This window comes from Ambystoma mexicanum, chromosome 11 (assembly GCF_040938575.1).
Source record: "Ambystoma mexicanum isolate Mex_15411 chromosome 11, UKY_AmexF1_1, whole genome shotgun sequence".
Lineage (NCBI taxonomy): Eukaryota > Metazoa > Chordata > Amphibia > Caudata > Ambystomatidae > Ambystoma > Ambystoma mexicanum.
In genome coordinates this window covers 1,088,864,201-1,089,152,558 of record NC_090934.1, presented here as the reverse complement: position 1 = coordinate 1,089,152,558, position 288,358 = coordinate 1,088,864,201, and the positions used below count along the sequence as shown (strand labels likewise).

The following is a 288,358-nucleotide window of genomic DNA, read 5'->3' as shown; positions in this document are numbered from 1 at the left end:
GTAAATCCGCAGAGGTCTGACTTGCGCAAATCGGCCCAGAATTTCTTACCCAGAAACCCCAGCAAAGTCTGAAAGGTGGCAAAAAGAAAAACAATTTCCTCACATTTCACTCAGCTCACCCACCGAAACACGCCACCAACAACACATGGCTTACCTTCCCGCGTTTCCACAGGTGTCCCGATAAAAACGGTACCTCACATGTGTGGGTGTACCTACCTGGGCGCAAAGGGAAAAAGCCTTAAACACGGCTAACCCCAAGTCTTTTCCGACAGCTGAATTTCAGGATTTTTTCAGAAGCGCATACCATACAGATATGGGCCTAGTGTGTCCAAGCCACCAAGGAAAACAGGGAACCCCATGCATTTCCCAAAAGAGGACACCCGTGGGAATCCACAGAGGTCTGACTAGCGCAAATCGGCACAGAATTTATTACCCAGAAACCCTGTTAAAGTCCAAAATGTGGCAGAAAAAACCAATTTTCGCACATTTCACTAAGCTCACCCACTGAAACACGCCGCCAACAACACATGGCCTACCTTCCCGCATTCCCACACATGTTCTGACAAAAAACGGTACCTCACATGTGTGGGTGCAGCTACCTGGGCGTCAACCGGAAAGCCTAAAACATGGCTAACACCAAATCTTTTCCAACAGCTGAATTTCAGGATTTTTTGAGAAGCGCATACCATACATATATGGGCCTAAGGTGTCCAAGACACCAAGGAAAACAGGGAACCCATGCATTTCCAAAAAGGGGACACCCGTGGGAATCCGCAGAGGTCTGACTTGCGCAAATCGGCCCAGAACGTATTACTCAGAAACCCTGGCAAAGTCCGAAATGTGGCAAAAAACACCCAATTTCCGCACATTTCACTCTGCTCACCCACCGAAACACACTGCCAACAACACATGGCGTACCTTCTCGCATTTCCACATGTGTCCTGACAAAAACGGTACCTCACATGTGTGGGTGCAGCTACCTGGGCACCAAGGGGAAAGCCTAAAACACAGCTAACCCCAAGTCTTTTCCGACAGCTGAATTTCACGATTTCTTTAGAAGCGCACACCATACAGATATTGGCCTAGGGTGTCCAAGCCACCAAGGAAAACAGGGAAACCAATGCATTTCTGAAAAGAGGACACCTGTGGGAATCCACAGAGGTCTGACATGTGTAAATCAGCCCAGAATTTATTAGCCAGAAACTCTGGCAAAGTCCGAAATGTGGCCAAAAATACCCAATTTCCGCAAATTTCACTCAGCTCACCCACCGAAACACACCGCCAACAACTCATGGCCTACCTTCCCGTGTTCCCACTCATGTCCCGATGAAAACGGTACCTCACATGTGTGGGTACAGCTACCTAGGCACCAAGGGGAAAGCCTAAAACACGGCTAACCCCAAGTCTTTTCCGACAGCTGAATTTCAGGATTTTTTGAGAAGCGCACACCATACAGATATGGGCCTATGGTGTCCAAGACACCAAGGAACACAGGGAACCCATCCATTTCCGAAAAGAGGACACCCGTGGGAATCCGCAGAGGTCTGTCTTGCGCAAATCGGCCCAGAATGTATTACCCAGAACCCTGGCAAAGTCCGAAATGTGGCAAAAAATACCCAATTTCTGCACATTTCACTCTGCTCACCCACCGAAACATGCTGCCAACAACACATGGCCTACCTTCTCGCGTTCCCACACGTGTCCTGACAAAAATGGTACCTCACATGTGTGGGTGCAGCTACCAAGCCTAAAACACGGCTAACCCCAAGTCTTTTCCGACAGCTGAATTTCAGGATTGTTTGAGAAGCGCACACCATACAGATATGGGCATAGGGTGTTCAAGCTACCAAGGAAAACAGGGAACCCCATGCATTTCTGAAAAGAAGACACCCGTGGGAATCCAAAGATGTCTGACTTGCGTAAATCTCCCCAGAATGTATTACCCACAAGCCCCGCCAAAGACTCACATGGGAGAAAGTGCCCAAGGCCATGGACATTACTGCCGACTTTGCTGGAGCTCTGGCTGGCCTGCGTTACAGCTTCTCCCCACCAGGGAATCCCTGCAGTGTGCCAATACCTCCCTGAAGGGAAAAGCTGTAATGCAGCCCAGCCGCAACTCCATGACGGTTGGAGGTGATGTCCCCGGCCTTGGACATCCATGTATGAACATCCATGTACCATGTGGGTGTACCGTTCCCCAAGCACAGCGGCAGCTCAAGGGAGCCATGGCAGGATCCCCATTCCTCCTCAGAGGTGTCATCTGTAACATAGCACAGCCAGAGGTGTAGCCTGGGCTTGCAGATGGACAACCCACATGGGAGACATCCGCTCCCAGGGAAACACCAATGTTCTGCTGGCATGGGGGGAAATTTGTGGCCTGCCCCTGCAATTGTGTCCCAGCCCACCAAAATATCTGCCCAGACGGCCCATTCCCACCCACACAACCAACAATCTGCCCCAGTCTCACCCACCCCACAGACAGTGGGCCATAACCATAGAATAATAAAAAACAGTACTCACAGAACGTTGCAGCTGCTCACGTAGAAAAAGCTGTAAATGAAACAAAAAACATGTGTTACCTACGGTCACCCCAGCAAAACAGAATCTACACTCATAGTTCCAATCATGACCCCCTTGCAAGCCATCCCTGTTGGTCTACTGAACCTCACCCCCAGTGAAAACCAATTTGCCCCTTCCTACGGGCAGAAATCTGCCTCCAGGGAGGGCTGCATGAGGTGCCCCCCCACACTCCATATGGGGAGGGGGGAGAAGCCCACCCCAAAATGTCAGACAGGCCCCCCAATGGATGGGACAGTAGGGTTTGGGCACCCTGGTGGCAGATTGGCACACCAATGTGCCTATCTGTGCCAAGGGAAGTGTGGTAAACAAAGAAAAAAACTGAAAGTGGTAGGCTGCATTTTAGGGGGGGCTGAAGGACACCCTAAGCTGCAGATAAGGGGGGGCCTCTCATACAATCCTCCCTGGGGTCAGGTGTCCCTTCCTAGGAGCAGATATCTGCCCTTAGGGGGGGCTGCATGACATGGCCCCCACTCCATTTTGGGTGGGGGAGCAGAGGGCCACCACCCCTTCCCATTACAAAATTCGACGGGACTTTGGGGTGCCCCAGAGCCCACCCTAAAATGTTGTCTACCATTTTCACTTTTCTGCTTTGTTTACCCAACTCTCCTTGGTGCAGATGGGCACAATAGTGCGCCATTCTGCCCCCAGGGTGCCCTAAACCTACTGCCCCACCCATTGGGAGCCTGTCCGACATTATGTGATTGACCTCTCCCCCCTCACTCCAAATGGGCGGGGGGCACCTCATGCAGGCCTCCCTGGGCCTCCTATGAATGGCTGTGTGAGGTACACCCCCCTCCATTTGGGGTGGGGGGGAGAGGGCCACCAGAAAATGTGGGACAGGCCCCCCAGTGGGTGGGGAAGTAAGGTTAGGCACCCTGGGGGTAGATTGGCACACCAATGGGCCCATCTGCGCCAAGGGAAGTTTGGCAAACAAAGAAAAAAACTGAAAATGGTAGGCTGCACTTTAGGGGGGCTGAGGGACACCTTAAACCGCCCGGGGAATTTTGAAATGTAAAGGGGGGTGCACCTCTCCATCTCCACCCCAAATGGAGGGGCAGGCCATCTTATGCAGCGATCACAGGGGGCAGATAAGGCGGGGGGCCTGTCATGCACTCCTCCCTGGGGTTAGGTGTCCCTTCCTAGGAGCAGATATCTGCCCCAGGGAGGGCTGCACAACATGGCCTCCACTCCATTTTGGGTGGGGGGCAGAGGGCCAACACTCCTTCCCATTACAAATTCGACGGCACTTTGGGGTGCCCCACAGCCCCCCTAAAATGCTGTCTACCATTTCACTTTTTTGATTTGTTCACCCAACTCCCCTTGGTGCAGATGCGCACAATAGTGTGCCATTCTGCCCCCGGGGTGCCCTAAAGCTACTATCCCACCCATTGGGGGGCCTGTCTAACATTTTTTGGTGGCTCTCTCCACCCTCACCCCAAATGGGTGGGGGGGGCACCTCATGCAGGCCTCCTTGGGCCTTCGACGAACAGCTGTGTGAGGTACACCCCCCTCCATTTGGGGTGGGGGGGGAGAGGGCCACCAAAAAATGTTGGACAGGCCCCCCAGTGGCTGGGGCAGTAAGGTTTGAGCATTCTGGGGGCAGATTGGCACATCAATGTGCCCATCTGCACCAAGGGAAGTTTGGTAAACAAAGAAAAACATTGAAAATGGTACACTACAGTTTACGGGGGCTGAGGGACACCCTAAACCTCTGGGGAATTTTCCAATGTAAAGGAGGGTGGCCCTCTCCCCCCCACACCAAATGAAAGGGGGGCCATGTCAATCAGCCCTCACTGGGGGCGGGTAAGAGGGGGCATCTCATGCAGCCCTCCCTGGGGTCAGATGCCCCTTCCAAGGAGCAGATAACTGCCCTCAGGGAGGGCTGCATACCAGGGCCCCCAGTCCATTTTGGGTGGGGGGAGGGACACTCCCTTTCCATAAAAACAATTCCCTGGTTGTCGAGTGGTGGGGTACTCCCCCCAACACCATCCATGTTTTTCCATTATTATTTTTTCTAAGGCCCATTCCCTAGGGGCAGATGGGCATCCATCTGCCCCATGGGGCCCAAAACTCCAAGCCCCATCCTTTGGGGGGCCTGCCCATACTTTGCTGGTGCCCCCCCTCCAATTGGATGGGGGCACCTTATGTACTCTTGCCTGGGGGCACAAATCTGCCCAAGCTTTAAGCGAACTAAGTTAGAGACTTTTGGGTGTGGGGGAGGAAAAGCGGCCCTGGCACAGAGTCACTTAAATTACAAAAGCGAGAAAAAGAGGATCCAAACTGGAACCCTTGCGTCCCCTGCACACCTTTAAATTGCGTCAAAGAGATGCCTAAATAACAATTCTAAAAGAGTCATTCACAATATGCAATCGGAATATTCAATTGTAAAGCAGATCTAGCAAATTAATGTAATACAATCCATAGTTTAGGTATAAAAAACAAGTATTGTTTAATCCAAAAGCAAATAGCAGAGAAGGTAGTAGCATTGCTAGCCACGGATCGAATGCTCTGCGCCCGATCTGTGCCCAGCAATGCTGTCACATAAGGTGTCTTTGGAAAGGTGAGTGTCTCCACTTTCCAACGACACCTGCCTCGATCTCCGGCTTGAAATACAGCCGAAGATCGAGGAAGAGCAAGGTGGAGACTGACCTTGGCTTTTCACTGCGGCAACCGAAAATGGCTGCCACTGTGAAAATACTCTCAGTTTCATGTCGGCGTGCGTTACGCACGCCGATGCGAAACTGAAGGTAATCCAGCCCCCGGGCAGTGAGGGGGGACCTCCCCCTCACATAACTCGGTGGTTGAATTACAGTTTTGTGTGATCCCTGCTTTGCAGGGATCACACAAAACAATGGGCCTCATTACGACTCAGGCAGTAAGGGGTTTACGGCGGCGTAAACAGCGCCGACCCTTACCGCCTGATTCCGAGGTCCCTTAGCGCCATGGAGGTTTTAACACCTGCTTTTAGCAGCTGTTAAAATCCATGGCGCTAAGGGACCTTGATGTTAATTAGGCCACCGTAATTTACGGTGGCGTAAGTAACGCCTTCCCCACTCCCATTATGCCCTATGGGGCAAAAATGGGAATGGGGAAGGGTAAATGGGGATTGGGGACTTACCGCCCCGCCAACCTCGGAATGGGGCGGTTAGTCCGCCAACCACCATGGCGTAAACATAGTTTACGCCATGGTGGTAAAGGTACGACCCAGGCGGTAACTTACCGCCTGGGTCGTAATGAGGCCCAATGTTCCTAAAAGGACAAGCTATCTCGTCCTTGGCAACTTGGAGGTAATTGCTTGGTTTAAATCAGGTTGCATGTTTTAAATCAGAGAGTTAGGAGGCAGGTATAATTAGAACTAGTCAGGTCTTGGAGTTTAGGTGTACAGGAGTAGTGAAGTTAATACTGGATTGTTATGTACATGCAGGATTTCTCTTTGCTACCTTTCCCTTATCTGTCCATGCATTTTCCCTAATCCCTCTTTCCCCCTATTGGCTCATATGGTTACCTGTGTTTTTAATATCCAGGTGCCCGTGCCAACCATGGTGGGAGGGTTGATCTATTCAGCTTCTGTGGTTCAGGAGAGGGGGTCGATACCCTTTTTTCGCTTTGAGTTTTTGGCAATTAGCATCAACTGATTTGCCTTAAAATGTAGTTCTTAAAAATATATCCATACATGGAAAGATCTGAAAAATTAGGGTACTTGGCATGTTGATAGATTTACAGAGTTTTGAACATGCCAAGCACACTTGTCAATTTGGGATGACAAAGCTTTCTCCGCCACAGCTTTCCTAAATCACACCCCTCATTTGCTTATCATATGTGTGATGTCATTTGCCCTCTAAGTAGACCAGTTTGTATTACAAATGGGCTTTTTCTACTTATTCCTGGAGGTAAGCTACTGCTGAACTCTTGCAAGAAACATCCAAGCAGAAAGGCCCCAAATCTTGCATTGGAGACAGGGACCAGGAGACATAGAAGCTGACTGGGTCCCCTTGAAGGAGCCAGAGGGGACTATCCTGGACTGACACCATTGCTGTCCCAGGGGTGCCCTGATATTCCCCGATGTCCATTACAAGGCCTCTCCTGTAAGTAAAACTGGTTTGAGTCACCTTTGACTGAATTTCTTTTTCTCTTTTTTAGGTCAAAATGCGGGGGGGACCACCTGAACCCCCCTTCCTATTCCCTTACCCCAATCTATATATATATATTTAATTAAACTTGACTGAATTTTGACCCAAAAAAATCAAAATAATTAGGTCAAAAGTAAAAGGTCAAATGTTTTTTGACCAAGTATGCTAATATCGTAAAACTATCCCAAAAGCAATAGATTATGTAGGCCCTGCATTTTCAAGCATTGTTTTAGTTATTTCCTTATAGAAAAATATCCTGTTTGTCTGTGTAGATCCTTAGCATATTTAATTAAAGTGAATCAATTAATTCCCCTATAGAAATCATGGGATGTGTTTTGTTGGCATTGGAAACTTACAAGCTCTTCCCAGTGTGGTTTGAGCCGGTATAGACATAAATATTTGCCAAAAAAAGTATCCCCAAACCCTGTTTCCACGTGAGTGTGCAGGGTGCAAAATGAAATTGCCCCTTTGTTCCCATTGTGCTCTGAACAAAACCACAAAGCCCTGCCTGTTCTTTTTAGGTGTGGCAAAATAAATGTTCCCATTGCTTTTCTTTCCCTTGTATTGCATCTGTCATAATAATTCAAAAAAACAATTTTTCCCCTTGAATCCCTATTTCCAAAGAGTGCATTTCATCAGAATCCCAAAATGATTTTCCCATTGTGTTCCCACCCTCTGCCACTTGCCTTCAATTCCGAGGGGCCAAGTCTTATTGATATTTGGAGGGTGGGGGTCGCTGGGAGAAAAGTATTATCACCAAACCAGCAATCACTGTGTCTTCAATTGTTCTTTTTCTGTATTGGTGGGTGATTTGAAAAGAAAGCTGTGGGAAATTGTGACTGCATATCTCAGTATTATCTCTGTGTTGGTTCCATCACGGAAGTCTAGTTTGTTCTTGTGTTGCAACGGCATTCATGGCTGATGTTAATCTGTCAAATTTGGTTTAAATAAATTAATAAATCTATATTCTTACTACACATCAGCCTGCTTCCTAGTCCATTGTGGTACCGGGTATTTGTTGGGGTTGGGTGCGAGACGGGTTGTAGGACTTACCAAAGTGAACCTTAACAAACAAATAGGACTTTATTGTGCGCCACATACATTGGGGGGAAAGGAACTCCCTGAGTGTAGAGTGACCACCTAATGAACCGCGACAAAACTGGGGGCTTATGCTGTGATTGGTAGAGACTTTCCACTCATGACAGTGCAGTAGCAGCAGGCTATTCATTTAGGTGTAATTGCATTTCAGTGGATGAAATGTTGTGTTGCATTGTGAAGGCACCATTCAGACCTGTACCCTGGGTTTCAGAGTGGTGTGTAGATAAAACAGTGTTGATTTGAGTTGTCATTGTGAGTAAGGACTAGGCAGGAAAAGGGTTGAGATTTTGCCTTTGCATAGAGAGCATATTAAGTGCAAAACACATTTCAGAATGAGCACCGTAGACATCAATATCCAAATTGTTTATTAAAGGTGAATGGGCAGAACAGGAGAATGAAATGTGGCAAGCTAGAATGATGCAGGAGGTTATCTCTGCAAATGTTGATATGTGGCAGGATAATGCGCTTTTACATCAGGCCCTGACAGACTTTGATATGACACAGACCAGCAGAGATGAGCAAATTAAAATGGCTTAGCTCACAGAATATATGTACTTCCAAATGATGATCATGGAAGAAAGATACCAGGATAGTGTAGCCTCTGTGCAAAACCAGCCTGTGCTTTTGGATCAAGCACAGAGAGAGTTGAAACAATTAGAGGAAAATGTGCAACAGGGCCGAAATTCAGAGTTGAAATTAGAAGACATTATTCAGCAGCTAAAAGATGAGTTAGTGACACAACAGAAAGCGAATTTAGAGCGTGAGGCTCAATTTTCTGCACTGAAAGAGGAGTATCAAGAAGGTGTTGAAAACCTGAGAGCGAGTCAATGCAAATTAAGTGAGCAGGTTGTTCACAATAGAGCCTGCTTAGAGGACATTTTCGCATTTCAAATGTAGATAAAACAACTGAAAGATGAAAATAGCCAGTTGATCAGTAGGGATGTCAATTCCCAAGGGGAATTTGACCAGATGTGCCAAAGTCTGAACACTCTGAAACAACAGAGGACAGTTCAGGGAAGAGAATAGCAAATTGTGTCAGGAGAAAAGTGCCCTGTGTCAGGAAGTGTGTCAGTTAAGGATGGACATGGAGAAAATTAAGTTATGTTCTCAGGAAATGACTGACACGAGTATAGAAAATGAAAAAGTAATGGAACATATGAGGCAAGCAGAATTTGACATAGAGCAGGAAACACAGGCCAAACGTGCACAAAGGGAGGAGATTAGTCTCCTGCAGAAGAAGAGGTCTGAATATGCCCAGACAATACAAACCTCGCAGAAGGAACATTAGTCCCTTTGTGAGCAGAACAAGGGACTCAGTGACCAAGTATTGGCACAAAATAAAGTGCTAGAAGCCAAGAGATAGGGGCTGAGAAAAACAAATCTGAGAGATTGGAAAATGAAATAGCCCAATACAAACAGGCTTTGAGACCCCCTCCCTCCCAGTTAGAGTGTGGAAAGGCACCCTTCGCTCACGGATTGATGACTTCTTTACCAGGGACCTCAAGCCAACTCACCACCTTATATGCGCAGGATGCTGCTAACTTCATGCCTGCCAGTTTTCAAGAACAGGGAAACATGAGGCAGCAGGCATCAACCAGGCCTAGTCCAACTGATGCGGAAGGCCAGTCTTTAACAAATATTGACTCGTATTCATCTCTACACAGATTTAAAAATACCCTAGCAGGTACTTCTGACCAGGAGGGCTCCTATGATGAGAAGTTTAGGGAGTTAGACTAGCAGAAACTGATGTTATAAAAGGGACCACTTTGTCCGCTTTGCCAACAGAAAAGAACCAGAGTCCGGACCTCAAAAGAGTATTCTAAAAACTTTCCTACCTTCAGGGAGGTGGGAGGAATTCTCCACCATACCCACAAGAAGGGATGAGGAAGATGAGTACTCCCCTGTGCGAAAAGGGGAGTACAGGGAAAGTGGCTCTGAGAGCCCACAGCACCACATGGGAGTAGAGACCAGACCTTCTGGGAAGGATTCCCAGTTTCATAGAGGTAGGGAGCACCTAGACAACAAGGATTGGACCACCAATAGTAGCAGCTCTGAGTCCGAAGGCGTTGTTAAGGATTTTAAAGATGCGGCACACTCCAGACCAGGACTGTTTCTACTGGCCGGGGATGCAGGGCACAATTAAAACGCTTTTAATTTTATTGCATTCAGGTTCAATCTTTGAGAAGGCAGCCAACCGTCTCACACGACCTGAACGTACACCCCGTGTCGCAATGGACCATGAACCAGGCCGGTGTGTAATAATGAAATATTTATTTATTTTAATTTTGAATAAAAATCAAACACATTCAATATAGGGCAGCAATCACCAGGGTGGTGATCATTACACAGTAAAATGATAGAATACACTTAGTTTAACCTTCTAACATAAGTTACACAATTCACAAAGGAATGAAAGCAAGATTACTTTTCGGCTAGTATTTTCAGATAGAACCACAGTTAGGCATTCCCCCTGCAATACTCCCCAAACCCCTGGTAACCAAGTTTGGTGTGGGTGGAGCGAGGCAGCAAGAGGACAGGTATACTAGTCAAAAATCGGAATGAGAATCCAACTTACCACACCTGAATGGGAGGCTAAAATCGGATTGAGCTGCCTTGAAAAATGAGCAAAATGGCACTCGGAATTACTGAATGGTGATTTTACAGGTGTGGTTGAACGGATAAGACAAGAATGTGTGTGGCTATACTAAAGAGACAAGAAAACGTACGAGCTACAAGTCAGTGTTCTAAACAACAGGCATACAGTTTAGAAAATCGTCTTTGGAAGGAAAAAAAACAGTGCAGCGAGAATCACACGTGGCAAAATTGCAATTGCTTCGTTTGACGGGTTTAAATGGCAAAACGGCTTGGAAAATGAGCTAAACAGACAGAATCGAAAATTGGTTTTGATGATGAAGGACAAAGGCACATAACAGGTATGATACTAAAGTGAATGAATGACTCTGGATGGGTGACAGTATGGGATTCTTTGTAGGAACAGTAATCAGATTTTATAATGAAAGCAGTTACCCGGGCAAAAACAGTTTTAAGAGGAAAACGACAAGTTCTACTGAGACTATATTGGCTAGATTATCAAAGAAGAACGCTGCCCACAAAAAGGTTAATTGACAATTTTAACCCATTCACGCAGTGTGCCTCTTTATATGGGAATTAATTAATTTATTCCAAATAGTACTAAGGACTTATACAACGGACTGAAATGATTTGGAAAGAAGGGCGCTAACACATGGAGAATAATACGGATTTACCTAAGAACAGGGTCTACAGAGGATTCTGACAATTTAAGAATTTACTAGGGTATTCATAGGATTTCTATGGGATTGGACATAATACAAAGTAAAAGAGCAATGTGTGCAGCTTTTTGGTTACTGGGGAAGGGCCATACTTACAAAGAGCACTTGAATGAGGTAGTTTGGACAGCCATCTGGGTCTTTGGACAGCAACACAGGGGTCTGGTCACTGCGCAGCGGCGGCTCTCCTGTAGGGACTCAGCGAGGCAAATGGGGTCTGGTCCAGTGGACAGCGGGTGCATCAGCTGGGCAAAGCAGGTCTGGTCACGGGATAATCCCAAAAAGGGTTCAGCAGCCTTTCCCCCTTTCTCCCTGAATTATTGGGAGTTTAGTAGGGTTTAATTCTGGATAGTGGTTCTCCCTGGATAGGAGGTACTACATGGATCAGTATCAGCTACCCCTGGCCTGGCACTGGAATCTGGAATCTTGCAGGATGAATGTGGAATGTCTGGATCTCTGCATGTTGCAGGTTGGAATTTTTGGATGCTAGATTTTTTTGAATGTCCTAAATTATGAATGTCTTCTCCTTAAATAGGCCGGATGACACCAGAGGATTTCTACTATGTGGGCAGAACTAAGCTGGACATACCTCTAAGATCGGATAGGTCACCCTGAGGAGGTTGCCGCCTCCCTGTAAGTAGATTGGACTGGAGGAAGTGATTCCGTTTTAGTGTGTGTGTTCTTATGAGGTGCTTTGTTATACCATAGTTACATTTGTCAAAATCAGTTATGAAACTAAACCCTCATATTTATAAAGTCACCCTTATAAATATGAGATAGGCAAATACCATATTTCACATGGAGCATACTATTCCAAACCCCAAATTTATACGATGCTGTTTAGACCTTCTGGCAATCTTTTGCAATTTCTATGGCGAATATTTCCCCTAAAAATCTACAAATGGGTACACTGAAGCTTATCAATGTCGGATATAATTGCATTTAGGTTTCATAACCGTGTCATGTACACTTTTTCCAGAAATGTCACTTCACTGCTGTGCGCGTCACCCACATGCTAGAAGGATCCACATTGCCTTATGTTCATGCCGCAAAAAGTACATTCAAGCTGTCAAAGTTTTATATTACTGCTTCTTTAGATTACTGAAATAAATGTCTTTATATGAAAAGTCTTTTAAATCATATGGCCCGGCTTTGTTCCCAAAAGTGGGCAGACCTTTCAAAGCCCCAGCCAAATGTCATGCTCCGGTCAGCTTTGCCCAGAAGTTGCTTTGACTACCCTTTGATCCTAGGCAGTTGAAGCTGAGGAGAGGTGTCAGAGGAATTTACACTTCACTGACAGGGCTGTCCGTTGTTCCAAGCTGCAGCAATGCTGCTCAGTCTGACCACCCTAAAAATTTGCGGTAAAACTTACCATATGGCCAATACCTCCACATCAGAAGAAACTGGTCTGACCTCAGTGATTTCGTCGAACACGCTGCAGACCTAGATGCTAGGCTAGCAGCACGTGGATACCCTCACAGTATCATTACACAATCCAAAAAACGAGCCAGGTGTTATAACAGAGAAGCTCTTCTATCGGGAAAAGAAAACACCATTGCTAAAGAACCCAGAACTACCTGTGTGATTACACATGGCATGCCTGCCTCCCAGATTCACAAACTTATATCTAAACACTGGGCCTTGACTAGACTCATTTTACCGAATTAGCCTCTCCCCCGTTTTGCCTACAAACGGGCCAAAAACCTTAGAGACCAGCTGGTTCACTCTAGATTCGCTAACCTGCTCCAAGATTAGGACTGTAAAATTTACAAACAACAGTGGGCCATTTCCCCTGTGGGATCTGTACCTCCTGTAAATTTACTAGAAAAATCAAAGACTTCCAAATCAATGAACGGGTGTGGACCCTTCGTAGCCTCATGAATTGCAAATCCAAGCAGGCTATCTATGTTATCGAATGTCTGTGTGGCCTGCGGTATGTGGGCCAGACACAAAGACCTGTCCATGCAAGAATATGTGAACATAGGTCAAGAATCCGGTGTAAGAACCTGACAGCACCCCTGGTTTCACATTATATAGAAGCTCAACACACAGCAGATGACATGCTGTGTTGGATCGTCAACACCATTGGAAGCTCTGCTAATATCACAAGTAGCCTCCTGCAAAAAGAAGCGTGGTGGGTTCACCGCATAGCCACTTTCCATCATGGTCTCAATGAGGAATGCATTTGGCCTATGTAAAACCAATCCATCTAATTCACAAAATCTATTATTCCCCCATTACTGGCTATGATTAGTCCTAGAGATGCAACCAGCATGTCAGACTAGTAGGGACATGACGCCACTGCACCTCTCCGTAACAGACTCTTCAGCCGAATTTAAACTTTTTGCCTTTCTTAGCTGGCTTTTCTGGTCCACCTTTGCTTGCACTGGTATTCTGCATATGCATATGCTTTAAAACTAAGACATCCAGCATTCCTTGCAGAAGTGAACAGCTGTTCTGGTCCACCGGTTCTTGCACTAGTATTTTACACTTTGCAGAACGTCCCATCCTATCACGGGACACCTCTGAGCAACGGCTTCCACTATTACTCTGCCCAGGCATATGCTTTGGACTACGACATCCAGCATTCCTTGCACGAGGTCCCACCTCACCACAGGATTTTTCTGAGTAATGTCCTGTCTCCCCTACAGACGCTGATCTGTTTCTTCCTTCTTTTTCTACACCTTTTGATTTCATGATTTGGTTACGGCATGACAAGAGTTCGGAGCTGAATGCTCCCCTGTCTTCGGATTAGATGCTCAATCCATTACCATGTTGACACCTCAAGCCAGGCTTCGGTGCACCAAACCCATATGCTTCTACTGAAGCTTACTCTCACCTTAGAAATGATGATCTTTGATCCCTTTCCATTTTTTAGCCCCGTTTAAAGACACAATGGGGATTCTGCAACTAGCCCCTGTCTATGTGGGCAAGAAACTAGCGTTTATTTTACTTTGTAATCCTTATGTTTGGACTCCACCTCCCCTCACACACCCCCTCTGGTCAACCAGTATTTGGTACAGACTGCCTGGGCTAGTGGAGAGGTTGCCACAGCAACGGTCCAAGCTTCACTCACAGCGCGGACCTAGGGACGCATAAGGACGCCCAGCACTCACAGACGAGCAACATCTGACTCTCGTGCTTTGTTCCGTTTCATCTCTTTTCGCTTCCAACAGCTACTCTGGCACATTATTGGTTAGCACCAGGAAGGTAAGCATGAGTCTTGACTAATGCAACTTAGTATGCCCCTTTCTATTAATTGCCACCATGTTATGGAGTTTCTTGCGCCTGTTATTCACAGGACTGGGACAGATCCTTTATAGAATGGAGCCTTCAATGCTTCCACACCCTCCTTACCTCCACGAGGAAGTGAGATTAGACTGCTATCCCACAAAACAGGGACACCACTAACAGGAAAGTAGGCGCCCCTGTTTTATACGTATATGCACTTTAAAAAAAAAACTTGCATCTCTCAGCATGCTGACAACAGTCTTGCACTATTTGCGCATTGCATATGGAATATATGCAAACTAGATATGGTGAAGGTTGGTGCAAGACTCCAAACACAGGGGTGCCTTTATAAAATGATTCTCCAGTATACCTCACTGCCACATGTGGTCCTGATCGGGCCATTAGCTATATTGGTTTTAGCCAGGTACAGGTGAATGGCAAACATGGACCCAGTTTCTCACTCAGGGTTCTTTTTGATTTGCTTTTCCAGATCCTTTCCAAATCTATCACATTTGCTGTACAATCCAGAACCTGTGGGTCACAGATTAGTAGGACCGGAATTTGGTTTTACCGCCAAAGGACTCCAACTTTACCAAGCATCCAAATTTGGACTCAAGAACTGGTAATGATTTTAATTCTTCCATCTTTTTTTCTCTTACTGTCATGTTGGACCACTCACCGAAAGGACTATTTATATTGCATTCAAAATTATTTTTAGCAATCCAATTACCCGCGATGCGGAAGTGCTTCTGAGAATGGTCTCTCATCTGATCACCACATGCGACCCTGTACTACGTAAAAGAGGTCACACGCTTCTCCTATCCCTGTATAAACAACAGGGTGAGTACCCCGTGGACTTTCTTTTGTTTCCAATTTTAAGCAGTCTATTTGTTTTTGGATTGTGGTTTTTAAGGAAAACAGAGTGTTGGTATTCTACATAGAACACTGATACACATATGTATCTCCTTTCTGCCTCCCTCCTATCTAGGGACAAGAGGTTCCTTCACCCTGAGGAATGCTGACTATTGAAGCTGCCAAAATTGGCAAAGCCGAAACATGTTCCTAGTGCTCATTCACCAAACTTTGGACTGTATTCCAAAAGTATTTTTTGTGTAGCATGGTGCAACTTCAATTAGATTTACAAGTATACACATTGGCAGTTTGGCAGATCAATAGGCATTTCGATATATTGAACATGTCCGAAATTTAGTATAAGTGCTTATACTTTATCAGGTTAATATAAAATATTACCCTGATTTTTTGCTTTAAACCGTAGGAACATTTCCACTATGCAAATCATATAACTTTGTTTGATGATTGTTAAGATTATGTAATTCATGTGTTTCTTTTTGTGAATCAAGTGTTCCATAAACTTTGTTTCTGAATGTTTTATCTTTCACTGGTTCTATCTTGTTTCTATTGCCCTATTTAGAATCAGTTCAATATATATGTACTTTTCAATATATCTATTTACTCACAAAATCACTTGTTTCCTTTATGTTTCAATTCAGATTAACCTTGATGCATGAATTTGTTCTCTGGTTCCAGTTCAATTGTTTGTATTAATAATAAATACTGATTAATGTGTAGTGAACTCTCGCTGTGTTGTTCCTATAGTGACTCTTTTGAGCACAGACCAGGTCCTGTCTCTAAATACATTGAATAATAACAATTAAATGAACATGGTTTTATATGTGGATTTCTCCTTTGTAAGTTAACCAGTCAGACGAAGTCGCCACTTCCCACACCTCTGGGCCTTTCATGTGGTAAAGGAGCATCCTTTCCCATGGGCTGGAAAATTAGACATGCCTGCCTTTGCAAAGACTGGTTTGACAGCAATTTGTGGGCCTAGCCATGATGTTGAAGTTCTTTTTGTGGGAAAAATAAACCACACAGAGTACAATTTACTTATATTTTGGCAGCTTTTCTTCCCAACATATAAAGTTTTGTTTCAGGGCATGTTACAGTATTATTTCCATTGAGGTTGTACAACATCAACTCACTGATTTGCAGAGCAGTGCAACATGGGTTCATTTTACTTTCCCCGGTCATTTACAAATTAGATTTTCCTCGCATCTTTATTCTGAACATTTCCATAGCTCTGGTCAATTTCTAATACATTGTAATCTGTTCAAAACAAGGGTACTTTGAAACTGACATAGGCAAAGGGAGAGAGAGAGAGAGAGAGAGAGAGAGAGAGAGAGAGAGAGAGAGCTTCTTGTGAAGAGTTTTGCCTGTGTTACTTTGTTGCAAGAGTAAACGTTTGCCCTACAGCCTGAAACTAATTTCTCTGCTCTTTCACAGATTCTACTTGACACACAATGCCTTTCAGGAAGAAATGGGCCTCCTTTGATGCTGTTCATCCTCAAGATAGATGGGCAGGAATGTGTTTTACTGGAACCAAACTGTGTAATGTTGAAAAGATGGAAATAGCACCAGTGCAAAATCATTTTAAATGCAGAACATGTTCTCTTTCAGTCTTGGCTTGGCAGCCTAGCAGTGTCCAGCCAGGATGCCTTTGAATTATTTTCTTTTTGGTGCACATGAAGAAAATAACAGCAGCCATTCTTGGGGCGTTCTATGTTCCATCTCACCCCATATGTGCTCAGCAGAGACAGCGCAGCCATTATTTTTGTAACTGCTGAAAATGCAGTTTGGTGGTGCAAGGGAGTTCTGATGGGCTGGTAAATGTACCCCACAGAATCCCCCCTGCTTTTCCAGGATATCTTGTTGTGGGAGAGTAGAGCAAAGTGGGGTTCATCTAGTGGAGTTCTTCTTTCATTGGGGAGCGGCACGCCAAGATCTTCCTTCTGTCTTTCATTGGAGAGTGTGGAGCGACACGCCCAGATCTTTCTTGTGCCTTTCATTGGAGAGAGTGGAGCGACACCCCCTTTCCTTCCTTCCCTTTCCAGATCCCCAGAGAGGTCCTCATCCCTCTAGGAGGGAATGGAATTTGTACTCTAATAGGAGATAGATAAAGACAGGTTTTAGAATCTTTCACTGACTGTCTTCCCGGAAGGTTGACATCAGTGGAACAGGGCATACAGGTATCATTATCAATGCACTTGAACAATATCAGGCAACAAATTACTTAACAAGGCAAAAACAGGATTGAACTTTTACACCATAGTTTCATTACATATGTTGCAAAAACACTGAAGAAAAGTACTCCCTATTAGATAGATATACCAATGGACATACCTATTCCCTTCTGCTTTTTCTTTTTCTTACTTGTTATTCTCCAGTTGTCTCCTCTAATTGACTTTCCTTGGGCCCCTCTATAATCTGCAAAGTGTGTCTGGGATGACAACTCTTTTACTGATTAATGTGGGCCCATTTCTCTTCTTACAGCTATCCTTTGGGGATGCGGATTCTGTAGGCGACAGGTGAAATTTTGTCTACAATTTCAAAGGGACCGCGCCTGGAAGGGAGGAATTTCTGCTCCTTAGTCTGGTTCCTCTGAAAATTGTTCAAGTAGACTCTGTCGCCTACTTGGTATTCCATTTTGGCTGTTTTTAAATCATATTGCTTTTTCACCCCCTACGCCAATTTCTCCAGATTTCGCTGAGCGTACGCAAAAGCATGCTGAAGGTGTTTTCTTAGATTCTCAACATATTCATGTGTTGTGGAGTCGTTTATCAGTGTCTGCTCATGTTCTGTAGAGCAGATGCTGAGGTAACACCAATTTTTGTCCAGTCATTAGCTCAAATGGAGACATTTTGGTCGCAGAAGATGGTGTAGATCTGATTGCCATCAGGGCAAGCGGTAACTGGATGTCCTAACTCGGCCCAGCATCTGCCACAAACTTTTTTAGAATGATCCCAATTGTTTTATTGTATCTCTCATATCCCTCACTAGAGGATGGCGGTATGCCATATGAAGTTTCCTTTTTACCCCAAGTATCTCCCACATCTTTGTCATCAATTTGCTTGTGAAGTGTTTTTCCCGGTCTGACTCAATCCTTTGGGGTTGGCCAAAACAAGAGAAGATGTGGTTGATCATCAGGACAGCTGCTGCTTCTGCCTTGCAATTTGGGGCTGGGAGACATTCCACCCATTTGGTAAACACGCATGTTACTGTTAACCTGTACTTGTTCCCCCTAGAGAAGCAAATCACGGCCCGATGAAATCTACTTGTAAATCTGACCAATGCAATGTCATTCCCCTCTTCTGGAGGGGAGCTTGGTGTGTGAGTGAACTTGGCTGAAATTGTGCACACACAAGACACCCCTTCAAATATTGGTCGAGGTCCTGTCCCATATGTGGCCAGTATGCAACCTCGCGCAAGATTTCTAGAGTAGTATGAAACCCCCGATGACCGGCTGTGGCTGCGTCATGGGCGTGTTTTAGCATCAGGCTTTGGAATAAGGTAGGTACCCTGAGGTCCCCTTTCCCAATGTAATCGGTTTCCGTCAAAGGAATGTTCTCAGGGTCCTCATTGTGTTGGTAAAATTTCCCAATAATCGGATCCCCTTTTTGTGCCATGATTAAATCGGCTTCTGGGTGCTCCTTACTCCACTGGGCAGTTGAGAGTTCCTTGTGAGCATTTTGTCTGGGACCTGGTGAAAGCAGTGACCTGGATTTCCTCCAACATGGACTCGATCTCAAGGAAATCCTCCTGGACGGCTCCGGTTTTGGCCAACTGATCAGCCGAGTTGTTTCCAGTTTTGCCTGGCCCCTCTATTTGGGAATTAATATTAATCTTTTTCCAATAGATGGTCATCCCATTAGAGGTGACCAGATCATCAATATTTTGTATTAGCTTGCCATGTTTAAGTGGTTTGATCAGATGCTCCACAAACGCGTTCCGGACATAATCTGAATCAGTGATTATCACCAGTTCATGGAGTCGGTGTTGCACGGCAGTGAGGATGGCCTAGTGAACTGCCATTAACTTCGCCACCTGACTACTGCGGGGACCGATTTTGTACCCAGCGGAGGGTTTCTGGGGCATCATTCCCAACGCCGTCCACCAGTTCTTTCCCCCCCCGTTGTTGTCAACATGGTAGAAGCACCCGTCCACATAAACTGTGGACATCCCCTCGCACTTGTCTTCTTCATAGACTTTGTGCTGGGAATTCAGGTACCCCTCCATGTTGTCCTGGTTTTTGAGACTTTCGTCCTCGAGACAGTTTTCTCTGGCCACAATCATGTAAGTCAGTCAGACCTTGCGCGAGGGGACTCTTCTTGTTTTGGCCATATCTAACCTACACAGGAAAGCCTTGCATGGACAGAATCCAGGAGGTAATTCTGGAATTACTTACATTTTCTGGCCGGATTCTGTCACTTAGGAGGTATTGCAAAGGCTGGTGGGGAGTCTTTACTATGATGTGCTGCCCCTGCATGAATGGACGATAATTTTTCAATGCCCACGCCTTTGCCAGGAGTGCCTTCTCACAGTCGTTGAATTTTGCCTCTACAGAGGATAAAGTCTTGTTTACATAGGGGATGACTTTATTGAACTTGTCATGCTTTTGATATAATACTGCTGTCAAGCATGTATTCGAGAACCCTGTCTCCAAGAAGAACTCCTTGTTTTTGGCATGGTAAGATAGACAAGGCGCTTGTGAGAGACTTCTTTTGAGTTGCTTTACTGCCTCGGCTTGTTCTGGACCCCACTCCTACTTGACCCCACCCTTCAACAGATGAACCAGGGGTCTTGTGACCTCTGCGTAATTCTCAATGAACTTCCTACTGTAATTTTTTTTTTGTATGTAATCAGAAAAGATTTTTACAAAAGAAAACTGAAGAAGAAGAGAGAAGAGAGAGAAAAAACATAAGTTTATTAACTCTTTGATTCGTCTCCTTGTTGTTGTAACTGTTTCACAGTAAATACAGGAGGTCCAAGACTGCTTCATTGAAAACGTTTTATGGAAGCATCTCTTTGACGATGCATTGCATGATGTTTACTGATGCTAGTAGCCATGAAGTTCTATCTCCTCCTATCAGTTTTTGCCAGCAAACCTCCTCATCCATTAGAACAAAGTAAGATAAGGTGCCGTTTAGGTATTTAAAATGGATCTCTCATGCAGCCAGGCAGACTAGAAGCAGATGACGAATAGTTTCTTTCTCTGTTGAAGATCTACAAAGACGGCAGGTGTTCATGTGAGATAGAGCTCTAACAGCCAATATTTCATTTGTTTCCAGTAGGTTCAAGCAAATTCTCATGAAGAAATTGTGCGTCTATCTATTTGGGAATAATTTAATGTAATTTTGGAGGACCTCTGATTTTTTTAAGTTAAGAGGCAAATGTGTTGTAAGTTTATTTTTACTGGCCAATTCTAGTGTCGTTATCCAGTCCAGTTCTCTGATTTTTTTTAGAACTTTTACAGGATTGGTTGTAAATTCTTCTTCACTGCTCTCAACAGAGAGTAGCAAGGCGACATTTGTTGATTTCCATTTAATCAGCATGGTACTGGTGAAGGCTGACAGTTCACAATTTATCAGTCTATAGACATATGGACTGTCCTTTAGTATGCATTTCTATATAGCATTAAGCTACTACAGTAAACTGATGTCTTTAGTGACGAGAGACTCAGTTCTCGTCTAATCGTTACTATAGATGTCGACTTAGGGAGGCCGAGGACCGATCTCCAAAAGGTTGCTTCCAGTTTGGGCCATAGATCCGGAGGAATGTTGGGCATGGCATCTGCGCCATAAGTTAAAGAAGGTATGACCTTTTTTTTGTAAAATTCTCTTGCTGGAATAGTGGAAAATAGACCATATTTAATCTTGAATGCCTTACCCTGGGCTGCAAGCTTCTTTGTTTTTTCAAAAAGGGCTCCTTGCATAGCTTTATCCTTCCCAGAGCTATCCAGAGTCACCCCTAGGTACTTGAACTCGCTCACTCTTTCTACTATGGCAGTTCCCAATTGAAGCAAGATCTTTTCGTTCTTTGTAATAGTTTTTTCTATTATCATAATTTTTGTTTTCCCTTCATTGATGTCTAGGATGTTATCTGCCATGTAGGACTGTAGGTTGTTCAATTGGTGTTGGAGGCCAATTGGAGTGAGATCCAGAAGGATCAAGTCGCCTGCATATAGCAGGCGGCTGATCTTTTCCCCACCGATTTTAGATGGAAATGAGCGTATGTTCTTTTCAGCTTCTTGGAAGTCGCCTAAGTATGCCCAGAACAGAGCCGGAGCCAGAGGACAGCCCTGTTTCACTCCTCTCGCTGTTATGATCTCCGCTGAAAGAGCCCCTTGTTGGTTTAAGCGAACTCGTATTGTGGTGTTCGAGTACAGGGCTCTGATTGGGTTCAGGATTTCATTAGGGCACTTCCAGGCAATACGTTTCGACCATAGTCTAGATCGATCCACTCTGTCGAAAGCATGGGTTAGGTCGATGAAGGCTACGAAAATTCTTGGTCTGCTTTCTAAGACCTTGCTTTTTAAGGTGCTCAAGCTCAGAATATTCGCATTCGTGCCCATGTTCTTTTTAAATCCCGTTTGAAGATGGTCTTGGCACAGAGCTTTATTTGCCCAACCTGTGAAGTGGTATAACAGAAGGGAGCCCAATACTTTGCCTATTGGATCCAATAGGGCAATTGGGCTGTAGTTTGCTGGGTTGGCTCTGTTCTCCTTTTTGTGGATGGGAACAACATTTGCTGTATTCCATGACGGCGGGATAGATCTTAAGTCGGCACCACGGGCAAAGATCTTAATTAGCAGTGATGACAAGGCTTCCAGATGGGTTTTCAGATCTAAGTTGATTATACCATCTGGTCCTGGGGTGCGTGAGATTTTTAATTTCTTTATTAGGTCAAAAGTATCTGTTTTAGAATCCAACCAAATCCATGGAGAATCAGGCCTCCTATTCTCTTGTTCAGAGTTGTTTGGTTGTTGAAAGAGATGCTTGAAGTACTTCTCCCATGTCACTTCCCCTATACCATTTTGTTGAGAAGGTAAAACTCTTGATGATGTTGAGTGTAGTAAGGACCAAAAGTCTTTGGCACGATTGCCGTTGATGGCTTTAAGGATATTTTCGGCATCTTGTGGGTATAACACTGCTTGATAGGACCGTATCCATGCTTTATAGGATCTTGTGACCTCAGTGATGACTTTTAAGGCTGCTGACGGTTCAGGTTTTTTTGCATGTCTCTTGATCTTATGTACTTCATGTCTTTTATCTGTCACCAACTTATGAAAAACGTGTTTGGTTTGGGGATTTACTGACGTCTTCTTCCCAGGTGGAACTTTGTAGGTAGTTAATAGAGGGGTATAGTCGACCTGTACTCGACTTTCACTACTTGCCAACACACTGTAATTAGCTGTCACAGCTCTGATAGCAGCCTCCGTCATTTTCAATCTTGTTCCTTGGTTATTTAACTCAAGCTCAGAAGTCATTATCTCATATGATGGCGTTGTTGAGAACCAGGATGTCCGCGGGAGGTTGTGGTCACTTGCAGCTGTCCTGACCACATCAAAGCCAGATGTTAGTTGTAATAACGGGCGTGTCAGAAAACTGTGGTCAATCGTTGAATGGGATCCTGCTTGTTCCCAGGAAGGTATTCGATTGGCATCTGGGAAGATCGCGTCGAGGTGAAAAAAGTCTCTTGATTTCATTAATTTCATCCATTTCATGGCACGTTGTTCTGCAGGTGTTCTCTTGCCAATCATTTCATTTTCTTTTTTTTGACAGCTGATATTTAAATCGCCACATAAAAGGATGCGATCGGCCTGATAGGTCACTTGGATTGAGTCAATTTCGGACTCTATCATTTCCAAAAATGTTGCTGGTTCAATTGAAGCAGGGTTCCAGTAGGTGTTGATGATTATAAGGACCTTTGTCCTATTATCTTTTTTTTGGCACTAACTGAGATCCAATCCAATTTTACCACTAGCAGTGATTGATTTTCCTTAAGTCTTTGGACGAGTGTAATGCCACTACCATTAGGAATGGCCGTCAATAGGCCCGAGGTGGGGTGCCCTGCAACGCCTTTTTTTGCCGGTGCTACGGCAATTTCATAACCATCCAGGGAAGGGCTTTATAAGAGCCATGTTTCCTGGCGGCATATGATGTCATAGTCTCCTAGCTGTATATCCCCTGGAATCATTAGATGCAAAAATCCACGAGTGTTCCATGATCACATCCTGATTAAATGTTGGTTGATTGGCGATAGAGTATCATTGCCCAAGGTGTGCTCTTGTATCGTGGATGGCTATCTTTGTTGTTGAAGTGTCAAGGCTTTTGGGAGCCAAGACCACATGGCCTGAAGTGAGAGGCCTGATTCCACTCTGGTTGTTGTTGGATGGATGCTGTTTTGCACGCTTCTTAGAAGTTTAGGGGATGACCCCTTTTTTGAAACCTCAATTTGATTTCTCTGCTTCGGTATCTCTTCTTGAACGACTTTCATGGTTGAACTAAATTCGTTTTTGTCGGCAGCACTAAGGGACCTTGAGGATACCTTGGCGTTTGGTGCAGAAGGCCTTTGAAGGTCATCTAAAGCAAGGTTTGATCTACCAGATTGAGGATTTGGAGGGATCTTATTCGATCTGCACTGACCCAATGGGTTCTCTTTGGACCTATTATACCGTAAATGTATTTTCAAGAGTTTTTCCCTTTCTCTTGGTCTGGTTCATCTGGATTTTCTGGTTGAATCGGTTAGGTTGTACCCCATTATCAGCAGATCTTCAATCGCTGCTCTCAGAGGTTATTCACAGTGGACGACATGATGTATAGGTGGCTAATAGCCTATTGGCGATAATGACTAGGTCTAGGATTTTCAGATCCGATGTCTTTAGCGAGCGCAGTTTGGGAATGTGGTGGAACAATTCCATCACCGCTCCTCTGTTGAGAGTAAGCTAGTCACGGTTACCAGGAAACTGTTCCAAATTGAATATCCATCTAGTTTGCATCTCGTTGCAGGATTTTCTATGATAAACGTCCGTTCTTGACTTATAGTGAAAGGTTTTAGGCGCCTTTTCTTGTCCTGATTCATGGTTACGTTTAGGTCGCTCTACTGCTGAGAATGTTTGGTCGGATCTCGAAGGCCTATTATAGTCGGTCACTACAGAGTGGTTTCTAGCAGTGTTTGACTTTCCTGACACTTCCTTTCGGGAGATGCCTGGAAATTCAGATGAATTGGTTGACAGATGTTTCCAAGGTTCAATCTTTTTATTGTGTGTCTTCGTTAAGTGGAGTCTCTTTTCCTCCAAAGTATGAAAAAGAGGCTCTATTGGTCTTGAATCGTCTATGCTGGGCAGTAAGGATTGGATAACCGTATTTCCCGTTTTGGATGTTACATTAGGCTATGTGTTGAGTGATGTTCATCATCTCTTCATTGTCAAGAAAATCTTGAGTTGATCTAGGTGACCAGGTATTTGTGTCTTTAGCCTTAGTTTCGGTTTCTACTGGTTCTTTTGAAGTAGTTCTTAGTATAACTTCAGTCGTTGGCACTTTTAAAAGAAGTGGAGATGACATTGTTTTACATTTTGGTAGTCCCTGTTGTTGGAATATGAGTTCTAGAGGTGGATTTACACATCTTGGTTTCATTCCAGTCATATGGTTAGCAGACGGGCGATTTGCAGTGGCTGAGAACGGAGTAGTTGTGAGATCAATGAAGGGTAAAGTTTGTGTACCTACTGTCTTAAAGATTTTTCCAGCATTGGGTAGGCCTCTTAGGGTCGATGAACCTTCTTGTAAGTTGGAGGTCAAGAGAAGATGTTGGCCTGCAGAAGTATAAGGAAGCTTTGTCTTTGATTTGACAGCCATGACATACCCTTCTAAAAAGATGAGTTTGCTTAGCGTCATTGCTTGGATCGATGTATGGTCCTTGAGGGAGTCACTGATTGACTCATATAGTTTAGTGAAAGGAGTAAGAGCAACGGTTATTGCCGACATTAGTGTACACATGTCCGGTTTTTTCGATGACGTTTCTCTAGAAGGAGTAGAGTTTTGGAGTATGGGTCTGGCCGTCGATGATAAAGATGGCCGGGAGAGTATTGATGCTCTCCTTGGATGAACTATTCTGTTAGGCGAGTCTGTTGGAAATCTTTCAGGTGGACTGCACTGGGTAAGGTTCTGACGTGATAATTCATTCGGTTAAGTAAGAGATTATTTCTGGGGGTGTTTTTCTCAGAAGTGTTTCTCTTTCATGGAAGCTGATGGTCGATACCAGAGCCTTCCTGGCTTTCATCGTTGAGCTCTTTTGTCAGGTCTAGGTTGAGATCTATTGGTTGCTCAACAAAATCGTGTTGATTTCTTAAAGCAGAGAGGGATCAGGGATTTTTTTTCCATGACCCCCATTTCTTTTAGGTTATGCATCTCAAGTATGTTTCCTGGGCTCTTTGACTTGTGGGCCCTGGTATTGTTCGACTGCGAGTTATCGTCGTTTGAGATTCTTAGTTCGTGTTGAATGAGGTGGCTTTCGTCCTCGTGAGGGCTTGGTGTTTCTATTTTCAAGCTTTCCAGGATACATTGAGCCCCTGACTCTTTCGTTATCTTGGGAGATATTGAAAGGTTCAAGGAAAAATGGCTCAAAGCTGTTTCATTCTTCGCGGGTGAGGAAGCCGTCGTTGGAGGAGCAAAGGCTGGCGGTATTTCGCCACTGAACTGGTATCTAGGCCTTGCTATGGACAAGTTTGATGGATCCAGCCTTTGTTGCGTGCAATGATTGAGCTTTCGAGGGGCTATGGCAAGTTTGTGCTGTTTGCATGGTGGCGTACTCTCTTTGACTGCTTCCAACATTTCAGCCTCTGTGAGTTCTTGAGAACTGTCTTGAATAACTTTCAAGTGTTTGGCAAAAAAATCTGATAAAATTTTGAGTGGTGGAACTGTTTTTTCCCCACTTTTTTGGTGCAGTGGTACTTCCAGAGTGACCTCTGTGATTACTAGAGTGCTTGATGCCCAGTTGGGCTGGGCGAGGGAAACTGGGGTCTGCACAAAGGCGAGGGGGGCCGGCATTATTGTAATGGGCAGATCTTTGTGGGGACAATTTGATATGAGTTTATGATCCGAAATCTGGACGTTTTTACTGTCAATTAGCCCTGATTTACAATGTATTGAGGGAGTGTTGCCGTTCAAATAACTGTCTGCCTCCGGGGAACAGGGCCTTCAATATTCAGGTCTGATTGAAGTCACCAGACCTGTCGCAGAGATGGTGGAACAACAGGGAGTTTCCAGTACCTGGTGTAGGTCCGCTGAATGTTCCTGCCGGAGGCGAGAGCTTCTAAGGCGACGTCCAGCATCTTCTTCCAATGTAGGTACAGGAGTGAGTGGGAGGGCCGTTTTAGCAATCTTTGTAGTCTTGCCTGTCATGACTGCAAGACTGCCACTCTCTGCCACTCTGCGTCCACTCCACGGACTGAATGAGCCTTTGTAGGTTCAAGGCACACCTCCAGGCACACCTCCAGGCATACCTCCTCTGTGATAGCAAGGGACAACAGACTCTGAGTAGCAGGTAGCATGACTGCCACTCTCCACCACTCCACGTCCGCTCCGCAGACTGAATGAGCCTTTGTAGGTTCAAGGCACACCTCCAGGCACACCTCCAGGCACGCCTCCTCTGTGGTAGCAAGGGACAACAGACTCTGGGTAGCAGATAGCAAGACTGCCACTCTCCGCCACTCTGTGTCCAATCCGCGGACTGAAAGAGCCTTTGTAGGTTCAAGGCACACCTCCAGGCACACCTCCAGGCATGCCTCATCTGTGATAGCAAGGGACAACAGACTCTGGGTAGCAGGTAGCAAGACTGCCACTCTCCGCCACTCCTACTGTAACTAGTCAGTCCAAGAAGGCTTCTTAGCTCACGCAGAGTTGTGGGGTCTTTCAGTTTTAGTAGTGCTTCCACTTTCATCGCCACGGGGCAGAGACTCTCAGTGTTTATTTCAAGTCCCAAGAAGTTGACACGTGTCCTGCGCCACTGTGCCTTCTGGAAGGACAGTTTTGCTCTGGCAAACCTCATCTGGGTCAGAACATAGCTGATTTCCACTATGTGTTCCTCCACAGTTGAGCTTTTAATCAGGACATCATCTGATGTATCCGAAGAGAGATTGGGTCCATGTGTACTGCTGCCCCCCGAAGGTAAAGGCCAGCTTGTAGTGGTCCTCCCTACGCATGGGCACAGTCCAGTATCCATTTGTCAGGTCAATGGCGGGGTACACCTTTGACCCCTGGATCTGGGCCAGCCCTTGGTCAATATAGGGAAGAGGCCATCGGGACATGTGGACCCATTTGTTCAGTTCCCTAAGGTCTGCGCAAAGTCTCCATTGGCCATTTGGTTTTAAAATCTCCAGCACCGGATTATTAAAGGTGCTGTGGACTGGACGAATTATCCTAGGGGACTCTAGGTTTTTGATAATTTCTGTCAGGGACTCCATAGATGCGAGAGGCAAGCGGTATTGCTTCACAAACACAGGAGTCATCCAAGGGTCTGTGGGAATTGAGGCAGTATGTATCTCGGTACGATCACAGTCATACGAGTCCACAGCAAAGATATCTTGAAAATCTAAGAATACCTGTTTCAACTTTTGCTTTTGCTCCTCAGTCTCACAGGCATCAGCGAGGTTGACCCAATCTTCAACCATATGCCTGAAGCCTGGAAAGACTTCGGGTTTCCCTATCTCAGTGGCCTCCTCCAGCACGGTGGAGAGGTCTCTGGTTAAGGTGTTGACCTAGACAGAGGGTTTCAGGTAGGAGAGGCTGTCATTCTGGACCTGGAAACCACCTCATCCTTCCTTGTGTCACAGATCACCTCTTCCCCCCGTAAGGGCAGGAAGAGTACACCAGCAAATTCCCCCCCCTGCTGGGTGAATATCCTATCTGTGGCGGTATGTCATCGTCATTGTCATAGCAGTAATTGGGGATTGGTCCTATCAGTTCATTTCCTAGATCCATGGAAACATGCTGGTCAGCAACCACCATTCCAATAATGGCGCCTGCGCCCAGAGTGATACTCCTAAGGTTACTGTTATCCACCACTATTGGAATGGTGTTGTGTAAAACATTGACTAATGGTGTTGGGTTTAACCACAACCCCTGATTTTGGAGATGGGCATTGAGGTGAACATATCCATCTGGATTTTGCAGTTTCTGCCTCTTTTAATTTTTAAGTCAATTGGATATTGTCGGGTCTGTCCTAGGATGGTGACCTAATCTCCAATTTGAACTTCATCCACATACGGCAGCAATTGAGCTGACTAAAATGCCTTTTCAGAATCATCAAAGCCCATGGTATTGCCCTCTAGTTGGGACCAGGCCTTGTAATTTATAAGGTCCACATTAATTGCAAACCGATTGAGAATGTCACTGTCTAAATAGAATGCAGCAGGGACATCTTTCACGACCCATCAATTATGTTCTATGCTTTTATCGCCTATGGACATTTTGAGCATACACCTGCTAGGCAGGAGATGTTTGGAATTGGGAGTTTCAAGGCCCATTTCCACTTATCAATCAATTTAAATGCGGGAATGGTTGGATCATTTGGGAGTTTCCTGAACATGGCTTCGCTGATGAAGCTCTTTCCGTTGTTCATGCTCACTTAGGCGAAAAGTTCAGCTAAGCTTTGAGCTGGTTTTTCATAACTTTTGACTATAGAATTTGGATTTTCAGATTGTGAATTGATATACAATTTCAAAGTATTTCCTTCCAGTGTGGAATGCAACTTGAAACTGGAAGGAAGGTTGATTTTCAGGAATGGAGAGGAGTTCCCATCACCAGTTTGTTGTCCTACAGAAATTACTGTAATGTCAGGGATTTGATTAGTCTGGCAATTAAAGTCAATTTGATCAGATTTTTGTTCAACCATGTGCCATTCAAACTAACATGGTTGACACTTTGTTTTAATTTTATTGGTCGGTTAGTCTGAGTCCAGAGGACCTTATTTACACAGTCTATCAGTGGAGACAACCTCCGGAGGAGGTCATTACCTAGTAGACATTGGGTCCCTTCTGGAGTCACGACTATCACTGGGTGCTTCACCTTATGTCACCCCATTTTAATTTCCAGATCTGTAGTCCCCTTGACAGGAATTTCATTCCTGCCAAAGTTCTGGAGTTGTCCAGGAAGAGGAGTAAGAGGCATCTGGTGTCTGTCCTCCCTTCTTGAATTTAGCTGCTCAAAGGCCCTTTTTGACAGAGAGTGGCTTGGGATCCAGTGTCCACCAGTGCTGAAAATACACATTGCCCTTGCACTCTGACTGGGGCGTAGAATCTGCCTTCTTTCTCCTCCAACGGGCAAAGGTAATGGGCATTTTGGGCAAGCTATGTGTTTAATTTCTTTATTTTGGACTCCGATACTGTGGAATTTTGGACAGTTTTCTGTGCCGGAGTCTGGGAATCTGTAACAATATTTTGGCATTCGGAAATAGGTGGGATTTCGGAATCCCCTTTTTCCCTTGGCTCTGTGCTGCCCCCTTTCACTTGGTGACAGTCATTAGAACCAGTTTGAGGGGATATTTTGTTCTCTGGATGACAAGTCTGGGGTTCAGGGATGGGCGATTCTGAATCAGTCCCCACACCTACCCAGTCTAAGTTCTGGTCTCTTGGGACCCATTTTTCTTTGGGGGGAATTCCCCGTCCCTGAAGGAGAAGATTTTCTTCACAGAATCCTCCAGGGATTCTTCCACTTTAAACTGGAGGACACTGACTTCCTCCTCAAAATGTTTTTATTTATTTTATTTCTGGGTTTCTCTTACCCACACTCTGTTCCCTGGGTTGCAGATTTTCGGGGACAAGAGATTTTAGTTCCGATTCCGATGTGTCCAGGGGATTTTTACGGGTGAGGAAGGAAGCGTCCTCTAGGGCTTTACACCCCCCTTCATCCCGTGCCTCCTCCTCTGGAACCGGTGGGTTGTCGGGGTTCTTTCCCTGTCATTGTTCTGGGTTGCTAGACCATTGGTTTGAGGGGTTCTGGGCCGCCATGTTCATCTGAGGGTTCTGCTGAGCCCTCAACATGTGATTCAGGTACTGAGTGAGGTTCTGGACCTGACGCTCCAGTTGGGACACCCGCTCTGGCTGGTACGGGGGTCTTTGCTCAAACCTAGGTTGTTCTCGGGAAGGGTACCTATCCCGTCTCCCGGAGTACCCTGGGTATTGCATATTCCTTTGGTACCCTCCACCCTTAGCCTCCCCCGGATTGGGTGGTCTGGATTCCTGAAAGCGGAGAGAAAATGGAAGGTTGTCCTGCAGGTTGGGGTTTGGAAGGTACCGGGGGAAGATACTTCACCCAGGATTTGGAGGATTACTCCCCTCCTGAGGGAAGTTAAGAGGGAAGTTTCCTAGAGCAGTTCTCACCTGGTTAGATCCCCCCTTGAGCTAGGGGAGTCCATACATACCCCAAGATACGTCTATTGCCCTTATACCATGGACTTATATAATTAGCAGGGTTAGATGTCACACTGGTGGGGTTACCTACTGACTGCCACCTTCTGTCGATTGATCAGAAGGCCTCCTTTGCCTCTGATTGGGCTGGTTTTGGAAGGTGTGTTTTTAGGCCCCCTCCATTTCTAGGTCCAAAATGGGGGCAACCTTCATCTCCGCCCCCTTAGCAGCAGCGGGTGTGTTGATTGGTTTGGGGTTTTATGTTTGATTTTTGGTTTCTGCAGGTTTATGGACCTCATAGATCTGGGTAGCCAGATCTATTACCCAGTCCAGAGTCCTGTTGTCGTGAAAATCCCTTGCCAGCTGGGTCAATATATATTTTGGGAGTGCATAAAAATAGGTGGTTATGAATTCTCTACTATTCGTGCGCACCCGCTTGGTAGTTTGTGCGAAGGCTCGTTATAGTTCCTGCACAAATTCTCTTGGGGCCTGATCCTCTCCACAATGCAGATTGTAGGATGCTTTGCGAGCCTCCTGGGGGTTTCTGCTGGCAGAAAAGTACTTCAAGCTGGCCACCTTATAGGTGGACCACCTTGTATGGTTCTGGTCTTCCAGCCCTGCAAAGAAGCTGGAGTACTCCAGAGAGAACGTCCATTTTGCATAGTCTATGCAATTCTGGCTATTTTTGATGTTAAAAGCGTCCATCATTTGTTTATATAGCTCCAGATGCTCCCAGACAGAATATTTTGCATTTTTGTGATATAGGGTTTTAAATTCCTAATAGCCTTAATCTGCCTAATGGGGTCTTTCACCAGAGCTCTCTTTTGCTTATTGGCATTCTTTTGCCACTTCACCTGAGTCCATTCACCCTCAGACTCAGAGCTGCTACTGTTTGAGGTCCTCTCATTATCTTCTAGGTGCTCCCAGCTTCTTTAGCTTGTGAATGGTTCGCAGAATGGTGGGGCCTACTTTCTTCTCCCCTGTTTGTTGTACCTTGGGCTCTCTGGGTCACTACCTCTGGACTTCCTCTTTCGCACAGGAGAGTGGTCTTCTGACTCTTCTCTGCTTCCAGGGTTAGTGGAGAATCCCCCCACTGCCCTGATTGGGTGGAGGCTTTTAGAATGCTCTTTTGGGGCCTCAATACACACTCTTTTTGTTCTGAAAAGCAAACCAAATGGTCCCTTTCTAGATAATGCTTCTGCAGGTCTATCTCCCTGAGTTTCTTCTCATAGGAGGCTTCCTGGTCAGAGGCATCAGCCATAATATTTTTGAATCTGTACAGGGAAGCCTGCCCATCAGACTCTGATGGGCGCTGACCTGTCAGCTCAATCATGCTAGGCCTATTTAAATCTGACTGCCTCACAATTTCTAGCTCATATGAACCTGTAAATGTGAAGTGAGCAGTGTCTCGGGTATATGAGGGGGTCAATGGGTTTGAGGCCCTTAGTATAGAGGGCATCACACTGTGATCAAGGGCGGCCTTTTCCCTCTATAGTTGTTCAGGGTCCGTCAAGTTTTTATTTAATCTTGCACACTCTTTTTCTAACCTCCCAAGTTTCTCTTTCTCAGCCCCTACCTCTTGATAGTAGACAAAGGTCTGAGCCTTTTGCTCTGCTATCAGGGCTTGACTGGCCTCTATTACCTTTTCTTGTGCCTCTACCTGGCTCTGGAGTCCCCTGTTCTCATCACAGAGGGCCTCATAGTCTTTTTGTGCAGCCAGTATGGCCTTCGAAATTGTTTGTTGCAGGAGATGAGTCTCCTTTCTCTGCATATTTTGAGCCTCTACCCCTGCTCTAACTCAAGTTCCATTTGTCTCCTATGTCCCATTAATTTTTTGTACTCTTCATTTATGTCAGTCAGTCCTTGAAGGTCTGACTCTCTTTTCTCCAGATCCGTTTTTAATTTGCACACTTCCTGGTGTAGGGCATCTTTTTCCTGATACAGGTTGCCAACCTGTTCAGTCAGGTCATCCCTTTGTTGCCTTATGGTGCCTAACCTCTGGTGCTCTTCATCAAATTGTGATTGAAAGTGGAGTTCTTTAATAATCAATATATTACTTTCCTCTTCCAATTCTTTGATTTGATTTTGTAACATGGTTATTTGTTCTGAGCAGGGCCTGTTATATTTTAGTTGTTGATTCAGTTTCTGCTGACTCTTTCAGAGAGTTACTCTTTTCCTGACACTCCACTTTTAATGCATCTAATTTGGCCTCCTGCTCTGAATTGTGTTTGTTGTTATAGAGCAAAGTCCTCTTTTAACTGTTTGATGTAGTTTTCAAATTCTGCCCCAGTATCTTGGCTTTTTCAATTTCTCTTCTACTAGTTGTAATTCAAATTCAGTCTGCGTTTTGTTTAAGAGACCAGACTGGTTTCGTGCAAGGGTTCTATTTTCTTCATATTTTTCCTCCATAACTCCCATATGGAGATGTATGTAGGCTGTGAGTTGGACCATTTTAATATGTTCCTCTTTAATGCTTGGAGTCATGTACAACTCACTTAAGGCTTGATGTAACAGGCCATGGACCTGCCACACATCCATGTTCATGGAGGTGACCTGTAACATCATTTCTACTAGCCAGGCCCCCTCATCTTGCTCTGCCCATTCCCCTCTAATGAATAGTTTGTGCAGAAGGTGCTGCCTGGCCATGTTTATCTCTGCTGTGGTCATTATGAAGAGTGTTCTTTCTTTATTACATTATTTATATAAGGGTAACCTGTATTCTGTTGCTTTCTGTCTAGTTCAGGGTTGATTTGACTTTATTTTTACACACAGGCCTGATACTTAGAGTCTACGTTTTGGGATGGCACTTTTACAGTGTAAAACAGCTTTTTAACCTCACAATGTATCACTACCTTGAAGGTTAGCCTGCTGTGTTAAGCTGTCAAGGGTGGAAATACTTATCTCAATCCCGGCAAACACTTTAGAAAATCGACTTTGGAAGGGGAAAAAACAGTGCAGCAAAAATCACATGTGGCAAAATTGCAATTGCTTCATTTCATGGGTTTAAAATAGCAAAACGACTTGGAAAATGAGCTAAACAGACAGAATTGAAAATCGGTTTTGCTGATGAAGGACAAAGGCACATAACAGGTATGATACTAAAGTGAAAAGATGACTCTAGATGGGTGACAGTATGGGATTTTTTGTAGGAACAGTAATCAGATTTTATAATGAAAGCAGTTACCCGGGCAAAATCAGTTTTAATAGGAAAATGACAAGTTCTATTGAGACTATATTTTAGTGGCTAGATTATCAAAGAAGAACGCTGCCCATGAAAAAGGACCCATTCAAGCCGTGTGCCTGCTTTATATGGGAATTAATTAATTTATTCCAAATAGAACTAAGGACTTAAACAACGGACTGAAATTATTTGGAAAGAATGGCGCTAACACATGGAGATTTATACAAATTTTCCTAACGACAGGATACACAGAGGATTCAGACAATTTAAGCATTTACTAGGGTATTTATAGGAGTTCTATGGGACTGGACATAATACAAGGTAACACAGCAATGGGTGCAGATTTTTGGTTACTGGGGAAGGGTGATACTTGCAAAGAGCACTCGAATGGGGTAGTTTGGACAGTCAGCCAGGTCTTTGGACAGTGAGACAGGGGTCTGGTCACTGCGCAGCGGCAGTTCTCCTCTTGGGACTCAGTGAGGCAACCGGGGTCTGGTCTCAGTGGACAGCAGGGTGCACCAGCTGGGCAAAGCGGGTAGCTGGACAAAGCAGATCTGGTCACGGGATAATCCCAAAAAGGGTTCAGCAGCCTTTCCCCCTTTCTCCCTGATTTATTGGGATTTTAGTACGGTTTAATTCTGGATAGTGGTTCTGCCTGGATAGGAGGTACTGCATGGATCAGTATCAGCTACCCCTGGCCTGGCACTGGAATCTGGAATCTTGCAGGATGAATGTTGAATGTCTGGATCTCTGGATGTTGCAGGTTGAATTTTTGGATGCTGGATTTTTTTGAATGGCCTGAATTATGAATGTTTCTTCCTTATATAGGCCGGATGACATCAGAGGATTTTTACTATGTGGGCAGAACTAAGCTGTACATACCTCTAAGATCAGATAGGTCAGCCTGAGGAGGTTGCCGCCTCCCTGTTAGCAGATTGGACTGGAGGAAGTGACTCAGTTTTAGTGTGTGTGTTTTTATGAGGTGCTTTGTTATACCATAGTTACCTTTGCCAAAATCAGTTATGAAACAAAACCCTCATATTTATAAATGTCACCCTTATAAAAATTAGATAGGCAAATACCATATTTCACATGGAGCATACTATTCCAAACCCCACGTTTATACGATGCTGTTTAGTCCTTCTGGCAATCTTTCACAATTTCTATGGCGAATATTTTCGCTAAAAATCTAAAAATGGGTACACTGAAGCTTATCAATGTCGGACATATTTGCATTTAAGTTTCATAACCGTGTCATGTACGCTTTTTCCAGAAATTTCACTTTACTGCCGTTTGCATCCCACACATGCTAGAAGGATCCACATTTTCTTATCTTCATGGCGCAAAAATTACATTCAAGCTGTCATGTTTTATATTACTGCTTCTTTAGACTACTGAAATAAATGTCTTTATATGAAAACTCTTTTCAATCATATGGGCCGGCTTTGGTCTCAAAAGTGGGCAGTCCTTTCAAACCCCCAGCCAAATGCCATGCACTGGTCAGCTTTGCCCAGAGGTTGCTATGACTACCCTTTGATTCTAGGCAGTTGAAGGTGAGGAGAGGTGTCAGAGGAATTCACACTTCAGTGACAGGGCTGTCCATTGTCCCAAGCTTCAGCAATGCCGCTCAGTCTGACGAGGTCACCACTTCCTACACCTCTGGGCCTTTCATGTGGTAAAGGAGCATTCTTTCCCATGAGGCTGGCACATTATAAGTACTTGCCTTTGCAAAGACAGGTTTGACAGCAATTTTCAGTCCTAGCCATGATATTGAAGTTCTTCTTGTAGGAAAAATAAACTACACAGAGTACAATTTACTCATATTTTGGCAGATTTTCTTCCCAACATATATAGTTTTGTTTCAGGGAGGTAACAATATTATTTCCATTGAGCTTGTACAACATCAACTCACTGCTTTGCAGAGCAGTGCAACATGGGTTCATTTTACTTTCCCTGGTCATTTACAAATGCGATTTTCCTCGCATCTTTATTCTGAACATTTCCATAGCTCTGGTCAATTTCTAATACACAGGAATCTGTTCAAAACAAGGGTTCTTTGAAACTGACATACACAAATGGAGAGAGAGAGCTTCTTGTGAAGAGTTTTGCCTGTGTTACTTTGTTGCAAGAGTAAACGCTTGCTGTACAGCCTGAAACTAATTTCTCTGCTCTTTCACAAATTCTACTTGACATACAAGCCTTTCAGGGAGGAATGACCCTCTTTTGATGGTGTTCATCCTGAAGATAGATGGGCAGGAATGTGTTTTACTGGAACCAAACTGTGTAATGTTTAAAAGATGGAAATACCACCAGTGCAAAAGCATTTTAAACGCAGAACATTTTCTCTTTCAGTTGGAAGCCTTGGGCTTGGCAGCCTAGGAGTGCTGAGCCAGGTTGCCTTTGAATTCTTTCTTTTTGGTACACATGAAGAAAATAACTGCAGCCATTCTCGGGTGTTATATGTTCCATCCCGCCCCATATGTGCTCAGCAGAGACAGTACAGCCATTCTTCTTGTAACTGCTGGAAATGCAGTTTGGATGGGACAGGGGAGTTCTGCTGGGCTGGTAAATGTACCCCACAGTGTGTGGACTCAGGTGCAGCAGAAAAGGAAGTCTGCCAAACAGAAGAGTGGTCTTGTGAAAGACCCAATTCGGCAAATAAAGGCCATAAAGAGTATTATGACTCCCTACCACACGAATGCCAAATACTCAGTATGGGAGCACCTACAACTTTATGGCCAAATGATGATGTCATTTGGTATCAAGAATGATAAAAATTCCATGGATTTTGTCAAATGGACATTCTCCCCGGAATACTCCAGCTTCTTTGCAGGGCTGGAGGACAGAGAACACCAAAGATGGTCCACCAATAAGGCGACTACCCTAAAGCATTTTCCTGTTCACAGGAACCCTCAGGAGCCCTGCAAGGTGGCCTACAACCTGCAGTGTGGGGAGGACAAGCACCTAGAGAGTTTGTGCAAGAGCAGAAGTGACATATGCACGAAGTCTAGGTGGGTAAACACCAATAGCCGGGAATTCATTAATACTTACTTCCATGCACTCCCGAAATACATTATGACCCAACTGGTAAGGGAATTCTATGAGCGTAGGACCCTGGATTGTGTGATACAACTGGCCACCTGAATTTATGAAGTACAAAAGCCCTCTGAAAACGAAAATAATCCTAAAAACACCAAACCATCAAACTCCATGCTGCTGCAAAGGTGGCAGAGGTGACAAATAGCCCCATACTGGACTTGAAAATGGGGGGCTTAAGAATACACCTCCCGCTAAAATTAATAAGTGGAATGAGAGGCAGATGAGACCCTCTGCTACAATCTAATTGGGTGATTGCCAGGCAGGGTATCTGACCAACGCTCCATCTGACACTGCCACCTATATTAGCCCTAGATACAAGGGTAACAGACCCATTTTGGGATATGTATGCACTCCACTGGCACAAGAGGGGCACAAGGGGGGGGGGCAATCAGGTAAGTACTGCCCCAGGAAACCTCCCTCAAAACTTCCCTCAGAATTTTCCTCAGGAGGCAAGAAATACTCCACCCCCCTACCTAGGTTTCTTTCCCAGATACCCTTCAAACCCCAATTTCCAGAACAATTCCCCTCTCTCCCCGCTTTCAGGACAATAAATTTCCGAAAACAGGGAGACGGGAGACCAAGGATGGAGGGTTATCAGAAAAACTCTCAATACCCAAGCTACTCTGAGAGAAGGGACAGCTACCCTTTCCGGGAGCAGCAAAGGTATCAATCCAGACCCCCTACGTATCAGAAGGGATATTTCAACTGGAGCACCAGATCCAACATTTAACACAAGACATGGGTCACATGATGAGGGCTCAGCAGAGCCCTCAAATGGAAATTGCTGTCCAGAACAGCTTGACACCCGGGTCTGGTGTCCTGGAGCAATGACGGGAAGAAACCTCTGACAGCCAACACGTTCCAGAGGAGGAGGTCTGGGGGACTGGTGATACAAAGCCCTAGAGGAAGCTTCCTTTCTCACCAGAACAAAACCCCTGGTAAACCTCTGAACTTGAACACACATCTTCTACCCCTGAATACTTGGAACCTAAGGAACAGATGGTAAGTAGGAGAAATCCTGAGCCAAAGAGAACCCTCTTTGTGGAGGAAAGCTGCATCGTCCCATTCGAAGGGGAAGAATCCCTGGAGGATTCAGGGAAGAAATTCTTCTCTTTCAGGGATGCAGGGATCCAAGGAGGAATGGGTCCGAAAAGACCCTAACATAGACTGGTGGGGCTGGGAGTTGGAGTTTGAGTTGTGAATTTTAAGGATGATTTGGGTATCGTCAGCGTAGTTGTAGCATAAGATGTTGTGGCGGATGATCCCAGGAAGGGTGGACATATAGAGGTTGAATAGGAGAGCAGATAGACATGTGTCTTGCGATACTCCAGTATTAACCGAGTGAGCAGTTGAGACAAAAGGGGAGAGGAAGGTTATTTGTTTCCTGTTGCTGAGGAAGGAGGTGATCCACTTGAGAGCGGTGTCACGGATTCCAAGGGAATGGAGACGGTGAAGGAGGATTGAGTGGTTAATCGTGTCAAAGGCTGCAGAGAGGTTGAGGAGAATTAGTGCTACACATCCTTCAGAGTCTGCAGTGATCTTGAGATCGTCCCAGATTGAGGTCAGAGTGGTTTGGGTTCCATGTCATGGCATGAAGCCTGATTGTGCGGGGTCGAGGAGGTTGTTGGATTCAACAAAGGAGTTTAGTTGGGAGTATTCTGTCCAGTCAATGAATTTTGCAAGGAATCTGGTGTTCAAGATGGTTCTGTAGTTTTTGAGGTCAAGGGGGTCGAGGGAAGGTTTTTCAAGAAGAGGCTTGTCAAGAAACTCATCTCTGGAGATCGATCTGAATGAGTCGAAGGTGGGTGAATTAGGGGTTGGGGCAGGGGTAGGTGGGGGGGTTGTTGTATTGGTTGGTTGTTGGGGGAGAGGAGGGACAGTTTGTTAAGGGAGATCGTCCTGTCAAGAGCGGTGGTGTAGAAGTTTAGGGAGAGGGAGTCGCAGAGTGATTGAGATAGGGCAGAATGGGTAAAGGTGCAAGTGGGTTTGATGAATTCAGATTTGATTCTATGGAGTTCTTTGCTGCAGTTTCCACAGATGAGAATTTGATTGCTGTAATAGGCTTTTTTGTCTGTCCGGATTTCAGCTTTGTAGTTGTGAAGGTGCAAGGCGAAAGTGGATCTGCTCAGATCGGTTTTTGATGCTCGCCATTTGCGTTCCAGAGATTTATTTTGTTTTTTGCCGTTCCTCAGTTCGGGCGTGAACTATTTGAGAAATGGTCCATTGCGTGAGTAAGTGGGGCAGAAGGGGGTGAGAGGAATTAGTGATTAATTGAGCCAAGAGTCGAAGGAGTCGATGGTTAAGGATCCATCTGGAAGGTGCATTGTAGGGGATCTAAGACGTAGGGCTTCGGCAAGGTCAGGAAGGATCTTTACTTTGTTCCAGCATTTAAGGTCATGGGGGGAGTACAGGGGAGTCTAGGGGGAAGGCAGGGGGAGAGGATGGCGAAAGGATGACAAAGTGGTCGGACCAGATGAGTGGTGTGGGGGGAGGGGAATAGATGAATCCGGTCAAGGGATCTGAAGCTGGCATCTAGGGTGTGCCCTGAAGAGTGGGTTGGACCATTCATATGAAGGGAGAGGTTGAGCGCATCAAGACTGTCAACCAGTGGATAGGTCATGGGGTTGGTGGGAATGTTTAACCAGATATTGAAGTCTCCTAGGAGAGTCAGAGAGGGGTTGTGTACTTGAATGGTGGCTACAGAGTCACAGAGGTTGTTTGGGAAATGTCTGTCGTAACCAGGTGGTTTGTAGATGAGTAGGTAGATGTGGGTGAAAGTTAGGGGATAACAAAAAAGAGGCATGATCTAATGCAAACAGTCTCTGATTGGTACCTATACTGTTTTTTTAGGTACTTGTTATATATTGCAAGATGATGTATAGATGAGGGACAGATCTCTCACTGTCCCTTTTAGATAGGTGGTACACCACCGTTCTTCCTAGGGAGAGCTTGCCTTGACAGGGTCAGGGTGTGCTTCCAACTAGGGACAGTTTCTATCTGTGTGTCTCATAGACATTAGTTGGGTGAGTTTGACTCACCATGATACATACTCCTGTACCTGTTCTTTTATGATACAACTGTTGAATTTAACAGGAGGAATGTAATAACTGGATATTTTAGTGCTTTTGTGCAAAATCTTCTTTACAGATTCCCGGACTCCGACACAGAAAAATGTCCAAGATCACACAGTGTCAGAGTTCAATATACAAAAATTAACTGCCAAGCTGGCACAAAATGTCTTTTCTTTGTTTTATGCCTCCGTCAAGGTACAGGGTCAATATGCATTATCAGCGCTGGTGGATACTGGTTCCCAAGCCACCCTCCTGTCCAAAAAGGCCTTTGACCAAATGAATTCAGGAAGGGGGAAGAGTCACCAAATTCCCCTCACACCTCTTCCTGGACAACTCCAAAACTTTGATGGAAATTATATTTCCGTCGAAGGGACTGCGGATCTGGAGATCAAAATTGGGCAACATGGGGTAAAACACCCAGTTATAGTCATCACTCCAAGGGCACACATTGTCTACTGGGGAATGACCTCCTTCAGATTGATTGACTGTGTGAACAAGATCCTCTGGACTCAGACTAACGGGCCAATCAAATTAAAACAAAGTACAAATTATGTGAGTTTAAATGGTACATGCCACATGATTGAACAACGGTCCGACAAAATAAAGGTCCACTTTAGGAACAATCAAGTCCCAGACATCACTGTCATCTCTGTAGGAGAAGAAAATGGTGATGGGAACCCTTCTACATTTTTGAAAATCAACCTCCCTCCCAGTTTTAAGTGGCATTCCACACTGGAAGGAAATACTCTGAAATTGTATACCAATCCCCAATCTACAGAAAACCCAAATACCATGATAAAAGATGATTAAAATCAAGCTCAATGTTTGACCGACATCCAGATAAAGGGTGAACAGCTGTTTCTCCACATTCAGGTAAATGAAGGGATGAGCCTATTCTCGCCAGATTATGCCTGAATAACTGACGAAGCCTCATCAGCGAAGCACTATTCAAGAAACCCCCAAAAGATCGGACCATTTCCAAGTTTAAGTTGATTGATAAGTGGGAAATGGTCCTGGAAACTACAAATTCCAAACATCTCCTGCCTAACACGTGCATACTTAAGGTTTCAATTGGCGACAAAAGCATAGAGCATAATTGTTGGGTTGTGAGAGATGCCCCCTCCACCTTTTCCTTAGGCAGTGACATTCTCAAATGATTCGCAATTAATTTGGACCTAATTAATTACAAAGCCTGGTCCCGACTGGGGTTTATCCCCATGGGCTTTGACAGCACTGAGAAAAAATGTCAGTCAGTTCAATTACTGCCATATGCATTTGAGGTTCAAATGGGACAAGAGGTAACCATCCCAGGACAGGTACGACAATTTACAATTCCCCTAAAACTTAAGTGAGGACAGAACCTCAAAAACAAGGATACATTTAAATTATCACCTCCAACAGCTAGGTTTGTATTTACTGCGGCACCGCTAGTTGACTTAGAACATGACACCATATGAAAATTGGTGGATAACAGCGACCCTAGAAGTATCACATTGGGCGCAGACACCTTTATTGGAATGGGGGTTGATGCCCAACATTATTCTATTGACTTAGGTAAAGATCATTGGACCAATTCCAAATAACTGTTACAATTTTGATGACGATATCCCTCCGGAAAAGATTTTCACACAGCAAGGGGGGAATTTCTTGGTGTACTCTTCATGCCCTTATGGGTGTGGAAGAGGTGACCTGTGACATCAGGAAGGATGAGGTGGTATTTCATGTCAACAGTGACTACCTCCCATCCTTGAAACCTCAGATCCAGGCCAACACCATGACAAGAAATCTCTCCAACCAACTGGAGGATACCACTGAAATTGCCAAACCCAAAGTCTTTCCAGGCTTTAAGCAGATGGTCAAAGAACTAATCAATCTTGTTGATGCCTGCGAGACTGAGGAGCAAAAGCAGAAGCTGAAACAGGTGTTTTGGGATTTTCAGGACATCTTTGCCATGGATTTGTACGACTGTGGATGCACAGAGATACATTCAACCTTCGTACCTACGGACCCTGAGATGGCTCCAGTGTTTGTGAAGCAATACTGGTTGCCTCTCGCGTCTATGGAGTCACTCACGGAGATTATTAAAAATGTAGAATCCCGTGGGATAATTTGTCCAGTCCACAGTACCTATAACAACCCCGTACTGGGGATACTCAAACGCAATGGCCAATGGAGACTTTGTGCAGACCTTAGGGAGTTAAATAAATGGGTCCACATGTCAAGATGGCCCCTTCCCTACATCGAACAGGGACTGGTCCAAATCCAAGGGTGAAAGGTGTATACCGCCATTGACCTGACCAATGGTTACTGGACAGTACACGTGAGTAGGGAAGATCAATACAAGCTTGCTTTTAGCTTCGGGGGGAAGCAGTACACATGGACCCAAACCCCCATTGGATACATAAACTCAGATAACAAATGTAATATTTTCCTACATAAGGCCATGCCGACTTGGGCAAAAGGGGAAACCTAGCCTATGTAGATAATGTCTTAATCAAGAGCTCAACTGTGGAGGAACACATAGCTGACATACGCTATGTTCTGACCCAGTTGCAGAAAGCCAGTGTGAAACTGTCCTTTCAGAAGGCACAGTGGTGTAAGACCCGTGTGAACTTCTTAGGGCATGAAATCACCCTTGAGGGTCTCCGTCCCAGGCAAATAAGGTGGAAGCATTATTGAAATTGAAAGACCCTACTACTCTGCGTGAACTAAGAAGCCTTCTTGGACTCACTAATTATAGGAGAAAGTTCATTGAAGACTATGAAGAGGTCACAGAGCCCTTGGTTAATTCATTAAAGGCTGGGGTCATGTGGGAGAGGGGTCCAGAACAATCTGAGGCAGTAAAACAACTAAAGAGAAGCATTTTTCAAGCGCCTTGTTTGGCTTAGCCCATAAAGAATAAGGAATTCTTCTTGGAGATGGGGTTCTCAAATATTTGCTTAATGGCAGTATTATACCAAAAGCATGACAAGATTAACTAAATAATCTCATACGCGAGCAAGACTTTGTCCTCTGTGAAGAAAAAATTCAACAATTGCGAAAAGGCTCTGCTGGCAATGGTGTGGGAATTGAAGAATTACTGCCCGTTCATCCAGGAGGAGCACATAATTGTCAAGACTCCTCACCAGCCCTCGCAATATCTCCAAAGTGACCGAATCTGAACAGGGAATGTGAGTAATTCCAGAATTACTTCCTGGATTCTGTCCATCCAAGGCTTTCCTGTGGAGGTCAGATATGTCCAAAACAAGAAGAGTCCCCTAGCGCAAGGTTTGTCTGACTTGCATGACTGTGCTCAAGAAAAATATCTTGAGAACGAAGGTCTAAAGACCAAAGACAATATGGAGGCATACCTGACTTTCTATGAGGAAGACATGTGCCAGGGGATACCCACAGTTTACATGGATGGGTGCGCCTACCATGTTGATAATCACGGGGAAAAAGAAATAGTTGCTGGAATTGGGAATGCTGGATGAATGATGTTGCAGAGCCCTCTGCTGGGTACAAAATAGGTCACCGAAGTAGTCAGGTAACAGAGTTGATGGCGGTACATCAAGCCATCCCCACTGCCATGCAACACCAGCCCAAACAACTGGTCATAATCACTGATTTAGATTATGTCAGGAAAGGGTTCATGGAGCACCTGATTAATTGGAAAAATCGAGGCATGCTGTGTGCAAATAACAAACCACTCAAGCACAGGAAATTAATCCAAGCAATTTATGATCTGGTCACCTCTAATGAGATGACCATCTACTGGAAAAAGATCAGAGGTCACTCCAAAATAGAAGGACCAGACAAAACTGGAAATGACTTGGCTGACCAGTTGACCAAAACCAGAACCATCCACTGGGATCTCATAGAAACCAAATCCCTGTTGGGGGAAATCCAGGTCGCTGCTGTCACCAGGTCCCAAACACATGCCCAAAATGAACTCTCAACTGCCCAGTGGAGTAAAGAAACCTCAGATGCTTATTTGATTACAGCACAAAAAGAGGACCCGATTATTGGGAAATGTTATCAATATATTGAAGACCCCATGAATTTTCCACTGACAGGATGCAATTATATCGGCAAAGAGGATCTCTGGTCTTTGATGAAGTTTTCCAAAATGTTCCAAATCCAAGACGGTTTGTTGGTATGGAGATCCATATCTGGATGTGACCAGTGGGTGGTACCTACCTCATTCCGAAGTCTGATGTTAAGTCATGCCTATTATGCAGCCACTGTCGGTCATAGGTTTTTTTTGCAACCTTAGAAATCTTGTGAGAGGTTGCATACTGGCCACACATGGGTCAGGACCTCAACCTATACTTAAAAGGGTATCTTGTGTGTGCTCGGTTTCACACTGAGCTCCCCTACAGAATAGGGGAATGACACTGCCTTGGTTGGATTTGCAAGACAATTTCATCGTGCCAGTGATTCGGTCCTCTAGAAGAAACAAGTACATGTTGACCGTGACATGCTTGTTTACCAAGTGGGTGGAATGTCTTCCGGACCCAAATTGCAAGGCAGAGACAGCTGCCGCCCTACCAATCAATCACATGTTCTCTTCTTTCAGCCTTTGCCAAAAGATTGAGTCGGAAAGAGGAAGTAATTTTACCAGTGAGGTGATCAAAGATGTGGGAGATTCTAGGGGTAAAGGTAAAACTCCACATTGCCTACCACCCAGCCTCGAGCAGGGGAGTTGGGAGGTACAATAAAATGATTATGGGCATCTTGAAGAAGTTTGTGGAAGACTCTGGACCTAGTTGGGCACCTGATTACCGGTTGTCCTGATGATGATCAGGTGTACATTATCTTCTGCAACAAAAATTTCTCAATTTGAGCTCATGATTGGACGGAAAAATGGTGCTACCTCAGCATCTGCTCTACAGAACTCAAGAGCAGACCCTGACCAACGACTCATGAGTACATTGAACATTTACGAAAACACTTTCAGCACGCTTTTGCTGAAGCTCAGCGAAATTCAGAAAGGTCGGCAGAGGGGATGAAAACCCACAATGACTTAAAGACCACCAAGAAAGAGTACAAAGTAGGAGACAGGGTCCACCTGTACAATTTCCAAAGGAACCAGACCAAAGAGCGGAAGTTCCTCCCATCTTGGGGCGGTGCTTTCGAAACTGTCGATAAAATCTCACCTGTCGCCTATAAGAGCTGCATCCCTAAAGGAGAACAGACGGAAATGGGAACACAGATGAAGAAAGTCACTCATTTACAGGGAGTAAAACAACTTACACTTATCAGGAATGTACCAAAAGCAATGATCATGTGTGAAGTTGTTTACATCAAGTGAAAAGTAATGTGTAACTTGTTGTTTTGTTGTCAATGTGCATGTTGATCATACCGGGGAAAATAGTACTGTATGAAATACTTAACCTATTGTTTATTCTCGGCATATTAAATAACTCCTTACCTGTACAGGCCGGAGGAGGAGCTATCGGAAAGGGGGCATCCAGGACCAAAACCCAAAATCCAAAAAGAGTGGAGTGCAGACCACAGCACCACTCCTTCAGGATGGAGAAAAGAGCAGACATGCTCTAACGGAGATTCCTGGAATGAACCCAGGTCACAAGGAAACAGAAGCCCCCATCCCACCTTGCTCTTCTCTCTGTCTCACTGGAATCAAAGACCCATGAGGGTGTGTGTGTGGGGTGAACTATAGCCCCTGAATGCCAGAAATAAAGAGACCAGAGTGATTTCTATTCTATAGAATTTTTATTAAGCGCTGACTCACCTGCAGGTCTCAGGGCGCTAACAGACAATACAAACATAGAACATCGGGATAGCAGTGGAGAAACCATAGGATATGTGTCTGAGACCAGGAGAAGAAAGAGGGGGCAGGTTTAGATTCCTCTGCCACCAAATAAATGAGTCTTTAGTGCTTTTTTGAACTGAGCAAGCGAGGGAAGCTGCCTGGTGGATAAGGGTAGGTCATTCCAAACCCCTGGACCCCAAGCATTGAGGCTCAGGTCTCCAAACGTCTTCGGTTTAAAGTATGGCTGCAGGAGTTGCTTCTTGTTGTTACACTGCAGGGTCTGCCTGCAAAGTCATCTTATGATCCGTGATTTAAGGTAGCTAGGGGCGCTACCTGCAAGGCATGTAAAGACCAAGCAAGAAGCTTTAAAGCAGATCCGTTGCTGAACCGGCAGCCAGTGTAGTTTCCTCTGGGCATCCGAGATATGGTCTCTGAGTCTGATGCTGCATACAGCTCTAACAGCCTCATTCTGGATAACTTGCAGTTTTTTTTACGTTTGCTTGTGTGGTACCAACCAGGAGCCCATTACAGCAATCAGGAGCCCATTACAGTAATCAAGCCTGGAGTTAATGGTCGCAGAGGCTAACAGAGACATATTTCCTTCTGTCAAGTATGACTAGATCTGCCATAACAGCTGAGTCGTGTAAGTACAATTGGAGGTTAGGTAAGAAACATGTTTGTTAAAATCAAGATGGCAATCAAAGACCACTCCCAGGGTTTTAACCTGACTGGAGACCTGAATTCTCCACTCGGAAAGGCCTCATATTGAGGGCCCAGTGACTTAAGTTTAACTGAACTGCTGATAATTAAGATCTCACTCTTCTTATCATTTAATGCCATAGAGTGTTTTTTCCATGCTGTACAGGAGGGCACAGCGACCTCTAACGGGCCCATGGGATCAGAGCTCACCCTCAAGTACTTTAAGACGAGATAGCTGCACCTTGAGGAGGATGGGGTGCAGGATTTTCTTACTCCAACACCAATCAATAAGGACAACTCAATGGTTTGGCAAAGGGAAGTCAGTTTAGTAACAAGTACAAAAAACGGGGAAACATTAGGAAATCATCAGTGATGCGATCTCCCGTCTCGCTTCAACTTCCACAATCTTCATTCAAACAGCAATTTTTATAGGCAATATTTGTCATCATTGTCGGGTAACACTCGAAAGTTTGTCATGCAAGTCTATTGGTTGGAAAAGGTAACTTAAGTATAGGTACGATAACTGTATATGGTAACAGAGTGTGAGGATTGGATAACTCTTATCGGGTGGGTGTCTACGCCCCTCCCTCTACATCACTCGTGCTAGACGTCACTACAAGTACGACGTCTCATTGGTTCTACTAGCTATAGGACCCTAGATTACTTGGTCCATTGTGATTGGGTCGGTTACACCCCTAGGCATAAATCTCCACTTTAATTAGCAGCTTGCAGAATGGTTACCCAGATGCGGCATGGCCCAAGATTCACCCTGCTTCCCTTCCATCAATCAGTACTTTAGGGCTATGTGTCAATTAGTTGGCTGAGGATGCCTGTAGCTTCTTATCAGGAAAAGTTATGGCATCCTCTGGTTTTGGGTGACATCAGATATTGGTACCTCTTCGCACTTGGCTGGTCACGTGTCAGTACAGCGTGACACTGCTTCATTTTCCATCTATTTCCGTATTTGATTCTCTCTTCAGCCTCGCCACCTGCCTGGGCCTCCTTATCTCGACCTTCACGCCAGGCTGCTATGCTCTTAAGTTTCGATTCTTTGGAGTTGCCGCTCTCCTCTCTTCCTTGGGTTGACCTTGAATACCTAGGCATGAGCTACTTCTTGCTAAGTTTCGATTCCGCTCTTTTGTCTGGCTTTGTGCTGGTATATGAATCCCGGCCTGTTTGGCCCCTACAATCCTGGGCTTAATTCTGCTTTCATGTAATGTGGACTGCACTTATATAATGTGCTTCACTGAGGTAGATATATATATATAATTGGTGCTTGCCACTCTATTCTTCTACTAAGCATAGCAAGCCGTACTGTTATCTTAGCTTCTTGCGTTACAAGCCTATGTACAGGCGTGAGCTGGTTGCATATTTACATCCTGGTTGTTTGGTTATTGGCACTTCAACATGTATTTCTCTTCTGATGGGCACTGGGCAGAGCCCCAGTGTGGCTCTCTGTTGATTTATTTGTTCCTCATACGTCACATATCTCGGTGAGTATGTTCCTGGTATTTCAAAATTGGTGGCTGGACTGCAGGCCATATCTGGGACCTCCTCTACACTCCCCTCTCTGGTCGGTTCATTGACCACTTCTGCTTCCTCCTTTGTATTCACCTTACTTTGTTCTTCTGTATTCATTTCTTCTTCATCTTCTGGGTTTATACATGATGGTGCGAAGGAGTGTCTCTTTGGAGTCCACATTTTTATCACTCCTTTCAAACTTCCTGCTGTTTTTACATGTTCATCTTTGTTCCAGGTCATTAGCTGGCATTGTCCATTTGGGCTACAATAAATCCATTTTCCTTCGTACTTTCTTTGTTTCCTGGGATACACAAACTGTGTTCCTTCTGGTGCAAATTCGCTGGCCTTCACAAAGTTTCTTATTTCTTCATCAGTCAGGTCTCTGGGCTTCCAATCTGGTTTGACATTGATCATGATCTTCATCCCAATGGCTTTCTTCGCAGTTTTCTGGCATTGTGAGATATTTATTTTGATAACACAGAATCCTAATAGTATCATCAGTAGCAGTGCTCCCAGGAACTTGAATATGTCTGCCATCCATTATGGGACCCATGAGAAAAGTGTTCCAAAACAGCTGTCATCATTAACTTCGTCAATTTCATCGATCATCTGGTTCTGTAGCTTCGTTAGCATCTCTAGGACTTCTGTCAAGGTTCCATTTTCTTCATCATGAGAAGGTATAAATGTGCAACATGATTCTCCGATTTTTGCACAAACTCCTCCATCGATCGCTGTGATCATGTCAAGCACATATCTGTTCTGTAGAGTCATCAGTCGGATTGCTCTTAACTCTTCCTTGTTTGCGTTGAATCCTTTTATTGTCGAGTTGATGGTTTGCAATAATTCCCGTGTAGTGATTTGCAACCACTTAGTATTTGCTCTTGGCGTGATGATCGTTGTGAACACAGATGAGGTGTGCTCATACGGGACTGATTTGGCAGAAAAGTAATTTTTTTTATCTTTTCTTTCGGGATACCAGCTCCACAGATCTCCTTTTCCTCAGGTGAGCATCTGCCTTTTGGAAATTGTCAATATTCAGGTCAATTTTTGGGATCACTAGTGCAGGAACGTGGATGTTCACTATTGTGCATATGCCTCCCCAGTTTTTTGGCAGTCTTATGTATGCTTTGGATCTACACGCCCAGTAATGATCCATAATTACTGTGGTTCCATGCGTCATTCCTGGAGCCTCCAAAATTCGTCCACAGTTCTGATTCTCTCCCATCTTCCTCGTGCCATTGTTCCTGAAGCGCAATTTTGGGCTTTCCAGTGGCACTATCTGCAGGGGTCCTGCTCTGTTTTCAACCCATGTCAGTAATCTTGTGGGTTTCCGCCATAGAGGTTTGCACAACCTCTGTGAGTTCTCTATTGCTTCTTTATAGACTCCAAAGACCATCCATGCTCGGCAGATCACCACTCCTTCTTCCCATCCGTTTGGTGAAAGCACTGTTCCCCAAATCTGCATTTGGCCTCTGTTCTACCAATTTTTTGCCTCTTCTTGAGTTTTTCCTTGGACATTCAGCTTTGGGTTCACTTCCCATCTGATTGCTGTTCCTTTAACTCCAGGCTTCTCGTACCTGATCACATGATTCCTTGTGTGGGCTCTGTTTCTCGTCTTAATGTCCTGTATATAATCGTCTTCATCGGGGTAATTTGTCTCAGTTGCCCATATCAATGAGGCATCCCTTCCCATGAACTGTCCTCTGGTGTTGCTCATTGCTACGTGTGAAAGACAGTGTGCTGTCGGGACATACATTTCTACAGCCATGAAGATCTTGGATTTCCCCATGCTGTACGGTAGGAGTGCACAAACGAAGCATTCTCTTTCTGATTAACTTCTTCCGACTTCCTTCATGTGTTGGTACAAAATGGTGTTTCCTAGATGTGCTGTGCTGTCCAGGTAGTCATTCAGTTCACTGTTATCTTCATGCAGGCCCCTTTTGATCCTTAGTGTCTTCTTGAAGTTTGCTATAACTACATCTCTAACCGCCTCTGTGTGACTTTTCTTTGCTGGAGGACTCTCAGGCATTCTGGTTGATGGAGCAGGTTTCTTTATCTGCATCGATGTGGTAGGTGGAGGTTTTGTAATTCTCTCCTTCTCTTCTTTCATTCTTTTCCTGCCCTCTATAAGTGCCTTTGTTAGCCTCCAGCATGTCATCGGCCCAGTGTATGGCTACATCGTGGGCCTGGTACTTGTTCCTTGTGTGACTGTCAGTACAGTCTCTGCGGTTTTATTTTTCAGTTCCTCATGACGTTTCTTCACTCTAGCTGTAAATGGGAATAAATGATCTATTAACATATGAGTCTTTGCAGTGAATTCTCCTAAAGCCGCTTCTGTATATTTAAAGGCTTGTGTTAAGTCTTCTTTCGTTGGCTTTTCTCTTGATTCTTCTCGGTTTCTCTCATTATTTTCTGGGGCTAATTGTTCGGTAGGCAGTCTCATGCTCTTGATTGCCTTCGCTTGAGGTTCTGTGGCCATTGACACATGCCCTGGTTTGTGTGCATTCAGTGTGTGGGTGCGTGTAGTTGTCAGTGCTTAGTTTTTATTCATTCCGTGCTGACCCTGTCTCCAGCTCTTCTCTTCATTCGTTACCTCAAGTGTGTATGTGTCACTGTTAATTACATTCCTTTTCAGTTCATTTACTTTACCATCAGATTTTCTCAGGACTGGAATAACTATATAGGGTCTGGGTGCTTTTGTGGGACTCGTGCGTACATCATCAGGTGGGTGCACTGAAATTGGAACGCTTCATGCACCAAGAAAAAATGCAGCTCTGATTGTTAATGACAGCAAAGTAATGATAAACACAATGCATAGATACATGATGGTACGGTACGTGAGGCGGCAGCATTTCCTTCTGGAGAAGCGAGGGCAGCCCTCTGCTTGTGGGAGGTCCCGCTCATAACAAAAGGTCAATGTTTATTCTTTTCCACCAATTCACTTGTTCTCGAAAAGTTTGTGTCATAAAGTGTCTGGTGCTTCACAAGTGTGACTATCTCGTGTGGCGTAAAATGATGGTCGGAGCCTGGTTGGTTCAGAAGAGCATACAATGCCAGTGGAAGGCGTGCAACCATCCCCTCTTTAGAGTAAGCTTCAACTTGGCTATCCTTTTTTTTAACAAGACATTGAGCCTCTCAAAGATACCATTACCTTCTGGATGATACGCCAACAAGAACTTATGCTTTATACCAAGCAACAAGCTTATATGTTCAAAAACTGCATTTACAAAATGAGCCCCATTGTCTGATCTCATCACCTCACACACACCCCATCTAGAGAACCCTTCTCTCACTAGAAATTTGGCTACACTGGTAGAGTCTCGGTATGTACATGGACCTGCTTCTATCCATCTAGAGAATGGACACACCACTACAATTAAGTCCCTGTACCCGTTACACACTTGAATCATGTCGACGTAGTCGATATGTAAGTGCTGAAAAGGCCCATTTGGCTGGGGGATGTCTCCTCTCCCTACTTTTAATGTGTGCCCAGCAGTGAATTGCTGGCAGATTGTGCAGTTCACCAAAAAGAATGCAACATGCTCTGCTAAATTCAGTATAAACCAGTCTTCTGCAAGCGTTGCTGCTAAATGTTCCTTTGACATATATGAGGTAATGCAATTGCTCCAATGCTATTTTTGGCAGGGCTACAGGCATTACTGGTTTACCAGTGCTGTCTTGCCACCACAATCCATCAGAGGGGTTTAAAGAACACCCTTGACGTTTCCACAGGTTCTTTTCGTCCTGCAGTGCCTCCCCTTGAAGCTCCATTAGTTGTGTCTGCCCCATATTACTATAGGCTTCGGGTGTGGTTCGTGCCACCATCATTCTCTCATGGGTACATGTCACTTCCACTTCCATGATTGTCTCGCTTTTGGATGCCATACGCTTGGCTTCCGTGTCTGCTGCATGGTTTCCGCGTGACACGAAATCTGCCCCTTTGGTGTGGGTGGCGCATTTCACGACTGCTATCCTCACTGGGAGCTGTAGTGCCTTAATCAGCCTGTCCAATAAGGCTGCATGCTGCACTGGCGTGCTGTCCGCTCAGAGGTAGCCCCTCCTTTTCCAGCGCGCTAGTCCTGCGTGCACTGTGGACATTACATACACAGAGTCACTGTACACTGTAACTTCCTGGTTTACGTGATTCTCAATGGCGAGTATCAACGCCAATAATTCTGCAGCCTGTGCCGAATAATGCAATGGTATTTGTGCACTGACAAGCACTTGGAATTCTCTGTTTGCTATGTGTTTTGTAATGGCAACGCCTGTATATCTTTGTCCGTCTTCTTGCTTGATTCTTGAAGAGCCGTCAATGAAAACGATCATCTCTTCTCCCGCCAGGGCATTTTCTCTCACCCTGGGGATTTCATCATAGAATTCTTCATAGTTGGCACAGTCATGTATCGGCTCTCCTTCAGTGACTGGCTCTGCTAAGAATGTAGCTGGGTTCACTGTTTCACATCAAACTATTTTGATCGATGGATTAGATATGATCACTTCATATGCAGAGGCTCTCTGAGACGTCAACGTGCCTTTAGGTTTCTCTAAAATAGCGAACAGTGAATGTTCGACGTATAACGCCATGGAACATCCCATCACAATAGTGGTTGCCTTTTCTATGGCGAACGCTGCGGCAGCTAAACTTTGTTCGCATGGGAAGTGGCCTCTCATTACTGGGGCCAGGATCTCACTGTAGTATGCCAGGGGCTTGTATCCCAATGAAGTTTTTTGAGCGAGCACTGCCGTCATAATGTTGCTATCTGTGTGCGAAAACAGGTAGAATTCCTCTGCATAATTAGGAATTCCGAGAACTAGAGCTGTACAAATCGCTCTCTTGAGTTCAGCAAACCCTTTTTCCATTGCCCCAGACCATTCAATCTTTTCCTTTGTCACCTGGGCTTTCTTTAGAGCCTGAAGCAAAGGCCTGGTGTATGAGCTGTAATCGAAGACCCATGCTCTAACATAGTTACACAGGCCTAGAAAGATCTGCATTTGATTTATCGTGTGTGGCTTAGCCGTGTTCAATATGGCTTCAGCCCTTATTGGGGTCACCGTCTTGCCTTCATGTGAGATCAACTGGCCTATGTATAGCACCTCTTGTTGACAATACTGCTACAAAGGTTATACGGTTGACATTTCCTTGTCAACCGTATAACCTTTCTCAGCCAGTGTAGTCAATAGCCGAATAGAATCGCGTCTGCATTGTTCTTCTGTTGAGGTGCAGATCAGGATGTCGTCCACATATTGCAAGACAACACTTTCTAATGCAATGTTGCTTAGGTCCATCTGTAGGAGTCTATTGAAAATGGACGGGGACTCACAGTAACCCTTTGGCAACCTCATGCTTTTCAGACACATTTGTCTGAAAGTGAATGACGTCAGATCTTGAGAGTCACGGTGCAACGGGATTGAGAAAAGGGCATTTTTTAAGTCAATCACCGTAAAATATTTTGCCTCAGTGGGTATATTACATAAGATTGTAGATGGATTAGGGACTAGAGGGAACTCGGCCTCAACAATATTGTTTAATGCTCTTAAATCTTGAATTAAATGCCAAGACCCTCCCTTTGATTTCTTGACAGGATAAATCACTGTATTACATGGTGACTCTAACGTCACCAAGATGCCCTGGTACATCATGGTGGAAATTGTCTTTGCGATCCCCTCATATGCCTCTCTGGACATGGGATACTGTCACGCTCTTGGTAAAATTGCTCCTGGTTTCAGTTTAATTTTCACTTCCACCACTCCCTTCAGGAGGCCTACGTCATATGGTCCTGTAGTCCATTCTGAGACAGGCACCTGGGCCATGTCGTCATCAAAGTATTCCGAACGTATCAGTGCCAACATCATTTTCTGAGGCACTTCTCTTTTGATAATTTTTACCCAAAATATGAGACTCACTCCCACCCTTGTCTCTTCTGCATCTGGTTGTTCTTCAAACAGATTGTCATCGGTGACGTCAGTCACTCAAAACCCTGCTTCAATGGCGATAATTGTGCACCATTGTCTGCCTTCATCATCGCAGCCTTCAACCAATACTATTTTCCCTCGCACAGCTGCGGTATGTATCATTAAGGGAAATACTTGTCCCTCCTCTTCATGCATAGGTATTCTTGGTCTGAATAAATATTCAGCGGGGGTTATCATGGTCCTATCTGCAAGGCCTGGCAATTTTGCCATGAGCACATGCATGCCATATTCAAAGACCTCTGGCTCTAGAGGTACGGCCCTCATGGCTATGTGTCCTGAGTATGCCCTGATCATTTTGCACACGTTTGAATAATGCATTCCTGGAGTGGAGCATACTATGCCCTCCCCCGTGAACGATATTGTCATATTCAATTTTGTCATTAAGTCTCGACCCAAAATGTTTACCGGGGTCTGACGTAAATATAATAAAGGTACATTCATCTCGCACTCTCCTACAGAGACTGGGAGTGTGTCTGTAAAGGTAACTCGACTGTGAGTTCCTCTACAACTCTGAGTATCTATGGCCTCGCCGGATAAGAAAAACTTGCCTTCAAGTATACACGAGCATGTTGCACCCGTGTCAACTAAGAAGGAATAATCTTTAACCCCTATGACTACATTCACCCTAGGTTACCTATTAGGGTCTGGAGTCACTGATAGGATAGAGCACATCAGGGTTCCCAGTGAGCTGTTCTAGTTCATATATAAGTTCGGTCCACTGTACACGTGCAGATTCCCTCCATTCCCTGGGCTGCCTCCCCTTCCAGAGTTTGTGCCCTGAGACGATTGCAGTGGTACCTGTTGAAATTGCCCTTGAGGCAAATTCCCCATGTTCGGGGTTTGAACCCCTTTTTGTGCACCCTGCTGCATGCCTGGTGCTAACTGCTGCACTGTGTGGTTTTGCGCATTGCTCTGTTGTGAGATCGCAGGTGGATTCGCCTTGCCTGGTCCCATTCCTTGCTATTCTGCCACACTTCTTGACTTCTGCATGTGCGCGCCAAATGCCCCGTCATTCCACACAGCCAACATACTGACGGTGGTCGGATTATTTGTCTGTTTGACATATCTGGGTTGCCCATTTGCACGTTTTGAAAGCCTCCTTGATTACTCTGGAAACCTCCTTGATTACTTTGCCATCCTCTTCCTCTAAATCCCCTTCCCCTCCGGTACAGTCCTACGTTACCCTGGTTGTTCTGCTGTGGGTTAGCCACCTGTTGTGAGCTCTGTTCAGCTGGGATAGTTAGCATGGCTCCTTTGAGAGCATACTTTGATAATTTCTTTTGCACCAGCTTTGCTTCCTCGCCCTTTCGTGTTGCCTCCTTTTTCCGATTCTTTTCTTGCGACAATCTACAGTAATGTGCAATAGTTAACTGTATTTCAGCCCAAGGTTTAGCCTCAATCCCTACCAATTTCTTGAGCTGTTTCTGCACTGGTTCTGGCAACCCTTGGCACAATATGTGGTAAAACACCGGTATAGATTTCATCATTCGAGCACCCACTCGTCTTGGAAATTCTGGATATAAATCAACGGATCTTCTGACTCCTTCATTTTGCGAGTCATTATAGCTCCCATATCGGAAGTGTCTGGGTACAGCACTCGTAGGGCTTTCCATACTGCTGCTCTGCAATTATTAAATGGTGCTCCGTCATGAGCAGTGTTAATTATGGTTACCCCAGGGTACCCTGCCTGTGTCCACACATCGTCTGCTCTCTCACCAAGCATGGCGCTCAGGAGACCTTTAATGTCCCCTATTGCGAGCATGACATCCCCTGTCATTTTTTCTAACTCGTGTATCCACTTCCCAGCTCTCGATGTCAGCATTGGAAGCTTATTTTTAAGGTTTTCGCAATCCATGTGTGGCCATGGAATATATTGCTGTCTTGCTCCGCCCTTTTCTAGCAGCAGGAATTGGAATGCGCAGCCTTCTTTCTCTTTCCCCATAACTCTTCTGTCTATCGCTGGGGTAATATTCCTGCATCGCCGTCTGCCTGGCAATGTCCTCAACCTGTCTACATAGGTGGGTGCTGACACCCCCCTCTGACCATGGGGTGTTCCGTCATGCCAGTCCCACTGTGTGGCAGACTCTGATGTCCTAGGTGCAGACTCACTAGCAACCGACCATCTTACCCCCTTGTCCCTTGGGAGACGCTTTTCGCGCTGTCTCCCTTCTTCATTTGTCTCGCGCTCCATTTCCTCTTCAGAGTTGGACATTGATTGTTCCCAATTCACACAACTCCTTGTGTAATCATCATTTTTACTGATTTCTAGTCTGTCCAGGGACAGTCTCCTGCTCCCATTCCTTCGGTGATATCCTCAGTGTCATACAGCTGAGTGGTCTCCAAGCACTTGTCTTCCCTTTCCCCTTGGGGTATTTGTTCTAACTCCATTTAGTCATATATCTTATCAATCGTTTCCCTGATGCTTCTGGTGTCGAAGTCATCTTCAATATTTTACCCGTTCATGCCTGGTACTGAGTCATACGCAGGGAAGAATTCTTCAATGTCTTCCCACTCTACAACAGGATTGGGTTTTTAACTTCCCTCTCCAGATATTCGAGATTGCGTGCCCTCTGTCTACGCTTACATTCTATGACATCATCACATTCTTTGCACTTCCTCGCCTCTTCTCTAACTTTATCTTCTTCCATTCTCCTTTCATTTCTACATTCATTTTCCCTTCGAACTTCCTCATCCCTTCGTCTCCTTATCTTGTCACATACTCTTGGCTCTTCTGCTAAACCTTGCTGTTTCTGTCTGTCCAAGGCATAGAATGCTCTCTGTTTGCGATCAAGCTATTTCTCTTGCTCTTCGTGATATAGATGTTCACTCCTCAGTCTATCTTTCCATCTTATCCTCTCATCCCTTGACTCCTTGTCTTTCTCCTTTCTCTGCGCCTCATCTAACCTCTCTATAGGTCTCACATAATCACTTCCTTTTCCAACGAGTTTCAACAATATCTGTCCTCCCATCCATTCGTCTTTTGCAAATGCTACCTCATCAGTTCTGTTTTCACCTTCTTTCCATTTCTTTTCCTCTCTCTCCTTATCGCGAGATGCACTAATCTGTGCCTGATCCTTCCTCTCATCATCGCGTCTCTCTTTGTCCCTCGGGACTGCGGAGGTAAGAATGTGGTCCTGATCCAGTTCCCTCGGTTTTCGTCACTACTGTAAGTAGGTGACTCATATGCGGGTTTGCTGTACCCTGTGGCTGCTTTAAGCTCCCTTAATGGGTAGAGTCCCTCAGGCTTACTTCCCTCGGTTTCTGTTTCAGGCGGGGCAGGTGGCGCAGTAGGCGTCTCACCCTCCTCCGTGCATACGTTTAATATCCAGTCTGCAGGTGGCTCTTCCTCCTTCCCCTGTTCGAACATTTTCCAAAGTTCTACAACAGCGAGGCGTTTCTTTAGTTTTTTCCCTGTATGTGTGGCATGCAAGTAAATCGTCATGTGTTGTAAGACGGCTTTAGATAAAGACCCATTTTGTGGCCACGTCATAAACATCTTATGGGCAAGCCCTTAACCCACTCTGTGCTATATTTCTTAAGCTTGAGTGCATGTTTCGGCAGTTGCTTTCATAAGTGTGCTAATGGAGCAATTTCTTTCATGCTTAAATCTGTTCTACTTTCCTCTTAAACACCACTTTTCAATGCTTCCATGCAATTTTAACACTTGTCAATAATATGAGCGAGCACCAAACACTGCAACTTCCAATCCAATTCTTTTCCTGCCAAAACTTTTTTGTCACCAATTTACTCAAGAAAACAATCCATGTGCAATTCCCCCTCAACTATAGAATCACGTAAAAACCCTATTTGATTTCAACCAATACAAGACAAAATGTCTTACATGTGGCATACAACAGAACAGATACAACAGACATTTGACGGACTAGACAGACACCGGCTGGACACAAATATCTCTGCCTTCTGATTAATACCCCGATATGGAGTTTAAACAAACTCCTTTTACGACGTCTTTAAACGTGGTCATAGCCTAGTCATCCCCTATTATGTTGGCTCTGAGTTCACATTTCTTCTGACCGCTATATTAAAGTGCAGGAACAAGGCGAATCCTCTCTCTCCTCAGGTGTCCGTCCTGGAATCCTCTCTCTTCTCAGGTGTCTACCCCGGTATTCTTTAATATATCTCAGGTGTCCACCCTGGTATTCTTTACTATCTCAGATGTCCACGCTGGTATTCTTTACTATCTCAGGTGACCACCCAGGTATTCTTTACTATCTCAATTATTCTCGAGTCATTATCCCCTTATATATATATACAGTATTCTCTACTTCTGACTATTTTGTTTATTCCACCTCCCTCCGTTACCTTGTCCCTTACTTGTTCTAATGCCTATGACATTTGCCAAAGCATTTACTTTTTTCTTTCACTCACCGCTTGCGTGATTCCACTCTGGATCCTCGGGATCACTGCCTCCGTTACCGCCTTCTTTAGTCTTTCGTCTGTTCCACTGCCCGTAGGAATGGAAGGTTTTCTGTTTATAAAACGGGTTACTTCAGACCCACGGCAGATTTTAGATAGATTTATACTATCATTGTCCACGGGAAGCTTCACAGTCTACTCGACCAAATGGCGAAGGACTTGTGATATTGCCGAAGACCTAGAGTTACTTTGTGTCGATGGTCAATAGGTGTTTTATTTTAATCAATAATCGATGGTCATAACCATCCTCTGCTACCAAGTGTACAGGAGGGCGGAGGGACCTCTGACGGGCCCATGGGATCAGAACTCACCCTCAAGTACTTTAAGACGAGATAGCTGCACCTTGAGGAGGATGGGGTGCAGGATTCTCTTACTCCAACACCAATCAATAAGGACAACTCAATGGTTTGGCAAAGGGAAGTCAGTTTAATGACAAGTACAAAAAACGGGGAAACATTAGGAAATCATCAGTGATGCGATCGCCCGTCTCGCTTCAACTTCCACAATCATCATTCAAACAGCAATTTTTATAGGCAATATTCGTCATCGTTGACGTGTAACACTTGAAAGTTGTAATGCAAGTCTATTGGTTGGAAAAGGTAACTTAAGTATAGGTACTATAACTGTATATGGTAACAGAGTGTGATGATTGAATAACTCTTATCGGGTGGGCTTCTACGCCCCTCCCTCTACATCACTCATGCTAGACATCACTATAAGTATGACATCTCATTGGTTCTACTAGCTGTAGGACCCTAGATTACTTGGTCCATTGTGATTGGGTCGGTTACACTCCTAGGCATAAATTTCCACTTTAATTAGCAGCTTGCAGAATGGTTACCCAGATGCGGCATGGCCCAAGATTCACCCTGCCTCCCTTCCAACAAAAAGTACTTTAGTGCTATGTGTCAATTAGTTGGCTGAGGATGGCCTCGAAACTGTAGCTTCTTATCAGGAAAAGTTATGGCATCATCTGGTTTTGGGTGACATCAGATGTTGGTACCTCTTCGCGCTTGGCTCAGTACACTGTGAAGCTGCTTCATTTTCCATCTATTTGCGTATTTGATTCTCTCTTCGGCCTTGCCACCTGCCTGGACCTATCTCGACCTTCACGGCAGGCTGCTATGCTCTTACGTTTCAATTCTTCGGAGTTGCCACTCTCCTCCCTTCCTTGGGTTGACCTCGAATTCCTAGGCATGAGCTACTTCTTGCTAAGTTTTGATTCCGCTCTTTCGTCTGGCTTTGTGCTGGTATATGAATCCTGGCCTGTTTGGCCCCTACAATCCTGGGCTTAATTCTGCTTTCATGTAAATTGGACTGCACTTATATAATGTGCTTCATTGAGGTAGATATAGATATATATATATATGTATATAGTTGGCGCTTGCCCCTCTATTCTTCTACTAAACATAGCAAGCCGTACTGTTATCTTAGCTTCTTGCGTTACAAGCCTATGTACAAGCATTGGTTGCATATTTACATCCTGCTTCATGGTTGTGTTTCTTTATATTTTGACATTGTCTTAACTTCTATGTCTGTGATGTCTTTATTCATGGTGTTTCATCTTAGTGTGTTATCTTTTGGTTGTTGTTTGTTCATCTCTGCGTCTGCCCGGGCCCTTGTGACGTCACCATTCGCCTTCAACTAAGGCCCTTTGGGTCTCTTCTGGGACTGTCTGAAAGTAGTCTTCATGTCATGTCAGCTGTTGGCACGGTTGTCTCAATGGGTACCGTGCTACTCATGATTGTCTGGTTATTGGCACTTCAACAGGTATTTCTCTTTGGATGGGCACTGGGCAGAGCCCCAGTGCGGCTCTCTGTTGATTTATTTTCTCCTCATATGTCACATATCTCGGCAAGTATGTTCCTGGTATTTCAAAATGGGTGGCTGGAGTGCAGGCCTTATCTGGGACCTCCACTACAATCCAATCTTTGATGGTATCAAAAACCCTGCTGATCAGTCGTGAATCTGCGTCATAGGAGCCAGACAGTCCCAGAATGATCTGGGTGTCGTTAGAGTAATTTGAATATTTGATACCCATGCTGTCCAAAAGATCAAAAAGAGTCTTTGAATAGATATTGTACAGCAGTGGAGACATGCTAGACCCCTGTGGAACACCACAACAGAGGAGGGCCTCTTGAGACTTGAAGTCCCCAAGGCTACTTTAGCTCTCCTTGGTCCCAGAAAAGATCTAAACCAGTCAGCAGCTGACTTGGAACACTTCCCAACCTCAGTTAGCCCATCCGCCTGTCTGTCATGATCTACCAGATCAAAGGCGGCGAACAGGTCTAACAGGAGCAACATAGACAAGCTACCCTGGTCAACAATTTCAGCAAGTGCAGATCTAATTTTCACCAAGGCTTTTTCTGTTCTATAATTTTTCCTAAAGCCAGACTGGCCATTGGACAGAAGGTCCAATTTTGGGAAGTCCCTTTGAAGTATAAGGCCAGGACAGAAATGGTGAGGCCTATTGAACTAAAGACAAGCCTAAATCCCAAAGGAAAGAAAGTGGGCTTGAATATTAATGGTGCGAAGATATACGCAATGCATTTCAGCAAGAAAAAGAAAGACATGTGGCTGACAATACTGTTTTACTAAACCCATGGAGCGCTGCACGTTTACTTAAAGAGATAGATAGAAGTGTGTACATTATCTTCAATGTAATACCAGATTGTGCTCCAGTCATCTAGAGTGAAACCAAGCTTATTGCAATTATAAGAAATAAAAGTACTTAATTTTCCCTTCATCCAAATGACAGTATGCAGAGAGAAGTGCCTACTTGACTTTCAGAGTTTGAACATGGTTTTCTCATATAACTGCCATATACATATGGACAATCCAGAAATGATATTCATGTATTTTGCAACTGTGAGATTAAAGAAGTACATTACACCTGGATATAAGGCCAAGGTGCCTTATAAAATGTCATGTCAAATGTATTGTGTGTGAATTTAAAAGCCACTGCTTGCAGAATTTCACATGCAGCTGGTCATTTCTCCTAAAGATGAAACTTAACCTTCAAGACCTTTCCACTGCTGATCCTGGAGAGGGAGGTCTGGTTGTCAAGCATCCATCAGGGCCATTGCTTAAAAATATAGAAAGAAATACACTGCCTAGATTTACACCGCAGTGGAAAGTGGATACAGATAAGGTCCTGTCTGTTCTTTCTGCAGAAGTGACGTTGAGTTCACAATTCCCATAAAATGTCCATTAGAGTTGCAGCCAGGGCCATTACAGGTCATGAAGGGAGAGGCAAAGATAAACATGAGTCAGCCTATGGCTGATGCCATGCTTAAGGGGACATGAAACTGAAAGTGAATAAATAAAAACACTGGAGTTGTGTTAATAGGAAAATACATATTATTGCATAAAAAAGGCAGCGTTTGTGCCATAATGGTCATTTCAGGCTTTTATTAAAGGTGACAGTAACCCCCTTTGAACCATTCTAAAACGATTTTGTCTGATAAACATAACTAAAGTTATTAATGGAAATTTGAGTCACGCCTACCCTTGATTCTGAGAGATTTGAATGTTGGTGTGAGAGTGAAGGATTAAATTAGCATGGGAACTATGGAGTGGCATATTTTTCATTGCTACAGCTCCTGAGTAAACAAGGAAAACCTGTATCTCCGCATATGAAGGGCATGCCGACTTCAGATTAGCATCATCTGATTTTCCTTAAAATGTAGTTCTTAAAAAAAATCCATACATGGAAAGATTTGAAAAATTAGGACACTTGCCATGTTGATAGATTTTCAGAGTTTTGAACATGCCAAGCCCACATGAAGCTCTCTCCTCCCACAGGTTTCCAAACTCACACCCCTCATCTCCTTGTCTTATTAGCACACAGGTGGGAGGTGGGTAGAGAAAACCAACCAATCCCTTTTGCGGGAATCATGACAAGTGGGTGATGTCATTTGCCCTATAAGTAGACTAGTTTGCAGTAGAGCTGGGCTTTTTCCACTTATTCTGGGAGGTAACCTACCGCTTAACTCTTGTGAGCAACATCCAAGCAGAGAAGCCCCAAATCTTGCATTGGAGACAGGGACCAAGAGACATAGAAATTGACTGGGAGCCCTTGGAGGAGCCAGAGGGGACTATCCTGTATGGACACCATTGCGGTCCCAGAGCTGCTTTGCTGTTCCCTGATGCCCATTACAAGGCCTCTCCTGCAGGTAAAACTATCCCAGAGGCCATAGAGTGTGTAGGCCTTGCATTTTCAAGCATGTTTTAGTTATAAATATCCTGTTTGTCTGTGTAGATCCTTAGCATATTTAATTAAAGTAAATCAATTAATTCCCCTATAGAAATCACGGGATGTGTTTTGTGGCATTCGAAACAAACAAGCTGTTCCCAGTGTGTTTTGAGCCAGTATAGACATAAAGATTTGCCAAAATAAGTAATCCCAAATCTCTGTTTTCACATGAGCGTGCAGGGTGCAAAACAAAATTGCACCTTTACTCCCATTGTGCTCTGACCAAAACCACAAAGCCCTGCCTGTTCTTTTTAGGTGTGGCAAAATGAATGTTCCCATTCCTTTTCTTTCCTTCATATTGCATCTGTGGTAATAAGTTAAAAAAAAAATACGATTTTGCCCTTTGAATCCCTTTTTCCAAAGAGTGCATTTTATCAGAATCCCAAAACGATTTTCCCATTGTGTTCCCACCCTCGCCACTGGCCTTCAATTCAGAGGGGCCAAGTCTATTTGATGTTTGGAGGGTGGGAGTCGCTGGGAGAAAAGTATTATCACCAAATCAGCAGTCACTGTGTAGCTTGAATTTTTCCTTTTCTGTAGTGGTGTGTGATTTGAAAAGAAAGCTGTAGGAAATTGTGACTGCATACCTCAGTATTATCTCTGTGTCTGTGCCATTACGGAAGTCAGTTGTGTTCTTGTGTTGCCAAGGCATTGGTGGCTGATGTTCGTCTGTCAAATTTGGTTTAAATAAATTAATAAATCTATATTCTTACTACACACTGGTCTGGTTCCTAGTCTGTTGTGGCACTGGGTATTTGTTGCAGCTGGGTGCGAGACGGGTTGGACGCCTTACCAAAGGCGAACTTTAACACACGAATAGTGCTTTATTGCGTGCCACATTTATTGTGGGGGGGAGCTCCCTGAGTGTAGTGTGACTGCGTAATAAACTGTGACAGTGTGATGCTTTGAGTGTAATTAATTGGGGAGTGTGAGGGTCTGAGCAGAGTTAGTGGGTGAGTGCAAGGCTCTGAGTGGAGTTGGTGGGGAAGTGTGAGGCTCTGAGCATAGTTAGTGAAGAGCATGGGTCTATAAGCAGAGTTAGGGACAGAGTACGAGGCTCTGAGTGGAGTTAGTGGGGGAGTATGGGGCTCAGAGCAGAGTTAGTGGTGGAGTGCGAGACTCTGAACTGAGTCAGTGGGGAAGTGCAAGGCTCTAAGTGGAGTTAGTGGGGAGTGCGGGTCTCTGAGCATAGTTAGTGGGGATTGCGGGTCTCTGAGTGGAGTTAGTGCGAAGTGCAGATCTCAGTGGAGTTAGTGGGGTAGTGCGGGGCTCTGAGCAGAGTTTGTGGGGAGTGCGGGTCTCAGAGTGGAGTTAGTGGGGGAGTGCGAGGCTCTGAGCAGAGTTAGTGGGGGAGTGCAGGGCTCTGAGCAGAGTTTGTGGGGAGTGCGGGTCTCTGAGCGGAGTTAGTGGGGGAGTGTGAGGCTCTGAGCAGAGTTAGTGGGGGAGTGCGGGGCTCTGAGCAGAGTTTGTGGGGAGTGCGTGTCTCTGAGCGGAGTTAGTGGGGGCGTGGAAGGCCCAGAGAGAGGAAGTGGGCAGTGCGGGTCTCAGAGCGGAGTTAGTGGGGAGTGCGAGGCTCTGCGCAGAGTTACAGAGTTAGTGGGTGGAGTGCAAGGCTCTGGGCAGAGTAAGTGTGGAGTGTGAGGCTTTGAGCACAGTTAGTGGGTAAGTGTGAGGCTGTGAGTGGAGTTAGTGGTGTAGTGCAGGGTTTTGAGCAGAGTTAGTAGGGGAGTGTGGGGCTCTTAGTGGAGTTAGTGGGGAGGGCGCGTCTCTGAGCGGAGTTAGTGGCAGAGTGTGGGTCTCTGAGCAGAGTTTTGTGGGAGAATGTGGGGCTTTGAGCAGTGCTAGTGGGGAAGTGCAGGGCTCTGAGTGGAGTTATCAGAGAATGTGAGGCTGTCAGTGGAGTTAGTGGGGAGTGTGGGTCTCTGAGTGGCATTAGTGGGGGAGTGTGGGGCTCTGAGCAGAGATAGTGGGGGAGTGTGGGGCTTTGAGTGAAGTTAGTGGGGGTGTGAGCCCTGAGCGGAGTTAGTGGGGGATGCAGGTCTCTGAGCAGAGTTAGTGGGGGAGTGCAGGGTTCTGAGCGGATTTAATTGGGGAGTGCAAGGCTCTGAGAAGAGTTAGTCGGGAAGTGTGGGGCTCTGAGTGGAGTCAGTGGGGAAATGCGAGGCTCTGAGCGGAGTTAGTGGTGGAGTGGAGGGCTCTGAGCAGATTTAGTGGGGGAGTGCAACGCTGTGAGCAGTTATTGGGGAGTGCGAGTCTCTGAGTGGAGTTAGTGGGGGAGTGCTAAGTTCTGAGTGAAGTTAGTGGGGAGTGCAGGTCTCTGAGCAGAGTTAGTGGGGCATGCGAGGCTCTGAGCGGAGGTCCTGGAGAATGCGGGTCTCTGAGTGGAGTTAGTGGGAAGTGCAGGTCTCTGAGCGGAGTTAGTGGGGTAGTGTGGGGGCTGGCTCTGAGCATAATTAGTGGGGGAGTGCGAGGCTCTGAGAAGTATTAGTGAGGAGTGCGAGGTTCTGAGCACAGTTGTTGGGATAGTGCAGGGCTCTGAGCAGAGTTAGTGGGTGCGTACAAGGCTCTGAGCAGTTATTGGGGGTGCAGATAGCTAAGCGGAGTTAGTGGGGGAGTGCAGGGCTCTGGGCAAAGTTAGTGGGGGAATGCAAGGCTCTGAGTGGAGTTCGTGGGGAGTGTGGGTCTCTGAGCTGAGTTAGTGGGGGAGTACGAGACCCTGAGGGGAGTTAGTGGGGAGTGCGGGTCTCTCGGCGGAGTTAGTGGGGGAGTGCAATGCTCTGAGCAGAGTTAGTGGGGAATGCGGGCCTTGGAACGCAGTTAGTGAGGGAGTGCAAGGCTCTGAACGGAGTTAGTGGGGGAGTGCAGGGCAATGAGCAGACTTCGTGTGGGAATGCGACACTGTGAGTGGAGCTAGTGGGGAGAAAGGGTCTCAGCAGAGTTAGTGGGGGTGAGTGCAAGGCTCTGAGAGGAGTAACAGGCTTTGAGCGCAGTTAGCGGGGAAGTGCGAGGTTTTTAGTGTGTGGGGGTCTGAGCGAAGTTAGTGTTGGAGTGCTTGGCTCTGAGAGGAGTTACTGGGGGTGCTAGGCTCTGGACGGAGTTAGTGGGGAGTGCGGGTCTCTGGGCGGACTTGGTGGGGGAGTGCGAGTCTCTGAACAGAGTTAGTGGGGAGTGTTGGTCTCTGAGCGGAGTTATTGGGGGGGTGCGGGGCTCTGAGAGCGGAGTTAATGTGGGATTGCGAGGCTCTGAGCGGAGTTAATGGGTTTGTGGGGCTCTGAGCGGAGTTAGTGGGGGTGCGGGTCTTTGAGCGGAGTTAGTGGGGAGTGCAAGGCTCTAAGCGGAGTTAGTGGCGGAGTGCGGGTCTCTGAACAGAGTTAGTGGGGAGTGTTGGTCTCTGCGCAGAGTTATTGGGGGGGGTGCGGGGCTCTGAGCAGAGTGGGTTGGGGAGTGTGGGTCTCCGAGCGGAGTAAATGTGGGATTGCGAGGCTCTGAGCGGAGTTAATGGGTTTGTGGGGCTCTGAGCGGGGCTAGTGGGGGTGCGGGTCTTTGAGCGGAGTTAGTGGCTAGTGCGGGGCTCTGAGCGGAGTTAGAGGGGGAGTGCGGGGCTCTGAGCAGAGTGAGCGGGGGATAGCGGGGCTGTGGAGAATGCATTGTGTGGGCTATGCATGGGATCTTGGGCGGTGATGTGTGACGTAACTCAAATGCTTACAAATAGGTTTCGTGAAAATAAAGGAAGGTAAATTCAAGTGACGCAGGCGCGTAAAGAAGAGGCGCGAGTGAGCCTGTGGGGGGACGGTCAGACACCGCCACTCGCACCCAGACTTTCCCAATGCCCCTGACTAGGCTGGGTTCCTCTTGCTAAATTAATGCTCGAAAACGCAGTCCAGTAATGATAATAGTGCACGCCACACGAAGAGGTGGGGACTTAGAAGACAATGAGGCAAATACAGACATGTTATATTATGGGTGATGGGAATTATCATGCATTAATGTGCATTGCAAAGTGAGATCGAACATGCAGACGCACGCCCATGGCGGTCACTGGGCTGAAGTGGCAATACACATGCTGTAGCTGGGTGCTGATTGCTAATCACAAGGCAGGAATGGGTCGTGTAAATAGTGCAATGAAAGCGGTGCTGTGGGTGGTTACACGTCCTTACACGTGTCCCGCCCAGGGATCAGGGCCTGCGCCTGACACGTCCAGGGGAGAGGGCAGCCCCCTCTTTTGTGCACATTATCCCTGTCTTTAGCGGATTGTGTCTAATTAAGTTCTCGGGTTGCCCCCAGGCGCAGGTAACCTAACCTGATTACAGCGCCTCTCACTTCCGAGAGACTGCGCCTAACGCCAAGGCGCTAATTCTTCCCCAAGGTGTGCGTGCAAATCCTCTGACAGGAGCGCAGCCGGGGTTTTTGGTAATTAGGGAGCTTACGCGGACAGCTCTGTGCTCTGAGACTCTGCCCCGGCCCCACCGCCCCTTCCGTGTAAATGCCTCCGGCTCGTCTAAACAGGCCTTTCGGGGGCAGTGGCCGGGGTGCCCCGTCCAAATGAGCCTTTTACAGGTACCGGTCTTATACATACGAGCCTGATTCTGCCCCAGCCCCATCGGCCTGAAGTAGGAACAGACTCTGCCCCGGCCCATCCTGCCTTTCAGTGGCCCGGCATACTACCTGATGAGCGCTGTGCCAACTCTACTGTCCAGAGCGTTACCCAATCTTTCAATAGAGTCACTGTTGTGACATTTGACGCTCGGCCCTTGCCAACTCAGCTACCCATGAGCACATCCTTACTGGCCCTTTTCAAGGTATCGACGCTACTGTGCCTGCCCACGCCTCAGCTCCAGCAGCCCTCCAGAGCGACTATAGTCTGGCATTTCAGCTACCGCACACCAGCACTGCCAGTCCGTGGGAGCTGCCGGCATCCGTGAACGTGGACCCTTTTGGCATTCGCCCACTACATGGCTTGGGCAGCGCTTTGAAAACATGCTTGCTTTATTTATTTCGAATAGTGCTGCGTGCTACCTAATCGGAGTCGAGGCGCTAAACAGTCTATACGATTACATCGGAAATATATTTTTTAAAAACTGTTGCTAGGGGAGTGCTGGGGGGGGGGCTCTAGCCCCGGGTCTTTTGGTTGTAACCCCGGATATAAGCGCAGGGGCTACCACAGGCTAGGCTACACCCGAGTCCCACAACAGTAGCGCAGCCCCGGATCTTTTCCAGACCTGGCAACGCCCCTTGTGGCCACACTTTCCCGTCGCCTTTTTTCAGTCTGTTCACCGCAAAGTTGAAGCCGTGTGTGCGGCTTTACACAACGTTAACGCCCGTGGTTAGCCGCCGCGATACATTAATAAAAAAGCGGCAGGCTCCTCGCTGTAAGAGTTGTGAAGTTTGTGTCCACTAGGTGTGTCTGTTTGGTGTGTAGTTTCCTGGTAGACCCCGCCGTCCTGTGTGAAGTTGGAGGCACGTTTGTGAGGCGGCCGGTGACGGGGGGTGTGATGGGCGCACGGCGGGTGTGAAGTGCTGAGGGGTTTATGCTAATAGGGGATGGGCCGGCCCGGCTCCTCCCTGCCCCATCCGGGGGTCCGGGAGGGAGGGGAGTGGGTCCAACACCTGCCTATATACCGGGGGCAGGAGAAGTCTCACTAGACGCAGAGCTTTCAGGAGAAGCGGCCGCACTCACAGCCAGCTCTCCACGCCCGGCCAGAGATCACTGCACGCGGCACCCCTTCACTGCACCCCGCCGGACGTCCTTGCTCCCCAAAGCACTGCACACCGCACCGCACTACTGCACTTACAAAACACCTGTCTTACCCCCGTACCACCGCGCTCTGCGCCCGCCAGCTCCGCACAACGCAGTCCGTCGGTGGCCACGAGTCCGCGCCGCTGCGCCTTCACCCCATGACCTCCAGCAAGATCGAGATGCCCGGGGAGGTGAAGCCGGACCCCGCGGCTCTCATGGCCTCCCTGCACCTGCTGCCCTCCCCGGCAGCCAACCTGGAGATCCGGCACACCAAGGTAAGGGGTCCGGCGGTGGGTCTTGGGGGAATGGGGGTGGGGGGAGTCTAATTGCATGGGACGATATGATATGGCATTTATAACGCGCCTATACACCAGTCTTTCAAGCTCGAACAAGTTGCATAGCGTGCACCATCGCTGAATACTGCACCACTCTCTCCCCGACTGAACACAATCCATGTCTCGCACAGGGTCGCCGGCCTACCTACACCAAATCTCCGACCTGCACTCCTAATGTCCGGCCGAAACCATCTCCTACACTAACTGCCACCGCAGACTGCACCATCGCTGAATACTGCACCACTCTCCTAGCCTGTCACCGCTCCCCGACTGCACACAGGGTCGCCGGCCTACCTACACCAAATCTCCGACCTGCACTCCCAATGTCCGGCCGAAACCATCTCCTACACTAACTGCCACCGCAGACTGCACCATCGCTGAATACTGCACCACTCTCCTAGCCTGTCACCGCTCCCCGACTGCACACAGGGTCGCCGGCCTACCTACACCAAATCTCCGACCTGCACTCCTAATGTCCGGCCGAAACCATCTCCTACAGTAACTGCCACCGCAGACTGCACCATCGCTGAATACTGCCCCACTCTCCTAGCCTGTCACCGCTCCCCGACTGCACACAGGGTCGCCGGCCTACCTACACCAAATCTCCGACCTGCACTCCTAATGTCCGGCCGAAACCATCTCCTACAGTAACTGCCACCGCAGACTGCACCATCGCTGAATACTGCACCACTCTCCTAGCCTGTCACCGCTCCCCGACTGCACACAATCCATGTCTCGCACAGGGTCGCCGGCCTACCTACACCAAATCTCCGACCTGCACTCCTAATGTCCGGCCGAAACCATCTCCTACACTATCTGCCACCGCACACTGCACCATCTCTGACTACTACACCACTCTCCTAGCCTGCCACCGCTCCCCGACTGCACACAATCCATGTCTCGCACAGGGTCGCCGGCCTACCTACACCAAATCTCCGACCTGCACTCCTAATGTCCGGCCGAAACCATCTCCTACACTATCTGCCACCGCACACTGCACCATCTCTGACTACTACACCACTCTCCTAGCCTGTCGCCTCTCCCCGGTCTGCACACTATCCATGTCTCGCACGGGGTCCCCTGCCTAACGACAAGATCTCCGACCTGCACCTAATGCCGGGCCTGAACCATCTCCTACACTACCTTGCCACCGCAGACTACACCAGCCCGTCCAGTCTGCACCTGTTCCGCACCCTGCGCCGACTCCCCGTGCTGCGGCAAATCCTCACCCTGCACTCACGGCCCAGGCGGCGCTCTCTTCCTGGGGCTGCCCTCTCTCTCTCCCCCTAGACTCGCTCAGGTGAGCGCCGCTGGTTCGCCATGGCGGGGGCTGGCACCGCCCGCGCACTCCGCGGGGGCTGGTCCCACCCGCAGGGCGGCAGCGGTGCTTTCTAGCTGTTCCTGGAACACATTCAAATGATTGCACTGGTTCACGTGAAACCTGGGGGCACCGAAGTGGGGGGTGTATGTCAGGCGTACCCTGAAACATATACGTCTCGTTCGTTCCCTTCCAATCTGCCCTTCAGGCCGACATTGGCGAGGCTGCAGTACCTGAAATAAAATGTGTGTGACCCTAACTTTTTGAATTAACCACGGTTTACCCCAAATAACACCCACATTCTATTTATCCCCTTACAAACCTGAGTCGCCCGCTGATTATCTAAAACCCCGTTAAAGCTGCGTGTCACCCCCACATTACACACAAGCCAATAGCAGGTGCTGCCCCCAGGCCGGTCTAATCCCTTTAATATTACACAACAGCCCCCAATCCCCTTTATGCAAGATGGCACCGTCAACGAAATCCACCCGCCATTTGGAGCCCCTTTACTTCCAGACCCCGGGTCTTCGCGATGTGGTGCGGGCCGTGCTGTGGGGCATTAGGGAGTACGGGGGATGCCACCCGCTCCGAGCATGGCTGGTGCTGTGATGTGACTTGCAATAGCCTGAAATAAATGGTACCCGGGTTCTTGCGCGATGTTATCCCATTGTTGGCACGCGCGAATGGTCCATGGTGGTGCCCTGCACGGCTAACACGTTCAAAACATGTCATGTTATACGTTTTATAAATGCATAAAAACGATGTAATAGATATCACGAAGCACAGCTAGAAATGTCCGTGGCGTGTCAGCGTGTTACGCCTTGTTCGTGTGTGTTCGCCTGGCCTGCCACAGAGGGCTTTCCATTCACCACTTTGGGGGTGTTCTTAAGGGCCGTTGCGGAACAACCGATCTCGATTGCATTATTTCTATTTCTGCATTCAAAACGTCATTATTTCATGTAGCGCCTTGCGCCGCTTCGTGGCGCAGTCCTTTCGCGCAGAGAGGCTCGGAACGAATGCCAAGCCCCGCGTAATGCAACTTTTCGAGGTTTCTATGCAGGGCTAGCTTCCTTGTGCTCAGACAGGGAAGGCGCGTAGGGTAAAGGGCAGGACGGCTGCACTATCCATTGGCGCGATTGGCCGATTGCAGAATCATCGTCACAACGAATATTCGTTCTGCGATTTCCCCGCCATTGGAATTCGTAACGCTGACCATGCCGGACCGCTGCTCATTTCGAAGAAGGAATTATCTGTACGAAAGTGTATGTGGTGGTCGCGGACCCCAACATTCGGGGCATATGGCGACGCGGGGCACTTGCACGCCGGGAGCTACAGAGAGTGGCTCGAGCTGCTCATTAAGTGGGGGTGTTGTGTGGCCGGGTTGGGGTTCCTGGTGGAGAGTTTCCGAGTGACAAAGTGTGCAGTAGGCGATTCGCAGGAGGGCGGTGGAAGCATTCATTATCCAGGCATCGATCGGTGTTGCTGTAAAACACCCACTTACAATGTCGTTAAAGGGGGACAGTAACACACAGCGCTACGAGGCCAAACCAATGACACATGAGCGCTTTAAAATGTTATAAAACAGGACATGTGTTTAAAATAAAATCGTATTATATAGCCACTAGATAGAAAACGGAATAGTAGTTTTGCTTATTTCCCGTGTCCATCACCCAGGAGAAATCCTAGTAGCAAGCTGCGGGTTCCAATGTGCCATGCATTTGAACAGGGGTAGCAGCAAACGAGTTGAACATGAGATGGAGCACACGGTAATGCACAGCTCTGGTGTTTTTAGTTTTGGCTCTTGGTGTGCGCCGGCTCTCCATGCTCCGCGCATGGCTGTGGTGTTCAGTGACTCGGCCCAGAAGAGTTCTGGCGCGAGAGCTCGTTTTAAACCGATCACCCCTCGGGGAGCAGTTTATGAGAAATACCTCTCTCCAGCGAGAGATACATTGTGTCCAAGACCTACAATGACGTCTAGCAGATGTCTTATTTCTAGGACTCGGAGCGTCCCAGCGAAGCAGCTGGCGCACGAGTGGACGGTGTAGTATCACGTTATCCCCCACAACTGATTTGGGGCAGTGGGCTGCACAACGTTTACCGCAGCTCTCGCTGCCACAGCGTGTGCGGTGTGAACTGTGTGTTAGATCCTAGGGCGAGCATGCATCTGCGTAGGGCGTTAATCGCAGCGCCCATTGCCACAGTGTGTGCACGGGGAGAACATGCATAGCTATGCATAGCTAAGTAGAGCGTTTATCGCAGCGCCCACTGCCACAGTGTGTGCACGGGGAGAACATGCATAGCTATGCATAGCTAAGTAGAGCGTTTATCGCAGCGCCCACTGCCACAGTGTGTGCACGGGGAGAACATGCATAGCTATGCATAGCTAAGTAGAGCGTTTATCGCAGCGCCCACTGCCACAGTGTGTGCACGGGGAGAACATGCATAGCTATGCATAGCTAAGTAGAGCGTTTATCGCAGCGCCCACTGCCACAGTGAACATGCATAGCTATGCATAGCTAAGTAGAGCGTTTATCGCAGCGCCCACTGCCACAGTGTGTGCACTGCGTGTTACAGGGAGAACATGCATAGCTACGCAGAGCGTTTATACTGCCACAGTGTCTGCACTGCGTGTTACAGGGAGAACATGCATAGATACGCAGAGCGTTTATACTGCCACAGTGTCTGCACTGCGTGTTACAGGGAGAACATGCATAGATACGCAGAGCGTTTATACTGCCACAGTGTCTGCACTGCGTGTTACAGGGAGAACATGCATAGCTACGCAGAGCGTTTATACTGCCACAGTGTCTGCACTGCGTGTTACAGGGAGAACATGCATAGCTACGCAGAGCGTTTATACTGCCACAGTGTGTGCACTGCGTGTTGCAGGGAGAACATGCTTAGCTACGTAGAGCGTTTATGGCAGCACCCACTGCCACAGTTTGTGCATGGTGTGTTAAAGGGTGAGCATGCATATCTGCGTAGAGCTTTTATGGCAGTGTCCTCTGCTACAGTGTATGCAGTGCACACTGTGTGTTAAAGGGTGAGCATGCATATCTGCGTAGATCGTTTATCGCATCGCCCAATGCCACAGTGTGTGCAGTGTGCACGGTGTGTTAAAGGGTGAGCATGCATATCTGCATAGAGTTTTTATGGCGGTGTCCTCTACCCCAGTGTATGCAGTGTGCACTGTGTGTTAAAGGGTGAGCATGCATATCTGCATAGAGCGTGTATTGCATCGCCCAATGCCACAGTGTGTGCAGTGTGAACTGTATGTTAAAGGGTGAGTATGCATATCTGCGCAGAGCTTGTATAGCAGTTTCCTCTGCCACAGTGAATGCAGCGTGCACTGTGTGTTAAAGGGTGAGCATGCATATCTGCATAGAGCGTGTATTGCATCGCCCAATGCCACAGTGTGTGCAGTGTGAACTGTATGTTAAAGGGTGAGAATGCATATCTGCGTAGAGCTTTTATGGCAGTGTCCTCTGCTACAGTGTATGCAGTGCACACTGTGTGTTAAAGGGTGAGCATGCATATCTGCGTAGATCGTTTATCGCAGCACCCACTGCCACAGTTTGTGCATGGTGTGTTAAAGGGTGAGCATGCATATCTGCGTAGAGCTTTTATGGCAGTGTCCTCTGCTACAGTGTATGCAGTGCACACTGTGTTAAAGGGTGAGCATGCATATCTGCGTAGATCGTTTATCGCATCGCCCAATGCCACAGTGTGTGCAGTGTGCACGGTGTGTTAAAGGGTGAGCATGCATATCTGCATAGAGTTTTTATGGCGGTGTCCTCTACCCCAGTGTATGCAGTGTGCACTGTGTGTTAAAGAGTGAGCATGCATATCTGCATAGAGCGTGTATTGCATCGCCCAATGCCACAGTGTGTGCAGTGTGAACTGTATGTTAAAGGGTGAGTATGCATATCTGCGCAGAGCTTTTATAGCAGTTTCCTCTGCCACAGTGAATGCAGCGTGGACTGTGTGTTAAAGGGTGAGTATGCATATCTGCATAGATCGTTTATCGCATCGCCCAATGCCACAGTGTGTGCAGTGTGCACTGTGTGTTACAACTTTTATGGCAATTTCCTCTGCCACAGTGAATGCAGTGTGCACTGTGTGTTAAAGGGTGAGTATGCATATCTGCGTAGAGTTTTTATGGCAGTGTTCTCTACCTCAGTGTATGCAGTGTGCACCATGTGTTGAGCTCAGTGCCCACTCAAACTATGTTACCTGGGGTGATAGGCACTTCTCCCGTGCAGGGCCTAGAGTGTGGAATGCCTTACCATACAAACTCTGCAAAGCAAAATCCCTGCTGGAGTTCAGGAAAAAATTGAAAACACATCTTTTGATTTAAAATGTAGCAGCCTATGTCGCTTATTTTCCTTACTGATTCATCACCGGCGCGCAGATGCAAGCCCCCCGGCTCCTTATGGATATGCGCTATACACATTTTCAAATACATGCAAAAGGAGCACTGTCTGTTAAAGGGTGAGCATGCATATCTGCATAGAGCGTTTATCGCATCGCCCGATGCCACAGTGTGTCCAGTGTGCGCTGTGTGTTAAAGGGTAAGCATGCATATCTGCGTAGAGTGTTTATCGCAGCGCTCACTGCCACGGTGTGTGTACTGTGTGTTAAAGGGTGAGCATGCATATAAGCGTAGAGCGTTTACCGCAGCGCCCACGGCCACGGTGTGTGCAGTGTGCACTGTGTGTTAAAGGGTGAGCATGCATATAAGCGTAGAGCGTTTATCGCAGCGCCCACTGCCACGGTGTGTGCAGTGTGCACTGTGTGTTAAAGGGTGAGCATGCATATCTGCGTAGAGCGTTTACCGCAGCGCCCAGGGCCACAGTGTGTGCAGTGTGCACTGTGTGTTAAAGGGTGAGCATGCATATCTGCAGAGAGCGTTTACCGCAGCGCCCAGGGCCACAGTGTGTGCAGTGTGCACTGTGTGTTAAAGGGTGAGCATGCATATCTGCGTAGAGAGTTTACCACAGCGCCCTCGGCCACAGTGCGTGCAGTGTGCACTGTGTGTTAAAGGGCGAGCATGCATATAAGCGTAGAGCGTTTACCGCAGCGCCCAGGGCCCCAGTGTGTGCAGTGTGCACTCTGTGTTAAAGGGCGAGCATGCATATTTGCGCAGAGCGTTTACCGCAGCACCCACGGCCACAGTGTGTGTAGTGTGCACTGTGTCTTAAAGGGTGAGCATGCATATCTGCGTAGAGCGTTTACCGCATCGCCCAGGGCCGCAGTGTGTGCAGTGTGCACTGTGTGTTAAAGGGCGAGCATGCATATCTGCGTAGAGCGTTTACCGCCGTGCCCACGGCCCCAGTGTGTGCAGTGTGCACTGTGTGTTAAAGGGCGAGCATGCATATCTGCGCAGAGCGTTAACCGCAGCGCCCAGGGCCACAGTGTGTGCAGTGTGCACTGTGTGTTAAAGGGTGAGCATGCATATCTGCGTAGAGCGTTTACCGCATCGCCCAGGGCCACAGTGTGTGCAGTGTGCACTGTGTGTTAAAGGGCGAGCATGCATATCTGCGTAGAGCGTTTACCGCCGTGCCCACGGCCCCAGTGTGTGCAGTGTGCACTGTGTGTTAAAGGGCGAGCATGCATATCTGCGCAGAGCGTTAACCGCAGCGCCCAGGGCCACAGTGTGTGCAGTGTGCACTGTGTGTTAAAGGGAGAGCATGCATATCTGCGTAGAGCGTTTACCGCAGCGCCCACGGCCCCAGTGTGTGCAGTGTGCACTGTGTGTTAAAGGGCGAGCATGCATATCTGCGTAGAGCGTTTACCGCAGCGCCCACGGCCCCAGTGTGTGCAGTGTGCACTGTGTGTTAAAGGGCGAGCATGCATATCTGCGCAGAGCGTTTACCGCAGCGCCCACGGCCACAGTGTGTGTAGTGTGCACTGTGTGTTAAAGGGTGAGCATGCATATCTGCGTAGAGCGTTTACCGCAGCGCCCAGGGCCACAGTGTGTGCAGTGTGCACTGTGTGTTAAAGGGCGAGCATGCATATCTGCGTAGAGCGTTTACCGCAGTGCCCACGGCCCCAGTGTGTGCAGTGTGCACTGTGTGTTAAAGGGCAAGCATGCATATTTGCGCAGAGCGTTTACCGCAGCGCCCAGGGCCACAGTGTGTGCAGTGTGCACTGTGTGTTAAAGGGCGAGCATGCATATTTACACAGAGCGCAAGATGTCGGCATTTGAAGTTAGCATTTTCACGTGATTTATTTTGGGTATGTATTGAGGGCAGGCCCAGCTCTAGGAAGCGGCAGAGGTTACAGCCTTACATGAGATGGTGAAACAGGGAACAGTCCTTACAACACAGCCTTCAGTGCCGGCATACCATGTAAGGTAGGCACGAATTAGTTAACACTTCGGTTTGTATCATACTTGTACATTTCTTATTGCAAGTACCGTGCTTTACAAGAAGCGCAATCTGGAAAGCGTGTTCGTGCCCTTTTCAAACGGAACCTTTTTTCTCTGTCTGGGAAAGGTCGCCCAGATCTGTTGATGGTACAGCGCGAATATTTCAGATTTGCTCGGGCAATCAGTCGCGCATTACGATCTTGAACCCCGGCGGCGAGACTCCATTTTGAATCTGCACTCAGGTTGAACCGTCCCCACGCGCAATTAACCTTCCTCTAAGAGGTATCTGGCCCATTAAGGCGGAATATCCCAGGCCCCCTCTTCAAGGCCTGGGTGGGAGGCGGCGAGGAAATTAGCTTCATGATTCATTTCTGGATAAAAGCTGTGCACGGGCTGAAGGTCGGGGCAACTTTGCAGAGCTGGACGCCGTCCAGCGGCGCCGTCACTTCCCGCATTGATAATTCGCGACACTGGCCGTCTTGGCTCATGGCATCTGTCTTCCCTTCCGCGGTTGCAGAAATGGCTTCAACGTGAAGATCACCTTCAGCCGGTAAGATAGCTCAGTGGGTTCAGCGCTCGCTGCTGCGATCTGAGCGCAAGGCCAACTCAGCCTTTCATCCTTCCGAGGTCGATAAATGAGTACCAATTTCGGTTGGGTGACATTGTATGTAAATATGTGCTCTGTAAAGCGCTTTGGATTAAGTCACTGTATAAATAACACATCATTATCACATATTCTTGTCAGCAGATCATGGCTCTTAAAGCTTTCATTTGACTCAGTATTCATTATGGATTATCTTTCACTCTGCGACTTGCACATTATAGTGCCTTTATTTCCCCCACCCCACGGTTTTGGGTTGGTTTCATCATGCACATGCCTTTTGGCTCACTCGTCATTCACTTTGTTGCCCCATAACCGCCAGAATTGCCCCGGCACAAGTGATTCTCCATCCTCAACAGACCATGGGCAGTTGTGCTTCTTGTCTCAGCTCCACTGGTATGTCTTTCAGAACTGCAAGCCATGTTCGCACTTTGTTCTCTCTCAGTATCCCACCGACAGCTCTGCCTTCTCTCCGCGGACACTGTCAGGCGTGTGGCTTCTCTCTGACGCTCCTTCTGTGCAATTCCAGCCACCGGCATCTCCACACTCTCTCTCTCTCTCTCCACAGATGCTGGTGGGTATTTCGGCTTCTCACTTCTGTGTCTGCAGCTCCTGCTACACTTCTCCGATCATCGAGGCTCCCCCTCTGGTGTAACTTCTCGTGGCCGCCTGACCCTGGATTCTAGAGTTCCCTGGGGTCGTGTACCCGCATCCTGGCTCTCCTGCGGGACCACCCACAGATGACTCCTCACATTCAGGACTCCCTGCTGGTCACTTGATTCTGGGTTTCCTTCCTTCTTAAACACCTGCAACCACTTGACAGGTTGCAGGTGTGTGTCCCAAGTAGGAATTGCCTGTTGGTAATTAGCAAAGCAGTAGGTACATGCCTGAACTTCACAATACTCTGCAGCTCTCTTCCTCTTCTCAGTACTACCCTGGTGAAATGATTCACTATTGTTCACTACTCTTAGTTGCCTCTTCCGTCCAAGTACCATAGTGGATTGAATGATGGACAATGTGGGGAGAACATTTGTATTACTCTAGGAGATGCTTTACATCTGCAACCAAGCCCATACCTTTCAGAAGACTGTTCAGGATTAACATTGCCATCTCCTTAAGATCCAGAGCCAGCTTTAAGAAAGCGCAAGTGTGTGTTTTAGGCAGCTAGTGGGTAGGAATAACCAAACAGACTAGCATTGCCATTGGTGGTCAATGGATGGATAAGAGGCCAAACATAACCCACAGGCTTTGTGTCCTTTCCTACATTCCTTCCGTCTCTTACTTTCACTTCCCATGCCAATAGCTTTGGCCCTTAGGCACTGCTTACTGCACCACCTAATGGTCAAAACTAAACAGTGCCGATTCAAAAAATAAAAACATCACTTTTACCTGCTTTAGATCTGCAATGTACTCTTAAGTAAAATGCACCCTTCATCTCTCTGGCCATGCTTAACTCATGGACTAACTACCCAGACGTATGTTCTTAGGTGGGTTCTTTGGCTGGTGTTATAAGAAAGTGCCCCGCGAGTAGGCATAGCACATGCATCCAGAGAAGCCGTCACTGGCTCTGTCCTTCAAGGCTCTTACCCCAGCTCACAAAGGCCTCTCTGGACCTGCTCCTCTCCATCAGCCGCTACTCCCCCCAGGAGAGTTCTGCATCTCACTATTCCCTGTTCCAAGTGGGGAAGACCCATGGGGAGTTTTGCTGGGCAAATTCTCTTCCCAGTGGATTTTCGCCCCATCAGTACATTCTGGATTGTATTTTTATTGATATTTATATATTTTTGCCAAAGCGCTGAACTTAAAATGGAACAGTACAAACAATTTGTGCATTGACGTTGGAACAAGGTATGCAGGTACAATGCTAGGAGTCAGACAGAAGTGGGGAAGACCCCGTGGGGAGGTTTCGTGGCCAAATTCTCCTCCCAGTCGATCTTCGCCCCATCAGTCAATTGCTGACTTGCTGCTGCAAAGGCAGAAGAGCCCTGATTTTTGTAGGCCTGTCTCACTGAAATCCATCTCTTGGTTGCCCATTGGGTTGTTAGTGTTTTACCAACACTACGGATAGATAGAGCACAAACCTAGTGAGTGAACAACAGAGCGCAGTATGGCTCAAGTTCAGGGTACACGCGGGTGGGCAGAGTCCACTCATTTTTTTCAGAGGGCGGACTCCGCCCCCCACGATATTTTAGAGGCAGTGTTTAAAATGAGAAACATTTGACTGTCTTTTTGGAATTTGAGTGATGCCGACTTGAGGACTAGAACCGCAGTTACGAGGTTCGCAGGCCGGGCACTTCACCATAACCTGATGGAAAACAACTAACAACTAAAAGTGCTATGCCACATTTCAGGACTGCAGGTTCCAGGGAAAACATCTGTATTGATTCTTGGAGTTTAAAACATGCAGACCGTGCAACGTTTTCAAAACACTTGGAAGAAAATATCCGCTCTTGGTTTTTTGTTTGTGTTGATTTTATGAAAGGCAAATGCCATTCGTCCCGGGTCAATTTGTATGGTTATGCAAAGCCAATTGAATGAGATTAGCATATCTCTGCATATTTTACATCGATATGCTAATTTCTGTTGACGTCACAAACCATTGCATACATTAATGAGTCCCCCTACCTTTATTTTAGGATTTGTCCCCTGGAGACAGAACAAATAAAAATCGAGAGCTTATGTAGGCATTGTGTGCACAAGTTAGGTAGGATGCTGGATGCTCTCCCACCATTAAATGTACATGAGGGACATCCCTGTAACTAGTCCCAAGTGGCCAGCAACATTTTCACAAATCTAGCCCATCCACAAGTCACTTTTTCTACTGTGCACTGCACACCAATACAGGCTGTTACTAAGAGCCCTCATGGTCCTTAGTCAGCTATCCAGATGTGTTGGTGTCAACGCCCATTTTCCCCAAACAGGCATAGTCAGTGGGGAAGGGTGATGGGATTTGTAGTCCACACCACCTGGAAGACCGCATAACGAGCAACCAGCGAAGCATGAATTTGCAGGGATCTGCACAGAGTGGGCAACGTGTACACTCATACATTTGGATTCAATTTCAAACCAAGATCTAGAGGGCTTGATTCATGGAATTGGGGCAGAAATCACACAGAGGCACTTCTCCGAGAAGGACACTGCCAAGCATGCACACAGAAAGAGAAATGCGCGGCACGGGAATTCATGGAATAGACCGTGCAAGGTTACTGTATTCGCAGGTTGCACCCAGACCACCCCCGACACTCCCACACGCAAAGCATGAGAAGCATGAACAGCTACCTTTGCACGCTTGCCCAGCCTTGAAACCACGTACCCTTCAAACAGTGCTTGGGGTCCCCAGTAAGCAGGCCTGCGACTCGGGAAGCATGCGCAGGGTACCCCGTAACTGTATCCGGCACCCCGAAAACATGCATATGGAAAATCGTAACTCGGCTGTAACTCGGGACATGTGTGTGAAAACCCATGTAAAACGTCCCCGCACCCTGCTACACATCTTACACTTACCCCCTACGTTACATCGGAACCCTGATTGAGTACACGCAGCCAAAAATCTGACACACGATCCCATCTGCGTGCTGAAAATCCCATGCACAATGTACTTATGCCAGCCTTCGGATTGCGGATATTATGAAGGACTGCGTGGCCATTTCCCAGCCCAGATGTTGCACGATTGATTCCATGAATACGTCTCTTGCCGGGCAATAGTGTGCGTGCAAGGGACTGCCTGCAGCCGTCCCTCGGAACGCCCATTTCTTTTCAAATAATTCCCCATTTCTGGTGTTCCGCCACCTTTCCCATCCCTCTGGGCAGGCCACACCCACCCACTGCTCGGAGTCTCGCGCAAGGCACACGACGGCTCGCACAGACGAACCAGGCCAGCACGAAAACCGAGCAAGTCCAGCAAAAGTAAAGCGCATTCGATTCCATGAATCGACGAACAGGGAGTTGCGCGCGATTTCGCGCGCATGTCTCTATTTTTCTCTATAAAATATTCCACGAATCACCCCCTTAATCTTTGGAGTTTTCTGAGGGGATTATAAATAAGCACACTTTGCTCCCTCTGGCATCAGGAGGGAATTGCTGATGCAGGCCCAGGGACTCAGGGGAGCACTTCGGAAGATCAGAGTGTAGATCCGTGGATCGACCAAAACATTAATCAAGACTGGGTCTGCTTTTTCCTCCTGAACCTATATCCCCCTCTCTCCATGTCCCTCCAAGTGTACCCGCAATACTGTGTCCTTCTATTTGTATCTATATTTCTCTGTCCCACCCAGTGCTGGAAATGGAAATGATTAACTGTGGGATCCCCTCAGCCATAGGCAAAGTAGAGCTGGCGGAAGTGGGGGGTCGGGGGCGTGGTTAGGGAGGAAGGGGTTGTAAGTTAGGGGTAGGGGGAACTCAGGAGGTTTTACACAGCCCTCTGCCATAAACATTCCTGTAAAGTTGCAAGCAAATGACAAAAGGTGCACATCTTTACAAAGCTGTATTTGAATGTTTTCTGCCGAGTATAATCCTGACAGGAATATTCACAAGAGTCCTAACTAGACGTTCCAACACTCTAGTGGGTAAATTACTCGACTTTGGTCCTGATGATCCATCCTGGGAACAAAAACAGATTCATTAAGTTAATGTGCACAATTATTTTCCCGGATACGAGACCAGGGAGGAATCCGGTCAATAAGCAGCACTGGTTCTACCACTGTGTCCCCTTGTTGTACAGCACCACCTTGTTGCACAGCGAAGCTTGCATGACATGAAACCCAGGTTACAGAGCACGGCCATTCAAACAAGACCTCGGCCCCTCTCCAGGACACCTCTCCATTCTGACCTGTAGATAAGGTTCATTGATGGCTCTGTGTGGGTCCTATCCAGTTGTAAACAGAAGGATGCTTCGAGAGGAGTATCAGAGGTGTTCCCTGAACCCTTTGTGCTCCAACAGCCATTTAAATGATCAAACAATAACGATACCCTGTTTGGATACAGCACCTCTAGCTGGATTCCCCCTGCTTCCAAGCACTGTATAAAAAGGGGTTGTTATTACCTAATGTACTGGTGCTCCGTTTATTGACCTCGACTGGATGACGGACTGAGCTAGCCCTGACGGGATGTAAACCAGGGATTGCACCGATCTCTGAAGTGAGCGTTAGACTGACTGAGCTATCTTACTTACATCTAAGGGCAGGAAGACCATTTCAAAGAACACAGTCTCCCAAAACATTTATTAGGTTTGGGGTTCCTTCTCACCAAGCAGAATATAATATGGGGAAACATGCATTATTGACTTGGAATTAGCAGACAATCCATGTAGCACCTAGAAAGGTTTAATGATGCTACAGCTGGAGCGCTATCTACAGTCGCCACGTAGTCCCTTGTTATTTGGGATACTGCTTAAAGCATCCATACATATGCACCTGCACACATGAAAGATCACATCAAAGATCAGATGCCACCGTGCACCACACGTGACGCAATTTGCACATCCACCCTTTTGGCTATGACCAGGTGCCGTGTGTATTAGTGTCTTGATGCAGTTCTGCAGCTGGTGTCCTATTTTTTTTTTATAAAAGGGACACTTTATTGCAATGCATTGGGGAAACCCCTCTTGCCCCCTTCAGTGCCCCTCTCTGCATTCCCGCCCCCCTTCTTTGTACAGCGCTCTGCTGCTAGTTGGCTGGGATCGCACTGTATAAATCCCATACATTCAGTGCTGCAGATACAGTGTTGAAGTGGGAGCATTTTAGCCCCTATTTTTTTTTTATTGGGATTAAAATGATTTTTGGGGAGTAACAAAAGAAGTCCCACTGCTAATGGGAGCATTTTATAAGCAAGTAAAAATGTTTTAACTGCAAAAGCAAATGTGTTTGTAATACATATGTCTTTGCGCCTGGTTACTCATGTGCATTGAAAGGTACAGACTCACCTCCTCCGAGCAGGCAGCGATACGTGCGCTACTGCTCCAAGCATATCCCTCGCTGAAAGCAGGGGCACAGCACCGGAAGTGTATCTTTCCTATCCTTTGCTAGGGATATTTGTACTTTTGGGGAGTATTAACCCATTTTTAAGGAGTAAAGTGGCTGGCACGACGCCAGATACATGCATTGCATTGCCCAGCCACTTAATAAGTTCCCCACTGGGACTTGAGTGCTTCCTAAGGGAATCGGGGTGTAAAAACGTGCCCCAGCGCTCTGTAAGCTGAGGGGCAACCTGAGCTCTTTTCCGGGCGGAAGGACACTGCCCACCTAATTGACTTGACACGCTAGAATACACCTTTTGAGCAATATCGAGGCCCCGTTTACTCGCGCCGAACAAATAAACGAAGGGTTGAGCTGCATAAGCTGTGCTGCTCGCTTGCAAATTGCTTTCAGCCTCGGCTTCTGGCACGGAGGCTTCTGGGCTCTTTGAAATGACTCTGGCGCAGAAGCCAGCTTCCCCCCCCCCACCCCCCCGAGCTTCGTTGAGGTGGATGGGGTTACTATTTTTTGCAAGTAGTGTCTGTGCTGAGTGCCAACTATTTTTCTACAGACCGCCTGCACCGAGTCTCCAGATCTTGGCATTATACATGACCACGGGCACAGATTGGCACAGCTCTAGAACAGTGACACTCAGCACTGTATTGGGGCTCTGTATGCACCCAGCCAACCCTGCTCTTGCAGTAAAGTAAGGCAAAGGAAATGGACAGCATGAGGAGCGCGGCCATTAGAGGTAGCACCGGGTCCAGTGGGAACATATATATCTATAGTGGATCCCACCCTCATTTTATAGTTTCCTTGTGCCTGTCCAGTTACGCAGCCTATGGGATTGGGCGTTGGAGGGTGTCCGGGCTGCCCCAGCCTCCCACTCGAGTGGCGAGGGCCTCGGCACAGGACCTCTGATGCTTCTTCTGTTTGATGCAGCTGTCTGAGCCAGGCTTTTATTCAGCCGAGTGAAGCAAACGCTGAATGCACACCCGCCTTAGTGATGTGTCACTGCACCCGACTTTTCCATCTTTCTAGCATTGCGATTTTCTGTTCTGTGCCTAACTTGATTGCCTCTGCTGTCAGTTTAATGGAAAGAGTCCCAGATGTCTGCGGCTTGACAGCTCAGTACTTGTTTTGATGTACTGTATTTATTTGAAGTGTGTGCCCTTTTGTGTTAAGAGCTTTGATGACTAATATCAATTGTAATATTATGGACTAGGTTGCTGTCCTTAGATTTGCAGTTGGATTTAACGAATGCCAGTCGCAGGCATGCTGCAGTTTCTCAAAGCACAGCATATGAGTGCTACATAAAGCTCAACAACAAAGAAACAATATCTTTGTAATATAGGCAAGAGAGACAGTAAATGTTTTCTGTGGGTCAATGTGGGATTCATGGGGAGCTCAAAATTGTATATTCTTGGCCCCGCATGCATTCTTCCATCCAAAATCCCTTTGGTATAGCCCCCGACCCCACTTCTCATGCCTCTTAATGCTTGGATTATTTACCCGTAATCTTCATTATTCATAGTCCTACTCTTCCTCGTCCCCGTACTAACCTTTGTGTGCGTTCCGTGCTCATGGGAACTCCTTTTTTCTTCATGTTGACCTTCTCTGGTCGCTCCCCTCTCAGGAGGTATAACTTCCTACTCACCCACCACACAGCAGTAAATCCAAAGCCAATCCATGGGCACCTGCCACCCATGGGTGGGAGGGAAAGGAAGTCGGTACTGGGATGAGGAATAATAGGACTAGGAGTAATGAAGATTACCCGTAAGTAATTACCTTCACGTAACTTTTCCTCTTTTCACTCGGTCTGGGTGGCTAGCTAAGGAGTTAAATACTCACTTCTGAAATGGGGCACGCATGCGCATCACAAGTTCAAATGCCGCAGCAGGGTCAAGCCAGGCCATCTTCCTGCCACGGTCGATGCATTGAATACCATTACATTGGGTAACGAGGCGCTGAGGAATATCTTGACCTTATATTCCCGGCATATGCACGAACACTCCTCACGGAGTTCAGGACTGGCACCCTTAAAGTTGCCAAGTTCACCTGCGGTTGGAAGCATCATGACTCCGAAATATGGCCGCTATTTGATTCCGGTGCGGAAACGATCTTGCGCGTTTTATTATTCTGTGACTCATTTAAAGACCCGAGAAGACTGTATCTGCTACCATCATTTAAGAAGGCTCGTGCGAATCGAATAGCAGAAGCCTTGCCTCTGTGTCAATCAACTGGAAATACTAATGATGTAGGTTGTGTGTGGCTGGGTTCATATATCGAGCATGGGTCCGTAGGAATTGCTTGATCAGGCGTTTGAAGGAAGGCTGATCAACAGAATACGATCTCTTTTTATTCATTTTTAACTAGCTATATTTTACTGCATTTTGGTAATGGTTTGTCTCTTTACAACATTTTACAATAGCATATGAATTGAATATTTTAATGAGATTTAAATGTTTATGGTTTCCACCTATTAACTATGCATCAGCTGTACTCAATCGTGTTGTAATATATGTGTGTATGCTAAGGACATTTCTGTCGAATAAAGCATTATGAACTGAAAATTGGGTAACAGTAACCCGGGTTGTTTCAGTGCTTAGAAATGGGAGCAATCAGCATGAGGCGCTATGTCAGAATGCAAACTACTATTAAGTGCCCCCTTCTGATTGAGAACAGTTGCAGTTGGCTTTTCCACGTACTCCCCTTCCAGAGTCTAGTAGCAGTAAAACCGAAATAACAATATTTAACTTTAGTCCAGCCTCTTAAGTGTTTCATCATTGTTTAATGGATGCAATTGGTGACAGGCCGCCCCCGATAGCAGTTGAAGGTGGCCTTGCATTAACCTTCACAGATGTATGTGCCTGCAGCAGGCTGGCAAGGCGAGGAGTTATTGGGCTCTGAGTAGTAATGAATCTGCCACGGCTTGACGCTACACGCAGATAGGGGTTAACATAGTCCTGGATATACATATCTCCTCTTAAAGTCTGATTCCTGGATATACATATCTCCCATTAAAGTCTGATTCCGGGATATACATATCTCCCCTTAAAGTCTGATTCCGGGATATACAAATCGCCCATTAGAGTTTGATTCCTGGATATACATATCTCCCCTTAAAGTCTGATTCCGGGATATACAAATCGCCCATTAGAGTCTGATTCCTGGATATACATATCGCCCATTAGAGTCTGATTCAGGGATATACATATCACCCACTAAAGTCTGATTTCTGGATATACATATCTCCCGTTAAAGTCTGATTCTGGGATATACATATCTCCCCTTAAAGTCTGATTCCGGGATATACAAATCGCCCATTAGAGTCTGATTCCTGGATATACATAACGCCCATTAGAGTCTGATTCCGGGATATACATATCACCCACTAAAGTCTGATTTCTGGATGTACATATCTCCCGATAAAGTCTGGTTCTGGGATATACATATATCCCCTTAAAGTCTGATTCCGGGATAAACAAATCACCCATTAAAGTCTGATACTTGGATATACATATCTCCCATTAAAGTCTGATTCCGGGATATACATATCGGCCATTAAAATCTGATTCCTGGATATACATATCTCCCAAGTCTGTGAGGGGTAATTTAGTGATTAGATGCATGTAAACTGGGCCTTGGAACAAGATATTTTTAGGCAAAAAAGTTTCAAGCAATTAATTTCCAATTTTAAATCTATAAAAAGAGCGTTTTCAGTTATAATATATTAGGAATGGATTTATCATCAGAAACTTCTCATGTATTGTCCTCTGGCACCTAGCTGTAAATAAAAAGTTACAGGCTTAGGAAATAGCATATTTGCGTAGCGTTCCCCAAGTATTCAGCCAAAGTGGATTACAATATCGAAGATTTGTTTTGTTTTTTTAAATTTAAGATTCCCGTACCTTCTTATCACATTTGATAAAATAATGTTTTTTTATTTCTTTTTTTAAGCTCATGGCTTTTTAAAATTCTATTTCAACAGCAAGTACGTAATTAAGGTACTGATTCACAAATCAGTTACTATGAGCAACTCTGATGTACTCCCAGTGAGGGCTATTCAGTTCACAAACACGTTACTCCTGACTTATTTCAAGTAAATCAAAGTTATGAGTAACTTTGAAGATACTCAGGGTAACAGCTTTGTGAATTCCATATCCCGAACCAGGAGTAAGCTAAGGGAAAGTCAAGATTTACTTGTAGTAAATTCTTTGTGAATTGAACAGCCTCCTCCAGCAGTAAGCCACGGATAAGTCTGAGTTACTCATAGCAGTTTTTTGTCAATATAATAGTACTCTCCAGGGGTAAATCATTGGCACAACAGAGTTACTCATAGTAACTGCTTTGTGAATTAAATAGCCCCGCTCCAGGAGTAAGTCAAGAGAATGTTAAAGCTACTTATACTAACCTCTCTGTGAATTGAATAGCCCTCTCCCAGATTAAGTCAAAGGAAGGTCAGATGTATTCCTAGTAAATGCTTGATGAACTGAATAGACTCCTTCAGGAGTAAGTCATGGGTAAACCAGTGTTACTCATAGTCAAATCTTTGTGAATTTAACATCCTCCACCAGGTGTAAGCCACCGATAAGTCAGAGCTACTTATAGCGACTCCTTTGTCAATAGAATAGTACTCTTGAGGAGTAAGTCATTGGCATGAGAGAGTTACTCATAGTAACTTCTTTGTGAATTGAGCAGCCCCTCTCCAGGAGTAAATTATGGGTATGACAGAACTTCTCACAGTAACTTCTCTGTGAATTGAATAGCCCTCTCCCAGGGAACGCCAAGGGTAAGTCATATGTACTCATAGTAAATTCTTGATGAACAAAATAGACCTCTTCAGGAGTAAGTGTTGGGTCTGAGTTACTCATAATGAACTGAATAGTCGCCTCCAAGAGTAAGTCAAAGATAAGTCAGAGTTACCCGCAATACATTCTTGATGAATTGAGGGGCCCTCTTCAGAGGTAACTTATAGTTACTCATATTAACGTTTTTGTGAATCGAATAGTCCCATCCAGTAGTAAGTCAAGGGTACATCTGAGTTACTCATAGTAACGTCATTGTGAATCAAACAGCCCCTCTCCAGTAGTAAGTCAAGGGCATGTCAGGGTTACTCATAGAAAATTCTTCACAAATTGAATAGCCGTCTACAGAAGTAACTCAGAGTTACTCATAGTAACTACTTTGTGACTCCGTCCCTGAAACTAGAGCATAATATATCACCAACAAGAAAGGCTTGAGGATTGACAGCATTCGTTTTTTGGCTTTTTTTATTACCAACTTTATTTAGATTCCAAGAGCATAATCATAGACATGTATACAGTAAAGAATAATAACAGGCAGTAGTGTAGACCATGTCTTCCCCTTTTTCAAAACCAGTTTATAGAGTCTGTTTGCTCACAGGTTTTAACTGTTATTTGACTTTTTATGGGCTAATATAGACTGGACTTTTTTGGAAAAGGCCAAATATCAGATTTTTGGAGGAACATCCTCTAGGCAGGGGTTGGAAGCCGAGCATGATGCTTCTCTATGGAGAACATTTTTTTTATAGATCCATAGATCTTATCCCAATCAGATTCAACATATTGGTTTTAATTTAGGAGTTTTTGTAAGTATTGTTAAAATGGGTATGGTTCAATGTCTAGTTTAATTCACTGACTAATTCGTTTTTTGAGCAACGCTCGCCCCATCTGCTAAGAGGCAATTATTCCATATTATGAAAAGTAATACAAACAAATCAAGAACAATGAAGGCGACCATTTTGATCCTAATATCCCTACAACTTTGAATGGGCAAGCATCACTTTCATGGCGCCAGTCATGGACTAAACCATCTCTCCTCACTGATCTTCACATCATGCTGGGCAAGACGGGGTTTGGGCTCAGGAAAAAGATGTGAGGCTCTGACAGAAGCAAGGTGGGATGACCCACTTCTAGGGCGCGCGCAAGCCCCAATGAAGGAGCTCCTTAGCCATCCCAGGCTATTTATTTGAAAGGGAAAGTGGAAAGGAGGTTGGCATTGGCGGGTCCTCTCTGGCCAGTCAGGAAGATTTGGGGGTCGTTATTAGTGTGGGGGAAGAGGAAATGGAATCCACTCGCTGCCCACAATTCTTATATCAAAGGTTGGTCCAGGCTTTGCATTAGCTTTAACCCTTCGGATGCCCTTGGGATATAAATATGTCCTCATTTCCATAGGAAAGCATTTAAGACCTGGCAGTGAAATGACACCATTATAATTCAGTAAGAAGAAGCCTCCCTTTAAGACATTACCGGTTCTCCAGAGAACCTCCAAACCCATTACAATTAGCTGCTATGATGTGCGATCGATAGCCACACGTGCTTTGTGTTAGAAAAGTTAGCGCTGAATGCCGAAACAGTGCTCCTTAAAGCAATTGGGGCCCTTATTTCTGAGGAATACGCCATACGATATATATTATTGTTTAACCCCCTTAAGCCCATGCCCACTGGCCCCACCCCCAGAGCCTGAACACAGACCGCTCATTTTGACGATGTTTGAGATTTTTTCAAGAAAAAGATACCATTTCTTTAAAGAAGCTTTTCATTGCATTGCTCTGAATGTTTTTCAAGCAGTGCTAACTAAGCACATTGAAAAGCCCTCTTGAAAAACATGAGCATCTTCTGCGACTTCCGTTGGCGGAGAGGAAGCTCAGGCCTTGCCTTTGTCCTGGTTGATTTTGCAGTGGTTATGTCCGCATGCGGTGGAGTACCAGCAGACGCCAAGAGACCACAAAAAGGGCACATGCGGCGCTATGCAAAACCACATAACCTACCGATAGTGCTATTAGGAAAGAATTGTGACTTGGCCATCTTGCGGGCATCAGGATCAAACGTAGGAAGGGAATGGGTTTGGGCATAGCCACCCCATCCCCTTTCAGACCTTGAAGCATCCCTCCAACCTCCCAAGCCGTCAATTGGTTATTGACTGGTGCCCCACGAGGAGGTCTCCACTCTGCCCTACCGCCACCATCCTCGCACTCGGCACTAAAAGTTGTCTTTACATAAGCTATTTCCGATTTAGATATTATTAGATCTCTCCGCGGCCTTTGATTTGATAAACCATGAACGCCTTCTAACCTTTCTGAAAGATCCTTGCCAATGTTCCAAGGATTGGTGACCTGGGTCCACTCTTTCCTCTCAAATTGAGAGTCAAGAATACAGTGGGAACCAGCATTTTCTTCCTCTGCCCCCATCAACTGTGGTGTGCCTCAGGGCGCTTCTATCTCACCTGTACTTTTCAATCTCTACATTAGGCCGCTCTGTATGCTTCTTGACGACTCAGGTGCATTTTTTACATACTATTCCGATGACACCCAAATAGTCATAGAACTCAGTGGTGATCACGCCAAAGACTCGACCACCTTGTCCAACATCTACTGCCAAATCGAAAACTGGATGTCAGAGAACAGGTTGTGTCTGAACGGAAGTAAGACAGAGCTTCTGATCTTCGGCTCCCAACAGACCCGGGATAAACTTAGCCCAGAGTGTAGTAGTTTCCAAATAAGAGACAATTAAATTAAAATCCAAAAAAAGGTTCAGCTCGAGGCATCCTTAAATGCAGACACTCAAGTAAAATACATAAACCAAACTTGCAACTACCCCCTACGTCTACTGAAGACTATTCACCCCTATATTACGGAGAAGAACCGTGCCATTATCGCCCGAGCTACCAGCTTGACCAGACTGGATTATTGTAACTCGCTATTATGTGGAGCCTCAAACTCCAACCTCAAGAAATGCCAGATAATTCAAAACGATGCCGTCCGTATTGTTAAAAACATTCCCACAAGAACCCTCATATCAGATGACAGAAGAAAACTTCACTGGTTACCCATACAGGAATCATGGTTCATCGTTAGCTCTTTGGCCCAACTCCGGAATATCTCACACCATTGGTACCCTTGTACCAGCCCACTAGAACCTTTCACTCTTCCACCCAAGGACAAATTCAGGGCCCAAAAGCCAAACGCACAAAAGGCTTAGGCAGATTTTTTCCCATCAAAGCAGCTTCATTTTGGAACACGCTGCCACTTGCACTCAGACTTGAAACTGATATAAAATCATCCAGGAAATCACTGAAAACGTTCTATTCAAGTGAATTGTGCCCCTACTCAGTTAATTTCCTAGGCATCTGCGTCCTGTCTCTGTGTGTTCCGTCTATTTGTCTTATTGTTTGCGCCCCGATGCCCTTTGGCTACCAGCGCACTACAAATAGATAAATAAATACAAATGTATCATTGCAGCATAGCTGCCATTGGGTCCCTTGTCAGGTGTGACATCTTCAGGTAGTCCTGTCTTTTCACCTTGTATGCTCGGGCTTGTAGTTTCATTTTTTCCTTTTGAAATATAGGCCCACAGGCAGCACTGGCCGTAAGCATCATGCTTGACACGGGGCCCCTCTACCGTAATGGTTTAGGGTGCAGTGGATGTTATGAGCAAAACAAGCATTGGCAATACCAGCAGTTTTGTCTTTTGTGTAGGCATGGGAAAGGCATTTGCCAGGCACTGCCACGTTGGCATTAACTGGCCATTGAAGGTAGCAGCAGAAAAATTGTACGAGTACTGGGAACCTATGATAGCAGTGCCTGGCATATGCCTAATACATATACACAAGACACAACTGTTGGCTTTGTCAATGCGTGTTTTTAACAGGACTTCAATGAAGTACACCCATAGTGCTCATAAATCGAGTGGCTGGAGGCAGAACTTGATAAGACATTTGGAGCCCCAATTAAGTCATTAAGGGTCTGATTCACAGAGCATTTTTCAATGGGATTACACGATTATAAAGTGTTTCCGTGAATCAGGCAGAAGACTGCTTTGAAAAAACAATGGCCCTCACTTCGAGCACAATGTTTGGTGGTAAGGCTTGATAAAGCTAGCTCAAAGCGATACCAGGATGATGTGCTTTGTGGGGGAGGTGGGAAGGGCCACAGGAAATAGCATGGCCATTGACAGTGGGTGGGTAAATAACCAAACAACACCTATAAGCCATTTGTCCCTCCTCATATGCCATTTCTCCCCAGCTGTACTCTAATACAATAGTTTCGGTTTATAGGTGGCGCTTCCACCTAACAGCCAGAGTGAAGAAATACGGTAAACTGAAGCCTGAGCCGAAACATGAAAAGTTACCTGAATTTTGATCTCGAGAGCTACTTCTCGGCCAACTTCCTCTTCAAAAAAGGTGACAGAGGTTTAGGCATACGAATGCATCGAAGCCTGTCAATCAAGGTTTGTGACAGTGGTGCAAGTTTGATAGGAGGGTGATCTCACTGTCGTCTATGTGCAGAATGTGGCTGGTGGGCGGGGGTTGGGGGGCGATTCCAAGAAATTAAAGAGCATCCTAGTGAGGATGAGATGAGATGCAAGGAGGATGGCAGAGAGTTGGATAGGATGGCACAGTGCCTCTTAAAGGAAAGAATGAACAGAATACATGTGGCTTCAACCTGTTCGCTGTTCCCAAATGTGGAATGTTTTGTTTTGTATTTACTATGTTTTTTTTCTGTAAGTATACTTTGGTGCACAGCGACCCTCTGCCTTTGGGCTGAAGGGTGGGGTATATACGATTTTAAATAAATAAATAGAAGTGTTTTTTCCTGTTTTTTGTAACCCGGGATAACACTGATAGTGTTCACTAAACACAACCGAATGTTCCAATCACAAGGATCTGGCACTGCGTCACACTTATGCTCATTTATGAGGGTGAAACACATATATCTGTCTTGGGTTAATAAAGCTATGCATGAAATAGTGCTGCCATATAAGACAAAAACAATTTTTTGGAGCAAAAATGCAAAATTGTCAGCTAATGTGCATACCCACAATGCATTGCTGAAATTGAGAGGAAGTTCCAGGGATGGCTACTGCATGACACTGTGGCATGTGTAACATATTAGGTGAATTGGCCTATACTACTTGCCATTGCATTGGATAAAAAAAAAATCATGAATGTCACTTCTACTGAAATGTAAGTCTCTTGCTTGGTGCGCATGGCAGCGGACAGGCACAGGTCACCTGGGTTTGACACTGGCCTTTTGAGGGCTGCCTTGGAGATAGGGTCTCCCTTCATCAACATTGAGGATATTCCACCCCTTTCTGTGCCCCAATAGAACCAATGGCACAAGTAGGTGGACCCCTTTAAGGGAATGCAGGAGCAATGGTCCTGCAGAGATCTGTAGACCCTGCACACCTGGCTCCCCTTGCACTGGTTCAGAAAACGCTCTTACTTCTGCAAGGTCGAGGAATCCAAGGGGCAGTAAACCAGCCCGAAGTCCCACGTCCAAAATGGGGAGCCTCCATCAGAGCAGAGACCCACTACCCAAAGCTTAAATCAGTACCCTAAAAAGGAAGAGGGAGTTAGAAACTCTAGGATGGTGGATGTATTCCTGAGGCTGCGGCCCAGCGACTTTGGGGACCCACCCAGGACCAGAGAACTACAGCTCCCAAGAACCTCATACCAAGTCTACACGAGAAGCCCCTTTCTCCAATGAGAGGCTGGAAGGCGGACCAATGCCCTCTATGAATCTGAGGCCTCAATCAGTGTGGGAATTAGTAGGAAGTCTGGCGGCAGGAGTGTGAAAGGTGGTGGAAGGAGTTTTGAGGATGCGACACAAGAGGAAGAACTGGGAGGCCAGAGCGGGAGAAGGACTTGGTGGAGATTGTTGAGGGTAAAGATGAGGAAGCAGAAGTTACATTGGAGGAAGGTTGGGAAAGAGCATGGGAGGGTTCAATAGAATTCAAGAAGGAGGCGGCTGGTGGTAAAGATATAACCGAGGAGACTGGAGATTTGTTGCTTTTGTTGGAGAAGGTAGAAATTGATTGGAAATGGTTGTTGGAGAAGAGATATAGTAGATTATGGGATAGGATGAGAGGTTAGAAAGAAGAGATCAAGGTGGTAGGGGGAGAGATCAAGGTGGCGTTGAGGAGTCACAAGGAGGAGAGATCAAGGTGGTGGAGGAGAAGTGTCACAAGCAGCTTCTAGGAGGGTACTAAGAAGGTGTTTGGAGAAGAGAGTATGGATGGTAAAGAGAAGGGGTTCTTATCATTTTTTATTATTACATATTTTAATAACGCAGTGTATCATGGGAGCAACATAGCACTGAATAGGTTATAATGCAAAGGATTGATGGCTAGAATTGAACAAGTCATCAAGTACACATTAGTAATAGTTAATTACAGTGCACTATACCAAGGGTTGTATGCACAAGATATCTAGAATCTAAGTTGTTGGTAGAACGAGTTATTTTCTAAACTGAAAGAGACTAGGCCAGTCCCGATTGCCAATGGGATAGAGTTCAAGAGGACCGGCGCGTAGCATGAGAAGGACTGGTTCCTGGTTTTCTCATTCCAAGACAGTCTAGTTTCTAGTCTGTGATGGTCTTACTGCGAGACCATGGGTCACCCAATGCTTTCAGGGTTAGGAGCAGTGGAGAATCAAAAGGAGGTTAAAGAAGGCGAGAAAAAAAGAGATGGAGGCGGGGATTACTATGGTGGTCTTTGGAGAGGACAATGAGGAGGTTGTGGAAGAGAGTTATACGGTTGACCTCACTAAAGAAATCCAGTATAGGCAGGAGAAGGGCGAGGTTTAGAGGAGCGAAGGGAAGACAGAGGCTGGGGTAGGAGGAGGTGTAGGAAGAGACGAATAGCGGCTGAGGAAAAAGGAGCTTGAAGAGTGATAGAAAGAGTTTGCGAGGGACCTGAAAAGAGGAATAGAATGAGGAGGGCTTCAGGAGGTAGTTGGGGGAGTGTGATAAAATGACTCCCGCTCTGTCGTTTTCAGGCCCCCACTTAAATCTGTGTGACTGGAATGCGTGGGGGGAATTCTGAAGTGTAAGGCTCCTTGTGAAGGGAACCAATCAGAAGCAGACACAACCAGATAAGCCTTCCCAGCAGTGAATCCTTGGGCGGCCACACTATTCCAAAAGCCTCATTCTCTTCCTATGCCTGGAGAAGTCATTTGAAAATGACGAAAGCTTGCAAATAAATGACTTTGTTAGCCTAACTAAGGTATCATCTTGTCTTTTTTGGAGCAACACTTTTTATTTATATATACATATATAAACATATTTACTTGGGATCGATCGTCTTGCAAGCGAATCAAAAGATTGCAACAAAGGAGGAAAGTTTCCAAATGGTTATGTTACTGGGTTTTATAAGGCTCTCAGAAGCCATGTGCATGGTTTCTTGGTTCTAAGAGAGAGGGTGAGTGAGTTAGGAAAGGGGGAGCTTGTGCATTGATGGCTGTAGTTCAGAACTGCCTGGGTAATGTGTGCGGGACAGCTGCTATGTGGTTTATGCTGAGAGAGTTTGTGGCAGCTGTGTCCAGAGAGGAGCTGTGTGTTCCCACCGAGGGTGCATTGGAAGGGGCTGTGGTATGTTAGCTGGTGGTAGAGATGTGGCTTCCTGATGTTTGATGTCTATTGGAAGGGGTAGGCAATAGCCCAGTGTGTGGGGTAGCCCATTTGGTGCGTGAATAATGTGTTGGCCTGAGCAGGTTGGTGCAGGGAGTGATACGTGAAGAACCCAATGGTTACTCCAAGAATCCTTCCATTTAGCAATTTCCTGGTCATGGTGCCCCTCCGGTGGTGCAATTGTGAGCATTCCTAAGTCATCCAGGAAGTGGACAATGTCCGTCCCCTGCTCCTTACCCTGCTTCCAGAGAGTGAGGCCTATTGAGGTTTATTGCGCTGAACTGGCAATCGGTTCGTTGTTTGATTTCCAACTGCATTCCTAATGGCTATTTACCGTTTTAGGTTTTGGCTACGCTACCTAGTCTAGCGAAAACCGTTGCTATGGCAAACATATATGAACACAGTTCTCATCTTGTATGTTTTTTCGGCATTGTAATCTTCTTAACGGTGAGGATGCTTTGGGCTGCCTCTGTAGCGAACGTAATGGAAAGTAACCCAGGTGTCCAAGGATTAACATACCAGTATTTGTTTTGCTCTACTCTTTTGTTTGGAGTGTGCGCCTGTTTTGTGTCAAGTACTTCTTTAATTGTTTTGACTTGTAAACATATGACCTTCACTGCTGTTCTTTAGCCTGGAATGACATCCAGGGCCATCACGAGAGGGGAGCAGGGAGGGGGGGCAAACTGCCCCGGGCCTCACGCTGTCATTTGACATCTATTGGGGCATTTGAGGCTGCGCTTGACATAGGACAGGCAAGACCTATTGACTTTACCTCGCGCTTTGGGCCTGATTGTTTTAGAATGGCGCGATCCCATTGGAAAACGCTCTGTGACTCAGGCCCTCGGTCTTGGGATGCTATGAGCACCAGGCTGCATCCTATTCCAGAATGCTGGGGGGGGGGGGGTTCCCCTCCTCGGCTACTCTAGGTTCGTTTGTTTTGTGAAGCTTGGATTGGCGCAGATGTAAGATGCGGTGTAAAATGCGGGAGGAGGGAGCTCTGGGGAAGCTTGGAGCTCGGCAGGTCAGAGGCCAGGGGGTCTGGCGCTCCTCACGTCACGTCAAGCCCAGGCCTTGCTGGGAAGATCTCCAGCATGGCAGGGCAGTGGCACCGCCTGTGATTTATCAGGCTGGAGAGAGCGGGGCCTCCCCCGAGCCGCTCTGACATTCCTGCATTTCTTTTCCTTCTCCCTGTTGTTCTAAGCTGATTTCTCCTTCGGGAATTCCAAGTAATTCTGAACCATTCCAAATGCATTTCATAGGATGATACTAAAGCTAATGAAATACCAGCGAGTTTAGACCTGAGAGTGGCAATAACATAAAATGGCGCCACCTCGTGGCAAGAGAAATATCTATGCAAAACTAAAAGCAATGGAAGCTTTAGAACTGGCTAGTATATTGATTGTGAGCCCTGAACTCGTGTTTATGCTGGTTGTTAGCTGCTGGTGTAGTTTATTGTATAATCCTTGATACACCTGTATTGTTAAACTATGTTATGATGAATGTTTGATTTTCTTTTGTCATGATATGTTATGGATTAATAATATCCTCAATAAAAGGGAATTGAACAAAATGGCTTGTGAAGTTCCTTTTGAACTCACTGGACCACCTGGGCGAGTGACTTGCCACCTGGCAGCGTGGCCACTGAAGAAGGCTACCAGGGTTGGACTGGGAACCAAAAGAGGCCCTGGAAATAATTTTAGAAGTGGCTTCATATTACATATTTGGATCAAGCCCAACCCTTTTCCTATGAGAACATTTGGAAATACATACACAAGAGAAGCCCCGGGTCTAGAGGTCTCCCAGGAAATCTCCAGGGTTCCCTGTAGGCCAGACCACCCCTGAAGGTGACTTTCTAAGGAAGGAGACGTACGGTTGCAGTCAGTGAGGCCCCGGGTGTAGAGGTCTCCCAGGAAATCTCCAGGGTTCCCTGTAGGCCAGTCCACCCCTGAAGGTGACTTTCTAAGGAAGGAGACGTACGGTTGCAGTCAGTGAGGCCCCGGGTATAGAGGTCTCCCAGGAAATCTCCAGGGTTCCCTGTAGGCCAGTCCACCCCTGAAGGTGACTTTCTAAGGAAGGAGACGTAAGGTTGCAGTCAGTGGAGTAACTTTCCAGGAAATGTTAGGGGGGGCATGACATCTGAAGAAAAGGTGCCACAGCCAAATGAATGGGGACAAAATGGTGTGCCATGAAAGTTGTGGGGGTGGGGGGGCACAAATACCCCTGTCCGCCCCAAAATTACGTCCATGGTTGCAGCGCTTTATTTTTTTCGGTCCAGCCATGCCAAGTTGCAATGAGCTGAGTTGCAGTCTCGCAGCAAGCACGGAACCACTAACGTGGTGGCCACAACCTTTGCTGTATTGTGTAAGATTCTGCTGCTAACCGCTCACTCTTAGCCCATACTTACAAATACCCTGTTTGGCTGTGTTCAGAATCGCGGCAGGGGCTGCACCGCCCATAGACTTCCGTGGGCACTCGGCCACTGAAACCAAAAACACATGGTATTCGGCCACATTCGAGTCACAGCGGTTGACAGCCATGCCTTATCCGACACCCACCAAACTCTAGAGTAGCACCCAATCCAGACTTGCCCGCCTCTAGACGTCAAGCATCCTGCAGCGAAAGCACCTAGACCAGTGGTCTGAAACCTTTGGCTCTCCAGATGTTTTGGACTACACCTCCCATCAGCCCCAGCCTGTCTAGTCAATGGTGAGGAATCATGGGAACCATAGTTTGAAATATCTGTCGTGCCAATGGTTACAGTGACGTGCCCTGGATAACCTTATATGCAGGGGAAGGGCTCTGGCTGGCCGAGTACCAACATTCATCAGAATACCAACACATACAACACCTGCAGGGAGGCAGCAGTAAACAGAAGGCTGTCCCGGACAGAATATATAACAGCAACCTCTGCTCTTCTCCCATTAACACACCCCGAACCCCTCCTCGTTTACTTACAGGACTCGAAGTGCAAAGAGAACTTGTCAAATGTTAAAGGCAATGATATAGAAAGACGAAGTAACAACATATTCTTAGGGTTATCGTATAGCGCTTGGCACCGGCTCGGGCCTCTTCGAAGTGTCGAAAGACATGAGATTTGGAAGGAGAAGTAGGAGAGAAGGAATAATGGGGAAAAGGGGCAGGAGAGACATGATGACAAATCAGGGGCTGGCAGCAGAAAGGGACAGTGTCTGGCAGTAAGATAGATGCCAGAGGAAAAGGGAGAGGAGCAGTGGAAAAGATAGACCCCACATGTACCTCTTTTAGAGAGGGAACATCTCGTGGGTCACCTTATTTCTAGGCCTGATAGTCCCATTCTGTACTGGGAGGATAGCTCAGGGGTAATAAGCTAACCCTGCAACATGGTTCCAGCCCCAATTGAGTGCTGAGAAGCTGGTGGAGACTGGCATGAAGCACTATAAAAATCACCAATAATAATAATAATCATGTAATGGTTGCTTTATAATTTGAGACACCATATTTCGGTCCAGGTTTGGGGTTGCAATGTCACATTGAAGCTCAGAAGAGAGAGACCATTTCACAACGTTTGGATCTTCCCTACTTTATTCTTTTCAAATGGGCACTTGTGGCCGATATGATATCAACCATGATGATGATCTCAGTTTTGGGCCTGGCAGACACTCCCCCACTGCACTGTGTTGCAGAAAACATGGTTTGTGCTGAAGATGCTAGTTTGTTATTGCTGGCAGAAAAATCACTGGATGCGACATTTCTGTTTTTTTATTTTTTTCACAAAAAGGGGCTATCTCTTGTGCTCCCCTTAAACTTGACTGCCAGCTCTCTGAATGCTGTCTACCCAGAGCGGCCTGCATCCCTTAAATAGATGCCTGGGAGGTGTGAAAACTGGTGGTGGGCAGAGCAACTGAGTGGCAGACCCTGGACAAGTGACTAGCAGAATACTCAGTGCTGCCTGCCAGGTGCTGGCGTGGAGCTCTAAAGTAAATGCTTGAAAGGCATGAAAACTGGTGGTGTGCGGAGCAACTGAGTGGCAGGCCCTGGCCAAGTAACCAGCAGCCTACGAAATGCTGTCTGCCTGGAGCCCTTAAGAAGATGCTTGAAAGGCGCGAAAACTGGGTGTGGGTGGGGCCACTGAGTCGCAGATCCTGGTTACGTTAGCAGGAGCCTACTCAAAGCTGTCTGCCAGGAGGGAGCCCGGGCCCTTAAGTAGAGGCCTCAATACTGTCAACCTGGAGCTGGCCTGGAGCCCTTCAACAGATGCCTGCAAAGCGCCAAAACTGGCATGCGGTGGAGTAAATGAGAGGCGGGCCTGGTATCATCTGTTCCTTTTACCACCTACCCCCATGCAAGGGTAAAACAGAATCCAGTCCTGTACGCTGGATTCCATCTCCTATTCCTGCCAGAAGCCAAAGCTGTGTGCACACATCTTTACATAGTCAGTCTACCAAAAGAAGGGCGCCTATTATGTCACTCTGCTCTTAGCCTGTGCCCAACCATCTCTGTAGTAGTTTCAAAGTACCCAATCCTTGTCCTTGGCGTATTGGTACCCCCACCCTTAGTTAGCCAGACCTTAGTCTGCAGGTGGTGTGTGAGCAAGTGAGAGACTGCAAGAGAGGGTAAGTTGGGGAGACTCAGTAAGGTAACTTGGCAAGAGGAAACTGCTTTTGTGTTAGGATGCAAGTGGGTTAGTCCATCTTGTGGGGATTGTCTTATGAAGAAGGTTGGCCAAGAGATGTGTGTGTTGAGTTAGCATAAGCACTTGGTGTCTAAGGCAGTTTGAGAGAATTATAAATGAAAGCTCAAGTATTGTTGCGTGTGTGAGATTCTGGTGGACGTGTTCGGCCATCATATCCTCATCAAAAGGCAGTGCCACTTGAAATGTGACGATGCCAGTTGAAGCCGGACATCCCTCAGAGATGTTGGCAGGACTGAAAAGCTTTTTCTATGCATCTGCCAAGGGTGACACCGGCCGGGGGGCACTAACAGACACCATTTGGTCCTAAACATGTCAAAATCTGGTCACTTTCTTAGGGAAGCAAGTGCTAAAATGTCCATTCTCCCTGAGCGTGATTAAAAGCTTGCACTGTCCCTGGATGTTTAAAATCACAAACACTGAGTGTTTGTTGTTTGTTTAATTTTAGTGTTTTGTCGTGTGCATGCACCTTGACACAAGGCTACTTCACGGTGCATCGAGTCAGCTGGTTGTATGGGCACAGATTGTAACATGCAATGAAAAGTTCCTGTAATTGATCACACTTACTTTTCTCATCTGCATTTCAAACAATAGACATTCCTCAAGCCACCCCCCTCCCCCCCAAGAGCACACAACAAGGAATTAGTAAGGTTTTTGGAAACCACACATAGAAAAAGGGTCTGAGGTTAAAATGGTTCCTAATGGTGACCGGTCCCTTACCTCCAAAACTAGAAGCACTTACGCTCTAGCACCTGTTGGGAGTGCACAGCCAATCAGGTGGGAGAGAACACAGGCTGAATTCACTGGCACGAGCCAATGTTCTCTCACACTGTGTCTGTTGGCACCCTATCCGCTGCGCCGCCCCTCGCTTGCCCTCGCCCTCCCTCACCTGCCAGAACCTGTCTTCCGAAATGTCCCCCCTCCTCACCACAGTTCCGCTCCCTCAAGGCCCCATCCATATTGCTGAGATGGAAAATGAATAGCGGCCCCATACCTAGCCCCCTTTCCCACCTCGCACGCACCCAGCTTCTGCTGGCCGAATATTTTCTATGACGCGCCACAGTGCACAGCATGCGATTGCGGTCACTAATGGCGATAATGCCCGGGACAGTGGGCTGACCCTGAGGCAAGAGCACTGCCGTCCGTGTTGGGAGATCTTCGCTTCATGCTGGCCACTAAAATGGCGGGTGGGCCCTTAACGGTAGGGCTTGCCCACCCTCCCGAATACTATAACCTCTGTAGTAAGCCTGTGACTGGCGGGCATCAATGCTTTCCATTGGAAATTAGGAGGAATGTATACATCCTGGTGGTTCATTACAAGTTGCCATTTACCTGTACCCAAAGACTCGTCCATAACATGTTGAAGCGATTCTGTGAGTTTGAAGTGCACTTTCTCCTGTTTCTCTCGGGTTACAAAGTAGAAATCACAACGGCAGTGAGTGTTTGTATAATGCTGTGTTCACCAATACTGTCGTCACGTTTATGAAACTCCAGCCTTAAAGAGCAATGCAGTCCATTTTATGGGGGGCATAATATAATCTCCTTTTGATCTTTCATTTGTCTGCATTACACTTGGACCTTTGAATGTAGTTAGTGTTCATGTGGTGTGCTCTACGATGACGCATAAATGGGGGTTACATAGGAGGTTTATCCTGCCACTCCATTGAGAAATTGTATTATAAACAAGAGTACATAGTTTCACTGCATATCACGAACAGCAGGGTCTCTCTGTGCTTACATAGTAGGTGTCAATGTTACATAACGTAACAGTCTGCCTTTACCTAGCCCAAAAAAGCTGAAAGGCTGATTGCAATATGCTGGGGGGAAGAAAACCCTTTCAGGTTACACAGAGGCGTAGCCAGGATTACTTAGCAAATGGGGCCTGAAGCTAATGTATTTTGGCCCACCACACTGCCAAAAATATGTGTAAATGCCCACACAGCGGTGCTGAGTGGGCATTTGCAGATGTAGGGTGGGCGTGGGCCTTGCCCCCCCCAGGCCCTACCCTGTCTCCGCCTCCCAAACTTTGCCTGTGTAACATGGGATAATGTAGTGAATCTTAGCCCCTCTCCTGGCACAGCCATGGCGTTCCTACCAAACAGGGGCAGTTTTATGTCTGTGAGGTTGTGACTGCTTTTTTTGGGGGGCACCTGGAGGTTCATTTCCACTAGCCATTGGCGAGCAGGAGTGGAGTGGGAAACCTGGATTTCATTTTTAAACGGCCCCACATTATGCTGTGCGAGCGAAAATAGCATCGTAACTGTGTGCGCTGCATGCAGCAATGTAAACAATTCTGAGCGCTGCCAGAAAAGAGGCGCGTGGTGCAGAGGCCCACTGGGAATGCTCCAGACTTCCCAGGCGTGCAGTGCACCACTGGTGGTGAGTAAGAAATGGTGCTGCACTGAGACTGCAAGTGACCTTTTATGCCGGGCTACTAGCTTGCAATTGGAAATGCCTTCCCCTGAGTTATAATGTATTAGTGGGTGTCGTGTACCTTTGGCCATTTGCATGGTGCTGATGTGATGAGTTGGGTTAGTAAGGGCAAAGGGAGCAGTGCAAGACTGCTTTGCTGTTGCGTTGCTGCGTGCAGATCGTAAGGCACCGGCTTCTGTGTGCAAGGTAGACACCTCTGTATTTTTGGCCGGTGGAGGTCCATTGGGACGTGGTCTGAGTGTACCGCGAGGTGAAACGCATGTGGTGTATCTGGTTGAAGTCTGTTGCAGTATGTTTGAGTGTCGTAGTCCTGTGGGTTAGTGTCGGCGCCCCGGGAGTGGCGGGCTGTCCTCTCGATGCACATCTGTCCTGTTTTTAGATGATGCTAACCGGCCATAGGTGCTGGGTGGGTTTCTGTGGTGTGCCTAGAATCACACAGCTTGCTCGAGCAGTTAGATGGGGACTCGAGCAGCTAGCTGATCCATTAGCAATGAATACACCCGCTTTCCCCCTTACACTGCCATTCAGGGGAGTTGCTAGGTCTGGAAAAGACCCGGGACTAAGCTGATGTCGGAACTGTTGGGACTGGGAGCTAGCTAGTCTTGGCCGTAGCTCCTGAGATTTTATCCGGGGCTACAACCAAAAGATCAGGGGCTATAGCCCCCTTATCCCCCCCTAGCAACGCCCCTGCTGCCATTCACACGTGTTTATACTGAGCTGCCCTAAAGCATTAACTGCTCATATTTTCTATTAAAATGAGTCACCTTACACCTTTTTTAGGCCTTGTGCCACCTGGACATCTTTTGTACCCCCTGGGTTAGATGGCCCTCGAGTTGAAGATCGCTTTACCTAACATACTCCCCCTCTCACCACTGCTCCTCCTTTCTTCCACAGACCTTGCTCTTGCTCAGCCCGGGGGTGGGGGAATACTATGGGAACGTGTTAAGCTTCAGCGCTGCAGGCGTACGACGGCGCTGAAGGGCGCAGTACGGTTCCCCGTGTATGCAGTGGCGTCGCAAGGAATCAAATTTAGGAGGGGCACAGAGGGGGGCAAAGACAAAAGTAGGGGGGCACAGACAAAAGTAGGTGGAGAACATGGTCCCTGCTCGTTTTAGGTGGGGGGCCCCAAGAGGGGGCACATGGTTTTACAGGGGGGCCCCACCCCCCGGGGCACAGGGTTTTCCACAGGGGGGCCCCACCCCCCGTCCCCCCCAGTCCCCCACCTAGCGACACCACTGCGTGTATGCACTAGGAACAAGGTCTTAAAAAACTAGAACAATGAATTTTGAAATGAAAAATTAGACTCCAAGAGTGGAGGGAAGCATTCCATATAAACAGGAAGAGATGGCTGGTATGTTCAACACCCACCAGACTTGGGTGGGGCCCCAACAAATGACAAAAGGGCATTAGAAAGAGAGGCCGATTTTTTCAGAATGGGCAGCATTTGATAAATAACTGGCAAAGAGCATGCTAGCTAGCTCTGCTGTAATCTCTTGATTAAAAAAAAACATTTTTAAAATGAGGTGGGGAAAATAAGTACACATTCAACAATCAAGTTAGGAACATCTCCCTATAAAGAGTTAATACCTGAGGCTGATCAAGGCATGCAACCTCCTCCCTTCCCTTAACGCCCCCTCCCCCCCAGCCCCCTCTTCCCATAACTAAGCACCATCCTAAACGAAGGCTCAGGCACTTCACGGCCGAATTGCACTCTGAATTCTCGGCGCGAAGGGGCAATTCTCGCGACCGTTCACATAAACCACACACCCCATAAACTAATTACTACACAAACCCCACTTCACGCCCAGGGAAGCAAAACATTTGGACAACGTGTTTTACATTTTGCCAATAAACGGCGCCCCGCTGCTCTGCAAGCAAACACGACATGGCCCGCTCCCTGGGGGGCACCCCCAGCCCCATCCGCACTGGTGTGTTTCAATTTGCAAATCCCCAGCCTTGATCCTCGCAAGACATGGGGGGTCGAGGGCCACGGCTGGCCGATGGAACATTTGGCCACAGATCGGCCAATATCTGTTTACAGAACAGCCCCCACTTGATTGCCACTCGGACCCAGGGGGTAGGTAGGCTAGACCCCATCTGTGTTTCCCCCTGCAATCAACATCCGCCCCAAATCCTCCACTCTCTCGTCTACATCTCTCGCCTCCATTTGAAACCAGAAGTTTTCTTCACGGTTTAAGTGTACTAACCGGGTGAATTGCTCATATGACCTTTATCTAGCGCCTAACAGCCACTGTGATGGCCTCGAAGCGTCGCGGTGTGCCTGGGAATCTGTAGACCCGGCTGCAGATAGGAAATGCACTCGCTGTGCCGCACCTCCAGTTCTCTTATTTATGCCAGTATATTGTATCGGGGTTTAACACAAGGACGGGAAGGGCGTAGAAGAAATGCAGCGCCTTACTATAAGGCAGGAGAGAGCAGGAGCATTCCCGGCAGGGGCTGGGGGCGAACAGCATGTTTATGGGAGTGCAACTGTATGCTGGGGCAGAGAAGAGACTGGCCCTCCTTCTCAAAAACAATGTAGATGTGCTGTCCAGTTAATAACGGAGCATCCCACCGTAATCAATACGTTTTAAATCTCCTTTTACATTGTTTGTGAGCATAGCAGTGGGAACAGGAAAGTATATTTTCTCCCACTCATGCTTATGTTCTATACTTACGCTAAGTGTTCTATTAGCACCCGGGGCGGGGGAAGCCAGCCAATCAGGTGGCTAGGAACGTGGGCTTGAACCGCTGATGCAAGCCTGCGTTCCAGCCAGGCTGAAAGGCGGCTCTGCCCCCCCTCCATCTTCCCCTCACTCTCCTCCCTCTTTTTTTTAACCCTTCCCACCTCCCCACCCACCTTATTTCGGCAGTGGCTCCTTCTTCCTGGCCCCAGCTGGCCGCCATGGAAAGGGAAGAGGGGCTCCGTATGGGGCCCCGCCTTCCCTTTTCCATGGCGGCCATATTTTTAAAGAATTTTCCTTCATTCAATGGGAAGTTCGCAGCATCCCATTGAATGAAGGAAAATCCTTTTTTTTAGCACCCCGCGTTACCGCGTTGGCAACCTGTGGTAATATTGCCTTAAGCACCCGTTCCAAGGGTTGGAACAGGGGTTAATGGCAGGGAGCCCTTTATCCCCCCTTGCTTCGCTTGGACCGATAACTTGGGCTGCTGGACCGTTAACCCCTGTCCCAGCCCTTGCAACGGGGGCTTAACGCCATATTAATGCCAATGCTATTGGACTTGTTTGCCTCAGTAGAAGGTGGGCCAGTCTCTTCTCTGTCCCCTCACCCTAGATAGGTGCCTCATCGCCTCCATCTAGGGTTAGTCCATGTCTAGGGCGCGACGGTTACGCATGGTTGGAGGGTCATTCGGCGTGTTAAAAAAAACATTTAAATTACCTAAGTAAGCGCCTGTCCTTTGTCTGTGTTCAATATTTGTGAGTTTGTAGATGGTCCGGTTGTCCCATTTATGTCCTCTTGTGCATTAAGTTGCCTGACCTTTCCAGGAATTGGGGCCTCTGTCCCCCACGTTTTTTAATTAAATGTAAACACCCCGTTCCTGGTTTTAGGGACAGACAGCGTGACCACTGAAACATTCCCTGATCGACTGCAGGGAGAGATTCAGCAGAACAATTTAACATTATGCAAGTTGCGTCATTTTCCATTATCACTTAAGCCAGATCTCTGACATCTGTGGGATGGGCTCGAGCCGACAAGCTTTCAGGTAACAGCCACACGTATTAACGGATTGCGCCACAGAGACATATCAAGCCAGGCCTTTAATAGCAGTCACAGCTAAGGCTTGTTTTTGACATACTTACCTTAACAGCCAAATGTGTACAATGCATACCCAGGAACATTGCCAGGAAATAGAAATGATTTACTACGGGACTGCCGGATCTGGGGGTCATTTATGTTTCCGGACAGTCCTACCTTTATGTTTGCACCAGGTCCCCTTTATTTGTTGAAAATCTGGCCAACCTATCCATAGCTAAGTGCAGGGCGGTGCTTGAGTTGCCAGCTCTCCACCTGGACACCATATGCAGGGGGGCTTTTCGCTGCATACACTGACGTGGGGAATATTTACTTTCTAGTGTGCTCATAGCCCAGACACATTTCCCTAATCATCTTATTTTCGGCCTTATATTTTATAAGAAATGTCATGAAAAGCAAAACGTTGCTTATATTTAAAGATCTTTTATTTATTCTTTTTGTTGACTGATGTTTGTGCCTCATATAGAATAGTTATGCAGTGATATATACAGCGTAAACCAGGCCGCTGTTTCCGTGGTTGCGCTGCACAGGTGACAGCAAAAGTAATGACAATTTGTACAGGTATGGGGTAGAGTTCTGTTCAGGCGTCCTTCAGTGGGCGACAGTGAGACTATGGTGGCGATAAACCTATAAATGAGGATCCAATATCACATGATGAGCAGAGTTGAGCGTTCACGGGTGGTGGAGAGCAGTGGAAGATGGCCGCATAGAGAACTGGATGAAGCGAGAGCACTTTAGCATTCGACACTTGAGAGTTATGGAGACTGCTAGACAGGCCAGGGTTCTGGTCTAATTCTGCGGCTGGGACATGTTTTGGTGCCTGAGAAGTAAAGCTCCTCCTGGGGAACCAGCAGGCCAAATCACTATATCGTGAGGAGACGAGTGAGCGCATCGAGATCGAAAAACGTATCCCGAGGAGTAGGATCACTTCCCGGGCTGTTGCTCTGGTCTAGGGACAGAACAGAGAAAAGTAGAATGGCTCACAATTCCTGGATGCACTCCGTTTCACTGGTCAGGCGTAGTTTAGGTGACACCTAACCAAATAGCACCAAGGACTGGAGGCCACCTGGGATGATTTCTTGACTGGACATAGAGAGAGGGTGTGATATGATATGACATGGTACGTCATTTATAACACGCCTGCACACAAGTGTTTCTAGGCGTTTCTAGGTGCGAGGACGAGATAAGAGGATGGCCATTTTCCAATATTTAAAGTGCCAGTAAGTAGTTGCCCATGATTTTAGTATTTCAAATAACAGAGCGGGTGTAAATTTATCTGTTTACAGGACTGAAGGAGTGTGCATTTGCTCCATTAATGTCTGCTGTTACCATCTGGCCCACTGCCACATCTCCCGTGTCTAAAATACAAGTGTTCTCCACACACTTGGGGATAAACAACAAACAATTCTGAACAAAAATGTCTACTCTCTAAGGGAAATCCTACGAAACACAAGAAAACCAGATCTTCGAAACAACTCTAGGAGGGCAGCTGTTTAAATGATATAGTTTAGAGGGGCGACATGTGCTTTTGCACAGTGGGAATACTGCGTTAGCCAGATGCAAAATAGCGTTTCTTTAAAAGGCAGAAAAAAACAGCTGTCATGCAGTGATAATACTTTACTTAGCCTAAAGCAGGGGTCTACAATATGTGGCTCTCCAGATACGGTGGGCTAGAATTCCCATGAATGATCCCTCGCCATTCACTATGTCGGCTAGGGCTGATACAATTGGTAGTCCAAAATATAGGTGCCAAAGGTTGCAGACCCGTGGTGCAAAGCATGGTCTCCTGGGTGCTGGCTTTGAGGCTCCCAAAGGGAAAGAGGGATAACAGAGATTGCCTCTCAGAGGTCTAGAAATGGCAGGGTTAGCATTCTATGTATCCATGTATTTAGTTAGGTGCCTTGCAAAAGGCCTGTATGACACCTTGCAGCCACCGTAGTACGGTCAGCAAGTGGATGAGTAATCCTCCCGTCTCGCCTGGGGCTGGGTGAGGTTTTGCTTTCAGGATCGCCATTCTGATGTGTCTGGTCTTCAGGGAGGCGGGAGCATGTCAGAGCTCGTTTGTGCCCCATCCCTTTTGGAGGGGTGCCACCCCAACAGTGGCATGGTGGATGTCGAATGCCTCATCGTGCAAGCGTGTTTTCAGTGCTCTCTTTGATGGTCCTCAGATGTAGGCCCAGAGCATTCTGGGTTCTTACGCTGAATATGAATGACCACCTCCCCTTGCCTCTTACGGTCGAAGTACTGGCGTAACGGGGGCTCCCGCAGTGCGGAGGGCCACATGTTACCCATGCCCAGCAAGGGGGCCCAGTATGGCAAGCTTGGCGGTGGGGCCCTCAGCAGGGTCTGCAGGGGGTGCCCACATTTTGTGTTACGTCACTGTGTCGAAGACAGATTGAGTGACTAGTTTAGGGATCTCCGATTATAGAGTTGGATTAGGGTTTACATTGGAGTCAGCTTTCTTGGGTGTGTCCGTCTTTTCCACCCCCACTGACTCTGTACCATTCACAGGTTGTTGAATGTAAGTCTTTCTTCCAAGGGCAAGCTCTCTGAAGTCTGTGGCGGTGCGCTTCCTCCACGTGCTGGCAATATCCACCTCTGAAGGTTTTGCATCTCTATGGCACTGCTCTGTATATCGCATTGCAATAATCTACCTGGGATAAGGCCGTTGACCTGGTGGTTTTCATTGTGCGCTTTGTCGGCAGGGAGAGGGATGCTCCTTCCTGCATCATGAGCTGAAAGGAGAGGTGGAGGCCAAAGGAAGGGGAGGGGGACGCCATAAAAGATGCCAGTGATCATGATTTCTGCCTTGTACCCACTCAATAACTAGTCCCTCTCTCTCTGAGGAAAGATATCATGGCAACCCCAACACCTTCACACAACCTCTTCATGAATTGCTACGGGCATGGCATAATGTGGTTCAGGGTCTGAACCCCGCAAACAAAAGACCCGCGCTGTTGTCAAAAGCAGCCGTGTAGGCCACCCCTGCAAAGCAGTGGCGTCACCAGGAATCAAATTTAGGAGGGGAGGGGCACAGAGGGGGCCAAAGCCAAAGGTAGGGGAGGCCACAGACAAAAGTGGGGCGAGGGGGACGCCTATGAAAGGTGTAATGTGACATCTGAAGCACTCCTGCAGCAAGGCTTTTGTGCACACCAACTACCCACACCCCACTGCACCCCCTTCTAATGCATGCAAGAAACCATTCAGTGACTAATGACCGATCATTAGCAGTTTCATGGCTACATTCTGATGGGAGGGGCCGCAAGCTGCTCTGCACACTACTGCGGTCCCCGTGCAGAAGTCTCAGGAACACCTGAGAAGTGGCTCGTGCTTATGTTCACAGCGATGCCGGAATGCATACCAAGATCACTGCTAGCTGAGACAAAAGGAGAGTACATGCTGTGTGATATGCAGACATTTGCCTTAGTGTCACAAATAGCACCACAAACAGAGAACAGGTCACTGCTCGCCTTAGGTAGGGGGGGGCACAGGATTTCAGAGGGGGGGTCTGGGCCCCAAAATCACCCCCTAGCAACGCCACTGCCGCAAAGTCAATCTTTTGCCTGCCAATTTCTGGTGCCCTCTCCACTCCTTTTCCGCAGAGCATAGCCCCGCCGTCACTCCTACTCCTTCCCCTGCCGATCCCCACCCCTCTTAGCTATAACAGCCAGTGAGGCCTCTTCCGGAAGAAAAATAAATGCACACATCATGAGGGGCTTTGCAGTTTTATTATCAGCCACCCTTCCTGCCTTCTGCCTCATTTCATATAAAAAAAAACATTGTCTCCATTTTTTGGAGAGCAGTTTATTTGTTTGTGATTGGTGGAGCTCACTGTTAGTCAGTGTGGTTACTGTGCACAGGTAGCACAAAGCGTTTCAACAAACGCCCCACAAAAAGGCCCACTGCGTACTTCCTCCTCTGCTATCTCCACCGCCTTAGCCGAAACGAATACCCTTGCTCCTACGTCCATAGTCCCCTTTCCTCCATTCTTTTGAGGCATTCTGTCCTACAGGGCGGAATGTCCCAACAGTATGGAGTAAAGGGTAATATTGACGAGGAGTAAGATAGTCACTACGGTGAGTACATTTGTTATTCCGACGCACACAAGCCAAAACTAGAGGCTTTGCCAATGCTTGTTTTCCATTGACAGACAGCGCCCTTTCCTGTAGGCTCGGCTCCTTTCCTGCGGGTAACACATTTCCCAGTGTGTTCCACCCCCGCTAATAAAGGGATCAAGCTGGGCTAGAAACAATAAACAGACTGATCCCTTGATTGGCAAGTGCAGCATCATTCCATTACAATACTAATAATCATTGTAACACTTGAAAACATTCCTACAGGGAGGAAATGAAGTTTCTCGTGTGGGAAAGGATATGACATTTCCTGAGCAGACTTAGGCACAGGTGCCCGGCGGTATCTGCGTCGCTGTGGATTATTTACCAAGGGAAATGATGCCGCGAGATTTTTTGCATGCCTCTAAAATTGTCTGGATAAAAAAACTGCAGTGGTTATGTATTTCTTAATTCCTCCAGCCCATGAGAAGATGCTAGGGGCCAAACAGCTGTGCTCTCTTCGTAAAGCACTTTGGCATCCGATGCCCCTCGTTCCACAGCCGCTCGCCTGCCCTACGCGCCTCCATCACGCAGGCCTGGATCCAAAGACTCCCGTAGGAGAAGGCCCATATGGAGAAAAAACAGACTGAGACTAGTATTAGTACAGCCCCATTCATTGCTCAGCTTATCCAGGCCCCTTCTCCTGTGGGACGCCATTATTGCTTGGATGGTACACGCCCCTTCCGGCGTCAGGAGACCAGTTGTGGAGTTGCGAATGCACGAGAACATTGTTTATGAAAGCCATGGGAAAATCACGGCGTTCCCGCAGGAATCTCGTGCTAGGGCTGCTGTGCGTGCTGGCGGGTGTCCAGGCCTCTGCACCTGGGGGCGTCCACAGACTACGGACGATGACATCAGCGTTGCACAGCATCACCGTTACAACATAAATCATTACTACGCACTGTCACAGCATCCGGGGACACCGCTGCAGAGTGTGGACATGATATCTTACTGCCGTGCTGACGCCACCTGTGCGGATTCCACCCCTAATTAAAAACCGGTGCTGGTAAAAAGGCTGCTTTCTGTTCTGGGAGATTTTAGCTGACAGTGCAGTGTTGCAGAACCGGAAGTGAGGCATAACTTAGTTCGAATGTACCCAAAAGAGGTCGTGAAGCACATTGAAATTTGAGGCAGAGTTTAGCTGCAATTGAAAGCTTGCTGTTGCTAACACAGTGGAATGCTACAAGACGAACTGATGCATAATGCAGTCAAAGACAAGACATTTGGGCTTCATTATAAGTTTGGCGGTCTGGGAATAAAAGTGCCGGTAGCAACGCACCGGCACCCTTTCCAGGCCGCCAAACTCCAACAATGCCGCTAGGGGCTATGGATCTCCCGGCAGCCCTGACCTGCTGGGTTTTCAGGCCCCTACTGGCATAGTTGTCACAGAAGCACCGTTAGCAACGGTGTCAGTGCTTCAGTGTGCCAATTCTCGTGGAGTTCTATGGTACTTCACGGGAATGTTATGTTACGTTATGTTACTTGGCATTTATATAGCGCCTTATGTATCATTGGTATGATCTCAAAGCGCTGGTAGGTGGAACGCCCTCAGAAGTCAGTAGAAAGGGAAAGGGTCATAAGGTGCGTGTGTGCACCGGCTATGTGTGCAGCCGATGTGGCAGTTGCGTGTTAACTGCTTCTTAGTGGTAGGTGTAGCCGTTGGGAGGTCAGGCATATGTGTTCATTCTGGGGGGATGACGCCCAGACTGTTTTGTGGCTGCGTTAGGCCTGAGGAGACGCTTAAGCTAGCGGTTTGCTCAGCTGATGCTTAGTCAGGAGGATGGGGAGTATGCGGCGGGTGTTAGTATGAGAACAGCTATACCGAATGTGTCATAGTATCGCTGTGTTCTAGATGAGTGTTGGTGTGTAGGAGAGAGTAAGCATGGTGGTGTGATATGGCGGTTATTAGTTATGCGTTTGAGGTCGGGCACTCCAACTGTACCATCACTCCATCCATTCCATCCACTCCATTTGTTTCATTGCCTCCATTCGTTTACCGTTTATGGGCATCTACCGTTTCCGCCGCCTGCCATAATATCCTGGTGGCACCGGGAAGTCAGGCAGGCAGCGGAAACAGTGTTACAGGGTTGCTGGTAAGCCACCGCCTACCGGCGTGTTTTACCGGAAAGCCCGTAATTAGGCCAATAATGTCGATGTAACTAGACAGGGATCTATGCAGAAATGAAATTGTAGTAGCAAGGTGGAATACAGTCAGAAACAAGACATATGGCCACATTCTCAAAGCTTTTTTTGGTGCAAGTGAAGAGATGCACCAGCGACAAAAAAGGAGCAGCTCACTTCACAAAGGGCATCGGAATACACTCAGGTGCCTCTTCCGCCCCCCTTTCCACATTTGCACAAATAAGGGGGCATTTCAGGACATCTAAAAGCAATTCCCGAATTCACAAATTGGATGAGCTTTTAAATGCCCTGAAATGAGGGTCTTCCCCCTGCGCTTTTTGAATCGGTTGAGGCGCAAATCATGACAGGGTAATTTCTGACCCTGTCATGATTTTATTTTTAAGTGTGACAGCCATGGGTTAAACTGTGGCTGTCACACTTGCATTTCCATCTCCCAAATAGGGATGAAAGTACTTTTTTTCTGGCCATTTCACCTAGACAGGCCCTTTAGCAGACCGTCTCTGTGAAATTTGTGGGAGCCTGTCAGACAGAAGTGTTGGGATAAATATATACAATGGGGCTGGACAGCACATTTTTGCACCACTGTCCAGCCCTTCTAGAAATCTTCAGGCCCCCTTTGAGAATAAAGTGACCTAAGCATTTCAGAAAATAGCGCACCATTCTCTGTGCTCCTTTAATTCGACCTCCATTTTGAGAATCTGGCCAGTAGTGTCAATGTAAAAGGACCACAACATATATGGAACGGAAACGTACTATAGTTCACATGGCAGAATGCTATAACTAGAACTGAGGCATCAGAAGCGTAGACAGGGTAGGGCCTGTGCGGGCAAGGCCCACCCAAAAACTATACATGCCCACTCAGCAGCCTTGAGTGGGCATTTACAGATGTTAATGTCACTGCTGTGGGCCCAACTACTTTAGCTTCAGTCCCCACGTGTTAGACATTTCTGGGTATGCCTCTGTGATGCATTACATAGTCAAAAACAAGAGATTGCGTCAATGTAACTCGAACAGCGTACATTTGGAACTAAAAGGTACTATATTCAAGGCAAATGAGGCAAAACGTAGTCAGAAACAAGGCGTAATGTGTGTGTAACTGGCTTTGAACAGAAACACACTTCAGGTAAGAAACAAGAATGCTACAACTGGAACTGAGGCATAACGTAGTCAGAAACAAGCTATAATGCTGTTGTTGCTAAACCGCAACATAGCTATAACTGAAACTTGTTTTAGCTAACACAGCGCAATTCTATTGTACAACTTGATCTTGAACCGAGGCATGAAACAGTGAGAAGCAAGATGTAATGAGAGCGTAAGTAGCACGCAAAATAGCCGGAACTGAAAAGTACTGTAATTAACATAGTGGACTGCTACAACTGGAACTGAGGCGTAACATAGTCAGAAACAAGATATACGGCCACATTACGAGTTAGGCGGTGAGTGGCAAAACTGGAGGTAACTGAGTTACTGCTAATTTTACCACTACGCCAATTTATGAGTTTTGGTTTTGAGTGGAGGATTTACCTCCAGCAAAACCCTGGAGGTAAATCTTCCCACTAAAAGCCAAAAAATCAACACAATTGGCAGAATTACTGCAGCTGTAATTCTGATGCGTTAATTCCGCAAAAAAAGCCCCATTAGGCCACCACCACTTGTAATTAGGCGGAAATTCCGCCGGACCAAGTGGCGGTAACGGTAATTCCTCAGGGCTATTTTTTTTTAGTATTTACCTCAGAATTTCCCTCTAACTCAGAATGAGGCCCATAATGTCTGTGTAACTACATTGCAACATATTCAGAACTGAAACATATTTAAGTTTACATAGAGAATGCTACAGCTGGAACTGTGGGAGAATGTAGTTGCAAACTGTCCTTGGTCCTTTCCTCTTTTCTCTCTCTTACCTCCTAACTTGCCAGAGTTATCTCTTCTTTTGGACACTCAACTCTTTCTATCCTTCCCACGCTTCACTGATGATATTCATAACAAGCTCAGCGCCTGTCTCCTTGCTATTAAATCTTGGATGACGGACCACTTCTTGGTACTCAATGCTGCTACGGCTGAGGTTATTTTCTTTCCATAATTCCACCTCCTCTTCCCCCCTTTCATATCATTTCCCCCAGCTGAGTTACCTACCTCCTCTACGGCCCGTAATCTCGCTCTTTACCTAGACTCAGATCTATCCTTTAGTCATCACATCTCTCTATCCGTGCGTTCCTGTCATTTTCACTTGCACAACATTCCGAAAGCCAGTCCTTTCACACCTTCTAAGGCCACTCAACTCCTGGTGTCTGCCTCAATCTTTTCCCCATCCTTCTACTGTTCTTCTGCTCTCTTTGGACTTCCCTATCTCGGCTAGCCCCTCTGAAATCTGTATTCAATGCCTCTATTCGTGTCCTATTTCTCCGAGCTCCTCGTGACACTATTTCTCCCTCCCTGGCTGACCTGGGATGTCTTTATTTCAATCATCATCTAAAATTTTAATTTCTGTGCATATTTTTTAAATCTCTGCATGGCCTCGCACCTGCATACCTCTCTTCTCCTGTTTCACTGTACATTCCTTCTCGTTCCCTCTGCTCCTCTTCCCATTCCCTTCTTGCTGTTCCTCGTCCTCCCTGTGCTCAGTCTCATTTTTGCCCCTCTACACTGGAATGGCCCCTCTACACTGGAATGGCCCCTCTACACTGGAATGGCCCCTCTACACTGGAATGGCCCCTCTACACTGGAATGGCCCCTCTACACTGGAATGCGCTCCCTCTTTATCTTTGTTCTATTTTTCTCTATTCTACTTTCCGGGTCTCTTTGAGATCGTATCTTCTTTCTTCTGGTTAACAAGGTTACTGTAAATGCAGATTTCCTCTGTGTTTTCGATTTCATCTGCATTTTATTGTAACATGTTGTTCTCATGTACAGCGCTTTGGTGTAAAGTGCTGTATAAAAATCAAATAAATACAAATACAAGGAATCATTTGAACGTAACTAGACGGTGATAGATCTGCAATTGAAGCGTTCAATGGCTGTTCTTCCCTGGGGTCTTCCAAAGCAGACCCCAGCCTTAGAAGCTGAATGCTGGGCCTGAGGATGACAGAGGGACCCTGCATTGTGGGCTACCACTGCCTGCAACTTCTTATCATTTCAGATTCTCTGGCTCGGACCCTCAACCCTGAAACCACAAAAACTTGAATATTAAAACTTCCCAAGGATCCATCCATCCCCAGTGTGTTATTGCTATAAATAAAGGTGGCAAACATTGTGCACGGTCACCGCCTCTGGAAACCACAAAACCGCTGGCTGGCTTACTGCTTTTGGAGCCAAGAGTATTACTCTTCTGACTCTCTTACACTGCTGTGGAGATCTTGCTGTGCAGACATCTTCCCCTCTCTGTCACCCCTTCGCCACCCAGGTAATTCTGTGCCTTCAAATCCAAGGAGTCATAGAAACTCTTTCCTTCCAAAGGCTGTCCAAATCCACAGAACGGACCTCATTTGGTCTCTGCCCACGCTTTCTGGCCTAGATAGGAAAAGTGTTTCACTTACCTGTCATTGCATTTCCCCTGAATAAGTTAAACCTGGGCTGCTCTGCAATACTACCACTTAGAGATTCTGGTGAGCTTGAGGGAGTCATTGGATATGACTTCCTGACTTAGAGGTACCAAAGACCCTGACTATAAGGCATAAGGAAAATCTCCCTAACAGAGACTACTTACACATGCCACACTTTAAAGACCCTGACTATAAGGCATAAGGAAAACCTCCCTAACAGAGACGACTTACACATGCCACACTTGCTTTAGGCAAGCAGTCATTAAAATAATGATAAGCCTTGATAAAGAGCTGGTTTCATGCGCAAAATATGTTTCTTTTTTACAGTGTGTTTAAAGAAGCCACAACTTCATTTATCATGCAAAATCCAAGAGTACTTTAACCATCTTTGCAATAACTCAAGTAGCATCAATATTTGTTACAACCTGAAAACTGGTGGAATGACCAATGCAGGGCGTTTACAGCCACTTTAAGACTCTCAAATCAACAACGTCAATGAGGTGGGACGCTGTGGCGGGGTAAGGGCAGGGCTTTATGTGGGCTGATGTTAGCCAGGGCGCAGCCCCAGCAAGCTCAGAAATATGGGTCTGAGGAGGGGCCCTATCGGGGCTCCCTAATGTTTCGTGGCAGCCCCAGCCGCTAGAGGACAAGGATTCTTTTTCTAAAGCCTGAAGCTCATGCTCATGTGTGAGAGCTTCAGGCTTCAGAAAAAAATGCCGTTCTCTATAATGGTGGCACTGGCACATGCAACGCATCCCTTTTAACCAAGAGATGCCCGTGGACCGGTGCCACCATCCTAAAGAAAAGGTGAGGCTGCTGGAAGCAGAGGGCTTTTTATTCTAAAGCCTGAAACTCCCATTTGTGTGCGTGAGCTTCAGGCTTTAGGAAACAAGGCCTCAGATTCCAGTGGCCTCACATTTTTCAGACTTAATGTGCTGGTGCCTCTTGTCAAATGCCTGGTGAGGGGCAGCGCCACCATTAAGGCTTAAAACGTGCGGCTGCTATCTCCCGCCGTGCATCTTTTTAGGTAATAGATGCAGAGATCAGCAACCGCTCCCCAACGGGGAAGAGGGTGCTGCTCTCCACAAAGGGCTGCCTGGCAGGGGTGCCTGTAGGCCAGTAAACCAGGCTCATCAAGGGGGCATAGTCTAATGAGCCCAGGCAACCCCCCACCGTTAGGCCACCCCCGCCTCATGAGCTCCAGCTCATTTTGCCATGCCCTTAAGGCACTGGGTAAGGGTTTAAAAGAACTTAGCCATGTAAGGAGGCCCTAATGCGGCTGCTTGAGAGGGAGGCTTTCTGCAGGCAATCGGCCCTGTAATAAGATGTATGTGGGAGAAAGGCTTAGGCTGAAGAATGACCCAGGTAATAAGGTTAAGCTCAGGGAATGTACCTCCTTGAATACCCCGTGCACATGGTTGACTTGGAAAAGCTTGGCCCTTTTCATGTTGGATTGGGTCATTCAGTTTCTTGTATGATTCCTCCCAGGTGTGCGATACTCGATGCAATGCAATCGCGGAAAAAGTACATTTAGAAATGTGCAGAGGTTCCATCTGTGGCCAGGGCTTAAATGCAGCTATCAGACTCATTACATCTGGGATTTCCCACAACTGTGTCCCACTGAACACAGACAATGAGCTGTTATTAACAGTCCATTAATGCACAGTTTAGACCTGCAAAGTGCAAGCAAGTGTGTGCAGGCCTGTCTGGAGCCATCAAGTGTGAAAGGTGTCCAAGGAGGAAGGCGATCTGATGGTGGGCAAAGATTGCAAAACCTTGGAAGACATATGGCAATGACATTGATCTCATATGAAGCAAACATGCGGGCCTATGCACCCACAGTGCTGTTCTCTGTAGCACTTACTCAGCGTGAACATCCAGGGACGGCCGCTCGGTGGTGTTGGGACATGTGTGGCAGGTTAACTGAAATGACCTATTCTCCTCTCAAAACTCATGTGAAACATTTCGCTGTTTTCCACGGTGCAGTGAGGTAGGGGTCCCGTATTGCACCCTGGGAATCTGCATCCTGCCACATTTTGCACCACTGTTCATCTTAAACGCGTAACATGTGCTCACTATTGAATCGCCACTTGGGGAAATTGTGTTGAGGCATTTTTTGGGGTGCAGAACCTGTGTGGTCAGTCCACCGCACTAGGCCCCCTGCATATACGAGACTGGAGAAAAATGTAGACCGAAAAAAAACGATTAAACGTTCAAATTCTGGGACAGATCGGCCCACAGTCAGAGGCACCAACCTAGCCACCTTCAAGTGCAAATCAGAGGGGCCGAGTGGTCAGGGTGACATGGTAGGTTATTAATCTGCGAGGAAATTCCCCATAATTGCGCTCTTTCTAGTCTTCTCTTGAAGTCTGTGCACGGTGGTGGCGCTTCTCCTTGTCCCTTTGTGCATGCTGCCTTTTCTTTGTTGACAAACCAACCGGTATGGGCAGGAGGACACACAGCAGCTTTTGAATTGCCAAGTCGGATCTAGGTGTGATGTCTTCCGGTTTAACGGGAAGCCCTGTTCTTGAAGGATCTTGCAGATCAGCGCTAACCTCTCCTTCACCTGCTGATGGGAGCTCCCTCGTGTCAGCCAATCTTCCAGGGAAGGAATTACTGCTACCCCCCCTTCCCAGTGAGGAGACCAACCACGAATTCTGTTACTTTCGTGAACACAGGTAGAGTTGATCACAGGATGAACAGAAGTACACTGAATTGATAATGTCCCATCCCTACTGGAAAGTGAAGAAGCCATTGATGATCTCTGTGGATTGGCACATGATGAGAAGTGTCTAACACATCCAGAGACACCAACCAGTCTCCTTTGAAAAACAGCCAGATGACTCTCTGCAGAATCTCCACCTTGAAGGCAATCTTTTGTACAAAGGTGTTTACTTTCTTGATGCTGAGGACCAAGCGAAATTCTCCTGACGCTTTGGGAACCAGGAAGAAAACAGAATAACAACCCCATACCTTGTCCACCAGTGGGACTGGAGTGAGGGAACATTTCCTCAAGAAAGGCTGGGCTTTCTCCAACAGTGTCGTTCTCTTGCTCTCTTGCTGACATTTCTCGGAATAGGGGGCCACTAGCTCTCCCACTTCTGGAGGCCTCTCTGCAAATTATATCCACTAACCATTGCAGATAATGTCCAAGACCCAGGGGTCTGTAATTTTCACCTTCAACCTTTCTTCCAATTGGCCAATCTCTGGCGCAGTCAGGAGCACTGATTCTTCCCTGGAGACTGCGTCTTCCCTGATGTAGACAGGTTTATCTGCCGAACCTTGAACATGGGCCTACCCCTGCCAGTGCTGCCCCAGTACCTAGACTTGCAAGACTGACGGGTTCCTGACTCAGAGGCTCTAGGATTACTTTTCTTGTGCAGGGTGCCTGAATGCGTGTCCTGCTTGTGGACTGTATCCACCTTCCCTTCCAGTACCATTTTGCTCCTTTGAAAGGTAAATAAAGAGCTACTGTTTTTTGCGCATTGATGGCGGTCCAGTCCCTAAAATGCACATGCCTATTTGCTGAAAAATGGATGCCCCCATGTTCGGAGCTGTACCCGGACTTTACAATATGCTAAATGCGAGAAGAAGTCAGCCGGCTCAGGCATGCTCTTAAGAAGCTTTGAGTAGACTACCGCCTCCTCCATCGTCTCCTAAAGAAGCAGAAATTCCTCAGGCAATGACATTTCCGTGTAAGAGGCATAGGTCCCTGCTTGCAGTGCCAGGTGAGACCCTGCCAAGTTCTTCTTAAGGTCTGAGGAGTCGTTCACAGCCGCCTGCTCTGGAGTCATGAAAGGTACTTCTGGCAAGCTGGAAAGCAGAGAGTCCACCTCCAAAGACCAGGGTACTGTTCCTGTTCCCCAGCCAGTGGATTCAGCATCCCTGTGAACCTGAGCAATCAAATCTGCTCTGGCTTCCTCCAGTCCCTAGTTAACTTCATTCTTAGGTCAGGGATGAGAGGCAGCCCTTTCCTTGTCTCCTAAAACTGCTGCACTGTTGCTTCTTCCTCCACTGGTCGTGCTTCCCTGTTTAATCTCCTTTGCACCGACACGTGTGCCAGGACTCTGGCAACTGCGCCTTTCTCAAGGTGTTTACCTCTTGACTTCTCTGCCTATTTTTCAGAAGATGCCAAGGAAGCAATGGTCGAAGAGGAGGAGTAAGGTGATCTGATAATCTGTTTGTCTTCTTATCCTCCTCCTCTTCTCCCAGAGTCTCACAGATGAGCTCTACTAACCACTCTTCCACCTTGGACCACATCTTAAACTTCCTTGCTGATCCCTCAGAAGAGGATTCTAAGGATGAAGGACAGGGCTCTCTGTGCTTCCCTTCCTCTGCTATTTTTTTCAAGCTTCTGCTGCAATAAATCCAAAGCTCAAGATCACCCGGCAGCGTGAGCTGCCTGTCTAGACAGAGCACAGCCGGCAAACAAAGGTCTCCTACCAACCGTTGACGACACGCATGTGCCCGGACACCCACACCAGAGGCCACCCCACCTGTACACTGACTTCTTCCACTAGAACTTCACTAAACTCCAAGGTTGTAAAGAGAAATGCTTATGTGTATAATACAATGCAGGCAGACCCCTTTGGCACTTTGTCTACAACAACCGAGATTAACTTTTTGGCGGGTGGGCGGGGCGTGTGGGCGAAGCTGTGTGCAAATGGGCGGAGTCTTCTGTGGCTGTGGGTGGGGCCTAAATCTCAGGAATTTTGATTTTCAAATGTAGGCAGGTATGACCGGCAGCAACCTTACCATGCTTCACCCTAGGGCTCAGTTTCTGGAGTGAAGCGCACAGAGAGTATGGGGGTCCCAGACCCCAAAGAGAACATGGCCCGGCTCAAGCCCCCAGTAGGGTATATCCACCTGGGGTCCCTCTTGATCACCTTCCACTGGTACTCCAGCCCAGCATGAGCAGCAGGAAGGTCCCTCTTCGAGCCCTTACAACCCAGTGCAGGGTGCAACCTTTTTAGGAGAATGCAATGAAAGAAAGAGACCGAACTCTTGCCTCGCGGGGCATTTTATCTTGCCCGTAAACTTGCCTGCGAGCCGAGTCCGGTAGTGCAAGATAACCCACGCCTAGCACCACTGTATCTGGAAGTTTGGGTTTCCACTAGACTAAGTTCCTGGCCCAGCTCAAGACCTTTATAATATCAAACACTTTCATTGTGTCTGCTGAGGAGCTGGTCTGTCAACCTTTGGTACTTGCACGTTAGTTATATAGCGCACACCACAAACAGCATTGACTTTTGCCACTTTGAATATTAGATGCTGTTTATATTAGGGGATGTTATCCTTTAAACACTTGTGTATAGGCGTGTTATAAATGCCACATCATATCATATCATATCATATGATCTAACTCAATGGCGCTCCTTTTAAGGACCTCAGAAGAATACACGTGCTGCATAACTGCTAACATGACCCATTCCAGTCTGCTGATGCTTTACCAGTCCTGTCTTTTTTTCTTGCATTCTGGGACTTGGTCTGCTTTACCCATTATAACTGCAGGACTACAATCTACAGAAAGCAACGTAGAAACCAACCAAGGAAAAGCACTAAAATCGGCCACGTTGGCATGTTCGATGCTGGACCGCCGATGTTGAGATGATGCTGGACCGCCTATGTTGAGATTAGAATGTATGAACATCTCTGAAGCAGGGGCTAAACCCACTGAACTTACACCATTTCTTAATGTGAGCTATTGGTTATTTCGTTGCTCGAAACAGCTAAAACCTTGTGTTCACGGCTTATGGAACCATAAAATGGTGGTTTATGAAAAACAATGCATCTACATTCTAACATTTAATTTAACCGCTCAACAGACTATATTGTGATCTGCTTTTTCTGCCGAGGCCACAAACTCGACACTGCAGCTTCAAAAAACCGGATGACCTCTAAAGGGGCCGAAAAACGTTAAGTGGTTAATCAGTTACCGTGCATTTAAATACATACGCCTAATGCGGAATTAGGCCGTAAAAATATAACGACTGATTTATGCGCGCAGCCAGCCTTAATTAACATCGATTCAAGGGAAGGGAGCTCCTAATAGCCCTCACCACTGAGGAGGAACAAAGAGCCGGCTGGGTGTTGTCCACTTTGCACCATGATTTACATGGAAACAAGCCCTCACGTCCAGAGGTTATCCTTTTTTTCATCTCACGCTCCAGAAGGGTGATATATAATCCACAGATAAGAATACTTGCTGTCAAATAGCCGGGCTGATTTAGAGCGGGCCAACACAATGGCGAGCATAAATAAGCAGGAAAGGCCTAATTTGAGGCTTCGCAGGGCCTCCTTGTTTTGTTAGTGCGTCATCGCTTGTCCGGGCCCTTGGCGTTTTTATGAAGTGGCCGTAATGGAAGTCAGAGTCAATGTACAGGATACATACATTTAATCAACGGCCGCTCGAGCCGGGGAGGCCGGCAGAGTTATAAAATAAGCGAATCCAAATTTACTGCGAGAGAGGCCAAGTCCTGGAGTTCTGAACGTCCGCTGAGTGGTACTACCTGACACAGAACACCTAAAACTGTCCAAACTGAGTTATCTCGCTTTCTTGTGTGCTTGCAAACGCTCCAGCTGGCGGATTAAGCGCTTGAACCTCTTCCAAGAGACTGGGGGAGTTTCACTGAGCGAAGGCCTGGCCTGTGGGAGGTTTTGGTGCCAGAGAGTGCAAAGAGCTTCTCTTCTTGGGCAACCCGTCAACACCACCACCCCGCTACTTTACTGGCGATTGGGGGCTGTATCAGAGCTGAATGAAGCAGGTGGGGCAGCGGTTCCCACTTCCCTCTAGCACTGCCGCTGCAGTGGACTGCAAATGGACAACCGCACGGTCATAGCCAGTGGTCGTAGTGGGGAAAAAAGTAGTGGAACTATGCTCCCCCTGCCCACCCCCCCCAAATTCAAACACCAGGCCTTCCTTATCTCCACTCCACCCCCTCAATGGGCCTCATTATGAGGAGGGCGGTAAGAGGTTAACAGTGCCGGTAAAGGTGCTGGAGCCGTTAACCCCTTACCGCCCTATTACGAGGTCTGCTTGCGGGACCCACTAAGGTTTTACCAGGCGTCCTTAGCAGGTCCCGTGAGCAGCCCAGAATGCTAATAACGGGCCCGTCATTAACCGGCCCATTGTTAGCATACTCCCCATTCCCATTGAGCCCTATTGGGGCTCAAATGGGAATGAGAATGTACCGGGTCCGGGTTCCCTGAATGGGGAAATACCGGGCCCACCATGGTTGGAATGGCCCGGTATTTCCCCATTCAGGGAACCCAAGCCCGGTACCCGGAATGGAGGTAGCCGTTACCTCCTTCCTAGTAATGAGGCCCAATGTGTCTACAACAGTACTATCAAAACTGACAAAAACATAACGAAATAAAATGCATTTAAATGCACAGCACACAGCTTTAGGCACCCTCCACCATTCCCACCTCTTGAGGGGCACTGCTAAGTCTATAGCTGCACCCCCCCTCCCCATCATTTGTACAGACACTGTGTCTGCAGCAATCCATCATTAATTGCAGAGACACATATCACTGCTGAGTGGGGCTTTGTGACTCCCCCACCTGCGAGACAGTGCAGCATGGTATGACACTGGTGTGTTACCAGCAGGCCCAGGTTCAAATTCCCAATAGGCGTGAAGTTAAATAAATAAATAACGGTGTCCTTTACTGCCATACTAGAACGGTTCTCCAGGTGGGATAAAATAAGGGAACGGTGACTGATTTCCCCCCGAAAAGTAAGGGAACGTTATACTCTTTAGTTCCCACCCACTTTGACCTCTGGTCATAGCTCTCAATCTTTTCTGTCCCCAGGTCAGGTGAAATCGGGAGAATTCCTTTTTGGCGAGTGAGAGACCATTGAATTGTATGGGCAGTTTAGGGGCTTTGTGGGTGAGTCAACGGATTGCATGGCAGGTAACACCCGCCAAAGCGTGAGAGTTGAGAGGTCTGGCTCAGTTAACAGTCAAGGTCCTGTCCAATATTTATCTTGTTTATATGGAGTTGAGTAGGAAGAAATCTAGATTAACCACTTTCAGATCCCAATTAAACCAAGCACACATTTTTCCACTTCTATAGCGCATAAAGTTTTAATGTTTGTCAACACCCACAGTGGGATTCACTGATAGGGCCTGAGATGGAAAACACCTAGCTTCCTTATGAGTATTGTGGTGGGTCAGAAGAAGGACACTGACACTGTGATGACACTTTCATTGGTTATTAATTAAATGATAAGAAGAAGGCCTATCTTTCCCTATTACTATTTGGTTCTGCCGAGCCCATATAAATAAGGTGCTCGTTAATCATCAGAAAGTTTCAAATGAATCAGTCTGCTGTACAAAAACAAGTTCTAACTGACCCTACCACTGTTCTAAGCAACTTAAATAACATCAGGAGGAGGCCTCCCTCCGCCCGATTATGTTGTGGCAATGGCTCTCCTTCTCATCAGGACTCCTTGTTAGCAGGCTATTTATATATAGTCTCTTGTCAATTTCTGTATCAGTTCTTGTCCCTCCTTTGCAATGTCTTTGGGTCTTCCCTCCTCTTTAGGGATACTTTACCAATATCCCATTTTGTTCTCTTTCTTCTTCTCAGTTTCAGGTTGCTATACTCTTTTGAGTTCAGTAACAGATAACTTCTTAGCCTTCTTGTGCCTCATCAGATCCTCTTCCTCCTCAGCTAGTCAAGCCTATTGACCCATTAGTGGCCTCTCATTTCGCTAAACTCTTCAATCTGTCCTTTGACTCTGCTGGCTTTCCCTCAGTTTTCACATACAGTCACCCCTTTCCTAAAAAAGCAAGGGGCTGACCGAAGCCTACTGGCTAACTTTCACCCGGTGTCTCTCCTTCCGCACTACTCTAAAGTGCTTGAAAGGGTTGTGTTCAACCGTCTTACCCATTTCTTAGACATCCACAACCTTCAAGACCCCCTACAAGCAGGTTTCCGCTCCTGTCACTCGACTGAAACTGCTCTCATGAATGTGTCCAACTTCATTGCCTCTGCTGAGTACTCCAACCTATCATCTATCCTAATTGTCCTCCACCTGTCTGCTGCCTGTGACACTTTCGATCACTCTGATCTCCTTAATACTCTCTTTCCTCTTCGGCCTGGATTGAATCCTACCTTGCCAATTCTCTGTCTTCTGGAGCAACAACACCTCTCAACTCACTCCTCTAACTGTTGGCGTTCCACAAGGCTATGTCTTGGGTCCACTCCTCTTTACACTCCACACCTCTGCTCTTGGGGCGCTAATCTCCTCCTTTGGGTGCTCCTCCTCATTCTCCGTCATTCGACCGATGAAGTGAGTATCAGTGGCTGCTTTTGCCACCTCGTTTTCTCTCCCCAATGTCTACTATTCACTCTCACACTGATTCAGCTCTTACTAACCTTCACCCCTCCATCGCCAACACCCTTCCCCTGCCATGGGGATCCGCATGAGACCAGCTTCCAAGTGCAATAGCTGGGATGATTCTGATCTAGCCTCGCTGAAATGCAAGTGAAAAGGTGCGGAAGCCCATCCTCTGACAAACTGGTCTGCCGCCTCCTCCAAAGGCAATACCGACTCTCCATCCGCTCCAAGAAATAGGCCCATATCCAATCCCCCATCTCTGGAGCCGCTAACAACACAGCTGAACTTTTTAAAATCTGTAAGGAACTTGCCAGTCCTACCGCTATCTCCAGCTATCCTCTCCCTTCTCAGGCTCTCTGCATGGCTTCGGCCTCCCATTTCACAACCGAAACTCAGGACATCCTGTCCTCTCTCTCCCCTCCCTCCCTCACCTGCATGGAGGCCTTCCCTAACCCCCTTCTTGCTTCCCCCCTTTCTCCTCCTTTTCACCCATAGCCCTGATGAGGTTACTAAGCTAGTCTGCATGATGAAAGTCTCCTCCAAACAGGTGCTACCCTGCTCCTCTAGAACTATCAAGGACAACATTGCTGCCCTGACTCCCTCCTTGGCTGACTTCTGCAACCACCTTTTTGCCACTGGCACCTTCTCTTCACCTCTCAAGCACTCCCTTGTGAACGCCTGCCTAAAAAAGCTGTCTGCCGCCCCTTCCTTCCTGGCTAACTACCACCCTATTTCCACTACCCCTTTCTTGAGCAAACTCCTGGATAAATTGGTCATCTCCCAACTTATCCATCAGACTGAATCGGTCACCTGCCTCCATGACCATCAGTCATTGAGGCACGGAAACTGCTCTCCTGAACACCTGTGATGACTTGCTCTCAAACCTTGATACCAACACTTCTACCGCCCTTATCCTCCTAGATGTGTCCTGTCTTTGACATGGTCAATCCCTCCATCTTCATAAATTGACTCTGTGATACCCTTGGCATCACGGACCTGGCACTGGACTGGTTGACCTCTATTCTCTCAAACCGGCCTTCTGAAGTGCAACTGGGCTTTATTCTCCCTTCTACCTCATGCTCGACATGCAGCGTCCCGCAGGGCTCATTCCCCTCGCCCTGGATTTTCAACATGTACCATGCTCTCCGACCCACTTGATTTCCATCTTCTCTCCTCATTTCCAGTATTATGCTGATGACACACAGCTCCCTTTTAGGCTTCCCTCCTCCTTCTCCTCTCCTTCCTCTCTCATTCCCGACTGTGTGACTGCTATCCGGGCATGGTGCCCTGCTAATGTTTTTGCCTTAATGCCAGTAAGACCGAGATCCTTCTCATTGGGACTCCTTTCCCCCTCATTCCCTCCAACACTCTGGTCGCCCTCCTTGGGCCCCCTCCCCTGACCCTCGTGTGAGGCAAAAAACCTGGGTGTCATCTTTGACTCCTCTCTCTTCTTCTGTCCACATATCACTGACCTTGCCAAGAAGGCCCACTATCAGCTTCACCTTCTTAGAGGCATTCTCCCTTTCCTCACCTTCCCTCAGAAACTCAATGTCTCCAGAGCTGTGGTTCTCTCAAGGCGTGACTACTGTAACAGCATCTTCATCAATCTACCTCTCTCCTCACTTCGCCCTCTTCAACTAATCCAGAATAGGACTGCAAGACTTATGCTAGGCCTCAAGCCCAAGGATAGCAGCTCTCCAGCCCTATAATCTCCCCACTGGCATCCGGTGGTTGCAAGGATCAAATTCAAGACCCGTTGCATCAACCACAAGGCTTTCTGGGGTGTGGACCACGCTACATCCAACACTCTCTCCCTAAATACCTCCCTGCTAGAGTCCTTCAGTCCTCTTCCTCCAATTATCTGCAGATCAGACATTTCTCCAAGCAAAGAGTAAGGGGTAGACCTCTTTCTTCATCAGGATCCTCCATCTGGAATGGCCTCCCTGCCCCTCTCTGACTTAACCCGGGTCTCCTTAAGTTCCGTAAGCTCCTCGAGAACTTCCTCTTCTCCTCCTCCTTCCATCTCCCCCTCCCGTGCTAGTCTCCCACTGCTGCTGCGACTGGTTGTCTGTTTCCCTTAAGAGTCTTACTGGGGTCAGGCCCTCCTTAACCAGTCTTTCCATCCCCCCTTCCTACTAGCACTTGCCCTTGGGCAGCTTTCCCCATCCAGCATACTGAGGCTGGTCCACCTTTGTCCTCGCACTATTATCCCCTTCCCCTGCTTCCCCATGGCACTTCCCTCTTTGGCTCCCCTTAGCACTGGCTGAGCTCCTGGGCCCCTTCGACCCTGCACTTCTCCCTCATCACCCTCTCCCTATCCCATCCCTTCCCCTGACTTCCTCCCCTCCCCCTGCACTTCTTGATATTGCACTTCCATGATCCGAATGTCACAAGGCGTAGTAGGACCGTTATTGTTGGTTTCTTTTTTTCCCCTCAGCCACCCCCGCACCCTGCACTTTTTGTCTTGTGGCACCTGGAAACACTTTTTGCTGCATAGGCACCATACACATGTTAAATAAATAAATAAACTCTTTGAAGACAACACCCAAATCTGATCTCTCTATCAGAATTTCCAGCTGTCTCTCTGCCATTAAATATTGGATGGCTTTGCACTCTCTGATGTTAAACCCTACCAAAAAAGAGGGGCTCTTCTTCCCTGCCAAAAGCTCTTTCATCTCTTCCTTTGCCTATCCAAGTCCCACCTGACAATCTCCCCTACTCTGCTTCAGCTAGAAACCATGGTGTCATCTATGACCCTTCTAACACCTTCTCTACTTTCATCTCCAAAACTGAAACAGTAGATCGGCACAGCCTCTTACATATTAGGAAAATCAGGCACCTCCTTCCTTTCAACACTGACAAGCATCTCTTAGACACTACTGTCTTCTCTAAACTGGACAACTGGGCAAGCATACTCTTTGGTCTCCCCAACTATTCTTTCTGTTCTCCCAACAAGATCATTAACTTCAGTACCAAGACTCTGTTTGAACTCCCTCATTTCACACCAACTTCCTCATACCAATGATGTAAAGCAGGGCCAGATTTAAATGTCTTCTCCAGGTTGACAAATCTATCCATGGTAAGGCACCACTGTATCTATCCTCCTCTATACAACTCTACAAGCCTTCTCGTAATCTCTGCTCTGCCTCCTTAACTACCGCTGTGGCTCCTCGCCCTCCCTGTGCTTCCTCTCCTTCTCTCTTCTTGTTCCACCTGAATGGAATTCTCTTTCCCCGAACATCCGAGAAACAGTCCACACTGATTTGTTCAAAACTAAATCAAAAGCCTACCTTCTCGCCTATGAGTTACCCTATTAACTTACCTCTCATCTGCCTGCTACCTAACATTTTTCCCCTCACCTCTAACCTGCCTCAGTCCTTCATCTCCTCTGCCGCCACTCGAGCACTTCACCCATCATGGTCGTATCCCGAGCACAGCTGGCCGTACCACCTACCTGCACCTAAAAATGTCTAATGTTCATTGTCCTTAATCTATGTATGTCTACTTATGTATTGTCCCGGTGACTGTTCCATTTACTTCTCTCAACAACCTGGTCAGAATGTCCCTCAAACTTAACCTTTGGCAAGTAGCTCACTGCTTCCCATTAAATCTGATTTCTTATCTATTGTACATTCTTTTATGATCAAAAGAGCATTGTTCCTCCTGTATATAAAGAAATACATTAATTAAAGATATACTTTCTTGGTTCATAGGGTTGCCACTTTCCTCGGGCTGTTGACTCTTGAGTATCTTTTCCCTTAAGTGGTTCACTTTATTTCTCTTTGTATTCATAAAAGTCTCTCTCTGATATTTTTCACTCTTTACTTCTTGGCTTATCAGGTGTTTTCCCTCTTCCCTAGGTATTTATGCACCTTTCATAGTGCTTTCTCTCTCAGGTTTATTTGGCAACCTCTATTTCACATTAGTAAATTTCCACTTTATCGACTTCAAATACAATGAGCCTAATTACGAGTCCGGCGGTAGCCGTGCTGGAAAAAACGTCAGGCTGTCGCCGGACCCAGAATAAATTGCTGCATCCGTGATTGCCGGAATCACCGGGGCATTACAATCCCGGTGACCCGGTAATTCCAGAGGCGTAATTCCGTTAATCCCCATTCTCATTGAGTTCCATAAGATAGCTGTCCTGGGAGGATAGCTCAGCGGCAACATGCTCGCCTTGGAAGCAAGACGACACAAAGTAACACCGGTTCAGTCCCGAGGCCATGCTTAGAAACCTCTGGGTATTTAAGCGCGTTATAAATACGCAACTAAGACAAAAAACAATTACGCAACTAAAAAAGAAAAAAAATATTCCTGTAACAGCGCCTCAGTGCCCGCAGGATGTGTGAGCGCTTTAAAAATGCAAATAAGCACTCTGAAAATGATCACAGTTGTGATTAGGGACCTTAAATAAGTAGATTAACGTAACATAACACAATTAGGTGGCATTTTAAAAATAAGATGTTTTTAAAATACCATGTTTTTACCATTACCACTGTTCTTTAAAAGAGGGCCCTATTGGCTGATCTTTGACCATGGGTTACCACTATGCCCCATTTCTCCCCTACACGCTCGCCATAGACCATTAGTGTAGTCAGACCCATACATAACATATTGAGTGTTAAATCGTCTTCTCCTCATTCCTGCACAACCCCAAAATATACAATTGATTACAAGAGTCCTGTCACGCCAGTCTCCATACTCCATACTCAGTGCTCAGCCCACTTACGTGGCCCTGCGAGCCTCCCACTCCAGTTGCCATTGTATTTCCGAGGAAGTAACCCACAGAAAGAAATACTGTTGTCCTGTCATTGGGTTTAAAGGTCATGTGATGTCACATCCTTAGGTTGTTGTTGAGAAGCGAAGGTCTTGTGATGGCAGTTCTGCTACCACCGTGTTCATATGGTCGCACAGAAGTGTCACCAGCATTGCAGAATGTGAAACATATGCATTTCTATAAAATATCAACTCAGATGTGCCTTCCCTTATTATCTTTTATGAGAAGAGTCACTCACTTTACAAAGATAAGGAATTTTGCACAACCATTTGCGATTTTGCACAGAAAATTCAAAAGGCAAAGACCTCCTGTTTTATGGGATTATGATCTGGCCGAGTTTTTTTGTTGAATTTGATTTCATCGCTTTTATTTTAATTTGTTTACATTTGGCTGCAAATATATGTGGGGTAAGACCCCTGCAGCCTCCCCTTTATTATCACGATTACCCGCCACTGGGGGCATATATTTCCTGCCAAATTCGTCTAAAAAAGGAGACAAATTCGAACTTGACAAATTTTGCAGCCATGTAATCCACCTGTCCTGTTTTATTATATATATATATAATATATATATATATACTTAAAAAAACATTTGTTTAACACACTGTGGGAAAGGGAAAACTAACTTTGTGCTGGGAGACTAAGCGCTGAGATTTCACTTCACAGCTGATTGCATTTGTAATTATTCACATCGCTATGGTGCCCTTGAATGCAACCAGCTGTGAAATCTCAGAGCCTAGTCTCCCAGCGCAATGGTGTTGGGGTGCGCAGGAAGCAGTGGCCCCCAGGGGGCACAACACAGACAATAGGTTTTGGTAAAAAGGCATTCGTCCATATTTATTACAAAAAGCAACAGTAAGAACGACAATTGCCACGATTCCTATCCATATCAACATGTTCTACTCTAAGCAACACACTGCACATCAAATCAAGAGGCACTCTCTGAGAACTGTACAGTCTTCTTGGCTGTGAGAAGTTGCCTGCTGCCACGCACCCCTCTTTCTCCCCTGGCTCTCCCAAAAGCGATCCTGGGAGACACAGGGACCCCTCCTGATACGACCATCTGCGGGTCAGGGCCTTCTCATGAGCGCCTCCCTAGCAACTTCACTGGGCAGTCCTAATCCCCACGATCACAACTAGGGGCAAAAAAGATGTAACCTCAATATTAATTTTTGGAATCTAACCTAGAATATTTCTTCTCTTGTCCCATAAACCCTGTCCGTCGCCCTACTCCCAACACCCCCCAAAGTAACCTATCACCAGAGGGGGCGGTGGGAAAAAAAATCCAGACCGGAATCCCACAAGTTCAAGATGCGCCAGGAAGTTGTCAAGACCTAGTGCACCCAGGACCCCTGCAAAATCTCTGCACTTCCTGGCCCTTGTGGCGGCTCTTCATGACATCACGATATATCGGATGCCACAACTGTGCTCCTTGCCACCCCGCCCACACCCTCCGGCAACACCGCCCCGGCTTTCTACGGGGATTTGTAGGATTCTCCACCGTTGTCAAATACACACCTGTTGGTTATTCTGGAACCGTCATGTGTTAATGACATGGTATCGAGGGTTTAATGCAGGCTGCTGGTAATCCACACATCTGTACATGTGATGCTGTAGAAGCCTGGGTTCTCGGACATTAATTCCACGACTGTGAACAGTAATGTTTAACATACAAAGATAAAAGGGACTCTAACATATAGGAATATCATCACTTCTGGGACTAAGAGGGAATTGTTGGACATCAATGTGCACCATTCACAGCCTTTCACAGAACTACAATGTCCCCATCGCCAGTGCTTTAATGGGAGTAAAGGGAGGGCGCAGGGATACACACCATGAATAACTACGGGGATACACACAGTGCATAACTAGGGCACAAGGGAGTGAGTCTGACCAGATCATAATTATTCCATAAGCTTTGTGATATCTGCGGACCTGTTCAGAGTATGAAACTGTTGTAATTTAGGGCCTATGTGTTGTTGCTTGATAATGCCTATGTGTTGTGGTTTGATTGATCTGTGTGATGTTTGTGTGAGTGCAGGGCCCCATGGAATGCTGAGGTGGAACCTGGAGTGTGAGAGGTTTGGTAGTTCCACAGAGTGACGGTTAGGACTTGGAGTATGGCAGGGAACCAGGACAGATGCTTGTGACCTGTTCAGAGTATGAAACTGTTGTAATTTAGTGCCTATGTGTTGTTGCTTAATAATGCCTATGTTTTGTGGTTTGATTGATCTGTGTGATGTTTGTGTGAGTGCAGGGCCTCATGGAATGCTGAGGTGGAACCTGGAGTGTGAGAGGTTTGGTAGTTCCACAGAGTGACGGTTAGGACTTGGAGTATGGCAGGGAACCAGGACAGATGCTTGTGACCTTCTCTCCTGCCTTCATGAACTATGACTATGTAACTAAGTGAATAAAGCATCTTCTGCTTCTACTTACCCGGGTCAGCCTGGTTCCTGCTCCATGTCATCTCTGATCCAGGCACAACTTGCAGGAGGCATGTTACTACAGAAACCCTATCCTTGAACACTGACTAGACACATACATTCTGATGAAACCTCTCGTGCAATGTAAATGGGCCTGCAAGAAAGCGAGAGGAGACTTGCACTCAGCACGAAATTGCAAGCTACACCACAGCTAAACATGCCCAGGCAGAGCAGATGGCCCTGTTGTTTGTTTTATGCACTCCCTATATGGGTAAATACATGGAGTGAGGCACAGAGATTAGGGTCACACAGTTTTGGTGATGAGCCATGCCAGGATTGGAAGTCGCATCCTCGCTCCATTATCCACATCTCCCATTACACCATGTGCAGATTAAGAAGAGAAATGGCGAGGAGGGCAGACCGCCGAGCACGGGGATCCTGTAAGTGCTAAAAAAAGACTACACAGCTCATTCATAGCTGTCAAGTTGCCCTGTGTCATGTATGCCATCTTGAGCGGGCCCTGGTTTACCCCATTGCATGCAGGGATTTGTAGGCCCATACTTACAATGGGAAAAACATGCACTGGGAAATCCAAGACTGGCTCGAGGCGTCACGCACGTCGCAGGGCAACCTGCCACCGATTGCTTATTTCATCTCGTTTTTTGTGTTGATGTTGATTTATTTTTACAGCATGAACCAGGCAGGAATAAACTGCACCTGGGGGCAGGTTTTCAGTACCGATGGAGGAAAGGAGAGGGACATTAGCAGAAAAGATGGTTCTTTAAAGCGGAAGAAGGCCACAGCCAAGGCTGCAGATACAAAATGGCAGAGCATTCCATCAGCGGGGCGGGCCTCTGCACCCCTTCAATCTCTGCTAGTCTTGCATGTGATTGGGGTGTAGTTAGGCTTGCATTACATGCATCCAATTTCGTTCTAATGCTGCCTTTGTCTCGTTAACAGACAACAGATATATCAGGGACCTGTCTGTGGGGCTATTAGCAGCGTCCAGGATACAGGGACCCAGGCCACTTAAAGCCCTGCCTTTTTCTAACATGAGTTCATTGTGCACATCTGCCACATTGACATAGCCTTGTGGCCTAGAGGATGGAGGACTTGAATGCTGTTTTTCCCCCTGCTTGTGCAATCACCATCCCTGCCATTGCTTGGGACCAGGAGGGGGGGGGGGGGCAGAATGCTGCCCCCAATTCCGAGTGGGGCCAAGCAGACCCCTATCACTGTAGGTCTTCCGATACCAGCACCCTCCTCTGCAGATCCAGGTGAGCTGCTGTAGCACTGTTCTCGGCATCACTTAATTGCTGCAGAGTACCGAGCAGAGAATGTGAGCTTGAGCCATGCACATTTGCACGTGCTAAAGGACAGAGAAAGTCCATGGTCATTCGGCTTTCTCCATGAACAAAAACCATACACATACAAATAACCACATAACACAATACATAAGCCCTAGTACAAAACATCTAAGTACAGCGTATGAAACATTCTAAAACGGCATATAAACTGGCTAGCAAGTCCTCTAAGAGCTGCTTTAGCATATTCACAAATGTCCACTAAAACATGAATATTTTTACAGCACATAAAGAATGCCGTTGCCTCCACTGTAGTTTTAACGTTACAATTGACAACACGGCCCCTGAGCCACAGTCTCCTAATGTCCTAAGAAGGAAGCCAAGATCTTCACCAATTTTTATTTTGTGTCCTAATATCAGTACTCAACCGAAGTACTGAAACATTCCATGGATTGTTCATTTACGCTAGCTGGTATTTGACGAATTCAGTCAAGGAAAGATCCATGCCTCCAGCTGCCACACTGGTTTGGGTACATCCTAATATCTGCCACACAAACCTCAGCTTTTCGTCAGCCTCATTACGAGTTTGGTGGTATCTCCCCGGTAATATCAGAGATACCACCAAACGGTATTACCGGTATCACCACCAGGTCCGGCGGTATTACCACCAGATTACAAGTGTTGGTAAGCAGTGTTATTCCCCATTAATTGGAGTCCATCAGACTCCGTGGGGATTTCAGGGATATTATCCCTGGCGGTAATACTGATAATTTGACAGTTTCTGGGCAGTAAGGCAGAGAAATTACCTCCAGCATTTTGCTGGAGGTGTTTCCTCTGCCTTACCTCCAAACCTGTAGTACGGCGGTGTGGTAATGCGGCAGTAATGCAGTGGTAACTCAGTAATCACTCCATTACCACTGTTTTTTACCACACAGCCGAACTCGTGATGAGGCCACTGTCAAAATGTGCCTGGCCACGTTAATGAACATGACAATTCTGACATCTTTCTGATAGCAAAGGTAGAACAGATGTAATAACTGTTTGGTAGGAAGCACACCTTTCCCTCATGAGGTAGCCCCTGTAATTCCTACTGGCTTTACTTTATTTTGGGCTTTTTGTCTCTCAACCAGGCTTAATCCAAAGCCTGAGTTGTGGCTCTGTTTTTACGTGCTCTGTCATAAGAGTGCTGATACATCTAGCCTATCTTGACACGGCAGGCGCTTTCCTGCGTTCCACTGGAATGCCAGAAACTGCTCCTTTTGGACATTTTTACAGAAAGGCAACTCTTTTCTGCCAAAGACTGTCCCAAATGTGCATACATGGTCTCCCCCATGGTCTCTTCAACCGTTCTGGTCTAGATAGGAAAAGTGCATTGATTATCTGCTACTGCATTTTCCTTTTTGGGACAGACTCTTTCACTGAACTCTGAAAACATTTCTTGAATGTGTCTGACAAATCAAATTCAGGGATGAATATCGGTTTCTAAACCATCAATCAGCTCCACACCTCTAGTACACCAGAAGGGATCCAAATAGATTGGAAACACACGCATATTATAAACCTCGTTGTCCAATTTTGGTAAAGTGGCCAGAACGGCAGGCTTATCTCCGAAAGGCCATGGATCGTTGGCTAGTTGCAACACAGTGGAAATACAATTATTACCCAACGATAAAAGGGAATGTCTAGTCAAGGTTGTATAAAAATATCTATCTATTCCAGCACACTACAGAATACAACCCATCCTGTAAAAGAATGCAGAGGACAGACAGTTTCAAAGAAGGAAGAGGGATGCACTCTGGATACTGACATGACAGTAGTCGGTATAGTAAATAATCACAACAGTTCAAGGATAGTTGGTTTCAGCACAAAGGAAGCAATGGGTTGCAAAATGTCTCTAGGGGCCTTCAGAGAAGTACCAGGGGGAAAGAACCACAATGTACCTTGTGCTCATTGGTGTTCTTGGTGCTTGACAGGGTCAAGTCGGTTTCAGGGTGCTTTGCAGTTTTTGCAACAGGGTTCAATATGAGAGACAGCTGCAGGTATCAGGCGGCAAACAGGCGAGTGAAGCTGGATGGATGGCTGCAGGCTGGCCTAAATGGCGGCTCGAGGTCAGGAATCATTGTCTCCATGCTGGTCAGTGGTTCTGAAGCACTGGTTAAGGCATCTCGGAAGTCTTTAAGCGACTGCGGCATAACAACAGACAGCATTGCAGTCGATTGCACCCTGAGGCACTCGACTGGCTTGAAAATGTCCTTTAAGGTTTGACATCGGTAGATGCTTGTCGAGGCACTTATCCAAGCTTCTTCACTGTGCTTGTGTCGTCTTTTAAGGTGGGCGGCCCAAAGCTGAGGAGAGTGTTGCAGGCAGCTGCCTTGTCCTTGGTTTAGGGTTCAGCGACTCTGTGGCACTTCCCACCTAGGAAGCATGCTGAAGAGCCCAGCAGGGCACGCTGTGTGCTGGCTGGGTACCAGTTCTGGAGCTGCTGCAGAGTCTTCTGGATTTGGTAGCTCCCTCTGTTCCCTGGGAAAGCTTTAGGGGAGGGATCTTGCTTCCCTCTTGGAGGTCCTGGCCTTCCTTCGCTGGCAGAAGATTTAAGGTAGGCTTGTACCTTCAGCCAGGGTCCAATGGTGATTTCATATTGCTACTCCTTGCAAAGTCTTCAGATGGTCTGCCAAAGGTGGTTTTGGCCCTCTTTTAAAGCCAAATGGACCACAGAGATTGGTATAGGCTAAGCCTACCTTAATGAACCAATCCGTGGTCCCCACCAACCATCTCCTGTATGTGTGCGGTCATACGTAACCCGGGTACTTTGTAACAGAAAAAGTAAAGGGGTGAAAACATGTAATACTAGGTCCCACCCATTGGGGATCAAAGTGTTTCTCTGGTTAATGGAGCTCTCTGTGGTTCCTGATTGAAGCAGCAGGTCTCCCTTGAAGCTGCGGCGAGACCAGACTCTCTGGCTCCGGCAAACCACATTCTTGTACCTTATGAATTGGGTCCCCCTGCAGGGTGAACTACTGTAAACACCTTCTGGAGAGTATTGTGTACTCCTCCTGTCATATCCCAACTAAATAGGACCGGTCGGGGGGGGCGGAGAGGGTGCACCTATAGGCTGTGTCCCCCCAGAGTACATGGGTCTATGCGTATGTCGTGTGGTGAGCATAGGAAAATGTGTGCAGATTAGCCCCACACATATTCCGGAGGTTGATCTACCATCATTCCATTTCATATACATTCATACATATGTGTTTACTTACCTGCTACGTTGTCACATCTTTTGTTTTACAAAGCTTACTTACCTTTAAGTGGAGCCATTTGTTTATTTGCCTTTTCTGATAGTAAGATTATATTTTTCAAAAAATATAGTGTGTGGACATTCTCCCATGGGGTATATATGAAAAGTGTGTACTGTCCCTGTTAAACACCCCTCTCCAGCTCCTGGGTTTTTGGCCTGGAGTGCTCTGTCACAACTACCACTGGTGAGCTTGTGGGAATCACTGGTTCCTAAATCAGGAAAGTACAACTAAAGACTCTGCCCACAGGGCTTAGGAAAGTCTCCCAAACAATAATAATATCACGTGTTTAAGTTGCGCTTCATACTGGACGCCTTCACATTCTAAGCACTGTCATAGCACGTATTACCCAATTTAACGTTACTCCATATATTGACAGAAGAAATTTGACTTAATGATGTGGGGACACACCTATTCCAAGTCCTGGAAAAGTCATGTCCTAGTTGTCTCTGTCACATTACGTCTTATAGAGCTTGATTTGATCATGTGTTGCTCATCTTTCTATCCTTAGATTTTTATCAACAACGAGTGGCAGAACTCCGTGAGCGGCAAAGTATTCCCAGTGTACAATCCAGCCACGTCAGAGATGATTTGTGAAGTCCAGGAAGCTGACAAGGTAAAGCCGCTTTTACTCAATTTCTTAAATACTTTGCTGTACAGTATGCAGGTGATTGGGGTCTTGCTAGGTACAGATGTGATTAGTGTCCCACTGTATCCCTCAATACCGTTCTTTTACACATTACCAAGATTGTCTTCTCCCTGGTGTGTGGCTCATGGGCCACCGTTCCAGCGAGAACTTCTCAACCGAGGTGTATCAGGAGATGTTACTCTCAAGGAGTTATTCCTTGGTGCACAAAGTAGTCCCGCTTAACAGTGGCTGGCAGTACCTGCACACCCTAGCCTGTCATAGGAAACGAAGTACACTTATCACTGATTGAGGAATCAGGTCAGACATAGGTCATGTGATAGGCTGAGCAGTGAGACACCAGTAGGATGTGATCAGAATGACTTTATTAGTAAACACTCAGTGAAGATAGGGTTGGGATAACGCCTACCTAGTCCACAAACATAAACTCTACATAGATATTATTAAAGTGCGGGTCAGGATTACTACAAGAGGTCTATATAAGATAATTCTTTCACCCTTTTAAAAGGGTCCCTAATCTTAATATGTTTTTATCTCCACGTGGGACACAATTCTCTATAAATCAAAAGGGTTACAAACGATGAGCAACAGAGATATCAAAACGTAACAAGTCATGTGCCAATGGCTCCCCTAAGCTAATAACCAAAGGTTCTAAGGATTGGTCCAACCAAAACATTCAACCCTTTTCTTAATAGTGACTCCCTAAACTATTATCAACAATGCAGTTCCTTGGGAAAGACTCTTGTGGCCCATGCTCACCGTCTGCCCTTCTTTCAGGCCTTTTTAGTGCTCCTGGCTCCTCAGCCTTTTCCCAGGATTCTCGTTCTGGTTCACCACAAACTCCTAGACCACTGGGCTTTCGTTGCAGGTCTTTGCAGGAAGTGTTTCTGGAGCGTCCGCAGGTCAAGTCACCAAGCTATCTCCCCATCTTCTCAGTGGGTAAGAGTTGTCTGTCTCCCAGATGTTGTTCAATCTTCTTAATAGGTCCTCGCCGACACCCTGCTTTACCAGCTCTCATGTCTTGCGGTTCCAGCTGTGAGTGTGATCATTTGTCAGACCTTGGATTTTGTCTCAGGTCCTCACTTAGACCTTGCCTTAGCTCCTTTCTGGCGTTTTGATTAGATACTAGGGTCAGGCACCAGGGTTCCAGTCTGTCACTAGGTCATGTACCAGACCACTGGTTTTGGGACTCTCTGCAGACCTTCTTTCTCTTAATGTGTAGATGGTCCTGCCTGGACCTCTCCTGCCTTCAGCAGGCTTAGATAGGTATTGTGAGGAGGCCAGTATTTTATTTGCCCTGCTACCATTCCTCTGCCTTGGGGGTCCCAGGTGCAGGGAAGTGTTTGCTGCCCTCTAGTTCTCTCCAAGTAAGCATGTTCGGTTCTTCTTTTCTGACACCATACGCTTTGCTAGGTCCCCTTAAAGAGGCTCTTCAGAATGTGGAAGTGAAACCTCCTTAGGCAGTTGTATGGATTCGACCAATCTTCTTGGATTCAACCAATCTTCTTTCCACCCCGTTACTTCAATTTCCACTATCTTCCCTTGTGTCGAGGAGGTTCAAGTAGAGAGATCCATCTCCTTCATTTTCTCAACTATTCTGTACTCTACTGAGAGACGCTGTACCACCCCTTGCCTTCCCACCAGTTGTTCCCCATTTGGCATTTTAATGAAGGGTTCTGACTAGTTATTTTCTGTTTCCAAGCTACACCCCTTCCTGAGAATTGTGCTCATTCGGGGATTGGACGAACGCTGGTTTTTTTATAATTATCTCAAATTAAGCATTAGTGAGTACTTGGATTAGAGTGTCAGTTCCATCTTGGAACGTTATTTATTTAATTGTTTTTTATCACGTGCCTAATACCGTGCCTGAGTTTGGTTTCTAAGCGTAGATCCGGGATACGAACCTCTGATGCTCTGCGTGGTTTTGCTTTGTCTTGCTTCCAAGACCAGCACGTTGCCCCTGTGCTATCCTCCGTTCACAATTCTTTTGTACGCGGGATGTAAGGCTGAACGATCCGCCCCCTTGCCTGCCCACCTCAATCATTTGCATATATAATACACTAGGGATCTCTGAAAGACCCACAAAGCGCAGGGTCAAAGCATATACACCAATCATCAACATTTTCTTCCTGACAAATCATTCATTATGTATCTGTATGTTCTTATTATAAAACATATTTTACTGTAGAAACCAGAATGTAATTAGAATAAAGCTAGAATGAAGCTATGTATTACATGAAGAAAATCACATAAGAACTATATCATCAATAAATATCAGATATATACACATAACCAAATACAACACAGTGAAAACATTACAGTGAAAAAGATATGTTATATAATTCATTCTAATCACATTTCATTATGTAAATACAATTTCATTCAAACCGGTGTTTTTCGACATATTCGAAGTCAAAATGCAATTTGAATACATACAAATACGAAAAGTCATAACACCGTTAAAATGCAAGCTAGGTGTTAGTACCAATTTTTATTCAGGTGTCATTCAAGTGGCATTGATTCAAAAGCCATTGAAGTGCCAACTAATAGAGTGACAACACCACTGTGCTAGTTTCAATGAAGAACTGGACTGAATTTGTTTGCCAGCCTCATCTTCTTCAAGGCGAAAAATTATAACTGCAAACACTCTAAGAAAAGTAAAAATAAGAGAAACATACGTTTAAATGACCACTTCACTCCTTGTTGCCGAATCAGCACACAAAACACAGTGGCAGTTTGTTAGTTGGTAATAGTAATAGTAATAGTAGATTGATGCTGTACTTGCTGAGATAGTTCTTGTGTGATTTTCACAATGTAATAAATATACGCCAGCTTCATTCTACAGTCTGGTGTTTGCAGTAGAAGTTATTTTAAAATAGCGTACAGCTCTATAATTCATGATTTGCCATGAAGGAACGTGTGTTGGTTTGTTTATACGTCTCAGTCGTTGGGACAGGGGACCCTTGGGATTGGGCCCTCCGATCTCTTTCCCGCTTTGGTTCCTCGACAGGTCGCGCTCCTCTACCAATGGTGAGTACTCTGCGGCTGCTGTGGTCTTGCAGTTCCATCTTTGTGCCTCATACATGTCTCTTGGCGATTCCAGGAGCACCGTGAGATTGCAGTATTGGTTGCAACTACATATGTCTCTCTGTGAGAGTCCTGCAGCCGTTTTGCAAGCAGGGCTCGTTTGTAATATAGGTTTCTCCTGCGCGGTCCCCATGGCATCCTGGGTCCCGCAGTGTGTCCCTTCCACGTTGCTTCTCACAAGTGTGCTTAGGACATATTGTACCTCACAACGACTTGCGGACTTGCAGTATCCTGCCTCGTCTGCCCTCTGGAAGGAACATAGGATAATGGCCTGTCCAACCCCCTCGCTAGCAGGCGGTTACCCCAATATGTCTGTATTGGGTGTTCTCTGAATTCACCACAATTCATGCAATTCAAGTCCCACAAAGTCCCACATCAAGGTTTGCCCTTATCCGTCATGGCCGCACACTGCCATGGGGATGCTTGATGCGAACCGTACATGGAGGCACCGCAAGCATAGGGACAGCATATTTTATCCGTAAGGGGATGGCCTGTGAGTTGTGGCACTGCCTTTGTATCTGCATCCATCAGACGGATACAAATTGATGCAAACCGAAATGTGGTCACCTGGGACCTGACTTCCTCTATGCCTATTCAGACCCTGGTCCGACCAGGCACACGGGCAGGCAGAAGACAGATACAGGTAATTTCTGTCCCATGCCTACTTGCGTTATCTTTTCAGTGCAACTTTAAAATGGCACCCTGTTATTAGCTGCATTAAGGAAAAGCTAGCATTACAGATGAGATGCCACTAAAAATCAGCATGGCCACGTGGGGCCCAGATTATGTGTTGGGTACGTGCAAAAAAGTTATCATCATCATTTGTATAGCGCCTTTCACCATTGGTGTGGTCCCAACATGCTGTAGGTTGAACGCCCACTGGGGACCAAAGTCCAGGTAATGGAACATTTGTCAGAGGAGTTTAGAATGCGGTGTGGATTTTAGCCAAAGTGAAGTTGGGTAGGGGAGGCAGGTTCCTAGTAGCTACCCATGTTAAGCAGGCACATGGATGAAAGTATGGGAGTTTGTTCCTGACCTGATCATCCTGGGTTGAAATGGTTAGCTCAAGAGGACAGGGTTAGTAAGGGTGCTGGGTGGGAATAACCATGTCTTGAGGGCCCTCTGGGAGCCCATGTGGTCCTCTATGCGCCGGATGCTAAGTAGCATACAGTTCCAGATAGTGGGGGCCTAAACGGAGAAGGTGAAGCCTTCTGGTTGGTTTGAAAGAGGGAATCCTCAGGAGAGCAGTGCCGCAGGTTTCTATTGGGTGATTTTCTGTTGAAGGTATTTCGGCCCGGTCTTGTGTGAATGATACACATGGCTTTGAAAAGGCCGTCATCTGACCGGGAGCCAGTGGAGGACACAGAGGGTGGGGGTGATGTGCTCTCTGGGACCGAGGGCGAGTAGGAGCCTAGCTGCAGAGTTCTGAACCTTTTGGAGCTTTCTGAGTTGGTAGGCAGGAGCGCCCAGGTAGATAGAGTTGGCGTAGTCTAGTATGGAGAGGTCAACAGACATGATTGTAGTCACTCTGTGGGGGTAGGATAGGTAAGGGAAGAGATGTATGAGTAAGCACTATTTTGACACAGTGTTGATGTGGTGTGACAGAGTCAGTTCAGTGTCCATCGTACAACGCAGGTTTATGACTGCCGAGTATGCATCACAGTGTGGGTTGGAGTAGAGAATTGGGTTGAGGGAAGAGGGATGTCTTTGCACAGAGCAAGATTTCTGTTTTTTGAGGACTGAGGAGCAGATTGTTCACTGTCATGCAACGGTCAATGTCAGTTAGGCAGGATGCGAGGTCTGGGTCGGGGGTGGCGACAGACTTGTGAATTATAAAGATGAGTTGTGTGACATCGGCGTAGTTGTAGCAGGTCTCATTAATAAGCCCTGTAAAAACGTATACGCAACCGGTTTGCAGGACAGGTCTTGTGCGAATCCTAGATCTCCCACAACACAGCACGCGCAAACAGTGCTCCCACAACATGGGATGCAGATCATGCATATTTCCCTTTTGCGCTGTTAGCTTTGTGAGTTGTGTAGGCAGTTTTCATCAGACAAACCCCTTGCTTCAGCAGTTCAGAAACCTATCTGTCTGGTTGAGTGATGGCCACACGAGAATCGAAAAGCAATTCCCGCATTAATTCACAAATTTTCATAATCCCCTTCTTTAACCTTGCAGAGGTTATTGACAATACTTAACTGGAATCATAGTACAATAGAAGCCTTGTTATCCAGCGCTCCATTAACTTGGCAATTCTATAGCTTGAGAATTCCTATTTCTGGTAATATAGTACCGACCGAATTTGAAGCTAGGTAACTGAGCTTTCAGTTGGGTTAGGACAATTTAAGAGAGCATAGGCCCAGGTAGCTGGATTATCCAACCTTTTGGTTGTCTGGCATATTTGTTTATCTCCCACCATCGGGTTGGTCCTGTTGCCGTTAAATCAACCTCCAACTTTCGCTCCTTCTCAGTGGGTGTCATTTGGTTTCATTGTTTGTGTCTCTGTCTATTCCTTTGCAGGCTGATATAGACAAAGCAGTGCGAGCTGCGCGACTTGCCTTCTCCATGGGCTCCGTCTGGCGGAGAATGGACGCATCGGAGAGGGGCCGACTCTTGAGCAAACTGGCTGACCTCGTAGAAAGGGACTTGGCCCTTCTTGCTGTAAGTACCCTAAGTGCAGAATACATATTTTAGGGAAGTGTGCTTCAGTACTTCTATAGAGAACAACATGTTTGGATAGCGTTCTGATCTGGATGGCATGCGCGCTACAGACCGTTGCGGCTTAAGGTTGGGAGATTTGCTGGAATAGAAATGTATAATTGCAAATTTTTTTTAATTCAAAAGTCTTTCCAGACCTTGCACATACAATCATAATGCGTTGCAGGCTCCACAGCAGAGGCCTGCCACATTCGGCACTCCAGGTGTTTTGGACTACAACTACCATCATCCGTAGCAAGCATAGTGATGCATCATGGAAGTAATGGTCTAAAACACCTGGAGAGGTTCCGATTGCAGACCCCCGCTCTAAAGGGTCTCATGAATATATGAACTGATTTGGACCCAGCCCTTCAAGAACTACCTATGGTCACAAATATGCATTTGTAGTTCATGTAATGGTGGGATGCTGCCATTTTAGTACAACTGCACGCCCTGCAGCACAGAATGCGGCTCTTGGTACGTAGTGCGTATTTGTGGCATGGCAGAACTTGAGACAGAGGCCAAGGAAATGAAATCTTTTTGGATTACATAAACTATTTGGTTGTTTGTGGTGACATAAAATTGCACCCATTTTATTGGTCTTCAAAAGAAGCTGCTCCCTGTGTGAGCTTTGGAGGAGTGGGTTGTGAATGGCGAGGGGTCTCCAGGCCTAGGGGGATGCACAATTCCCACCAGTGAATCAAAATGATTTCAATTCGCCTCCATTCCTGTTTGCTGGCAGAGCAGATTTTTCTCTGATTAACCACTTTTGGGTAAATTATTTTGGCCGGTTTTGATTTTTGCCATCTGAAATTTTGGCAAGTTAGTGGGCTGAAATGTTTTACGCCAGGCACCTGGATTGAAAATGCCCAAAACACACATTTCTTGGCATGACAACAGCCAAAATGGTGGAATTTGCCCAGAATTCACCAATTTCTCCACCGGGCGAATAGCTGGTAAGTGCTTGTTGGTGGGATGGGCACTGCCCAGCAAGTGCCCCTGCCATTGCAACTAAAGAGTGTAAAAGTCTCCATTGTCTTTATAGAGTGTTCATGTCCAGGCATCACTGCACTTCTTAGCTTACTTCTGCCCCCTCCATTTTGTCTTTCAGACCATTGAATCTCTGGACAGCGGCAAACCATTTCTACAGGCTTTCTATGTAGACCTGCAGGGGGCGATAAAGACACTGAGATATTATGCAGGCTGGGCCGACAAGATTCATGGGATAACCATCCCAGCAGGTATGTTGATTGATGACATAAACAACTGTGGTTTTGGATTCATTCAGTTACAATTTTTATTGAGCATTTGGCCAGTCGGATACCATGCACAAAACTCAGTGTGTTTGGACGCACAAGGTGCTGGTATGGACAGACAAATGGACAATGTATGAGTTACCCTATTTATTTAGGGGGGTTTACAGCTCACTTTGCAACATCTTTCGGTTCGTTCTGAGCACTTGAAATGCAGTAAAGATACATACTCAGCAGAAATAGAGGGAAGTTAAAATTGAGTCCAACAGATGCTACAAATGTTCTCATTTCCAGTATTCTTTGGTGGTTTTTATATAGCGCTTCATGCCAGATTCCTCCTGCTTTTAAGCACTGTAAGCAATAGCTGTTACTGTTAATCTGATTGAATGGTAGTCACTTTATCGACCTTCTGAAGGCTGAGGTGACAAAACTTAGCCACCCTGCCGATGTGTTAAGCTTCCAACAAGATTGTGGGGCTCAACTATATTCTATGGGGCACAGTGCTGAAAGGAGAGACAGCTGGAGAAAGGTGTTTGCCCTGCTAGGGGGTATGTCTGAAATGTCACCATTTTATGATGAGCCAAGGCATGTTGAAGCCATTCTCAAGAGGGCACGAATGGCAATGCCCTTATACTTTGTTCCTTAGGCCCAACTAATAAACATTTGGGAGGGGTTGCATGTCAGAAATACGAATTTGACAAGTTTGAAAAAAGTTCCCTGAAAAGCAAGCAAAAACAAATTTGAAATTTTGTTTTTAGGCTTCTTATGTTATGGATACCAAAAGGATGTTTTATATTTAATTGTTTACCAGAACCTAAGGCTTCTGCTTCTGTGCAAGGTGCTTAAGGACACAAAGCCTGTCTAATGCTCTGCAGTGGTCAGATTTCAAGCTTCCACAGTGTCATGGTGAGCCAAAGCATGTAGAAACCATGCCCAAAAACACAGAGTGGAAAACCCTTCTTTCTAATCCCCTAAATCCCTGAACAGCCAGGTTCTATATATGGGAAAGCTGGAAGGAAATATGGGAACATTTAACTGAGGGTGGGATTTCAACCACGGCATCCCCTGGGAGCAGAAGCCACAGACAGACCTTCCTTGAGGGTCATGAGTCGTGCTAGGACCTTTATGGAAATGGTGATATTGGTGTGTGAGGCAGGAATACTCCTCAGCCGAAGCTGGAACCTTATGAGTGGTCATTTACATAATCCTGCCTTTGACTAGCCTGCTCACCGTGGACTGCAGTTACTATGTCCTATTAATAGAGGGCATCAAGTGAATGTTAGTTTAAAACAAGGGTTTAGGGTCTAGTTAACACATTAGATTGCCGGGTCTACACTCTGTTCCCTTATTTTGTGCGTGTTGTTTGGTGGCTGCATGCTGTCTTATGCCTGCTTCAAAGGCGCTTGAACATTAGACATTTAAAGCAAAACATTATAATGAAATCTCAACATAATATAACATGACCTAACCAGCTAGTAAAAACGGAAAGCAACATCTTATCCCCCCCCCTCCTTTGCAAAAGGAGTGAATGAGTGCATACAGCGGCAGTCAAGTAGATTCTAGTTAACTTAAATTAAGCTTTGGGAAAAGAACACATTGATCACAACAAAAGAAGACATTGCACAACATGTTTCTACAGCTTAAAACATTGCATGGTGAAGCATAAGATAACACAGTGTAACATACCCAACCAAACTTTGTGTAGCACTTCAACAACACACACACACACACACACATAACTCCAGACTCACTGTTTCTGGATTTGAAGTCTGGGGAAATCCAGAGTTATTCATAGTAAGGCCTTTCTGAATCAGCCCTTAAGGACCAATAAAATGGAGTGTTGCACTGTAGCGATCGGGGAACTTAATTTGAGTCACAAGGAATTTGCAAACCACCCGCCCAAAAAGAATCTGTCAAAATATTGTGAACACTTCCTAAATTTAACAAATCCCGTCAAAAATAGTATTTTAAAAAAATCAACCTGATTTGCATTTAATTATATATTTTTGATAGAATGGTTTCACTGTTGCTGTTTGCGTTGCTGAATTGTACCTTAGCAAAAGGCTACACCCATACTTTCAGTTTGTCTCCTTTTGCTGCAGTCTCCAGCCCATCCCCTTTTCACAAACGTTTAACCACTTTCGATTGAGTTGTATGCACAATGCCCCGACTCTTTGAACATTCCTACAATTGTTGTTTGCTACATCAGGAGGCAAAATGATGCATTTTGGGTGAAAATGTCTGAAGGAAACTATTTGCGAATGCTGCCTGTTCGAACGGTATGGAGAATAAAAAGACTAATTTCTTTTGCTCAATAGCACGGCACTGGTTTGTAAAATTTCTGGGAATCTAAGAAATGAGTTAAATTGTAGTTAGGGACAGTCTGCGAGTTGCCTAAATGCAGTTGTTTGAAATATTGCAACTCCCTAAATAAACATGGATCTCGAGAGATCATAATAAGGATTTATTTATTTATTGAACTTATATAGCGCAACGTAAGCCAGAAGGCATCTTGGCGCCGAGCATTGCTGGGAGGGAGCCACCAAGTGAAAGAGGTTTAGAATAGAAAAGTTTTCAGCTCTCGTGTGAAGTGACAAATAGTCCTTGTTTTTTCCGTAATGACAAGGGGAGTGAATTCCATAGTTTAGCTGCCACTATAGAGAAGGTATGACCTCCTCTGCGAACAATATTCATCCAAGGTACAACCAACAGACAAGCGTGGGAGGAGCACAGGACCCGAGTCGGGACGTAAGGACACCATTTTTGCTGGAGGTATTCCTCGCCATTCCCATGCAAGGCATGGTGGACCAAACAGTTGGACTTAAAAAAAATCTGCTTGGCAACTGAAAGCCAGTGCAAACGGCGGACAATGGGGTTAGCATGGGTATAGCGAGGGGCCAGAACGGTGGCCCTAGCTGAGGAGTTCTGAAGAAGATGCAGCCAATGAATGAGATAAGAAGGCTGACCTAGATAACGTGCATTACAATAGTCAAGAGCAGATAGAACCAAAGAGGCTAGCACAGGAGCCCTCAGTTGAGGAGGCAAGAAAGGAAGAACCTTTCTTAGAAATGTAAACCTTGCTGACACACTGCGCTAACCTGAGGCTCTGCAGAGTGCCAGTGATCTTGACTCCAGGGTCCTTTATCACCACAACAGGTGTGGGCAAGGGACCAAGAGAAGTTGGGCCAGAACTGAGGGCCCCAAAGGGCGGCCGCTGCGGGAGGGCCTACCACCAATACAATACAATATAAAGTGCACCAGACACTACATTATGCAGGGTAATCTATTGACCGACACTGCTCGTTACTTGCACAATACTGTAATTGATTATAAAATGCCGGGTAACCAAGTTTCAAAGGGCCGACAACAGTGATTCTGGATGGTGGAGTGCTGCTAACTGGAGCAGAAGTACAGGAAGATTTATAATCCAGACTTTTGGCTCTGGTCCCTGGTTGTCCACAGCCCGGATAATAGACATACTGTCATATGGCATATTTCTGTTATCTGGTACCATTCAATCCTCAAGGGTTCGGATAATAGAGTGCTTACTATAGTTATATAAATATGGAAAATCTCTTAGTTTAGTATAGTTTCCTTTCCACTGTACTTGGTGCCTTGAAAATGAGTCGAAATGTGTTCTTACTGGACGGGGGAGCAGGATACGAAAGCACAGCAGAGATACAGAAATGATGCTAACTTGCGTGGCGCTTGAGGGCCAGCGGACTGCTTGACAACAGCAACAACTGCTTTGAATCGAGGTGATGCTTTTAGATTTCATGGTGGGGTTAGGAGGCGGCTGTCTCCGCAAAAACCTGTGGCGAGGCTGAGTAATGAGTTAATATCACAAACAAAAGATGCCCAACAAAGGCCGCAGAGAGGTACAAGACACTTTCCTGCGCGACTGCTTGAGTTCATTTTAAAGGCTCTGTGGGAAGCTTCCCCTGCAGTCGGGAAGGGTTCGGAAACAGGACACTAGTCCTGGACCTCCGCAAAGCGGCTGGAGGAAGCCATCTTGTTTAATGAAGACTTGAATGTATGAACCTGTTGCTGAAAAAATAAGGCGCCGCACATATCTCCTTGAGGGCAGCACTTAGCATGGCGTTCAAACCTCGCTCATCCAAGAAATCAGTTAAGATTGGCGGAGGAAGAGAGGATCATAAATTCACACACCCTCTTGCGTTTGCATAGTGATGTCTTTGCATCTACACCAATTTAGCTAATTTGTGATGGAACAAGCAAAACAGAGGTAAAAGAGTGTAACAGGGTATTGAAAAAAATAAAAAGAAAGGGTGGAATGGGGGCTTTCCCACTTAAGGAAAACAATGGAAAGACACAGCTGCAAATGCTTAAAGATGCTCAGATGTAAAGATCGGGAACAGTATGTTATTTAATTCCCTTTTGGGGTATAGTAGTCACTACAAGTCTGGGGGCGTGGGGGGCTGGGACTGGAACTCTGCATACTCTCCGGCCGCCTTCCTGCCTATCTGCACCTAGCTTTTTTTCCAACGTCTTGGCTCTAACTCTCAAACTTCGTGGTATGTATGTTAGACTTGCGCCTTCCTCTTCCTCCTGTGTACACTGCATGTCCCTCTGGCCGTGGCCATCGTTGCATAATCTTAATGTTCATGTTCGAAAATAAGCTTTAACGCTCACTCGCCAATCACTCAGCATTCGGCACGTTGGCAACCAACATGCATCCAGCATCTGTGGTGGTGGTGAAAAAGCCTGCAGTGGTGGCAAATACTCTCATCTGTGCTCCCTCAGCCCTCCTTGTCTGCATGACCACTCAGTACAATCCGGGAAGCCTTTGATTATTGTTAGTAGCACCCTATGTTTCCATCACAGGGTGTCAGTTACAATGTATTTGTTTGAAACAATAGGCTGCGACAAGTGCGCAGTAGTTGTTTCAAAGAAATACTCACCCAAAATGGCTGCCAAAGCTCAGAGCGGAGCGCCGCTTCCATTTGCTTGGAGGGATGAGAGGAGCGGCATGAGAGGAGACGCCCAACACCTAGAGGTAAGTTGGAGGGGAGGAAGGGAGGGGAACAGAGGGGAGGAAGCAGTGGGGATGCTGTACCGAGGGATGAAAGATGGAGATCTCAGATGTGAGCAGCAGTGAGCTTACTCAGAGCTTGGGATCATCAGATTCAGCCTTGGTCTCAGCGACCTGATTGGCTACCGCAGCCACCCCAGCTGATAATTAGTGTTACAAGGACTGCGGCTGCTAATCCCTTAACATTCTGCAAGACTGCTCATTGTCACTGTCTGCCATCATTCCACCTTCGGAGTGCTCACTACAAGGTTCTAAGCCCGAGTGCCATCTGTTTTCAACCATTTTCGTGTTCCAGCTCCCTTCTCCGCCCAGGCTGTTACAGGTGCTATCGCCTTTTTCCCATGCGCACACAGCTTCCTCCCAGGCCCGTAACTCGGGGCGAGTTGATAACAGGGCTCTAACTTCACATTTCATCCTACCTTAACATGCATGCCAGCACGGCAGTCAAGCTCTGGGTTTAACTTTGCATTCTAAGACTTATGGCCTGGATTTCCCCATTATAAATTCAGGGAAACAAGTCCCAGAATACCTAATCAAAACCAGGACTGACTAGCACCTCGCGAATGGATAATGTTTGCATGCATGTATGCCTTAACCATGTGCAGAGAGTAAGTGTTAGTCTGGACCTGCAGTTGCGGGCTTGTGACAAAGCACCACACAGGTGCACCTTCGTCATAGCTCTCAACTCACACGCTTTTGGCGGGTGTCACCCGCCTTGTAAAGGGCTGACTCACCCGCCAAGCCTCCTGCACGCCCATTCATTCCAATGGGCGTCTCACCCGCCAAAAACAAAATCGGGTGATTTCACCCGCCTTGGCAACACAAATGGTTGAGAGCTATGCCTTCGTGTGATCCAATGCCAAGAAAGACACCCTCGAGCGATGGCGCTCTGTGTTTCTCCTGCCAAGCCAAACTGCCTTCTAACCAGGTTCCTCTCTCTCTTTCAGATGGCGATTACTTCACGTTCACGAGGCACGAGCCCATCGGCGTCTGCGGACAGATCATCCCGGTGAGTAACCCGCTAGCCTCTTCCGGTTCATTCCCCATGACGCAGCTGGTTCTGGAGGCGCGCGCGCAGCGTGGGGGCACGCAGCTGCGCGCCTTCCGTCACAGGCGCAGAATGTTGACATTTCTGCAACAGCTTCTCGGCGAATGCTTATTTGAGCAGGACAGTGGGGCTTTAGCTCTGCCATTAGGAGTCGATTTCTCAAGTCCTGGAATGTCCACGAATTATGGAGAAAAAAAAGTGAAAATCAAAACAAATCTAAGTGCTAATTCACTACTGGTATTTACGGCTGCCGACGTCTGGTCGACGCAGGAATGATGGCTGCTAAAGAGCTTGTTTTAATGGAGTCACATTGAAAGCTCCCAAACTGCAAACATGTTTTATCTGTGTTCGTTGCCGTGTGAGCGTGCCCTGCGCGGCCCATCACTTCGCACTTCGTTCCATGCCCGTGTGGGATCTGTGGGTTAGTTAGCTCTGTCTGTGCGCCACGCCACTTCACAATTCCACCATCTTGAAGCTTCTATCAGGACGCGTTAGGGTGTGGGCATTTAAATGTGTTTTGTTGATTTGTTTGATGGCGCAAAGAAGGATGTTGATTACGAGATCCCTTGGCTGCTCGTATCGTGCTTTTAATGTGGTTGTGTAACGCACCACATTTCACCAGCTGCTTGAAAGGGCAAGGCAGGGAATGGCGGATAAGACAAGTGATGAGTGACATGGGATGAGGGGTGTGCTAGAACCAATCACAGCATCGCCCAGTGTACAGTACATTCTGGCTAGCATAACATAACAATATACGCAAAATATCACAAGTGCTTAAGTATAAAATTAAAGGGTCTTCATGTACACAGCCTTCCGGGATAGGCCCGTAAATCGATTTCCAAGAGGGAGGGTAGAGGGCCTGTTTGCTACCGAAGCATGCGTGTAGAGGTTTCCGCTTCTGGCTGCTTTGAGGCTGCCCCTGACTACAGATCAGTGAAGATCTTTATTTTATTTTTTTTAAGTGTCTTGCCAGTTTATTTTGTCAGGTGCCTTGACTTAAGAGAAGCTTTTTCAACTAACCTTCTCCCAAATTCAGAGCACAAATGAGAAATGCTTGTATTACTGCACATAACATATTGCCATTTTAGTGCTAGATATGCCTCTCAACCAGGATTTACAGAATGAACACGCGTGCTTACTGGATGCTACCACAAAGTGCTTGCATAGATGGAAGCCATCATGTATCAACAGACTTCTCACTCTCATTCCCTGAATACTCTGAAAAGGCAACTGCACTCTTCTAAAACACTTGGCAATTGCATAGTCTAACAATGAAGCTTTTCACTGCGATAGTCCAGAGCATCTAAATCACTGCTGTTGCATTTCTGGGGCATCAGTCGCCCTACTCCAGGGGAATCTGCTCAACACAATCCCACAGATCCTTGATCTGAAAGGCAGAGAACTCCATCGCCAGCATCATTTGCAACGCACATGGCAGCGGCCCTACAGCAAATGATCCCGTAAAGGACTCCTTTTTTGAGTGTGACTAGATCAGTGAAGATCCCTGTGGACAGAAAGGCTGCAGGAATCTCTTAAATGCATCACAGATCAACCCTGTTTAGTCAGGTTCTGTTTCTCATTTCATAATGCAGTCATTTTTTTTGTAATCGATAAGTTCTGTCAGCATTGCTATAAGTTGGGACTTCTGTTTTTCGGAACTCCAAACGTAACCTCCTCATGGGAATACATACCATTGCTGACCTATAAAACGTAAAGTGTTGCTCTAACCTAGTATCTGTCCAGCTGATGTAAACTTATAATAGTACAGTGAAGCCATTACCACCACTGTACTATGATCCCAATTATGACCTCAGACCGATACCATCCCCATGTAACACTAGAGCTATCGTATCACCATAACATTCAATTATATAATCATTACACGTATTATTACAGCTCTTAGAAGCATGAAGAATCTAGCATGAAGCTCTAAATATAATAATTATTCTTTTGGTTATGCAGGTGATATACACTGAGGGGGGGGGGCTTTAATGGCTGGTAATGGTCAAGAGCCCAACGTAGCGGCCTGAATGATGCAAGTTCTTAGCGCTGGCCTTTGCATCATTCCCAGCTGCTAAAGCCCTCCTCCAAGGGGGAAATATAGTTATTAGCACCTGGACATGCAAACCAGGCTGTTCATTGCTTTTTCTGTTGAAAAGGCAATTAAGCTGTAGAAAACACCTACAAACAAAGATAGCAACTGAGAAAATAGAAAAGGACTTGCACTTTACACTGCATATATGATTTTTTTGAGGTGCTGGTAGGTAGTTCTTGGAATAGCTTTCTGGAAGAATGGTGAAGAAAAACATGGCGTATACTGCTCTGAAAGAGAGGGATGTGGGGGACCTTTTCAAGCTTTGAGTGATTACTCCAGCGGCGTTGGTTTGGATGTTTTCAGGTTGTTGGCTCGTTTCCTTGACAGCCGTGGAAGACGTAGGGAGTCATGGTCAGCCGATTGCACTGGCAGCTATGACCTGAGTGTTTTTTCAGAGGGAGTTCTACCTGCAGTTTAGTGATTTTTGTGCAGCTGTGCACGGAGTTGGTGCACATTTCTTATGCCTGGTACACCAATCTAAATCATAAAAGCACATATATGCCCGATGGGCACTGACCCATTTCACCTCATCCATTTCAATGCAAGCCCATCTCACCAGAATTGCACAAAGTTTAGTTAAATGTAAAACGCAATTTTAAAAAAAGTTTAAAAAAAGGCATTTTAAAAATGAAACACACATTTTCAAATAATAAGTCGCAATGGGAAATAAGACATAAAAAAGAGAAAAGCAAGAATGAATTAAAAAAAGACAAACAAAAAAGAAGAGTGAAGTAAAATGGGGGAAAGGTGGGCAGGAGCTAAAATTGGGGTATCCAGTGTTTTCCCCCAGTGTTCAATGAGGGGAATATAACTACAAGAAAAGATTAATGTGAAATGTCTAAAAACCCATTTCATTTAGATGGCTTGAGTAGTTACTCTGACTAGGATGGGTATGTCCAGGCGCGGGGCCTGGAAATGCTGCGCTGGGAGACCGAAGCTACACCTCTTGATGATGCCCAATGAGGCAGAAACATGTCTCGGGATGCCTTGTGGTCTTGTGCAGAGACGATGAAGCCTATTATCATTATTAGGGTATTTATTGAGTCTAGTCCTAGCTTCCGGAAGCAAGTGAGTGCTTTTACAGCCATACGGCGAAGGATACAGTGAGGGAAGCAGAGATAAAAGGGAGCGAGGAGCTAACAATTGAAGAGGCTTGTCAATTAGGCAGCAAGGGACATACAAGCGACCAGCGGAGGAAAGGTGGGGGCTTAGTGTTAGGGAGAAGCCATTCCTTGAAGAGGAAGGGCTTGATCTTTTTCCTGAAATTAAGAAGCAAGGGTGCAGATCTGATGTTGATTGGGCGAAGGTTCCAGAGTCTGGGGGAATAGACAGAGAAGGCCTGTCTTCTGGTTTTTTCCTTCCTGTACCCGTGGAGTTCTAGTCTGTGCAGGTCCTTACTTCACGAGGATCATAGGTCTCCAGAGATGCTGAATTTCTTAAAGAGGTGGCCCGGGGACCTCAGAGCGGCAGCCTTGTAGATGATGCAGCATGATTTGAAGATAATATATGCTTGCATCGGGAGCCAGTTCAGTTCAATAAGAGTTGGGGTAATGTGGTGGAATTTGTGGAGTCCTTTGATGAATCATGTCGCAGCATGCAGGATAATCTCTGGAGTGCCGGGGTAGTCACCACCGGAAGACCTTCTAGAAGGGCATTGGCACCAGCCAGGTAAGAGAGTACCAAGGCTTGGATAGCAGATCTGAAGTTGTTTTATGGGACAAAGGACTTGACTTTCCACCCATCAGGCTGAACTGCTTTGCCCCCCAAGGCTGGTTTCTGTATTGTCCTTGCATGTTTTCCCTTTCAGTAATGGCGGGGCAGGCTCAAAGAAGATGGCTGGATGGTTCCCAGAGCAACGCCAGTGGTTAAGATGTATTCAAAACCTTCCATCTATCACTTTGTATTTTGTGTTGAAATGGCTGCATTGCGTAGGGCTTGCAGCCAGATGGCCTGCATTGAGATGTCTGCATTGAGTTGGGCTTTCGGTGAGATTGATTTCAATTAGTCGGGTTGCAGTGAGATGGCTTGCATTGAGATAGATGCACTGAGTTGGGCTTGCATTGTGGTGCTTCCATAGAAATCCAGAGGCTAACAGATGGGAGCAAAAACCGCACTCGTTTCCAAAGTTTATAAAGAAGTGTGTGGAAAGGAATTGGGTGTTGGGTGATGGACAGACGTTTGTGTATTTTTGCAAGATTGCCAATGTGCTGGAAAGACGTCTACAGAAATGACAGCTGATAGCTTTCTGGCGCTGACACATTCTGGCAAGTGACGGCATGCTGAGAGCTGGATTTCTTTCGCTCTTAGCATAGTGCTCATTATTTTCAAAACCATGCATTCCGCCCTCTCCCCACAGCCTTCCGTCCCATGACTTCAGGCTGTAGATTACACTCACCCATACTGTGCAGTGCAAGCATATTTACGGTATCAATTCCACATTCTAAAACGTAAATATTTTGCTCACAACCTACACTAAACATTCTGCTTTTAAAAACATGTGCTTCACTAAGAGGAAACAGCTGTACAGCACCATTAATAATTTGATTTCCCCAAAGCAAGACACAGAAAAGCCTGTCTCTCTCCTCGTGCACCACCGAGACAACGAAGGCAAGCTTTTTAAAAAAAAAGCAGGGGATGTTATTTTTGAGACTGGGCTGTTGTTAACAGGAAAAGTTGAGTTCTACATGTAGCTTCCAAACTTGATAAACGTGTATCTTTTGCTTTATCACAAAGCTGAAAAAAAACATAGAAACTTGCCAAAACTCCAGTGGAGTGAGTTGAATAACTCATGGATAAAAATGGTTACAGAGGTTTCTCCATACACGTGTTTTCCATTTGAAATATATTCTGACAATCAATAGAATTACTCCTATACCCATCCTGAATTCATCGTCAATAGGTGCCGGGGAAAAAATACTGACAAAAACACCCTTCTTCAGGACACACGGGGCTCCCAGCGGGTACCTACATTGGCGATGGGAACAACCTCCAATCCGAGAATATTTGGGGAAAGTGTTTGATTTCTACTGAAGGTGCATTTTTTGGGAAAATATCGCCCCCTGGCCTCCATTTCCCAGGTGGCTTTATCACTGGACACCACAGCATCATGCTTCACAGGGAGCATGCAGATAACTTGTGACATTTGGTGGTTCCTTGGGTGATGCTCTGACAGCTTGGAGTTGGCAGCAGCAGTATGACTAACCCTCTCTTCCTCTGCCACAAAGATTTCTTTGTGGAGGAAAGGCCTTTGCCTCTCCTGAGGCTTCGGAAGTAAGTGGAAAGGTGCTACCACCAGACCGGACTGGGTGTTGGCAGTAGCTCTGCTACAACCGCCCGCCATCACCCTGTACCATTCAAGAAATCAAGCTGCGGCTTCCACCATTCAGTTTAGCAAAACATGTGGCAGCTGGGGAGATGGGGGCGGAGCTACTGTCCCACCTCCAAATCAGGAAACCCAGGTGGTGGTGTTGGAATAATGGAGGCGTCTCCTTCCACCCGCCTCTAAATCAAGGCAAATACTCCAAAGAAGTTACTTTTGATAATCGAAGTAAGCAATAGTTTAATAAGGCTATCTAAAATTTACTGTTTCTAACTTTGCCAGTGACATAAATCACTTTAAAATGCAGGGCACATATAATGCTAAAAGATTTCCATACAACATATTCGTTAGCCTAAGGAAGGTGTGAACCTTTTAATATCACTTAATGCTTCTTTACCTTTATTGAAAACAACAAACTGCACTTTTCGGCTGAAAATTGATATATGGACATGCGCATACTTGTTTAGAGACATATTCCTAAATAGAAAACATTACAGCCAACAATAACTACATTTTAATGCTGGCAGTGGTCTGATACGTATAGGGTAGGTTGTTGATTTTAAATCCCATTGGTGATCAGGTTACATGTGTTCTCCTTGACAGAGGAACCCCTTGAAGTACCAGCACTCAGACGGTTAATACTTACCTGTAGTGTATGTGTCTGGATAACAGAAAGGGTGGGGCAGGCTTTCGGAATGCTCTTCAGAGGAAACCACTCTGTTTGGTCAGTAGATAATAATTGATATTGCAATGGGGTCATGGTTTGGCTTTTCTGGTTGGGTTCATACTCCTCAAGCTCCAACGCAAGCGTGCACCACTCTCATACGTTAACGTTAATGTTAAAGGATATTTGTACCGCGCACTATCACCACCAGAGTGGCCCCCTGGTGGTTTCAGCCAACAAGGTAACGCCCGATAAGTGGTTGCAGAGGAGTCTAGATTGACATTGACGCTGTCCATAGAACTGAAGAGGCGTGTGCACCATAGCGGTTTGGGCGAGGTATTCCCGGAAGTGCACTGAATCCTCCATGCTCTGTGAATGTACATTCTAGTGCACTGGACCGCTCATCAGGCCACCTCAGGACAATACAGCCGGATAAGATCTAAGTCAGGTCGTACTTTCAGGATACCCCTCATTAATATTCATGATATACATTTCCATACAATGATTCTAAAAGTATGCAGTTTTTTTTCTCATGACTATTAATGAGGGATATCCTGAAAACCAGTCAGGATTCTGGCCCTCAACGCCTGGAGTTGGACAACCCTGATCTAAGTGGTCATGACAATAGCAATCCAGTCACATTCAAGGCTCCCAGGCTAAAATGGGTATCCTTTGATTCTTATTTAGTCCTGATCCCAACAGTCTGACCAACCCCCCCCACCCTCCACAATCCCCTCCCGACCCACACCCCTGTTCGATGGGCCCATGCCTGCTTTGCAACCGAGAATCCAAAACATTGTTCTAGGTGTGATCCATGTGCAAATATATTTCAAAGAAATCAATGACTTAGTTTTGGGAGATGGCAATTTGTAATCAGAGGAGAGACAACATAAATGGCAAGAGCATTGTTTTCTTGATGGTGGAAATTTAATTTAAGAAAAGAAAACGTGTTGTAAAAGATGTATGCCATGAAAAAGCCTGAGAACTCTGTGATGTATCTGCATAACCTTTCGAAAACACATTCCGGCTTCAATAGTTTTCTTTCAACTTGGCCTTTTCCCCCTCCTGCAGTGGAACTTCCCCCTGCTGATGTTTGCCTGGAAGATCGCTCCAGCTCTGTGCTGTGGTAACACCGTGGTTATTAAACCGGCCGAACAAACACCGCTCAGCGCGCTCCACATGGGATCGCTCATCAAAGAGGTAGGCGTCGATGTCAGGAGAAATATCTGTCTCTCACTGCTGTGGCTTCACTTCCGGTGCTCGCGTGGTCTAGTGTTAGTTTCATGCTCTACTTTCACAAACCCTTTCCTGCTCATTTTGTGTCCACAGGCTGGGTTTCCGCCGGGAGTCGTCAATATTTTGCCGGGATACGGTCCGACGGCAGGCGCAGCAATGGCCTCTCACTCCGGCATCGATAAAGTAGCCTTTACTGGATCCACTGAAGTAAGTGTCCTGCGACTGACATTACAAAGTGCAATCCTGTTTGCCATGCTGTTGCGTTTTTGCATTTTTAACAAGGATATGTCTGAAAAGGTGACAGGTCACTTAACCGTGCGTCTAAATGCAGTGGCCGTAAATATAGCAGCACTAATTTTGTTTGTATTAGAAACTATATCGGTTGGGTAGAATGCACCACCAGCTGATGGTGGGTTAGGACGAAGAGGGATCAAAGGAGGGATTAAACGGGGTAGGGGATCAATAAAGGACAACAGTGCAGAAAGACTAATGGGGGAAGATTAGAGCAGTGCTGATCAATGACTCCACATTTAGAGGCATGATATTGTGGCATCTAACATCTGAAAGCATACTATCAGGAAGCACCCTACAACTTTAGTGATCCTTCCCACCCCAACTCTACTCCAACGGACCCAGCCGCGCAGTTTCCCAACCGATCATCCGGCCAAACATGTAAAGGGCCCTTGCTCCCCCTGACACACTAACTGTCCTGCACAGCTAAGCCCAAACCAGGGTGGGAACTCTCATCATAGCAACCTCCACGCATGCATTGATCTGTAGCAGCATGCACAATCAAGCTGCATATGTTTGATACAAAAGATGTAGGGACTGTTGTCTTATTACGGTTGGGATATTTGGGAATCTCAATCATTTGTGAAAAGGAGGCAACAATATTATTCTTTTAAGTAGTACTTAAAATTAACCATAATGTCAAAATGGGCACACACTGGTAAATAAGGCACTAATATAAAATGGCAAATACTTCTTATTGAACAATTACACAAAATTATACAACTTCAGTTCATTAGTCGTGGCTAACATAGATGGCTTAATTAATGCCAACCTCTCACTGGCCCCTGTAAATTACCAAAGTTACACAAACAGGCTTTTACCAAAACAATCTTACCTTTCTTGAGCTTGCCACATAAATGTTGGAACACTTGTATGCTCCCAACCCGGGCCGCATAATTACACAAAATTATACAACTTCAATTCATTAGTCGTGGCTAACATAGATGGCTTAATTGATGCCAACCTCTCACTGGCCCCTGTAAATTACCAAAGTTACACAAACAGGATTTTCCCAAAACAATCTTACCTTTCTTGAGCTTGCCACATAAAGGTTGGAACACTTGTATGCTCCCAACCCAGGCCGCATAATTACACAAAATTATACAACTTTAATTCATTAGTAGTAGCTAACATAGATGGGTTAATTGATGCCAAACTCTCACTGGCCCCTGTAAATTACCAGAGTTACACAAACAGGCTTTTCCAAAAACAATCTTACCTTTCTTGACCTTGCCACATAAAAATTGGAACACTTGTATGCTCCCAACCCGGGCCGCCTAGTATCTGGTCACGTGTCTTCATGACGTAGGGAGTGAGGTAACTCACAGAGTTCTAACGAGTGGATGCTATGAACATGCCCACCAGCTCCCCGCTCTTTATTCTGGCTTCCAGTTGCGAATCATTTTATATGGCTATGAATTGTGCACTTGGGAGCGATCCCCCCACTCGTCCAGGAGGCACGCACACGGTATGATCTGATACATAGCCGTCGTCATAACTTCCCCTTTTTACGACACCCCATTTTAGAATCAGGGCGTGTCGGCGGTAGATCGTTCACTGTCCAGATGGCCATCTTGTGTAACATCTTGTCTTCGTAAAACAAGACTGTTGAGCACCACAAGGCTTTCGGAAGACACTCAAGATATCCCTATTCTTATATTGGTAGTTCACAAACATCAGTAGAGGATGTGTGCTTAGGTGGTTTTGAAACAACAAGGAGCCACTGGCGTAAACTGTGCCGTACAACTTCTAACATAACAATAGGTTTTGCCTTTTCTTTCGTTGCCTTTTACAATGGGTGGCCATAATCAGCGCTCCAGTCCTAAAAAGTGGGGGGACTCTGACGCACGCATTGGGAAGTGACGTCACAGGAATTTAACATATCTTAGTTAAATATCTACATTTAATTTAACCTGTTTTTCCCAATTGAAGAAAGTGGACAGGACAAATATGCCTTTGCCAAAAGAACAGATTTTCCTATCACATTGCTAGTTAAGTATAAAAGGTACCCACCTTTTGAGCTAAAGATAAGTAACAAAGCATGCCCTATATAGGAGAATATCAATATGAGAGGTTTTACTGCTCCATGATAAGTGATTTGTGTGGTCTTTGGCTAAGTGTCTCACCTACACAGTCACAGAAAATGGGTTCGCCTTCAGGGTTCGGCATTGCCTATGTCAAGTGGATGCAGCAAATAGTATTTTTTTTAAATTCCTTAAACACACAGAGGGGACAGCGTCTGCCCTCTTAAAAAAAGTGGGTGGACTGTGGCCCTTGTTTTCCAAGCATCTTCCTTATGTCTGCCCACTTACAATGGTCTTATTGGTAGTAATCCAGAAGTTATCTGATGCCAGAAGTGCATAGAACAGGCTATGCCATTACCATTTCAAAGAAAGAGCACCTTTTCGTTCTGTGTTTATTCCATTTACCACCAAAGTCAAATGAATGTTTGTTGAAGAGTAGCATCACTTCACCGGAGAGTTGAATTGAATTATCCGCTCCTCTCCACAAGGCTTCCTTACTTTTAAAGGGGTACTGTCCCAGTTTTGAAGAATACATTTCCAGGAATATATTTAGGCAGAGTTGATAACCTCAGCACAGCAACTATGTTTTTTTTACTGTGCCGAAACATTGCTGGTGGAAAAGCAAAGCCCTATGTTCTGATCAACTGTGATGTTACATGACAGATGTTGGGCCATGTTTATCTGAATAGATAAATATAAAGCATTGGTCCTCTTCCAGCAGAGAGCAGCTTTTTGTTTTGGTTCCGGAACCACCCTCAACATTTCACAGGCACAAAGCCAGGACTGTGATCTGAATCTATTTCATTGTATTATTGGTTTCAAATAGATAGTTCATTCAAAAATATTATTGTTTAAAAGGATTGGGCATAATTCAAAATGTATATAAAGAATATTCAATTTAAATGTTCCTATGTCAAATTTTCAGGAAATTACCCTGAAAGTCAGGATTTTTAATGACTACGAGGCATCCGTTTTGTGAAACTAACAAGCCTCCTGTGATCATGTCAACTCTGCTCTTGCGGCACTAATCAAGCAAAATCCCCCCACTGGGAGCTTTTGCTTATTGCTGCTTGAGAGCAGAGAACGCTGGCAGGCTGCAGCTGGAGGCTTGTCCCTGTGCTCCTGGTGAGTGCTACCTCTATTTATATTTAATCCGGCATGCCGGTACTTTCCGTTGAATCTTCCCGGGCTTCTCCGGAAACATAAAACGAAAGTACCAGCAATTATAAATACTCTGCTGCCTGCCGCAATCGGCATGCAGTGGAGTAATCATAATTGCCTTGACTTTCGTTTTAAGCTTCCCAGGCTTCCCCGGAAACTTAAAATGAAAGTACTGGCAATTATAAACTCTTGGCGAGCCAGCTGCAATTGGCGTGCAGAGGAGTAAGCATAATTGCTGTGACTTTCATTTTAAGCTTCTCCGGAAACTTAAAATAAAAGTACCAGCACTTATAAACACTCCACCGCCCTCTGCAATCGGCGTGCGGCGGAATATTCATATTTGAACAGCATTTGTGAATATTGCAGCGGCTGGCAGAGTATTCATAATTGCTGTGACTTTTGTTTTAAGTTTCCTGTGCTGGAAACTTAAAATGAAAGTCAGGGAAATTATGAATACTCCAGCAATTCTATATTAATGAAGTTCATTAACATAGGATTGCAGCGGCCCACCGAACGCCGCAGTATTAGGCAGCCTGACAGTATTCTCTGCTCTCTGGCAGCAATAAGCAAAAGCTCCCAATAGGGGGCTTTTGCTTGATTAGTGCCACGAGAATAGAGTTTACAGAAAATCAGGAGGCTGCCTAAAATGTACAAAATGAATGCCTCCTAGTGAAAACTTTGAAACCCATTTCCCCAAAATTTTACATAGGAACTTTTAAAAAAACACTTTTATATATATTTTTCGTTATGGCTAATCCTTTTAAACAAGAACATTTTTGTGTGAACTACCCCTTTAATTGACCAAATCCCACCAGATTAGGGAACCAAATTGAGTAACAGTGTAAACCCGAAAAGGACGTGCCATGGTGGAATGCAAGCCTTGCCCGCCTACCACTACTCACCATACGTATGTACTTTAAGCATTTGCAGCAATAGCATCCTCAAAACTTGATTAAGTAGATGTGTTGATAGATGCTTTCTCCAAATAGTCCCTACATCTGATACAATATCACGAGCTAGAGCGGCTCTCATTCACCTTTCCTGGAAAGTATATCAGATTATAGATTTTCTTCCAAACCATGCTCCCCACAACGCATGCTGAAACGAGAGCCTAGTCCATATCCAGGGACCCAGGAGTGAGTATCAGTTTCTAAACCATCAATCATCCCCACACCTCTAATACACCAGAAGGGATCTGAACATGTTGGAATAACAAGCAAATCATAAACCTCCTTGTCCAATTTTGCTAACGTGCATTGAATGGCAGGCTTATCTCCGAAACGTCATGGATCGTTAGTTAGTTGCAAGACAGCGAAAATACAATTATTACCCAACGATAAAAGGGACTGTTCTGCCAATGTTGTATCAAGAATATCTACTGTATTTATATCACAACAGGTAGTTCTAGAAACACTACGAAATCCAACCCACCCTGTAAAGGAATGCAGAGGACAGACAGTTTCAAAGAAGGAAAAGGGATACTGACAGGAAGGTAGTTGGTATGGTTAATAACCACAACAGTTTACAGTTATGTGGCTTCAGCACAAAGGGAGCAATGGGTCTTAATACGTTCATAGGGGAAGGGAAGGACCAGGGGAACAGGACTACAATGTACTTTGTGTTGTAGGTGTTCTCGGTGCCCAACAGGATCGAGTCGGTTTCAGGATTCTGTGACATAGTTCAAGATGGGAATCAGATACGGGAATTCAGGTGGCTAGACGGTTCAGCGATCAAAACTGTATGAACGGCTGCAAGGTAGCCTACACAGCGGCTACACAGGTCTTGTCTCAGTGCTGATCAGCAATTGTGAAGTCCTGGTCGAGACATCTCAGATGTCGTTAAGCGACTGCAGCTTGACAACGGTCAGTGTTGCAGTCGGTTGCAGCTCGAGGGACTAGACTGGCTCAAAAATTTCCTTTAAGGCAGACATCAGTAGATGCCCGTTGAGGCACCTCTCCCAGCTTCTTCAATGGGCTTGTGTCGTCCTTTCAGGCAGATGGCCCAAAGCTGAGGAGGGTGTTGCAGGCAGCTGCCTTGGCCTTGGTTGTAGGTTCAGAGACCTTCGGCACTTCCCATCCAGGAAACTTACTGCAGGGCCTAGCAGGGCATTCTGTGTGCTGGCTTGGAATTGGTTCTAGAGGGGCTGGAGAGTCCTCTTGGTTCTTTATCTCCCTCTGTACCCTGTTAGATGTTTAGGGGAAGGATCTTGCTTCCCTCTTTGTTCTTCTTTGTTACTTTATGTGAAGTTTTCATATGATCTGCCAAAAGAGGGTCTCTCACAACCAGAGTGTTTTTCAACAGGAAAGGTAAAGGGGTGAAAACGTGTGATACCAAGTGCCACCCATCTTCCTGTCTGTTGTTGATCAAAGAGTCTCTTTGGTTAATAGATCTCTCTGTGGTTCCTGATGAAAGCAGAAGGTCTCCCTTGCAGCTGCAGAGAGACCAGACTCGCTGGCTCCTTCAAACCACATTCTCATACCTTATGAATGGGGTCTCCCCTACCGGGGGGCCTACTGTAAACATGCAGTCCCAGACATGACAGCTCACTGTCATTAATACTGAGGGCGGGAGCTGGCTTCAGCTTGACACAGTTACATAAGAAAGGTTGTTGGGTTTCCTGGCTCCTTTGTTAACTTCTGCAGCCAGGCCCCCTGTGGACCTGTTTGAACTGCCCTCTAATTGGTATGTTAATGTCTGCCACCAGCTGCAGGACCGAACAAAAGAGCAGGGCGGATCCATGGAGCCTTTGTTAGTTAATCAGGCTGTCCATTGCAGTGGGACTCTTGGCCCTCCCCCTTCCTGGAGATGACATAGTGTATTCTTGGCTGTCACATTCCAACTAAATATAACAGGGTGGACTTTGCCTGTAGGCTGTGTCCATACAGAGTACACTGGTCTATGTGTTTGTTGTGGTGTGAGCATAGGAAAATGTGTGTGGATTTGCACTGCACATTTTCCTGAGTTTGGTCTACCATCATTCTATTTAATTAAACATTTCAAAAAGCCCAGGTGAGTGCACGGCCATGGTCGAATTCCTCACAGGTGGCATCTTGTTTGGTGAACACTGTTCACCGGCTCTAACATTTGCCACTCTCAAGCAACGTGCCTACGTGGGTGGACTTGGCTTTTGACACTGCTCGCAAGGTCAGTGAGCCATTTGTGCTTTTCCGTTTGATATGCGACTCTCGTATTGTTTCGTGTTCATTTGCCACCTTGGCACACAGTGTTGCAAGTTACCAGTGGAAGCTAGGATTTACAGTCCCCCGTCCGCACATTAAGGATAGTGAGCGCCTCTGACTCACCACAGGATCAATGACACGTGAATGAGGAGCACTGGGTCAGCCATAAACTGTTTTTCAATTGATGCAGTGCTGTTACTCAGGAGATTGCATGATGGCGCCACAGACCATTCTGGGGTGCACCAATTGTTTGAGTAGCTTTTCTTAGGCTATGGGTGCTGTGCACAAAACAAAGGGGGGATTGATGGGACCTTGCACAGACATGCGAGAACCACCCAGTGGTCCCAATAAGGCAGTGCAGTAGGCCACTGCCTCCACCATTGTGCATACATTGCAGCCATATTCATTAGCCATTTTGCCCCTACCAGCAGGGCGCGGTTGGTAGGACCTGAGCCTCATGCCATGCGCTGGGCACAGTGACACTACTTGCAAACTCCACTTCAGCAAATATTCCCAACCTCAATTTGAATGTGATTTTCTTTCGCACACTCAGCAAAAACGTTTCTCACCCGTACAGAACTTCACAGAACCTTCCCCAAAAACTCTTAATGGGCGGTATCTTATTTTTAAAAAGTCTTATGCATCCATAGACATGGACGACTAGAACAAAGTTAAATGTTTGTTGTTGTGTTTTTTTGGGACCAACCGTCTATTTTCCTCTAGATGGAATGTCACAAACCTTTCCAAAAATGTTGAAAGTGGGCTTTCGTGCACATTTCTTCAGGGGCCACACAGTTATAATCCTCCCGAAATCTAATCAGAATATTGTAATCTTCACATGAATGCACAATTTTGGTAATTGAAAATGGGCTTCTCTGGAAGGCATTCATGAATCATAGAGCCCTTTTGCCATGTTTTCACCACATGGGTGTGAGGTAATTGGCGTGATTGGGGGCGCAGGGTGGTTCTTGTCTACCACATACCAGTTACACATCGGCCCACCCACAATGGTCTAATCTGGAGGAGCGTTGAGGCGGGGCCATGCCACTGTCGATAAGATGACATTCTCAGCACTAGACAGGAATGAACACAAGACACATGACAACTCCCCACCATGGGACTTTAAAAACCTAACAAAGCAGATGGTTTCTTTGATCACCGTGATCGGATCTTATCTTCTAGAAAACTTGGCGCAAAAACTGGATGACAACATAACAATTCTAAAGTTTTATTGCTGAGAAAATGAGGGTCAAATGCAAGTAATGTGCAATATGAAGAACCATAAAAATGATGTATTACTTCCTCATAAATTAGATGCAAAATGTTTCTTCCAAAAACTAATGCTAAGATAAATACATCCAGCGAGGACGTTGAAGAGCTGGGGCGTAAGGGATACAACTGGGTTGGGTTTCGAGGCAGACTTTCTTATTGACGTTCTAAGCAGCTCTTGTTTTAATAGGGAAATCAAAGGAAATCCTCTTTATCCTAAACCAGCGCCTACCTCTAAAGTTGATCTAATTGGAAGCGAGAGCCATTACAGAGATGAAAAATCTCCACTTCGGAAACCTAAACAAGCACAGACGGGTCCTTTTTTTTACTACAAACCTAGCGTAAACTGTTCCATATTGTTTATGATGTCCTGTAACACTGAAATCTCGTAAAAAGCAAGTCAACATTATAAGAGGGTTTTAAACAGTGCCCGCTAATAATCGTCGGCATCAGGGAAACTATCTGGGTACGCAGCGAAATCCCGGTCTGCATCGGGAACGGATTATAATTTATACTCAGAGTTGACGTTATGCATGATAAACTCTACTCGTGCAATTATCTCAAATCCACGGCTATTAAATTTCACTGCAGGCGAGTCCTTCGGGCAATGATTGTACGCAGGCTTCCAACGAGCTCTTAGCTCAACTGGTTACTGATAAACTGTATTGGCCCCAAGGTAAAAGAGTTTGCGTTTAATGGCCCAAAATGCACCATGATCTCACATTTTGGTAATTTACTCTGGGTCTCTGTGGGAAAAAACATTAACTTTAAACCTAATCTACTTAGTAGTCGTGAGATTTTCTCTTGTCGAACCATAAGTATGGACCGTGGTAGTCATTCCGTACAGAGCGATAATGCGGCTGAAGCAAATGAGAGTGTAGTTTGATGGGGGTTTGGAAGCCTAGTGAAAGCGATGTAGACAAGGATCTACTGGGACATGGTATGTTCCCCACATTTTTCAATATTCTTCCGAAGTCTTCAATGATTACATTTCCTTTGTAATCGTCCTTCTCCTCCGTGGCTAGACCAACCCTTTTGGCTAGATCTAGTCTGGTTTATTTATTTATAAACATAGACAGTCCTGATATTGTGCCGGATTTTCCTGCATCTCTGATCCAGCAGAAAATGTCAACTCTGATCTGAGAAATCCATTTGCACCCTTCATTTGAATTAGCCAGTTTAGACTGTTTTAAAATATGCCACTGCCCGAGGGCTGTGCGGTCCAGAAGCCAGGATCCAAACTGTGGTCTTTAGGATCAGTGTCAGTCACTCAAGCACTGGAGCGTCTGGTAGGAATCCCTGTGAACTCTCTTGCCAAGACCGTACATAACATTTAAATATAGGTTTTTAGGTTTAAAAGATATGCACCTTTTAGACTGCTTGCAACATTATAAGAAATGCCCCTCCCCTGGGTTATTTTGCAGTACTATGTCATAATTCTGCTTTTTGTAGGTCGCCTAACAAAAAGACAGATTGTTTTCGGACTATTTTACGCGGCTTACGAAAAGTGAAAAAACGTCATTCCATTGCTCCCACCCCTCAATCCCCACTCCCCCACTCCCTCTCTGGCACAATTAAATCAAAAACAGGTGATTTCACCCCCCGAACATATCACTCAGCACACTCAAAAAACATACAACACACACACACACAAACACACACTTACCTGGACTCCCTCCACAGCGCTTCCGGGACCCAGTGTAGCTGTTGGCCCCTGCGCGTACTCGTGTGCGGAAGTGATGTGACAGTTCGATTTAAAGACCGCTCTGTGCGATCCCAGAGTGGTATTTCCAAATCATTTTTTGTTGTTGTCGTTTTAATAAAACGACCTATTGATTTAGGACCTATTTTTCAGGTGTTCATGATTAATCTAAGAGTCAAATGTTTATGTGGGGAGGGGGGGCTTTAAAACCAAAACAACCCAGAACCCTCCCCCACCCCAGTCGCTGGCAGGATCCCAGAATAAAAAAAAATAATTCCAGCACTGGGATTAGACTACAGTTCAGACAGTTTTGCAGCGCTATTCTGTCCAGTGTTGATCAAGCGAACTGCCCCCAGTGGTGGCGATGTGCATTTCATCAACTCTGTTCTGACGGTTCAATGTGGCTTTGCCAGTTACATGTTCAGGCCACTCACTGTGCAGCCTGTGATTAAATGGCTATCTGTATCTGTACTGCCATGTTTTTGTGTTACCTGCTTTCGTGGCACTGCCCTTTTCTCACGCTGTGGGTTCTTGTGGCTCTGCAAGAAGTGTGGTGGATGCGGCACCTGCCTGCTACACCACCAAGCATTAATGCTGTGCTGCATGTTTGTATTGTGGTCTCGGGAAGATGAGAGCTTAAGTGCTTCTCTCTGGAGTTGGAGGGGCACGGCCCCTTTTTGCGGGGGGAATTGTAATCTGTTGAGAGGGCTGCGAGACTTGTCTGGACTAAGCACATTCTACGCTTTAGCCTTTATACCTAGCCTCACTCGCCCCCACCTTTTCCCCTTTTCTTTTTTTCAGAACAAAAGGGGTATTTTCGGTTTTAATGGAGTTTTGCCAATTTTCAGACATGTTTTTTCCTCCGCGATCTAGGTGCAGATCCCAAACTTGCCCTTGAAAGGACTTGGTCCAGGCTCAACTATCCTACAAGTAAATACAATTAACGTGCATATGAAGTTAATGCATAACTATTTTAATTAATAGGAACAGACGTTGATCCAGAACTACACTGATAGACCAGCATTATGAAGGGGTGAGAGCACACAGGATTACTGAGTTTTTTGTGTCTCCATTCTGTGTGGCATCTGAGGGTGGTTCACCATGGAGTCTGGTACAGGCTGGTTGGATGGCCATCGGGCTAGAGCACCTGGGAAATATGAGGGATTTGCCGGGTCTGGGTGGGTGGCAGCAGGAGGGTAGGCATGGAGTTCAACATTAAGACTTTCTGGTGCACGCCACATGAATCGTGATCTGCGTTGGTTGTTTGACTGATGCCTGGGATATATTAGTATTTGTTTTTTCTTGGATAATCCCACCGTTTGAGTTCTGTACCTATGAACAAAATTCATAAATACACCCCCACCCCTCAAAAACACATGCCTAAACACTTTAAATGTACTTTCCCTTCCCACACACAGAGAAAACACACGCCTGGATACAGTAGAACCAGTTATGACTAGAAGCAATCAAAAAGGCCCTGTCTGCAATGAATCGGCGGCCGAGACAGCAGGCGACCATTTTGGAATCTTACATCAGTGGCTCTTACTGAGAACTCATACAGAGGTTAATGTTTGACTGCCAATCTGATTGGGAAGTTAGTGTGCGCTGAGCTCAAAGCACTATTACTATTACCTGGGTTCAACGAAGAAATCACAGCATTAGCTACGGGGCCGCAGAAGTCTAATCTACTGAGAGTGGGATCTTTTTTCTTGGAGTTTTCTATTCAGCTATAGTCTGATAACCAAATACCATTAAGTCTTGCCAACTCATGTTTTTATCACAAGTCTTGAGATTGTTCAGTCACACCAAAAATTCTCATAAATTTAAGAGCTGAGACCTATTCTAGTATTTTCTTAAATAAACTTCATCTATCTCCTTTTGTAAATGTGCAGCATGAAAAGACCACCTGGTCCTAGATTGGGTAGCGTTTGCATCAGTGCTAAAATTTGAGTAAATGCGCTTAGCACCTGTTTTTGTGCTTGTGTAGCACAGAGATGATGAAACAGGTTTTGTCCAAATCCATGCTACATTAAGATGTTTGGAAAGTGGGCAACAAGCGGGAGCACTCGGTGCAGCGAGCCATGCTCTTCTGCCTCATTCGCTCCAGTGGACTGCTGCACTAGGACGCAGTGTGTATCGTCTCATACCACCCCCCGCCTCAAAGCCGGGTGGGGCAGGCAGGTCAGGAAGGAAGGATTAGAGTATGGACACTGTTTCCAGATCTTTGGCAATAAGAAACCTTCGTCCAAGTTGATTGTTGACTTTATATGTTCTCCAATTGACTTTGGTACCATCGCAGAGTCTAATTATTTAATTAATGGCAGACAGCTGGACACCGCAAGAAGAAACATTGATATCTTGCCAGCGTTTTTTTTGTTGTTGCAAAAGCAGCTATTAAATAAACGAAATTTACTTTAAATATTGATCATTTCCAATATATCTTTATCCATGATAAGAACATGAAATGTGTTTCACTGAGCAAAGCACACTGTCAAAATCTAGAATAAGCATATGCATTATTTTCTATGGAAGGTTATCATTCCCAGATGGACCGTCTGCTGCACCGCGATGGCACTCTTTCGAAATACCCCTATGAGAAGGGGGAAGAGATCAAATATCGCCAGTGATGGTTCCAGCCTGCATTGCTTAAATTTAAAGAGCTGTTTGGGAACATAAGAATGACTGCAGGTGTTTCTATTTCACAAACATGTCTGTGATAAAAGGCTTGTGTGCTTGACTCAGTAAGTACATAATGAGCACTGGGAATGTCTGACCATATATACTGATTAAGGCAGCCTTCAGATTCGGATTTGAGGCCAAGATGATTGCAGCGTCAGTCACTCCACTTGGTTCCACGGCCCACCTAGAGACAATGCTTCCTTTTCCTGTTCTCAGAGTAAGGATGGCTGTGCACATGCTCCGTTCTCAATGCAGAGACCCCCAATGAGAGCTTGGCTCAGACATGAGGCCAACTTACATTTAGAAATGTCGAATCCCTGCAAGGCTGACTCAGACCTTCATCTTTCTGAGGTTGATACTTTGAGGACCAGTAAATTGGCTGATAATAATAGGTATCATTACAGCACCTAGAAGCAGGGATAATCCTTCCAGAACGGCTATAAAAGACATTATTAATGACAAAGCAATTAACCAAGCCTGAGCATAATCCCAAGTTCAAACCACTTTTTCTCTCCCCATCTGTACGCCCCCTTTTCCACTTCGAAGGTGACCATTTGAGCTGTGTCCCACCTACAGTGGTGACCATTTGAGCTGTGCCCCACCTACAGTTTTGTGAACCTAGATCCCATAAAAGGGGCAAAAATGATTCAACATCAACACACTCAATTTGTTTTGCCTGAGAACAATAATTCCTGCAACTGCCGGTATCAGAAAGTTTAACATTTTAGACTGTGTGTCTGGCTCTGCGGTACGATGATACGGCACGCAACCGGTCTAGTTTTGAGAAACAGTACCTAGAAGGCACTCTTTTATGACTAGCCTGTGTCTTAGCATGAAATGATAGATTGGTGGCTGCAAAAGATGGTCATTCACAAAAATGACATTGTGTGCATGTATGCAGCCATGTGAATACGGAAATGTGCTAGATGCAAATTGTGAGGGCTCTCGTGTGATAAACAAGCAGAGTCCAGTGCTTCCCCCTTGATTCCCAACAGAACTGCCCATATTTTGCTTGGCAAATTGCTTTCTGTATTCAAGCAGCAATGTCGTCATTAGTCAACAAGATACCAGAGCGTACATCAAAGCACGCGACGGGAGAGCCTCCATTGATTCATGCCAAACAAATGCTTGCAGCCAACAGCTGTATTAGCACTGGTTGCAAAGCACCCAGCAGGACACCCCTTTCATTTCTTAAGTGCGATTAATGTCCTGGTGGATGATATAGTCAGCACCGCCAATCTGATGTCTGAGTAGTGGGTTGTGTCGACTTTCTGGTATTTTACAAAACCCGCCATCTTGTTTCCCCCAAAGGTTTCACTGGATCCCATCATTGACTTCCAACCTTTAGAAGAACCTTTTAGCCTTTTCCCCCCATTGGTACTGCAACTTTATAAAAACAAGTCATGCAAGGATGGTTGGCAAAGGTGGCCATTTTCCTTATCCCTCAAGTGGTAACACAACCTCATAAAAAGGGTGCACACAGAGACGAATGGCGATGTGGGTCTTTCCCCCAGCACTCCAGCAAGCTCATGGCAAGATTGTGCTCATGTGGGCTAAGGGTGGGGGGGTGGGCAATGCAGTCCTTTCCTCCCAGTGGTACCTGAAGCTCTTGAAGGTGGTGCAGGCCTGTGATGGTGGCAATGCAGGCCTTTCCTCCCAGTGATTCCACAAACTCATGAAAAAAGGCTGTGGTATGGATGGGTGGCGATGCGTTCAGATATCTAAGATCGAACGAGGCTGCTTGAAAGAAGCTCAGTGATCCTAGCTGTAAACATAATCAAAGATATTGGGGATCATTACGAGTTAGGAGGTAGCCATGCCACTATTAGCAGCATTGCTACCCCCTTACCAGGTAAAGGGTCCGGGTTCCTTAAATGAGGAATTACGGGCCATTCCAAACTTGGAGGGCCCGGTAATTCCTCATTCAAGGAACCCGGACCCGGTACATCCCCATTCCCATTCGAGCCCCCATAGGGCTCAGTGGGAATGGGTAGGATGCTAACAACGGGCCTGTTAATAACGGGCCCGTTGTTAGCACCCTGGTCTGCTCGCGGGACCCGCTAAGGACGCCTGGTAAAAAGGAGGCGGCCTCAGCGGGTCCCGCGAGGAGACCTCGTAAGAGGGCGGTAAGGGGTTGATGGCTCCGGCACCTTTACCGACGCCGTTAAGCCCTTACCGCCCAACTCGTAATGACCCCCACTGATTTGATCATGCAAGCTGATGTGTGGCTAAGTCTCCAAATGGTGGACATGGTTATTTACATAATACGTGGGGGGTTTGGTGGAACATTGGGAAAATTGTCCAGGTGCTACCCCTCCTGTCCCCTGCTGTAAACCAGGGCCCCTGATCCCCTTGTACTTTACACCCATAGCACCCATTTGCCACAGTATTCATGTTGTTTTGCCCAAGTACTGACTGCTCTCCGGCCATAGTTTTGGGGCCGACATAGAAAAGCCCATTTCCAAATGATTTTGGTTTGACTCTGAGCCATTTCTAAGCACTCTCAGAGTTGATAGAGGAAAGAACTGAGGCATTGAGGGTCAAAGGGATTTACCTTTGGATGACGCGGGGTATCCAGGATTGGAGCGCTCATCTACTGGGTGCACACAGGCTAAACCACATCTCCAAGTGTGTGCTAGAATTTCAGAATAATCAGAAATAGAATTACAGAAGATGTGGGCTCATTTGTGAAACCCCACTATTATGTGTGTGCAATGGGTTGTCCCTTCACAGTATCCCTTCACTTATTCTTTTAACACTGTAGATTGTTGGCAGGGCTCAGTACGGGTGTTGGTTTGCTTTGTTGCGTCGTATTGCATCGACGACGAAAAGACGTCGCCTGCGGCTGGGAGTACTTGGGTGGACCGCTTGACACAGGGACAGGAAGTCTTTTTAAGGTAGACCCCCAACTCTAGTCTTGCTGATGCCAGAGGTGGAAGAAAGGCACTAACGTTTGATAACTGCATGAACTAAGTACCGCCACTGTTAGCGGCTTCACAGCTGGTGCACGTCGCTTTGGATCAGTGGTGCTCCACTCTGCCCTCGAGCCGACAAGCCAGTCGAGATTTAAGGATAACCACCGACTATGTAAGCAATTTCTCTTTTAGATCAATTGCATGCATATTCAATGGGCCAAAAAGCACTCACTGGCGGGCTGCACCCGGTGGCAATGGCCCAGTGAAGGCTCGAGCCAGACTCTTGGCTTAATTAGACATACTACAAGCAAATAGTATAACTTGCATGTACAGTAAAATGGGAAAAGGGGGCTTTACCTTGTTTGTCAAGAATGGGGCAATGAAAACCTGGGACACACCAACTAATGAGCATTTTTGTTAGTGAAAGATCAGGCTTTTTCTTGCTATGGTTTAGGAGGGCCTAAAATACATCTGAGCGGACTTGGGGAAAGTAGGGGTATATAGTTGTTTAGGGGGGTGGAGGGAGGGAGGTGAAAGAATTCCCCATATTTTGCAAAAGTTGTGTAGGACGAGATGTCATTGCATGCGCTCACCTCTGCGATGGTGCAACTCTGCCCTCCAGAAGTTCTTATCCCGGCAGCCCTGCATCACTCTACCATTTGCGTGAAATTACATTGGGTAATAGAAACTGCTCTTGGAAGCAGGGGGACCCATCATGAAGCAGGGGTACTATCCAAATAGAGGCCCGAAATGATGAACTCACTCAACTATCCTTCCCGCTTTAATATACCAATATGTCCCCAGTAGGTTTAACATTTAATGTATATTGTATACAATGAGGAGGGAGTAGTGTATGAAACCAGTCGAAATAGAGGAAGTTGTAGTGTGATTGGATTGTTCACCTCTCTCACACAGCATCAAACAAAGCGACTAATTCCAAGGCGGCATATCCCCCCCCCCCCCCCCCCCCCCCAGGGGCGAGCGGGAATCGGTCGCCTAGCTGCTTCAGTTGGCCGTTTACCTCGCTAGATTTTGAGGCCGCCCATACACTGGTGCGAGGGTCCCAACCGTGTTTTCTCTCCCGTTTTATTGTGACAAACAGCTTCCCTTTGAAACAGACCAAATGACTTCTACCCACTGGCCCAGCGGGGGGCCCAGAAGGGCGAAGGCCTTCTCAGCCCATGCGGGCACGCAGGCGGTATCCATCTTGCCGCCCATTCAGAGCGGGCCTGGGAGGGCGGCTTTCCGCTGCCAGCATTCCTGCTGCTTCTCCAGCCGGGCGCCATCATCTGCGGGGGGAGGGGCAGGCTCTTCTAATATGGCCCAGCTTGTCCGCGCCGCCCGCCGCAAAGCCCCCTCCACAGCGCGGGGGGCGACACGCGAAGCATAAACAAAGATATAGCAGGGGAAAGGAGCCCTGCCAACCAAGCGTCCCGGGACTTCATTCTATCCGGAGGAGAAGAGACACCCCCGGCCACTTTGGGTAAAGCCCTTAGTTTGTCAGAAGTGGACTCGTCGAGCCTGCCAGGGTGTGGTCTTTCTCTCGGAACGGGCCAGCTGGTCCGTGTCTTGTGCGGCGAGCTGTCTCCCGTGGCCTTGCGCTGCATGGCACGGATCTATCTGCGCTATCACCAGCGAGGAATGTCGCTGCCTTGCACCTGGACAGGATGCTGCGGAGGAGGACGTGTGGGCACGGGAGGTATAGGCGTTGAAAAGAGGGCAGCAGCGCCACACCATTCTCACCAGGAAGCAAATGCAGCCAGCACATTCACTCGCATTCGTCCCCATTTGTCCGAGTGGCAAAAAAGTGGTGGTAACGGAATGACCACCAATTTTACCGCTCTGCCAGATCCAGGATTTGGATTGGCCTTGAACCGGTGGGTTTGGTAAATGCTGCACCTGACTGCTGATAAATCGAGCTAAATCAGGGCAATGACTGCCTGCAGAATTACCACTGCCAAAATCCCAATGGAGTCCATGAAATGGAGACTGCTCACCACCATTTATAATCCCACACAAGTGGCGGTAACGGTAATTCCATTGGGCGGTAGTTGGCAGGAATTACTGTCAAACTTTTAATGAGGGTCATTGCGCCAGCAAACCACGCAGCACACATAGCACACATTAGCGTGACCAGATTTTCAAAATTGAAAAAAACGGGACAGGCCAAGAACATAAAAGTAGGACTACCTGAACTCCATCTCCCCCCTCCCACCCGTAGTAACCTCTGTAAATAATGTATATTTCCAGCACTGCTACTACATTTAAACTGCGATTCGCCTGTGCCGGAAAGCTTGCTAAAAACAAGGGTGTTTTTACTCTGATTCCTGCTACCGGCATTGCCATATTTTCTTTTCCGATCAGTCCGTAGCACAAACAGTTAATGCATGTGGCTGCTAACTGAAGGACTGTGGGTACAATGGCCATCCCGGCATGTCAGAGAGATGGTTTAAGTGAGTATATAAAATTACCAACATTTTAAAATTAATATTTGTTTTATAAATGTTATGATGAAATGTTGCCGACTGAGCCTGTCAACTCCCCTTTCTACAATAAGGGAATGGGGTTTTTACATTTAAAAAGTCACTCTCATGATGGGGGGGGGACAGAGTGCCCAATTCTTGCACACTTCCAGTAACACCGGGACATCTGGTCACCTTACACACATGAACTAAAGAACACCTAGAAGCTTCCCCATACAGGACCCACATTGTTGCACATTTACACACGTCTCATGACACAGTTCACAAACATGCAGCTTGCACCATAAGTGGCCACACGCCCAATGGGTGTTGGGTAAAGTTATGAAGCCCAACCTTTCTACGGGTGTGTCCTTAGAGAATAAACCACTACCAACAGAACCATATCCTGCTAAGCTATCCATTAAAGGGCTGCTTGCGCATCCGAGAACTTCCACACTCACACATCCCTATAAAGTCTGCAACCTTTGGCTCGCCTGATGTTTTGTACTACAGACCCGATTATCCCTACCCAGCATAGTCAATGGTGAGGGATCATGGGAACAATAGTTCAAAACATCTGGAGAGCCTCAGGTTGCAGACTTGTGTCTTACGATGCCACAGTCCATAAAAAAAACCTCACGTCAAACATTTTGGAGTGAAGCATCTGCTTGGAGGAACGAGCCATTTTCCAATTGGGAACTGCGCCCCACTATCAGGCTTTGTTGGTGTGACAGAATGCCATTTGTGAAGGCGGAATAACCTGAGCTTTTTAAAATATTTATAAATAAAAGGATGCTGGTATACTTGTTTCTGAAAGTGAGGTCTGCTAATCAGATCCCCCATTCCATAATGCACTTTCTCAAAAAAGTTAGTGCAAGTGCAGCATGTAGCTATGTAGCTCCGCTGAATCTGTCTACTGACACCTCTAAGCAGCTTTTAGTTTGGCAGCTTGGCAGTACAAAGCAATGTGTGCATTCCTGCCAACAGACTGATGGAGACCACATCTCCAGCAGCCATGATCTGCCTTTAATCGTGGGTAATCCTGATTCTAAATTAAATTAGGTAATTGTGTCCTTACAGAACCTGGGATTATTAACTAAATATAAGCCCTGCCTGATCATTGATGCTGGTGCAGTGGGCATGAGTTTTCCATTTTTCTTGGAGTGAAGTCTGGTTATTCTGGGATAGTAGGTCAATTATTGTTTCTTACACTCGTTAGCGCAATTGGGATCTTCTTTATCCCGTGATTGTTTCTGGCTTGCGTTGAGGCTTTTTGCATTGTTTTGGATTGTAGACCATATGGTTTGTGATGTTATGTAGTTGAAGTTTTCTTTTGTTTCGAGGTAGTTGGTTTTGCCTGTCGAATTGTATGTACAGTGAATATTCATTTGATCTGAATCCTCGATAACATTTTAGAGTGGTATCATTTCTTGTGGATCAGGATCGTATCCGTGAAAACTCTGCCTACAAATCATTATTATTTCATTAGTGTGCAAGGATTAAAAAGTCTTTCATTTATGCTCGCTGGGAGTTGGGGAGGTCTGAGGGGTTTGCTGCTAGCTCATTGACTGGAAATGTTCTGATTGAGCCGTGCTGAGTTACGGGTCGGTCGGCTTATCCTTTGTTGCCCGTTTCAGACGCTTAGTTGATTTACAATTTTTTAAGAGAATTCATTTTCGAACTTAGAAGGATTTTTTTTCTCTTAACTTGGTCGGAATGTGAGCATTTTGGCTTAAAGTCGTTTTTTAAGGAATCACTGGAAAATTCCAATTGAAGCCAACCTAAGATGGAGAACCTGTCTCCTACTGGCAGCACCTGGAGCCAGAAGGAGGCTCTACACACAGTTGACTAGTTGGAGTTGGCTTGTCTCTGCGTTCTTGTTAGAAAGGGTGATGAACATCATGGTAGTTCCTACACATTGGAAGAAGGGTTGCTTCGTTGCTCGTGGTGCTCCCGGACCCCACCAGGATCTGATTGGCAGTTACCAGTCTTGCCCCAGAATTGGGAACTTTGCAGAGATATGTGCTAGCCTTCTATAGGCGCGAGCGTCCTTATAAAACCAAGAAGGAATGTATGGAGCAAAGATCCTTAAGACTATATTAAGGAGATATTGCTTCTTGGGGTGTTCTAAGCCCTTGGATGCTTAGCCATGCACAATCAGAAAAAGGAGAACCCCCAGCAATGCCCACAATTAATTGCCAAACACACCTGATGCCTTCCTCCAACTTTGAGAGGGGGCACTCTTTGGTTGAAAACGTTGCATTATAACAGACCAGAGGTTGCTTGGAATCTTTGAAGCTAAAATAGGGGTGTCTATCACAGGCTATGACAACACACACCACCAGCTGATGCCTCGATTGTGGTCTGACATGCACTGATAAGGCCAGCTGGGCCCGGGCACTGCAGGCACCATTAAAATGCTGCAAGCACTTTATTGGCCTTGGCGCCACCCACAGGCGTTGTGCCCCCTTACCTTAGACCCTTGCCTCACTTCCAGACAGCCATATGGTGAGACAGGGTCTTTCCAGGGTGTTGGGCCCTGATGGTAGGATGTCACCCTTCTCTTAGGATATTTGTTTTAATGGAAGAGAGTCACAAGGATATGTAATTGCACATCTCCTACTTCTTACCTCCTCTTACCGGCGTCCCACGGGTGCAACACCAAGTCCAAAATCCACCACTCCCACCCTGGTAATAAGGGCACAGGCTGCCAAGGTACCAATAGATTTTGTTTCTTCCGTTCAGGAGTCAAAGTTGGGGAAGATGGTGATGGACTTTCTAGTTGACCTCCCTTTTGGCTACATACATGGTAGCACCGAGGCAAACCGGAGCACCTAAGAGTACCATATGGTACAGCAAGATTTCGTACCATCGCCTGTCAGCGTAACCCACAAATGAAGACCAACTGGCCAGCATTGAGCAAATAAATGGAGGAGTTGGCTTCATTGCTTGCAGTTGAGGGTTGCAGTTGAGGGATGCCGTGGGGGCGGGTGCTTGGTGGCCTCTCCCTGATCCCGCTTTTGCTAGTGTGCATATTGTTAAGGAGTCAATAACCACATTCCTCAGTGGCCACTTCAAATAGCTGTAACAGTTCTAGAAATACCCGTGGCCCACTTCACCCACTACTTGTGACTTGGCTTTATTGGGGGTGCCTCTGTGGGGTGCATTAAGGGATGTAGGGATGTTGAGTTGGTGGAAACGATTGCAGGCAATGTGCTTTTCACGGCTAATAAGTAAAGAATTCGTGAGGTTTGCCGTAACCACTGATGCTCTGCCCCCTGAAAGTGGCGGAGAGGAATATCGGGTGGCCCTGTACAGTGAACTATCGCAGTTCCCAAACTGACGTGACATTCAGAACCGGCAACTCTGTGTGCGCACAGGGGAAGGCTGCAAAACGCAAAGCCCTAACATGAAGTACCTTGGGGGATCTCCTCAAGACCTTTTCCTACCTTTTGAAATAAGCCTATTTGCCAACACAGAGCATGATCCCACGCTCCAAGCACACAAGGGTTGTTAGGGTACGTTGCAACCCTACCCGCTGCAGAACTCCTGCCGTAGGGCACCCCACAGCAACTCTGACAGCTTCTCTCATGCAGATGTGAAGCCGGCTGGAGCCCATTCACAAGGCCATGAATGTGCCAATACCTCCGACGCCCCAGTAGTGGCCGCTCGGCAGCTGGAGTAGCCGGAGAGGCCGGTTATGACTTGAGTTAGCCAGAGACTGGGTGGCACGTGGTGCTGTCTGGCATACAACAGACCCCATACACACCGGCTCCACGGGGCTGCGAAGCCTGGGAGGCCACAGTCTGGCACAGGGGGCACAGCGGCAATCATGTGTGTTCTTGCATAGTGCTTCATGCTGGATTCCTCCTGCTTCAAAGTGCTGCCTTATTATGACCTCGATTTAATGATGCTCAGTAGATCGACCTCACAAGGATGCAGGGCTCAGTTAGCCTTGAGGTGGGATGCAAACTTGCCAAGTCCGGGTTCTTCCCAAGTCTGAGATGAGCGATTAACTTGTGAGGTATCCACCCAAGCACAGGAGATACGTGCGCGCACATAGTGAGGAATGTTCGGTGTCATTCCATAAATAAAAGTGCAGCTTGCGACACAGAAAGAGCTTAGGGGCCTACTTACATGTCCGGATGGATAGGTCAAAAGTTAAGGGGCCACCCTGCACTTCTCAAGTTGGAATTCTGCGACAGGGCGAACTCAGCCATTCATCCTTCCAATGTGCATCAATTGAATACTAGAACATTGGGTAATAGTAACACCTGTTTAGTGCTTAGAAAATGTAGGACTCTAACAGGAAGCGCTATAAAATAGCACACCTTGTTATTATATGTAGCTCTGTTTGGTCAGAGGCTGAGTTGTTGAATTTGAACACCCTGAGTTTCTTTCACATGGTACAAAAACATAGGACGGGGGCTGAGCATGAAGGGGTCTTCACAACTAAAGTGTGTGTTGCTTCAGTTAGACCTTGTCGAAGTGGCGTGATGTTAGGATACTGCCACTAGTGTAACCTTTTAGCGCTGACTGCCCATGGGGTAGTGCGCTGCTCTGCCTAAGGGGTTTTCGGCTGACCCCTGCCTCAAACACAACATACGTTGTACTCACACTGGCAGAGTAGTTACAACATTAAAAGACTACTGAGTCTATTTAGTAATAGGCTCCAGTCAGAAGCTGTGTGTGGAGCTTTGGTGAACTGTTCAAGGCTAAATCTGCGGCCGGTGTTTGCTCAAAGAGGCCCCTAAACCCACGTGTCCTCACAGCTTGTCCCTTGCCATCTCCCATGGGCAAACCCAAGCCTGTGCAAAGAACACGTCACCCTGGTACCCAGGCTTTGACTGGCAAACCCCGATGAATCAGGAGGAACGCTACAGCTGTAATCCTAGGATCCCAGACGAGGGGCTGACAGGGGCATTGCATAGGCCCAGGCACCAATACCAATGTGCCCACGCTAGCATGCTGGACGTTGCTCCTTTTGCCCTAAAGGCCAGCCAGCCTGAGTTGGTCAGCCCAGGGCGGAACCCTCACTCAGCACCCCCAGCAGAGCTGTGGCTCCACGAGGACCTGCGTTTCTGCCTGAAGCCCTAGCAGCCTACACGACTCCCCCCACACACACTTTAGTGTTGGGAGCCTTTGCCCTGCAGCGCCCAATGATACATCTGGCATAGGTATAAGAATGACACCCTGGCAGAAGAGTCTGTGGGGGCAGTCCTTAGGAGCGGCTCTGGGAATGCAGAGTGCCCCGGTCGGCACGTCTCACGGCGCCCTGACATCATGCCTTCAGCCGAAGGGAAGCTCCGCTTCAAGGACGTCTGCCTGGCGTGGCCGGCAGTTCCCACGCAGGCGCTCCCGCCTCCCACGGCACTTCCGCGTACGGCGTCACTCTGCGCGCAAGCAGGGGCGCGTTCTCACGAGAGAGAAACCTGGGACTTTTCTTATACTGGAAAGTCTGTGCAGCCACGAGGCAACATGCTAATTCTAGGGCACGCTTTGCACTTTCACTGGGAAACCGGGCATCAGTGCGGCCGAGCCAGCTTCACAAGGATGCAATCAAGTGCGCTCTCATTACGTACATTGCGTAACCATTGTGCAAACACGTTCATTAACGTACGCCCGCTATATCGCTGTTATTTGGAAAACGTATGTTCATTTGAATGTGAGGGATAATAGATATTCACAGGCAATATATAACAAGCATTGCCAATGCAAACGGTTTAGGCTTTTCTGTAGACATGGAAAAGGCACTTGGCAGGCACTGCTGTAGTGGTATCAACTGGTTATGGATGGTAGCAGCTGCAACGTGGTGCAAATACCTCGGCAACTTATATCAGTGCCTAGCAAATACCTAATACTTATGCACGAACCAAAGCTGTTGGCTTTGCCAATGCTTGTTTTAACAGGACTTCTTTGAAGGGCATGCATAGTGCTTAAGAATCGAGTGGCTGAAGGCAGACCTGGTAAAGACATTTTAATTACACCAGTAGCACCTTTATAGCTCCAATTAAGTCTAACTCGCAGAAGACTGTTTTGAAAAAACACTGGCACTGTCTTCAAGCACAAAGTTTGATGCAAAGGCTCAAGAAAGCTAGCTCAAAGAGATACCAGGAGAATGTGTTTTGGAAGATAAGGGTAGAAAGTGGGTGGGAATGGTAATAGGGATTACCATGGCCATAGGCTGTCAGTGGATGGATAACTAACCAAGCAATACCTACAAGATTTGTGCCTCTCCTCATATGCTATTTCTCCCTAGCATGCTCTAATGCAACAGTTTTGGGCTTTGGGTAGCGCTATAGCTCCACCTATAGGCTAAAACAAAAAAGACAACTTTTAGGATTTTCTTTTCAAAATGGCTTCTGCCTTCACTGTTTAGCAGGCCACTATTTTTAGTTGCAGCGTTATGTGGAGCGTTCCGTTTAGGCTAATGCATTTTCTGGGTTTGCTATATTTTACTGTGCCCTTTACAAGCATCTCTCCTTCGTCGACCAATGCTGTGCCATGGATTAATAATGTGACATTTGCAGAGAACATTGCAGCGGATAATTGAGAAAATGGGGTAATAAGGTGAATGCTACACTTTACAATTTAAAAATGATTAGCTTTGGACCGGTCCATTAATATCGTCTCCCATTATTCCGAAGCTCTGGCAATATCTGTGCAATTACCTGGTGCGGCCCTTGCATGCGTCCGTTAGAGGGGCCTCGATCGTGGATTAATTACTTTCAAACCCAGACCTAGCCAATGCCTTCAGCCAAACACGTGGGACCGAGGCCAGGTTTACAAACAGATGCAGATTTGTTTCCGCAGATAGAAAATGGCCCCTTTAATGCGTTTCCAGGAGGAAGTCATTTTCAGGCAAGAGCGGAACTCATTTCATGCGGACAAGCTTGCCGGTCTGAGGCGTGTTACAATGTACATTTCCAGGTCTCTTTATGGAGCCTTTATTATTTGGAGTGGGTCTTAAGTGCTTCCGGTGTTTGCCGCATATGGCAACTGAGGTACATAATAACTAGCTGTGAAGTAACAGAGAAGTGGCAGGATTGTCAGGCCGATGGGCTGAGTCGGCTAGGCGCCGGGGTATAAACAAGCAAAGTCCAATCTGGCCGTATGTCTGAGGTGAGCACCTAGCTCATTAGCTATCCACCTGGGATGTACAGTGAGGTACGACTTAGGGGTGACGTAGCCCATGATAGGGTGGCGTAGGGGTAACATGATTTGCCCAGAATCACAATTTCATTAAGTGAGGGAGCCGGGAGAAAAACCTATTTTCTTGAGTGCAGTGCTAGCCCCGATTTATGGGTCCTAGCAAACAGTTTGAGTGAGCACAGAACTGTACCATCAAAGAGCCCCCAAACTGCAAATATGGCCACCTCTATTATTTCATGGCAACACTCAGCAATACTGTTTTTTAGGATTACAAATTAGATCGTCTCGCTGCGCTCAGTGCTCCTCTGCAACTATCTTCTCTGATGTTGCGAATACTTTAAATCCAGAAACTAGGACCCCTGTTCAGATATGGAAGAAACCGGTAGTGACCCTGAGACAGGAGGAAAGGCAGAGCTGGAGACTTAAGTGGAGTCTACAGCTCTGCATTTCGAAGGATAGCTCATGGGCAATGTACTCGCCTTGGAAGCGTGACGACAAGGAGCAACACAGGTTCGATCCCCGGGTCCGCACTTAGAAACCTCTGGGTATTAAGCGTGTTATAAATAACCTATCATATCCCATGAGTGCAATGAGTGAGCCGCTATTAGCAGCCACACCTGTATTGCACATGGTCCTTAATGGCTGTTTCAGAGTGCATGTTAAAAGAGGAGCGCAAAGCAATGGCGTTGAAAGGGATAATGGAGAAGACGCGTAAAGGAATTGGAAGGTGGGGTGTAAGCATGCTTATTTTAGAGCGGAGTCAGTGTTATCCAAAAGAGAAGTGCGCCATCTCTGAAATCCGAAATCCAACTGGCCAGCCATGGCCTATAGCCGCCTCTAGTTTTGTGATATTTAAGTGAATATTTATGTCAGGGGACTGCGGCCTTTGGCTCGGACTACTGCTCCCAACAGCCCTAGCCAGCTTAGTTAATGGTAGGGGATCATGGGAGCCGTAGTCTGAAACACCTGGCGAGTCAAAGGTTGCTTTTCTCTCTTCCCTTTTATTTATGCCACACTGACCTTTCCCTCCTCTTTGGTTCACGCCACTTCACCGCGAAGGTGGAGGGTCTCAACCGCTTCTTACCATTTGTTTTGCACCTCTTGATTTCCTTAGTTTGCGCCTTATTCCCCTTTATTTTTCTTGTATTAAATGTGACTATTTGATGTTTAATTTCAAAGTTCTTTGCATTTTTTTAAACATGTATGAGCGCGTTTAAATATATGTATAACTGAGTGTGTGCATTTTTAGCGACATGGCCCTGCTTGAAACACTTGTGTATAGGCGCGTTATAAATGTCATATCATATCATATCATATCATGCAGTGGTTTGCACGGAAGTTGATTTTTGGGGATTGGATGAAGTGACATGGGAAGGTACACACTAGCATGGTATGGACATGCAAGTGCCATTGCCAGGCTCCAGATAGAATCTGTTAGATTACAGGGGTGTGAACCCTTCAGATGGTTTGGACTGCAACGGCCATCACCCCTAGCCACCACAGCCAAGGGTGAGGACTTATGGGGGCCGTAGTCCAAAATCCCTTTCAAGCTGCTGGTTGCAGGCTTGTCTATTAGAATGCATTGTCAATCAATGTCAATGGCAAAGCATATAATAACAAATAGCTTTCTGATTATGCTTTAAATAGAAGCCTTTCTAAATCCCTATCCATCTGCAACGTATTTTGTTTTGCAAAAAAGTAAGCAAGATAAAGTCCAAATGTCTTTTATTGACTGTTTTTTTTGGAGCAGTACTCTCCTGTTGCCAATTATGTTTCGAACAATTTTATTAGAAGGCCATCAAGCCATTAAGAGCATCCAGGCACAATGGCAAAAGTATTGCATGCACCTTTTATAAGAGTTAAAATAAATATTCACCGTCAATGCCCAATAAATAACTCTGCGTAATGCTCATAAAACTGGGGGAGAGGCTGGCGGATATGATTTAAAATTTCAATGGCAAGAGAGCCGACATGTTTTATTTAACATTTAATGGGTATTATGACATTATGATGCATTTTTAATCTGTGTGCGCACAAGTCAAACATGAACAGAGCAACTATTCTTAAGCAAGTGGCGCGAATTAACCCACCTGGGATACCGGATTTTTAAAGATTCAAATGTTGATGCTTCGAATAGAGAAGTCATGGACGGAGGATCCGCGAGTTCTCTTTATCATCCTGTCTTTCCCACTTTGAAGGCATAGGCAGGGGTGTTGCTAGGTCTGGAAAAGATCAGGGGCTAAGCTAATGTCGGGACTGGAGGGACTCGGGGCTCGCTATAGCCTTTTGGTTGTAGCCCCTGAGCTTCTATCCGGGGCTACAACCAAAAGACCTGGGGCTATAGCCCCCTTAGCTCCTCCTTAGAAACGCCTCTGGGCATAGGGCCTGACTAACAAAACGATTCTTTCCACCCCAGGGCAGAATGTGCCTGCATACGCCTTTTCCACATGTGCTAAGAGGCGCGAGGGATTCTGAGGTGTCCATTTATTAAATCTGTCGTAAATTTGTACAAGGGCGATTTAGGTGGTAAATGCCTACTTCTGATTTTAACAATAGTGTTGTAATTGTGTGTTAACATCGCCTTCAGATTTCAAGTTCACATTTAGACAGCAAGTGATTGTCTGCTAGCAACCAGTAACCTGTCTCGGGAGGATAGCTCAGGGGCAACGTGCTTGCCTGGGAAGAAAGACGACACGGAGCAACACAGGTTCAATCCCTGGGTCCGTGCTTAGAAACCTCTGGGTATTAAGCGCGTTATAATACCCTATCATATCACCGTCACTTCTTACTGTTGGATGTGTCGTTTTCCACGTCTCGTTCGAAGTGGTTATTATTGCGCACATCACTGCAGTATCAGCAATCCTTTGCGTCGGAAGATTTTTGCTAGAAATCCCTTTGATTGACAATGCTGGTGAAGGTTATCTGAGATGCATGCTTAGCCGGAAAGATATATGCTTACGCAGTGTCCCCCCCCAACTATGTCGTATGGGACCAATGCTCTGTTAAGATGGGCTGAGGTACAGTGGGATCTGTTTTTGGAAGCAGGTTTTAGGACTCCCCTCAAGCATCCCCTCGGCACTACTTTGCTTTGAGCTGGGACTTTTATCTATGTCACCATCGGTGGCATCGAAAACCTTAAGCTTTTATTGCAAGATCTTAGAGGCAGAGCAACAGTCTGTGTTAGGATGGTCACAACAGATTGTAATTAGGAAGGAGAGCAGAATAATGGGGTGGGAAGTCACTTGTAAGAATATCCTGATTGAGTTAGATTTATCGTAATTGGATTCGAAGGGAAACCCTAATCTAGTGAGGAAACGTCTAAGAGAAGCTGATTGGATCAGTAGGATTTTTGAACGTGAGTACTATGGGCACCAGCGTAAAATTAATTTGGCTGGGAAACCTGTAAATACTTTAGCTAGCTATATGGTGCAATTTCCAAGTGCCATTTGGAGGAAATACTTTTTTAAGAATCAAGTTGAATTCATAGGGCGTTAACAAAATCCTCAGGACTAGAAAAAAAGTTCCCAGAGAGGAAAGGTTGTGTAGATTATGTAAAGGCACTGAGATTGAAACACCTTCGTTTTTGAGAATAGGCTGTAAGAATCTAATTGAATGGAGACATATCTGTTTGGGGAATTACTTGGAGGATTTTAATTTTTTTAAATACAGAGCCAACTTCGAAGTTAATACTTGAGAGAGCCAATTTGGGTGTTAAAATAAATGTAAAGATTGTTAAGGAAAAGTTTTACCTTAATTGAGAATGTCTGAATTGTATTGATGACCTAAACGGGTTGGACTATTAGTTGATTTTATCTTGTTGTACTGATTTTATAACTCTGTATTTTTTATATTGTATTGAAATGTGTGATTGTTATATGTGTTGATAATTATGTGTACAATTGTTTGACTTGTGAGAGGTTCATCTGAACCATAACACAACAAAATAAAAAATAAAAAATGAAAAAAGTAGCTAACGCTAGTCACTTGCAGTGGAAAGTACTAAATGTTTTTTTCTTTTGAATTTACGGACTTTTAGCTTTCTCTTTCCCATTTCAAATTAATGAAACTACAAGTCCTAGAATTCCAAGAAACTAAAACAGGACTGGATGGCCTTCTCATTCAATGCAAAGGGACACTTGAGGGGACACTTAAGAGCTCTGGATATTGATTTATTTGCTTGTTTGTTTTATTTGCTTATATAGCGCGCTGAACACTAAGGTAGCTAGGCGCTTTCATAAGGAAATGTTTACATACATGTATATGTACAACAATACAGGAGTATACAAGAATATTTTTTACAACAATACAATCATTTACACAAAATAAAAAGGAAACTCTGAAGCCGAGAATGAGAGGTCTAACTGCAATGTCATTAACTACACAAGGCCTTCTTTAACACCTGCAATAAAGTCTAGTATTCAGGCCTCAGTGCCTTTATCGGCAGTCATACAGTGCATTGACCACTGCAGTCGCGGTGGAGAATTGGCAATGAATTACCACAGAGATTCCTATCCCACTGCACAGAGTCTAGCGTCAGCTACTGCTGCAGGTGAAATGTATTGTACAGCAATCCACACCAATGCTACTACCCCTGGACTACGTGCCCAACTAAATTGGCATCCGAATGTGTGCATGGAAGACGGAAGACATTCAGAGGCCCCCGCTCCCCCGCAGTGTGCATTTGTGCAAAACCTTTGCCATTGAGGTAAAAGTCCACACATACCTGTGTGCACATTCCTTATTCATACATAGGACGCACACACAGAAGTATGGAATCCCCGCGCGCTTGCTTGCGTTCATCGGAGCATGCACAGGGGAATGCACATGTGGTTAAGGCTGTTCTGTTTCCACGCGCGTAGGTCACCTTTGCAAATAAGGTGGTCTTGCACTGGGCGTTTCTGGTGCCCCACTTCCCACATCTGCAACACTCGAGGCACTTAGAAGTAGGCTCTAAGGTTGTATACATCCTCAGCTACATCAAAGTAAATATCATGTACAAACCTTAATAATATATGAGTGATAGTGGAGAATTCACAGATAACCAGGGGTCGTCAATGGTCATAGCTGGGCATTTAGTTTATAGAGGGGCCGATTCACAAAGGCGTTACTATGAGTAACTCTGACTCACTCCCGTCTTAAAAGAAATAGGGACCTGGGGGTCAACCCCCATGGTGCCACCCTATCCCTTGCAAAAACACGATTTGCATATATTCTTGGCTACATCAACACTTCACTTAAAAAAGTACACCATCTTTAATAAGAGGACAATATGGGAGACGTCCAGTGCATTTCAGACTCAATCTCCTTGGTAAACATCCAAGTACCAAGCGGAAGCGACGGCTTCCATTCCTGTCTTTCCTGAATCTCAGTTCAGTATCAAGACTGCTTTGTACGGATAGGCCGTGGTGCCAAAAGTGGCATAATGTTGTGCTGCAATGTACCCAACCTTTGCAGGCCAGAATTATGCCAATTGTGGCCCCAGGGGCCCTCCGTACAAAGCAGTCTTGATACTGAGCTGAGGTTCAGGAAAGACAGGAATGGAAGCCGTCACTTCCTCTAGATACTTGGATGTTTACAAAGTAGACTGATCTTTATTTATTGAATATTTATAAGGCACACTATACAGCAAAATTGTGTTTCTAGGCAGCACAAGACAAAACAGGCGGTGGGGGAACTGGGGAGATAAACAACAATAATGGTTGTACTAGGCCTTGCGACGTTCTGATCGTGCAAGTGCAGTAACAAGACGTGCAGTGGGGGGAGGCAGAGGGGGGCAGCGGGTGGAAGTGATGGTCAGGGAGGGGGAAATGGGGGCAAGTGCCAGGGGATGCCAGGGGCGGACCACCATCTAAGTGCGAGGATGTGGGGAGAACCAGACTCAGGAGGGATGCACAACCCACCAGGCTAGTAAGGGAAGGGGGCCTGGAAAGGCAGTGCTGGTTTGTGGGGGGGGGGTGCTCATATAGACTCATCAACGATGGCCTGGTGCTCTGTAAGACTCATAAGGGACCGGGCCGCCAGTCGCTGCGGCAGATGGGGGCATTAGCAAGGGAGGTTGAGAGGGGAGAAAGTAGAGAAGGGTAAGGTCTTGAGAAGCTTACAGAACTTAAGACGGTCCCGCTCAAGTCTGAGAGGGGCAGGGAGGTCATTCCAGGGGGAGGTGCATGCCGAAGAGAGAGATCTACCCCCCAACCTCTGCTTGGAAAAACCTCTAATCTGCAGAGAGTTGGAGCTAGAGGTCTGAAGGGCTCTAGCAGGGAGGTTTTTAGGGAGAGAGAGTTGGATGTAGTGTCATCCCCGGCCCCAGAAAGTCTTGTGGATGATGCAGAGGGTCTTCAATTTGATCCTTTCAGCCCTGGATGCCAGTGGAGAGATTCTAGGGCTGGAGAGATGCAGTCCCCAGGCTTGAGGCCAAGGATGAATCTTGCAGTCTTATTTCGGACTAGTTGAAGGAGGCGAATAGAGGAAAGAGGCAGATTGAGGAAGAGGCTGTTGGAGTAATCCAACCTAGAGAGAACCAAAACTCTGAAGACATTGAGTGTTTGAGGGAAGGCAAGGAAGGGGAGAATACCTCTGAGGAGGTGAAGCTGGAAGTGGTCCTTCTGTGCAAGGTCTGTGATGTGAGGTGAGAAGGAGAAAGAGGAGTCAAAGATGACACCAAGGTTTTTAGCCTCACAGGATGGTGAGGGGAGGCGTCAGGGAGTGGGAGGGAAACATGGAGCAGGGGTCCCAATGAGAAGGATCTCAGTCTTATTGGCATTCAGACAGAGATAATTAGCCGTGCACCATGCCTGAGTAGCAGTCAGTCAGGAATGAGAGAGGAAGATGAGGAGGTAGTGGAGGGACGGTGGAAGGAAAACTTTGTGTCATCAGCATTACACTGGAAATTAGGAGAGAAGGAGGAGATCAAGGGGGCCAGAGGTGCAAGGTAGATGTTGAAGAGCCACAGCATAAGGATAAAGCCCTGAGGGACGTTGCACGTAGAGGAGAGGGAAGGGTCCAGTTGCACCTGGAAAGGTCAGTTAGATAGGAAGAAGGTCAAACAATCCACTGCCAGGGCATGGTATACCAAGAGTTACACAGAGTCACTTTATGAGGGTGGCATGATTGACCATTTCAAAGGCAGAGGACACATCAAGGAGGATAATATAGTAATAATATCTAGTTTTATATAGCGCTATGAACCCACAGGTATCTAAGTGATGAAATAACAGTTGATATTATTATTCCAGTCAATTTATCGACCTTGGAAGGATGAAAGGCTGAGTTGGCCTTGCCGGGATTCAAACCTGCATCAGCAGGCTCTGCACAGATGCCAGAACAAGCACGCAGCTCTCTGTGCTAGCTCACTGGCTTTATGATTAGCAGAAGGACTTGTTTACGTCTGAAATGCATTGGACATTTTGCATATTGTCTCCTTTTTAAAGATTATGTGTTATTTGTTATTTGTTTTCTACTGTTTGCACCACTTTTTGTCACCCGGTTCAAATATTGTAGTTTACATAGCTATTTCTCAAGTAGACTAACATACAGGTTGTGCCCACCTCTCCAAGCTTTGATAACTCCTAACTTAAACCATGAGTGCGGTATACAATTCACCAAGAAATGACCATTAGTAACTCTGACGTACTCTTGACTTAACCCAAGGCTGGGCTTTTCGAGTCCCCAAGAATTTCCCATTAGTAACTCCTACTCCTGAGTTAGCCCAAGGCTTATTTGATTCACTAAGAAATCACCATTATTAACTCTGACTTACCCCTGAATTAACCCAAGGCTGATTTAATTCACCAAAAGATTACCATTAGCAACGCTGACTTACTCCAGACTTAACCCGAGGCTGGGCTATTCGATTCACAAAGAAATTAGCATTAGTAACTCTGACTTACTCCTGACTTAACCCATGGCTGATTCGTTTCACCAAAAGATTACCATTAGTAACTCTTACTTACTCCAGAATTAAACCATGGGTGGGGGGTATACAATTCACCCAAAAATGTCCATTAGTATCTCTCACTTAGTCCTGACTTAAATCATGAGTGGGCTATTTGATTCACCAAGGTGTTACTGGGAATAACTCTGACATACTCCTGACTTAAACTTTGAGAGGGCAATTCAATTAAAAAATAAGTTACTGTGAGTTGCTCTAACTTACTCTCGTCTTACTATGAATAAGTAAGTCAGAGTGTTTTCTTTGTGAATGGACTATCCCTCTCTAGGTTTAAGACAACTGAGAACCCTTTTTGTGTATCAGCCCCTTAAAGCTGAAAAAAATATTTCTTAAACTTTACTCGAAGTTGGCAGCAAGAACCGGGAGCAGGGTAGAAACATTTGGCAAGGGCTGACATATTATTTTACTCCCCATGTTCAACTTCATGTTGAGGCGCTACGCAATCAGGCGGCAAATCCAAGCAGCAGACAATGGTGCAAAGGGAGATCTACGTGTTGAAACCTTTGTTGTTCCAGGGCCTGTTTTCCTCAGTGTCCTTGCTGTGAAAACCCTTGCCTGCGGTTCCCTCCTACCGAAGTTCTTGACTGGTGGCTGGTGCTAGTTGTTTGCATTGCATTCTGAGTCATACATTTCTCCATTTCCTTTCAGGTTGGGAAGCTGATCCAGGAGGCAGCTGGAAGGAGCAATTTGAAAAGAGTTACCCTGGAGCTGGGTGGGAAGAGCCCCAACATTATTTTTGCAGATGCCGATTGTAAGTCTTGACGGTTGTACATTTCCTTTAAAACAGCGGTACAACGTCCTTTTATCACGGGATGTTTTTTCGCTGGGTTTTTTACCGTGAATTTTTTAACAAAAAAACCCATTGAATTATTTAGGGGAGGTTAGAAAATGATATATATGGGGTGTGGGTCTTTGGGAATAGATAAAAAATGAAAGGGAATGGGGGGATTGAGGTGGGGCACTCCCCAAAAATAATTGAAAAAAATGTCGATGGGTTTTTTCATTAAAATATTTGCAGTAAAAAAACCTGTGACAAAACATCCCGTGATGAAATGACATGGAACCAAAACAGCATCCTTAGGGCACTGGGTGCTTTATTGAATTCCTCTCCAACAAAATCAATAGAAGCAGAGAGTACATTTCCTTTAATGAAGTTTTGGGGAAAAAAGTAATAGAAACACACTTCTATGGGCTCATACCACTCGAATATATAGTTCTGTTTGTGTCTATCTAGCTATCTAGATATACATTTGAAACAAAATGGCTGCCTTTTTGAAAATGTTCAGTTGCATTCCAGAGATGCATTGAACATATTCTGTTTACAATGTCTGCATTGTCCATGAGCCCCTCCTTGGTGGCGCTTTTCATCCTCGTGTTCCTTTTCTCACTTTGTGTGTGGGTGTGTGTTTGTGTGTATAGACTCACACGCTGTGTATATCCCATCATCTAGTTGTTGGTGCCGGGAATTACAAATTGTGGAGAGTATTACAAGTTGTTTACATCCAAAGTAAAAGTGGGCACTGACAGAGGAGTTGCATATATATGTAGTTCATAGTTCTATTAGCAACTTTATAATTAAGAATGCATGACACTTTGCATACAAAAACGAGAAAACGTTTCTCCCTAACTCTTGATCTCATCCATGAAACTTTACCAAATTTGATATTGGTCCCTTCTGTCCACTTCCGAACAACCAGGCAATTTGGTGAAGATGCATTGGCATCTTGTGTAGTAAAAGAATGATATAAATGTTTTTTATTTTTTTATTTTTGCATTTGTCTTTCTAATATCCCCATCCTAACACCCTTCATGGACACATATCTTAAATGTACCTCATTTGATTTTCTAGGTTCTTGGCACAAACCTAGTGCTTACCTCACCCTGGTGCATGCAGCAGAAAGTAGGAATATTTTATCAGCTGAACTCGAGATACTTGTTTTTTAAAATCCCAAAAATGTATCTGTTATTTAGACCTGAGCAGTAGGTCCAGAGTATAAACATGCTCATTTGCATATGCTGGCTTGGCAGTTTACACCACGGCTTGCAATAAAATTATGGGAATGCCAACATTAAGGTACAAACAATCAATCCAAACGTACCAAAATTGATAGTGAATGCAGCGAGCTAAACCAGCATTGAACCGTGCCCCAAAAGGCCCCATTCCACTTGAGCAAGGCCTGTATACCGAAAGTAAACCAGAGAAGAAAGTACAGGATCCAGTGATCCAACTAACTCCAACAGATTCAAGACACATCAAGACAACAGTTCCTGATTGGCTTGAAGTGCGTTCAATTCTCTTTAAAGCCATTGGATGAAATACCTCCTCGTTCCTGTTCAGTGTCTAGTATGCCAGATATCAGTAATGCCGTAGACATGTTCTTTATTGATTCAAGCAAACATGTTATCTTTTCGAGCGGCTTGAATTGTGGTCCAAAACTTTCAAATCATTTAGATCTCCAGCTTCAAATTGTTTGAATGTTTTGAATAGATTCAAACCGTCATTGTTTAGATTTGTTTGATTAAATTAGAACTAGCTCGACCACCCCATGGCACTTAGAAACGGTTATGAAAGCGTGCTTTCAATATACAAAACACCAAAATATTTATTATAATAATAATTCATTCAGCTTTAAAATCTACAAGTTTGTTCGTTGCAGCAAATTACACCAAGTTGTAAATTTGAAAGCAGAGGGGAAACCAAAGACATGTCAACCCAGTAAAAGACCAGTCGTTTTTTTGAGGGTTTGATGATACTTTTATAGTAGATTCTATTGATCCAACAATCAAAGGAGTTTTCATTGTGTGGTTATTGCAGAGTAATTATGACACGCTAATGATTAATGATTCTCTAGGTCTGTATAGCCTTTTGTCATGAATATGAAATGTTTCAATAATAAATAATAAATGTTCGACTGCTAGGACTAGCCCACAAAAAGAGAGTTTTTCATTACAATACTGTAATTGTTCTCTGGAATAGCATCTTTTATTCTTGGTTGTTGCTGGTTTTACAAAATGGTTTGTTCCTCCTCAAAGCATCACACTCCACTACTTTCTCCTTTAATCCTTCTGATTTCGCTGGAAATCACTCTTGTGCTGTTCTTGCCTTGATCTTGCAGTGGACTATGCAGTGGAGCAAGCCCACCAAGGCGTTTTCTTCAATCAAGGGCAGTGTTGCACTGCAGGGTCCCGGACATTTGTTGAGGAGACCATCTACGATGAGTTTGTCCGGCGGAGTGTTGAGCGTGCCAAGAGGCGTATAGTAGGAAGTCCCTTTGATCCTTCCACTGAACAAGGTCCACAGGTAAGGCGATAATGGCCAAATGGTTAGCGAACAAATGGGTTTTCATGAGAATTATATATTAAAGATGTGAGAACTTCATGCATTTGGCAGAATAGTTACTAACACATTATATGTTTCCCCAATTGCTTTATAATTTACAGTGTGCATATCTTCCCATTGCTTCTAGAATAATACATTGATAATATGGTTTAAAATGGCTTACGTACCAAGGCATTCTGGATGGTAACGCAATTAAGTCAGAAGTCTAGGATGCTTTGTTATCTGGTACTTTCTCTGTAAAACAGGCCATTCTACCACCCAGAATGGCTTACTTAAGTTGACTTTCTGTTATCCATCATATTTTGTTATCCGGCCGCCTTCATTGTGCATGGGTACCAGATTGTTTTAATTTCTAATTTTTTATACCTATTATATTCCTGTTTTGATTTGAATTTCTGCATAGAGGTATCTAATTATTTTGGGAAGAACTGGTATTGGAAATCCGCATTTATTGCTTCTTTGGTGTTCTGTTCATAGCAAGAATCTCGACAAATTGTTTTCATTATGTGTGTTGTATATGTGTCTGTTCTATGTGAAATTCAATGTCTTCTTTCTTGTTCATCTTAGACGGATATGAAACAGTACAACAAAATTCTGGATCTCATCCAAAGTGGTGTCATGGAAGGCGCTAAACTAGAATGTGGGGGCAAAGGCTTAGGAAGAAAGGGATTATTCGTGGAACCAACTGTGTTTTCCAATGTAACAGATGAGATGCGGATTGCAAAGGAAGAGGTGAGAAACTGACCTGTGAGTTGGATGCACAGCATAAATGATGACACTCCGATCAATCATTGTGGTCCATTAATCAATTAAGCATTATTGTCCACATTTGCTGGAAATACAGGCTCTTATGAGTCCGGAAGCAATACTTATGGGCCTGAGTTAAGTTAAAGCACATAAGTAGGGCTTCCGGGCTCAGAGGAGCTTGTATTGCCCAGCTGCTACAGGCAATAATGCTATTAGCACCTGGCTGCGGAGCCGCGTGTTAAGGGCATTGAGTAATTGTTTTGAGAAAAACCCAAAAGAAACATGCAGGGGCTGCTGTGCAACAGGTGCTCGGCTGCTGGCATGCCTAAGTCCTCCTTATTCAGTGTTGACTCACAGTGAAAGGAGGGGGATGCATCTGGGGGTACAGCTCAGGGAGAAAGCCATCCTCAGTAGGCGGTGTGGAGGGCCGCCATGTGGAAGTTCGCGCCAAGCAGCCAAAGGTAACTAGAGTGGTGAGGGATCAGGGACGGTGTGAGTGCCCTGATATGATATGATATGATGATATGATATAGCATTTATAATGCCCCTATACCTAAGTGTTTCAAGGCGTGACGAGGCAAGGGAGGGGGAACAAAGGGAAGACAGAACAACGATCTTACTAGGCCAGGTATCATTCAGATCGCGCAAGTGCATGGCGAGGGGGAAAGAAAGGGAGCCCTGGTGGCAGGCACATAGAATATTAGGAGCTATCAGGATCTATGGTGCATATTGCCTGATGGCCATGGATGCTGATTGGCTCCCGGGATTCCACCATTCCACCTAGGGTGCTCTTTCATTTGCTACTGCACACTTAACATGTGTAGCACTTTCTGGCTTTTATAGGGACAAGTCACTATAATCCTGAAGACTGCTCATATAATATTTTCAGTCGAAACATGTTGGTGTTTCGTTTTTACATGAGATCTTTGTTAGATACTTTTCTGCATCACACTTGTGTTGAACTATCAAAGTGGACACTTGAGTTGGGACCTGTCTTTTAAAATAACCTTTCAGGCCTGCCGGGACTTGGTGGCATTGAATGCACAATTTTGCATCAGGACAACACATTGGTACACATCTGTACATGTTTTAGCAGTTGCCATTAGAATACTGTTAGGTGTCGTGGTTGACTGTGTAGTACTATAAAAGAAAGTAGTAATCGAGTATTATAATACTAAAGAGGTAAGAATAAATAAGGTACTACAGTACTATAAAGGAAAGTAGAAATAGAGTATTTTGTACTAAAGAGGAAAGTAGAAATAGAGTACTATAATACTAAAGAGGACAACTTAAATAAGGTACTATAGAGGAAGGAAAGTAATAATAGGGTACTACAGAGAAAAATAGAAATAGAGAACTATAGTGCTAAAGAGAAAAGAAGAGATAGAGTACCATAGAGGAAAGCAGAAATAGAGAACTATAGTACTAATGAGGAAAAAAGGAATAGGGTACTATTGAACTATAGCGGAAAGTAGAAATAGAATACTATAGTACTAAAGAGGAAAGTAGAAATAGATTACTATAGTACTGAATACAAAAGAAGAAATAGGGTGCTATAGTACTAAAGAGGAACGTAGAAATTGAGTAATATAGTTCTAAAGAAAAAAGAAGAAATAGGGTACAATAGTACTGTAGAGGAAAGTAGAAATCGAGTAATATAGTACTAAAGAAGAAAGAAGAAATAGGGTACTATAGTACTGTAGAGGAAAGTAGAAATCGAGTAATATAGTACCAAAGAAGAAAGAAGAAATAGGGTACTATAGTACTGTAGAGGAAAGTAGAAATCGAGTAATATAGTACCAAAGAAGAAAGAAGAAATAGGGTGCCATAGTACTGCAGAGGAAAGTAGAAATTGAGTAACATAGTACTAAAGAAGAAAGAAGAAATAGGGTACTATAGAACTGTAGAGGAAAGTAGAAATCGAGTAATATAGTACTAAAGAAGAAAGAAGAAATAGGGTACTATAGTACTGTAGAGGAAAGTAGAAATCGAGTAATATAGTACTAAAGAAGAAAGAAGAAATAGGGTACTATAGTACTGTAGAGGAAAGTAGAAATCGAGTAATATAGTACCAAAGAAGAAAGAAGAAATAGGGTACTATAGTACTGTAGAGGAAAGTAGAAATCGAGTAATATAGTACCAAAGAAGAAAGAAGAAATAGGGTGCCATAGTACTGCAGAGGAAAGTAGAAATTGAGTAACATAGTACTAAAGAAGAAAGAAGAAATAGGGTACTATAGAACTGTAGAGGAAAGTAGAAATCGAGTAATATAGTACTAAAGAAGAAAGAAGAAATAGGGTACGATAGTACTGTAAAGGAAACTAGAAATCGAGTAATATAGTACTAAAGAAGAAATAGGGTGCCATAGTACTGTACAGGAAAGTAGAAATTGATTAACATAGTACTAAAGAAGAAAGAAGAAATAGGGTACTATAGAACTGTAGAGGAAAGTAGAAATCGAGTAATATAGTACTAAAGAAGAAAGAAGAAATAGGGTACGATAGTACTGTAAAGGAAACTAGAAATCGAGTAATATAGTACTAAAGAAGAAATAGGGTGCCATAGTACTGTACAGGAAAGTAGAAATTGATTAACATAGTACTAAAGAAGAAAGAAGAAATAGGGTACTATAGTACTGTAGAGGAAAGTAGAAATCGAGTAATATAGTACTAAAGAAGAAAGAAGAAATAGAGTACGATAGTACTGTAAAGGAAAGTAGAAATCGAGTAATATAGTACTAAAGAAGAAAGAAGAAATAGGGTACCATAGTACTCTAGAGGGAAGGAGAAACGCAAGCACGCTCTGACCTTAAAGGGGGATAGACAACCATGCACCAGTGGGACCTGTATGGGAATGATAAACAATTGTGTTAACTGAATGAAAAACGTTGCACTATGTTCTTTTCCTGACCTGTGAGGCCTCTGTTCTATTAACCCTTTGAATGATCTTAGGATGCAAATACACACTCTATAAAAGCGGCCTGAGTTTATCACGAGTCATAAAAAAGCACGTCCTAATTTGGGGTAGAGGGCACCACGCCCTATCAACTGCTCGCCTGCCCCATACCCAGGGCCCCCCGGGCAAATCGTTTTTGATGTTCCAGGCCTTACGAGGCCTCAGTGTAGTGGACACTCAAAAAGTTACTCAGTCACATACCTTTTCGGTTTTCACTATCAATAAAGCAATGCATCCCAGAAGAGTGGTCTGCAACCGGCAGCTCACCAGATGTTTTGGACTATGACTCCCATGATCCCTCACCATTGCATATGCCGACTAGGGCTGATGGAAGTTGTTCACACATTTGGACAGGCAAAGGTTACACATCCCTGTCCTTGAACCTGGTCAACTTTGGTGTCTATCACCCAAACAAAACCATCTTCTAGCAATGTTTAAAAAATCAGGGCTTCTTGAAAATAACAGACACAAATTAGTTGTGGATTCAAGTGTTTGTGTCCAGTCAAACTGTAATAATCACTCCTTCATGGAAATTCAGGGTGATAATGCGCTTGCTTTGTTCAATTCTTCACTACCCTACCTAACACTCAGACTGAGTCCAAATAGACTATGGTTTTGAAGTTACGGGAAATACAGCGTGACGTACAGTGCAATGCACTGAAGTGTAATGGCAGGCCGAAACGGCGGGAACTTGTGTGGTGTTTCAGGCCGCTTTGCCAGTGAATTCATACTGACGTCAACAAAAATTCCCAACGATGGTGGGGCAATGGGGGGGGAATCCACCCAGTGAAGAAAAAAAGGGAATACTGCTGCTTGCGTTAATCGCTTGTGGCATTCAATGGGTGGTAATATGGCATCGAACCTTTCAGTATACTGTAATTTGTGCACAGAAATACTCAAATACTTTAGCTAACATAGCACATTTGTGTGTCTTGATGTTTGGAACCACAGAGGGTTGTGTTTAGCCAAGGAGGCTATTCCTTAAAGAAACGTTGTTGGACTAAAGTATTCACAAAATAGAAGTGGAATAGGTGTTTTGCTAAAAGGTACATATAACCACGACTTTTGTATATAGCCCTTTTTATCACAGATATTGCTATTTCTGAATATCAGGTGATTTTCAATGGTACTTATTTCATGGGACCCAGGAGCACAGGGTTGGGAATGTTCTGCCGGAACAATATTTCAAAACTGTGCCCACAGGCTTCCCACAGATCTGGGGAGTAAATGCACAACCCCTTAGCTCCCTTACTGGCTTTAAAGACTAGATGGCCCTTTGGGCATTGAATACACGTTGGGAAGATTTGGGAATTGTATAGCTTGTTGAAAATACACTTGAATCAATGTATTATATTTGCAGGTTGTCAAGCATTTGCATGTGCTGGATTTTCGACCCTCCGCACACCGAAAGCCTGCTCAAAACTAAACCAGGGCTCTGTCGGTGCAAACCTATGGATATATTGAAAATCCGCCATTATCGCCATTTGTCCCAGGGATGCGAAATAATGTGCCTTTATTTTGTTTTCTGCACAGATTTTTGGACCCGTCCAACAAATACTCAGGTTTAAAACCATGGAAGAAGTGATCGAGAGAGCGAACAGCTCGGAGTTTGGACTGGTAGCAGCCGTTTTCACAAATGACATCAGCAAAGCCCTGACAGTTTCCTCGGCAATGCAAGCTGGAACAGTCTGGTAAGCCTTGATTGGATCGATTCCCCCACTTGTTCCGTTCCACAGGTGATCCATTGGTGATCTCGTCTTGTGGCTGTGGGCCTGTGTTGGAGTAAATCAATAGGAACCCGTGTGCTTTCTAGGCAGGATGTGGCATAAACCAGCGGTGACTGCAGCCACCGAGATGTGTATCCTACCAGCCACTTTTATTCTCTAAAAACAGATACGCCCCAAAATATAATTGGGTAGCAACGGACACATAAGGAGGCTGTCCCCTCCTCCACCTAGGCAGTTCCTCCGATATGTTGGGATCAGTGTTACCAGTGGAGCAATGACCCCGGAAATAGCTCTAATGTTATCACTGCCTGAACTCAGAGACATCATTTGGTGGTTGCCAGAGGTCTCCCCTGCGACCCCTGAGGTCTCCCCTGCTACCTCTGTGGTCACCCTTGCTACCCCTAAACATTTTCTTTTATTTATATTTTTACATTGAAGCTCCTGGGCTGTAGCCAGTGCCACGTGGCTCTTTGTTTCTGGAGTGGCTGCCATTTTTGTTGAGGCCTAGTGAAAAAAAACAGGTGGTTCCACACAAGTGTAACTCTTTGAGCAGTGACCCTAAATAAGAAAGAATAGGAATAACAAATAATTTGTCTTTCTGGGATTCTATACAATGCTCAAATCATTAAAGGAGTGAAAGGTTGTGTTCTATCACTTCCCGTCATGTCACTTCGGGGTGGGGGTCAAATGACAACACTTACAGTGATGTCATCAGAAGTCAAGGGTCATGGGATGTCACTTCCCCTACCCCAGCATTTTGGTGAAATGACGTCTCTGCCTGAACTGAACAGAAACGTTAAGGAAAATAATCCTTTCCATTTGCATGATTTACTAAGTGCAAGGTAGTGTGGGCTACAAAAAAGTCTACTTCAGTTCAAATATTGCTTACTCACCTAAAGAGTACTCACATGGGGAATGGGAATTACTTTTTTACTTCCTAAAAATCTTTTTACTTCCAGTTTAAAAAAATAGGGTGTAAAATATGGCCATTTAAAAAAAAATATTTAAAGTGTGGCAATTAAAGCTTTCTTAAAAAGTATAACAGCATGTACTTGTAAGCAGAGTCATGTTGTCAAAGATCGTAGTGCCGCCTGCCAATAGGGGGTGCCAGGCCACTGTCCCAAGGTTTCTGGGACCCTCTGGGCCTCGAGAAGTTACTTGCTTGGAACAACAAAATATAGAAAATGTATTTTCCTTTTGCCTTATAGAGCGGGGGCCTTTTGCTCTCTCCAAAGTGCAAATATAGGGGGTCATTACGAGTTTGGAGGCAGTCATGGTGCTCTTAGCACCATGGCTGCCTCCAAACTCGTGTCCGGGTCCGGGTTCTCTGAATGGGGACTTACCGGGTCATTCCAACCTTGGAGGACCCGGTAAGCCCCCATTAAAAAAAAAACTTCCCCATTCCCATTTGAGCCCCCATAGGGCTCAATGGGAATGGGGAGGGAGCTAATAATGGGCCCGTAAATTACAGGCCCGTTATTAGCTCCCGGGTCCCTTAGAGGCTCCCGCTAAGGACGGCTGGTTTTACCAGCCGGCCTTAGTGGGACCCACTATGGGACCTCGGAATGCAGCGGTAAGGAGTTAATGGCACCGGCATCCTTACCAGTGCCGTTAACCCCTTAGCGCTGCACTCGTAATGACCCCCATAGTCTTTGCATTTGCAAAGAATCTAAATATATTTAGAATCTCTGCAAATCTACCCTCTTCCTCTGTACGACCCCTCCCGCTAATCCAGAATGGGGCAGCAAGACTTATCCTTGGCCTCAAACCCAGGAACTGCATCTATCCTGCCCTAAAAACTCTTCACTGGCCTCCGGTTGCTGCAAGGATGAAGTTCAAATCCCTCTGCATCATGCAAAAGGCTGTCTGGGGCTGGGGACCACTCTATCTGCAACTTGCTGTTTCTAAATACTCTCCCTCTAGAACTCTACGTTCCACTGGTACCAACTCCCTTTCTGTCAAGCACTTCTCTAAACAGAGGTCTGGAGGCCGATCTCTTTATCAGCTGGCTCCCTCTTATGCAACAGCCTCTCCCCTCCTCTTTGTCTTGAGTCGGACCTCCTCAAATTCCGGAAACCCCTCTAGAATTTCCTTTTCACCTCCTCCTTCTCTTATTCCCCCCTCTGCTAATCCCACTGATGCTGAGATTGGTGACCAGGGCCCTTATGTGTCCTTTGAGGCCCTGGCCTCCCACACCCAATCGCCTTCTGCCTCTGCTTACACACAGCACTTGCCTTGGAACCCACTGGCCTATGACATTGTAGGCTTGCACTTACCTACTTATTGAGATGAATGCTCCCTAGCACTACCTATACTCAGCACTTACACCTGCTACCCACCGATGAGCACAAGCACTCCAGCACTTACCCTCCACTCCCTCCTCCCTCTTCTCTCTCTGCACTTGCACGCTCTGAATGCTCACAAGGCCTAGTAGGTCCATCTGTACCCTCCAGTCTATTAATTGTTTCCAATCCCATCTTCCCTCCCTGTTGCCCTGTGGGCACTTTGAAACCCAATTTACTTGTATAAGTGCCTAACAAATGCACAATAAATAAATAAAGACTGGTGTGGTAACATGAAACACCCATGCCCTGATTGAGTGCTTGAAAATCCAGCCCGGTGAGGAAAGGAGGGGCCCTTTACCCCTTCTGCCACGGCCTGTTGTAGATCTACGTGAAATAATCGAATCCAAAAGGCCCATGGTGGAAAAGAACAAAATGGATTTCTTAATTTTTACAAAAATGTCGATTCGCCATAGAAAATAAGCAACGTATTAGTGCACACATTGCCAAACTAAAGTATTATAAAATGTAAAATGAAAGGAAAGGCGTCCCCAAACATAACTTACAGCTTACTCCAGAATGCTTCTGTATTCCGAGAGCACGAGAGAAATCGCAAGAGAACGGGTTTCCAGGAAGTAAAGTGCTCTGCATGCCGTCAAACATATATTAAAAAAATGCCACGATCGTAAATTAAGTGGTAAGGTGCAATTGGAAAACGAAGGGTCTCACATTATGCAGTATAAGCAGGTAAATTCATATTGAATGTGTGAACTATAAAAATAATAGCTTAAAGCGCGAACGCGAGCGCAACATCTTCATGAAACAGAGGTAAGCAGGGAAAGTCATATTGAATCTAGCAGGGAAAGTCATATTGAATCTAGCAGGGAAAGTCATATTGAATCAGGGAACGCAGCATATGAAAAGCGAGTCAAATTAAATGCGAACGCACAATGGCAATACACAATGGTGTCGTAATGTAGCGTGTGAGGGACTAGTTATGTTATTGATATGGTATAATTTTCGACAGTGGTGCAGCCAGTATGGACATGCTTTCTTACAGTGTACATAGCATTTGTATTGGCATTATTGTATAGTATTGTATTGTATGTATATTTACAGCACGCGAACAAAGAAAGGCATCAAGGCACTAGGGAGTGGGGGCGAGGGACGCAGCTTGAAAGCATGCAGAACTAAAACAGAAGGGTTTTCAAATTCTTTTGAAAAAGAAGGTACTCTGGAGTGTTCCAAAGTTCAAGCAGAAGGGCGTTCCAAAGCGTAGGGGCCAGAACATTAAAGGATCTTCCTCCAGCTCTGGCTCTGCGAAATCTAGGAATTCTCAACAGTGATTCGTTAGCTGAATGAAGCTGTCTACTGGGCTCGTAAGGGACAAGCCTAGAATGTAGAAACTCATCCCCTGTGTTATGGATGGCACAGTGAACAAGGCAAAGGATCTTGAACTTAACTCGACTCCTAATAGGGAGCAAGTGAAGACGATGGAGTAAGTCTTGAGATTGTGTAAGTCTGGGAGCTCCCAGAGCAAGGCAAGCAGCTGAGTTCAGGAAAATCTGAAGACGTTGTAATAGAGCCACAGGTTGGCCTAGATAAATACCATTACAATAGTCAAGACATCCCATGATGGAAGCAGTTACAATCTTCATCCTAGCTTCAGATGGAAGAAAGGGTAAAACCTTTTTTTAATACTTTCATTTGGATGTATCCAAGTTGGCAAAGTGCAGAGATTTGGGCCTCTGTGGAGCCTGAGGACATGACTTTGATCTCAAGGCTCTTAACTAGTGCAGTAGTTTTGGGGAATGGGCCGAAGGAGATAGGCTAGTACTCACAAGACCAATGTTGTCCTGTATTGTTAGACCCAACAAACAGTACCCTTGTTTTTTCTCCATTGAGCTTAAGCCAGTTGGCGGCCATCCAATCTCCAACCGCGGATAACAGTCTTTCAGCTTGTGGGGTGGGGGGTCAGAAGATGGGACATTAAGGCGAAAGAGAACCTGTGTGTCATCAGAATATGAAAAAAAGTGAACCCCATGGCTGGTAATCAGATCGGGAAGAGCACACATGCATAAATTGAACAGAAGAGGTGAGATGGCGGACCCCTGAGGAACCCTGCAGTTCAGAGCAGTGGGAGAAGAGGAGAATGGAGTGAGAGAGACCGTTTGAAACTGGTTGGATAAGAAGGAGGTGAACCAGCTCAAAGGGACACATGTGATTCCAGCCCCTTAAAGACACTGGAGCAGTTTCAGATGGATAACGGTATCAAAGGCCGCAGAGAGGTCAAGGAGAATCAAAGCACCCACCTCTCCGCGGTCCTGAAGCAAGGCAATATCATCCATGTGAGCCACCATTACAGACTCTGTTCCCACTCCAGGACGAAAACCGGCCTGAAAGGGGTGGAGAAAGTGATTAGCTTCTAAGAAAATAGATAGCTGGGGATTTTCATACAACCCAGGGGCAAAGATATGGGGCGGTAGTTCTCAGCAAGTGCTGGGTGCTGGGTCAAGGTGTGACTTTTTCAAAAGAGGAGAAATAGCGGCATGTTTAAGGGGCTCAGGAATATCTCCAGTAGAAAAGGAGTATTGGAGTGCTGCCATAAACCGAGAAATTGTTTTGTGGGAGATAGATTGTAAGAGGCGAAGAGGGATAAGGTCAGTATGGGATGCAGATTTGAGTTTTGACAGTGCAGCTAAAAGCATAGTGTTGGTCACTGTATTGAAATGAAAGGCAGTAGGTTGAAACTCTACCAAGTTGGAGGGCGTGGGGGGGTAGGAAGGTTAAATGAAACAGATCTATCTGTGTTTATCAAATCCCAAATTATGCATATTTTATCCTTAAAAATGGTGGCGATAAAGTCACAGTGTGATTGCGTTTGCAGGGTGACAGGGGGAGGGCATGCAGGAGTGGTCAGCTGCTTGGCGACTCGAAACAATTCTTTGGAAGAACATGATTCAGTAAGGATGCGGTCAGCAAAGTGGCAAGTTTTTGCCTTTTTTATAGCAGCCTGGTAAGTGGTACATGCCTGCACATAGGCAAGTTTGGTGGCGGGTTCAGGATATCTGTTCCATCTTTGCTCTGCTTGCTGACATTGTTATTTCAGTAGCTTGAGTGCTGAGGAAAACCAGTGAGCAGAGGGTTTAACATGTTTAGAGGAAACCCTAAGGGGGGCCAAGGAGTCAGCTGTCTAAAGCATTGATTAATGCGAGGCAAGGGTTAATATCACTTGCAGTGCCCATTTGGGTGAGAGCTTCAATACAATTAGAGATAGCATTGGAAGAAACGTTGGACCAGTGACGTCGGGTTTGAGAAAGGACCTTAGATCTGGCTGTGGACAGTGGATGGAGAAGAGAGAAAGTGGGGAGAAGATGATCAGGCCAAAGCAAAGGCTGGGGAGCAAAGGTCTGAAGAATATTAGACTCAGAGAAAATAAGATCTAATTGGTTTCCACCGATATGGGTGGGGCAGTGATTTCTCAGAGTAAGATTGTAGTCAGCTAAAGAAGAGACCTGCTTTTTAGCTTGCTGATCAAGAGGATTATTAGGGTGCAGATTAAAAAAACCAATAATGATTTCTTTAGAATGTGTGAGAGAGAGATCAGCAGCTAGCTGTGTGAAGTCATCCAGGAATTGGTTGGAAGCATAGCCAGGGGGACGATAGGCTAATAGGAAGTGAATCGCATTTTCAGAAGAAACCTGAATCATAATTAGCAACAATTCACACAGAAGTTTGTGACTAAAGGTAATGGTAGAGCAGCTTCTCCAGCATGGGGTCTGGCATGGATTCACATGCTCATGAATATTCCCCATTGTCATGCAAGGACCCCTCAGTAAAAGAAAAAACAATTTCGCTTTCGTTTATAAACTGTCTTTCTCCTATGAACCAATCACTGAGCTCTTGGTCATACTGCCCCCAGCCAATGACTGTCCTCCCCAGAAGCCCCTCCTCTGGCAGCCATCTTCAGATTTTTACTGCACGTCCAAGTGTTGGGAGTCCTCGTGTTTCACTTTCAGAGCTTTATGCGTTTTTTGCACTTTTTTGCTAGGAAAATCTTATTTTTGTTCGTTTGAGCCTGTGTGCTCTTTCGTTTCTTCATACGACTAACGGGGATCCGTTTTTCTGCATCTTTCATTGCCCCTCAAGGGCAGAATCATTGAGTGTTTCTTCTTCGAAGTTTCCAAAGGCCATGTGACTAAAGGTAATTGTAGAGCAGCTAAGCAACTTCTTGAACAGGATGGCAACTCAACCCCCAGTTTTGGAAGCCGGCCGATTGAGTTGTGGATTGTCATATTGCGAGTGGACCATTTGGACTATATCTGGCCCAGAGGTGGTAGTAAACCAAGTTTCTCTAATAAATTGAACACCAGGCTTCAGATCTTCCAAAATGGAGTAAATGTAATCCCGGTGAGCGAAAGCTGTCCTTACATTGATAAGGAGACCTTTCAAAAAGGAGTGGCAAAGATAACATGATGGGTGTTCTTCTGTAGGAATGGATATTGGCCTACATTGGAGTAGCCACTATGGACACATTTTCTTGGTGGCATGGCATTTCAACTGCATTATAGGCCAAACCAACTTGATGAGTATTCTTATGTTTGGAAACTGGCCGACATTGGCGCAGGCAGTATGGACATGTTTATTTACAGTGAGAACAGCATTTGTACTGGCATTATGGACAACGCCAACCTGGGTGTTCTTATGTGAGGAATAGATAGGGGCCTACATTGGTGCAGGCAGAATGGGCACGTTTTCTTACAGTGAGCATAACATTTTAACTGGCATTATGGGAAAAGACAAGAGTTCTCATGTGCAGATTCTGGCATACTTTGGTGTTGTCAGTATGGACAGGTTTTCTTATAGTATCATTCTAATGTGGTTATACTTGCATAGATTGGTACAGTCAGAATTCTAAATGTTTTTTTACACTGGCAGAATAATGTGCTATACCGTGGACAAAGACATTATGAAAATGCATGTAAGAATGCTCCTGTGCACTGTTGGTGATGTGGCATCTATTGGATTGTTCATGTCATCCAAGAAATTGGATCATAAACTGCGAGGCCTTTTACACAATTTTTCAAGGAACGTGTGCTTTAAAATAATTATGTGGGGGAAAAATACCCAGGCCCACACAAATGCCCCTTGGTTGGCTGATGCTCCTTCGCTACACTCGGTCACTCACGCACACATTTTTACACCCCTCCAATTACAAAACGAACAGTTGACACTGGTTCAGAGAAAGACAACTACTTTTTTGAGTTTGTACTTCGGTTGCCATAGAGCATGTACCAGGAGACCCTTCATGTCTTTAGTGCATACACGTGAAGCAAGAGAACAATTAAGAATAACACTTGTCCAATGCAGAGTGACTGCTTTGATCACTTTCATGCGCTTCATCATATGACCACCATAGAGAGGGTGGATCACACTCCCTCTCCTTCAGTTCTGGTTAACAAGAGTGCAAACAAATCAATTTCAGAATTTTAGAAGTGTAACTTAAAAGTGGTGCTGGTGTTACAGTTGTAGGCTGGTTTTTCTAGGTCCTGTACACATATAATTGATGGGTTGAGCCTAAAGTCAGTTTTAATTGGGCAAAGATTTACTCAGAGACGGCAGTCCAGAGGGCAATAGTTATTTATAGGAAATAGGCAACTTGGAAGCCTCAAGTGTATGTCCAGCCTTTGTGGCCTGGCCAAAATTACTAATTCATATGCAGCACAAATGTATTTCTGAAGTAACCAGATGATTGAAATGCTTAAGTGGCTACTTCAGAACTAGTTGCCTTACATGCTCAGAGCCACAATCCACCATTTTCGGCATGAATGTGCCATTAAGAGGCAATTTACCGTTTGGAATAAGGCCTTATATGTGGCATTATGTATGTTGGTATTACCACACGTAGGGTGAAAACAAGGTGGACTGAGCACAAATCTAATATTAGATTAAAGAACTTAAAATCTCCCATGGCATTCATTTTAACGCCCTACCAGTCATCTTCACGGTGCACCAGCCACTTCCAACGACTAATGGATTATGTCCTATGCCCTTATTCCAGTTTTTGTGGACCTTTCTTGGATGACATTGTCATTCATAGTAAGACTTGGGATGAACACATATTCCATTTGTATGCCATCACAAAGACATCATAGTTAATTTTTAGTGATCTCTTTGTGCAAAATGCATATGCTGTTTTGTCGATCTTGTTATTTTAAAAAAAACATTTTTAAGCCTTGTCAATCTTGTTAGAAACAGCCCCCTCTGCTAGAAAGGGCGAGGGTGATCAGCTATTGCTGGTGTTCTAGAGACAGAGAAGAAAATGGCTTGGATTGTAAGATTTGGAAGGCCATTTTTGAAACTTGCTCTAAGATCCAGAATATATATAGAGGATACCTCATCTGGTGGGTAACTCTTCTAATATACTAAGTAAAGGCTTTGCTGGGCGCAATAGTATATAGAAAGTATTCGATACGCTCATTATTTGAATGTGTGTACAGAGTCTTTTCTCTATATCGCACAACCACTTACCTGGACTGAGAGCGTGGTGCCAGAGCAGGTTTAAACATCTCTGGGATTGCATCTTCTAGTTGTGGCAACCTACAACATACTTCCAGTATTTCTGTAGCAATCTGAGTGAGAGCCTAAAAAATGAAGTACATAGTATCTTAAAACAAGCCAAAAACCTCAACAGACTGCAAATCACTCAAAATAATGCCCTCAGAGCGGCGCTAAGCATTCCCAAGGGGGAGCACATCTGCCAGGCAAGAAGGGATGCCCAATGGCTCCCAGTCAAAGAGCGGATACTCTTCAGGACCCTAGCAATTACCCACAAGTGCCTATCACTCATAGCACCTCCTTACCTGTCAGAGAAAATAGTCTCAGCCACCTCCTATAGACGTAAGCGATCCCACCACGCCAATCAGCTCAACGTCCAGACCTTCAAAAGAGCCAAAGCTGGAGGCTCGAGCTTCGTATTTCTAGCATCTAAAAACTGGAATGCCATGCCTACAACAATAAGGAATGAGACTTCCCATGCAGCATTCTGCAAATCACTCAAAACCAATAAACTAAGCTCACTGCTAGCTCCAGTTGGTTCCCCTGTAACCTTGGAATCCTCAGGATTAAGCTTCACATCATGCAAACGTCATTATAACTCTGTGCTCTTTTGTATAATGATGATGATGTGTTATTTATATAGCGCCTTAATCCAAAGCGCTTTACAGAGCACATATTTACATACAATATCACCCAAACGAAAATGGTACTCATTTATCGACCTCGGAAGGATGAAAGGCTGAGTTGGCCTTGCCGGGATTCGAGGATTCGAACCTGTGACCTGCAGAACACGCTCAGATCGCAGCAGCGAGTGCTTAACCCGCTGAACTATCTTACCGGTATCATTCTCATTGTACCCATTAACATCTTTGGTTTGTCATTTTGTTTTCTCTCCTGTAACTAAGTAAGCATTATTGTAACAGTGCCACACTGCCCCAGGGCCGCCATGTGTGCTTTTTAAATGCAAAAAATAAATAAACAAATAAATACAAAGGTATGTCGAAACTAAAGATATCATCTATGCTTTAAATAGATGTAAATCAAAAGTAAGATTTGTTAGGTTACCTGGGGTCACCATCGACCTCAATTATGCAGCAGGGGCTCCTTCTGATATTTGTTGAATGGTTGGTGTGCCTGAGAAATAGTAAAAATAATTGAATACCTGGTGTCCAAGTCTACATAACATCCTGAGGATGGAAAACGGCTGAGAATGATAATATGTGAAATGATGCAGATTACCTTGAGATTGAGGACATAGTTTGCAGAAATCATCAGCTTGCAAGAGTACCATAGGCTCGCAGGCGCAAGAGGACCCTCTGGGACTTCAAGAGTGTGGGAAAGGAGCTTTTATTTAAATAGGGCACCATTTTTTGTCTTGACATGGGATGTCTGGCACGTGTCAATTCTCTAGCTTAGCACAGTTTAGAGCATTTATATTTTTTTTTTATAACGCGCTAAATACCAAAGAGGTTTCTAAGCGCAGACCCAGGATTCAAACCTGTGCTGCTTTGCATCGTCTTGCTTTCAAGACGAGCGCGTTGCCACTGAGCTTGCTGTATGCAAACATAGCGGTACTGATGTGGGGTTGGAAAATTGAACAGTGCTGACACTTGAGATTAACCTGTGGACCCACTGCTCATTAAAAAAAAAATATGTCAAAAAGTCACCCTTTGAGAAAGTGCATTAACATCAAAAGAAGGGAGCTTGAAGGTCCTTCCTACTTAGGTTCAGTTGGAGTACGGGAGTAGGTTTTGGCTCCCCCAAAAGACTTACTTTTACCATATCCTTTGGTTTATTCATTGTAAAATGAGCTGTTTTGACTGCTTCATTTTTACCAGTTTATTTTCAGTCCAGGATAATTTCGCCGATATTATTACCTGGAACTATTGGAAGAGCTTTGGGGAAATATTCAAATCTATTCACCATTGCGCCAAAAGAATGTTTGTTACCACGTCCAATCAAAGGCATTGTGGGGCTTAGGTGTTGGTCAGAACAATGAGATTGGGATTTCCCTAGTATGGATTTTTATGAAATTTCGCTAACATATCATCACACTCATTCAAATATTAAAATCTACATTCTTTGTTTATTTAACTTCTTTGTAGCCACCTTCCCTTGCCTGAGACGCACCCCCATACTTTAAATGCATTGTAAATTGTATTTGCATATTGCAGTTCGTAATTCAGCTGCTGGAAAACCAGACCTTTCCCAAATGCCAATGAGAATGTCTTTTTTAAATTTTCTGACAATAGTTTTTATTTTTTAGGAACTTGGATTTGTGACTGTGTTGCATTTAGAATTCGAAAATATGTGGAAACTGTTCTCACTTGATCACAATCCAAATAGGGAATGTGTTCCACAGTGAATTCTCGCCGGCTGATTGCTCCCCTCTGTTCTTTGCAGGATTAATTGCTACAATGCCTTGAATGCCCAGAGTCCTTTCGGAGGATATAAGATGTCCGGTAATGGGAGGGAAATGTAAGTACTATCCCGCGTTTGTACCATCAACATTGTCATATGAAATCGCTGCAGCCTTGTTTCTGACTTAATGAAGGAAATGCATGTTGTGATCATATGACAAGCAGTGCTTTGAAGCTTTGTACACGCTTTCGACATAATCGTTTAATAACAGCTGCGAGGAAGACATATTTGGCGAACGCGCTGGTAGAAATTATGAGGCCTAACGGATTGTCCTGATCCACAATTATGCTTTTCCCTTTTGAAGTTTGTGGTGGCAAGATTTTCAGTTCGAATTTATGTTTTCCATGTGTTTTCCATGCGGAGATTGGCTTTGTCCTTTACACAATTTCAGGCGAAGGGGGAATGTCTTTAACATGATCCATTGACGCGCTTCGGTCTGTCCAAATGTTTTGTATCTCACTCTTGGCATTTCAAATATTCTGTGCATATTCTCTTTCCTGCGGATATCAATGGAAAGGTGTACATGCATGATAGCCCTACACGCACGCGTTAGTACATCCAGTGGTATGCTGAGAACAACTGTATCCTCTTGTAACTCTGCCTGACTATGTAACCATGTAACCTAAGCTTTCAGTAACCTTTCTGTATTTGTTGCGCCCAGTTACCTCCGGGTTTTGTGCGCCTTACAAATTAATAAAGAAACAAACAAGTCAGGATGCCCACAGTACGGGCCGTAATGAATGGCACAGGTCCAAAGCTGAAACTCTACCACAACTTGCAACTCACTGGTTGAGGGTCAGGCAGAAGGGATGCAAAGTACTGGAGCATTCATCTGTGGCTACGGTTATTAGAAATAATCAATAAAGCTAGTTATTGCCCTTTACTGTTAACTCCCATGCTTACCCGTTGCTCTCTGCACCAGAGCCACACTTCACTGATGAGGCCCAACAAGGCAAAGGCTTGTTCCTGGATTGTCAGAGGAGAATTGCCTGGTCACTTCTGTGCTAGACTTTCATTGTCGCCGGGGCCAGCCTGGTATGCAAGCTGGATATTCATCCTTTGCTCAGGCACCTTTGAGCTAAAGCGAGATACCCTCCCGAGTGGGCAACACCCCGTAGAGCAGGCTATTTGGCCTACTTCATTCTATATGGAAGGGCTCTCGCATTTGTGGCCAACAATGCAAGTTGTGGTCAATAACGCTCCATTAAAACTGTGTGATCAGAACCAGCAACGTGTTTCTACAAGATGTCCCAGAGAACATTCATAATAAAGATTAAAAACATGGAGCAATTGTAGTAGACATAATATGTATACATTTGGATTCAAATCAGTACAAAACGCTGTTAGGAAAATCGAGTTTGCAACATGTCAACGCTCTAATGGTGATAAAATGAAGTCCTTAATAAATAGCCTATTGAACCCCACCCCCCACACCGAGCTAACTCATACAAATAGCTTGTTCAAAGGTTGCAAGTGGATTCCATAACATCAGAACACGGAGTCTGTGGTGTCGAAGTCTAGGCCTCGTGGCTGCAAACATGTCAGGTTGTTAATATCCACGGGACGCACTTACGTACAGTTATTCTAGATGCATGCAAATGGATCCTGTGAATATTAATGAGGACTATCTGGAAAATCCAACATTCCGTCAGCCCTGCTAGGTGATTGGGCAGATAATCGTGGCATATTTTTACAGCCTCTCGTACATTCTGGGGCACTTCAAGATGCTGTTTGACGGGGTGCCCCAAAAACCTTCTCAGATGAGTGGCCAAGTTTCAGAGATTTATCAAGTTTAAGATCTGTTGTCAGGATTGAATGAATGTCTTTGAGAACCTCTGGGTATTTCTGTGAGTTTTACTTGTGTCTTCGTGGGGAGTTTCTTTACATGTTGAAATCCGTCTTGTTGAGGTTGCGGGGTTCTACTTCACCTTGCGCAGTGCCAATTTCTCGAGATTGCCATTCTCTGTCTCTCAGGATCTCGCTCGGGATTTTTGCATTCCACCTGCCGGTGTCCAGCCTCTTCATTGCCCTTCTCTGGCTTAGGTAGTCCTAGAGGCTTGTGTCCCAGCCCCTTCTCTCACTGACCTCCCAGAACAGATTCAAGCTTAACCCCTTCTATTTTCGTTGCGCTTGTTTATGGAACTTGATTTGCCAAGGTGCATTGTTTTAAGTGAGTAACTTCTCTCTGGAATCTCTCTCCCTCTCAGCATAACATGATTTCAGGTTTCCTTGGGATATTTTCTTGACACTTTACAGATCTGACTCAGTTTCCCAAGATGCAGCCCTTCAGGGAGCTACTTCTCTCACTGGATGCTCACTCCCCCTGACAAAGAAAGCTGATGTAATGGTTCTTTCTTAAATTGGTTACACTAAGGGATATGACTTGATTTCCCAGAATTTAGCATTTAAGTGTCGCTTCCGTCGCTGCATTCTTACTGCCCTTCAAGTGTGAACCTTTCAATGATTCCTTCTTTTGTTTTCTTTACCCATTAAGCTTGGGCCCAGTTTGCCGAAATGCAGAATATTAAGCGAGTTACTTCCCTCATTGGAGTCTCACACACTCTCTTGGGGTGAATTGCTTCAATCTTTCCTCCTGGTATTTTCTTTCCTGCCTTGGTAGGTTGCTTGAGTGCCTATCACCAATGTCCGGCCTCCCTCCAACACCTCAGATTTGCAGCTCGCCTCTCTGGGTTTGCTGACTGCCTGGTCCTCCCTGCACTTGGAAGCCATCTTCTCCCTCAATGATGCTAGTGATTGCGAGGCTCGCCTTAGTGCTCGTTTTCCTCACGCCGGCATCTCATGCATGATTCCCCTGTGCTCCCTCAAAGCGTGAGTCCACTGCGCAGTCAGCTGAGTCGAGCGATTTCTGTCAATTTCCCTTGCATTGGGCAGGGGTCTTGATCCTCTCCTGAAAAGCAGCAGATGCCCCTTACTCCCAGCGCTGCTGCATCTTCCAGTTTCCTTTTGGGGTAAAGCCGGGGAACGTTCTCTCATGATGGCGTTCCAGCAGTAGCTTGCATGTCAGATATCTATCTGCCTGCCTTTCAGCATTTTGAATTCTCCCCTTTTAAAATTCTATATACTGTAAACTCTCCTATTGCCAATGATCCTGCATTCTCCCCTTCAACTAACCTTTCTCAAATCTCCCTGTTTCTAGGCCCTTACCATTTCTGAGCTACTTGTGCCAATGTTCTTTCTTTACTCTGAATTGCACTCCCCATCCTTTGCCCAGCGTTTCTGACCTCTGGCGCCTCGCCTTCAACCTTAGGAGAGTCTTCCCACTTCTATGCACCGTTCCCTGGGATTCCGGTTCATCTGGCAAACTTACCTGCAGAACCGACATCCACACCTCCCGAAGGTGTATTGGGTTGTCGCTCTCACAGATGTCACTCTGATCATTATTAGGTCTGGCCATTAGAAGCTTGCTCTCTTGCCAGTCTAATGAACACGCCTCTTTCAGCAGCGCTGCTGTCAATCCCTGAAGCGTAGCATCTTCTGATGGTTCCATGTCATTTCGCTGACCCCCTTTTTTTCCGATGGGTGTTTTGCCTAAAAAAATTCATCGACATTTTTTAAAATTATTTTTGGAGGGTTGCCCCCAAACTCCCCATAATGTAATTATTTTTTATCTACCTTCCACCCCCAACCCTTTATTTACCCTTTCCCACACCCGCCAAAAAATTTGATGGACATTTTTCAGCGAAACTCCTGAGACAAAACACTCGTCGGAAAAACAGGTGTCGGCAAAAGGTCTCAATACCCTTCTGATTGGGGGCACATTAAAGCACAGTGTGCGCTTCTCCAAGAAAAATCTCCTGCTAAACATGACCAGTTTAATACTTCATGCAGCCATTTGAATGTATCTCCCTCCACCTCACAAACTCATACTATCGGTTCACTGCTAATCTAATACGTGAGGCACATTGAGAATGCGTGTTTCTCTTTCCATTTTCCTGCTTGCTGTGATGGCCAGGCTTGCCTTGGCTCTGGCCCTGGCCCTGGCATGGTCAGCGCATGCATGGAAGGCATCAGCCCTTGCAGTCAAGCATGACTGCTTCTCTATACCAGAGGCACTGCCATGCAAACAATACAGCCCCCCCCCCAAGGTCCTCGAGGCACCCAGGAGTCCAGCGCACCACCATCTGTACGCTCTGCGTATGCTTTGAACAACCAAGATGCATTGGCTTTGCCAATACTTGCTCTCAATGCACTTCATCCTTTTCTGCCAACCTCTCACTTGACCCGTTGAACCATTGAAGTTACATGTGACAACTAGCCCCACCTCATGAGGCTTATCTTAATGGAGTCATTGCGATTTATTCAAGAACACTTTGCATTCTGGGACCTTTAATGTCTAATTTGCCACTGGGAGTTCCGGCCTAGCATTCCCGGCATGCAGAGTGCTGTGGACTGAACACCAGGCCCGCATGAAAGCGACCCTGACCCAGCTGGTTGAGTCTGATCTGTTTACGCGTCAGTGATTAGTTATCCCATCACGTAACAAAAATACTGACGGTCTTATTAACAACTCTGACTTACTCCAGATGTACTCTCTCTTCCATCAAAATGTCTCTGTGAACGGGCTAGCGCTCTCCAGTAGTAAGTGAAGGGTAAGTCAGAGGTACTTATTGTAACTGATCTTGGAGCTGTAATTGGCCAGATTTAAAAAGTAAAAAACCGGGACAGGACAACTAACATAAAAGTAGGACTAACTTTTGAAAGTGGTTGTCAAGGCACTACACATCAGTAGTGGTTGGAGGAGAAGGGGGTTTAAGTGTTACTGTTCAGATAAACACATATTACAATTAATGTATCACAAACTAACACTATGTTAAATTGTAAAAAGCAGCATTTCTTCTGTGTGAGATTGTGCATTCATGCTTGTCAGCTATGAAGAAGACTACCAAAATCCTGACCACTGCAGTATCCAATGGAAAAATAATCTTGAGAAAGGGGGACAGAGCTGCAAAAACCGGGACAGTCCTGGAAAAACCGGGACGGCTGGTCAGCCTAGCTGTAAATTGCCCGTCGATTCAAGAAGCTTGTGAAGTGATGTGCCACTTGGCACGCAGTGGCATGGCATGACCGTCTTCTTTTTATTTTCCAGGGGCGAGTACGGATTGCGGGAGTACACAGAAGCCAAGACGGTCACAATAAAGATCCCCCAAAAGAACTCCTAAGAGCGCTGCAGACCACGTGGGGCGAAGAGCACGCCATGCCCCCCATCAGTATTCGTTACAGCAACAGCACTCAGGAATGCAGTGTTATACAGTCTATATTTCAGATCCTAGTTGGCAAAGCGTGAACCAGATGCCTTGCCGTAAATTATATCAAGGGTTTCCGCATGGTGTCCCGCCACCCCACCGTTACACAATGTACGACCACAAAATAACATGCTAAGTCTTACTGTAAACCATTTAATGAACGTTCAACATATCAAGCTATTAAACATATACAGTGCGTGTGCAGTAAGTTGAAGGATGCTAGACCACTGCAGGTTGGGGTCTGTTTCCCATATGGATGAACAGCCCTGTATACTTTGAGAAAAACAAGAGTGCGTGTACACGCTAGGATATCATCAGTGTTTCGACGCCCCTTCAGTGCTTCTTCAGGAAACTGAGAGTGGAATTAAATTGCTTCTCCTGCTCTGACTATCAACCAATCCAGACTGTTGTGCTTTTGTCACCATAACCTAGGATATTTATGGGTGATAAAAAATAACAGCAACGCTCTCCAGACCCTTCCAAAAAAATATAAACCCACTTTGTCTTTATGTCTGTATGATAAACTTTGGTGTCTAGATAGATAACACTGTCATGTCAACATGCCCCACATCATGCAGGAGATGCTGATCCAGTCCTGATGTGTTATTTAACCCCGAGGTTTCAATTCCAGGATTCATAATGGATACAGAGTAAAACTACGAGCCCCAGAATGCACAGAAATAAATAGGTCTGGATGAGCATCTTCAGATATGCATGATGGTAAATGAGCTGTAAGCATGTCACATGACGAAATAATAAATTATAAATATTCGATCAAAGATTGAAGGTAACATACATGTGGAGGATTCATGGCTCAGTAATACATATGAACCCCGCAAGACTCAACACTCTATGACCCAGTCATTTTCAGTTACCCAGCTAGGTTTTATTTTTTTTGGTTGACTCATAGAGCCTGTACTCTCTACATAAACATCCATGCACTCAGCACTGGTGCAACCTTTTACATGAAGTAACATGTGTGACCAGCTGGTCTCTGGAGATGAGTAGAGCCACTATGCTGGCCAAGAGAGATCTTCATCTGGATAGAGTACCAATTCTGGCCTAGATGTGTGTACATAAAGTACAAAAGTTACCAGCATGTTGCAAAGTTCAGAATTAAGGGGCGAACTAAACATGTTCACGTTTAGGTTTAGAGATGGTTCCTGGGGGTGGAGAAGTGTAATCATTCGCACAATTTATCATCGTACCCGCACGCTCCTCTTGCATCACTACGGATTTGGGATTGCGTGGCACGGATTTTGCAGTTATGCACAGGTGTAAATCCGTGTTGGCACCTGCTTTCCAATGACTAAATTGAGAAATATGCCATCTAGTGTGCATTGTTCTGACACTTCATTGTAAATGTAAGGGTCATTCCCCGCAAAGGTACATCCCAGGCGAAGCTTTTAGGTTCAGCGAAAGGGGAACAGTACCACTATGTATGCCGTGCTAGTATCCTTCATCCGGCACTATGATCTTGTGGGTACGCTCCATGTGGACAGTGCTTGTATTTTAATCAGCTGAATGGCAGCAGACTGTGCTCTAATGCAGAGGCTAGAAGCCAACACCAGGAAACCAAGTGGCTGCACCCTACCCTTTGTGAGTGGTTACTCATTATGCTGCCCACCAGATGTCCAGAGACAGTGTGGGGGATCCTGGACCCTGTAGTTGAAAACATCCAGAGGGCCACTTATTGCCAGCGCCATTCCCGGCGTTACAATAATCCAATGGGTTCCTTTGGCTGTCCTCCATTTTGTTGCAACTATAAAGAGAATAACCGTACATTTCACCTGATTCTGTTTTGTTGGGATCATCATTCTCTTTGTGTCTATCTGGGCTCCTTCCCCTCTTCCTCCCACTTCTCTTTCTTTCTCTCTCTCACTCTCCCTTTCCTGAGGCACACGCACTGTGGTGTGGGTGGGCGTGGTACGAAATATTGAAATGATAAATTAGAATGAGAGAGGCAGAACAAAACATGGCATTTAAAAGCGGGCACTGCACAAGATGAAGGTTACAGAAGAGCATGGTTTATTCTTTCATGCTTACCTGCCTCCTTATGATTAATAGCTGCATATGTTGAACAAAATCCACTTTTTATTTATAAATTATAACTCATGTCTTCCACATGATGTTCAAACACAATGTGTACATATGTCACTGTTGGTTGCTTTTATTTACACATACTATGGTAGTATGTTTATAGAGAGGTACGCTAAAAGATATCCCCTGTCCATAATAACCACTGTAATGTGAATGCAATGGACGCATACTTTAGTGTGTCGGAGAGTATATTATGACATAATAATTATTAATTTACTGCAATGTACAAAGTTAATAAAGGAAGCTGTAGTCTTTTTCGTTTACATTAAAGGGGACTAGAAATACTGAAAAAAACAGACATTTATATACCGTAGTCTTCCATATTATTGTGGGGGGTCTTTGTGTTCCCTTGTCCTAATCACCACAGTTGTCGCTCTAATTCGTGTACATGAGTTTGTAAAGCATTCTTCCGAAATGTGTACATGTATCCATGTATCCTGTTTTCCCTGCATTCTTTTCTTCGACATTGTAATCATGTATATACATTTGTGTTATAAAATTGTTAAATGATATAATATTTTCTATGATGTTTTTATTAAAGTGTTTAGAGGAAAGACTTTGCATTTTCATTTCGACTATATATATATATATATATATTTTCTCTATAATGAGTTTATTGAATATGCATATAGCAAAAGCTTTGTGTAACATTTCATAGAACACAGTTTAAAATTCATTCAATATTTAAGCCAGACAAGTTAAAACATATCATTTACGAGCAGCCTAGAGTGTTTTTCTCATTAAACATAGATGCTGTTATGCAAGACATTTAAAAATCTCTACGCTATGCACATAAAATATAACAGTAAAGTAAATTACATTAATATCATCACCCTGTAAAAATTCCAACCATAGTCGAGGAATATCTAGCACCTTAACAGCATTATTATGTGACTTAAAATATTTCATACGGAGACTGTTCAGACTTCCGCATTCAGTGATTAGATGGAACAATGCTTCTTCCAGAAGATTGCCGCATAGTCTGCAATATCTGTGATTATATGCGGTATTGTTCATCCAACTTTTTGGCGAGAGCACAACTGATACGTTAAATCTAAGAAGAAGGTAAACCCGAAATATGTTTAGACTCGGATATGCCAATATATATTTTGGAGTGGATTTACGAGCCCATCTGTATTGTCAATGTTCAGTGGCAGATGTCAGAGTTTCTAGATGGAGTATATTTTGAACAAATGCAGACTCAGTTAATTTTCTTTGATTTATTTATTTATTGTATTTGTTGTTAGTGCCCAAGACCCGGAGGTATCACAGCGCTAGAAATTACATAGACAGATAAAAATAGGCAGATACATGGTTACATGGCAAAACAAAGTTGGTTGTTAACAATTGGTACAAACTCAAGCAAACTTGTTGAAGAGAGTCATTTTGATTAGTTTGCGGAGAAAACCCATTTCTGAGAGACAGGCACAATTGCACATTTGGGAACGAAAGTATTCAAAAAAGAAATGAAAAGAAAGATAGAATGATTGATTGGCGATCAGTGTTCTGTGTTTTGTGTATGAATGTGAGGGAGAAAAAAAGCCAAAAGAAGGAAGAGACAAAAGAAAATGCAAAAAAGGGAGAAAGAGAGAAGAAAGGAACAAGAGAAAGAAAAATATAGGGAGAAAGAAAAACAAAGGAGCAAGAGAAAGAATATGAAAAATGTGTGTGTGCGCGGCAGAAAAAGAAGGCAAGAAAGGAATTAACGAAATCACAACACAAATGAAACACACTGCAAGAGGACTGTTGTCTACATTGGACTGGAACACATTCCTCAAGTTGAATGTGTCCGTGTGTCCATACCATTTGAGGCAAGAAGCTGGTATGTGTTAAGATTGTTTTATGTGGCAGGCACTTGCACCATTGCAGGAAGGCGCCTACATTCCCATTCCATTTAGGAGATGGCCGCCCAACCCTTCTCCCCCACCCCACTCTGGATTCCGGGTTGCAGTCCTCTATTTATAATGGGCAAAATCCGGGCCTCAAGTCGCAGAATCCAAAGAAAAAAAACAGAACTACATAACACCCTTACAAATGGTCTTTGTGATGATGGTGACTGCTCAAATTAATCAACATATATGGACTGCTGCTCTCAAATTGAGTTAAAAAGAAACAAAGGAATCAGTGGCTGGAAGTGTTCATAGAGGTTATGTTAAATGTTATGGTTTGCAGGAATAGCACACTCTACCATTCTGCAGTGCAGCAAAAATAGCACAATCCAACTAATTGGATGCGTGAGTGCCTCATTTATTTGAAAAGAAGATATTTTTGTCTGCTCAGTCTGCCATAGTATGAACATAAAGTAAGAACCAGCCATCACTAGTATGTAGCATGAAACATGCAGTTCTATATTCTGGAAATAAATACATTAACAATTGTGAATCAGTGGAACTAAATGACATGGAACTACTTGGGAAGCTATACTTTATTTTCCATCACAATTGAGCAACTCAAATTTCTAAGAATGGATCCCAATAGCCAACTTGTATGTTAAAAAACGTAAACAAATATTTTTTTATATAAACACGAATGAAAATGAAGTTGTGACAGATATGTGGACTGAAGTTCATTATTAATTGCGAACTGGTTTAAAACAAACCGTATAAAAACGAAAGCCAGAAAGGAGGGGAAAAGGAAAATTACAAAGTTAAATACTAAGACAGCAACTTTTCAGTAGAATATGTACATAAAGTGAATCTAATGGTGGCTAATGTTAAACATAGCTGTAAGCCCATTAAAATGAATACGCATAAAAAAATATGATTGCTAGATAAGGTGCTTAAAGCATGCACAAATCTACTAAAATACTATTCTCACAAGTCTTTAAGCTAAATGCAATGGGCAAATATGTCTTCAAGAGTTTCAGTGTTTGCCGGGGCATTACATAATCTACAAAGATATTCTGTTTTAGTTCCCTTACACCTTGCTCCTAGAATTTCGTGCATTTCTAAACAGATTTAAACAAATTCTCATAAAAATTATTCTCTTGTGCAAACTTGAAAATTGGCAGGGATAGTTAGGAGCAATTATACGTTTATTGTCCATCCTATTCAGATGATAAGACAGTTTATACTGAGGGACAGAATCCTTTGAATTACTCCAGTAAAGTTCCATAACTTCTGTTTGACCACCAATGGATTAGACATTAGCAAACCAGATGAGAAATTAAATTGGAACAAGATATTTTCACATTTAGTTACTAAGTTGTTCATTATTTCTGACGATGTATCGTCAACTTAGTACTTGTTATCGGTACGTAATGAATTGCTAGGAGGATCCATAAACCTGGCATAGGATGATAAGAATCGACGTTTAGATAGTATTTGTAGCAACGACAGTCTCAGCTCATACCCTATAACGGTTACCAGGACAGAATTAGGCAAAGATAAGACCCGCCTACAGAGGAGGCCCTGAAGCCTATTCAGTCAAATCTGTACACATAAAAAAAGATATAATTTTTTGCATCAGATCGGTAAAGCAGAATGAATTTATTTTCTTTCTTTATTTATTTACAATTTTATATACAAACAAACGATAAACCATTGAGCAAGCATAATAATGAATCAAGAAGAGAGAAGGAAGAGAGAAGAGAGGAAAAAAAATTTCATCAAACTTAAAAGGAGTCATTAAACATATTCCAAATGTTTCCATATAATGACAGCTTATGTTTCAATTTGAAAATCATTTTTTCAGTTCTCGAAAGACAGTGCATCTCCTGAACCCAGTCGTTAAAAGAAGGGGGGACCCGTCTTTTCCATCCACGTATTATTATCCTTTTGGCCACAATGGTAGATCGAAAAAAACATTTTTTGAGAGCAGAGCTAAGATCAGACAGTCCTGTATCATCACCTAGAATCACAGTCTTGAAATCCTATACACGCCCTCCACTAGTAATCTTGTCACACACACCGCAAACATCGCTCCAAAAACCTCTGACTCTCACACAGCTCCACAACATGTGTTCCAGAGATCCAACCTCCTGATAACATCCCCAACACACATCACTGTCTGTCATGCCTCTCTTGTGTATTGATTCTGGACAGCAGTATACACGATTAAGAATCTTAATTTGCCTAGACCGTTCTCCCAAATTCAGCGAACACAAGGATACATTTCTGCACAAATTCTGCCAACAACCGAAATCAATCTCAGAACCAATCTTTTCACTCCAAACTTCCCAAAGTCTGTCATTACTCTGAAAGCGTGACACAAACAACTTATACATTTTCATGGCCAAACCCCCTTTCTTTCCATTCACGTTGCCCAAAAAGATGTTCAAATCTAGGGTTTTTGACCAGTCAACTTCACCCACCGATCTCTTCAAACGTCTGTAAGTGGAGTCCGACAAATTTCCAAGACCCCATCTGTCTCTAATCTCAGCAGCAGTTAACCATCTTCCGTCCTTCCCTAAATCAGAAATCTGTCTAATACCCGCCAGAAACCAATCAGGCCAAAAAATCATTTTTGAGTTATCCCGAATCTTTGGATTCAGCCATATGGAGGCCCTCTGGCACTTAAAGGCGTAATAACCCAACAACGCCAACACCTCACACCAAGAAGTGTGCAAAAAAGCCGTCACCAATAGTTTGTCCCCAGAGTGTTTTGTTTTAGTGGTCAATAAAGCTTCTGGGCCAAGCGGCCAAGACATTCGATTCCGCTACCGCCCAGTGATCTAACTCACAACTCAAAAAGGGAAAAAAAGAATGAGATGAGAAGGCTAAGTGATAGGCTTTAAAGTTCGGGACCCCCATTCCACTCAGATGAACAGGAAGCTGTAATTTCCAAAAGCCAGTCTCTGAGGTTTTCTATCCCATATAAATTCCTGAACGAGACGGTCCAAATCTTTCCAATAACAATTATTAATCCTCAAAGGAAGCATACTAGCCACAAAATTGATCTTAGGAGTCAAGTTAATTTTTAAGGCATTTACCTTACCCCATGATATGATATGATATGATATGGCATTTGTAACGCGCCTATACGCAAGTGTTTCAAGGCGCGACGAGGCAGGGAGGGGGGAACAAGGGGAGACAGACAACGATCCTACTAGGCCAGGTGTCATTCAGATCGCGCAAGTGCATGGGTAGGGGGGACGGGAAAAGTACAAGGGGGAAAGGGAGAGGGGAAAGTGCAGTACAGTGTAAGTAATGAACAAGATAAATAATAAGGGCCAGCTGGTGGCAAGTGCAAGATAAGTGCAGACAAGTGCTGGAAAGGGGGGCTGTAGGGATACAGAGACAGTCCCGCAGTGCAGGGGTTGCCAGGAAGGCAGCGCAGGGGAGAGTGGCTGGGCCAAGGACCGAGATTGGTGAGTGGCCCAGTTGCTGATTCAGTAAAGTTTCAGTGATTTAGCAGGGGAGAGGGGGAGAAAAAGCAGAAGCAAAGAGGAAGGTTTTGAGGGCTTCCGGAACCAGAGATGGTTCTCCTCAAGTTTCAGGGAGGCAGGAAGGCTGTTCCAGAGGGAGGCCACTGCTGCGGAGAGAGATCTCCCCCCTACTCGTTGCTTGGAGAAGCTGCTGACCCTGAGGGAGTTGGAGGCGGAAGAGCGAAGTGCTCGAGAAGGAAGATATTTAGGAAGGGAGAGTTGAAGGTAATTTGGCCCCAGGCCCCAGAAGGCCTTGTGGACAATGCAGAGGGTTTTGAACTTAATCCTCGCAGCCACAGGGAGCCAGTGTAGCGATTTCAGTCCTGGAGAGATACGGTCCCTGGGCTTGAGGCCAAGGACAAGTCTCGCAGTCCTGTTCTGGATGAGTTGCAGAGGGCGGAGAGTAGAGGCAGGCAGATTTAGATAGAGGCTGTTACAGTAGTCCAGCTTCGAGAGAACCAGGGCTCTGGAAACAGTGAGCTTCTGGGGGAAGGAGAGGAAAGGAAGGATACCTCTGAGGAGGTGCAGCTGGTAGTGTGACTTCTTAGAAACATCAGAAATGTGAGGAGAGAAGGAGAGTGTGGAGTCGAATCAATAGTGACAGATTAAGAAGAGACCATCTGGCCAGGTCCATTTTACAGTCTTGAATGACCCTGCGCATGTTTTCATCGACCATAAGCGAGACAGGAGACGTCAGCCAAACGCCCAAGTAGCGTAAGCACCTATCACACCACTGAAATCCCAGACCCGTGACTAGATTTTTATCACATCTGTGAGAAAGTGGTAAAATCTCTGACTTTAGCCAATTGATCTTGTAACCTGAACATGCATGAACATCAGATAATATCTGCATCAGACAGGGAAGATACACATCTAAATCCTGAAGCACCAACAAGAGATCATCTGCATACAGCCACACCTTCTGCACAACACCCCAGCAACCAACACCATGCAAACCAATTTTACTTTTCATACAAACAGCCAAGAGTTCAATCACCAACAGAAACAAAAGAGGTGACAACGGACACCCCTGATGAGTGCCCCGTTCTAATCTGAAGGACTCTGAGATAACCCTGTTAGTCTTCACATCCGCCGTTGGATTGGCATATAAAAGTGCAACCCAAGAAATGAAATCCTCACCAAAATTAATCTCTCTCAGTACTGAATACAAATAGTCCCAGCAAACCCTGTCAAAAGCTTTCTCAGCATCAAGGGAAAGGACAGCTGCCCCACAGTCCGTCGCACCAGCAATCTCCATGGTGAGCAACAATTTCCTAATGTTACTAGACCTACGTCTGTTTTTCATTAATCCAGACTGTTCCACATCAATCAATTTAGGCAAGAATTTTTCCAAACTTAAGGCCAGAACCGTAGCCAAGATTTTATTGTCAGTATTGATAAGACTGATGGGACGGTAACTTTCTGGGAGACTGCCGTCCTTTCCCTTTTAAAAAAAAACAGAGATAGAAGCATGACTCGTACATTTAGGCAGAGACCCGTCCAATCTACAAGCAATGAACACATCCTTCAAAAGTTCCAGTGCCGAATTTGGAAGAATTCTATAAAATTCACACGGAAGCCCATCAGGACCCAGAGATTTACCAGCATTCAGCTTCGAAATTGCATTTTTGATCTCATCAATGGTCACTGCCTCACCAAGAAGGTGACTTTCTACATCCTGAATCTTAGGAAGATTAAAATTCCTGAAGAAATCCCCTCCCCTGCCAGAGATGCCAGCCTCATTGCTATATAATGTCATGTAAAAGTCACGAAAGACAGAATTTATTTTCCTAGTATCAAATGTAATTCGACCTTCCTGATCAACAACAGAAGTAATAGCAGATTCCGAAACCTTCTTTTTCAACCTGTAAGCAAGCCATTTATCGCACCCCTCTCCTTTTTCAAAATATGTACAGCGAGAGTAGAGTAAACTACGTTCTGCCCTAAGCAACAAGATGTCCTCCATTTCCTTCCTAAGTTTTTTCAATGTCACCAGTTTTGCTGAATTAGACGGGTCAAGCCTTAAATCCTTACAAATCTCACTGATTTTGAGATCAAGTTCCAATCTGCTTCTCTCTTCCCTTTTCCGTTTTCCACTAGACAACCCAAGGCAAATACCACGCATACAACATTTAAAGCTCTCCCACAAGGTCGCCAAACTGATCTCATCTGAACAATTCTCAGCAACAAAATAATTAGCCTCCGATACAATTTGTTCTAAAATATCATCATCTAACAAAATCGATGTATTCCGTTTCCATGAAAACGACCTGTCACACTGACATTTCAGATTCAACCGTATCTCCACCGGGGCATGATCACTCAATAGAATATTACCGATTACACATGAGACAAAACTCTCTGTCACCGTCCCACCTGTAAAAACCATGTCCAGTCTGGAATACACCCCATGGGCACCCGAAAAGAAACTATATTGACGTTTATCCTGGTTCATGAGTCGCCAATTGTCCTTCAAGTTGTGTTCATGTTCAGCCAAAAGTGACAAGAGAGCCCTATGGTGATGATCACATCCCGTCATCCGTCCGACCTGACTACGGTCGAATAAAGGGTCAATAACAGTATTAAAGTCACCTCCAAGAAAATATTAGGTGTGTCAAATTCTAAAAGAGTCTGCGCGACCATTCCAAAAAAAGAGCCGTCATCCACTGTAGGAGCATGCACATTGCAAAGAGTCACGGGAGCCCCCTGAAACTCAACCAACAAGGCAATCATTCTCCCATCCTTATCAGCACGCTCTCGCAAAATTTTCATAGGTAATTTTTTCCGAAATAAAATGGCCACACCCCTGGCTCTTGAAGTGAAGGAAGAACCAAAAGCAGAACCAATCCACTCCTTTGCTAACTTCGAAATGTCATCACTTAAAATGTGTGTCTCTTGTAAGAAGCATATATCTGCATTCATGTCATGAAGCATTGTAAACACTTTCTTTTTCTTCAGGATATTAATAACCCCATTGACATTCCATGAGACAACAGAAAGATCTCTAACAACCCCATTGTGATGTGAAGTCATCTCTGAAACCTCAGTAGAAAAGACAGAGAAAGAAAATAAAGAAAAACTAAAAACAGGAGCAAAGAAGACAAATAATAAAAACAACAAAGTTAAATTAACCAAAGCAGAACAGTCAAGACTGTGAAGTCTATTCAGCTTGATAAATATTAGAAAGAACATTGATACCAACCCTAGGACCTCTCCCAAATCCCACCAAATATACAAAAAAACCACTAAATTCTTTTGTATAAATCCACCCCGTCAAACCACCACACAAAAACAACAACCATAATAAACACACAAACAAGAAATATATTCCCAAAGGATCACAAATGCCCCCGGCACCGGCAACTAAATCTGTAGACCCAAAGCCAGATTCATAAGGAACTAAAACCAAAACTAAACCCCACTCCAGTTTGAAAAACCTTACTTAGACACGTTACAACATACTACACAGGAGGCATACATAATGATCAAAACCCCCAACCACTATGAGGTCGGTGGGAAAATAACCCACAAAAACAAATTGAATCAGTAGGATTCGCATGTCACACATAACCCTCAAAATACAAACATGAGGGCTCCACCAGATAATATATACATCCCACAGTTATAACCTCAATGGTGTAAATATAAATTTATATAAAATCGCCAGAGGAGGAGCAAATCAGAAATGCAGAGTCATGTTCAAAAGTCCGTAGGAAGGTTTAGTCCGAGCATAACATCTAGCAGATAACACCATCCAAAGGATGTCTCAAAACTCCATGCCACCCACACACCCCAGTTCAGCCCCTACCCAGACCAATCCCCCTCCATCCAAAACAAACCCTGTCCTTGAAATTGTGGGGAACTCCGGCCAACCAGCTGATGTTGATTGCGTAGCTCACCGTGCCCAGGCAGGCTCCTCCACGATTCGAGTCTGCGAGCGTGAGAGCGCTGCCTCATCTCCCAACTGCTCCAGTCAGAATCGCGCTGAATAGACCAGCAACCAACGTCGTCTTCCATGACAGCAGCATTTCCTTTCCGTGCACCAGAAACTTCCGTATTACACCGCGCAGCCAATGTAAAGTAGCGTTGAAATAGATCAGCTGACCACGGCGTCACGTTCAGAGGGTCCTTTTTTCTTTCCCCAGCCGAACGAAACACTGGCGGAGCCGTAAACAATACGGGGCCAAGTCACAGTCTGCAGTTCTAACTAGAATCCGATCTGCATCATAGGAGCCGAACGAGAGCACAGAGAAACATGGAAACATGGAGAAGGTTCCATTGTAGACTTTTAAACGACAAAAACTTTAACTGACACTCCAATCCAGCGCCATTAAAAATAAGAGAAAACTTGTCTCAGAATAAAGAAAATGATTTAAAACCAACCCATTGAGCGAGGGGGGCAACAGCAAATCTTGAGGAAACATTAGTTGACCAGAGCAGGCAAAGGAAGATCCCTTTTATACATTTCCAACCAACTCAAAGCCTGAGTTGGGTCTGAAGTGCTCTTTTCCCCATCCGGAAAAGCCACAATAAAAACATTACCCTTGTTGAGAAAGGCTTTTAAATTAAGTTGTTTGGCCAAGTCTTTTGCACTTCTAAATGATCTTCTCAGAAGAAGGATCTCCTTAGGAAAATCAGGAAAAATAAATACAAACTTACCTTCGAAGGTTGCATTCCCTGCCTGCCTGGCAACATTCAACAAACACTCCTTAGATCTCTGATGTAAAAAGGAAACCAGGATATGTCTAGCCTTGGCCCCCACGTGCTTTCCCATCCTGTAAGCGTTATCAATGTCACCAATCTTAATTAAGTTGCAATGAAAACTCTCCTTGAAAACTGGAATAACCAGAGAAGACAAATCCTCTCCATCCCCAGCATGATCATCCACTCCAATCAGTCTGATATTTTTAGCTCTCATCCTCATTTCCATTTCCAGGCGCTGTTCCTTTTCTTTCTGTAAATCAGATTTCAGATTGTTGTATGCTTGAAAACTCCCCGAAATGTCAGTGCTCACGTTTAAAGATGATTTCTCCAAGTCGGTTATCCTGCTATCCAGTTGACAAGTTTTTAAGTTGAGCTCAGCCATAGTCAGTTTGATATCACAAACATCTTGTGCCACCTGAAGAATGATCTTGTAGACATCCTGAACGCTTGGGGTATCTCCCATCTCTGTAATCTGTTTGGGTTTCTTTGAAGCAGGGTTTTCAGCCTCTTCTATCTTTTTCTTTGAATTCATAGTAGTATCTTGTAAATGTCTTCAGGGAGAGGTCCAGGAGCAGTTCAGCTGAGCTGCTACTCCACTGCCAGCCATTCTAGAATTTCTTAATTCCTTTTTGTATTTCCTAAATATTGGTTGCACAGCCTCTTTGTAAGAAGAAAGGGTCGGCAGGTTTATTTTCACTCTGCTAAATCCACCTGCTCACCATGAGAACTCGCAAAATCCATATCTTTGGGATGGTCAGAGTAACATTGTCAGATTTGTTTGTGCTAGATAGTAGCCACACCATATGTGAAATAGTTGTGATTCATGAAACATTGGGACATATTCAAATGTATTTCTAGGTTGTGCACCAGAAAATGAGAATTAAAAAAGGGAAAGAATAAAGTGTACACTAGACATCCTCTGTGGAGTAATTCCCAATATGTTGAACAAAAACAGAAACAAGTGAATATTGAAGAGGAATGGCACCCACAAATGTCCAAATTCTAAAAATCATGCAAAAGCAAGTAAGATATGTCAGTTGCCTTAAACTGCATGTTAAATATAAGAAGACTGCACGCTGTAGGATTTTGTTCCTTTTTCATAAACTGAAATTCACTCAAGAATTTTCTGGTACATGGCAATGTTAGAATTGGTGTTCTCACTCATCTCCTTTTCCAGTCCTAATTTCTCTACATTGGTCCAGCAAACTCTTGGACTGTGCATTGAACGCTGACCTCTATTTAATCAAAAGACCAGTGGGGCTGGCTCACAAACAAGTTACTATGAGAAACACTCAGTTACCCTGGACTTACTGCTGTAAAGGGCTGTTTGATTCACAAAGAAGTTAGTATGAGCAACTCGGAATTATTATGAGTATGACAGGAGTAACTTCTATCTAATCGACGAGCCATATCCACAAATAACTCACAGTTACACCTGGTAATATCTTTGTTAAGCAGCCCCATAGTTTCTACATTGAGAACATATGAGCCTCCCTCCGGGCAATCTGGGATCAAAAACCTCTAGAACTATTTTTTAATCCTCTTATTTACATGTGTTAAGGCAATATGGGCCGGAATCATAAATCATTTACCCTTTGTAAGTCTGATTTCACTGTGACTTACACTTTGACAGGGATATTTGATTCACAAAAGAACGTACTCTGAAACACACCGGTTTACCCGGAATCGTACCAAAATGTCGCCCTCACGATTACGACGGCCTAAAATCCCGACTTTGGACTCCCCCCTTATACCACATATATATGTGGGAGGGTATAGAATATAATATTAATATGGGGGAATGCAGGGGTCTACCCCCCATATATATGTGGTGTAAAGTGGTTTAAAAAAGAAAGCCTGCATTTTCGGCCGTCGCAATAATCACATAGATCCGTTTACCCTTGACTCACAAATACGTTTGCATGAGTAAATCTGACCTTGTTAGTAACTTTAACTTACTATGAGAAAGTCTGAAGAGTTCTATGTCATATCATCGATGGTCGTTTTTTGGACGGGTGTTTTTAGGAAAAATGTTACCAAAAAAAGTTATCAACATTTTTATTTTTATATTTTGGGGGGGTTCCCCCACCTACTTTTTTTGTGTTCCTGACCCCCCACCCAACCCTTTATCTACCCTTTGCCATCCCCTTCCAAAAGATTTCGATGAGTTTTTTCAGTAAAGTGTTTTCGTCAAAACAGCGGTGTAAAAAATGACTGTCAATGAAACGACGTTGTACCGTCTGAAGTAACCTCTGTATAAATTGAATAACCGTCTCCTGGAGTAATTCAGTTACTATCTTTGCGAATAGGCCCCATAGTTTCTACATGAAGAACACCCAGTCTAATATAACGGTTCTGCTGATGTATTGTTGTTCCATCTGGGAGTATGTAATGTCTCAAGGGAATATGCGTCCAAATACCCATAGATCTTTTTTCATGAATAAAAATAATATGGGACTAAAATCTCTACATCTGCGTTTTGTCAAAATAACTTGATAATAATGATAAATAAAACATTGTACAAATAAATTCCAATATAAATGGAAAGGGAAATAGAATGATGGGAAGAGAGGTGTAGGTATGTTTGTGTTTAGAACGCATATGGTATAGTGGTATATTGTGTAATGGTAATTTGTGTACCACAAAAGCAACCATGATTGCTATCTTCCCCCTGGAGTGGAAGTTGGCACAAAAAAACATACTTTTACATTATAATCGTCGAGTGCATATTTACTGTAAAATTGTGCTGCAGGCAAGGGGAGGCTGGAGGAGTGGTGTTTGTTCTGTTAAACTACTAGTTTTTTAAAAAAAATATATCTTTTTATTCGTTTTAGAAACACAAAACCATATAGACACTCACTGCCCTTACACATGCCATGTCAACATTGCACCAATTGATCACTATTATTACTGGTTCACTGTCTTCCCTTACAACACCCAACCAGTCAGAGGTGTCCACATCCGTTTCCTTCTTCACATTGACCCTAGATTTTCACAGTCTTTGCCGGGCATCCTCTTGCTGTATATATTCAACGCTCCACGGACATACATGTCCACATCAGCGCTCCACTGCGCCAAGAGTGGGCAGTCAGATGAACCCCAGCGTTGAGCAATGTTGCGTTTAATCAATCCCACCGCCGTGGACAAGAACAATTTCTTCTACCTGTTGGTAGTACCTCATAAGTAATACGCAGGAGCAGCAATTTGGGACCCATCAGTACTTCCCTCCCCAAGTCGCAGCATTGTTGCCAAAAGCATTGGATTTGAGGGCATTCCCATAGGATATGAATAAAAGTGCCCTCCCCCACTTGGCAGCGCAGGCGGTTCGGATTGGTAGCCCGGTTCGATCGGTACAGCCCAACTCTGGGATAGTATATCCTTCGTAAAACCTTAAGCTGTATTAGACAGAGCCTAGAGGCTATGGCGATCTCCCGTGGGGACATCAGGGCCAGTATCCAGTCCTCGGGTTCAATATTACCCACATCTGCCTCCCATTTTGATTTAAGGCTGGTGAGTTCTGGTGTAGTAAAGGCCGTTATGGCATTGTACAAAGTGGACGTGACTTTGGCTGGTATGTGTTCTAAGAGGACATTAAACTCCAGCGGGGTGCACTGTGGCATATCTGAGAGTAGGGGGAGATGTCTGTGTAGTGCATGTGTGATTTGCATGTAATGGTAATGTTCTGCCTCTGGGACCCACATTTCAGTTATAAGTTTTCAAAAGGAGTAAGATTACCCTCAGTAAAGATATCCCCAAACACTGTGATCCATGCCTCCACCCATCTTGGCCAGTGCGGCAGTCTCCCCACTTCAGCAAGGTTGCTATTGTTCCACAAGGGTTGCATCGGGGTTACTCATCCAATGTGCTTGTGTGCCTCTTTCCATAATATCGCGGTGTGTATCGCCATTGAAAAGCGCTTTGGATTAAGGCGCTATATAAATAACACATCATTATAATTATCATTGTATGCGGGGAAGTCTGATTTAGGGGTTGGTGAAGATTCATAAGTGGCGACGTATTCTGTAGTCCTAATATCTCAGCTTGAATGTGTGTTAGCTCTTTATCACCATGAAACACATCATTGACCACCATCATCTGACTCGCCCAGTAGTAGGAGTGGAGGTGTGGTAATCCTATGCCCCCCTCGGAGACCAACCTCTGCAGTGTTTTAAGGGCGATACTCAGATGTCCCCCACCCCATATTAACTTCCTGAGGAGACCTTCCACCCGGTGAAATTCCAAGTCAGAAATCTGCAGGGGGGCATTTTGCATAATGTTCAAAAAGCGAGGTAACACCATCATCTTGAACAGGGCGGCTCTACCCAGTAGCGTCAGGGGGAGTAGCATCCAGTGCTGAACATTATTATGGAATCTCTCTGTGATTGGGTGTAAGTTACGGGCAGATTATTCTGAGAGATCCACTGAGATCTGAATCCTCAAATATCAGAAACAATCGCGCTCAACACAATATAGGCAGGCAGGTGGAATCACATGTTCCCTGCCTTTTACTGAGAAGAGAACTGATTTACCCCAATTGACTGCCACCCTTTGAACATGCTGTAAGGCTCCAAAATCTGTGTAACGATAGGGCAAGAGCGGACGGGGTCACTCAGGTAAAGCAGAACGTAATCCGCGTATAGGGAAAGTTTATCCTCCCCACCGTCTGGCCACCTGAAACCCGTCCATGTTCTTGTCTGGCGAAGCCATAAGACCAAAGGTTCGATGACATCTGTGGCTGTCAAAAGCCTAGGCATCAAGGTCATGGCCTCTGGCTCCAGGGAATCTCAAATCGCTGCAGTTTGCCAGGCTGGGATTATAAAATTGAAAACCTTAAAGAAAGTTTTCCCCTTTCTCCCAGATGAGGCTAGGGCTAAGATCGTTATTGCCTCCATTATGGGGGCTTTAGACTACTTTAATGGCATTTATATCGGTCAACCAGAGATGCTAATTTAGAGGCTTCATATTCTCCAAAATGCTGCTGCCAGGTTGGCTCTCAATGCCCGTAGGCTATCTCATTCACAAGATCTTCTCTGACACCTTCAGTGGTTGCCAGTCAAGGTCAGGTTGAATTTTAAGATTCTATGCACGGTTCACCGTGCCATTCACGCCGTGGGAGTCCAATTTCTTCAATCTATCAACCAACAAGAGCACTTTGCTCTGTCAACCAATTTTTGTTGTGCGTTCCCTGGTTCAGGCACGCTCGGGCCGGTGGCAGATCGTTCTCTGTGCTGGGCCCGTCATTATGGAATGCTCTTCCGCAGTATATTAGGAGGAACCACGTCCTATCCAGCTTTCTCAAACAACTCAAAAGACTGCTGTTTTGGAGTGGGTAGTATCCCCACTTTCTCTGTGCTCCTGCCAGCACCTTGATGCCCTCCGGCCCTTGCTGCACTTTACAAATGCTGTTAAAATACAATGCAATACAAATAGTAAGGGGGATAGTGGGTACCCTTGACGTGTTCCCCTGACCAGCGAAAAATTCCTGGAGGACCAACCATTAACTCTGACCTCTGCTAGCGGGGCTTCATATAATAACTGGACCCATCCCAGGAAAGTCTCCTCAAACCCCATTTGTCTCATAATTCCCCAGAGACTCTCCCATAGCACAAAGTCAAACGCTTTTTCAAAGTCGATGGCCAGCAGAGCGAAGTGTTCACTAAGGACCGATGCTCGCTCCAGGAGCAGGTAAAGGCGTTGTATCTTCATGCGTGTTGATTTGTTTGGCATGAAGCTGCATTGAACAGGGTGAACCAGAGAGGTAATCACTGCCTGCAATCTGGTTGCAAGAAACCTTGCCAGGATCTTGGCCTCCCCATTAATCAGTGAGATCGGTCTATATGAACTGCATAGTTAAGGAGGCTTCCCTAGTTTAGTGATCACCATGATACTGGCCTTGCGCAAATCCGGTGGAAGGAGACCTTCGTCTCTACAATGGAGAAACATCTTATGGAGGTGGACTGTCATTTTCTCCCCTCCCAGTTTCTTCCAGGTTTTCACAGGAAAACCATTAGGGCCCAGTGTTTTCCCCGAATGGAGTTGGCGAATGGCCTCTGCGACCTCTGATTCAGTAATGTCAATGTCCAACTGTGTATGTTGCATCTCAGATAGTCAGGGAATCGTGATATCTACCAATATAGAAAGATTCACCGGGCTAATCAGGCCCTTATACAGTGTGGCATAATATTCTGTGAAGGAATCTTCCATTTCATGGTCCTGTTGAACCGTTACATTCGGTGTTGTTTTGATTTCTCTAACATAATGATGACCCTCGTCCCTTCTCTCCAGCCAGGACAGCATCTTACCTGCTTTGTCACTGTGCTCATATATACCCGCATGCATTACCCAGTGAGCATGTTTAGCGTTATCTAATGCGATATTCCAGAGACATTCCCTAGCTTTCAGGAGGGATTGATGCGTGTCGGGTGTTCCAGTCAGTATATATCTGGCCTTCCACTACTCTGCTTCTCTTTTGGCTTCTAACACTTTTTGTCGCTGATCTTTCGTCTTGGTGGATATCCAGGAGATCATTTCTCCCCAGAGAACCGTTTTATAGGCCTCCCAGACTATTTCTGGACTATCGACCGAGTCGGAATTAATCTTGAAATGCTCTGTAGTTTTCTCTTTGATATGTTCTATAAACTCCAGGAAACCAAAATAATAGTTGGTTAGTCTCCACGCTACAGTGGGAGTGGGTCTATTCATGTTTATCTCTATCACAAGGCGTGAGTGATCTGAAATGCCTCGAGGCAAGAAGGTCGCAGTAGTTAACCTCTATGCTTCTGGGTTTGGGAGAAAAAAATAATCAAGCCTTCATAGGGAGGCATGGGCACGCGAGTGGCCTGAATAGTTACGTACCGTGGGTGGAGTTCTCTCCATATATCACACAGGCCGAGCGCGGACGCGAAGTTCACTAATTTTGTGGGCGTGTTGGGGTTCCATCCTCGAATGTGAGTGCGGTCTAGTGTCATGTCCATAACCTCATTAAAGTCACCACCAAGGATCCACAGATCAGGCTGGTCTTTTTCGATTATGGCCACACTGTCTTCCATGAGATCTCCAGTGACCACTGGCGGGGTGTATATGGCCATTATACCTATGGTTTCTCCCTACAGTGTACCTTGTATCATTACGAATCTGCCTCTGGGGTCTTGTTCCACCGAGGCTAATACAAATGGGAGGCGTTTATGCAATAGGATCAAAACTCCATGGGAGCCCATAGACAATCCTGCATGGATAGCTATTATATAATTTGTCCTCCGGAAGAGGATACACGTCGTGCCCGCTAAGTGTGTCTCGGTGAGAAGGGCCACGCCAGGCGAGTGTCTGTTGAGGAATTGGGTGATGAGACGTCACTTGATCCCTGATCCCAAACCATTAACATTCCACGTAAGTACTGTCAAAGACTTTTTGGCCCCTATCCTATTCTGAGAGTATGTCATGGGTGTATCTGAGCATTTAGAAGTATGTAGGCAGTGTCATTTGTATACATGTCATGCTTCGGGCGAGTGAGTGTATGGGTTTCCCCATCCATCCCTGTTGTGAACTTAAATGTTAAATGAAAACAAGAAACATCCTCACCCTCCAATCCACATTCTGTTGTCTCCCTCCCCCTCCCTATAATCCACCCCAACTTGAAGTATCTGTCAGCCGAACTTTGTTGATAGACAAAACAGTCGGCTATCAGTAACCAAACCAAAACATACAAGCTGTGTTACCTATTATGACGGGAACAGGTAAACCAGGCAACACAACTGGTCAAACGTGGTGGCGGGGGATTCGACAGGCCAGCATGAGCGTGATCATGGAAGTTCCGTTGCATTTATGTCTCAATATTCGGGGGTTTAACTGTTTCCTGTGACTGCGCACTTTCCACTCTCCCCCTTCCATGCACTTTTCCCCTTTCCCTTTCCCATGCACTGTCACTGGGCCTATTAAGATCATTGTGTATTCTCCCCTGTTCCCCTCCCTTGCCTTGTCGCGCTCTGAAACCCTTGCGTACGAGCGCGATACAAATACAATATCATATCATATCTTATCACATGCTTTTATGAAGTTAATATACTTGTGACTGTAGAAAAACCTGCCCCCCATTAAAGATGTGGCAAATCTTGTGAAGCATCTCCTGCTGCGACTTATCTTGACGAATATCCAGAAAATATATTGTGGATTAAAATTAAAGGGTTTTGTAATGTACACAAGGAGTATTCATTCTGCCACATAACATTTCAATACTTAATGTGATTATTTTTCTATTAAAATAATACATTGAACGGGTATGTGTTTGTTTTGGAAATGTGGGATTTCATTTATGAATTCTCAGATGTTACTCTGACCCTAGTTCTTGAGATTGGATTAAAGTGCATCTAGTGGATAGAATATGCATGTAGAGTCACCATCCAATAGAATTGCTGTTATATTATCCAGTCAAATGTCCTTCCTTTTCTATGTGATCTTTCTTGAAATGGCCACTCTGCTGATTAAATTGCATTGCAAAAATATTGTCTTTTTTCATTAACCCAATTTTGTATGTTATAGTCATTAATCTAGGGCAATATATTCATATTTATATATTACAGGTCCTGCGGTACCAGCCCTGAAGTTATGGTTAAGATGCTCAACTCATAGAAAGAGCACTTTTTGAGTGACTTATAACTTTGCCTCTCCTGGACCAATCCTCACCAAACTTTGCTAAAAAGTATATGGCCACCTCGGAATGATTCTGCGAAATGATCCTCCTTTCTCTCTGACCGCCCATCCCACGTGGAACTGGGGTCCTTTCTCTCCCCTGTCACTCTCTGTACATGCAGTGTCCCCCAGGGATCTAACCTACCCCATGGTTTTTCAATGGCTATATGGCCCCCTTTCCTGTATGATAGCCACCTTCACTTCCAACTTCCAGTGTTATATGAATGACACGCAGCTCTCCTTCAGGCTACCCTCGGCATGTTACTCCTCCTCACTCGTACTTGACTGTCTGTCCACAACCTCTGCCTCAATGCCATTAAGACAGAGATTGTCCTCATCGGGACCCCTGCTTCCACCTTCCCTCTTTCTGTCTGGCTGGCATCCCTTGGCCCTGCGCTTCCACCTAACAACGAGGCAAAAAATCTGGGGGTCATCTTCGACTCCACTCTCTCCTTTTCGTCCCACATCGTGGACATCTCTAAAAAGTCCCACTACCAACTGCACCTTCTCCGAGGTATTCTGCCTTTTCTCACTTTGTTTGTTTATTTGTTTGTTTATTTATTTGTAACGCGCACCAGAATCGGAGGTATCAGGACGCAAGTACAAGGATATTTTAAGTTTACATGGTTGCATAATATAGTACATGGAAATGACATAGTTACAAATTACAAAACGAAATTACAAAGCGGAATAGCATTACAAGTTATAGTACAGAGCATAGCAGAGTTAGCAAAATACACTTATAATCTGGGGATATATAGGGAAGTTATATCATACAAGTTACAATACAAAGGATGGCAGTGTTGGCAAATTACAGCGTAAAATACAAAGATGTATACAGATGGCATATCATGGAAGTCTATTGGTTACAAAAAGGGGAAGTCAAAAGGCGGCTAGTGGGGAGACAGGAAAAGAGGTGGGAGAGGTTGGGAGAACCTTCTCTCTCTGGTATGGCTTTAGAGATCATTGGATTTAAGCCAGTTGATAATGTTAAGTCTGAAATTTGGGTATGTTTGGTTCTCTCTGAGGTGAGGAGGGAGGGAGTTCCAAAGTTGTGCGGCTTTAACAGGGAAGCTGTTTCCGCCAATGGGAATAGAGGGACTGTCAGACAGTTGGTGTAGGTCATTTTAGTGGGTCGGAGTGTCGATCTTTTGCTAAACCTCTCAGTTAGGTACAAGGGTGCTGCATTGTTGAGGGATTTAAATGTTAGGGAGGCGGTTTTGAGTTTGATTTTATCAAGAGTAGAGAGCCGGTTAGCACTTCTCCTAGCTGTGGAGATATGATCTCTTTTGGTCATTCTTAGCGCTGCTCTCAGGGTATTATTTTGGAGTATTTGCATTTTCTTAGTGATGTATTTGTTAGCTCCAATGTAGAGGGCATTACAGTAGTCCAACTTAGATAGAAAAAGTGCTCTTGCCAGTGTGGTACAACTGCTCATTGAGAGGAAAGGTTTGGCAGATCTGATCAGTTTACATGTGTAAACTGTAGCAGATACCATAGCATTCAATGTTTTGGTAAGGTGAGACCAGAATCAAGGTAGAAACCTAATGTTTTTACTTCCTTCATCACCTTAATAGTGTTGCCATTTATGTCGAAAGAAGTATATTTATGGCCAAGTTTGTTAATATTAGGCGCAGTCCCCAGGATGATGAGTTCTGTTTTATCATCATTCAGGCATAGACCATGCAGTGCCATCCGTGCCTGGATGATGAGGTATATCCTATTCACCAAGGCCAAATCCTCGTCGTAATCCCATGTAAGTGGGAAGAGAATCGGAGTGTTATCTGCTTAGTTAGTGTAGGTGACATCAAGACAATCTAGATCATCGTAGAGGGGCTTAGTAAAGATGTTATACAAAGTAGGAGAGATGCAGGAGCCCTGGGGAACACCACATGAGATAGGGATGGGATCAGCTGCTTCTGAAGTGGAGAAGACTCTCATGGTTCATTCACTTAAGAAAGATTTGATCCAAGCTATGGCTTGTTGTGAGAAGTGTGCAGCTGATTCTAGGTGGTTGCAAAGAACTGTGTGGTCCACCAGGTCGAACGCTGCTGAAAGATCTAAGAGGAGTAGTAGGGCACATTTACCCTGATCTCTCAACACGTCGACCTAGGCCTTAAGGTCAATGAGTGCCGTCTCAGTTCCGTGCCGAGGTCTGAAACCTGATTGCCGGGTACCAAGGAGTTTGTTCTGTTCCAGGAAGCTCTGCATCTGTAAGTACGCCACCCTGTCTAATATCTCAAGGAGGAATGGTACCGTTGTGATTAGCCTATAGTTTGTAAGTATAGCAGGGTCAAGTGTTTGTTTCTTCAGGAGAGGGAGGACCCAAGATTCCTTGAGGTTACTTGGGATAGTGCCTGAAGTGAATGACACGTTAATAAGCTTGGAGATAAAGGGTGACAAGTCTCTTGTGGCGTCCTTTATAATTTGGGCAGGATATTGATCTCCTCGGCAGTTAGAAGGTTTGAGAGAAAGTATTACTTTTCCACTTCTATTATCGTGATTTTAGTGAAGTTAAAACAGAGTTCTGGTTTAGGTGGATTTCTGGGTTGGGTAGTGGATGTTGGTACGTTTAATTTTTTCTTAGCAATTTTTATTTGGAGAGTGCCAATTTTATTTGTGAGTGCTTTCTGTATGTCAGAGCACCAGACCTTGCCGTTGACACAGTTATCAGATACAGAGATGAGGGTTTCTAACTCCTTTAGTATAGCAAAGAGTTCCTTAGTACCTGATTTGGCATGTAGCATCCTGTTGTCAAAGCTTTCTTTTTCTGCTCTCCATATTTCATTTTTGTATTTTGTAGAAATGTCAATAAGGTTCACTTTATTCACCTCAGATGGTGTTAACCTCCATATGGATTCACTTTTCCGTTTTTCTTTTCTAAGTGATTTCAGGTGTGGTGTAAACCAGGCATTTAAATGTGCACGTGGTTTACTGCTCCTCATTTTTAGCAGGGCAATGGTGTGGAGTGCTTATGTCATAACTTTGTTAAATTCATTCACTAAGGTGGATGGATCAAGTGAGTCTGGTAGTGAGTTTAACGTGGGGAGTATAAGTGGTACGAGTCTATCTGAAGTTATATTGTTTTTATTTCTAGCTAGCATAGCAGGTGCTATGGGGTTGTTTGAGGTTGAGTTGATTTTGGAATCTATAGTGAAGCCTATGAGCAAGTGGTCCGTCCAAACCTTAGGGCTGATGGAAGTGATGATGATGTTGCAGTTGTAATCGGCCACCCATTCAAGAGTCCTGCCATTGTCATGGGTGGGCTGAGTTACTTTTTGCGAGAAGTATGTTCTGAGAGGACATCGGCGATAGATGTGGCTTAAATGTCTTTGGGATCATTCTAGCCTAGGTTCATGTCTCCTAGTAGGAGTGCCTGAGATGCATTTTTTAGATTATCTGACAGAATCATGGAGCGGTCCTCCTCAAAGGAGCCAATGGGTCCAGGAGGTCTGTAAATGAGATATATAATAATGGTTTGGGAATCTGAGATAGGTAACTTAACTGTGAGGGATTTGCAGGAGTTAACATGCAGCAGAGCTGCTAATCTCATTGCTAGGCTGGATTTAGCAATAATTGCTATACCCCGCCACGGTTGTTGGCTCTATCTTGTCTTAGGACCTTGTAGTTAGCTGGCACAGCAATCATCAAGGCTGGGTCTGCTGTCTGATGTAGCCAAGATTCAGTAATGGCTAAGAAGTCATAGTTCTCTGTTTCTATTATGTCAGCGATTTCTGTAGCGTGTGCTACTAGAGATCTTGCGTTGATAAGTGCTCCTTTGAGCGGGTGGGTCGGTAAGGCTGGTATTATAGTAGCCGTTGTCTTGCTATGGCGGTGAGTCATTGTAGTGCGACATGTATTAAGTTTTGGAGTCATCTTATGGGTCGGCTTAAGGTAGCGGTGATCAGTTTTGTAGGGGTGGTGTCATAATCTTTGCTAAATTTGGTAGCATTGGTTAGTCTGGCACAAACAACATGGCTAGTTATAGACAGGACTAAGCATATTGTGAAAACCATGATTGATAAGACAGTAGTCAATAGTAATTCATAACAGATCATAAGCAGTACAGAAAAGGTAACAGGCAGTATACTAATCGTATGTAGGTACTAAATAGTTTTGGGCCTAACAAAGTTTAACAAAGCCCAACTTTCCTAGAGGCTCACCATCTCCAGAGCCCTGGTCCTCTCTAGGCTGGACTAATGCAACACCCTCTTTCTCAACCTGCCCCCTACTACCGTCCGTCCTCTTCAACTCATCCAGAATAGAACCGCAAGACTTATCCTTGGCCTCAAGCCCAGGGACCACATCTCTCTGGTGCTGAAATCCCTTCATTGGCTCCACGTGGCTGCAAGGATTATGTTCAAGACCCTTTGCATTCTCCACAAGTGTCACATGTCCCCCCTTCTCACCTGTCTGTATTGTTTGCTTGTGATCTTCGGAGATGTCTTCTTTCGTACTGTTTGGGATTTTTCCAGCGTGCGGTTCGTGACCCAGCTCCAGGATACGCTCAGATGTCCGGGACGAAGACCAGGAAATAATGAGGTTCGTACTCGGAGATCCAAATGCAATGGAAATCCAGGATATGCAAAGGTAAGGATAAGGGGAAGGAAGAAAGAAGAGGAATTCAGGGGACCGGGAACCAGGAATCAAAAGTAAGCCCTGAACAAGCTCCGGCAACACACGTCCGACTACTGCAAGCGGTATTGTTGGGACGCGCAGGGCCGCGGGGTCGTGTTTGCTTTGTAGAACGTAGAGTGTACAACGCGGAGACTGGTAAACAGCGTTCCGAGTTCAGCGGCCATGTTGGGAGTACTACTGCGTTCAGTCCCCTATGGGTCAGGGACCACGAAGTCCAGAAGGGACGCGAACGACGGTTCATGACAACAAGGCTTTCTGGGGCCTGGGTCCACTCTATTTGCAACACTCTCTTCCTAAATACTTGCCTTCCTGAGCCCTCCACTCGTCATTCTTCAACTCTCTGCGGGTGAGCTGCTTCTCCAAGCAGAGACTTGGGGGGAGATTGTTACCCACTTCAGGTTCCTCGCTCTGGAACAGCCTCCCTGCCTCTCTCTGTCTTGAGCTGGATCTCTTTAAGTTCTGGAAACTCCTCAAGACTTTCCTCTTCACCTCCTCCTTCTCTCTCCCTCTCCCCTGCTAACCACCTACTTTTGCTCGCTCATCTCTCTCTTCTGCTCAGTTTCGCTGATTGGCTGCCTTGGGTACCTCCAGAGCCTCACAGGTCCCAAGCCTTCCTCACCAGTCTCCTGCACTTGCCACTGGGCCTTGCACTTGCAGCAGCACTACTGCAATTGGTTACGACCCATGAGAGGGGTATCTCTCTGCACTTAACCCATGTTCTGATGTGACTTGGTCCCCTCCTTGCACTTTCTGCTCTGTTCACCTGCATGATCTGAATGTACCATGCCTAGTAAGATAGTCTGTCTTGTCTTCCCTATGTCTTTCCCTCCCATGCATGGTTGCGCTTTGAAACAACTTGTGTATAAGCGCATAATAAATAAACAATCAATCAATCCATTTTGGTGTGGTTTCGTCAAGGGGGGGACTTATAGGGGTGCTCCCAAAATGTTTGAAATCATCAAGGACACAATGGAAAACAAAATGTGCTTGCACCTACAGCCCAAACCGCTGGCCAGATTTTCCCCAAACCTGTGCCAGGAGTGGCAGCTTGGTCCCGAAAGCATGCTTTTGTACATTTGGTGTAAATCGGTTCAGCAGTTTTTAAAAACATGTCCAAAACGTAGGTACAAAAATTTGTGATATCTGGGTCTGGTCTGAGGATAAATTTCCTTATTCGGAGTCTGCAGACACCCCTGGAGCAATAAGAGGGTTTCTTGAGGTCCGCGGACACTGAAAACCCACAATGATTGGATGTTCAAAAACATGAGGTGCGTCCGATTTTTTTAAACGGTCGCCAAGTTGGATCCGCGGGCATCGCCGCTGACTGCAGACAGCACAGTGAGAAACAAGTCTGGAAAATGCATTTCGGGTTATTTTGGGTCCGAAAGAGAGGCTGGAAAGAGTGGGGAGTGGGAAAAGTTGACAGAGAGCTGTTTTTATAGGAGAAAAAAGCAGTGTAGGTGCCGCAGAGTCTGTGGTAATCTTTACTGTCCATGGACATCATTGAGAGTGGGGAGGTTCAGGTTGAGTGTTGTTAATGGTAGGTGAATTGTAAGTACTTGTTATATGGTTTATTTCTGTTTTGGTGGTTGTAGGCAGAGTTTTGGGGGCATATAGGCCATGCCCCCAAGAATCTGCCCACTGGCCATGGCCATAGTTATATGTGTATAGTCATTATAGGTGCTGTAGAGGGAGTATGTATTATTTGTAATATGGTGGACTGATATAATTGAAGTATTTATGGTATTTATGATCCTAGCACAATTGAGGATAGTGGTTATGGAATCTGTATGTTTCTTTGTGAATATTGGATTATAGTGGGTATGGTTACTTAGTTGCATATGGTAATAAAGCAGGAATCTCTGGTTCTTTTTTTGTGAAATAAAACAGTACAATCAGTACAATTTGTTAAACAAGATCTTTAATTGCATACAATTGTACGTATAGATTTACTTTTTTGACCCTCATAAGTAATACATTCTTTGCACTATGTTTGGTACAACATTAGTTTCTGGTGCACTGTTTTTGTATTGACATGAAATAATCATTGGGTAATTGGGACACAAAAAACTACTGTAAATATAAACAGTTTTTTGCATTTATATAGTTCTAAGGAATGGACATGCTACAGAATGCTTGTGTGTGGTAGCATGTATATATTATGTGAGTGTAATTGTGAAAGGATGTGTGTTTGAAGGGTGTTGTAATCTAGAGTATGTTTAAAGTAGATACCCGTTGGTTTCTTCTAACTATATTGGAGTTTACAAGAGGTTTTGTAGTAACAATAACTGTGATAGCATATATTAAGTGCATTACAATGAAAGGTATTATGGATGTAGTTAGATACCCGTGGGTGTATTCTAACTGTCTTGGATTTTAAAATGGCTATTGTAGTACTATGGATGTAGTTAGATACCCATTGGCGTATTCTAACTTTTTATTGTACTATACTTAAGTGAGTAAATTTGGGTTGAAGGAATATTAAGTAGGCTTTTGTTAGATTTGCTGGTAACATATGTTTGGAGTAACGGAAGCGTCATTACATTCAAACCAACCACTCCTTTTCTTGACCAATGCAGTATAGTGGCCTGAAGTGGTTGTGGCACCAGTGTGCTATATTATGCCTACTGTTGTGAGGGTTTTCTTGCCAAGAGATACTTGGCCGTGTGCAAAGCTAGTGAGTTTACAGTTATTTTTGGTACCATCTGCATTGTACCTTAAAGCATTAGAATCACATATTGCCTATGTGAGTTTATTTGTATGCTGGAACAATTGTCTGAATTGCAAAAAGGGCATAATATGGCATGATTTGCATTCTGCAGAAACTGGTGAAATAGAATGGATTCACAATTTGGTATGGATACATACACAAATCGTTCATTAGGGATGCGCTCTTGTGAAAAATAGTTGCAGAGAGTGCATGTATATTTTCACGCGTATGAAATCTGGAAGATTTCATCCATAGGGATGTTTTTGGTTTCTAGTACTTGTAGTAAATACATTAGGAATTCTTGTGGATCTTCCTGTGTGTTTATGGTGAAATTTACCATTCCTGTACAGTAGTCCAATTCTTGCCTTATGCCTGAGAGACTGTAAGTGCTGTCAGGATTATTTGTGACATTTCGGTGAAGGAAGAGGATTTTCAAACACGACTGATCTGAGCCATTTAAAGAAATGTTGTAAACAATTGGTGGTAATTGGAAGAGAAGATTGATAGCTACATTTGCATAGCAATTTACTCCAGTTGTGTTGCTGAGTTTAAATGGAACAGAGAGTTGTGCCTCTGTTTGCATTGATGGACCTGCTGTTGTTTTTTGAGAAGCCACATTTGTCTCTTTGTGTTCTGATGAACATGCAGTTGTTTTTGGATTAGAGAGTTTTGTGGTTGTATTATTTGATGGAGTAGCAGTTGTTCTTTTTCTTTTTAGCAGTATTGCTGGGAAATATGATATTTGTTTTAATTTTGTTATTGTTATTGTATTGTATCATACAGCTAAATGAATAGCTTTTAATACATTTCATCTTGATCACAATTCAGCAGATATAGCCTGACAGTAAAAATACATTTCTCAATTAAGGAAGAAAGCCAAATGAATGCTAGGTGTATGGGTACATTAAATCTTCCAGCATTTGGATTGTGCCATAAACCTCTCTCCACAGTTTGGTAAGGTAAACAATGAGTCCCTCATGAGAGCCAGGCATGAAAAGACCCCACAGAGCAGCCGGTGACAGGGAATATTCCAACCCTGACGCCCTTAGGGCTCTTCTACGTAGCTCAGCCAGTGCTTCACAGTATGTCAGGAGATGTTGCACTGCCTCCACCTCATTGTTACCACAAAACCGACAGCATCTCTGCCCCCTGGGGATTTTATACCACCGACCTACGATTTGAAGCGTATTCACTGCATTGAATTTAAACAATATGGTGACCCAGGAACTTGGAGATATATAAAGGGACCTTCTGTTTTTCCAACATGTACGGGAATAACCTATCATCCGTTGACTTGTTGGCCAGAGTGACAATCATTTGCTCATGTTTGAGAGACACCAATTTCCCCCTCATTGCATTCTTCAATCGGTTTACACCCAGCAGCAAGAATCTCTCCCGGGAACTCCCCAGGCACTGTTCAGTCAGGCTCAACACCTTCCCCAGAATTGAGCACTTCACATAAACAGCCTTAGTGATAAGGGACTTGTAAAATATCCCCATCAGCGTATTGCTCAGAGCATGTGCAAGCATCCAATGAAGTGTGAGACTGCTTAGTACAATACACTTATGAATCATTATGAGATCAAATTCCAAGGCAATCATTTCTGCCAGGACATAGGATGGTAATCTTAGGAGATCCTTAGGAGCTTGATTTCATTCTTAGTGAGGACCTCTAATGTGCCCAGACCCCAAACCTCTGCTACTTAGCTGAGGATTGGCACAACCTTTGCAGTGTACAATTTAAGCAATGTTTCCACCTTGGCATGCAAATGAGCATATGGCCCAGACAATTTGTGCGGAGTTCACCTTAAGACCACTCAGATGAGACGTGCCTCTTGCGCTTGCTTTAAGAACAACACCCAGATAGAAATACTGGTTCACAACCACAATTACAATACTGTTCATGTTCCAGCCCACTGTAACTGCATGCTTACGACAGATTGTGAAGACCATGATCTTTGTTTTATTTGTGTTTACCCTCAGAGAATTCAGGGCTGAGTAGGAGTAGAGGTTATCCAAGGAGGTTTGAAGGCCACCTGGTGTAAGATCCAAGACAACAATGTCATCTGTATAACTCATCCAAAGTACCACCATATCACTAAGCTTTGGAGGGAGGCATTTGGATCGGCCAGAGCAAGCCCCATATCGGAAAGATAAAGAATGAAAAGGATAGGGGCCAGGAGACAGCCCTGTGTCAAGACGATACCAGTTTGAATCCAAGCCTAGGTTCCTCCGTCACCCTCAAGCCTTACTTTGACATGTGTCTTAGTATGCAACACTATAACCATCTTTAATAGGCCAGATGGAATCCCCCAACTGTCCAACTTCCACCACAGCCTGGCACGGCCCACTGTGTCGAAGACAGCGCTATAGTCTACAAATGCAGCATAAGTAGGTCTCTTGCAGATCATCCATGCCTGTTCGACAATGGTTGAGATTGCCAGAATATTAACAGATGTTGAGCAGCCCTTTCTGAAACCAGCCTGGTTCAAGGGTATGATGTTATTTTCCTCTGCCCAGGTGGTCAGCTCATCCAACAGGATCCACGCAAATAACTTGCATGAAACGGCCAACATGGCCAAAAGGCGATAGTTGCGCAGGTCCTTTCTGGCACCCTTCTTATACACCGTTAGCAGGACGCTGTCATGCCATGAGGAAGGGAGGACCTGGGTAATGGTGATACAATTAAATAAATGATATAGAAACCTAGCCCATAGGGGGATTTCTGCCTTGATGATTAAGTTACAGAGCCCATCTGGCCCTGGGGCTCTGGAGGACTTGCTTGCACCAATCAGGCAAGCAACCTCCTGTATGCTTTTCCCAAAAGACCAATACCCTATTTCCCTAGGGACAAACTACTGTCTCAACCGAGAGTGTCCCAGGGTAGATGTAATATAGGGAATCCAATCGGACTTGGATACACCATTAAGATCAGACATGGATGGACCTTCACCATTGACAATCTGCCATAACTTTCCCGTTTCATTATTGATTGTGGTCAGCACCAGGTCACGCCACTTTTGCCATCTTTCAAGTATTTCTGGGATTTTAGCCACTTTGAATATGATATCTTGATCTGCCTACTTCCTATAGCCACTGGTTTAAGTTCCTCTTTTGATAGTTTCCGCAGCTCTTTGCGGACTGATCTTTTTTTGTCATGAATGATTCTGTCGTGACAACGTCTATGTGACTGGAAAGGCCCAGTGGCCTTCCAATCTTTCCCCTTGTTTGCCATAGGGACACTTTCAAAGACCTGGACAGTAAGGCCTTCAAGTTAAAACTAAAGCAATCCACATGCCCAAACAACCCCCATCTTCAAACAGGTGTTTGTGCCCCCTGGTATTCCAGCTGATAAGGAACGAAGAGTGGTTATGGATGCCTCAGATTCCTCTGTTGCACCATCCCTGTATGCCGCTCCCAGTGAGTGTCCCAGTGAGGTAGTCACTACCCTGCCCCCATATTTGTTTTTGACCTCCCACGACCCGATAGAGTATTAAAAGAGTCAGGGTGGAACTTTACTGGGGCTGCTACTGCACCCACTGGAAAGAAGGGCACCGTGTCATTTTGTGTGTACTAGTTATATTTTTTGTCCCAACCACCGAGCCATCCCATACATCAGAGATGGAGGAGTATTACAACTCATAGAGGTGCATTCATAGCCAGCTTTGAAGAACAGGTGTGAGTGATCAAGGACATAATCAACCATGGAATCCAATGATAAATATACAAAGGAGGAGACATATTCCGCACCCTTATATTGAAACACATGTCATTACTGCAGATTGAGCAGAGTGGAATAATTGAATGAAACAACTCCAATATTTGGACCTGATTCAAATAATCAGATTGATCTCTCCGGAAGAGGCTCCGAATTAACATTGCCCTTTCAGTGGATCCCAGATGAGAACTTACATTATTGCATTCCGCTTCAGTCCCACTAGAGGACCCTGGAGCTTCGCTCACAGATAAACATACAGGGCCAACCGTGGAGGCAATAGGGAGAGGTGAGGACTTAGGGTCAGCAAACAGATCTTTTAAGCTGTGCACAGGTATAAAGTCCTTCACCAAGCATTGACCCCCCCCCCCCGTCCTTAGCCAAGGGTTTAACAAGACATGCTATTGGATCCACATTAGTCAATGCAGTATTTTATCTTGAGCCCAGGAAAAATGAGTGTCAGCAGAGGCAACATCCATAGATGACGGTTTGGGTCCACTCTTTGAGGTGGTGCATCTTTAGTTGGCATATTTCATTGCTTGACATATAACTTTCCTTTTTGTCCGAGGGGGGCCGGTATTAGCTTTGGTTGTTTTTACTACATCAGTGGACTCCTTGGGCATCACAGGTTGAGGTATTGCTGCAGCGACCCAAGCAGGTGATCTTCAATGAACAAAAGAAGTTCACGTCAAGATTGCATGATAGTATTGTTCACTAAACTTGTTTACCAAAGCGGTAAGTGCACAGACTGAATTTTCTGATGATTTAAGGGCAGCAGCATGAGCAATCAAGGCAAGGTCCTGGGTCTTAAGATGGGACAGAATTGAGTTTGATCGTGCAAAAAGGGTAGACAGCAGATTTTCCAGTGTGCTAAACGTTGACTCTGAGTCCCACCTACTTGTGCTGCTTCTGCTCAGCCCTGAGGAGACAGGTGTAGTATGTAGGTTAATGGGCAGGTCTTGTGGGAAAGTATCGTATTGTATGCCCCGATGGTTTGTCAGAATCCGCAATTGATTCGTCAAGCGGATAAGACAGGTTTAAGTCCAGTAAAATGCTGGAGGGATGAACAACTGTAGAAACCACCACCTTGCTGTGTGTCCAGAAATCAAGAGTAGAATTGTTGATGGTGACAGAATTGGTCGCCAATGCCATCTGTAGGAACAGAAGATTGTGCCACAAATTCTTGTCCCACACAACCAGAAACAGGCTCCATATCCATTTCATCATCATGCACCCCTATATCAGGCAAGACTGTGCTTGACTGTGATGAAACAATAGAAGTGGGGAGCAAGTCCGAATTCACATTGCAAGCCCCCAGTACAGATGATAAGTGTGGGGTGCAGGCAGGGAATAGATACAGATAACTCTGCCTCCCACTGACTAGCTAGCTTGCAAGGAGCTTGTGATAGAGATGCTGAGAACAGCGTAGAGTCAGTGACCAGAGATGGAACGGGAGGAGTGGTTAGCCTTGGGTAGTAATCACTGATTTTCGGTGGGTGGTGATTTTAGATGGAGAGGAGATTTTGCAGCTTTTTTTTTTCTTTTCTTGGCCCCAAAGTGATAAATCTTTCGTGGGCAGGATTTGGTAACATGTTTAGTCAGCGGCAGTGGAATCGCATGATCCATAACTGGAGCTGAGGTGCAGGTAGAAACAGAAAGTAAGTCAAGAGAAGATAAGGGACACATGGCAGTGCATTGAGGCACTGGCCCCTCTGCCACTACTGCCCCTGTAAAAGCTCCCTTCTTGTCATTGGCTGCAAGTTGTCCAGAGCATCTGAGATCAGATTGAGGGTCATCCAGGAGAGACTGGGCAGCGAGGGACAGATTGAATAACGTAGAGACTGCAGCTGCAGTAGCACTACAGGTTCCCAGGGTAACAGTAAATAGCTCCGTGGGGGCAGCTTCACACACTCAGCTTACCCGCACTCCTACACACAGAGGGAAGGGGATAGCAGTCGCAGTAACAGTAACAGTTGTCGTATGGAAATGCCGGGCAGACAATCAGGTAGATCAGCCATTGTAGCAAAATGCAGCAGATGACAAACAGAGCAAAAAAGAAAGGCTCACCCTTGTAGAAGAATCCAAGTGCGTGGGTTCACAGGTTTAGTTCAGCACAATAATCCTGGACGCGAGGCACTCATACACAACACACCAAACACACTTCACCACACTCCGCAACATGCTCCTCGTGTGTGGCTACCGTATTATGGAGTGTCTGAGAACAGCTGATGATGGAGATAGTAGAAAGACTGTCAGACCAGCAAGGCAGCAGCAGCAAACACACTCCACCACATTCCATGACCTGCGACCTGCTTAGGTTCTTTATGTATTTGTTTTCTTTTTAAAGTTTTATTTTTTGTGGTACAGAGTACATATCTAGATGGGGGCGTGCAGTGCACACAGCCTGATGTATTCTAGGATGCAGGGAATGTCAGCATTGACTTTGTTTGCATCACAGTTCACTAGGAATAGACCATTGAGTGTACAGAGATGTGATAGTTCTACGTAACTCACATCTTCTTTGAAGATTGTGCTGCTAATGTCAATCAATGCATGTTCTGGGGTTAGACCTTGCTATTTGTGAATAGTGACAACCTATACAAAAGATAGAGAGAATTGTTCTCTGCATACGTGCATGTCTTAGAAAAGAAGGAAACATGCTATTGTGCAGCCGACAAACTTCTGCGTTTGTCAAAGTGGATGTTGACAAACTGAATGTTGTTGTCACATGGATATATTTGGAAGCGGACAACTGTACCAATTGCTCCATTCACTAAACCTTGTTCTACTTCCAGGTTTCGTTTTAGGATTACTCTCCAGTTTAGACACAGAGTTAATACTTTTTCTAATCCAGCTGTGTTGGAGATACATCTTTGTAAGCTATTTAGCCAGTCTGTTGCTTGTTGACACATAGGGAGTGTCATGCTGTGCACTTCTAGTTTGTCTGTGGAGCTGATAAGCACCATGGGTTGCATTTCTTTTTTCAACATTGTATTGTTGAATTGACTACAGCTTGCAACGGTTGTCATTAAGGACATGCATTTTATATGTTGTTGAGTTAATCGTTCCATGGCATCAGGTGCACATGTGTTTTGCCCATACAGCTCAAGGATTAGTCTAGTTTTTAAGGGGGATTTTGCATGTACTGTAAGCAGACCGGTTCTAATGCTTTCTAAAATGTTAGCATACGTGGGGTCTGCAGACTGATGCATGTTTTGAGTTAGTTATCTGCAGCAAAAATGTTGCTAGAGATTTACATTTCCAATGCTCCCAAGAGTTTCACGGCATTGTTTGTGTCATAATGTTTTAAAAATAGGCTGACCTTTTACTGGTGTTAACTGTAGGAGGTCTCCGAAAACAATAAGGTGTTTTCCGTGAAGCAGTTCTTGGTAGTTGGTTTTTAGGACTTCTTGCATTCTCAGATGAATTAAAGCCACCATGAGGTTAGAAACCATGCTTACATCTTCTATGAGGAGCACTTTAATTTGTTTCAGAATTCTGCATACTTAAGTAACAGCTTCTGCTGATAATTTGTAGTACTCTAATTTCATTTGGTGTTCTACTGGGAGGAGCAGTAGTCGATGTAAAGTTACACCTCCTATGTTGTAGGCTGCTAAACCTGTGTGAGCTGTTACACCAGCTGAAAGGCTGCAGTTTGTTAAGTCCCGTAGAATTGTGCTGATTATTTTAATGAAGAACGTTTTGCCAGAACCAGCTTATCCACTTACGTATAGGAGCAGAGGCTTATAATTTTTACAGCTACAAGTTTTAGTTTCATGTTTAAAACAATGTTCAATTTCTTCAGTGAGTTCTCGATAAATGGTGAGTTGTTCATCATTTAACTGTTATTTGAGCACTGACAAGTCGTCTTCAGATTATTTAGATTGATACATGGTATGTTCTACCTCAGTCATCACTAGTTCTGCTTCATTTAGAATGAGTTGTTCTCCAAGTGGTTCTTGGCATCCTATAAGAGAAAGTTGACTGACTTCAGGAGTGTCTTTATACAGTAAAGCTTCAATTTCTTCCTCTTGTTGGTGTTCATTGTCCAACATTTGTTTGTATTGGTTAAAACTGACATTTGCTATACTGCTTTCATTTGCATTGAAGGCAGCTTCAAATGAGTCATGGTCCCCTAATAATTCTTCTTCTTTTCTCCAAGGTTTAAAAAGTTGCAGTAGGGCCTTGTAATAAAGTTCTCTATGTTGTGGAGATTTAAATGATAACTTTACATGATTAATTAGACTGGGCTTGGTAAGTTTTACTAGGCTTCCTTCACAAGTTAAGACTGAATATCTGCCAGTTGTCTCATCTGGTGTGGAATTATTTTTGTCGGAGTAGTTTTTGGCTATGTCGTACAGGCACATGTTTTCCAAAACAGTACTTATGTTTGGGTAGTATGTGTCAATTAAGTTGTTTTTTTAAATGTCCTGGCCGTTGAGATCATTTGTGGCTATTGTTTATATCTCTTGGTAGGGTTTAATACTAATTTACATGTTGAAGGTCGACCAAGGTTTAGCCAGACAATGTTTTCAGATTTCCAATATAAGGGTGTACCTGTTAAACAGTCTACAGCTTTGTAACAACTGCATTGTATATGGCAGAGCATTTGTATAACAAAGCTGTACAATCTTTGTGACAGTATTTTTGTCACACCCCTGGAGTGTCACACAACTCCTTCCTAGCCACAGAAGCCAAATGCAGTTGACCCCTTAGTTGGCACAGGCTCCTGATTTTAGTACATACAGGCACCAAAAGGCAGCCAATGGGAAAAGAGGGTTAGGGCGAGGTTGTGGATAGGGAGGCAGTGTTTAGGGTCACAGGGAAAAGGTGTTGGGATGAACAACATGAACAAAATGTGTACATAACTTGCCCTGCACCCCTAATCCTAGTCAGTCAGATCCCTTCTTAATTAGAGTACTGACTTGACTACCTGGCGTTTTCCTAATGAGCAACAAACATAAGCACACACAGCATGAAATGAAATTAAACCATGGTACTGTGACAAACATTCACATGACCAGAGATACTGGTGCTGTACTTCTTAATTAGTAATGCCCCCAGAGCATGCCTTGCTCCTTCTTACTGAGGCACCTAAACATGACCAGACAAGCATTTGACTAGAAACATAATGCGTGTTACAAAACATGAAAATGGACAATGAGCCGCCACACACAACATAGCGTTACTTCACGTATGCGTAGTTAACTGTGCCCACACTCTCTGAGCGTTTTGAGCGTTCGGAGTACTCGGCGGTCCACCTGACATAAGTTTGTGTTACTTGCAACAGATAACAGTGTGCGGTTTAAACAACTCAGAAATGCTGCCGCCGTGTATAGTTTGGACAACGTTCTCATAATGATGCGCCCGGTACTCAACCAAGGAATAAACACACTTGAATCACCATATATTCTGTTAGGCACTTAACTGATGCCTGGGGGGGCTCACAGGCTCCTCCCCAGCCAGTGAAACTCCAGCATTGAATGGTCTCCTGATGTGTTTAAGCTCCGTCCCCGTGCAGAACAGAGAGCTGCTGGAAAAGGCAGCGTTTCATCGCTGGGCCAGAGTTATAGCAATTTCACTGCCTGGCCCGGGTCCTGCATGAAGGGTATCCTCCACGCCCTCATCCATACACCTGCTTCCTATGGCACGTGCCTGCCACACCAACAATCACCAACAGGCAGCACGGGCAGAGGAAGTTCTTAAATAGCAGTTGGGTGCACCTGCCTCATTCTGGACCAACTGCCACCCCAAAGGATCATGGGGATTGTAGTCTCTTCCCTGTTTTAGCACAAAACACTCCTTTTGCATGACTTTTCCATGCCTTCAGTCCCCTTTTCCTTACATTACCCCCCCCCCTCCTCTAGGGCCCCTTCCTTGGACGGGCCTTTCCTGGGTGGGATTGATGGAATTGTCTTACCAAACGGTCAGCATGTACCACTTCAGCTGGCTCCCAAGAGTCATCCTCTGGCTCACAACCCACCCAGGATATAAGATACCAGAGTCGAGCACCACGCCACCTGGAGTCCAAAATCTTCTGCACCTCAAATTCCACCTATCCATCCTTCATCACCCCTGGAGCCTTTCTTGTCACCACACCAGGAGCTGCAGATTCAACCAGAGAAACATGGAATACTGGATGAATCTACATATGGGTGGCAACCGTAAACGTACTGCTGTATCAGACACAGATTTCACCACAGTAAAAGGCCCTATGAAGCGGGGCAAAAACATCCGAGACCCAAGCAACTTGATATGATGCGTGGACAACCATACTCAATCACCCACCACATAATTAGGACTACAGCACCATTTTCGGTCTGCTTGTGTCTTATAATTCTCCTTGGCTTTATCCAGATTTTGGCTTGCCTGCTCCTGTATCTCAAGAATCTCTTGCGTGCGTCCAGTTACTGCCGGTATTTTGTTATACCTAGGCACCTCCTCTGGTAGCATTTGACAGTCCTGACCATACAAACAGAAATGAGGAGACATTTCCAATAAATCATGCTTGGCATTATTGTAACAAAGCTCCGCCAGCCAGAGAGATCGAACCCATGAGGACTTACCACCGGCCAAGAAACATCTCAAATATTGTTCCATTGTTTGATTTACTCTTTCCATTTGACCGTCCATTTGCGGATGGTAACTAGTGGATAGCGAGCAAGTGATTCCAAGCAATTTACAGAAAGCATGCCAAAACCGAGAGGTAAATTGAGACCCTCGATCAGATACTATAATTCTCGGTAACCCATGCAGTTGCACTATCTGCTTCAAGAATAACTCCGCCAGAATACTAACAGTTGGAATTCCTACACATGGTATAAAATAAGCCTGCTTAGTTCGATAGTCCACCACTACCAAATGTGTGTCAAAATGTTAATCTTTGGGAAATTCTGTTACAAAATCCATGGACACCCATGCCCAAGGCTCTGTAGGAGTGGCTAGTGGCTGCAACAATCCTGCCTTCTTTGAATGATCCACCTTGTATTGAACACAAGTCTCACATAACATCACAAATTGCTATACCTGGGAGGCCCACCCATCCCACCAAAAATATCTTTGCACCATATCTTGTGTCTTTCTCACCCCACCATGCCCTCCCATGGGGTAGTCATGGCACCAAAACAACGCTTTTCTCCTCAAAGACTCCTTAGAAAGAAACAACTTCCCCTCATGATAAGGCAGACCTTTTCATATGACTCAGGCTTACCCCCTCTGTACCCACTCGATCCACTCATCGTTAGGACAATTCTGGCGGACCTCCTCCAACACCACCTGTGTTACCGTCCCCACACTATTCTGCACCGGAATGATACTTCTTTCTGCCTGACACTGCCCTCCCAAATTCTTTTGCCTAGAGAGTGCATCGGCCTTGCCGTTCCTCTGACCTGGCCTGTATGTTACAATAAAATCAAACTCTTCAAAAAATTGGGCCATCTCAATTGCCGGGAACTCAATGTCTTAGCTGATCTTAAGTATTGTAAATTCTTGTGATCCGTGATAACCATTACCGGATGTCGGGCCCCAATGAGGTAGTGACACCATTCCAAAAAAGCCTCCCTGATTGCAAGAAGCTCTTTATCATTGATGGCATAATTCTGTTCGCATGGTGTCAATTTGCGAGAAAAATATGCCAAAGGGTGGAGTAACCCTTCCTCATCTGCCTTTGATAACATTGCCCCCACTGCCAGATAAGAGGCATCTGTCTCCACTTGAAACTGTTTCTCTAGTTTGGAGTGACAAAGAATCGGGGCCTCAATGAAAGCCGTCTTTAACTTTTCAAAGGTGTTTTCTGCTTCCTGATCCCACTGAAACTTAGTAGCTTTCTTCAGCAATCTTGTAATGGGTGTGATAATTGCAGAGAAATTATGGATGAATCTTCGATAGAAGTGTGCCAAACCCAGAAATGATTGAATGTCCTTCACACACTGAGGTGCAAGCCACTTGGTTACTGCCTGCACTTTCTTCTCATTCATAATTACTCCCGATGGTGTCAAAACAAAACCCAGAAATTCCACCCTGTTAAAATGAAATTCACACTTTTCCAATTTGGCAAATAAATGATACCCCTGTAGTCGAGTCAAAACTGTTCTGCCATGCTGTACATGCTGTTCCTCAGACTCTGAAAAAATCAAAATATCATTGATGTACACAATCACAAATAAATCCAAATATTAACGCAACACCTCCTGCATAAAATGTTGAAAAGCAGCAGGAGCGTTGCACAAACAAAAACGCATCACCAAATAATCAAATAAACCAAACTTTGTCCTGAAAGACGTCTTCCGTTCTTCACCCTCCTTCACCCTGATTAATGGTACCCACCTCTCAAATCCAGTTTTGTATATATTTTAGCCATCTTAACCTGATCTAGCAACACAGAGATTAGGGGTAATGGAAACCGGTTCTTAATGGTTACTCTATTGAGTGCCCTATAATCGATGCAAGTCCTTAACATGCCCTTCTTCTTAGGCAAGAAATACAAAGGAGATGAAACAGGTGACTTGGATGGTCTGATAAAACCACAGGCTAACATCTCATCTTAGTATGTCCGCAAATGTTGTGTCTCAGTCTCTGATAAAGCATACACCCGACTACAAGGTAACTTCGCCTGTGACTCCAACTCAATCACACAGTCAAATGGCCTATGGGGTGGTAACTGAGATGCCCCTGCCTTGTCAAACACCTCTGCAAATTCTTGATACATTACAGGCAAAAAGGTAACTACTGCCCCAATCCGAACCTGCTGTTTAACTCCTTCCTCCAAAAAGGCAGTTGGACCTCCTATAGCCGTCAAATGGGATGCACACTGCTCATTCTCAAAGGTGAAAGTTCTTCCTCGCCAGTCTATGCGAGGATTATGTGCCACTAGCCTAAGCATCCCCAGAATCACCCTGAATTGTGGAGCTGCAATCAAATCAAAAGTAATAACCTCTTTGTGACCCTCACCACACCACATTCGCACTTCTTGAGTCTGCATGGTAATGGGACCTGACGTCAAACATGACCCATCCACTGCCTGCAACAGTTCACTCTCTTCCTTGCTTCTCGTGGGAATTCCTAACTTGGGAGCCAAGGCAATGTCCATTAAATTTCCAGTTGCCCCAGAATCTACCATCACGGATACCATCTCCTTATGATTGGAAAAACTTAAAGACACCAACAGATATATATGTGGGGTCTTCATCTGCATCCTGTTAGCTACCACTGAAGGGAACTCTGTCTCCTGCTGGCTCAGTATAGTCGTTCCCTCACTTACCGAGCCCCTTCTTTTCCCGCCTCCACCTTTCTTTTTCCCCCACCACGGGCAGGAGTATTGGGACAGTTCCGGATGAAGTGCCCTGATTGGCCACAATACAGGCACAAATTATTGGACTTTCTTTTCTCTTTTTTCTCCACCGTCAAAGGCCCTCCAACACTTCCAATCTGCATGGGCTCTCCCTTATCCCCACCTGAACGCCTATCACCTTCCCACCTCCTGTCTAAGCACACAAAGGGTACTCCATCTGTTCTCCTCTTCTCCTCCTTATGCTCCCCCAACCTATTATCCAACCTCATGGCTAAATCAATTAAAGTGCTACACGACTCTGGTTGGGGTTCCACATGAGCTATGGCATCCTTAAGTTCATCTTTCAATCCTTGATAGAATAATACTGCTTGCTTGGGATCCGGCCACGCTGTTTCCACTACCAACCGGTTAAATTGGGTTAAATACGTTACTAAATCCTTAGTACCCTGCCTTAGCACTAGTAGTTATTTATCTTGAGCCAAGGACACGTTCCTTCAGTCAAACAATCTTGCAAACTCCCCTGAAAACCCTGCCCAATCATATAAGATTGGCTCATCCTTTTGTACAAGTGGAATTGCCCATGCTGCAGCATCACTGGTCAAATAAGAAATAACAAAGTCTGTCCTTGCCTGTGCGGACTCAAATGCAGTGGGCTTACATAAAAAGCGTACCTTGCATTACATCTGAAGTGTGGAAAATAGTGGGGGATCTTCCACGCCCTCACCCATACGCCTGCTTTCTCCAGCCCGTGCCTGCCACGCCAACAATCACCAACAGGCAGCACGGACCGAGGAAGTTCATAAATGGCAGTTGCCTCCTCATTCTGGACCAACTGCCACCCAAAGGATCATGGGGATTGTAGTCTCTTGCCTGTTTTAGCATAATACACTCCTTTTGCATGACTTTTCCATGCCCTCAGTCCCCTTTTCCTTACACTTTTGTCAGATGATATGTCGTCCCAGAGGTCTTTTAGCTCTGTTTTCTCAGCTTTGGTGATGTAGGCTGTGGCTTATCTTGCAACTGCAGTGGGGCCATCTGCAATGTATTGTATGTTTATATTGGCATTCCCAAGAGGGCACTGATTGCTTTGTAATCATTGATGTGCTTGGATGGTTCGTCCCTTTTAATGTTGTATGTATTTTTAGGGGATTTCCCTTTGACACTGTGTCTAAACAGATGACATCAAGCTATTTACTTGTTCTTTTGTGCAAACTGGTCTAGGTAAGCCAAAGCGACATTTGGGGCCTCATTACAAGGGTGGCGCTCCCGTAATGAAGGGTGCCGGTACGGGACCGGCACCCTCCATCAATACGGGAGCGCCGATTACGAGGTTGCCTTTGCGGGACCAGGACCAGATGTCTGTAAAACCAGACGTCTTTTCCGGGTCCCGCGAGGGGAAGAGGGAGGTAATAACGGCCCATTCATAATGTGCCCGTTATTACGCCCCTCCCCAATCCCATTGGGCCCTATGGGGGCTCAAATGGGAATGGGGAATGAATCCTTCAAGGAGGAATTACCGGGTCCTCCAATGTTGGAATGACCTGGTTATTCCTCATTGAAGGAACCCGGTAATGGAGCCCGGTTTGGAGGCAGCCATGGTGCTAATAGCACCATGGCTACCTCCATACTCGTAATGAGGCCCGTGGTATTGTGTTTCCCTTTGTTTTTATATCGCCACCCGCAGTATTTGCCACAGTTATGTTTGTTGGAAGTATAAGATTTGTGTACGTTTGTCACTATGTGTAGTTTCTGAAGGGATGTCACAGGTGATGTATTTTTGGTCAAATTTGGGAGCATCTTTTATCCACAAAAGCATCTGAATGTGTGGTGCTCCCCTGGATTGATATTCTGTTCTCCAAAAGAAGAGTTCCACTTCTCTGAGTGGAGGGATATTTTTATTGCAGATGACGTGCAGCATAGCAATGAAGAAATGGTGAAAGTACTGTGATACATTGACGGGATCAAGAGAACAGAGTTCTCCTTGTGTTTTTATATCTATTCCCTCTTTATTTTGGTTTGCAGTGTGTAAGAGGTGGTGCATGTCATCCCATGCATATTCTGCACAACTTAAAGCAACAAACCGTTTGGATGGGCCTAGGTTCCCTAGCATACAATGTACATCAGCATGACCTCAGAACCAGTATTCTTTTGTACCACGCATGTTTGCCAAGAGATTTGTGATACTTGACTGCAAAACGTCATCTTCGTCTTTTAACTTTTGAAGCAGTTGGGTAGCGGATATGTCTAAAAAATTAGAGCCTGTTTTTTATGTGTGTGCAGCTCCATAAAATAGAGTTGCTAGCTCACTTTCAAACAAGAGTTGGAAAATGTATTCACCATTTTGTCTGAATCTCGCATCTTCAGAATACATCCGTAAAGAGCAATAGTCTGATGCACTTATTTGTGTGCATCTTTCATCATGTCTTCCTCCTTTTCCTGTAGGAAAGAGTAAAGGAAAAGAACGTGTTTCTACACTTTTCTCCCATATGCTCATTGGGGAGCATTTAGCTTGACGCATTTGATATGTTTATAACGCATCTTCTATGGTGTCTTTGGAGTGTAGTGGAGGAATTGTATACTTGTCTAAAATGTTGGCTGCAGTAACAGGATCGGCACCTTCAAATTGGCCAGTTTCTGATGAATCTTGAATTATTTGGGTGGTTTCTTTTAATTTTTCTTCTATGTTTACACCTTAGTAATCATTGTTTTCTATAATATATTGTAGGGCTTATCTAACTTTGTTTAAGTTGACTAGTTGTTGCCAAATTCTTTTGTCTTTTGTTGGTACACCATTAACTAGTACAATCAATGGTTGATCTATTGGCCGTTGTATTCCTAGAGTTTCTATGGGCCTCGTTACAAGTCCAGCGGTAACCTTGCCAGTGCTACTGGAGGGTTGCTACTGGACTTGCAATATTTACTGGTGCCTGGCTTGCCGGAAACACCGGGGTATTACAACAACTGTCGTAAAGATTTCAAGGATTGTTGGCATACGTTACATAATGAGCTGCATGTCCATTTGTACACTGGACAGTTTGTTTGGGCAAAAGTAACATTTGGTTGAAAGTTTTTGATGAAGTTTTCTCTATAAGGGTGTCTTTTGCCATAATGGTGTCTTTTTTCGGAGTATGCTTCGGTAAATGGGCTAAAAATCAACCTGGAAAAGACTAAGATTCTGCACTACACAGAGGTAAGAAAGGGAAAAACATGTCATGGTCCCTGGAGGAGTGCAGAATCGGATGTTCTGATCAGATGACTTATTTGAGCTTGGACAATTTTGGACGCCCATCTAGTGGAAAAATCTGGGCGGGGGTGAAAGTAAAAGCGGAAGCATTGTTAATACAACTAACAAAGCTGGATGGCAGATTTGGTAGGTTTTCAATCAAGCCTACCATCCAGTTTTACGAGGGGAACATTTTTCCCAAATTGTTGTATGGTTGAGAAGGATTTGGGGCAACCGTTATTGAAGGGTTGGAGTCGTTGGAAGCCTTGATTCGGAGGCAGTGCTTTAAATTGCCTAATGCAATAACGATGCCATCGATTCGATTTGAAATTAGTCTGACATCACTCAAGGCTCGCGTTTGGTGGAAGAAATTGTCATTGCTGGCAAAAAGTATGACAACGATGCGTCTGTATTAATAGAACAAAAGACAGACTTGAAATTGTAGCCTTTCTTCAATCCCTGGAGTTATCAAAGGGGAATTTCATTTGAAATTTGCTCAGATGAGGCGCCTAAGGAAAATGGCACAGGGTCATGAAAAGTTTAAGAGTATTAACTGGTTGTGAAATGGTTCTCTCTCGTTTTGAAATTTGTTTAAATTTGTTGCTGTAAAAGTTTAAGACTTATTGCTCTGTTTTATTCATTTTGAAAGAAATTGTATTGGATCTTTTATTGTGTTTCTGTATGATATTGTAAAAGTTTCTTAAATTGGAAACAATGGAAAAAAAAATTGAAAAGACATAATGGTGTCTCCAATCATTTCATACCCTCGGCCATTATTGTCTATGGCAATTGGGTATTTTTGTTCTTGTTTATAAGCGTCTTCATTGAAATATGGTTCTGCGCTACTTGTGTGAATCCATTCACCTTTACAGAAGTTTGAAAAGGCAGCTATATTGACATTGCACACGTTTAGAAGTACTTTTTGTAATTTATTGATTAATTTAGTTGCTGGTTTCATTATGTTAACATTAATATAAACAACTTTTTTTGTGACTTTTTGCTGTCTTTCTAAAATTGTTAAGAACTCTACGGTGGAATGTTTTTGGATTGCTTTACTGTGGCTATGTTAACATGGATAGATATAGTGTTAGGTTCATTAGTAGGTCTGCTTTTGTTTGAACATCTTTTTTTACTTTTGTATTTTGCAAGAGGGGCCTTACCTTTTTCAGTGTTGGCTGGTTTAGTTTTGTTGCGTGAGGTTACTAGCTGTTTTGTTCAATTATTTCTATACATTGTTTTAGAGGAGGATGACAATATGGCGTGTTTTTATTCTTACCTGCTCTATTTTTTCTTTGTTTTCTAAGGAGTTGTTTTTTAGGAGGCATTCTGTTCTGTTGGTAAAAAAGAAAGCTTGTGTTTGAAAGTTGTGGAATGTTTATGCATGTATTATGCATGTGTGTGTGTGGTTGTAGAGGTGAATATAGTGTTGTGTGATTGTGCTGTGGAATGATATGTGTGGATTGGAAGACTGTAAGTGTAAGAGGCTGTACAGGTTTGATAAGCTTGGACTAGTGAGTAAGGGAGTGGTGGTGTGATTGAATAAGTAGCGACATTATGATGTTTTGAGGAAAGCAGTGTTTACAATGGTTTGTTTTAGTGCCTAGGTATGAGGGTTGTGTGGGTGTAATGGATAAAGGGGTGAAGAAGTGTGTGTATGCTAGTGTGTGTATGCTTTGTAAAGTGTGTTAGTGGTTTGAAATGCAATGAGTTTGAAAGTTGTTAGGTTGGAATTAGGACCTCATGTGCTTAGGGGTATGGAATATTACGTAAGTGAAATTGTGGTATAGAAGTTGTTGAGGGATGGATGTCTTGTTAGGTAGTAAGGAATGAGAGGTGTATTGAATAAAGAGCAGTGTTTAGATGGGAATAGAAAGAACGTGAATCTTGCAATTTAATAAGTAAGAGTGAAATATAATGTTGAGTAATACTCTATGCTAATTTGGAGTTAAAGTACATTTTTACAATTAGAGAGATAAACATGCTATATTAATGTACTTACTTTGTAGGATCTGAAGAGTATTGGTTCTTAGGTAGCTGCATTCTTTAATCTTTTTTTCCTGTAATTGTAATAGAAAGTTAGTGGGTATATGTGGTAATGGTGAAGTACTTTTATTAAGAGAGGTTGTTATTTATGGATTACCGAGATTTTACTGAATCAGAAATGTTCAAGGGAGAAAAAACTAAAAGTCATTTGAACGAAAGTTATTTTTGGTTTTCACTCCCCTGAACATTTCTGACAATCCACGGCCCCCACCCCTTACTTAAATATAAGCGACACACAAGGAGCGGTGCCGCCATGTTCTGCATCCCTCTGCCGCACCGGTTCCCTTCACTTGCGTGAATGAGAGCTGACTCTGCAGGGTCCTCTTCTTTTTTTTCTCCAGAACTTTATTTAAAAGGGAGTGGGGGACACCCCTGCAACCACTGATGGCATTATTTGTATTTTATTTGTATTTTATTTATTTGTATAGCACACAAGGCCTGAGGGCAACCTGGCTAATATCTTGACGCACATAGTTACATATTTGGCATGAATACAGTTATAGACATAGTTACATAATTAGCAAGAAAACAGTTACAGACAGAAACATATTAGATTCACAAGATAGTAAAGTGCAAGGCGGAACAGGATGGCGGGCATGGTGGAAGCCGGCTGGTTGGTATTGAGGGTTTGGATGGCTTGAGATGGCCGTAGGTCAGATGTAGCAGATAGCCAAAGCTTGGCTTTGTGTTTGAAGAAGGTGGGGATGGCAGAGTTCTGATGGGGAGCGGCAGTGCGTTCCAGAGTTTGGCAGCGAGGACTGGGAAGTTACACCGCTGTCTGTAGGTTGTATCTGGGTATCGTGAGGCAGTGTGCTTGGGCAGATATGAGTGACCGTGAAGGATTGTACTGAGAAAAACCGGGGGCAAGGTAGATGGGGATTTGATTGTTTACACTTTTGTGAGTAAGGGTCAATGATTTGAGTGATATCCTTTGGGCAACACAGAGCCAATGTAGGCTCTTCCTAGTATCGGTGATGTGTGCAGATCTGGGAATGTTGAGGGCTGCTCTAATAGCATTGTTTTGGGTGATCTGGAGTTTGTTGAGGTTGCGTTGGTTGGTACCTTGATAGAGTGCATTGCAGTAATCAAGTTTGGACATAACTAGTGCCCTGGCAAGAATAATGCAGTTCTGAGTGGAGAGGAATGGGCGGCAAGCTGTGATCAGCTTGCATGTGTAAGCCGAAGCAGCGACTACTGCATTAGTTTGACAATTTAGCGAAAGTGTAGAATCAAGGTAGCTTCCTAATGTTTTAGTCTCTTTATCCACTTTGATGGAGCTACCATCGATATTGAAGGTGCTGAACGAAGGGTCCAGCTTATTGAGTCTTTGTTGGGTGCCAAGGATGAGGAGCTCTGTCTTGTCGTCATTGAGATAGAGCTTGTGTGGTGACATCCAGGCTTGGACGACTTGGTAAATGTCGTTCAGAGCTTTGGAGTCTGCAGTGTAGTCACCAGTGATGGGGATGAGTATCTGGGTGTCATCAGCGTAGTTGGTGTAGGTGACACTCAGATAGTCAAGCACATCAAACAAGGGTTTGGTAAAGACATTGTAGAGTGTGTGAGATACACACGACCCTTGAGGAACTCCGCAGGGGACCGGGGATGAATCAGCTGATGAGGTGGGTGAGAAAACTCTCATGTGTCTATTATCCAGGAACGAGCTAATTCAGTTAGTGGCATTATCCAAAAAGTGGGCAGCTGATTTCAAGTGTTGGCAGAGGATTTGGTGGTTGACCAAATCGAAAGCTGCACAGAGGTCCAGGAGTAGTAGGAAGGCTAGTTTGCCATTGTCTTTTAAGTCCTCAATTTGCGTTTTAAGGTCTAATAGGGCTGTTTCTGTCCCGTGCTTAGGACTGAAGCCAGACTGCCTTGTGCCGAGTAGATTATTAGTTTCCAAGTACTTCTGTATCTGAAGGTAGGCATCTCTATCTAAAATTTTTAAGAGGAACGGGACCGTGGTCATAGGTGTAAAGGTGGTAGGTATAGAAGGATCCAGTGTAGGTTTGTTCAATAGCGGGATGACCCAGGCATCCCTCAAATTATTGGGGACAATTCCAGAGTGAAATGAGGAATTAATGAAGGTGGTAATGAAGGGAGCAAGGTCATGAGCAGATTCCTTAATGATTTGTGCAGGACAGAAGTCACCTCGGCAGTTGGAAGGTTTAAGGTTGCTGATCATTTTTTCAACCTCAGGTATGGTGAGAGGTAGAAAGCTAGATGGAGGTTGGGTGAAGGTGGTGGCAGTTTTAGGTGCAGGGAATTTGGTAAGGAGAGAGTTTTGCTCGGCATTGATTTTGGCTTGCAAGGTGGTTATTTTGGAGAGGAGTGCGTTTTGGATATTGTTACACCAAGAGCTATCTTTACTGCACGTATCTGGTATATGTGAAGGGGATTCTAATTCTTTGAGAATTTTGAATAACTCCTTCGTATTGGATTCAGCTTGAGAGATGCGCTGGTTGTACATCTCTTTTTTAGCCTGTATGATCACTTCCTTATAGTTAACCGATGCGATGAAGAGGTTTGTCTTTTTGGTAGCACACGGGAGACTTTTCCAGAGTGTTTCCGCCTTACGTTTTTCTTTGCGCAGGGCTCTGAGTTGTGGAGTAAACCAAGAGTTTAGGTGAGCTCGTTGTTTAGCTTTCCGTAGTTTAAATGGAGCTATGGTGTCAATAGCTTTAACAAAAGTTTGGTTGAAAGTGTCCACTAAGACCGTGGGGTCGTTGTGCAATGCGGCACAATTATTGAGAATGGGTAGGATCAGCGGAAGTAGCTTGTCCCTAGTAAGATTCTTTTATTCCTGGTTGGAATAGAGGGGGCTATAGTAGGTTTGGAGCAAGGATTGGTGGCTGTTAGATGGAAGATAATGATGTGGTGGTCAGACCAGGCACAAGGGGAGTTGGAGCTTATCGATGTGTTACAATTTTATATCTGCGATCCAGTCGAGCATTCATCCTTTGTTGTGTGTAGGTTCGAGTATGCGTTGTTGAAAGCCTAAGTTGGATACGATACTTGCAAATTCAGTGGCCTTAGGGTCAGATAGGCTAAGGTTGATGTCCCCTAGTAGCAGCACTTGTGAGTTAGGCTTAGTGTTATTGGTCAGGATGGACCTAATATCCTCTTCGAAGGAGGTGAGGGGTCCTGGTGGTCTGTAAATGAGGTGTAGTGAAGCTGTGTTGGTGGGCGATAATGAAAGTTTAAACATTCGGCCGAGCTAAATTGGGTGTTAGGGATAGGCCTCATGTTGATGTTGTCCATATGAATGAATGCAACACCGCCCCCTCTGGAAAAGTTGGACTGGCAGTCATTTCTGAGTATAGAGTAGCCATCAGGGATGGCGAGGGCCAAGAGCGGGCCTGAGGCGGCATGTAGCCAAGGTTCCGTGGTGGCGATGAAGTCAAGGTTTTGTGTGGTGATAAGGTCGGTGATATCGAGGGCATGGGCAGTGAGGGATCTGGCATTTATGAGAGCTCCCTTAAGTTCTTTGGTAGGGGGAGTCATCGGGTGTTCTGGTGTGGTCTGTGTGGAGGGCTAAGAACTAGTAGTGTGATGGCGCTGGGCACAGGGTATGCGAGGCAGTCTGGATCTAAGTCTGGCATTCCTGAGTGGGAGTGAGCAAGGTTGATTAGGTGTAGGTTTTGAGGCGAAATGTTGAAGCCACAAGGCAGGTTCATTGAGGTAGGGGTTGGGGGAGTCGTTGATGAAGGGGTTGATTAAGGTGTTATGTGTAAGTGTGGGGGGTAGAGGGGGTGGGTCAGTGGTGTTGTGCTGTGGTACATGGTGAAAGAGAATGTGCTAGAGAGGTGGTACGGAGTCCCAATAGTGCTGGTGGAAGGGGCGTAATGTGCATTGACTGAGTACCCTATAATGACTAGGTAGATGAGGAGAATGCTGGCAAAGGACTGAGGCATCATATCCACAATGTCAGAGTAATTCAAATATGGCAGACATAAACTGGCACGCAGTTGTAGACCAGTGAGTGGGTGGCACAGATCAGATATGTGGCAAATAAGATATGGTACAGGCCAGATATGGCACATATCAACTATGGCAAATGGCTAGTCAAATATGGCACAATTGAATATTACAATATTTCACAAGTCGAGTAAGGCAGACATAAACCGCCTCGCAGTTGTAGACCAGCGGGTGGGTGGCACAGATCAAAAATGGGGCAAATCAGATATGGTACAGAACAGATATGGCACATATCAACTATGGCAAAGTATGGCACAAAGCAGGTAGGTGTAAGTCAAAATATGGCGGACATACATTGGCTCACCATGACGGACCAGCGGGTCAGAAGCGCACATTAAGTATGGCTCGGATCAAGTAAGGCAAACATGAGCTGGCTCACAATTGTAGGCCAGCGCGTAGGTGGCACAAATTGAATATGGCAAGTACAAAGTAGAGAACATTCGGGGGTTAGCAGGCAGTAGACAATATTCCGAATGCTAAACATACCTTGCAGAATAAAGTGTGCAGGCAGCATATAGGTCCGTAGAGTGGGTCCGATGTTGCCAGTGTCGTTACTCCAGGCAGTATGGAGATCTCACAGGCGTCAGGAGGCGCAAAGTTTAGTTTGGGGATGAGTTAGGTGGGGCAAGACAAAGGTACGGCACATTTGATGGTTCTTCAATGAGGCAGTACCAGAGGCATCGCGGGAGCCTTTCCCAGCATGTAGATGAGTGGAGGCTGCGGCTCAAGGGAATCGATAATACATGAGGGAGTAGATACTGTGGAGCAGTGTCCCGCGCCGTAGCACAGGTGCGGACAGGGGCAGACAGGAAGGGACCTTTGGCTCAGAGGGCCTTAGGCGTTGTGGGCCGGCTTCCGCTTCTGGCTTTACACACAACGTTTGTCGGTGTGCTTGGAGGGTTGCTAGGCAACTGGGCACGACGCCGAAACAGAGATGTATGCAGCCATTTTAGAAGGAGGTGTTTAAGCTGTCCTCGTGGCTCGGGGGCACGAATTCGGTGGCAGAGTGGCACGGATGACCAGACTACAATGTCTGGGTGCCACGGTGATTCAGATCACCTTTAGTAAGCATAAGTAGATGCAGATGCAGCGCGGGTGCATCACAGCTGGAGATCCTAGCTGCTCCTGTAGCATGTAGCGACGCCGGCAGCGCATGGGAGACCACAGCTGATGTTGCAGGGCTCCTGCCCTGATTGAAGTGAGGCTGAGGGGCAGAAAGGAAGGGGCCTTTGGCTCAGAGGGCCTTAGGCGTTGTGGGCCGGGTTCTGCCTCCAGCTTTGCACACAGCATTTGTCGGTGTGCTTGGAGGGTTGCTAGGCAACCGGGCACGACGCCGGAACAGAGATGTATGCGGCCATTTTAGAAGGAGGTGTTTCAGGCTGTCCTTGTGGCTCGGGGCACGAATTCGGTGGCAGAGTGGCATGGATGACCAGACTACTGTAACGCTCACCTGATTCCCGTAGAGGCGCCGGTCTTGGCTTATACCGTATCTTCAAAGGTGATGTGTAACACACGGCTGGCTCTTTGGGCTGGACCTCTGTGCACTGTATGTCTGACTCGAAGGGTAAGATGTCTGCAGATAGAAAATATGGGATTAAGGAACTGGGTTATTGAATGTCTCTCTCTTCTTCCCTTTCTCTTCTCCTGTAGAACCCCAAAGGTTAACGCTCTCACCTTAGGTAAGTGAACGCTGTGCTCTCCATCTGCCTCGGGGCAGGGTGCTGTAACCAGTTTCTTCACTGGATAAGGGGAGCAGGCCTCTTGACTTCAGAGGACTGCTGTCCGTCGTTTACTGCACGAACGGTAAGTTTTGAGTAATTCTAATGTCTTTAAAGTCTTTAGTAATGATGTCTCTTGTTTTGCAGGGTTCCGGCGATGGCGGATGACGGGCTGAAGTGAGTTGAAGATGGAGCCCGTGTGATGAATAGAAGCGCCTGGAAGCACGTAAGTAAGCGCTTGTTGCCTGCTTCACGATGCGCTCTAACTGTCTTTTTATTTTGCAGGTACAAGTTCGGAGCGGCTGCAGGGTGCCGGAATACCCACTGGGTTAGATGTGGAAAGGGGTAATGGCACGTGAGTATTAAAGTTCGCCAATGTCTTTAAACGCACCTTGTTTTGTCTTTCAGATGCGGGATGCAGCGCCGAAGGCCTCCGGAGCGTGCGAAGAGTTGGTAAGCTTTTGTCTTTCAGATGCCGGAATGCAGCGCGAGGCGTTGGTGACAGCCGATGGACCAGGTAAGTGAAGAGCTGTCACTGAAGTCCGTAATGCTAACCTGTTCTTTCTTGTCTTTATAGGTGTTGCTGAAGACTGGATTCAGAATGGTAAGCCTTTTTCCTTAGGCCCAGGATCAGATGCAGAAGACACGATGAGCGTTCTGCTGCAGAGGATGCAGAATAACGCAAAGCAAGATTCATCCATCGGGTGTGGTTTAAATAGCCTCCTGTAGTGCTTAGGTGTCTCCTTCCACAGCCACGCCTAGGTAAGAAAAGAGTTCCTGCTTTCCAGAAGAGTTCCAGTGTTCTGAATCTAGGGAGTGGCTCCTGCCCCACCCAACAGGAAAAGTAGTTCCAAACAGAAGAGGATCAGAGGCTCAACTGGCAGGCAAGTAAGCAGCATGGTCTGCTGCAGGTAAGTCCACCCAAGCATTATGAGCCCGGCGGTTCCAGCGCTGGGACTGGGCATATTTATGAGCCTGGTGCCACTGGCGCCAGGACTGGGTCCAAAAGGTCCCAATTGGGACTGGTTGGCACTCGGAACCTGGGTTATGGATCTGCTTCCAAGGGAGTTGGGAAAACCCTGACCTTTTGGAAGCAGAGATCATGACAGTACCCCCCCTCAAGGCCCCTCCCAAACCGGGCTTCTCCGGGGGTTTTGGCTTGTCAGGAAATGTTCGGTGAAATCTTTTGATTAGGCGAGGAGCGTGGACATATTCAGCAGGTTCCCAGGATCTCTCTTGGGGGCCGTAGCCTTTCCAGTCAATTAGGTAAAATAGTTTAGATTTGGAGATCTTGGAGTCCAGAATGCTTTTGACTTCAAACTCGAGTTCTCCATCAACTAGGATAGGTTTTGGAGATTTAGTTAGTCTGGTTTGAGGTTGCACGGGTTTTAATAGAGAGACGTGGAAGACCGGATGTATCTTCATGTGCGGGGGCAAGTCCAACTTGACCGCTACTGGGTTTACTATGGTAGTGATGGAATAGGGACCAAGGTATCTTGGGTTGAATGTGCGTGGCCCTTTTAGAGGTAGATATTTGGTGGATAACCAGACTTGATCCCCTACTTGATATTGAGGGGCTTCCTTCCGATGTTGATCTGCTCCTTTCTTGTATTGTTCTTTAGCCCTTTGAAGGTGAGAAACAGCTTCCTTAAAGGCTTGGGTGATTGTAGAATGCAGGTAGTCTACTGCTGGTGTTTCAAGATCTTGGAGGGGATCCAACTCCGAGGTTCGAGGGTGACTGCCGTACAAAAGAAAAAACGGGGTTTTCCCAGTTCCCGAATGGACAGAGTTATTGTAGGCATATTCGGCTATCCAAAGGATGTCTTTCCAAGTTTTTTCAGTTTGTTGCAGCATGCAGCGTAAATACTGTTCCAGAGTTTGATTGGTCCTCTCGGTTTGTCCGTCGGTCTGAGGGTGGTGACTGGTCGATAGTCTCACATCAATTTGAGCCGACCGACAGCAACTTCGCCAAAAATGAGAAATAAATTGACTACCTCGATCCGAAATTAGAACCGAAGGAAAACCGTGCAGTCGGACGATGTTTTCGAGAAATTCTCGGGCCAGAGTTGCTGCTGTTGGCAAGCCTTTGAGCGGAATGAAATGCACCATCTTGGAGAATAAGTCCACGATTACTAGAATCGTATTGTATCCGGAGCATGGAGGTAGATCGGTGATGAAGTCCATAGAAAGCGTATGCCAAGGGCGAGGTGGGATGTCAATAGGGCGTAAGAGGCCTGCTGGTCTTTCCTTTTGACTCTTGTTTTGGGCGCATACTCCACAGGACATTATAAAGTCTCTGATATCTTTTTTCCAAGACGGCCACCAGAAGTAGCGCTTGATCTTTTCTGAGGTCTTGGCCATACCGGGATGTCCTTCCATTAAAGAATCGTGATAACAAGAGATTACTTTTTTCTGTAAATCTGTGCTGGGTAGGTATAATCGTTCTTGGAAATACAATAAGTTGTCCTTTACTGCAAAGTCCTTTCCCTGCAGATGCCAATTCTGTATGTCTGCTGGAGTTACAAGTTGCCTGGCTTTATCCTTAACTTCCTCTATGGATTCTGTGGCGATTACACCCAGAATTCTTTGTTCGGGAATGATTGGTACAGGTTTAGGGTTGATCAAGTGTTCTTCCACTCCCATCCGAGAAAGGGCATCAGCTTTACCGTTCTTTGTACCAGGTCGATAGGTAATTATGAAGTCAAACTCGGCAAAGAATAATGCCCAACGGAGTTGTCTAGAGGATTGGGCTTTTGCGGTTTTCAAATATTGCAGGTTTCGGTGATCCGTAATCACAGTAACGGTGTGTCGGGCCCCCAGAAGATAATGCCGCCAAGCCTTAAAGGCAGACTTGATAGCCAGAAGTTCCTTGTCAGTAATCGTGTAATTGATTTCAGGAGGCGAGAATTTGCGGGACCAAAATGCCACGGGATGCAACTGATTGGTTAGCGGGTCCTTTTGTGATAGAACTGCCCCCATGGCAAGGCTTGAAGCATCAGTTTCCACGATGTAGGGGAGTTCGGGGCGAGGGTGTTTTAAGATTGGTGCAGAGATAAATTTAGTCTTCAAATCCTGGAAAGCTTGTTCCGCGTCGGTAGACCATTCAAAACGTTTGTTTTTCTTTAACAAGGCAGTGATGGGCTGGACTATTCGAGAGAATTCGGGGATAAACCTGCGGTAAAAGTTAGCGAAGCCTAACATGCTTTGCACACCTTTTACGGAGGATGGTGATGGCCATTTGAGAACTGCATCAACCTTCTTTGAATCCATACGCACTCCGCCAGGTGATAATATGAATCCCAAGAATTCAACTTCAGTCACGTTGAAAACACATTTTTCCAACTTAGCGAAAAGTTTGTGTTGACGCAATCTTTCGAGGACCATTTTCACGTGTTTCCGATGTTCAGATTCCGATGAAGAATAAACGAGGATGTCGTCAATGTAAACAACAACACACACATCTATGAGCTCTCTGAGGACATCGTTCATAAAATATTGAAAGGCGGCCGGGGCATTGCAAAGTCCGAAGGGCATGACCTGATATTCAAATAGCCCATACTTGGTGCGGAAGGCCGTCTTCCATTCATCGCCCTCTTTTACTCGTACCAAGTGGTAAGCTCCTCTAAGATCCAGCTTTGTATATATGCATGCTTTTCTGACTTGGTCCAGGAGTTCAGGGATCAAAGGTAACGGATATCTATTCTTAACGGTGATCTGGTTCAGGGAGCGATAATCTATACAAGTTCTAAGGTCTCCTTCCTTTTTTGGAACGAAGAACAAAGCTGAAGAAGCAGGGGACTTGGAAGGACGAATAAACCCATTTGCCAGGTATTGATCCAGGTATTGTCGAAGGTGAAGGTTCTCAGGCTCGGTGAGGGCATAAATTCTACTACAAGGAGGAGTAGATCCAGGTATCAGGTCTATCTGGCAGTCATAAGACCTATGAGGAGGTAGAGAGTTAGCCTGATCCTTCCGGAAAACATCTTGGTATTCTAGGTATTCGGGAGGTAACTGGGGAGTCTCTGAAGAAATTGCTGCCAGTGCAACACCAGGTGGAGGGTGACAAGTAGAGACACATTCTGGAAACTGGACCGTTCTTGCTCGCCAATCGATCAGAGGATTGTGTTTCTCTAACCAAGGTATTCCTAGAATAATCTGAAACTGAGGGGCCTTGATCACATCGAACACGATCTTCTCATGGTGTCCATCTTGACTTACTAGCGTCACCTCTTGAGTGGTATGCGTTACTGGCCCGGAGGCTATCTCCGTACCATCCACCGTAGTAATGACGTCCTTTACAGCCTTGGGACAAAGAGTTAGATTCATCCTCAAAACCATTTCATGAACCACATAATTGCCGATGGCACCGCTGTCGACGTAAGCTTCAATTGCATGTAATCGATCCGGATTATCAGGGCTAATGAGGACCATAGGTATCACGAAATGCGAGGTCACGGAACTGGTTTTCACGCTCGGCAAGAGGACCTCTATTCTTGTCGGGCGAGGTATTTTCCCTGCTCAGAGTTTGTAACTTTGGTAACTGCAGCTCCTACTGCCTTCTTGGCAGGTTTCACCGGACAGTCTCGAAGAAAGTGCCCTGAGTTTCCGCAATAGAGGCATAATTGCAACTGTTTTCTCCTTTCCCGCTCCTTTTGTGTTAGCGGACCTTTCAGACCCCCTATTTGCATGGGTTCCCCGGAGTCTACTCCTTTGGAAGGAGTTGGCGGTTTGGAAAATACTCGAGCATCAAACTTGGAACGATCGGCCTTCCTGTTCTGCAGTCTGTGATCTATTTGAACGACTAAGTCTATATAGTCTGAACAATCTTGTGGGGGATTCACTACTTGGGCTAACACATCTTTGAGCTCTCCACGTAGACCTCTATAAAACAGCGTAATCCTTTTGTCCTCAGGCCATTGAGTTTTCACTATCAGTCTGTTGAAAGACGCAATATAAGCCAAAAGGTCTTGATTACCTTGTCGCAACGAAAAAAGCTCATTGTCCAAGGCCTGCCCCTGTGAATGTCTTGCGAACAGTTTTTCCATACTGAGCTGAAAAGCTTGAAAATCATGGAGGACCAGATCATCTTGATTTACTAGAGGGATCGACCAGTCTGCCGCATTGCCACTAAGGTACGAAAGCACGAAAGCTACTTTAGCTTGATCAGTTGGAAAGGCTGCTGGCCGGCATAAGAAATGCAACCGGCACTGATTGATAAATACTGCAAACCTCTTTGGGTCACCAGAAAATCGCTCGGGCGGAGCCAGAGGTACATTCCCAGGTAGGTTGATCTGCACTGGATTCATAGAGGATGTAGAAGGAAGATTTCCCCCAGATGCGGGTAACGGGGTCTGTCCGGCTTGTGACTGTAGCAATTGTCTAGCGAGATCATCTGTTCGCTCCTTGGAAATAATCAGTTCCCTTCTTAGAGCGTTCGTTTCCTGATGGGCTGCATGCACTTCTGCCCTTAGTTCCCCAAGTAACTGGGCTAGCTGGTCGGTATCCGAGGTTTCCATAGCGCCTGGACGGGAGTTTTGTGGTAGGCTTTGCGTTCTGTAACGCTCACCTGATTCCCGTAGAGGCGCCGGTCTTGACTGGGCGTATACCGTATCTTCAAAGGTGATGTGTAACACACGGCTGGCTCTTTGGGCTGGACCTCTGTGCACTGTATGTCTGACTCGAAGGGTAAGATGTCTGCAGATAGAAAATATGGGATTAAGGAACTGGGTTATTGAATGTCTCTCTCTTCTTCCCTTTCTCTTCTCCTGTAGAACCCCAAAGGTTAACGCTCTCACCTTAGGTAAGTGAACGCTGTGCTCTCCATCTGCCTTGGGGCAGGGTGCTGTAACCAGTTTCTTCACTGGATAAGGGGAGCAGGCCTCTTGACTTCAGAGGACTGCTGTCCGTCGTTTACTGCACGAACGGTAAGTTTCGAGTAATTCTAATGTCTTTAAAGTCTTTAGTAATGATGTCTCTTGTTTTGCAGGGTTCCGGCGATGGCGGATGACGGGCTGAAGTGAGTTGAAGATGGAGCCCGTGTGATGAATAGAAGCGCCTGGAAGCACGTAAGTAAGCGCTTGTTGCCTGCTTCACGATGCGCTCTAACTGTCTTTTTATTTTGCAGGTACAAGTTCGGAGCGGCTGCAGGGTGCCGGAATACCCACTGGGTTAGATGTGGAAAGGAGTAATGGCACGTGAGTATTAAAGTTCCCCAATGTCTTTAAACGCACCTTGTTTTGTCTTTCAGATGCGGGATGCAGCGCCGAAGGCCTCCAGAGCGTGCGAAGAGTTGGTAAGCTTTTGTCTTTCAGATGCCGGAATGAAGCGCGAGGCGTTGGTGACAGCCGATGGACCAGGTAAGTGAAGAGCTGTCACTGAAGACCGTAATGCTAACCTGTTCTTTCTTGTCTTTATAGGTGTTGCTGAAGACTGGATTCAGGATGGTAAGCCTTTTTCCTTAGGCCCAGGATCAGATGCAGAAGACACGATGAGCGTTCTGCTGCAGAGGATGCAGAATAACGCAAAGCAAGATTCATCCATCGGGTGTGGTTTAAATAGCCTCCTGTAGTGCTTAGGTGTCTCCTTCCACAGCCACGCCTAGGTAAGAAAAGAGTTCCTGCTTTCCAGAAGTGTTCCAGTGTTCTGAATCTAGGGAGTGGCTCCTGCCCCACCCAACAGGAAAAGTAGTTCCAAACAGAAGAGGATCAGAGGCTCAACTGGCAGGCAAGTAAGCAGCATGGTCTGCTGCAGGTAAGTCCACCCAAGCATTATGAGCCCGGCGCTTCCAGCGCTGGGACTGGGCATATTTATGAGCCTGGTGCCACTGGCGCCAGGACTGGGTCCAAAAGGTCCCAATTGGGACTGGTTGGCACTCGGAACCTGGGTTATGGATCTGCTTCCAAGGGAGTTGGGAAAACCCTGACCTTTTGGAAGCAGAGATCATGACAACTACAGTGTCTGGGTGCCACGGTGATTCAGATCACCTTTAGTAAGCAGAAGTACATGCAGCGTGGGTGCTTCATGGCTGAGATCCTAGCTGCTCCTGCAGCATGTAGCGACGCCGGCAGCACGTGGGAGACCACAGCTGATGTTGCAGGGCTCCTGCCCTGATCGAAGTGAGGCTGAGGGCAGACAGGAAGGGGCCTTTGGTTCAGAGGGCCTTAGGCGTTGTGGGCCGGGTTCTGCCTCCAGCTTTGCACACAGCGTTTGTTGGTGTGCTGGGAGGGTTGCTAGGCAACCGGGCACGACACCGGAACAGAGATGTATGCGGCCATTTTAGAAGGAGGTGTTTCAGGCTGTCCTCGTGGCTCGGGGGCAGGAATTCAGTGGCAGAGTGGCACAGATGACCAGACTACAGTGTATGGGTGCCACAGTGATTCAGATCACCTTTAGTAAGCAGAAGTAGATGCAGATGCAGCACAGGTGCATCACAGCTGGACATCCTAGCTGCTCATGCAGAATGTAGCGACGTCGGCAGCACATGGGAGACCACAGCTGATGTTGCAGGGCTCCTGCCCTGATCGAAGTGAGGCTGAGCGGCAGACAGGAAGGGGCCTATAGTGAAACCATTCCCTGCGCCACCTCAAAAAGCCCCAAGCGGGCCCATCTTTGCAACCAGCTCACCGTCCCAACCTTCAGAAGAGCCAAAGCTGGAGGCGCAAGTTTCGCAGTATTAGCTCCGAAAAACTGGAACGCACTACCACCAGAACTCAGAAAAGAGACTTCACGCACAGAGTTCGTAAGGCTCTGAAAACTGAACTCTTCCACTAGACACTGTACCACAGTCGCACCCTGTCCGAATATGTAAAAACCTATTGTGGCTCTTGTGTGCAACACATCTCCCCTGACTAGGAGTAGAAACAACCGGTGTAAACTGCTGTGAACTGTATTTAAAATGCAATATGTAAAATGTAAAATGTACCTTACTATTGTTCGTCGAAACAAGTATCCTGTAACAGCGCTACGATGCCCAAGGGCCGTTGAGCGCTTTATAGATTGAAATAGTTAAAATAAATAAATAGTGAACAAAGGTGCGGGGGCCACCCCCACAGCCCCAGTGGCCCTTGTTCACTAGAATGACACAGAATGTGGGATTTATTCCATATTTTCAACTGTAGAAATGTTCGTACAGCCGATTTTCAAATAAATCTCCCATTCATTTATTTTTCCTAGGAAACTGTACGGATACCGTTATTTATTAAGGTAGTAGGAGTTGTTGGGAAAAAGAGTTGATAAAGTTGTGTTGTGGGTGGTGTAGTAAAGTATGTTAACTAGGTTGTTAGAACAATTGGACTATGGCCCTATTTATGAATGAGTCGGTCTAGAAATAAAGGTGCTGGTAAAAAGTGACCAGCCCCTTTGATGGACCGGCTCACTCCGTGTTTGCCGGTAGGGGCACTGTACAACTGCCAGGTATAACCTGCTGGTATTTCAAGGCCGTACCGGAAGGCTTTACACTGAAGCACCGGCACCCAGTGCTTCAGGGTTCCCATTCCCATGGACCCCATGCGAATTGGAACTTACCATACTGCGGCCGCCTGTGATATCCCGGTAGCACCCCGTAATGAGGCCCTATGAGTACTTCTATTTCTGATATTAGAAGGAAAAGTGAAAAAATGGATGTGCAAAAAAGATTTTTGGGCCAGTGATTTTAATAAGAGAAGTGGTGTGTTCGTGGAGCTCTGTTGTTTGTGGTGCAATGTATTTGTAATGTGTTGCAGTGTGTTTTATGAATAGGGAAACTGTGGCCTAGTGGTAATGCAATGGCAGACTGTAGTTGGATCAGTGTTATGTGTCTTATAGTAGTGGTTGGAAAAGAACAGTAGTTTATATGTAAGGTGAAGTGTTGTACATAGATACTTTGGCAGTGTATCCATATGTGAGAGCAGGTGGGGAATGGTGGCACTATAAGGGGTGCAAAGAGAAAGGTTGGAAAGTATGAGATTTATATGGGATGAAAATAGAAAATGCTGTGCGTTGAAAAATGTTACTTTTTAGGAGCATTTTGTTGAAAGTTAAAACATGCATCTGTGCATTTACAGCAGCACTGTGTGCAAACTTTTTCAAAAAGAAAGGCCAAGCAGAGGGAAAAGATTTGTAGAAAGCTTGTAAGTGGCATTTGGTGTGTGGAAGTTTAATATGTTGGCAGTACATGTATATAACTGCCACTTGATGTGACCAGGTGCAGAATGCTGCAATACATGGCATTTGATAGAATGGTTACAAAATAGAACTTGCTTATTGAGAAGGCTACTACAGGGTAAGTGGCAGCAACCCTGTATATGTATATATTTGTAAAAGTGTTGAAACAAATATTTTTAAAAATATAAGCATATGTCTTGTTAGATGCAGATGATTTTGAATCTGCAAATAGAAATCTTGGAAAGTTTCACAGTAGTTACTGATGCAGGTGGCTGTGAGTAACAGGAGACATCGACTCCGAGGGTTCAAGGTTGCATCTGAAGTGTTAAAGTAAGATGACAGGGTTTCATGTAGAGTTTTTGGATGTGATTGGTGGATTGACATGTAACTGGTTGAAAGCTGCCAATAGGGAGAGTTACAAACATAAAAGTAAAAAGGGTAGAAGGGCTACCCTGTGATTCAGTGTCCGCAGACACCGCAGTATTCCGTGGACATTGGCATGCCAACCGGGTCCTCTAAGGCTGCCTGGCATGGAAAGGGGACTGTGGTGACCGCGGACAGTCATGGATGTCTGTGAATATCGGGGGATTAGTCCATCAGGTTTCATGGTTGTGGTGTACAGGAAGGCAGCATAGCAAGAGCTTTCTTTGTTCTGTGCAGTGAAGAGGTTTATGGCTTTGAGGAAGCAGCAGAGTGTGTGGATGGTGGGAGATTATTGGATTCATTAATTGGAGGGTTACACTGAATCTTGTGGCACCTCTGCAACTATTGGATTGGAAGAAGTGGAAGTTTTGTGGCATGCAGTTTGTGGATTAAACTGGGCAACTTAATTACCATTCTGTGAGAGTATGACTAATTTTTAACGTCCAGATATTATTATTGTGCATGGTGGAGGCCGCAGTTTGGGCTATGTAACTCCAGTATCTTTGCAGCTTGCCATGAAGGATATGTTGAGAAGCCTAATGGAACTGTTTCCCAGCTGCGAAGATCATTTTTTCTCAAATCAATCCAAGGCAAATATTAAGATGTCCAAATGTGTTTTGTCCACAAATGGAAAATGCTAGGCACCATGTCAATAAAGTTGTATGTGCTTTTTTATATTGTTAATCTTTTGAGAATGAAAATATCAAGTTAGATGGTGTAAATACATTTCGGAGTGATGGAGTGCATTTGACTGCTGTTGGCAATTTTTCCATGGAATCTTCAAAATGTATTGAAAAAGTTCATGTGAACATGTTAAAAGGAAAGATGTGGAGTGTATACTAAAGCATTTCTTAGTAGATGTAGGACATACAAATTAGAAAAACAAAAATACATTGAAAACCCAAACCCCCACGTCCCCAAAAGACTTTTTTAAGAGCCACCATAGTAGAATAAATAATTAAAATTGAGTCTAAACCTCCCCACCCCCTTTAATTGGCCATGCTGTTCGCGGACAAGGTGGTTTGTCCGCAGACACCGCACATGCCATCCGGGTCATTTAAGGATGACAGGCATGGAAATGGGACTGCAGTGACCGCAGATATACATAGATGCATGCAGACATCAGGTGATCAGCCAATCAGGTTTCAAAGGTGTGGTGTACAGGAAGACAGGGCAGCAAGAGTTATCTTTGTTGTGTGCAGTGAAGATGGCTACGGCTTTGAGGATCAGAGTGTCTGGGTGGTTGACGATTCTTGGGTCCATTGGCTTAAGGTATACTCTGAGCAGTGTGGGTTATGTGGGAATCTTGGATTTCAAGAATTTGAGGTTTCCTGGTATGGAATTCGAAGAATGAAGTGGACAGAATTGCTCCCATTTTGTGAGATAATGGTTACTTTCAAGGATCCAGACATCATTGTTTTTCACTGCGGAGGCAACAGTTCACCAAAATGTCCTTAAAGTATGCCATGAAGGATGCATTTGCAAAGTTAATGGAACTGTTTTCACATTCCAAATTCTTTTTTTCTTGGATAGCTCCAAGACAAATGTGGACAAAAAGAAGTGGGCCAGATATGTGATGTCATCAGTGATGTCATCAATGACATTTGTGATGTCATCTTTGATGTCCTTGGTGTTAGTCTTAGCAGTGCACAGAGGAGGCGTGAGTTATGGTTTCTTAGCTTACCATAAGTGGTACATTTCTGGGGCGTTGTTGGTTTTACATGTAACCATAACGTCCCTTTAACAAAGTTGTTTCACTGAATATATATGAAAAAACGTTGTTAAAGGGACATTATGGTTAAGTTGCGCTACTAAAAACCTATGAAATTCAGTGAAAAAACTTTGTTAAAAAGTCGGGGTGTATAACGAGAACACAACAGGGTATGAGTGGTGGGTGGGGGGGAACAGGGGAGACACGTGGGCATGAGTGAGGGGTGGGGGGAACAGGGCACACGGGGCATGAGCAGGGGGTGGGGGGAACAGAGGTAGACATGGGGCATGAGCGGGGGGTGGAGGGGAAAAGGAAGGAAACACGGGGCATGAGCGGGGGTGTTGGGAACACGAGAGAGACAAGGGGCATGAGCAGGGGGTGGGGGGAACAGGGGAGACACGGGGCATGAGCGGGGGGTGGAGAGGAACACGAAGGAGACACGGGGCATGAGCAGGGGGTGGGGGGAACAGGGGAGACATGGGGCATGAGCGGCAGGTAGGGGGAAAAGGAGGGGGACACGGGGCATGAGCAGGGGGTGGAACAGGGGAGACACGGGGCATGAGCGGGGGGTGGGGGGAACAGGGAAAACACGGGGCATGAGCGGGGGGTGGGGGTAACACGAAGGAAACACAGGGTATGAGCGGGGGGTGGGGGGAACACGAGGGAGACACGGGGCATGAGCGGGGGGGTGGGGGCAACAGGGGAGACACGGGGCATGAGCGGGGGGTGGGGCAACATGGGAGACACGGGGCATGAGCAGGTGTGGGGGGGAAGGAGGGAGACATGGGGCATGAGCAGGGGGTGGGGTGGAACAGGGAAGACAAGGGGCATGAGCGAGGGGTAGGGAGAACAGGGAAAACACGGGGCATGAGCAGGGGGTGGGGGGAACAGGGGAGACACGGAGCATGAGCGAGGGTGGGAGATAAGGAGAGAGACACGGGGCATGAGCAGGGGGTGGGGGGAACAGGGGAGACACGGAGCATGAGCAGGGGGTGGGGGAACAGGCAAAACACGGGGCATGAGCAGGGGGTGGGGGAACGGGAGGGAGACACGGGGCGTGAGTGGGGGGTGAGGGGGAACAGCACAGACACAGGGCATGAGAGGGGGTGGGGGAAAGGATGGAGACACAGGGCATGAGCGGGGGTGTGGGGGAAAGGAGGGAGACATGGGGCACGAGCGGGGGTGGGGGGAACAGAGGAGACACGGGGCATGAGTGGGGGGATGGGGGCAACAGGGGAGACAGGGCATGAGCGGGGGGGTGGGGGCAACAGGGGAGACACGGGGCATGAGCGGGGGTGGGGGGAAAGGAGGGAGACATGGGGCATGAGCAGGGGGTGGGGTGGAACAGGGGAGACAAGGGGCATGAGCGAGGGGTGGGGAGAACAGGGAAAACACGGGGCTTGAGCAGGGGGTGGGGGGGAACAGAGGAGACATGGAGCATTAGCGGGGTGTGGGGGGGAAAGGAGAGAGACACGGGCATGAGCGGGGGGTGGGGTGGAACAGGCGAGACACAGGGCATGAGCAGGGGTGGATGAACAGGCAAAACACAGGGCATGAACAGGGGTGGGGGAAAGGGAGGGAGACACGGGACATGATTGGGGGGTGGGGGGAAAAGGATGGAGACACGGGGCATGAGCGTGGGTGGTGGGAAAGGAGGGAGAAACGCGGCATGAGCTGGGGATGGGGGGGAAAGGAGGGAGACATGGGGCATGAGCGGGGGTGGGGGGAAAGGAGGGAGACATGGGGCATGAGCGGGGGGTGGAGGGGAAAGGATGGAGACATGGGGCATGAGCGGGGGGTGGGGGGTAACACAAGGGCGACACGGGGGGCGACACGGGGCATGAGCGGGGGTGGGGGTAACACAAGGGACACATGGGGCATTAGCGGGGGGTGGGGGGTAACACAAGGGAGACACGGGGCATGAGTGGGAGGTAACACAAGGGAGACACAGGGCATGAGCGGGGGGTAACACAAGGGAGACACGGGGCATGAGCAGGGGGTGGGGGGAAAGGAGGGAGACACGGGGCATGAGCGGGGGGGTGGGGGGGTAACATGAGGGAGACACGGGGCATGAGCAGGGGGTGGGAGGTAACACGAGGGAAACACGGGACATGAGCGGGGGTGGCGGTACAGGAGGGAGACATGGGGCATGGGCGGAGGGTGGGAGGAACACGAGGGAGACACGGGACATGAGCGGAGGGTGGGGGGCAACAGGAGACACAAGGGGTATGAGCGGGGGGTGGGGGGTACACGAGGGAGACATGGGGCATGAGCGGGGGGTGGGGGAGGAATACGGGGCATGAGCAGGGGGTTGGGTGGAACAGGGGAGACACGGGGCATGAGCAGGGGTGGGGGGGTAACACAAGGGAGACACGGGGCATGAGTGGGGGTTGGAGGTACCACAAGGGAGACACGGGGCATGAGTGGGGGGTAACACAAGGGAGACACGGGGCATGAGTGGGGGGTAACACAAGGGAGACACGGGGCATGAGCGGGGGGTGGGGGGTAACAAAGGAGACACGGGGCATGAGTGGGGGCTGGGGGTAACACAAGGGAGAGACGGGGCATGAGCAGGGGTTGGGGGGTAACAGGGGAGACACAGGGAATGAGCGGGGGTGGGGGGAACAGGGCACACACATGGCATGAGCAGGGGGTGGGGGGGAAAGGAGGGAGACACGGGGCATGAGCGGGGGGTGGGGAGGAGGAGGGAGACACGGGGCATGAGCGGGGGGTGGGGGGAACAGGGGAGACATGTGGCATGAGCGGGGGTGGGGGGAACAGGGCAGACACGGGGCATGAGCGGGGGGTGGGGGGAACACAAGGGAAACACGGGCCATGAGCGGGGGGTGAGGAGGACAGGGGAGACAAGGGGCATGAGCGGGGGGGGTGGGTGGAAGGGGAGAGAGACACGGGGCATGAGCGGGGGTGGGGAGAAGGGGAGAGAGACACGGGCATGAGCAAGGAGTGGGGGAAAGGAGGGAGACACGGGGCATGAGCGGGGGGAACACGAGGCAGACACGGGGCATGAGCAGGGGGGTGGGAGGGAACAGTAGGGAAACATGGGGCATGATCGGGGGTGGGGGGAAGGGGAGAGACACACGGGGCATGAGCGGGGGGTGGGGGGAAGGGGAGAGACACCGGGGCATGAGCGGAGGATGGGGGAAGGGGAGAGACACACGGGGCATGAGTGGGGGGTGGGGGGGAAGGGGAGAGAGACACGGGGCATGAGCGGGGGGTGGGGGAAAAGGAGGGAGACACGGGGCATGAGCGGGGGGTTGGGGGGAAAGGAGGGAGACACGGGCATGAGCGGGGGTGGGGGAAGGAGGGAGACACGGGGCATGAGCGGGGGGTGGGGGAACAGGGGAGACATGGGGCATGAGCGGGGGGTGGGGGGTAACACAGGAGACACAGGGCATGAGCGGAGGGTGGGGGTAACACAAGGGAGACACAGGGCATGAGCGGGGGGTGGGGGGTAACACAAGCGAGACACGGGCATGAGCGGGGGTGGGGGTAACACAAAGGAGACACGGGGCAGGGGGTGGGGGGTAACAGGGGAAACACAGGGCATGAGCAGGGGGTGGGGGTAACACAAGAGAGACACGGAGCATGAGCGGGGGGTGGGGGTAACACAAGGGAGATACGGGGCATGAGCGTGGGTAACACAAGGGACACACGGGGCATGAGCGGGGGGTGGGGGTAACACAAGGGAGCCACAGGGCATGAGCGGGGGTGGGGGGTAACAGGAGAAGGACACGGGGCATGAGCGGGGGTTGGGGGAAAGGAGGGAGACACGGGGCATGAGCGGGGATGGGGGAACAGGGCAGACAAGGCGCATGAGGGGGGGGGCGGGTGGGAAAGCAGGGGGACACGGGTCATGAGCAGGGGTGGGGGGGAAGGAGGGGGACACGGGGCATGAGCGGGGGGTGGGGGAGGAAGGAGGGAGACACGGGGCATGAGCGGGGGTGGGGGGTAACACGGGGCATGGGTGGGGGGTAACACAAGGGAAACACGGGGCATGAGCAGGGGGTGGGGGAAATATGAGGGAGACACGGGACATGAGCGGAGGGTGGGGGACAACAGGAGAACACGGGGCAAGAGCGGGGGGTGGGGGGGTACACGAGGGAGACACGGGGCATGAGCGGGGGGTGGGGTGGAACAGGGGAGACACAGGGCTTGAGCGGGGGGTGGGGGGTAACACAAGGGAGACACAGGGCATGAGCGAGGGGTGGGGGTAACACAAGGGAGACACAGGGCATGAGCGGGGGGTGGGGGGTAACACAAGGGAGACACGGGGCATGAGCAAGGGGTGGGGGTAACACAAGGGAGACACGGGGCATGAGCGGGGGGTGGGTGGTAACACAAGGGAGACACGGGGCATGAGCGGTGGTGGGGGGTAACAAGGGAGACACAGGGCATGAGCGGGGGGTAACACAAGGGAGACACGGGGCATGAGCGGGGGTTGGGGGGTAACACAAGGGAGACACGGGGCATGAGCGGGGGGTGGGGGGTTACAGGGGAGACACGGGGCATGAGCGGGGGGTGGAGGGGAACAGGGCACACACAGGACATGAGTGGGGTGTGGGGGGAAAGGAGGGAGACACGGGGCATGAGCGGGGGATGGGGGAACAGGGGAGACACGGGGCATGAGCGGGGGGTGGGGGGAAAGGAGGGGGACAGGGGGTATAAGCGGGGGATGGGGGAAGGAGGGGGACACGGGGCATGAGCGGGGGGTGGGGGGAAAAGGGGAAATATTTGGCATGACCGGGGGTGTGGGGGGAACAGGGCAGACACGGGGCATGAGCGGGGGGTGGGGGGAACACGAGGGAGACACAGACACGGGCCATGAGCGGAGGGTGGGGGGGACAGGGGAGACAAGGGGCATGAGCAGAGGGTGGGGGAGAACAGGGGAGACACGGGACATGAGCGGGGGGTGGGGGGAAGGGGAGAGAGATGCAGGGGATGGGGGAAGGGGAGAGAGACACGGGGCATGAGTGGGGGGTGGGAGGGAACAGTAGGGAAACACAGGGCATGAGCGGGGGTGGGGAGAAGGGGAGAGACACACGGGGCATGAGCTGGGGGAAGGGGAGAGACACATGGGGCATGAGCGGGGGGTGGGGGAAGGGGAGAGAGACACAAGGCATGAGCGGGGGGTGGGGGGGAAAGGAGGTAGACACGGGGCATGAGCGGGGGGTGAGGGGGGAAGGAGGGAGACACAGGGCATGAGCGGGTGGTGAGGGGGGAAGGAGGGAGACACAGGGCATGAACGGGGGGTGGGGGAACAGGGGAGACATAGGGCATGAGCGGGGGGTGGGGGTAACACAAGGGAGACACGGGGCATGAGCAGGGGGTGGGGGGTAACACAAGGGAGACACGGGGCATGAGCGGGGGGTGGGGGGTAACACAAGGGAGACACGGGGCATGAGCGGGGAGTGGGGGTTAACACAGGGGAGACATGGGCATGAGCGGGGGTGGGGGGTAACACAAGGGAGACACGGGACATGAGCGGGGGGTGGGGGTTAACACAGGGGAGACATGGGCATGAGCGGGGGTGGGGGGTAACACAAGGGAGACACGGGGCATTAGCGGGTGGTGGGGGGTAACAGGGGAGACACAGGGCATGAGTGGGGGTGGGGGGTAACACAAGGGAGACACGGGGCATGAGCGGGGGGTGGGGGGTAACGCAAGGGAGACACGGGGCATGAGCGGGAGGTGGGGGAAAGGAGGGAGACATAGGCATGAGGGGGTGGTGGGGGGGAACAGGGAAACACGTGGCATGAGCGGGGGTTAGGGGAACAGGAGAAGGACACAGGGCATGAGTGGGGGGTGGGGGGAAAGGAGGGAGACATGGGGCATGAGCGGGGGAACAGGGGAGACACGGCGCATGAGCGGGTGGTGGGTGGGAAAGGAGGGGGACACGGGGCATGAGCGGGGGTGGGGGGAAGGAGGGAGACACGGGGCATGAGCAGGGGGTGGGGGGAACACGAGGGAGACACGGGACATGAGAGGAGGGTGGGGGTAACAGGAGACACACAGGGCATGAGCGGGGGTAGGGGTGGTACACGAGGGAGACATGGGGCATGAGCGGGGGGTGGGGTGGAACAGGGGAGACACGGGGCATGAGCGAGGGGTTGGGGTAACACAAGGGAGACACGGGGCATGAGCGGGGGGGTGGGGGGTAACACAAGTGAAACACGGGGCATGAGCGGAGGGTGGGGGGTAACACAAGGGAGACACGGGGCATCAGCGGGGGGTGGGGGGAACAGGGGAGACACAGGGCATGAGCAGGGGGTGGGGGAGTAACACAAGGGAAACACGGGGCATGAGCAGGGGGTGGGGTGGAACAGGGGAGACACAGGGCATGAGCGGGGGTGAGGGGGAATAGGGCATACACGGGGCATGAGCGGGGGTGGGTGGAAAGGAGGGCAACACGGGGCATGAGCGGGGGGTGGGGGAACAGGGGAGACACGGGGCATGAGCGGGGGTTGGGGGGGAAAGGAGGGGGACACGGGGCATGAGCGGGGGGTGGGGGAAGGAGGGGGACACGGGGCATGAGCGGGGGTGGGGGGAACACGAGGGAGACACGGGGCATGAGCGGGGGCTGGAGGGAACAGGGGAAACATGTGGCATGAGCAGGGGGGTGGGGGAACAGGGCAGACACTGAGCATGAGCGGGGGTGGGGGAAGGGGACAGACACACGGGGCATGAGCTGGGGAGTGGGGGGAAAGGAGGGAGACACGGGGCATGAGTGGGGGGCTGGGGGGAACACGAGGGAGACACGGGGCATGAGCGGGGGGTGGGAAGGAACAGTAGGGAAACACAGGGCATGAGTGTGGGGTGGGGGGAAGGGGAGAGAGACACAGGGCATGAGCGGGGGGTGGCGGAAAGGAGGGAGACACGGGGCATGAGCGGGGGTGGGGCGGAACAGGGGAGACCCGGGGCATGAACGGGGGGCAGGGGGAAGGAGGGAGACACGGGACATGAGCGGGGGAACGGGAAGGAGAAACGGAGCATGAGCGGGGGGTGGGGGCAAAAGGATGGAGACACGGGGCATGAGCGGGGAGTGGGGGGAACGGGAGGATCACATGGAGCATCAGCGGGGGGTGGGGAGGAACAGGGGAGACACGGGCCATGAGCGGGGGGTGGGGGGAAGGGGAGAGAGACACGAGGGCCTGCTCCTCACCGCCTTGAAAGAAACATTACTGCCTACAGGTACACTCGTGGCCGATGCAGAGCCGACGCAGCCTACGTCTACACTGTGCAGGCAGCAGATCCCGCTCCTATTGACAAAGCCTCTCATGCGATAAACAAAGATGACGGGCGCCTCTGAAAATAGACGCACTGCACACTTCACGGCAACCAATAGAAAAGCACGTCAGATGTCTGTGGACATCAGGCAAGCCGCTTGCCCAATCCCCGTCCTGTCCGCGGAGCGAACAGGGAAGTGTGTCCGCGAAGCAAACACAGATATCACTAATTTTTTCTGACCTACTTTTTGGTCATTTAAAAAAAAATAATGGACGGATTTTCACCAAATTTGCAAAAGCCCGCTTTCGGGACCAAGCCGCTGCTCCTGTTCCAAATTTGGTGAAAATCCATCCAGCGGTTTGAGCTTAGGCGCGAGCAAAGTTTTTTTCCCATTCAGTCTATGGGAGAAAAAAAATGTTGGGTCAGAGTGGGCCATATACTTTTTTTGCAAAGTTTGGTGAGGATTCGTCCAGGGGGAGCGAAGTTATAAGTTGTCCAAAAAGTGCTCTTCCTATGGAAACACCAATTTAACCATAACTACTTGGCCACTATCGTGGCCATGTAATATATATATATATTCGGTAAAAAAAACGTTGTTAAAGGGACGTTATGGTTAAGTTGCGCTAATAAAAACCTATGAAATTCAATGAAAAAACTTTGTTAAAAGGGAAGTTACGGTTAAGTTGCGCTACTAAAAACCTATCAAATTCAGTAAAAAATCTTTGTTAAAGGGACGTTATGGTTCAAAGTAAAACCGAAAAACCCCTGAAATTCGGCAGTTATGGTAAGATAAGCAACCATAACTCGCGCCACCGTGCACTGCTAACACTAACACCCAGGACATCAAAGATGACATCAGAAATGTTTTTAGTAGCGCAACTTAACCATAACGTCCCTTTTAACAACCTTTTTTCATTGAACTTCATAGGTTTTTATTAGCGCAACTTAACCATAACGTCCCTTTAACAAAGTTTTTTTTACTGAATTTCATATGTTTTTAGTAGCACAACTTAACCATAATATCCCTGACTTTATATACATGTAACATAGAACATACTGAACCCCTATCTAGTGATTTTGATGTCCGCGGACTACCGCCATGTCCGCGGACATATTGAAAATCTGAGTGTGGTGAATGTAAATTTAAATAGTGTGCCCCATTTCCCCTTTGAGGTTGGCTCTGAAAAGAGCCGTTTTTTGGGGTTTTTTTTGCAGATGCTTGACAGACACCTGTTATTTTGTATTTTTCTTAATTTACTCCTAAAATCTTCACATAACCTTCTCCAAAGCAACCCTTACATTCCAAAACAGAATGGCATTTCCTGTAAAAGATAAGGAAATGCCATC

General features: G+C 45.9%; 1 protein-coding gene across 1 annotated transcript; it reads left to right on the top strand.

The window, feature by feature from the left end:
- Positions 1-68,243: 68,243 nt before the first annotated feature.
- On the top strand, positions 68,244-218,983 carry ALDH1A2 (aldehyde dehydrogenase 1 family member A2). The gene is made up of 13 exons (XM_069624350.1): positions 68,244-68,611; positions 137,666-137,770; positions 143,409-143,549; positions 144,697-144,826; positions 150,839-150,900; positions 158,089-158,217; positions 158,347-158,460; positions 191,684-191,786; positions 194,152-194,336; positions 194,943-195,107; positions 199,611-199,768; positions 211,048-211,122; positions 216,173-218,983. The coding sequence occupies exons 1-13, from the start codon at positions 68,495-68,497 to the stop codon at positions 216,243-216,245; spliced, it is 1,557 nt and encodes a 518-aa protein (XP_069480451.1). The 5' UTR covers positions 68,244-68,494; the 3' UTR covers positions 216,246-218,983.
- Positions 218,984-288,358: the final 69,375 nt, after the last annotated feature.

Coding starts and splice junctions, on each gene's coding strand:
- ALDH1A2 (XM_069624350.1), top strand. CDS start 68,495: ATGACCTCCAGCAAGATCGAGATGCCCGGGGAGGTGAAGCCGGACCCC. Junction 195,108..199,610: donor TGCGGATTGCAAAGGAAGAG/GTGAGAAACTGA, acceptor TTTTCTGCACAG/ATTTTTGGACCCGTCCAACA. Junction 211,123..216,172: donor TCCGGTAATGGGAGGGAAAT/GTAAGTACTATC, acceptor TTTATTTTCCAG/GGGCGAGTACGGATTGCGGG.